Here is a 288,358-nt window from a genome sequence, read left to right as displayed (position 1 = left end):
ACAAAGTTTTCACGGCAGACCTTTTATGGGTGGTTTGCCATTGCCTTCCCCAGTCATTACACTTTCCCCCCCCAGCAAGCTGGGTGCATATTTTACCGAGCTTGGAAGGTTGGAAGGCTGAGTCAACAATTGCTGGCGCAATGATATCATTTGGAGTGGGCTCTCACAGGGAAGTGGATGTGCGCTTGCAACGAGTCGGCTACAACAGAGCGTTCAAACATAGAAAGTACACACGGGAGTCGTCGGAAGCATTCTTATTCCGGATTTAATGTACTATCAAAGAAGTCCGCATCTCAGTCGTGGCAGTTCGGGACACGAAAGAGGCAATGACCATTGCCAGATGCTGATGTTTGGACAACCGCATAAAATCCGACATGCATCTGGCTTTCATCCATGCCCATCTCATAAGTTTTTGTGCGTCTGACCTCGGCCTTGCAGTATTTTTTTCCAAAGTGCGTTGTGGGAGGGGCTGTGACTCAGTGGGGGCATCTGCTTTACATGCAGGAATCATAGAGTTGGAAGGGACCTCCAGGGTCATCTAGTCCAACTCCCTGCACAATGCAGGAAACCCACAAATACCTACCCCAAATTCACAGGATCTTCATTGCTGTCAGATGGCCATCTAGCCTCTGTTTAAAAACCTCTAAGGAAGGAGAGCCCACCACCTCCCGAGGAAGCCTGTTCCACTGAGGAATCGCTCTAACGGTCAGGAAGTTCTTCCTAATGTTGAGCCGGAAACTCTTCTGATTTAATTTCAACCCATTGGTTCTGGTCCTACCTTCTGGGGCCACAGAAAACAATTCCACACCATCCTCTTTATGACAGCCCTTCAAGTACTTGAAGATGGTGATCATATCACCTCTCAGCCGCCTCCTCTCCAGGCTAAACATCCCCAGCTCCTTCAACCTTTCCTCATAGGACTTGGTCTCCAGACCCCTAACCATCTTCATCGCCTTCCTCTGTGTTAGGGAATTCTGTTTGAAATTCTATTTCTTTATCTCAAACAGTGTGATGGATCACTGGATCAAATAATCATTGAAAGGCATTTAACATAAAAAAGCAAAAACAGATTTATTTCTACAGGGAAAGGGTACTGGGAGGTGAAAATAACAAACACTATACAACTACATGCTTACACTAGAAGATCATGTGCTTAATGGAGGCTGCTTTCTCCTCCTTCTTGACCTCTCTGCCTGAACAAAGGAAGTCACCTGACTAACTGACCAAACAAACAAAACAGGTTTTCTCGCTTCTAGACCTTGATTGACAGCTGTGACGGAACCGGCCCAATTCTGCCTTCAGACCCGGTCCCGTCAACTCCCTATTAATAATAATAATAATAATAATAATAATAATAATAATAGATTTTATTTATATCCCGCCCTCCCCGCCTAGGCGGCTCAGGGCGGCTAACAATAATTCAACATTAACATAAATAGGAAAAACATTGAATTTAACAATTAAAATTAAACATATAAAAACCAGTTAATTAAATTAAAATACATAGTTTAAGTTACATTATATATATCTGGCAGCAATAAAGCTGTTCTGGCGCTGGTTCTGCCAGTTTAGATAATATTATAGATAGCGGTTCTTTGTTCCTAGCAACTCAGCAGTCGATATCGTTATAGGCTTGTCTAAAAAGGGCGGTTTTGCAGGGCAGTATTGAGTTGCCAACTCCTGGAGGGAGCTATTTCTCCTTCAGCCACTTGGGCTCGCTGCCACCACCTGCTCAGTCTAGGGGTTCGGATTGAGAGGAACAGGACTCCCAATCCCCCTCTCCAGCTCTGAGGCCAGGCCTCAAGGTCCTCTGCCACCCTGTACTTGGGATTCACAGAAACCACAGCACTTCTTCGGGGAATCCCTGGAGGATTGGCACCTTATCCAACCACAGGCCTTTCCCCTTTCCCCGGGGCCCCCTTCATGAAGCGTGGTCTATAGCGATTGGGGATCTATGTGGTACAGAGTTTGACTGCCAGCATTCAAAACAGTAAAAATATTTAATTAAAAGAGAAAAAGGAAAGAAAAGAAAAGAAGAAGAAGATATTGGATTTATATCCCGCCCTCCACTCCGAAGAGTCTCAGAGCGGCTCACAATCTCCTTTACCTTCCTTCCCCACAACAGACACCCTGTGAGGTGGGTGGGGCTGGAGAGGGCTCTCACAGCAGCTGCCCTTTCAAGGACAACCTCTGCCAGAGCTATGGCTGACCCAAGGCCATGCTAGCAGGTGCAAGTGGAGGAGTGGGGAATCAAACCTGGTTCTCCCAGATAAGAGTCGGCACACTTAACCATTACACCAAACTGGCTCTCCAAGAAAAGAAAAACAAAACAAAAACAGTTGCATGTAAAAGTTTAGCACAGCACAACACCCGCACAGCAACCAGCATGACAAATAAAAGGTGGTTTTAAACGCATCCTACTGTCCCTGGTCTAAACTTGCCCTGCCTTGTGGATGACTTACTCGGTCTGACTGCCTGGGGTCCCCCTCCTCTTGAGTAGGCCTCTCCCACAGTCAGGAGCCCACACACTGGCAACCTCTTCCTTTGAGCGCCAGCTGAGAACTGGCCTTTTCCCGCCTAACTCAAATAAAAAGAACAAAAGAACTTCCTGCCCCTCTAGGAGGCTTTCCCCCTAGAGTTGCTGGTTTAACTCCAGCAGGGGGGAGGCAATGAGGGGAAGGCTAAAGAACTTCCTGCCCCTCTAGGAGGCTTTCCTAGGCTTTCCTCCTAGAGGCGCTGGTTTAACTCTGGAAGGGAGGAGGGGATGGAGGGAGGCTAGGACAAAGCCTACTTTAGTAGTTTAATGTTCCCTTCCAATGTAGCACCAACATTGACTAAGATGGCGTTTCTCCACAACAGCAGTCAGTATCTTCTTCCTAGGTCATGCAGACAATAGGGAATCAGGCACAATGTTAACCCTATAATGACTGGAACTTTAGAACATTGCAAAGGACATACAAAACAGATACATGTTTCCAACACTCTGGACTTGTTCTTTCCTTCATCCCGTTCTTTCCTTCATCCCATCGCCCTCCTCTGGAGTCCCAGGATGAAGTCCTTGTCATCTTTAGTTAAGAGGATCAGGAAGTAGGTGATGTGAAAGACCTCTGCCTGAGACCCTGGTTTTCCACTGCCAGTCTGGGTAGGCAATACTGACCTTGATGGACAGATTCAGTATAAAGCAAATTCATATGTGTTCATGTTTGTTCTGAGCATGAAGATAATGTTTGCAAACTGCCTCCACTCCAGTCAAAATACTACATGTATCTTTGCCCAAAGTGTACTGCCTCCACTTTCATTCTTGCCAATATCTTCCAGAGATTAAATCCCTTTTTGTGTTCTTATTGTGCCTTTGTATGGCTTCTGTACCTTAAATAGTCCGGGGGAGATCTTGCTTTGAATAAACTATGAGACTTGCATTTGTTGAAAAAGGTTTCTGTGGAACATTTTTTAATCCCTTGAAAGTAAATCTCTGTATTTTCCTTCCGTGTCTAAATATCAGGGCAGTGACACTAATAGCGTTGCACATAAAAAAACCACGTAGACAAAAGATCCCTGTCTCCTGGATCTTGGCAAAGCAGGCCATCCTTCAGCACAGGCCGTGCACTCCATTGATTTTAATTAAAGTAGGTCTTTGACGGGAAAAACATGTTATAGTCAGGAGCTCAGCAATGCTTCAAGCTCCTAGAGGAGCTAGAAGAGCCACTAAATGACAGGCTTGCTAGACTGCATTGCCCCAAAGTTATATAATGGTGGTTCTAGATATAAAAATCTACATGTTAAGTGTAGTGCTATGTTCACGTGAGCCAGGATCCATAAATGGGAGTGTGATCAGGGCTGGCTCTAGACTATCTGGCACCCTAGGCAAGGCAAACTTCTGCCCCCCCCCCCCCCCGCAATCCAGGTCACACCAAGTTGTATATCTCCAAAATGAACATTTTAACATCACAAACCTCATTGAAATATTACACAAACACATTCAGTTACGGGAAGCTGTAATGCAAGCCCTTGCACGGCAACCCAAATTTATTGACTAATAATTTACTAATGCTAAATCATACAATATTGCTACACTTTCAATTAAGGCTTTAAGTTTACATTTGGCCAATTCAAAGCAGTTGTAGTTAGGATAGTCAATGGGATACTGTGGCTTTCTGTTGGATTTTACACACAGTCTTTACACCCAAACATCAATGCATACAACACTTCAGTCATTGTTAAATAAATCTGCAAAAAGGTAATTACTGCAACTTAGGTCTTGTCTCTTTCTCACTACTTCCTTAAATGTAGTAAACACAAAAGTTAGAGGATGACATGACAGCAATCACATGAATGCCATGCCCACATCTTGATGAGAGTTTTGATACTGACATCGTTCTTCCCAAGTGATCCTTCTCTTTAAACTACACCAAAAGCAGAGGTTGACAGATTTCCATTCCGTACAACTAAGCACACTGCCTTCCATGGGAATAATTACATGATAATTCTCGAGAAGTCACTGTTAAGTCTCCTGTAGCACAAATAAACAGGAGTCCTGTGCCATCTTAAAGATGAACAGCACTTTACTCCAGTGAAAACCTTTCATGGACACTTTTTCAGATGCTATATAGCCAGTTTCTTAAAAAGGGAGAGCAGTCGAATTCATCTGACAATCACACAACCATTCTCCAAATCCCAGAACTTGGACCATAGCAATTCTTGACATGAAAAAAGATTTCTTCATGTTAGCGCTACCTGGAGATCTCCCAGAATTACAACTCTGCATTACATCTCTAGACAACAGCGATTAGTTCTCCTGGAGGAATGGCATTATACCCCACTGAAGTCCATCACCTCCTCAGGCTCCACTAGGGTTGCCAAGTCCAAATCAAGAAATATCTGGGAACTTTGGGGGTGGAGCCAGGAGACTTTGGGGGTGGAGCCAGGAGACATTGGGGTGGAGCCAGGAACAAGGGTGTGACAAGCATAATTGAATTCCAAGGGAGTTCTGGCCATCACATTTAAAGGGACAGCACACCTTTTTAAATGCCTTCCTTCCATAGGAAATAATGAAGGATAGGGGCACCTTCTTTTGGGGCTCATAGAATTGGACCCCTTGGTCCAATCGTTTTGAAACTTGGAAGGTATTTTGGGGAGAGGCACTAGATGGTATATGGAAAATTTGGCAACCCTACCTCAAAAAACAGCCCCCCTAGAGCCCCCGATACCCATGGATCAATTCCTCATAATTCCCTATGGGAATCATTCATGGAGGTGCATGATGGCAATGGGGGTGGGGCTTCCTCCGCCAGCCAGCTGGCTGGGGGAGGGGGGAAGCCTGTAAAACCGGGGGATCCCCCTCTGGGACCTGGGGATTGGGAAGCCTAGGCTTCACCCCCCAGATCTCTAGAAATTTCCTAACCTGGAGCTGGCAATCCTACTGCATGTGCTCCAGAACTGTCTTCTCTGTGGCTAGTCAAGGTCATAAGCCTGAGACTCAAATTGGCAATGTGAAGGCACAAGGCTTGGAGAACACCAGGGTTCAAATCCACCCTCAGCCATGGCCTTCGCTGGATAACCTTGACCAGTGGGTCAAACTACTTCACTGAATCACTGAAAGAGCAACATGGAACAGAGATTTTCTGCTTTCCTAAGCTCCCTATAAGGGGAGAGGGGGATAAAATGCAATATGGTAGCATAACAAATTCCAGGAGGCCTGGTCTGAAACTCTTTCTGATCCCTTGCTTGTATGCATATAATTTCTTCTCCAGCATACCACAGAACAGGAGCAAGGGAAAACATATTCAAACGCCTTTCTAGGCTTGCTTTTGAATGACAACAACTGTAGTGCAATCCTATGCAGTGCTATTATTACCACTGATTTCAACGTTGTTGTTTTTTTTGCCATCAAGTGGCTGTTATATAGTTTTGCAACTTTTTTTTTTTTTGCTTTAAACTTGCAGCTTTAAACTTTGGTGAACTCCATAAGGTTTTCAAAGCAAGAGACAACAGAGGTGATTTGTCATTGCCTGCCTCTGCATCTCAGCTCTTGACTTCTTTGGTGCATATGTTCAGAGGCACCTTAATTCTGTGTGCTGCCCTGGAGCCCTGAGGGTGCAGAGTGGGGGTGGCCAAGGTCTCCTACCCACCGCCACCCTTACCTTGGGCTGCTGGTCCCCGAAGCCTTCCTCATGGTGGTGCCGCCAGTGCAAAAATCTCTCTTCTCTTCTCTGGCTCATCCAGGAAGTGACAGGGGAGGGTTCCCGCCTGGGTTCCACCTGCCCTGCCTTCCCATGAGTAAGTAAGTAAGTAAAATTTTATTTGTGTCCCGCCCTCCCCCGCCAGGCAGGCTCAGGGCGGCTAACAGCATCCGAGAATAAACAATACAGTAATAAAAACATTAAATTAACATTAAAACCAATCAATACTTAATTAAAACATTACTAAATCTGACAGTAACAGGGGAGAAGCTAGGGGGGCTGGAGTGGGAAATTCTCAAGGAGGTGCTGAGTCACTGGAATAGATGTTGAAGTAAAAGTGGGGGTAGGTGGCAGATGCTGCCAAGTCCTTTCAGGAACTGGTCCAAAAGATGCAGAGTCATGCCAGGCTCACTCTTATGTCGGCTGATGCTTCCATTTTATATATTTCCTTTGTGCCGCAATTGATTAGCATGCCAAGCAATTATTGCTGATTTAAGTCTTTTGGCAATGGTTCCTTGTGAAGAATGAAATAGCACTCTGTTGAGCAGGAAAATAATATTGTGACCCTCTCCTCTTTCCATATCCAGATTTGTATGCCTACATCAAAGAAAATATTTCCAAAAGCAGCAAGCATCTCCATTGACCACCCTGGTTTCCCTAGTTGCGGCGAATCCCCATGAGCATACTCATGAAACAGACTTAAACTGTTTTAACATCAGTTTCTTCTCCTGCAGAGAATCTTGGGAACTTTAGCTCTGTGAGTGGGCCTTAGAGATCTTGGATGAGGTATTGAGGGCTTTCTTGTTGAAATACAAAATCCAGGATTCTGGCAATTAAAGTTGTTAAGATGAACCCCTGCTTCTTCTTTTACTGTGAGACAGATTTACCTACCAAAAATTGTAAAAAGCTGTTCCCCACTGTTTATTAACAGCTTCCAGTAGTGGGTGTTAATAAAAGATTTTAAAATTTCTGTGTGTCCCACCCCTTTTGACAGAGAAGTTATTCAGCTTTTGCCTAGCTCAGAGATTTGTTGAGGATAAGCAGAAGCCCTCTCGATAATCCCTTTATTTAAAATGGCACTTGAGACATTGTAAAGTTCAATCTGAAATAACCATTTTATTTAACAGGCACAGCTGGGTTAGGGATAGGCAGCAGAAGAGAAAGCGGAAGTAAATTTTGTTGTATTTACATGTTATATTTTTGACAGACTATGGAGTATTTAATGACACATTTTCATAAATGCTTGATTTTTAACAGTGAGATATTTCTTTGTCTCAGAGATTCCTTTGCAGCAAAAATGTGTTTTCATAAAGATTCATTTAATTAGCTTAGTTTCCTGGAGATTAGTATTTTCTTCCTGAATTTATCTCACTCCCTGTGAGATTATAGTGTTCCCTTTGACTTTGGAGATGTCGAAGATTGTTTTTCTTTTACACAGACCAGGGGTCCTTTCAGAATTGAACCCACTGAATAACTGAGAAGGAAATATTCTCAATTTTCTAGAAGCAATATTCCTTTTCTATTTGGCTAGACTGGCAGTTTCAACCTACTGACCAATCTCTTCTGTCAAACCTGATCCTTAGTTCTTAACACTGAGTAAACTGTTTTCAGCCTGGTTGACACTTAGACTAAAGTTCCTATTTTGAACTTTTCCTCAGATTCTGGTAGACTTATTCAATAAGAGTAAGGAGCTGTGTTCCCTCATTTTAAAAGTGATTTTGTTTGATTCCTTTTGACAGACACTCCAGCTGTCTGGCTACTGACTCACCTGAGATGACAAACAGCCCCAAAAGATCCTTTTCCTCAGCAAAATTCTCCTCTGCTGGTGCTGACCAATCAGGTGCACACAGGCAGCATCTTGTCAATTAAACTCTGCATTACAGTGTGGTGTTAATTTTTACCTGCCAGCTCTCTAAAATGGCTGCACTAGGGAACCTGTTTTATGTGCAGTCTTTCACATTTGTCTAAGTCTGAAGGTCCAGAACTGTTGCTTTACCACAGCATGCTTCCTCCTTTGCCATCAAAGCATTTATTTAGCAGTGCTTTATTTTTAGGACCGACCATTTCAGGAGTCTTCAGTGGAAGATTAATATTTATTTATAGGCTGCATCCTTCCTTCTTATGCAGAGAGGAATACTTACCCTAATACTTTTCAAAAAGTAAACTGTGATTAATGGAATGGCAATCTGTTTGTAGCTATGTTATCCCTTTATAAGGGATGTTACTCAACTGTCCCCTTATGAGTATTTCCTGTGGGTGGGTTATCACACTCCATGTGCTAGATCAGGACAAGTGCAAATATAGTAACTAGTGATAACATTTGTGGCTTTTAATCATCTGCAAAACCTTAACATCTGTAGTTTTGCCTTTTCTAGGGACTTTTTTTAAACTGCAGAGAATGAAGTATTTACTCAGCTGGTCCAAGTCTCAAGCTGCTAGGCCACAATGAGGAGTTGACCTCTGAAAGCTTCTCCATCCACACCTTCCCTGGCATACATAGAGTTACACTCTCAGCTGTCATCAGCAAGCCATTAATAGAACTGCAATTTGAGATCTGTAATAAGACTTTCTATGAAAAACCAGAGTACTCTCTTTGTTTTCAGACAATGTGGAAGCATGGAGTAAATTCTTGAAGTCTCATTTGTTAGAGATATGCTCAGCTAGGCAGGCACTCCCTGCTTCTCTCTTATACCTCAATAAGCAGGAGCCAAATAATGAGGCTTTTCATGTGGTTGCAAAGACCAAAATAACTCCAATTTCAGAGAAACATTTATTTAAGTATATAAGCAAACATCTGATACAAGTAAAAGCATAGAATTGAACAGCAAAATACTACAGCAGCCAAGTACTGCGGAAATAAGATAGGTTTACTCCTCTTTCACTAGGTCTAAATGTCTCTGTGATGTTAAAAAGATTGGCAGAAATGTTAATAGTGCCAGGTTTGTTGTTCAGACTCTTACTTGTTTCAGATTACTTTCTCCATCTGGCTAGTCAAGCTGTATGCTAGTGTGTAACTCCATCAGAGACCCCACAGTCTCTTTACATATCTCTTTGTATTGTATTTCCAACAAAAAGTTTCACTACATCAAAAATGGCTGCCTCTAAAGCTTGTTTGCCACTCTTAGGCTGAGTCCAGACCAGCAGCTTGGGGAGGCAGCGTCCTGACTCAGATGAAAACTGGCACAGTGGAAAGTGACCCCGGGGCAGCCAAACAGTGTGCACCTCACTGTTGGGAAAGGGACAGGTTTTACATGCTCTTGAGGAGCGGTCAGACCACTCAAGCGCTTGAGAGGTGCTTCCCAGGTGCTCCCCGACGGTTCAGGTGGCTGGAAAAGGTGGCAGGGAAGCATTTGAGAGATCTGCTGCCACTTAGGAAATGGTAGCTTTTTATGCCGCCCTAGAGACACCAGGGGACAGATGCTCATCTGAACTTCAATTTTTAATCTGTCTGGGGGCCATCCCTGTGTCAGCTCTAACAGGCTGTCTGGACCCAACCTTAGTGTTGCCAATTTCCAGTTGGGGCCTGGAGTTATTCTGGAATTGCAATTGATCTCCAGACCACAGAGATCAGTTTCCTTAGAGGAAATTGCACAACTGGACCATATGGCATCACATCTCAGCTGAGCTTCTTCCCTTGCCCAAAGTCCATCCTCCCCAGGTACCACCCCCAGATACCCAGGAATTTCCCAAGCTGGGATTGGCAACCCTGGCTAACAATGGTGCTTCCTTCCAAGGAGAATTCCTTCTCTCCTTAGACTATCATAACCCTTCCTGATGCGAATTCACCAGGGAGGGAAAAGGCAAGATGTTTCCATTGCATACACGCAGCAGTGTGCATGCAGCCTGTGTCCTGTCTCTCAGATTGACAGATGGCTTTATTGACCCAAACTCTGCAGCTTGAGATTCAGAAGGAATTGAGGAAAGTGCATATTTGTACATACATACACTGTGGACACAACATTCACATAGTAAAGGACAAAATGTTGAAGAAGAAGAAGAAATTGAATTTATACACTGCCCTTCACTCTGAATCTCAGAGTGGGTTACAATCTCCTTTAACTTCCTCCCCCACAACAGACACCTTGTGAGGTAGGTGGGGCTGAGAGAGCTCTCACAGAATCTGCCTTTCAAGGACAGCTCTGCGAAAGCTATGACTAACCCAAGGCCAAAGGTACATGGAGTGAAGTATTACATCATACACACTGCCATTCAAGAAAGGGGGAAAGTAACATTTACAGCACAGTATAGACACACTGGCAAGAGATGATGTATCTGTTGTCACTAGTGATGTCGCAGGCACTGTCCAATAGGCAACATTGATATTTATGCACTAATAGTTGTAAACTGAATGAATGTTTGTTTAGCCATAGGCCATACTTAAGTCATAGACAGTGAAGGCTCTAGCTAGGGGAAGAATTAATTTTTTTGCAGGCTTTGTTCCTATTGTGGTATAAGTGCTTGGGGCCTGGCTAGTCTTGTGGTAATAGTGCTGCTTTCCTGTATGTCTTGCATTGTGGCCAGGTGCTTCCTCCCCACAGGGCTGGGGCAGCCAGCTTGTCACACAATTGATTGCCCTTACCCACTTCCTTGACTCTCAGGCAGCATGGTAGATTGTCACCTGCTGCTTGACTGAGCTGCTGCCACCATGTCTCTGTGTTAGTGGAGGCTTCAGGACAGTGCAGGGGACAGCTGGCTGTAGCACAGGAGGGGCAGTATAGGGTCTAGGGTAGCTGCCCCCCAATATACCCTGTGCCTAAGACTGCCCCGGCTTGGATTTAGATTCAGGTGGGTAGCTGTGTTGGTGTGAAGCAAAAGAACAAAGTTTGAGTCCGGTGGCACCTTTAAGGACAACAAATTGTAATTCAGGGTATAATCTTTTGTTAGCACTTGAAAGTTTATACCCAAAATTAAACTTGGTTGGCCTTAAAGGTACCACTGGACTTAAACTTTGTTTTCTGCTTGAATTTGTAATTTAAATGCATAAATTACATACATGGCTCAGGTGCACATTCAGTTTGATAAAGAGTCACTTCTGCTTTCCACCTTGACATAACCATACTCACAAGTGATGCATTCTTGACTATAAAGCATTCTCTGCATTGCCTGTAAACATACCCTTAGTCAGAGGTCAGTGGAATGTCCCTTGCGACTGGCTCTGATTAACTGTCTAGATGGCAAAACAGAAACTGAGAGCTGTGGTTTATTAGGTGGTTAGCTGTATTTCACACTTTATTTAAAGGCTCTCAATAAATTTATTTAAATTTTAAATAACATTTTAAATGGTTAAGATATTACTTAATTTCTCCCCTTGGGCATTTCAGCAAAGAAGAAAATGGCCTGATTTGTCAAATGTAATTTAGTTTTATTCTATTCCTGAAGTGCCAGTTTCATAAATGTTATGAAAATGGTAAACAGGGGCAGATAAACCAAGGGATATGTACATTCATCTCTTTATTGTGCTTACTACTGATGGATCCCACTGTCAGGGAATGCTCATTTCTCATGTCTTCATGGGTAACAATGGGCTTAACAGAAACAAAGTGACATTTTGGATCTCTCCAGCACACATCATACCTGATAGAGATGGAGAGTTACATTTTACTCTCTCTCTTTATTTCATTTGAAGAATTCCTATATAAACAATATTCTGTACTCTTCAAATTAAGTGAAAGGGGTTTGAAATAATTCAATATTTTTTTTTCTAAAATATCACTTTTTGCATTTTCACGACAATCATGCAATGTTGAATCTTTCATTCATTTCCTATCTGTTTTCCATACTAGATCTATGCCAGGTCATGCTTTGCATAAATATGCATTACTGTTCTAAAGTTTAACATGCACCCCTTCCTTTAGTTTCCCCTTTTTGTACATGCTATTTAAGCAGATTCTGTCTCCATGGACCATAAATAAAATACAGTGGGTTCCAGCCTATCAACTGTAAGTATAACAAGCTCTTTTCTGCCTCCCTTTCCCCAAGCCACAATGCATTTCAGCCTCCCAAGAACTGATACTTGGGGAATCTGGGTAGCCTCATGGATGAAATGCTATGAGGTCCTCAGTCTGAATTGTTGATGCTTTGTCTTCGCTTTAATTTTATTAATGCTACCGTTGTAAGCAAGCCATCAGTCTAAAAAGATTTTCTATTGCAGTCCACTACTTAGATTGGAATAAGTCCCATTGATCAGTAGAAACTACTTCCAAATGCGCAGATGACTGCACTGTTGTTTAATAGCTTGGCTTTTTGAGTGGATCTGTCAGTCAATCAAATTAAACCAGTATTACACTATCTTTATTGAAATCAGCAGATTACTTCTTTTAGAAAATAACATATATTTAGAGCACAATCTGATGGGGAGAAGTGCTTTGGGAGCGAACAACCCCCCACATTGGTACAAGCAGCACTTGCACCTGCATAAGTCCAGGTGTGCCATGGCAGAGGAGACTTACATGGGCATGGGGCCGCCAGAGCACTTCCCTGCCCAGGAGCAGTGGCGTCTGAGGGCTGTGCTCAAGCGTTGGCAGAAATGCGTCGGAGCGAAGCACTCTGATGCAGGAGGGGATGGAGTCGGGGGCGCGGCCAGGCTTAGGCGGCTGCCTAAGGACTTTGGACCATGACACCCCCCCCCCCAAGAGGCGTAAAGTTACGTCCACGGAAATATTGGTGTATCCCATAGGCACTCGTTGAAACCGAAAACAAAGGTTGCCCCTGCCACTGCAGGAGCTCATAAACGCTTTAGGGAGTGGTGTAATTGCCTCACCAATCCCCTCATGCTCTGGGCTGGGCGAGCCCCCTTCCTAACACCCAATTGCCATTCCTCCCCTCCTAGAAATACTTCCGCTCTGGCCTTGCATGACCCATTTGTTAGGGGCAGCCGTGCTGGCAAGGGGCTCTGCCGGGGAGCTCCCTGCCACGTGGACTTAGAGCAAGGGAAAGGCACATTGGTGATGGACACTGCACGGCTCAATTGCTTAAACTGTATCATTGACTTGTGAGGGGGAGAGCAAGGTCTCTCCCCTAGAGCTAACTGCTCTTGTTCCCAGGTCTTGACAGGTTCCTGGCTCCTGGAGGCTTAGCATGCAAGGACAGTTGCCCATGGCTGGGTAAGTGCAAGTGTGCACCCCACTGTCCTCCTCCTCCTCTCGCTGAAGGCCAGATGGTATGCAAGCATCTCCAGCACTTGAACCAGGCAGTGGACTCCAGCAGGGGGCGACTGCTGGCCCTGCTCCCCAGTGCTGCTGCTGGCCCCCTTCCTTTGGACTGTCTTCTGCTGCATTCCCACCCCTGGCAGGGCATGGGGGTTCTGGCAGCTGCTCCGATGCAGGGAGGTGGGTCAGGGACTGTCTCTTTAAGAGAGCTCATAGCTGAAACTCAGCCTGCTCCTCCTGCTGCCTCCCCTGCAGGTGCTCTTGATCTCTGTCTATGTTTTACAGGTGGGAATCCAGCACAGAGGCTTCTGTGTATGGTGCTCCACCCCCCCCCTCTACTCCCTGAACTTTTTCTGCTTGCTACTCTGAATGGAGCCCCACCCCCAGTGAGACTGCCTAACATGCACTGAAGGATACTGTTGCACTCTGTTCCAGAAAAATAAAGTCTGAGCTGTGCCCTTTGTCTCTCCTGCTTGGCATCTGCCACATGTTCCCTGTGTCCCCCCACCACTCTATCAGTGGGGTCCCTGAGGGAATTGGAGGGTGAGCACACTTGTTTCTTGGGGTGGTGGTGGGGAGAACCGCTACGCTGCCCCCATGTGGCTGGACAGGGGAAGGCAGGTTGCCGCCCCTCAGCCTGTCCAGTCTGACAGCCTGCTCAACCCCACAGGGCTGTTGTGCTCAGAGCACAATGAGGGGGCTGGTGGAGTGGCTGCATGCTCAGCGCCTCGCACTCTGATTTCTATGGCCCCTGGGGGAGGTGTTCCGTGCACACAGCAGGGAGCATCAGGGCGGCACAGCGGGTGTCTGAGTGTGGGGGAGTATCTGTTGGACTTGGTGGTCTGCTCATTCTCATACACACATTCCAGCCGCTGTCTATGACAGTGAACTCCTGCACTTTGTGCCTCTTGTTTGTCTGCACATGCCTCTGCCCATCTGCCTGCCATTGGCAGAGTCTCTGACAGTGGGAGGGTGTGCGGGGATTGACGGCCTCTCAGGCGCAGGCTTTCCACCACCCCCTCGCGGTCACATGCAATGGCCTAGCCAATCCTGTGGTTCTGCGTGACCCTGTCCCTCCCCCCACCCCCAGCGGGCCAATGGCATGGACATGGGCGGGATCACCATGGTGACAGCTTCTCTCTCGCTCATCTGCCAGCTCTCCCCCTCCCCAAATGGTGTAACATCTCCCCTTTGGAAGCCAACTACGGCTGCCTATGTTAGTTCTACACTCGAGCACAGCTAAACGGCAGTTCTCAGGATTGGGTTGCCCTGAAGATAATATAGAAAAATTATTGATTTTTTTTTTGAAAAAACATTTAAACTACCAGAATAAAAGCTTGTACATCTTCTCACCATGCAGGATTGTCCAGAAAAAGCTTTGTGGGATACAGAATTTCCATTTCCTGCCAATTGCTGCTGCACTGTCACCCTATCTTTGATAGATCTTTTTGATCTGCAAGCAGAGATCTTGTTTGTGTGTGTTAACTAAGGTTGCCAGGTCCTCCCTGGCTGCCAATGCGTGGTGGGGGAGTAGGGTTGCCTGTTCCAGGTTGGAGAGACCTCAGGAAGAGGTACAATGTCATAGAATCCACCCTCCAATTTTCCCCAGGGGAACTGAAGGTGTGGCAGGGTATTAGTATTTGAAGCAGAGAGCAGTGACTCAAGAAAGCTCATACCCTGCCACAAATTTTGTTAGTCTTTAAGGTGCTACTTAAGGTGCTACTGGACTCTTGCTCTTTCTAGGGGAACCAATCACTGAAGTCTGGAGATGAACTATAATTCTGGGGGAATCCCCAGGTTCCACCTGGAGGCTGGTATCCCTAACATCTACAACTAAGTACTGTTAGGCATGTCTGTGTATGCTCTGTTTGTGCCAGCTGGAAGCAAGATGGGGCACACTGGGTGGGAATAAAAGCAGAGGCTACAGATCCCTCGTCTCCACATTAGGTGGGCAGTGTCAACCAGTCCCCATTTTCTGCAGGGAACAATAGCTGGAAGATATGCAAGGTTACAAAGATTGGGTGGGGTGGTAGAGACAAAGGTCCAAGTTTTTCCCCAGCAAAAGTAAATACACCTATATACACACATCAAACATTTGATGACAGCAATTGGTAATAAGAAAAGAGTATCGCCCCACCCCTCTTTCCTCCCCCATACCATGCAAAAGCATGGAAAGGATGGTGTTTTGCTGAGACACACCTTGACCTGGAAATTCCCTTTTTTCCTTCCCCCTGCCAATTTTCTCTGTAATGCTACAGTGAGATTCAGCATGGAAAGCAAAAAAAACCTTTGAAGGGCAAAAAGAGTGGTAGTGCATAGCAGCAAGCTTGCCCTATCATGTTATTTTGATAGCTTGAGTTTAGCTCTGCCTCCTCTTTGTAGGAGATTCCCAGCAGATGCTCCAAAGATTCCTATTTCAGGGGGAAAGCCTAGAAATGCCATGAGTTGTGCTTGGAATGAGCCCCAAATTATGTGGACATTCCCCTTTAATATTGGGTCTTCCTGCTTTACATGTGAGGAAAAATCCCCATGTGGAAACCAAAGATGGGGCCCAACCCAGATGTAACATGTTTAATCAGTTGAGCCGGCATCAGCTCCCCCCTGGGAATTGCTTATACCAACAGCATTTAGTAAAATTTGGCAATGCAACTAGGGCAGACCGTAACAGGCTGCCAACCATTAAACCACATGCAAACCAAAACAATTATTTTTTGGTGTTGTTTTTGTATCTCTTCCAGCTTCCTCATGCTGAACTTTCTTTTTTTTTTAATTTATTAATTTTAATTAAATATTTGATCATACATATACAACATGTACACTCCTGTTGAATTTTCGCATTAAAAACCGTACACCGTTGTAGCATTGTTTTGGGATCAATGTCATACGCACGCCTTAAAGAAGAAAACAAAGTGCAGAAGGAAAAAAGAGCTCACAATTGGAACATACAAAAACAAAGATTTCCCTACATATAGAAAACTAAAAGTCAAAGACAGAGGTTCTTTTTCTCCCCAACTTGATCATTTTCTGTTCATGAGGTTTTGCTTTCTATGAGAAAAAACCATGTTATCCCAGTGACCTGATGTGGTACAGTTTAAGAACAGTTTTATCCTTTGATGGAATATCTTTCTAGACTTGATCTGTAATTCCTGGACCGATTTCCCACTAGACTTGTTCCAGCATTGGAGCTCTTTCTCCCCCGACACTTCCATCTAATTTCGCACAAGCTGCTGCAGGGCTGCAACTCGCCCTGCCTCTTTCCCATAGCAAACAAGATCTTCTGAAAACTGGTTTCTGCTTGCTGTGGTAAAGAGGCGAGGCAAGTCACAGCCCTGCGGCAGCTTGTGCAAAATTGGACAGCAGTGTTTGGGGGGAGGGGGAAGAGCTCTGACTCTGGAACAAGCCTAGTGGGGAATCGGTCCCAGTCTCCTTTAGGGCACACTTCTATGCAAGAAAACAATTGGTAGAGTGCCATGAAACTAAATAAATTAAATGATTAAAGGCTCCTGTGAAGAAATGTATTTTTTTTTGGGAAGTTGAGATGAGCAAAAATGTTGTGTTTTAAAAACACAACACACACACACATATAAAGAACAGGCAGGGAGGAAGAGGTCACTCAGTTACCTCTTAAGAAATGCTAATAGGTCTAGCTAGGGGCAATAGGAAGGTCCGGTCTCTCCACCCCTCATCTTCTGCTTCAGTTCTGCAGAGCCTATAAAACAGATGTTTTGCTGGGCCTTTGGTTGAGGTGATGGGTGTCTGGATGTCTCATTATATGGTCTCCCTTACTCCACCCCTCTGACCTGATCTGTTCATCATCTGTGGTGTGTGTGGTTGCCCCCTCCGCCCATTTGTACAGGCCAATAGGAACACTTTGTGATTATGTTTATGGGCCATCTTGGGTTTGGTTTTCTGTACAACTGAAAGGAAGTTTTATTGTTTTTACTGTTTTATCTGTGTTTTAAGAGTAAAAGTCTAATTAACTAACAAACAAACAAACCAATAAATTGCAACTCTAATTTCCTGCAGTCAGACAGCTGCTGAGGGGAATGCATTTCCTCAGTGCTGCAGCAGCCCAATTCGGATCAGGACTGCAGCACAAGGGGGAATGGGCTTCAGACTCCCTCCCCTGTGCCATGTTTCCTGACATAGGATAGCCCTGGAACTCTGGGATCCATTCTTTGCTCTGTTGGGTGACTGATTGTGCACTGCCACGTCTTGTTTTAGCTTAGGCGATCCATTGTTTAATCCTAGCCTCAAATCTTAAATCTGCATTAAATGGTAGTGTCCAGCTTGCCACACATTTGTAGGTTATGAATGATCAGCTTTTCATGCAGTTAGGACCATTTGTTTATATAAGTCCACTACTTTTTAAAATATGCAAAATACTAATTTTGCTTTTCCCCTAAGTTTTGGGGAAACCAGTGGTGTCTTTCCAAGATACGTTTCCCTTGGAGAAGACAGCACTGGAGATATTTAGTATTTCTGAAATAAACTATTTTAAAATGTACAGATGGACTGCAAAATGTATTTGTATTCATTTTTCAAACTTACTTCATTTACACTCCACCTTTCTCCTCACTGGGGACGCAAACCAACGTACATTGTTCTCCTCTCCCCCATTTTATACTCGCAACAATCCTGTGAGATAGATTAGGTTAAAAGCACATGACTGGCCCAAGGTCAGCCAGCAAGTTTCCATGGGAGAGTAGGGATTTGAACCTGGTTCTCCCAGATCCTATTCTGACACCCAGCCATGTAGGGTTGGAAAGTCTGACTCAAGAAATATCAGGGGACTTTGGGGGTGGAGCCAGGAGCAAGGGTGTGGCAAGTACAGTTGAACTCTGAAGGGAGTTCTGGCCATCATATTTAAAGGGACCATGCTCCTTTTAAATGCTTTCCCTCCATTTGGAATAATGAAGCATGGGGGCACCTTCTTTGGGGGCTCATAAATAGGATCCCCCAAGTCCAATCTTTTTGAAACTTGTGGTTTTCTTGAGGAGAGGCACCAGATGCTATGCTGAAAATTTGGTGCATCTATCTCAAAAAACAGCTCCCCCAGATACCCAGATCAATTTTCCATTATACCCTATGGGAATTTATTTATTTTATTTTATTTATATCCCGCCCTCCCCGCCGAGGCAGGGTCAGAATTGGGCTCCATAGAGAATAATGTAGTGCCCAGCAGACATTTCCCTCCCTCCCCCCATCTTCTGATGACCCTGAAGCAGTGGGAGGGCGTCCAAACCGGGAGATCCCCTGCCCCCACCTGGGGATTATAGGCAACCAAAAAAGAGAGTCGCACAGGATGTGGAACTGGAGAGCAAGCGTTGGCACCGTGTACCACTGACTCCTGTAGCAAAGTAAACTCTTGAAGAACACCAGTTCCAAAAAATATATGAAAATGTTTACAATGACAGGCAAAATCGGTCTATTTCCCTGTTTCACTGTAAGCTTTATCTAAGTCATTGCTTTTTCAATTTTTAATACAACTTCCTTTCTTACTCAGCGTCTCATTCTAACACTTCCAAGAATCAAATACTTGGAAGTGTTAGAATGAGACGTTGAGTGAGAGTGGAAGTTGTATTAAAAATTGAATAACAATGGCTTAGATAAAGCTTACAGTGAAACAGACCGGTTTTGCCTGTTATTGGAAACATTTTCATATATTTTTTGGAATTGTTGTTCTTCAGGGGTTACTCTGCTACAGGAGTCAGTGGTACACGGTGCCAACGCTTGCTGTCCAGTCCCACCTGGGAATTGGCAGCCCTACAGCCATGGTGCAGTGGTACAGCATTTGTTTGGCATGCAGAAAGTCCCAAGTTTAATTCCTGGCATCTCTACATAAGGATCGTGCAGTAAGTGATGTGAAAGACCTCTGCCTGAGCCCTCAGAGAGCCATTGCCAGTCTCAGTGCATTGTATTAACTTTGATGGGCCAGGAGTCTGATTTGCACTCCACAAAACTAACATGTATGCAGGCAAGTACTGGTCCCATATGTCACGCCAGTGTCCTGAAATCCCCCAAATCACTAATTCCCTCCCAAATCAATCTGATTTTGTCTTGTTTTCTTTGCACAGACATTCTCTAGGCCCAAACTGTTTTGGTTTCCACTCTGCCAAATATGTATGACTCCCATTTATGAGGCTTTGGAATGTGCAAATGTCCAAGTGCCAAGTGCCATGCCAAGCGCAGAGAGGCTTTGCATAATAGGCTTCAGAGGGTAGCTGTATTAGTCTGCAGTAGAAGAGCTGAATTTGAGCCCAATAGCACCTTGGAGACCAACAAAATTTTGGGGGTGTGAGCTTTTGAGGATCAAAGTTCTCTTTCTCAGATATGAATAATGGGGCATTCTTTTGTAACCTGGTTATATGTAAGCACCACATTCTTCTTTTGGACCTAACCTGGATCTACTATTTTATTAAAGTTTTGTCCCAAAATAACAAGCTTTATGAAAAATTGTACAAGGGTAGAAGGCTCCGACATTTATCTCCAAAGTTGAGTTGCCACGTCCTACCTGACTCCTGGTGGGGGGAATCTTGTCACACACGGAGAGTGCATGGGGAGCAATGATGTCACCCAGAAGTGAAATCATCATGTCGGACACATCAAGCAGGGTGCTCTAGCAATTTGGATAAAAAACTCTATGGTGCCATAGAGCTTTTGCCCAAATTTCTAGAGCATCCTCCATGCAACGTGCCCAACATGGACATTACCTGGAAGTGATTTTATCATGTTGGGCGCATAGGGTGCAATGGAGCTCTTTAGAAGTGGGGATCCCCCCTCACTGGCCAGCTCAATGCTGGTGGGTTGGGGGCCCCAAAACTGGAGGAAACCCTGCCTCCAGCAGGAAGCTAGGAAGCCTACTCAAATAGGCTTGTTTTTACATTTTCATATAAAGTTAGACCAATACAATGTGACCAATTTCGCACTAGGCTTGTTCCGGGTGGACAGTGCTTTTGCTCCTGGCACTTCTCTTGGTTAGTGCACAAGCTGCCCCAGCTCTGCAAGCTGGTGTGCTGCTTTTCCGCAGCAAGTGAGATCCTCTTACAAGCGGTTTCTGCTTGCCGTGGAAAAGCAGCGGGCCAACTCGCAGCTCCGGGGCAGCTTGTGTGAAAACCAAGAAAAGTACTGGAGGCAAAAGGGCTCTCCACCTGGAACAAGCCCTAGTATGAAATTGGTCTCAGTGTGGTTAACTAGCGCTAATGGATTTCATCTTAATAATTCAAAGTTATTCTCTTGTTGTTCATAGCAGAGAACTTTGTACCAGAAAGATCAAAACTCAAAGCCAAGTAAAAGATATTACTCTCCTTCTGATAACAAGAACTGCTGTGGAAGTATTTCTGACCGATTTCGCATTTAGCATTTGCTACTGTTTATCTGCAGAGTGATTCCTTCTGGATCATTTTCGTGGATTTCGCACCAGGGTCTCTTTTGCAAGGTTTCTTTGCGTGCAGTTCCGTGCCAAACTGTTTTCGCATCAGCATCGGATTGGCATCAAAGTCATGTCAATCAAATTTGAGTCCCCCCCCCCTTTTAAGTGCATGTGTGGTTGTGTTATTAAGAACATAAGAGAAGCCATGTTAGATCAGGCCAATGGCCCATCCAGTCCAACACTCTGTGTCACACAGTGGTCAAAAAAAATTATATATATTATATAAATTATATATATATACACACACACATATACACACTGTGGCTAATAGCCACTGATGGACCTCTGCTCCATATTTTTATCTAACCCCCTCTTGAAGGTGGCTATGCTTGTTGCCGCCACCACCTCCTGTGGCAGTGAATTCCACATGTTAATCACCCTTTGGGTGAAGAAGTGCTTCCTTTTATCTGTTTTAACCTGTCTGCTCAGCAATTTCATCGAATGCCCACGAGTTCTTGTATTGTGAGAAAGGGAGAAAAGTACTTCTTTCTCTACTTTCTCCATCCCATGCATTATCTTGTAAACCTCTATCATGTCACCCCGCAGTCGTCGTTTCTCCAAGCTAAAGAGCCCCAAGCGTTTCAACCTTTCTTCATAGGGAAAGTGTTCCAGCCCTTTAATCATTCTAGTTGCCCTTTTCTGGACTTTCTCCAATGCTATAATATCCTTTTTGAGGTGCGGCGACCAGAACTGCACACAGTATTCCAAATGAGACCACACCATCGATTTATACAGGGGTATTATGATACTGGCTGATTTGTTTTCAATTCCCTTCCTAATAATTCCCAGCATGGCGTTGGCCTTTTTTATTGCATTCGCACACTGTCTTGACATTTTCAGTGAGTTATCTACCACGACCCCAAGATCTCTCTCTTGGTCAGTCTCTGCCAGTTCACACCCCATCAACTTGTATTTGTAGCTGGGATTCTTGGCCCCAATGTGCATTACTTTGCACTTGGCCACATTGAACCGCATCTGCCACGTTGACACCCACTCACCCAGCCTCAACAGATCCCTTTGGAGTTCCTCACAATCCTCTCTGGTTCTCACCACCCTGAACAATTTAGTGTCATCCGCAAACTTGGCCACTTCACTGCTCACTCCCAACTCTAACTCATTGCGTAACAATGTAACAAAAGTAACGTGAATGGGGTCCTTCCCCCTTTTTTCGCGGGCTAACTGCATCACATGTGATGTTTGAGCTTTACTATTGGCTCTAGCATCCTGTGCCGGATTTTTGAAAGACGAACCCACCCACTCCCCCACAGCCATTTCTATTGAGATATCCGCATTCACAACGGAGAATCTTGAGACCGAAAGTGTGGCATGCCTTTATTCCATGATGGAGGTGCTGGTTTTTTGCGTACACGCAGCAAGGCAACTCAGTCTGCTTAAGAGCATACGAAAGCTTACATTCTGAATAAAACTTAGTTGGTCTTAAAGGTGCACTCGTCTAGCGCTTTGTTCTATTGCTTCAGACCAGCACGGCTGCCCACTTGGATCAACCCTTATGTATGATAACGTGTTGCATTTAATGGATGGCAGAATTTCGCCACTGTGAAATATCGTAGTAATGCAACCGAATAAAAATGTTTTTAAAAGGGTGGACACATGTTGGAAGTCTTATGTGAATACACTGCTTGGTTCTACGGCTGATGTGGAAGAGAACGGGCGAGATCCCCCCCCCCCCAAGCAAGGCTGCCAGCATAAGAACGGCTTTTGTGATTAAAGGTGTTAACATCTATCGCCTGGTTCTATTGCTTCAGATCAATATGTCTGCCCACTTGGATCAACCCTTATGTATGATAAAATGGATGGCGGAATTCCGCTGCTTTGAAATATCGTTGTAACACAATCAAGTAAAAATGCTAAAAAAAAGAATGGGCACATGATGGCTGATGATTTGCATGTGACATCAAAGGGGGAGGGTATCCAGCAATGGAGGGTAACGTCCCGAAAAGCAGTCGCTGCGAAATGGGATGTTTTTCCCACTGCAGGTTCTGCGGATTGGATCCGCAGGTTTTCGGAAACTCTGCAAAAATGAGCATCTAGATACCGAACAGTGGAAATGGTTAAGCTGCGGATCAGAAGGAGGATGCGGAGTAACAAGTGCGAAATCCAGCAAATGCCCCAGATAAAAATGGGATGCCACCTCGGGTTAAACGCTAGTGTGAAAATGGTCTCTATTTTTTTTTCTCACTTACAATATTTCATTAGGATGAGCTTTTTTTCTTTGCTCATAGTGGCTGCAATTTTCCACCACCCTCAGAACCAATGTAAATTATTTATTGCTTTGTGCTCTCATGTATCTGGTTAAAAAGAAAAAGTGCATAAGGTTGCCAACTTCCTGGTAAGGTCTGGAGTCCTGCTGGAATTACAACTGATCTCCAGACTACATAGGACAATTTTCCTACAGGGAATGACTGCATCAGAAGATGGACTTTATGGTATACTGTAGGGTTTAGAGTAAATGTCATCACATACTTGCTGTGCTCTTCCCTCCCCAAATTCAGCCTTCCCCAGGCATCATACTCCAACCTCTAGGAATTTCCTAAACCAGAGTTGACCATCCTATTGCTCATGTACAGGGGCAGTGCAGGGGTTTTTGCAGCCCCAGGCTGCCCACACACCTGTGCCCCCTTGGGGGTCAGAGTGAGGCTGCACTGCCTCTTTCATCTGCATGGATGCTGGGTGGACAAAAGGGGCCATGGAGTTCCTGTGCCTCACTCTCATCTGCTTGGGTGCTGGGCAGGCAAAAGTGGTGGTGGAACTGCTGTGCTTTGTTCTGAGGCTGTTTCCCCTTGCAGGGGAGGCAGCCAGGAGTGAGGCTGCACCACCTCCTTCATCTGCCCAGGACTTAGGCAGACAAAAGAGGTAGCATAGCCTCACTCCTGGTTGCCCTCCCTACAAGAGGAGGCAGCCTCAGAACGAGGCCGCTCTCCTCCTAGGGAGCCAGGCTTGGAGGAGAGCACATACTGGTGCGCAGTCCCACCACTTTCAGCTTCCTGGGTCTGTGGCCCAGGAAGCCAAAAGCAGTGGAGCAGTGGGAGAGGGCACCTGAAGGTGCCCTGTAGGTGAGGTGGCGCCCAAGGTAGCCACCTACCTCACCTACTCCTACCCACCAGTCCTGTCACATCATCTACCATAGGCCATATTTTCTTTTTAGAGAGGCTAGACTGAATCCAGACCCTACCCTCTCCTGAGCTAGGGTTGCCAGCCAGTGGAGAGGAGACAGAGACATCAGGGGGAAAATCTGGAACTGACATCTTGCTTTTCCAGGGACTTCTGTGGTCAAAATCATAAAGTTTCCGGCAATTCCTACAGTGGACTGGCATAATTGTTGATCTTTTTAATATTACTTTTCTGCTGCTGGTTGCAGGGGTGGTTGTAGGCAGCAGAAGTCAGGGCAGGACCCAGGCAGACAAAAGAGGCAGCATAGCCTTGCTCCTGGTTGCCTCCCCTACAAGAGGAGGCAGCCTCAGAGCGAGGCCGCTCTCCTCCTAGGGAGCCAGGCTTGGAAGAGAGCACACACTGGTGCGCAGTTCTACCACTCTCAGCTTCCTGGGTCTATGGCCCAGAAAACCGAGAGCAGTGGAGCAGTGGGAGAGGTGAGGTGACGCCCAAGAAATACCCCATTTCTAGTGGGAAATGGCAAGGCTGTTCTGAATGGGTATTTGACACCAGTTTGCAACGAATGAACTGACAGAAGCTATGTACATGCCACTCTGTTGGATGGATATGTACAACTAACTTTTCTGCATGAACTACCTTCGGCAGCTCTGGATATGATTGTGTATACTGCATCTTTATATACATATGTGATGGACTGTCAGGGGTTAATGCCAAACAGAGTCTGAGAACCTTTGAGTAAAAGGCTGTTTGAACAGAATTCTATTGAGAAAGTCAGTTAAGGAATGACAGTTGAAGATTAAGTTAAGCACTAACTGTGGACTAGGAAGGAGACAAAAGAGTGAGTGAATCAAGGCTGATCCCCATTCAAGCAAAAAAAAAAAAGGAAATAGCTCCTAGTAAAGATAAGTGGTCCCTGCCTAGTTAAGAGGCGAAATAGCTTCTAGAAAAGAGGACCAATCCCTGGTTTGTGTATAAAGAAGAATTTGGGAAACTTGGTGTTCCTGCCTTCTAAACTTTACATATTGGTGAAACTCAGAAACCTATGATTGTGTGTTTAAGCAGAAACAGAAAAGAAAGCCTCACTCCACGAAGTTTTAAAGACCTTGTTGAATAGAAGAAACATTTACTTGTTGGTAGGGCTGACCTGAGAGCACGCGGCACCCCAGGCAGACTTACTGCCCGTGCCCCCAGCCGACCCCCCTGTTTTTCTGTGACACCGCAATGCGGTGCTTCGCTCCACTCCACCCCCTGCCCCCCCCCCCCCGGCGTGCTCAGATGTCAGTCGCATGCATACCAGCTTCAGGGGGGACATCAGAATGGTGCTCTCTCTTAATAGAGAGCAGAATGAGGCTTCGCTCCTCCCTCCTTTCCTACTTTATATTAAGAGAAGGGTCTATTGCGATGTTGGCTGAAGTGGGTAAGCATGAGGCTGGCTTCGATACTCTGAGTGCACCGGGGAGGGGAGGGGGCGGGGCGGAGTGGAGTGGAGCTAAGTGCTCAGAGTGCTTACCCACTTCGGCCAGCATTGCAATAGACCCTTCTCTTGCTATAAAGCAGGAAGCAGCTTTGCTCCCCCCTCCCTTCTGGAACAGGAAAGGAGGGGAAAGTGAAGCCTTGTTCTGCTCTCTATTAAGAGAAAGCACTATTCTGATGCCCCCCCCCCTCAAGCTGGTAAGCATGAGGCTGGCATCTGAGCACATGCAGGGGGGGCGGAGGTGGCCTGCTCATTCTGGGGGAGGGAGGTGGCCTGCCCACTGCCGCTTGACTGCTCCGGGGCAATTAGGCATTTGACTTGGGTGCCTGGGGGGGAGGCAGAGCCCAATTTGGTGCCCCCTCCCACCCAGTGTCCTAGGCAAATGCCTAATTTGCCTAGAGGGCAAGTCCGCCCTGCTTGTTGGCAACAAATTATCTGGTGTTTGTGTAAATACAAAGTAACCTCAGTTCTATTGTCTGTTCCCTTCATACATCCTACACCTGATTCCACCTGATCTTTTCTCCTTCAAGTTAAATAAAACATTTTGTTTAGTTTGAACTTTTAAAAGCGTCTTGTTTTAAAAAGCTTTTTGTTTATTTTGAACTTTTGAGAGCCATATATTTAGTGACTGGGTGGGACAGCCATACACAAACAAATAAGAAGAAATAGATAAAGAGGCTGCTCAGCAAGAAAGAAGACAGAAGAGAAAATCCTGTGTGAGGGAGCGAAGAGGGTGAGATCAAAATGTGCAGACACATTAAAATATCAAGAATACACATATAAAATCTGAAACATTTGCAGCTTTTAATGTTCAAAATTAATGTTAATAATCAGCCAAATCAGTTATTTGACTGATAAGAAAAGATATTTTCCCTCATTGTCTTAATTTAAGGAGCGTTTTCTTCTGTAATCTGACAGGTCTTCAGTTTCAAATGCCTCTAGGTAGTTTCTAGTATGAAGAAGGATTTAACTTTCACAGTAAAGGAATGTTATATATTTTAAATGAGACCTTGTGTGACAGATTTACAGCTGTCTGTATGCTGATTTCCATCTTCTGCTTCTGTGTGGGAATTGTTTGTCTTTCTAAAGTAACTGAACAAAGAACTAAGTGGCAGTGGCCCCTTGAAATACAACTTCCCATTGTGACAATTGCATGTGATTGTAATAGCTAGCCCAGATCATACCAGTGTTGGGCAGGACTTTTCTTGTTGTTCAGTCACACAGTCAAGTCTGACTCTTTGCGACCCTATGGACAAAGTCATGCCAGGCCCTCCTGTCTTCCACCATCCTCCGAAGTCTGCTTATATTCGTGTTTGTTACATCAGTAACACTGTCCAGTCATCTCATCTTTTGCCGTCCCCTTCTTTTTTGCCTTCTGTCTTTCCTAGCATCAGGATCTTCTCCAGGGAGTGCCCCCTTCTCATTTGGTGGCCAAAGTATTTGAGCTTCAGCTTCAGCATCTGACCTTCCAGTGAACTGTCTGGGTTGATTTCCCTTAGGACTGACTGATTTGATCTTCTTGCAGTCCAAGGGACTCTCAAGAGTCTTCTTCAGCACCACAGCTCAAAAGCATCTATTCTTCTGCACTTGGCCTTCTTATGGTCCAGCTCTCACAGCCATACATTACTACTGGGAATACCATCACTTTAAGTATATGGACTTTTGTTGGCAGGGTAATGTCTCTACTTTTTATTATACTGCCCAGATTCACCATAGCTGTCCTCCCAAGGAGCAAATGTCTTTTAATTTCATGGCTACAGTCACCATCTGCAGTGATCTTGGATCCCAGAAATGTGAAGTCTGTCACTACTTCCATGTCTTCCCCTTCTATTTGCCAAAGTGTGATGGGGCCAGATGCCATGATCTTAGTTTTTTTGATGTTGAGTTTCAAGCCTACTTTTGTGCTCTCCTCTTTCACCCTCAACAAGAGGTTTTTTAGGTCCTCATTTTTTGCCATTAGAATAGTGTCATCTGCATATCTGAGGTTGTTGATGTTTTTCCCGGCAATCTTAATTCCGGCTTGTGCTTCTTCCAGGCCAGCATTCCACAAGGTGTACTCTGCATATAAATTAAATAAGCAGGGTGACAATATACATCCTTGTCAAACTCTTTCCCCTATTCTAAACTAATCAGTTGTTCCATATCCCATTGTGACAGTTGCTTCTTGACCGTTATACAAGTTTCTCAGGAGATATGTGAGGTGGTCTCATACTCCCAACTCTCTAAGGACTTGCCACAGTTTGTTGCGATCCACACAATCAAGGCTTTAGCATAGTCAATGAAGCAGACTATCAAGTCCAACTGATTTTGAAACTTCCATGAAAGTATCACAACTTGATCACCATCCATCTTCCATCATAAATCTGTGGATCAATCACATGAACCTGAATAGGTGTAATTTCATAGGAGAAAAATATGAAGGCACAGTTTATAATGGTTCCCTCCCTTGGATGTCTCTTTCAGTCTGCCCTTGCGAGCTCTCAATGAACTGAGCTATCCAGCAGGTCATACAGAGAAAAAATTCTGAGTTAACTTGCAATTAAAAGACATCTTGCAAGTTTGCAGAGCAACTTACAACATGCTTGGTGTTGAGCTAGCAAGTTAAGCTGGTGGGAATCTAACAATGTTGCTAATAAAATTGTTTAGGCATTCATTCTCAATGAAGGTGAACGCAGTCAGATCAAAGTCAGTGTTTGAAACAGGAAAGGGGAAGATCAGTCTGAAACTGCAGTACACACCACTCAAAGTAGAAGAGTTGAAAAGTACAACAAGCCTTACTAGAGAGTGCTTTTCCAAAGGTCATGCCCATAAAAGCAGTAACCAATGTTGGCCAGCTGTGAGTGTGGAAACTGGCTTCTTGTCTAAATTGAGGCTTAACTGGGTGTAAAAACCCTCTCCTGAAGTCAATAAAACTTTAGCCATTAAGACAACAAAAGGTACTTAATGATAATGTTCTAGAAAAGTGTAAATGCATGTTGAGTGAACCCTCCCCCGTTTCTATTCCTGAGTTTTAAATTTTCCTGCTTACCTTTGTCATTAAGCTGTTCTGCCAGTGCCAGCTGCATATCATTCCAGATTTCAAACACTAAAGCTGTTGTTCCATTTTATACACACTCCAGGACATTTTAATTATTGACCTGGAAATGTAAATAATTGATAGCAGGGCAACAATTTTGGAAAGCTAACCTGGGACATGACAGGGTCAGAGTTTCTCTCAGCAATAATGATTCAGGTCTCTAAGCCACTTGGGTTGCGTTTGGGGACTATATGACAAATGCATCAAAAATGTATCACCTTCCCCTTCACATCTCCCCCTCCCTTTCCCATCTACATAAAACCAAAGAGGCCACAAGAAAAGGCTGCTCTGTAGATTACAGCTTTCTAAAACAAGATATATTGCTTTGTAAGCCAAAAAGTATAGCTAATTTTAAAGAGCTGGATGCGTGTGATTTTAGCCCTCAATTCATGCACTGAGCAGCTGGTGTCCACCTCATCTACCTGACCTGAGTACTCAGTGCTAGAACAGCCTATTGACCCATTCACGCTGCACAAGAATACGTCCCTTACAGTAATCTGAAGACTGCGTTCTGTGGAAGTTATTGACAGTGGATGCTGTCATTGCAGTACTGAAAATGAAAATCAATTGTACATTCTAGTCAATGTACCACTGATGTTGCTTTTCATTCATCTGATCTCTGGATATTGATCACAAGGTAACAAATTGCATTTTATGAACTAGTATTAAGTGTGTTGGGTATTTAAGTGAAAGCAATGCAAGCAGTATTATGAAGGCTTTTTAAAACTGTAACAAAAATGTACATTTCATTTAGTGATTGTGCTGAAACACTGATATTTTTTTAATTAAAAATACAATACATACAATATGTAATATTCAACTGAAAACGAACATTGATACTCTATATATTTTAAATGACTGTAAATATATGTACAATCAGATCCCATCCCCATACTTATTGTTTCAGAACATAACCAAGAACATTCATTGCTCAACAAATTTATCTGTGTAGGAACTAGTATCAGATATTGTTTATAACATGGTAATTTAGTTTAAAAATCAGTTTTCCAAATTGCATAAAATTATTCTGAGATTACAGAAAGTTTAGCCCATTTCCAAAATTTTGTAATTTTGGCTTGGCATATGAAATTGTCCAGTTTGCAATACTTACAGATATTACCAGTCAAGGACAATTTCTCCAAGGCATTGTTTTCCATACTGGGATATTATGTGCATGCAGACTCAATATTAGTTGGACCAGGTACCCAAAGCCAGCTGTTTTACAGGTACATGAGCATAAATTCTTTGATTCCTTACATTGTCTATTGCTGTGAAACAGTATGAATCATGAAGGCAGCTATTCTGTAGATACATGAGCAGAAAGCTTAACTACCACCTCGCCCTAATTAGTCACTACATTGGATGAAATGTGCAATGACAACTATGAACTTCATGACCAGCCTTTTGTTTGGTATCGTTACTATTAGATCAATTGTCTTAGATGTTTTTCTCATCATTTTAAAATAGGGTTGTCATCTCTTGGTGGTGGAAAGTTCCATCAAGTTGCAGTTGACTTGTGTTTTCAGGACAAGAGATGTTCAAAGATGGTTTGCCATCTGCATAGTGGCCCTGGACTTCTTTGGAAGTCTCCCACCCAAATACTAACCTGGGCTGACCCTGCTTAGCTTCTGAGATCTAACAATAATTTCCTATCCATACATAAAATCCTCCCTTGTTACCTGTAGTATTCATTCTGAGAGGACTGTATGTGTTAGAATTCCCAAGTGGTTCTGGGCCATGGATGGTGCTGAGAAATGAGTGCGGGGAAGGTGACATCAAATGTAAATTATGGTGGTGGTGGTGGTGAGCAAGATGAGCAGACGCATGTGGCAACATTGTCATACATGTGCCATCATTTTGAGCTGGACTAGAACTTTCACACACTTTTTTCCCCAAGGAGGTTGTGAGACAATTTAGAGCAGAAAAATAGCTAGTGGAGAAAGGGTTATATATTCATCCCCTGTCAGTTCTACACTCAAAAGCATAGCCTCCTAGAGTTGCTTTTCACATTTAAACACATGCACACTGGATCTCTGTTATTTGTATTAGCATGATCAAAGTTGTGGCCCCAGCACCTAGAGGAGGGGAGAGGCAGGTGTCAAAGGCAAGGTGTTCCTTCTGTACCTAACTGCTAACTACTAATCCATTACAGCTCATGCCTTAGTGTTAACTGCTAGCACCAGTGAGATGGTGGGTGGGGGTGGCACAGTGCCTTAAGTAGCAGCCTGGGCACCTCCATCCTCCCATCATCCAAAAATAAAATGAAAAATCAGTCTTCTTTACTCAGATGTGCAGTCAGTTTTTAAATGATTCTCTTCTAATTTCTACATTTTTATATGTATTACACTGTTTTGTTCTGTTGTTCTTTATTTATGTAATCTGCTTTTATTGTACAGTTCATTGTGAGTGTTATACAAATCTTTTTTTGCATTGTTCTGTTTACTCTGAAATCTGCCTACAGACTCAATTAGAAAGATGGATGATAAATACAATAATGCTTAATAATAAAACAAGAGGTGTTATTTGGTGTCACTTGTGAAAATGGGAAAAGGAGGATATATGTCGTATTGCTTTAGGAATCCCTCCACTGGTACAGTAATACCTCAAAGGCAGGAAATGTTAAGATTTATACTACATTTTTTTGTTTCATTTCAGCTTAGCCTAGAAAATAAGTAGCATGAATTTCACTTAAGTCAAAAGATGTGAAAGTGGGAAGAGATGTGCAAGTTAAATGAATGCTCATTATGCTAACACTGGTGGTTGATGACTTTGATTAATTGTCGCAATGGAAAATCATCATTCATGTTAGTGCAACAAAGGCTAGGTTTAAACAGTGTGTTTCAGTTCATTTGTTCTAGTCAGGAAGCTGCACATGTTACAGCTATGCTATTTTGTATTTAGAATCATGTCTCAATATTTATTTATTTATTTATTTATTCTATAACTTATACCCCGCCCTTCCCATAAAATGGCTCAGGGCGGCTCACAGCAAACGATAAAACAATAAAACAAAGTACAGAATTAATTGAACAAAGCACCCATCTCTTGCTTATTGAACAAGGAAAATCAGGAATCTAAAAACTGCGTAAGAACATAAGAGAAGCCATGTTGGATCAGGCCAATGGCCCATCCAGTCCAACCCTCTGTGTCACACAGTGACCAAAAAAATTATATATATTATATTACACACACACTGTGGCTAATAGCCACTGATGGACCTCTGCTCCATATTTTTATCTAACCCCCTCTTGAAGCTGGCTATGCTTGTAGCCGCCACCACCTCCTGTGGCAGTGAATTCCACGTTAATCACCCTTTGGGTGAAGAAGTACTTCCTTTTATCCGTTTTAACCCGACTGCTTAGCAATTTCATCGAATTGGACTCTTGTATGGATTCTGAATACCAGAACTTTTTAGCATGTTGGTAGATTTTGCATTGTAGCACCTTGTCATGATATTGCCAGAAATACAGGGGAGCAGTTGCTGGTCTTGACTAAAGAGATCACAGAGGAGAGTCCAGTGAAGGAAACAGCTATTGCTAGAAGATTATTTTTGAAAACCTGTAAATCTGAAGATCTGTATGATTATCAGTGCCTTCTTAGAAGTGACTCTGTGCTTCTCACTTTGGGTAAGAAATAATTACCAGATTCATGTTATTGCTTTCTTTTAACTATCTGTGTAGAATCAAATAATGGTATTGCTATATTCTTTTAAGTTAATGTTAAAACTGTAAATTATGTTTTAATGAAAAGATAAATGGAGGTAAGTTCCTCTAAGTAAAATTGTTATTATTTTACAAAATTTATATCTCACCTTTTTGCCCACACAAGGGCTGCCAAGATGGCTGACAAGCTAAAACATAATCTGCTAATATCACATTTTAAAACCATTAGGACCAACCCCTCCAAACACACACATATAATTAAAACAATGAAAAACAAATCTAAGATGCATACAAAGACATAAAAATCCAGCTATTAAAACATTAGATAGGAAGGAGGGGTCACTGAGGTAATGCCAAACAAACAAACAAAAATTGCCACTTGCTGGTGGAAGATGGCTACACAAAGTGACAGACAGAGTTCCAGAGCTTTGGATCCACAATCAAATCTCCTGGGTTGGCACCATCCTAATCTTCAGAGGTGGATACCTGCAGCAGGACCTCTGAAGCTATCCATGGGGTGGATGGGATTCATAAGGGAGCAGGTGCCAATTGATGTTCTGAACACTTCTCAAGGGTAGCCCTGTGTTGCAGTAATCTAATCTAGATGTAACCAGGACATATACCATAATTGCCAGATCTTTTCTGCCCTAGAGAGGCTTCAACCAGATAACCTGTCAAAGTTGGTAAAAGGCACTCCTAGTCATACCTTCCAAGTGCTTATCTAACAGTAAACCTGTGACCGAGCACCCTGCCCCAGACTACAGACCTGTTCTTTCTGTAAACTGGGACTGTAAACCCCTCCCCCCATCCAGAACATATCCTAGGCCAGACCTTCTGCCTACCAGTAGCACTTCCATCTTCTCAGGATTAAGTTTTACTTCATTAGTTCACATCTGCCTCAAAACTGCCTCATTACATTAGTACTGTGCCCCAAATAAACCAAAAACATTGTTGAGGTTAGGGTTGCAAGGTTCAACTCAAGAAATATCTGGGGGCTTTTGGGGTGAAGCTGAGAGACTTTGGGGATGGAGCCAGGAGCAAGGGTGTGGCAAGCACAATTGAACTCCAAAGGGAGTTCTGGCCATCACATTTAAAGGGACTGCACATCTTTTAAATGCCTTCCCTCCATTTGAAAATAATGAAGGATAGGGGAACCTTCTTTTGGGACTCATAGAGTTGAATTCTCTTGTCCAATCTTTTTGGAACTTTGGAGGTGTTTTGAGGAGAGGCACCAGATGCTATGCTGAAAATGTATTGCCTCTACCTAAAAAAACCCAGCCCCCCTCCAAAGCCCCAGAAAACTGCAGATCAATTATCCACTGTAACTTAGGGGAACCATTTTCCATAGGGTATAATGGAGTGCCCAGCAGACAATTCCATCCCCCTCACCTTGGCTTTCTGATAACCCTGAAGCTGGCAGGGGGAGGACCTCCAAACTGGGGATCCCCTGTCCCATCTGGGGATTCTAGCAATACTCTAGGAAACCACAGCAGATAGGTTTATAAACACTTAATAAATGCTGTGAATGATTTCTACAATTCATTCATAATCACTCCATATTACATACAAACACATTCTCCAAAACTTACAAAACAATTTGTTTGCAAAATTATCTCTAAGGACTAAAACCATACACCTTGCTTTTAAAGAACCAGTCCCAATATAATCCATTCTGTGCATCTGTTCACAACACCGACCTTCACCTCTTGACGAAAGACTGCTGTAGCTGGCACTCATTGATAGATCGCAACCTGGACTCTCTGTGGCATTAATTTACAAGAATATCAGTGGTGACATGAATCCTAGGTTATTTCATATTTCATGTTTCCTTTTTCCTTTTTGTTCAAATAAGAGTTTTCAGTGGAATCTGTTCAAAAAGAAAGTACCAAACTTGATGTAATGTTTGGTATGGAAAACTGGGGCAGGTTGTGTGATTATATTTATAGGAAAACTACAAGAAAGTTGGTTATAAAACAGAGGGAATTTTGTATAGGTGCAGTTGAATGAATGTCAGAGTTTTGTATTGGGATTGTTCTATAAATTAATTTTAATGTAGTTAATAACTAACTGGATGTTGTTTCCCTAACTGTTAATGGCTTTATTGTCATATGTTGTTTGACATTCAGATGCTTTGGACAACTGTGGAGTATTGCATTAAACTCAACAGTCCATAGCTTTATGGCAACAATGAGAACATGGCAGAACATGGGTTCCTGTGTTTTGCAAACAGGAACTTTCTACATTTATGACTGAGTCAAAACAGTATCTTGCCATGAAGGACGAAGAAGTGGTTAAGATACTTCCTTCTGTTTTGTGCTGCTGATAGATTAATAGTTGCACTCTCTGCTTGGTAGTCATGAATAATCCAGATAGGTGGTACTTCAAATTTTTAGTTTTCTGCAATAGTAGATGAGGCCATTAAATATTAAATGGATTCCAGACCAGTATTTTTTATCCATGAAAGAACAAAAATTAAAATTAGGATGGTGTGCCAGATGTCTTCAGGTCCTGCTGTAACAGAATATAAAGAGAGAGAAAATCATACCTTTAATAATGAACTGAGAGACCATCTTTTGATTCTAGTGGTGACATTGTAACCTGGTTGCAGAGCAGATGCTTTTGCATGCACAGAGTTTCAATTAATGACTCTGTGAGGAAATAACTGTGCCTGAAAACTTGGTGATCTGCTGTTATGGATTATGTTGTTCTGGCTTATCTTGGTTTGTTAAAAATTGTATGTGCTCAGTTTATTAACAATATTGAAGGTTTATTGGTTCCAGAAGAGGCTGTCTTGATCACAGCTGATGTAAAATCACTCTATACAATTATACCACATGAAGACGCAAGGCTGGTGGTTGAAGAAACTTTGGAGTTGAGGGAAATTAAAGAGCCCCCTACATATTTCCTTATGGAACTGCTAGACATAATCCTGGATAAGATTATTTCCAATATAGAGATTCTTTTTATTTGCAAGTGTCTGGGGTAGCTATGGGGTCAAGTTGTGCCCCTAGCATAGCAAATCTCTTTATGAACAAACTTGAGATGGAAAATTTTTTCAATGGAAATTGCAATCCTCTTTTGAAAGAGATAATTTTTTACACCAGAATTATAGATGATTGTTTCTTTGTGATAAACCACACAAGATATGTGGCAGAGCTCATGAACTGGATGAACACAATGCATGACAAGGTGGAGTTTACTTACCAGGAAAGCACTAATGATGTACCTTTTTTAGACACAGTTGTGTACAAAACTACTGAGAATAAGTTGGCAACTAAAACCTACAGAAAGCCAACAGATAGGAATGCTTTTTTACAGTATTCATCATACCATATGGCCTGTTTGTAAGGTTGAGAAGAAATAGTACCCTAATGTCTGATTATCTTGAGGATAGTGATAAGTTGGCATCTCATTTTCTTGGTAGAGGCTATCCAGAAAAAGATGTTAGGATGGCTAGAAAAAGGGCTGCTAATCTAGATAGAACACAGTTTACTAAAACAGAATCCCAGGATGAGAAATACTAGATTACAAAGGGGACTAGAATTTAGCAGATAGTCTAGCAGAATTTGTAATGTGGTAAGGAAGCATTGGCACATTGTAAGTGATATTGGAGGTTGTGAAATGCCACCACAAATAGGATTGCATCGCACTTATTCCATTAGGGATAAATTGGTAAGATCTAGAGAATACCAATCGTTCAATCATACTCTTAAAGGCCACTTTGCTTGTAAAAGGTGTGCAATTTGTCATTTATCTATGAATGTCAAAGAGTATTATTTTGCTGAAAAGATTAGACCATTTGTTCTAAATCATTACTCTACATGTGCTACCCGCTGTGTTGTGCATTTGATCATCTGTGGGTGTGGATCATCTAAGGTATGTTAGCAGCACTACTCGAGCCCTTAGAGTACGTATTCTGGAACACAGGAGCAGACTTAGGAATCATGTGATTGAAGCTCCTATGGTCAGCCATTTTATGCAAAAGAATCATGACTGTGAAGACTTTTGTTTTTTCACCTTATACAAATATGAACAAACAGACAGAAATGAAGACGTGCACAAGATCCTGCTGCAGAAAGAGGCATACTGGATACACCAGTTGAATTGCATTTCTCCATATGGACTGAATATGACCAATGATTTGACATGCTTTTTATGAATGGTCTTCTTTATAATATTATGAGTGCTGTACATAATTTGCCTGTGTGATAACATATTTTTGTATAAATTATGGGATTTGACATTCTTTGTATGGAATATTTTGTATGTTGTATCTGCTGTGAAATAGTTTGTGGTGTTTGTGTCTTTTAGCATGTTGCATTAGAAATATGTTACTTTACCTTTAAGAGGTTTGTGTAATGGCAGCTGTAAATGAGATGTTTGCCTTTTTAAACATGTTAGTTGCACCATTAGGGTGCGCAAGAAGCCACATACTGAGCTGTAGCTGATGTGAAATTGCTGCTGGAGATGCTCCGCGTCCCTCTTTTTTGAAAATTGTGTAAAGAATCTATATAATTGAATCAATATGTAAGTATGATATATTTTTTCACTGGAAGAGGGTTGGTGGTGTCTGAATGTCCTTCTGATATTTTTGTATAATATTTTCTTTTGTTGGTGGTCCCAGGTCTGATGAAGACTGGAAAGAAACAAGTTCTTCATTGATTGGCTTGTTACCACACTACTTTGGGACTTGAATATACATGTTTTGGACATTTGGACTATATACTTCTTAGTAAATTGGTCACTAGCTTGCATTTTTTTGTTGTGTTACCCTCCTGGGGATTGGCAGCCCTAGGCTCTTGCCCCATGTTACATAAGAAGGTGCTTGCTTCCTCAAACAAGGCATGTGCAGCTTCCACTGAGCAGGCTGCCTGAGCCCCAGAGAGGGTTTGTGCACTGTGAGCACAGCCAGTTGAAGGGTGCAAGGATGTGAAGTCACCACAGAACCCCAGTGGGAGCAGGCAACCATACAGCCCTGAAAGAGGCATACCCATGTGGCCATGGCCAAGCTGGCTGCCTGAGCCTAGAGGTGATGGGTGCAAGTGCCAGTGAGACCCTTCACTTCCTGGTCTTTCCCTTTCCATTTGGGGAGACATGGGCAATTGGGCTACTCATATCCAGGGCTTGGAAGTTGGGACAGGTGCCCACGTGCCCTGTAGGTCAGACCACTCCTGCAGAGTGCTCTGCTTTGGAGGTAATGAAAGGCAAAACATATTTCTGACTTTTAATTTCCCCCTTCCAAATCCAATTCAGATGAAATTCTCAAAGACTTTATTTCCCACTGTGTGTGTCTGTATTGGGGAGCATCTTTAGCAAGTGATGAGGAGTTCTCTGCTTTTTCTCATGGAAATGAACCTTGTGCTAGATTCGTTCATTTCAGCATGTTTTGACCATTTCATTCCTCATTTATGTTACTTCTCATAGTCCATCAAAGAGATGGTGGTTGCTTGCTTGGAAAAAATTAAATGCTTGACATAGCAAGATAAGGCATGGAAGCTCATGGGCATTACCTCCTTTCATCCAACTGCTGTTTTTACAAAAATTATATACCCTTTCCCACCTCCCGCTTTACACATGAACAGACAGACTCAAGCATAATTGGGTTTCCCAGGGTTGATTTTAGACATGAGAGATCTAAACTTTCTCTTCTCCTTGTGCTCACCAGGTCTTGGAAGTTGGGACAGGTGCCCACATGCCCTGTGGGTCAGACCACTCTGTGTGTCTCTGCACACAGTATCTGTCTCTAACATGTGTGAATTTGTGCATGTACATACACACACACAGGAAATTCTCCTTTCAGCAAAGCAGGCAAGTTGCTCACTATGAAGGGAGGATAACAGAGCATAGCAAGGTCAGCTTCTAGGTCCACTCCCCCCCCCCCCCCATATACTAGGCACGCAACATGCTTCCTGGAGAGGGTAACTGGAATTAGGCAAAAAAAAAAAGTCCCAATCTCTTTCTTTATCCCACCCCTCCCCATCCCATCCTACATACAGTTACCAGCTGCAAGCAAGGCTGCTTCTTGTTTTTACCATCAAACTGGCACCCAATAGCCAGCTCTGCAATATGTGCCTCTGGTCATATAAAATGAGACCAAACAGTTAGCCAGAAATTTGATTTGGGGAAATGCTGTGCAAAGAAATAGCAATCAGGAATATGCTTCATGGTGTGAATATAAGCTAAGTTGGTTGGCTCATGTGCCTGTCATTGACTCAACATATATCTGTTGAGTCAGTGTCTTTATCTTACAGTTTAGAGAGAGCAGTAACTTAAAGATGGCTCCCAGCAATGATTGCCATCTGACTGGGGCCGATACTACTGACATCTTTGGGCAATCTAAGTTGCTTACAATAATTATGCCTTATGTGCTTACACCATCCAGGTCGTCCTAAATTAATTCTGAGCTGTTGTTTTAATTGTTTAATTGCACGGATGTTTTGTTGTTGGTTTTAATGGTTTTATTGTGTTGGAATCTGCCCTGAGCCCATCATGGGAAAGGGCAGGATATAAATTTATGGAAATAAATGAATAAATAAAATAAAGATGGCACATGGAAATGGAAACTGAAAGCAGACCATAGCAGCAGGTATTGAAGTACAGCTAGAAAAGTAGTCAAAAACTGCTCAGTTAATTCTGGCTCAAATGTTGAAGGAAATTCCATTTGAATTGATTACTCTTATAAACTGAATGACCAGAATATGCTTGGCTCAGAATTTGGTTAACCAGCATCTGGTTGCACCTCTAGTAGCAGTGTACAGGAACTGTACTGCTTGGGTAACTCAGTAATAAGGCAGCTTCATGTATTCATGTGATTAGCAGTTGGAAGAAGTTTGACTTTGTCCAGAGGAGCTTCCTACCCCACTGAAAAGATAATCAGTGTTATGGATGGATCAGGGTTATTTCACATATAATAGATTAAGAATTAACAGTGTGTCCTTCTATGTGCCCTAGAATAATAATAATAATGCATTGAGCTTGTGAGACAGATATATGTCTGGTAATTGGTTTAAATGCAGTGGGGCAAAGTGTGATGCTCAGTACACATACAGCCAAATCCTCTGCAGAATTAGAGTTGCCTGTGGCCATTGTTTTCAGTGGGCTGACGTGTGCTTTGCTCTGCCCCGGATCGAACTGTTAACATGTTATTTTAATCTGCATTGTTTCTAGGATTCTTGTAGTTCTCTATATTGAGGGGCTGATTCCTTCTTGAAATTTTAAAGTTATTCAGCTGACAGCAAGTTTTTACTTCCACTTACTTTTGAGTGCCTTTTGCTGATGCCATTATATTCTTCTTGGCAGGTGTTTCTCCTGTTTTAGTTTCACTTGGGGGATTCTTAGACAATGGTATGAGTGTTCTTGGCAGGGCTGCTGTCTCCTACCTTGTCCGAGGATGTGCTACTCAAGTGTGACGGGGGAAAGAAGACCAGATCTGCTCACTCTTCCATGATGTGAGCAATACAGTAACACATTTGGTAATAGGAAAGAAATAGATGTTGCACCTGAGATGTTGTATCTGAGACTTTGCATTACTGTAAGATTTTAATTAATTAATTTTAATGTTTTGCTCATCCAGTCTGAATATACTTGGATTCATGCCTTTTAGGGAACACATTAATATTCTATTCTATTCTATTCTATTCTATTCCTTCCTGGAACTCAGAGCAGCAGACATGGGACATCCCTTTTTATCTTAACAAAAGGTCAACTACTGAGCTTCCTGGCAGTGTGTGATTTGATCCTGTGTCATATCAAAGTGAATGTGATGGGAAAGAAGCAAATCTGCCAACTAGAAAGACTCTGTTTCAAATTTCTCATCTTTCATTAACTCATTAGTTGTATGAGAAACATATGTAAGAATTTCCACTGCTGGGCTCTGGAAACTCCTTGACTATATTTTTGTCAAATGTTCCTGATGCTCTCCTGCCTCCTGTTTTTGCAAAACTGCAGCTCCACCTTGGAAAGAGGTGGGCTCTCCTTCCTTGGAGGTTTTAAACAGAAGCTAGATGGCCATCTGACAGCAATGCTAATTCTGCAAATTTATTTGTTTATTTATTTGATTCAATTTCTATCCTACCCTTCCCACGAATGGGCCCAGGGTGGGTTACAGCATTTGAACTTAGGCAGATCATAAGAAGGAGGGCAGGAAGGGTTGCATAAGTGTTTAGTTCTCCTGGCCATTTCTTACATGCCCAAAGAATGCTGTTCAGCACTTTGGGATCAGTCAGCATTTTTTCTACAGGCTAGGAGAAAGGAATCCTGGAGGTTGTTGTTTTTGCCATCTTCTGGGCTTGGAACAGGTGTCACTGCAGGTGTGTGGGAAGCAATGTTCCCTCTAAGTTGCAGAGTCTTGTGAGCAAAAATTCTACTTTGTGAGCTATTGGCATTAAAGTTGTGAGCTGCTGCAGAAATTACTGTGCTCTGGGGTCATCATTCCTGAGCTAAGACAAAAATTTGTGAGCTGGAGGCTAAAAATCTGTGAGCTAGCTCACACTAACTCAGCTTAGAGGGAACACTGGTGGGGAGATGTATTTGGGACTTTCCTGCATTGTGCAGAGTGTCAAGCATGCGGTTTCAATGATGAGTCGAGTCTGATACAAAACTACATTTATTGTTAGACCGATACTTTCAGCGTAACAGATTCTTGAGAGTGGTGCTAAAGATACATTGATACAATACTTTTAAGGCTTACTTCAAAAGGATTCCAAAAGGTGGGGGCGAGAGATGCGCTCTCACACATAAACTATCATAAATGTCTACATTCTCATGGTGTTATCAGGACTGCGTCCTTGCTTTCCCCAGATGTGTCCCACTCCCTAACAGGAATGTATAGGAAGGTACTGATTACTCTTTCTCAAGTTAGTTTCCTTTCTCTCTACTTCTACTTTGCAAGCAATAAAGTAAGAGGGGGGAGGGGGAAAGAATAACAGAGCTAACAGACCTTGATCCTCCATGATATTTCACAGACCAGCTTTATGGAGGACCCTAAAACAATCAATTACCAATGGAATTTTACCATGCTTGACACAGAAGGCTGGACTAGATGACCCTGGATGTCCCTTGCAACTCTATGATTCTATGAGGGGGCAGAAAGAGAGAGGAAATGACATGCATGGAGGAGAGAGAGAGACAGCAAGAAAAGATGTGACAGAAGGGAGAAAGAATGTGTGAGAGGTAGGGGGAGAGGGGAAGTAGCAAAAGTGTGTGTGTGGAGGAATGAGACAGCCACTCCTGCAAGTTTCTTGCTGTCCCAACTTGTATATAAGTCTTATTGTGTCTCTTTAACATTTCAAGCAGGGTGCCTTTTAATCTATCTGCCCAGCCAATCAGAAACCATGCTGGGTGAAAGCCCTCCTAACCCCACCCACTATCTAAAAGCACTTGACAGGTGCCACAAAAGGTGTTGGTAGGTGCCATGGCACCCATGGGCACCAGGCTGGAGACCTCAGCCTTAAGCAACCAATTATCTCTGCCTTTGATTTCTCCCCTCTTTCTAATAATGCTTGCCTGCTTACATTACTTTTGTAAACTTTACTGAAGTAATTTGCCCGAAGCACTCAGCACATTCCAAATGCTAAGGGTTATTATTATTGTTGAGGAACTGAGGGTTGTCTTTTTTAGAGCTAATGGATCTTAAACATTGTCACATGCAAGCCAATCTGAGGTAACAGAGCTGTAGATCTGAGTGTCAGTAGAAGAAAATTGTTCTTGAAACATTTGCTAATGATTTTATACATTAATTTTTTCATCAGACTGAAGCAAAAGATGTTCAGTCAATGGCAAAGGCACATATAGGTGCTATCTGTTAGCATTCCAGGAACTCTGAGTAATGGTAAAGGCAGCTGATTAAATCAGCTCTCACAAGCTGCTTCCATTCTTCTGGGAGGATCTTTCTTCTCTGGGAACAAAGGCTGTGTTTCATTCTGTATTGTAAATATATGAACTCCTGAGATGGGATGTTTCTTAACACCTCCCCCTCCCCATTCTCTCTTATTAAAGAAGTGCCTTTTTGACCAACATTCTACTAAACTGCCTTGCTGGCTGTGGCAAGAGGGCAGTGCCATATTCTGATTAACTGAAGCTGGATGTGACACTGATTTCTAATGGCTGAGATCTGATTAGGTGTAATTTGGAATACTGTGTACAGTTCGGGTCATTGCACCTCAAAAAAAGATATGATAGCCTTGGAAAAGGTGCAGAAAAGAGCAACTAAAATGACTATGGGGATAGAACACTTTTTTCTCTTTCTCACAGTACAAGAACTTGTGGGCACTCAATGAAACTGATGAGCCATAGGTTTAGAACAGATTAAAGGAAGTACCAGTACTTCTTCAACCAAAGAGTAATTAACATGTGGAATTTACTGCCACAGGAAGTGGTGGTGGCTACAAGCATAGACAGCTTCAAGAGGGGATTAGATAAACATATAGAGCAGAGGTCCATCAGTGGCTATTAGCCAGAAGGTATAAATAGGACACTTTGTGTGGAACAATGATGCTTTGTATTCATGGTGTTTTTTGGGGGGGGGGGGAGTCTACAGACTTCTGGAGTTCTGGTCCCACTGGTGGACCTCCTGATGGCACCTGTTTTTTGGCCAATGTATGACACACAGTGTTGGACTGGATGAGCCATTGGCCTGATCCAGCATGGCTTCTCTTATGTTCTTAATTCTTTGGGGTGGGGGGAATGGGTACAAAGGAAAATATTTCAGGAAAGAAAAGTAACGCAAGGAACTCAAGCAAGAAAAAACATTTAAGTTCTTCTGTTTAGAAATTATTTAGCTATTTTCAGTACTTGGCTTATAGTATGAAACACAGCTAGATGTAACTCTGAGTCCAGTGGCACCTTTAAGACCAACAAAGTTTAATTCTGGGTATAAACGTTCATGTGCATGCAGCACTTCTTCAGATACATTAAAATGGACTTCCTCAAGCCTTACGTATAGCCTAGGTGCAGGGGAGTGTTAGTTGCCAGGAAGGGCTAGTTAGAGTCAAGATGTATAAGTAACTGGGCAATAAATATAGCTAAGATTGGATTAAAGCAGTTGGCAAGGCCTGTGAGTAGCATCAAATTAGCATACAAATAAAGAAGTTAACAAAAAAATAAGAGAACTAAGTTTGAATCCAGTGGCATCCTTAAGACTACCAAAGTTTAATTCTGTGATTTGAACTTTGGATCCTCCATGACTTTTTAAATTATTAGTGAAAATTTAGGAGTCACACAGGAAAACTGACTGTTGCCTTAAGAGACACTGTGCTTGTTTGGTTGGATATATTTAAATGTCTAGTATTATTGTTGGTGATAATACAGTTAAGAAATTTTTGATACTTCTATTCTTATCATGTGGATAGTTTTTTCTTCGGGCACAGTTGTTTTTTCTGTTCTGCCTTTTACTGTGCCACCACTGTTCTCTTGACTGATCAGCTGGCTGGCAGGGGGCTTACCAGTAGAAAGAGGAAGGCTCAGGCTATGTTCTGGACACTACACAGGAACTGACATCTTTGAGCCAACGACTTCCAGACAACACTCTGGGATTTGGACAAAAACTCTATGATAGAAGATGGTTTTACCATGGAAATTTTGCCAAAATACCAGAGTGTCACTCAGAAGTTGCTGGTATGATGATGTCACTTCTTGTGCAGTGCTGGTGACATGGCCTGGGACTTTCTCTTTCTCCTGGTAAGTCCCCCCCCCCATCCCCCAATAGTTGCCAGGAGGGCTACCATGTGAACCAGCTAAATTGGATTTAAACCTATGGTTGCACATAAGGAATGATTTTGTGAGACAAACCACTGTGTGAGGCAAGACTGTGACAAATCCCAGTCCTTAGAACTGCAGAAGACATGTTTGAACATGTGTGTGTTTCAACATGAACGCCAGCTAAAATCTGAGAAATCAGAAAGCTGGTTGAATATACTTTTGAGTCAATGAGGCATCATAATCTTCATAATTCTTTACACCTCTCGTGATCAGCAAAATCAGGATAATGTAATTTAATAAAAATTGAAAATTGAATAATATAATAAGATGAATTATTAAATTCTGCTCCATTTGTATAAAAATTTGCAGAAGTTAGACTGTCAGTGTGCAGAATTTTAAGTTACACACAGGTTATGTTCAACTGCCAAGTCTGCATTTTTTCATCTCAGCCGGGCAAGGCAGTTGGCTTCTTTCCTGGAACATGACAATCTGGCAACAGTGATCCATGCAACGGTCACCTCAAGGTTGGATTACTGTAATGCCCTCTACATGGGGCTGCCCCTGTGCTGAACCCGGAAGTTGCAGTTAGTGCAGAACGCTGCCGCCCGGCTGTTATTAGGGCTCCCTAGATGGGAGCACATTCAGCCGGGACTTCAGGGACTGCACTGGCTGCCAATAATATACTGAGTTCGGTACAAGGTGCTGGTCATTATCTTTAAAGCCCTATATGGCCTAGGACCTGCCTACCTTAGGGACCGTCTCTCCCCATATGTTCCCCAGAGAGTGCTGAGATCGGGTTCTCAAAATCTCCTTACAATGCCCGGGCCAAAGGAGGCCCATTGGAAGTCAACTAGGGACAGGGCTTTTTTGATCACAGCCCTTGCTGGTGGAACCAGCTGCCGGAAGAGGTGAGGGCCCTGCAGAACCTTGGGCAATTCTGCAGGGCCTGTAAGACAGTCCTCTTCTGGTTGGCATACAACTGACCGGCATCTGAATACTTCTAAGGAAGACTATGGGATAGCACATCGATTAATTGTTTATTTTTATTGCGTAAATTATTAATGTATTTTAATTTTATTGTTAGAATTTTTGTGTTGTGAGCCGCCCTGAGCCCGCTTCGGTGGGGTAGGGCGGGATATAAATCGAATGAAATAAAATAAAATAAAATTTATTTTTCTTCTGTGCTCCACTGACCTCAGAGGGATTCATGTTTATTTATTATATTTATAGTATTCCTTTCCCACTCAAGGAAGATTACATAGTGTAAATCAATGCAATTAATAGGATGAGACATCTAATAAACCCAGTACCAGGATTAGAATTACAGAAATCTGAACCAAGCATATAATATTAGACATGTTACAGAATGTAGGGAAATGATACAGTCACAGTGAGAATAGAATAATACATACAGCAAACAGATAACAAATGGATACATCCTTCCCCTTTGTAAGCACCTTCCAGAACCATTCGGTTATTTTATACCCCTATTACCTTTATAAAAATGCTCTCCAGAACAGTTCTGTTTTACATAGTTTGCAGAATCACAAAAGTATGGGAACCTTCCTGACTTCCTTAGGCAGGCCATTCCATGAGTTGGGGGCCACTAAAGAGAAGGCAGTTATTGATCTTTCTGATTTGTGCCTCTACTGCCCCTTTGCTATAGCAGCTAAGGACTTCTGAATTCTATTGGGGAAATGGTTTTGGGAATGGGAAGTAATGACATTTTCACAGACCAAATCCAAATTGATTGGCAGCCAAAGATGCTTGTTAGCATTAAAACACACACACAAACACACACTGGGATATCCCATTGCAGATCTTCCATCTTGTGAAGTTCAGTCCTTGATTTTTCATTTTACTGCACCTCATGTTTCTTTTCTCATTCTCCTGTTCTATTGAAATGTGAAAGAAAATTCTTAGTGCATGACTACTCCCATTCCCTGCTGGTGGACACAAAGAGAAAGAGAGAGGGAGGGAGAGAGAATTTCATTTGTCTACTGGAAGAGACTGTTCTGTTTACTTGCTGTTCATAGATATAAAAAGTCAGTAAGCAGACAAGCATGTACATTCTGTACACATGATTAAGTGTTCAAGTGCTAGTTTGAGCTGGAGTATTTTCTACTGTGTTTCTTGGAAATGTTTTTAATAGAGCTGATGCCCAACAAAAATGTTCAAGTGATGATTCTGAGTAAGCATTTTCTAAGATACCTGTTGGAATCTTGCTGGAACTTTTTACTGAAGCTCTGTCTCCCCTAAATTCTAGTAGGAATGTGCACAAATTATTTTTTTGCACTGATTTGGTTCATTTTGTTATTTAATATTGTAGACTTCATTTCTGTATTAACATGACTACACTCATTCAATTCATCTCCCTTCCTGATCTTTATTCATTTTCATGAATATCAATAGGAAAAATGCATTTCCAACTCTTTTCGTGTAACCAAAACCTGGACAAAATTCTCAAGGATTCTTCCTTGCTGGCAAATTTCTGTTTTTTGAAGTAGATGCACTAAATCAGCAGCATAGCATCTGGTGCCTCTCCTCAAAACACCCTCCACATTTCAAAAAGATTGGACCACAGGGTCCAATTCTATGAACCTTCAAAGAAGGTGACCCTATCCTTCATTATTTCCAATGGAGGGAAGACATTTAAAAGGTGTGCTGTCCCTTTAAATCTGATGGCCAGAGCTCCCTTTAGAGTTCAATTATGCTTGTCACAACCTTGTTCCTGGCTCCACCCCCAATGTCTCCTGATTCCACCCCCTAAGTTCCCAAATATTTCTTGAATTGGACCACGCAACCTTAGTTGGCAGCCAACAAAGGCTTCTGTGCTGGTACGCCACTTCCTGGTACAACCTGGAAGTAGCAATAAGTAGCTCCAGGAATGGTCAAAAACTCTGTGGGTTTACGGTAGAATTTCTGACAGTTCACTCAGCTATTCATTGTTACTTTTGTACCTAGAAGTGATGTAGTGACATTGGTGATGTTACCAACATTATACAGCCCCCATGTCCCAAACCCTCAACTCTCCTACTGTATCCCCTCTCTGCACTATTTCCTTTCTTTCTTCCTGGCAGATGTTGTGAATTAGATATATTGACAGATAACTGCAATTTTCACTTGTAAAATGATCACAGAGGCAGAAGAAGACAGCTGTGTGAATGGGGTTTTCTTCCTTTCCTAATATCCTTGAATGTGGGTGAGGGAGTAAAAGTAGAGAGTGTCGGCCGTTTTACTTTATAGGGGAAATTCCTAGAGGGATGATGCTATGCTGAGAGCCACAGTCTCCATCGAGGAAGATGAGCCACAAGGCCCCTAAAGCTCAATGCAGGGGCCACTTGGCTGAGCTTGCTTGAGGACTGTTTGCCCTGTCTCTCTTCCTCACTCACCTCTGCATGTGGATGAGAAAGAGAGCTGAACTCTGTGCCCTCCCATACCTTGCCTTGCTTGAATCAAGTTTCTTAGATTGACATGGCTGACTTCTGGTAATAATGGAATAAAAAACCCTGGCACAAAGTACAGCAGTAGATGGAATTTAGCTTCCCTTATCTATGTGCTTTGGTTTTGTTTAAAAAGATACCTCACCTCCCCAACTTTCTGAACACATGAACAGAGGGCTATTTGCCTCTCTTACCTTTGAGGCCAATAGCAGCTGGGTAAATTGAAATTGTACGTAGGCAGGAGTAAAAGTAACAATTTCTTTGCTAGTGAAGTTGGTGGGGGCTTAAAGCAGAAGATGGAAAGTACCACTTTGGTAACAGGATACTCGGTATTTGGTCCTATCAGTTTATGTTCAGCCTTCAAAGAAACACTGCCACAACTTTTATATAGAAGACATTGACACCTCAATAATTTGATCCCCACTGATATCTGATTTGTCAACCTGAGGGAAAGGATAGGATCACCCTTTAACTTGAACCCTGGAAAATGGCACTTGAGATGTTTTTAAAATTAAAAAAAAAATAAAAGTTTTTATTTAACATCGCAAGGAAAGGTCAAGTGAAATCAGGGGGCTGAAATTACTGAGGTAAAACTAGTACAAACATAGACTTTTGATCTTATATATCAGGCAAATGAAAATTTCTTAATATATTAACAGTTACTTAGATCTTTATATTGAAAGGCTTTTGTTTCAGTGTTTCCCCAATTTAATACACTTTATTTGTATATTAGTTGACTGTTTTTTGGTGCCCAGAAGGCTGGTACCCTCTTCCCAGTAACCAAACCTCTTCTCTTTGGAACATCAGTACTCTTCTTGAGTTTTTAAAAACTGACTTTTAAAGTCTCCACAGACAGTTTCTAATCACATAACACTAGGGAATTCTGTACTCCTCAGAGATAACTCTCCTCATTTGACTGGGTAGGGAATCTTCTTCTCTCTCTAGAGCAGGAATGGGAATCTTCTCTACTACCCAAACTTCCTTGCCAAACTTTCGCCAGTTCACTGTGTTCAAACGACTCTCAGCTAATGCTGAATTCAGACAGCATTCAGTCAAAGTTGAAATCTGACTGTTAGCACTAAACCCTTTTTCTGTCAGGGTTATTCTCAGACAGTTTCACTACATGTCTCTTCTCAGTTAAGGCAGGAATCTGACTGATTTTCCTCAGCATCCAGTTCTCTCAAGACTTTTTTCTTCTGCTGATGCTAACAAATCAGGTTGTTTAGAGCAGCCTATCACTTAAGGCTCCATAGCTCTGTGAAGAATTAACCTTTCACAGTCCTTTAGTCGTTTGTACAGCACTTCTACGCCTCTTAAAAAGTGTAGTCCGTTAGACATGCATTTTGTCATGGGGTGGAGTGGGGGAATGTAGCATAGCCTAGATTCTCATATCCTCTCTAGGCACTTGCATTCCAGAAGTTAACAAGAAAAATATTTCTCTCTCTTGCCTTTAGTGAGAATAAGGGTGCCAGCATCCAAGTGGAGATATTTTGGCATTGAAAATTATCTCCAGATTACAGAGATCAGTTTCCTGGGAGAAAAGGGTAGCTTTGGAGAGTGGACTGTATTGCATCACACCATCCCTCCTCTACCCAAATTATATTCTCCCTGGGCTCTGCCCCAAATCCCTGATTTTCCCTCTTGAAGTTGGAAACTCTAGCTCTCCAATTTATGCATTCAGAGAGTTAAACAAAATATTTTGCCCTAACACCTTCAGTTCCAGAGCAAAGAATAAGCAAAGAAACCAGCCACACAGGTAATACAGAATCAAAAAAGCTCACACACACCCTTCCAACTAACTAGGGGCAAATGCAAATATGATTAACAAGAAATTAGAAATCTTTTTGGAGGGAACATCTATACGTCTTCAGGTTGAAGATGCCCCTATCTGTTAATTATCTGCTAAGTCACTGTTTTCCTTCAGTGCCCCTTCTGCTCTCTTGTTATATGCAACTATGGGAAATTGTCAGCCAGAGTCAAATGCTTCCATTACCAACAATCATTAATTCATCTGTGATTAATTACAATAATTCCTAGTGGGATAACAAAGTATGTGAGTAACAAAGTGTATTTGGCCTGGGTTTTGATTGTCTAGACACTAGTTTATAGACTTTACAAGTATGAGAGAGTGATATGAATGTGAGGGGAGATGAAAAGAAAATAATTTATAAAAAGTCACCAGATTCTTCTTGGAATGGAAACTGGCTGTTTGCAGATCAATCTATAGTGAAACAGAAGCAGATTGAAACACGAACTTCCCAAACAAGGGTATGATGTAATGGTTTTGTTGAAATGGTCATGCTATCTTCAAAGGGCATCATAGAGCTAGAACAAGTACAGAAAGCAGTAGCTACAATGACTCAGGAACTGAGCTTTCTGTAAGAAGAGAGGGCTTTTCATTTAGAGCAGAAAAGAATCCAAATGGAGGCTGATAAAATTACAATTACAAGGAAGACAGTGAATAGACACCCCCCTCCCCCATATATGCAATGAACTTTGCATCATGCAGTAAAACCATAGGTTCAGGAAGGGGAGGGGGGGATCCCTTCTTGCAACACATAATTATGGAATTGATTACTGTAAGTCGTGGTGGTGGCAGGCTGCAGCTACTAGAAGGCTTCTTTAAAAAGCATTAAAAATCCATACGATGATATTATCAGTGAAAATTATGTCTAGTACATGTTTTATCCTGGCCTTTCACCAAGGAACTCAGAACAGTGAGCCTAGTTCTCCTTTTCTCCACCTTATTCTTACACTAACCCAATGCAAGGTAGGTTGGAAGAATTACTAGCTCAAAGTCACCCAGCAAGTTAACAGCACAATCGGGATTTGAACAGGGTGTTGAGGATCCTAGTCCAGGATACTTGTTAAACTACTACTATACTGGCTCTATTAACCACGAAGACACAGGCAACCTGGTACAGAAACAACCCAGGTTGTACTTGCTGAAGCCTGCCATAGCCAGAATTCTGTACTTGCTTAGGTATGTTATCAGATTCAGAGGGTATTGCTGGTTGTGGAAGGGGGGTGGCAAAAAGTAATATTATCTTGCCTCAAAATTAAATAGAGTTGCTAATGAATGACAGTTTTACCTCTCCCCCGCTCACACGCACATATTTCATAAATCTTTTTCCCATCGTTGCGGTGACCCTCTCTTCTCCTGTCTGTTTTCTTCTACCATAATCAAGGCCTCTCCATAAGCTTCCCTTGTACTTGACTGGCTGTACCTGTAGATGAGAGTGTTGGCAGTCTGATCTAACAAGATCCAAGTCTGTTCTTAATGGCAACTGTCATTGTGTACAGTACAGTTTCTTTCAGGTCAAGGTTGAGTTACCATCTCTGTGCTTCCCATTCTGTACCTTGTTTACATCTAAATATTATTGATTTAGTCAAGCAGATTTCACTAAGTACTAAGTGTTCCTAATTTTTTTTCCTATTGACAGTAGTCACAAATGAGATTGACAAACTCACAAACTGACAAACTCACAAATGAATTCCCGAGATTAAGCTACTATAGTTCTTTCCTTGGTTTATAGTTGCAGTGTTGTACTCAATGCTACAACAGCATGACTCTTTCTTGCTGTGTTGGAGTGATGTGAAAAGCCCCTTTTCACACCAGATCTACCCAGTTCCTGGGTGGCTGAGGCTAGTTTGGGGCAAGGCTGGATCTTTAGCTCCTCCTATTTAGACAGAGACTTCTTCCATTTCTCTGGCTGTGAGGAGCTGCAGTAGTCCCTATGGCACATGGAAGAAGGTAGCTCAGCTGGTGGAAATGCTTTTATTAAATGGGAATACCCAAATATCAAACATACAGCTTGTGAAGGAACAGACTCACAAGTCCCATTCTCTCAAGTTCTAGGAGGTCAGAAAAGCACCACAGCCACCCCAGGTATCCACCTGGCAATAATGTTCCTCTCCTTCACTCCCAGAGAGCTATCAGCTTCTCTCTGGGTGATAACTGCTGCCACCAATAAACAGGGCTTTTTTTTGGTAGAAAAAGCCCAGCATGAACTCATTTGCATATTAGGCCACACCCCTGATGCCGAGCCAGCTGGAACGCCATTCCTGTGCATCCCTGCTCAAAGAAAGCCCTGCCAACAAATCTTAAAGAGTATCTCCCACTAAACAGATTTGTACTTCTGTATCTACACTGCCATTTAAAGTCTATTTGCCGCATTTCTTGCTCTGCTCATATTAGCTAGCTCAAAGATGAACTATCAGATTTTTACACTTTCACATTTTAAGGATGGCAAGCTCAACTTCTATCCTTCCTCTTTACTATTGTTTGGAAAGTGAGACCAAATGGGCATGGTGTATTTACAGCGATCAGGATTTGAGCATTCAAAATATAAGAACATTTAATACACAGAACAAGCACGCAAGGTCTGTTCAGGTGTCAGGCTGAGCAAGGATACAGTGAAAAGGTAAAAACACACAGTCCTCTTAACCCTACTCTTTATAGTTATCTGAATGTTATTACTAGGGTAAACTAGTAGAGCCTGAAGCTGTGGCGATTAAACGCCCATCATTACTTTAATTCTCTGAGTTGAGACTTCCCTTGTTGTCCCTCGCCACATGGATAATGGGAGTCCCTGGGAAAAGGCTTAGTCCTTCATGGCTTGAGTACAAAAGAATACAAAACATAAGAGCACATCTTCTTTGTGTACTGAGGATTTATAATCTCCCCTTGAGAGTCACCTTCTGGGGTGAGTCTTGATCTTACTGTCTCCAAAAAAATACAGTCTAGCCTTTTGATTTTCCCATTCTCTGTCTCTTTACATGTGACTGTCTGGCAGAGGTGTTACATGGTGAACCTTTTGTTCTATTCTGGCCAGGCCTATTTGCATTTGTACACACTGAAGTACTCTGTTCTTGGGGTTTGATGATTTATCCACTGGCATCTTTCCTTTTTGCCAGCTATAAGCTTGCAGCTGGGTTCCAACTCATAGACAGAGTGAAGTCCCAATTCCTGCATTACTGCCACAAACACTAGGATGTAAGGCATTTCTCCATATACCCAGATAACAGGTTGTAAGGCCACAGTGAGTAAGAGAAAGTGGTAGTGGGAACTGTTTGGCAAAGGGAAGCTATGTGGAAACCCAAGACATGTGTTTAGAGATATTTGTACATCAGATATACCAGCAAAGGAGGTCAGGGTCACAGTGCTATAAAAGAAAGGCAAGGAGGAGTATAAAAGGCATTATAGTAGACCAAAGTGACCACCCACACCAGTTGCCAATGTACTTCACCTGCGCTTATGGTATATAGCTTCCTTTATTTATGAAAGATAGCTTTCCTGGGGAGCAGGGGCCATAAGCACATGCACACAACATTTGAGGCATGAGTGGCACCTTGAAAGGGTGGAAGTTTCTGGCAATCCCCCTTCACACTGCAGTTCTCCCCTCCCCACCCCATATGCTCTTCCTAAGGGTCTGCTGATCTCCAGGAACAAATGTAGGGGCTAATGGGCTGAGCAAGAAGGAGAATCAGCAGACTTCTGGCTTACGTTTTCTTAACTATGTGGTTGGATACAGGCTAAAGACTAGCCAGTGCATTTTGCCAAGAGACTCTAATCCTCTCATAGTTAGACATCAGCTTCTGGGGACTAAGTTCACAGGTGAACTGGGGGCTCAGTTTGCCCCGTTGGACTACAAATATGTGTTTGGGAAGATAATTTTGCCAAAGTAGCAGTTAGATCTGCTGTAGGATGCCTTCATTTAATGTTTGTGTAGGTTTTATTTTGCAAAGAGAGCAATTGTATGGATTCAGCAAGAAACATATCTCATTCCCTACTACCATCCCACTGAGACTTTTGAAAATTACGTTAAGGTACTGGTGCTATTTTTCCTGTTTGTGTGCATGTGTGAAAACAAAAAGGCAGTCCAACATAAAGGGTGGAAAGGCACTGCTGACACGTGATGGCATGAATCACATTAGAGGACTGAGCAGGAGTATGAACTATGGACTGAATAGAGACTTAGGTTTTTTGTCTCATTACCAGTGCTGATTTCTTTCTGTCTACTACCCCTCCACATATCACACTTAATCCAATTATGCCTGCTATTGTCATTTGCCTGCTATTCTCATTTGGCATCTAAGATCACTGTCCAAGATATAAGGACAGATAGACTGAATGTCTGACTGTACCTGAAAAAGTGAGCAATGAGTTACGAAAACTCATACCCTGCACAAATGTTGTTGGTCTTTAAGGTGCCACTGACTCTTGTAAGGTTGTAAGGCCACAGTGAGTAAGAGAAAGTGGTAGAGGGAATTGTTTGGCAAAGGGAAGCTAGTTGTCACAACACCCACTCACCAGGCGGGGCACATGCTGGATCTGATCTTTGCGACGGAGATTGTGGTGGAAGCAGTGCTATGGTCGGACCACTACGCCTTAAAGGCCCGTGTAGAGGACCCACCTCAAGTCCGTTTAGGCGGCAAGCGCATTTTCGCTTGCCCGCAGAGTCTGATTGACCCTGAGTGGTTCCAAATGACTCTGCAGAGTCCCTGGCCCCCTGGCGATTCTCTAGATGATTTGGTAGAGTCGTGGCATGATCGGCTCTCCAGGACCATCGATGAGATCGCACCACGGCACCCTCTGTACCCCCGTTCTAAGCTCGCACCATGGTATACCCTGGAGTTGTGGCTGATGAAATGGGGGATAAGACGGCTAGAGAGGCAGTGGCAGCGGACTCGAGACGAAGCAACCAGAACATCTTATAGAGAGTTTATGAGGTCCTATGAGATGGCAGTCATAGCCACAAAGAAAGCTTTCTTTGCGGCCAAGATTGCGTCTGCGACATCGCACCTGGCACAATTATTTAGGGTAATTCAGTTGCTTACAACACTGCCACAAGACAGGCCAAATTGTAAAGAATTGGATATCGGCTGTGAGGCTTTTGCAATTTTTTTCACAGACAAGATCTTGTCGCTCCGTCACAACCTTCCCACTATAGTTGAAACAGTGTGTGAACTCAAGGCTCCATGCCTGTCTTCCGGACCAGCTTTAGATCGCTTTAAAATGCTCAGTCTGGAGGAAGTTGATAGAATGCTCTCTACTGTATGCTCAACAACATGTAATCTGGAACCGTGCCCATCTTGGCTGATTAAAGCGTGCCAGGGAGAGCTCCAATATCCTATATGGGATATTGTAAATAGATCTCTCCTGAAAGGGCTTTTTCCAACATCTCTTAAAGAGGCAGTGGTCCACCCTCTCCTGAAAAAGTCCACCTTAGATCTGGCTGAATTGGCACACTATTGACCAGTCTCAAATTTATCCTTTTTGGGGGGAAAATTATTGAGAGGGCAGTAGTGCTACAGTTACAGAGTTTTCTGGAGGACGCTACCGTCCTAGATTCCCACCAGTCCAGCTTCTGCCCAGGCCATGGGACGGAGACAGTTTTGGTCGCCCTAGTGGATGACCTCCAGCGACATCTGGATCGAGACGGCTCAGCAGTACTGATGCTGTTAGACCTGTCGGCTATGTTCGACACGGTTGACCATCAGTTACTAGCCCACCGCCTCGCCAAAACAGGGATTCAGGGGCTAGCCTTACAGTGACTTTCCTCTTTCCTTTGTGATCAGGGATAAAGGGTGTCAATTTGGGGAGAGTCGTCCCGGAGACACCCGCTTAATTGTGGTGTGCCTCAAGGAGCGGTTATATCTCCAATGTTGTTTAACATCTACATGCAACCCCTTGCACAGATTGTCCGGAGGTATGGGCTGGGTTGCCACCCAGCTCTATCTACTGATGGACGGCTGACCTGGCAATGTCCCAGAAAGCCTAGATCAGGTGCTGAAAGCTGTGGCTGGTTGGCTTAAGCTGAGCTGACTGAAGCTGAATTGATGGGCCTGGGCAAGGAAATTCCCCTGCCAACTTTTGATGGGGTGCCATTGATAATGGTGTCCAAGGCCAAAAGTTTGGGGGTGCTATTGGTTGCCTCCCTGATGATGGAGGCCCAGATAGCAGCAATTGCGAAATCCGCCTTCATTCACCTTAGGCGGGCGAAACAGTTGGTTCCTTTCCTTGACCATGGCAACCTGGCAACTGTGATTCATGCAATGGTCACCTCAAGACTGGACTACTGTAATGCCCTCTACTTGGGGCTGCCTTTGGTGTGAACCCAGAAACTTCAGCTAGTGCAGAACGCGGCTGCTGGGCTGCTACTGGGGCGGCCCAAGTGGGAGCACATACAGCCAGCACTGCAGGAACTGCACTGGCTACCAATAGTGTACCGGATTTGTTACAAAGTGCTGGTTATTACCTTTGAAGCCCTATATGGCCGAGGACCCATTTACCTGAGGGACCATCTGTCCCCACACGTTCCCCAGAGAGTGCTGAGATCTGGATCCCAACATCTCCTAGTGATCCCTAGGCTGAAGGAGGCAAGACTGTTGACCACCAGGGATCTGCCTTTTCATTGGCAGCTCCCTTTTGGTGGAACCAATTGCCGGAAGAGATTAGGGCCTTGCGGGACATCATTCAGTTCCGCAAGGCCTGTAACACCGTTCTCTTCCGGCAAGCCTTTAGTTGACTGTAGGAGAATCCTGGAAGAATCCTGGAACAACTGTCGCCTTGAGAATGAATAACATCTAATCTAGCACCAACTGTATACTGTTTTTAATTTATATTGTTTAATGATTTTACTGATTTTATTGATTTTATGATTGCAATCATTGTTCTATGATCTGATGTAAGCCGCCCTGAGCCCGCCTTGGTGGGGAGGGCGGGGTATAAATCAAATTAAACATAAACATACATTGCTCTTTTTTACTGCAACAGACAGACTAATATGGCTACCCATCTTGATTTTTAAATGTAGGGACATCTTCCTTTCAGATAAGTCTGGTAATTATTTCATCACAATTTGGTTTTATACATAGTATCTGTCTGTTGGATGGCACACAAGATCACCACAGAATCCAATACAAAGCATCAGTTATTTCTGCAACAAATGTAAGGTTTGGGTGTGTGACGGAATCGGCCCGATTCTGCCTTCAGACCCAGTCCCGTCAACTCCCTGCTGAGTCTCCAACTCCTGGAGGGAGCTATTTCTCCTCCGGCCACTTGGGCTCGCTGCCACCACCTGCTCAGTCTAGGGATTCAGATTGAGAGGAACAGGACTCCCAATCCCCCTCTCCAGCTCTGAGGCCAGGCCTCAAGGTCCTCTGCCACCCTGTACTTGGGTATCACAGAGACCACAGCACTTCTTTGGGGAACCCCTGGAGGATTGGCACCTTAGCCAACTGCATGCCTTCCCCCTTCCCCAGGGCCCCCTTCATAAAGCAGCGTGGTCTAAGCGGTCGGGATCTATGTGGTACAGAGTCTGACTGCCAGCATTCAAAACAGAAAAAAATGTTTAATAAGAAGAGAAAGAAAAAAAAACAAAAAAACAAAAACAAAAACAGTTACATATAAAAGTTTAGCACAGCACCTGATCAGCAACAAGAAGGGCAAATAAAAGGTAGATTTAAACGCATCTGCTCATCCCTGGTGTAAACTGGCCCTACCTTGTGAATGACTGCCTTGGGGCCACCCCCACAGGCAGGAGCCCAGGCTACCAACCTTCCTCCTCCAGCGCCAGCTGTGGACTGCCCTTTTCAAATAAAAAAAAACCCCAAAAGAACTTCCTGCCTCTCTAGGAGGCTTTCCCCCTAGAGTTGCTGGTTTGACTCCGGAAGGGAGGGGGGAGTAAGGGGAAGGCTAGGCCCCAAAGCCTGCCTAGCAGTTTCATGTTCCCTCCCAACTAAAATGGCGTTTCTCCACAGGGGGCAATGAGGCTTCTTTTTAAAATCCCTGTAACTAATTAGATCTGTATAAAAGCAGAAAGTCAGTTCCATTTTGCATGAAGTCATGTGAAGTTACTTTATACTGGTCCCAACTAGCTCAGAATTCACTACTCTGGCAATGGCTCTCCAGAATCTCAGGCAGAGAAAGATCCTGCCCAACTCCTGCTAATATCTGAGATGCATTAAATGAAAATGCCACAGATAGAACCTGGGCTGTTCTGCATACTACTGAGTCATAGCTCATCTCTTAAATATTACTTGTTGCTGTTTCTTTACCAGTCTGACAGTTTGTTCACAATCAAAAGTTGTTGCACCAACATAAGAAATGTAGTTTGGGCAGTGCCACAAGAATCAAGATTAATGAACCATGCAGTTTCCAAAATGAAAGCTGCTTGCGTATCTACAGAGTGCGCAGTTTAACTTATCTTCCAGTTTCACCTTTGACATCCTGTTCACACACATTTAAGGTTATTAGAATGTAGAGATTATCATTATAAAATATTATTTGTCTTTATTTTTTTCAGATTACATGAAGCTAAAGCATAAATTAATAAATAAAATCTCCCAGAGCTTGCCAAAATTGTTATGCATTAATAAGTACTGCATTTGGAAACAGTTTTCTTCTGAAGTTGATACAAAAATGACAGAGAACTTATTATCTTATAGCATACATATTAGCCAAGTAAATTTTGCTGACTACATTTTGCTGTAATTTGATATATTGTGGGCATTTGGGGACAGTTGCCTTTTTAATAGATTTATGTGGCATTTTGCAAAGCTTTGAGACTTTCATTTGGAGGTATCTAGTAAATATTGACACCCCATTCTTAATTTGTAGCTCTTCCACTGAATCCTTACTTTTGCTACACAAGAGGTGCTGTTTTTTTTTTGGGGGGGGGAGTGTTACTCAGAGCTAGAGGCAGCCTTAAGGCAAGAATAATAAGGACATATTTGCCGAGTGCCAAGGTTTATGAAAAGTCCAGCAGCCGAGTATGAATGCTGCTGTTGCTCACTCTTGATCAGTTCAGGTTAGACATTTTTGCCTGGTGTGGATAAGGACTGAGCCAGTCCTGGTAGCATAGAGTCCTATTTTTCCCAGATACATCGAATTGTTAGACTCAAAGCTATAGAAACGAGGAGCCTTTAAAGTGAAGATACATTGCTTTTCCTGTATCCTGGCAAGAAAAGACAGAGACCAAGTAGATTAGGAAGGGGAGACAGAGGTGACACACACAAATTTAGGACTCAGTATGAAAGGAGAACCATAATAAAGAACACATAGCCACAGCAAAATAGTTCTTTGAGCCAGGTTTAATTCTTATTGGTGTTATATAGGAATGACTAAATATGCAGTTTCAGGGTGCTGAGAATGATCCATTTTTGTGGAGATCCATTAATATTGATGAGATAATGATAAATCTAAAGAAGTGCTGGTGCAGGGTCTCTTTCTTGTATTTTGTTTGCCTATCTGAAATGAAGATTCTAAATTGGCCAATATCATTCTAAGTATGACTTCACTGACTGTGGCATCTGAAAATTGTATAACAGAAAACCTAACCAATTAAACTTTTCCAGGCTACCAACCAAACAGGTAGCCAACTTATTTTGGAAGCAAGCAGAATAGCCTACTACATCACTTTGAAATGCTGATAATGATTTTGGCCTGTGCTGTTGTGAGAAATGGCACTTGAAGGGCTATCCCCCACCCCAATCTTAAAATGAAATTGAAGTATGTCCTGAAATGGCTTCAGAGTGATGGTATTTCATTAGCACATTTACTTTATGAATGCTGGCCAGCATGGAAATGTGACATTTGGTTAATGAGTTTGCTTGGAAAAGTCATAGGTGACGATTTAATGAACTGTCTGCGCCTTCTGTGAGAATGGAAGGAGGAAGGAAATTCTGCACACCTCTGTGAGATAAGCCTGTAGATTGCTATGGTTACTGACTTTTAAATCTTCATTCCCTGACAGCAGTATATACATTAACCCCTGCCAGAGCCATTTTTCTTCCTGCTTCTGAAAGGCATCTGCACTATTCATGGCCTGCCCATGAATCTGAACTTCAGAAAAACAGGTTTGTTCATTTGGAGCAGGAAATAAAACGAAGAAAACAATTTTCATGGTGCCAGAACAGAAAGACACTAACTCAAGTACAACTCCTCCGTATTGATGGTCTTTGTTATTTGAATGCAAATATGATACTGGTTCCTTTTAACCTTTCTTCATGAAAAAAACAACAATGATTTCTTTTCTGTGAAAGGCAGACCCTAAAGGGGGCTATGTGGTTAGCTTGCCTTAGAAAAGAAGAACAACAACTTAGGCAGTATACGCTGCTGAACAGGACTAGCATTGAGACTAGGAATTGTTGATCTGAGACTCTGAGGCAAGGCTGCCAGCTCTTCCAGGAGACCTCCAAACAGTAGCCCCCGACTCCTGTTGCCGCTTGGAAGGGCAGCATGAGAAAAAGGTACAAAATGGCTGTCTTTCCAATGGTGTGATGGTGCTGCCAAGGCAAACTCAGAAGTCTTGTAATTTCATTCACCAGAAACTCCATGCGTCATAGCTGTGCCTGAGAAGGGGCCCACTGGCTCTGGGACCAGCTCTGCTCCTGAATTCAATGGAAATATTTGTAAGAGGTTCCTTTGGGCTTGTGCTACCCTAGCAGTGGAAGAAATCTAGACTTCCTGTCAGATGCATAAGTTCGTTTCCTGAAAATGTCAAACAAGTGCAACACTTTAAAAAGGGGAGTTTATATAGCTTGGAGGCAACCTCCTGTTCCCCAGCAGTTTGCTTAAAATGGATTGCCTGCATCTGACATTAACAGCACTATAGCACTGTAGGAAACCCTATTGTGAAATAATCCATAAGAGATGCTGAGATGGAAACCTAAAAAAAAAGTTTTATTAACCTATAGTTTCTGTCTTTAGGGAACTACTTCACAGCATGGAGCAACTAGGCATTGCAGAGGATTCTGGGGCATGTACTAGTATACATGGTTAATTTTGGTAGGCAAGCCTTGTGGGACTTTCCTTCCGTCCATGAAAACTGAGAATGTGTTCCGTGATACACTCAACACCTCCCCGAAGCTATATATTGCAGGAACAAGTGAGATTTCTTTCTGGAAATGTAGTCCTCCAAGGCAGATCATATCACTAAAGAATCCCAGGGGTTGCTCATAAAAACACACACACTTGTGTTAAGGATAAAAACAACTCTGAGCCATAGTGCTGGGAACAAGCTTTGTAAGAAGCTTTCATCTGTTCCTCACCCTTCCAATTGCTGCCACCACACAAAAGTTGTTTAACACTGTTGCAGTGACTTAACAGCAAATTATGTTGTGGATTTATGCATTATTTCTTCCACGGAGAGTTTCTAGCAATATGAGGACCTAAGAAAAGGCAAAGGTCAAACTGCATTAAGTCTGTAATGTCTGTGGCATTTTTTTAAAATTTACAAAATCAATATGCAGCTTTTTGACCCAAACAGGGTCACCAATAAAGCTAACAATTAAAAATGGAACATTATAACACCCATAATGAAATCAGTTCCGATTTTGAATAAAACATAAATACAGCAGTTAGAAATATAGAATTGAAAGGACAAGTTATTAAGGGAACACTAAATTGTCACGCTCCTGCTGTGCCCCGCCACGCCCCGCCATGACTGCTGCTCGCTTAGTGACCTGGTTTGGGCCAGGGCCCGGCTAGGTGTCCCAGAGGTCTCAGAATGTGGGAGGACAGTCGGGTTACCTCACCCGTTTATATTCGTGTCCTCCCCGGCTGTGCTGGGGCTCCACTCTCTGTCTCGGCAGCCCGTTTCTTGCAGCAGCCAGCTTCCACACTGGCAGCTTCCACATATGGTTGGGGAACAGCATACCTTAAGGACTGTCTTCTCCCATATATGAACCTTTGCTTGCACAATGTCTCACATAACATGTAGCTCTTTCCTCCCTCTAAGGAGCCAGAAATTAGAGGCACAGGATCTCGCACAAATGGTAACACACAGGAGATACCTTAAGTATGACATTGCAAGTGGCTATCTCTTCTTTTGCATTTCTGTGAATACTTCTGGCACAAGTGGAAATTTTGCACTGCATTGAATCCCATTTCATTTCCCAATAAAAATCTATGTTGTCACTTTTTTCAGGGAAAATCATGATTAGTATATACGAGTTCCTAAAATGACATGCACTGTGCACTTGGAAACTGGTACAAAATATAACATATTTTTGGGGTCCAGTTTGAACTCAACAATTCATAGTACTAAAGCCTCAGGTAGTGTTCTTTGTTTGGAGGATTGCAAGTACATGGTGTGTGAGTCTAAGCAGGAGCAGCCGTTTTGCTACAACAGACTAGCAGCTTCTTCACACAGTTAAGACAACCCAACAATGGAATTTTTTTGCCCTGGAGTCCACTTACATTACCATGCCAACCTGGAAGAAATCCACCCATATGTTTGATGTCTGAAGATTGAAATGGGCTATTAAATTGCAGTTCTGTAGTATTAAAAAGGTCTCTTGCAGGACTGAATAGCAAAAAGGTTCTCTTTCCTACCCTTTGCTGGTTTAAAAGAAATGCTCCAAAGAAAAATACTAATGTTATCGCAGTAGAGGTGCCAAAACCTAACCTGAGGGTAGCAGAGAGGCCTGGTTTCATAGAGTAAACAGAATTTCTTCACTAGCTTGCATCAGCTAGGTGTAGATAGCATTAAATAAATTACATACCAATTTTACACATATTTTAATTAAATTACATTGAAATTAATAGGACTTACTTTCACAACTAATAGTTTCAGGACTGTAGCAGAAGAGGACTGTTTTGTTGTGCTCATATATTGCAATTTTCAATCAGCTGTGATGGAATTACATTTAATTAAGGCAGCATTTTGAAAATGAAAAGATTTTCTTAGTGATTACTGTTACCAAGAAACAGCTCATGTTCTCATGTGACTGCTTTGTTATGTAGTAGTAGTTCTTTATTCACGGTCATCCGACCAGCTTAATACAAACAAAAACAAAATCATAAAAACAAACCCATCACCTCTTACACAAAATTCCTGACTCCTACTATTACACATATTGTTAAAACTCATAACCAAGATTTACACTCTCAATTTCCCTCCTTTCCAACTGAGCAGCATAACAGAAACGGGCAATCTTAGATGAAACATCAGAATGAGCGTCAGACAGGAGGAAGGCAATTTGCTCATCCTCCTGCCTGCCCGCCAAGGACCCAAGAATCAGAGAGATTAATCTTGCCCTCAAGAAATTGTAATTAGAGCACTGCAAAACAATGTGGAGAGTTGTTTCAACCTCATTGCAATTGCAGGGGCACAATCTTTCCAGATATGGGTACCCAGCGTAACGTCCCAAAAGCACTGAAAAGTGAGTTGAATCGTGCTTTTGAGAAAGCTATCCGATATTTTGGGATAGTGATGTTGAAAAGATACCTGGCTGGGGACAGTACTTCGGCTTGCTTCCCTAAGAAAATGTGCGCAGAAAGACTAGCTCTAGCAGATCTCAGTTCAAGCTCCACCAACCTCAGGCGCAGAAGTTCTTTCGCATCCCTCAGTTCCATCATTGCTAGGGACTCAGGGGGAGAGATCACAGAGTCTAAAATGATCTAGACACCTTTTCTCCCAAGTTCCCACAAAAGAGTCGAAAAAAATCAGATGGGGAAGGCCACCTGGCTTTGAGAGAACCTTCAAGAAGTAACAAAGGGTGTTTAACCACATAGACGTCTCGATGCTTGGGACGCCAGATTCCAACCTGATGGCAGTGTTTGGCACACAACTGGGAACAAACAGAAGCTTGCGCAGGAGTTTAGTTTGTACTATCTCCAACGGCTAGGTGGTTAAATAAGGGGCAATTTCAGCGCCATACAGCAACTGGATCCTGGTCTTTGCAGTATGCAACCTTAATGCTGCAGGCAAGAATTTGGCCCCTTTGGAGATATAAAAACGGTAGATGGCATCAGCTGTTCTTTGCGCAGATTGTGCAACATAGTTCTTATGTGCCAAACGCTTTCCCTGATAATGAAAAATCACCCCCAGGTATTTAATAATTTTTACTTGCTCAATGGGTTTACCATTTAGAAACCTGCAATGAGCCTTGAAACGTTTGGCGAAAACTAAAACCTTGGTTTTATCTAGATTAATTTCCAACTTTTCCTGCAGGCTGGTCTGGGTTAGATGGCGAAGGGCCCTTCACATACCAATCTGCGTCCTGGATAGTATAAGCACGTCGTCAGCATACTCTAGAACTGGAATATGCCGATCGGCGAGCTTGGGAGGATGTAAAGCCAAATCATTAAAGGAGGTTAGAAGTGAATTTATATTATGACAAGTGTTCAGAGTGCTAAAAAAATTTGCCAACAGGAAGCAAGTATTGCATCATCACACCTTAAGGACTCAGTTGCAAGAACCCTAATATATGAAAAATCTCTTGGTTACCACTTGGCAAAAATGACCTAGTGAGTCAGTTTATAAACAATTAAAAGCAGATGGATTTGATCAGAACTGTGGTTATCCTGTTTTTAAAAAATTAAGTCCACAAGTTGGTTTTTGAGTACCAACACTAGTTGGCCTCTGCCCCCTGCTTTCCAGAATGAACATCACTCCCTGATGACTCTTTTCAGAGGCACATTCTCTGGTGTCTGGTCTGTTTTGATTAGGACACACTGCAAAAGCTTCATATCTAGGCAAGGCTAGAAAACTTAAAGACTTTGACTTTTGCTACTGACACTTGGAAGTGGAACAGTGGCGTTAGTTCCCCTGATACTGACAGATTCGGTTTGAGCCTGTCTTCCTCTATTGCCAAATGTTAAGTGGGTTTGGCAGAGTTATGCCCAATGAAAGCAGCATCCGTTATTTGAGCAATCTGTGCCTCCTGGCATACTACAAGGCCCTCTGGGTTGTTCTGATAAAGTTGGGTTAGATCAATTAATTTCTACATTTTTTAACAAAGACCAAAGCAATACAAGAAACATGGCTTCAGTGGAACATGGTTCCTGGCTCACCTTTTGATAGTAAAGCACCTGAGAGATACTGGCATAGAGGATATGGTATTAAAACTTCTTCTCAACTTTCTGGTGTTCCTACGGCTATTGCTTTGTGGTCATTTGTTTAATAACAGGAGATTTCCAAGTGAGATTGAATCCCTCTTTTTTACTCTCCTTAATCTAGGCAATTTATTCACAAGTTTTTTTTAAAACCACCATGCTGGTTACCTATAGCCTTTTATGTGCTTTCTTCAGATGACTGACCCTGCCCCAACGGAGCATGATACTGTGGCTGCAGCAATCCTTGTAGTGGAAGAGGGTAGGGGAAATGTGTGTAGCAGGTCAAAGTAGGGGGAAAGACTTATCTAGATATTACCCTTTTCTGGCTTTCTTCTACACTAGAAGAACTCAAGGAAACCAAACCAACCATGCAAGTAACAGAAATTATTTTATAAAGTATACAACCGCTGCCCCCCCCCCCCCAAAATGAGTGTTGAACAGAGTTACAGCAGTCATCTAAAACTACCCAGGTTCACTGTTTTGGAACCCTCACATGGCAGTTTTGGAGATACTCTATACCAGGGGTGGCCAACGGTAGCTCTCCAGATGTTTTTTGCCTACAACTCCCATCAGCCCCAGCCATTGGCCATGCTGGCTGGGGCTGATGGGAGTTGTAGGCAAAAAAAAATCTGCAGAGCTACCGTTGGCCACCCTTGCTCTATACTAAGGTTAATGGAACATTCTTTGAGCCAAATTGACTGCAGAAGTGTTGTAGATTCCAACCACGGAGGCTGACCATCATAAAACCCAGACACGATAGTTACTTGTAGTTCAAATTATGTGACCCTGAATGTAAAAGAACCTTCCCTGCCCCAAAGCGTTACATCAAAAATATTTTTATTGTTGGACATAATCTGTATGCAGATTTAAGACAACCCCCTTTTTCTTTTGATGTCACAGCTGGAAGAAACTTAGTCTTGCACTTGAATAAATATTGTATTTAGAAACTGATTACAGTCCCAAGACTCATACAAACTTAATTGCATTCTAAAGACCTCTGATGATTTTTCTTTGTACTCCATATTAATGTGTTTGCTTCTTGAATCAGTCTCTCTCTCATTCAGAAATTGTATTCTTGAGTCTTTGAACACAGAAGCAGGCTGCTCTACCATTTATATAGTTATTAACTTCCAGTCTTGGATCAAGGAAAAGATGCTGATTTCTCCTCTTGAGAGACAGTATCAATCTGGTCCATTATCTCCTGTAGCTGAATCACAGGGAATTGCACTTGCTCTTCAAACCATTTAGCTACAGTGAGAAGCTGCAGCTCACAGAATGCACGGCCGATAAACTGCAGCCCAATTGGCAAGCCTCTTTCAGAGAGTGCTGCAGGAACGTTTATAGCTGGTAGGCCTGAAAAACAAGAGAGACTTTTAGTGGTACCATTTGATGATAACTCATTGGTAGATAGTACAGTCCAGGCTATAACTATCTGCCCTGACCTGAATGACCTCATAGAATTAGTTTCAAAATCCTGAATGGAAGGATACTTTCAAGCTATCTAAACTGTTTTCATACAGTTGTGCTATGAGCTCTGTATACTGATCAGACAGTAGATACAGGAGAACAAAAAGTCCCTGGTCAGTGTGGCATCTGAGGAAATTAGTGTGGACATCTTTAAAGGATCAGAGGTTGTACAGCACAGCTGAAACCTTCCAAATCACAACAATGGCTGACTGGAAGTGACAAAGGCACAGAAAGAAAAACAGTAACTGTTACCAGCCATGTTAGCAGCCTGAGTGAAAAGGTCATCCTGGGTGCTTCGGGTTCTGTTGTCTTCTTTGATGAAATCCATGTATGGCACAGCACTGCTCAGAGTAGTAGGAGTAAGCAGAACATCAACACCAGCACTGAAGACTTTTGCAAAATCAGCAGCAATGAGTCTTCTCACTTTCTGGGCTTTAATGAAATAGGTTTCATAATTCCTAAAAGGAAACAAACAAACAAACAAAAAACCTACCTTGAAAACTGAAAGCAGGAAAGTGATTGCTAGGCTTCCAGTACTAGAGCCGAATGAAAGCTGATAGGGATCTGTCCAAGTTACAGCAAGTTAATTCTTCTGAGGCTGTGCTCAAGAAAAGGCATTTTCTCCAATCTGCCCATTGTTAATCAGCAAAAATTATCCATCCATCCATAACACACAAGGTCTTTTTGTATGCTTTTCTACAGCACCATCTGTAGCTCATTGCCATTATCAGATTTCACAGTTCCCATTCCTGGTAAGTTTTCACATCACAGCTAACCAAATTTCTCTTTATACCCAGCACTGGATCCAGTGACCCACTGGTGCAAGATCTGTGGATCTTTCCTGCTTTCCCCTCCCCCAAAGCTGTCCCTTCTGAGCCCTGGAATACTGTGGAACCCACATGGAGTAACATTCTCACAGGCCAGTGGGCTACAGTAAGGAGAGGGAAGAGGGTGAAATTGCTCCCTCTTCCATCAGCACAGTTCCTCTGAAAGAAGAGGAAGCAATTTTGTTCCCTTTCCCCTCCTTCCTGCAGCCCACTGACCTGCATAACTATTACCCCGTGTGGGTTCCATGATCCCATTAATTAACTTTCCCGTGGTCAGAAGAGATTGCTGGGGGAGAAGAAAGTGGGGAACACTGGTAACTATCAGTGCCCCTCCCCCATTGCAGGATTCAGCCTTAAATATAGAACGTACTTTTCTGTTTCTTGAAGCACTAAATTTAACTTTAAAGAAGTTGTCTCTCCTCGGGCAGTTAAATGAAATTGCATGGGAGTGACACCCAAGTTTGTTTCAGTTGAGACCTGAATACAGGATTCAAACCAAACAAACTGCTGAATGATTTTATTTATCAGACAGAAGAAACTTTTAAAAATACATATACACACATAAACTTTAAATTAAGTGAAAGCAACAATAAGCTCCCAGCTAAGAGACAGTGTTGTAAGAAAACCACAAGCCACATATTAGATTATGCAGAATTTTAGGAAATACTGTTTTGCTGTATACTGCAGCTATGGCAGTATCAGCAATAATAATATTGCCTTAACTAGGTGGAAAAAACTGTCCAGCATGAGTAATTTCATCCTTAACTGCACAACAAATAAAATGCTGGCTTTATAAATCTGAGCTGTAGAATGTGCTGAACTTACTGTTTTAGTAAGAAATAGTTTCCTGATAAAATTCTTCCCCTTACAACATCATTAAAGCCTTCCCGGCGTGTTGCTGCATACAAAGCTTCAGTAGACTTGTCAGTACTGTTGCGATGTCCTAAAAATAAAAGTCACCAGAGATTTGGGAACATGTCCTAGAGCCATTCAAAATTACCTCATGAATAAACAACAGAAATCACTAGAGTGTATCACTGCTGTTGCATACAGCTAAATGCTACAGCATCCTGATTCTTCCTTGGCAGAATGGCTTAGAAGTTACAACTATGGATTCCATCAGCTGGTGTTTGATGTAGCTAGCCAGGGAATCAGGTTGTCATACTATATATGCTTCCACATATGCTGGAATATTCTTACTGATGTTCTAGAATTTACTGTGTATTGCTCCTACCAGGGGTGGAATTCTAGCAGGAGTTCCTTTGCATATTCGGCCACACATCCCTGATGTGGCCAATCCTCCAAGAGCTTACAAAAAACCCTTTGTAAACTCCTAGAGGATTGGCTACATCAGGGGTATGTGGCTTAATATGCAAAGGAGCTCCTGCTAGAATTACACCCCTTGCTCCTACAATGAGAAAACACATACTGAAGTAGCCTACTGATATTGGCAGGACTGTATATATTAAAAATAACTACCTGCAGAATTAGAAATTTGATAGATATTAACTAGTAGTGCAAGCTTGCCATATAAGTGGAAACGGAAAACATTCTTTAAGTGATGGTAGTTATCAGAGGAAAGTGGAAATGCTGTGATGATTTGTGGATATTTTCTAAAAAGCTTGGTTTCTGGTAAAGCAATCCAGTTAAGCACTATACATATTTGCACTAGCTGCATGAACTTTGTGACCTTGAGTGCAGCCTGTAACTGGCTTTTGCACTGTTCCTGAAATCTGAAGTTAATGGCTATTCCAATATCCATCACAAATATGGATTTACAGAGATAGTTTTATATTTCTGTTCAACAGACTCCTAAGATTACTTACATTCATAACAATTAGAAAATAGCCCTACACAGAGCCATTTTAAAACACACCTGTCTATTACTGCTGCACAGACAGCATTTACCTCACAATAATTTCTATCTCAGGATCACTTACTATGCCAGCCCATACATTTAGGATGGGGAGGGGCAACAATATAGTGATGCATTGGCTCATGTGCCCTGCTGTAGGCCTTCAGGAACACCTGGTTGGTCCCTGACTGAGATGCTGGACTAGATGGACCCTTACTCTGAACCAGCAGGCTCTTAATTGATTTATATTCTGCCTTTCTATTAAGAACAGCAAAAGTGGCTAACAAATACAACACAATACAATACAACAAAAACAATCAGTTACCAACAAGATATGGAGTGGAGCTAAACAGGCATAAAAATTCAGTTCTCTTTATGATTAAAACAATTTTATTGGTAACATATGGTAATAAATCTATTTCTTACATCTTTAAAAACTTATCTTATCTACCCCATATATTACTTTCTACCCACCCCTCCCCCCATTACTTGACCCCCGCCGGTGTTATTTACTTAAAATGCAAGTATTTAAAGGTACCCTTAACTATTAAAACAAAATTTTATATTCTTTTTTTTTAAACTTAATCATTATCAAAAATTGTCCAATGTCCTTTTATTTTCCACTCTTTTTCTACATATCTTCTAAACTTTTTTCCACTCTGTCTTAAAAACTTCTAAATCATAGTCTCTTAATATTCTTGTTAATTTGTCCATTTCACTCCATGTCATAACTTTTATAATCCAATCCCATTTCTCTAGTATTTTTTCTTGCTTCCACAACTGCACATATAATGTCCTAGCAGCTGAAAGCAAGTACCAAATTACAGTTCTATCTTCTTTTGAAAATTTTTCCATTTGTAATCTTAACAGAAAAGTCTCTGCAACTTTCTTAGAAATTTCTTGCTGAATCATCTGCCAATACTTTTTTGCTCTTTCACAAGTCCACCACATATGGTAGAAAGAACCATCATGTTTTTTACATTTCCAACATCTGTCTGGCATCTTATTGTTCATCTTTGCCAATTTTTAGGAGTCATATACCATCTAAACATCATTTTAAAACAGTTCTCTTTAATACTATGACACGTCAAAAGCTTCATAGAATTCTTCCACAAGTATTCCCAAGTTTCCATCTGTATTTCTTTATTTACATTAATTGACCATTTAATCATTTGAGATTTCACTACTTCATCCTCCGTAGACCATTTTAAAAGTAATTTATATATTTTTGAAATTAATTTTTCATTATCTCCAAGCAGAACTTTTTCTATTTCTGTTTGTTCTTTTCTTATTCCTTCAGTTTTGATATAATTATCCACCAAGCTCTTTATTTGTTGCATTTAGAACCAATCATATTTATTATTCAACTCTTCAGCAGTTTTCAATTCTATTTTGCCACTTTGTATTTTTAATAATTGATTATATGACAACCACTTTTCTTCACCTATCTCAGCTGTTATTTTTATTACTTCAGTTGGCACTATCCATAATGGTCTTCTCTCATCTCCATATTTCCTATATTTCATCCATGTATTTAGCAAATTATTTCTTATGTAATGGTGAGAGAAAAAACCGTCCATCTTTTTTCCATAATACAAATACGCATGCCAGCCAAATTTATTTCCGTGAACTTCCAGCACTAAGAGTTTTTTGTTTAACAGCATTATCCATTCTTTTATCCACACTAAACAAACTGCTTCCTGATATAATTTTAAATTTGGTAGTTGAAATCCACCTCTCTCTTTTGCATCTGTCAAAATTTTCATTTTGAGCCTTGGTTTCTTCCCAGCCCACACAAATTCTGAAATTTTCCTTCGCCATTTATCAAATTGTTTACTATCTTTCACAATGGGAATAGTTTGAAACAAATACATTATTCTTGGTAGAATATTCATTTTAATTGCAGCTATTCTACCCAGCAGTGACAAATTAAGTTTATTCCATTTTAACATATCTCCATCCATTTTACGCCATAGCTTCTCGTAATTATTTTTAAACAGATCAATATTCTTCATTGTTATCTCCACACCTAAATATTTTATCTTGGAGGTGACTTCACGGCCCATTAGTCTCTGCAATTCTTGTTGCTTATTTGTTTGCATATTTTTGCATAGAAGTTTTGATTTTTCTTTATTAATACAAAGTCTCGTCAACTCCCCATATTCTTGTATTTTGGCTAACAACAAAGGTGTGACTTGTATGGGGTTTTCATTTATAAACATTATATCATCTGCAAATGCTCTATATTTGTAAGTAAATCCTTTTATTTTTAATCCTTCTATTTCTTTTTCTTCTTGGATCTGCATCAGTAATATTTCAAGAGTCGTTATAAACAACAATGGGGAAAGTGGACAACCTTGTCTTGTACCTTTGCTGATTATCATATCTTTTGTAAGATCTGCATTTATACATAGCCTTGCAAGTTTTTCAGTATATATTGCTTATATCATTCTTATAAAGCTTTCTCCCAGCTCCATTTTCTCCATTAATGCAAACATAAAGTCCCAGTTTAAATTGTCAAATGCTTTCTCTGCATCCACAAAGAATAATGCTACTTCCTTTTCTGGATGTCTTTCATAATATTCTACAATATTTACAACAGTTCTGATATTGTCTCATTTGCCTTTTGGGAAGAAACCCCACTTGATCTTCCTTTATAAAATTTATCAAATGTTGTTTAAACCGTTCTGCCAAGATTCTTGTATATATTTTATAGTCATTATTTAATAGCGAAATTGGTCTGTAATTTTTTACATTCGTGACATCTCTATCTTCCTTAGGTATCAACGAAATAACAGCTTCCTTCCATGTGTTTGGTATTTTCCCTTTTGTTCTTATCATGTTCATCAACTTCTGCAATTTCGGTGTTAACTCTTCTTTAAAGGTTTTAAAATATTTAGCCGTATATCCATCTGGCCCAGGTGCTTTCCCATTTTTATTGCATTAATTGCTGCTTCAACTTCTATTTTTTCAATTGGATAATTCAAAACTTTTCGCAAGTTTTCAGTTAAGGGTTCTATTTTTATCTTTTGTAAATCCTCATCCATCTTTTCTTTCTTTAACACCTTTAAACAACTTGGCATAGTACTTAAAAATTCTCTTTTTATTCCCTCTTGGGTAACCACCTCTCTTCCATCTACCACAATTTTATTAATAATTTTATTTTCTCTCTTTTCCTTCAGTTGCCAAGCCAAATACTTTCCAGGTTTATTTGCTCCCTCAAAAGATTTCTGCTGCAGTCTTTTCAAGTTCCATTCCAATTCTTTATTTAACAAATGTCTCATTTGCGTTTGTAATACTGTAATTTCCCTTATAAGTTTCTTTTTCCCTGGCCTTTTTCTCAACTCCCCTTCTTTTTTCTTTATTTCATTTTGAATGTCCAACAACTGTTTTTCTTTTGCTCTCTTATCTTTATTATTCAAAGTAATCAATATTCCTCTCATTACTGCTTTACAGGCATCCCAGACTGTCTGAAATTCTATATCCTCTTTGTCATTCATTTGAAAGAAAGCTTTAGTTTCATTTTCTAGATATGTCACTATTTCTTTATTCTGTAGCAAATCTTCATTCAATCTCCATCTTCTCAACTTAGACAATTTTGTAATCCACATTATTGGGTTATGATCAGCCCCAATTTTGGGTAAAATCTCTATTTTCCTTGTTATAAGACCTAAATCTTTAGTTCCCCACAATATTTTAATTCTGGAAAAAGTTTTGTGTCTTGCTGAAAAAAAAGTATAGTCCCGAACTTCAGGGTTAAATTTCCTCCATATATCTGCCAAATTTTCTTGTTTGACCAATTCAAAAAAAGACTTTGGCAATTTTCCTTCTTTGCTGATTTTTTCCCCCTCCAGACCTGTCCAATGATTTCTTAACTGTTCCATTAAAATCCCCCATTAACAAAACTTGGTCATAAATCAGTTAATCAAGCTGTTGTATAATGTCTTTTTAAAAAGCATCCTTTGCACCATTAGGCGGATACAATCCCAATAACGACTTTTTTTTCCATTTAATATTGTCTCGACTGCTACAAATCTTCCATCTTTATCTTTTTTGGCATAAAGTGAGTTCACTCTATACAAATAATCATACATGTTTTAGTCTTTCAGGGTTTTCCTCTAAAAATTCTGCCATTATTTTTATTATAAATTCTTTTAAATCACCGTCCTCCTTTTCAGGTACTCCTCTCAGACGTATCTGAGTCTCCATCAATTTGCAGTCATGGATTGTCACTTTTTCTTGCATTTTCAACAAGGTGGAATCATATACATTCATTCTGCCTTCTACCTTCTGCACTTTCTTAGACGTTTCCTCAGTTTCCTTTCTGAGATCTTCCATGTCTTCTTTAATCTCTGCAATAATTTCTTTTTTTGATTCATTTATCATCTCTCTCACCCTTTTCATCATTCTGGCCTCCATTGCCTCCTCCTGCATTTATTCTAATGAAGTAGCCCTTGTACGGGGCTGCTTATGTTCAGACATTTAAAAAACAGTGAAAATTTGGACCTCACCAATTTCCAATTCAACTATCAGGTTCAAAAGAGTAGGACTTGCCCTTCACAACAAGCCCAATTTCGCCGTCCTCAGAGTTCCCAAAGTCAAGATATTTACTTTTAAAGTTTTTAAAACTTTTTACTGCTCCCTACAGTTTTTCCCCCCTTTTAAAAACATCCAAGGTCCACACAAATAATATGACCAATAGTATTTTATCTTCTTACCCTCTTCTCAGTTAACTCCAACAATTTTTAATGTCCCGAATTCTTTAAAAACATTTTTTATATTTTGACCTCCCAGCAATGGCTGCCGATGTTTCTCAATGGTAATAAATTCCTAGAGTAGGTTTTCCTTCCGCTACTTCCTGCTTTTGTTGCCACGAAGTCTCATTCACACTGGAAAGGAGATCTCACGATACTTGACGTACTTCCTGTCTTGCTTGAATGTGCTGCAGGTCTGTGACGATGTGACGATGGTGCTCTTTTTTCAAAACCGCAAGTAGACTAAACAATAAATTCGTTTCCACTTTTTAGCTCTTTTTAACACTGTCCTTTATATTTATAAAGTCCAAATTTCATCTCTTCCTCCCTTCTTCTTCCAGACTTTCTAGATTTTCCTTTCCCACCTTTTAAATTTATTCCATTAAGCAGTAAATAGTTCCGGAATGAAACATAGTAATCTGTACCTTCTCTTCCAATTATCCAAGTTCTCACCGGTCTTTCAAAGCTTTAGATGTTTAGCAAAGTCCAAGAAGGTTAGGATCCTGTCGAGCTTATGTCAAATAAATGACTCTGAAAGCTTCTGCAGATGATGAAAATGCAACTCTTCCCGGAGACCCCTCAAAGGAGCCCCCCTGGGACTCCCTTTTAGCCAAGATAAATCTCCTAAGTTTCCTGTGCATATCTTGGACTAATCTCTAACTGAGAAAAGTAGGCAGTAGGCATTAAATTGCCTTCCACTACCCCGAACAGAAGCTCCAACCTGCTCCCGTTATGAGAAGCAGCTCAGCTTGACATTTTCCTCCCCCGGAAGTTGTAAAAATTCAGTTCTCCATGATCATGCACCACTATGACAGCATTATTTATGTTTTGATATCTATGTTTCAAATTAGATGGATTTACTCATATTGGTTAATCTGATAAACTGCTTGGAAACAGCCTGTAGGAGTTGAGATGCCTGAGTACAATATTTCAGGTGGGCTGGCACTGGGAAATACAGGAGCACCAAACAGGAGCCATGGTCTGTGAACAGGACTACAATTCAAGAGACTGTATGAGGAGAGTTACCTGATTCCCTCTCCTATTCTTTGCAACAAGAAGTTCAGGGTTATTTCAATAACATTGTTTTCCCTCACCAACTGACCTTGAGTACAAACTAACAATAGAGCTGAACAATGCATGTACTCTGTGCTGCAGAGCATGCTCTTCTAAGGACACAGCTGCAACAACAATTCTTTCATAATAAAGACACGTTCCCAGAAATAATGATAATACTAAAGAAAGACAGAACCCACACCCACCAACTGAAGTCAGTGAGAGATTTCCCAGGAAGCTAAAGAGGTTTTGATGCAGATTTAATCTTTCTTTGGCTAAAATGCATTTCAGAGAAGATGCCTCACTGAGGTGCAAAGTGCACTTCTGATATCATCAATGAATCCGCATTTAATCCAGACAACTGGTTACATGCTGTGATCTGTGACTCAGACAGTGATATACAAGCAACACGAGGGTTTTTTCCTTAATACAGACTCCTACACACTGTGGCTTGACTTCAACTGAACAACACCTTGCATAGCTTAACCAATCAACCCTGTATCAGATCACCAGTCTTTGCACTGCTATTGCTATGCAATAATCTGTGCTTTTATGCTAATATGAACACATGAATCTACTTAATATTGAATTAGACCAATGGTCCATCAAGGTCAGTATTGCTTACTCTGACTGCAGTGGCTCTCCATGGTCTTGGGCTGAGGTCTTTTACATCACCTGCTACTTGATCCTTTTTAAATGGAGATCCCAGGAAGTGAACCTGAGACCTTCTGCATGCCAAGCAGATGTTCTACCACTGAGCCACTGGCTCCTCCCAAAATGCACTTAGTTGCTTTTTTTAAAAAGAGAGCGAGTAGCACCTTGGCACTGTAACTCATTTTCACCCCCAACTCTGCAGGGTGGAGGTCTTGTTTGTCTGCCATCCTCAGAACCAATCATTTCCATAAAATATGCAACAAACTCACAACCACACTAGAGGCTCCTATCTGCTCCTAAGATGCACGGTGTATTCTCCTAAGCAAAGGACTTATTTCATTCCAGAAGGAAACTGCCATTTATATTCTTAGTGCACCTTCTTGGAAACTTCAGTTTAAAATGTGAAGCTGCACAAAGAGTAAAGATGAGGGACTGCATTAAGGGCTTTGCAGGATTTAGGCAGCTGCTGATCATGTTGACCTAAGCTATGAGCTAACCAGAAGCCAGGCGAACACCACTCATTTTTGTGTCTGTCCGTCATGCGAAAACATTTCTAAAATGTGTTAAAGAGCTGCAGCTTAAATCATGCAAACGTGATTGCATTTAATTGTATTAAACATGTCGCTTCTACTTGCAGATCTAGCCACTAAGGACACTTGATTGTGATAATGAATAACACAGACCAGCAATGTTCAATTACATAGCAAGGAAGTATCTCACCCACAACTCTGAAGTTTCCCATTGGATGTCTACTTTGTTTGCTGCTTTTGGAGGCTGCTGGTCCTGTATTCCAGTCAGCCCTGCTTCTTTTGTTTACATGAACATGGTATCACAGAATAACCAGTTTTTGAAAGAAAAGAAAAGATAGTAGGAAAGGAAAAGATAGTAGGATAATGGTGGAAGCAGGGGGTGGAAACAAGAAATATGGGACCAGCTGCAGAGACACAACAACGTAGTCTTATTATTATGACCCTCAGAGCTAAGTTGTAATATTACATCCCAGTTGGTTTGGATCCTGCGTAGCTTGCCATGGGCACGTGAGGAGGAGCTATTTTTCCCTGATTCAGACTAAATCGCTGCTCCTCTCAGATAGTGGCTAGGTTGCCAATCTCCAGGTGGTGGCTGGAGATGTCCTGGGATTACAACCAGTCTGCAGGTGACATAGATTAATCCACCTGGAGAAAATGGCTGCTTTGGAAGGTGGGCTCTATGGAATTCTAGCTCACTGAAATCCCTCCCCTCCTTAGGATCTGCCCCCTAAATATCCAGGTGTTTCACAACTTAGAGCTGGCAACTCTAATGGGGGCCCACTGACAAAAATCATCCCACACACACATTTGTGGCAATCTATGCAAGATCCAAGATAAAGTTTACATTACCTAGTTGCCTAACTATGGTTGGAAATGAACTTATCTTAAACAAAACTTAACATTTGCTGAAAACAAGCCTTACCATACTCAAGGCCATCAAATCGGGCCATGTTTGATGCTACTTCAGCTGCACACAACACATGGTAACAGACAATTGAGTAACAAGTATGGGGCAGACTAATTTCAACCACTTTGGCGCCTGCTTTCTCAAAGAGGCCAGCTGCTTTGGACCACACGGCAAGTGTTTCACTCGACATACCCGGTGCATTGTATTCCTTGGGAAGAAAAATACAATGTCATTAACCATCTTTCTGAATATTTTACTGTGCTCATCCACACTGTGGTGAAAAAAAATACTTAAGTTGCTCTAAAAATACTCAAGTTGTTCTGTAGTATGTCAAAGAAAACTCAGGAGGCCAAATTCTTTTTCTCTAAACCGCGGATCTCTCTTTAATTATTATGGAACTGTCTTTCCTTTGGCAGCCACTTAGGACACTGTCTGCCCAATCAATTCTAGTTATAGACTCAGTGCCAAAATGAGGCTTGCTTCAGAGGACCACATACCTTTGTGAGTCATTTGGGAATGAGACTGAGATGAGTCACAGCAATTCTAGCCCAAAGACCTGGAATGATGAGCAAGGGCATAAACATTGGCAGGGAGCTCATCAATAAAAGAAAAGCTAGAGTTGTCAGTTACAGCTCTGCAAAGATCCAAGGGCAGACTGATGGAAAGGTGTGAAGCAACGTGACACTTTGCATTCTAATAGATGCACTGTGCAAGGCCCGTTCTGCATTCAGTGATGGTCAAGACACAGGAGGAGTGTTTTTGCCTCCACAAATTATTCTTGAATAAATGTTACTTCAAAACAAAAATGCTCACTTATTGTTTCACATAAAAGTACGAAAAAATATATATGACTGTTCAGACCAACATTCTGCTTACAGTGTAGTAGTTTGGGGGCGATTATTTTTCCTGCTATTTTTTGGGGTGGGATGTATTGAATTAGATGCTGAGGAATAAAGTATTCAAGATCACTCACCTCAGTGAGTGAATGGGCTGTTTCTTCAGAATAAAAAGTATCTCAGTCAAATGGATTATGTATGTAAGTGCCCTTGAGTCACAAACGACTTATGGCGACTCCAGCAAAGGGTCTTCAAGGCAAGTGAGAAGCAAAGGTGGTTTGCCAGCACCTTACCCTGCAGTCTCTTCCTTGGCAGTCTACCATCCAAGCACCAACCTCGCTTAGCTTCCAAGATTGGATGAGATCAGGCTATACCATGCTGGCTGCCCTTGCAATACGAATTAGAACACCAGTAAAAATTTGTTCGGGTACCAGCTCATTTGCCCCTGCCAATGACCAACTGTTTAAAGTCACCTTTGGTATGCCTATGCAGAGTTGACTGGTATCCGTAATACTGGGTATTTGAAAGGGATGAAAGGGATCCTGTACTGTGGTTGAGTCTTTTGGATCATGCCCACCAAGTACTCCTGAAAGAAGCAAAGAAACTGGTCAGCTCCCGAAAAGAATCCACTACTGGCATTAAACTACTTTTAAAAATTATTTTTATTTTTATTATTAGTTTATTTATATTCTGCCCATTCCCCCACTGGGGGCTCAGAGCAGAGTACAGCAAATAGAAATAAAATCACAATAAAATCATAATAAAACCAATTTCAACATTCATCAAAGTGCAGCAAGATGATTCAGCAACATGATAGCAAGGTGGTATAGCACAAAGTAGTACTGCAATACAGCATCACAGTACAGTAGTGCAGTAGAGCAGCAGAGCAGTAGGGGGGAGGCCAATCGATCGATAAATAGATGCCCACTGCCTCATCCAAAGACCTGGCGGAACAGCTCCGTTTTGCAGGCCCTATGAAAGGCCAGCAAGCCAGGGAGGGCCTGGATCTCCACAGGGAGCTGCTTCCACCAGGTTGGGGTCAGGACTGAGAAAGTCCTGGCCCTGGTAGAGGCAAAACGGGCATCTCTTGAGTCGGGACTATCAGAAGATCTTGGGAGGTCGAACGAAGTGACCTCTGGGGCGTATATGGGAGGAGACGGTCCCAGGTATGTTGGTCCCAGGCAGCGCAAGGTCTTAAAAGTCAAAACTAACACCTTGAAACGGATCCGGTACTCTATAGGCAGCCAGTGCAGGTCATGGAATTCCGGCCATATGCTCATCCGTACAGGTGATGCAGTCAGCAGGCGAGCTGCCGCATTCTGCACCCGCTGCGGTTTCTGGGTCAGTTTCAGGGGTTGACCAGCGTAGAGCGAGTTACAGTCATCCAGCCTGGAAGTCACCATTGCATGGGTCACTGTAGCCAGGTCTTGGGGCGGATAGGTATGGTGCTAGCTGCCTGATCTGCCATAGATGGAAAAAGGCAGACCTAGCAGCTGCTGTGATCTGGGCCTCCATGGAGAGGGAGGCATCCAAAATCACCCCCAAACTCTTCACCTGTTGGACCGGTATCAGAACAGCACTGCCCAGGGCTGGGAGCTGGATGCACAACCTCATCCCCCCTCGACTCAGGTACAGGACCTCCGTCTTAGTTGGATTTAACTTCAGTCGACTCTGCTGTAACCATCCAGCCACAGTTCCTAACGCCTCGGACAGCTGTTCAGCGGAGGAAGATGGTCTGCCATCCATCAACAGAGCTGGGTGTCATCAGCATACTGGTGACAGCCCAGTTCAAAACCTTGGGCAATCTGGGCAAGGGGGCACATACAGATGTTAAATAATATGGGCGAGAGAATGGCTCCCTGCAGCACTCCACATATAAGTGGGTGCTACAGGGAAGTCTGCTCGCCAAGCATCACCCTTTGTCCCCGTCCCCGGAGGAAGGAAGAAAACCACTGAAAGGCTACCCCCAGTACCCTGGCAACGGCGAGGTAGTGGGTCAATAGGTTGTAGTTGACCATGTCAAATGCTGCTGATAGGTCAAGAAGAATCAGCAGTGCTGACCCGCCTTGGTCTAGATGCCTTCTTAGGTCATCTGTGAGGGTGACTAATACCGTCTCTGTCCCATGGCCCAGCTGGAAACCGGACTGGAATGGGTCCAGGGAGGATGTTTCCTCCAGGAAAACCTGCAGTTGCTCCGCTACTGCTTTCTCAACCACCTTTCCCAGGAATGACAGGTTCAAAATTGGGCAGCAGTTAGCTAGTACTCTAGGGTCTAGTGAAGGTTTTTTCAGAAGCGGCCGAATTACAGCCTCCTTGAACATCTCTGGGAATGTCCCACTTGTCAGGGACAGGTTAACAATATCCGCCAGAGAGCCCATGATATCATCCTGGCAAGCCTTCACAAGCCAGGATGGACAGGGGTCCAGGGGGCAGGTGGTAGGCTTCATCGCAGCCAGGATCCTGTCTACATCCTCCAATGTGAGTTGACTGAAGCGGCCCTGTACTGGACCATCTGGTGGCCAAGGGGCTTCCAGTTCACATACTGTATCAACCACGGCTGGGAGGTCCTGATGGAGAGTCAAGATTTTATCTGCAAAATATGTCGCAAAAGCCTCAGAGCCAATATCCAATTCCCTATCTTTTTGGTTGCTCGATGGCAAAGTTGTCAGAGACCGAATCGCTCTAAATAATTGAGCTAGGCGCGACTTCGCAGGCTCTATGGAGGCCGCATAGACGTTTTTCTTAGCGGACTTCATAGCCTTCTCATAGACTTTCATAAGTGTTCTATAAGAGAATCTGGACTCTTCATCATGAGTATGCTGCAACACTCACTGTAACCATCTAAACTATCGTTTCATTCTTAGCAGGTCCAAGGAGTACCAGGGAGCTGCTTTGGTACGGCAGCCAAGAGGGCACCGGGGGGCGATGTCGTCGATGGCAGTGGAGAGTCGGGAGTGCCAGTCCTCCACAAGCTTATCTAACAACCCACCAGGGGGCATCGGATCCCGCAGGGCTTCTCGAAACCGCTCTGGGTCCATTTGGCTCCGCGGGCAAGCGTAAATCCGCTTGCCACCTAAACAGGGTGGAAGTTGCAGGTCCAGCCGGACTTTCAAGGCATAGTGGTCTGACCATGGAACAGCATTTGCTGCCATCAGATCCACTGATATCCCTGCCCCGAAGTTCAGGTCCAGCGTGTGTTTCCGGTGTGTGGGAAATGATATAAATTGGTTGAGTCTCAGTGTCTCCATGGATGACACCAGGTCCTGTGCCTGCGAGGATGCCGCGTCATCAATGTGGGCATTGAAATCCCCCAGGACGTCGGTACACCACCCAGATCGCCACACTCTTCTCAGTTTCCCACACCAGGCCTGACATGGCCTCCCCCATGCAGTGCTATTCGGCCGAAAAGAGGCCCTGCTAACATCTGCTGGGAAAGTCCAAGGAGCAGATCTTTCATTCATTAACCCACACACACACTCCTTTTCAGACAACTACACTGGGAAAACAGGTAAATTTGTCATACCCAACATGGTGGCTGCATCATCCACACATCTAGTTAAAATGCCTGGAACGTCCATAGAATTCACTAGTGGAATGAGGCCATGCCGAGAAATTAAGCCATATGTTGGCTTCAAACCAACAACTCCACAGAGAGAGGCTGGATTTCTGGTTGACCCTCCAGTATCAGATCCCAGTGCCCTGTGGGTTGAGAAAAAGTTATCACCAGGAACAGATTTCAAGTCTTTACCCGTATACCTATGAATTATACCAAAGGTAATTTCCAGATTCATTCTAATAATATATTAAAATGACCTTTAATTAAGAAGAGTCAGTCTAGTTCATATGCAGTGCAGTCCTATGAAGTCATTCTAGTTTAAGCCAATTTCAACTCTGCAAAGGATTGCATTACTAGAACTGCTAATTCATCAGGTACATAGAATGGACTGCTAGATACACATATACAGAAGCTGACTGAGGTATAGTGAAGATGAAACAAAATAATAATATTTTTTAAAATCACACTGTGCCTTTAAATAACCTGTAGCCTCCTCTTCATATCTATTATGTATCTCGAACAAACATTTTTTCTTTTTGTATATTCCTTGTTTTTACTATATAACTAGGGCCCTAAAATCCTTTTCCCATGCAGAAGTGCATATACAATGAACAATAATATGTGAATTGTCTGATCCACAAGCGATGCATTTCTGCTCTTTGCTTATGAGGCGCCAGTTTGAAGAGACTTTGTGACTAATGGTTACTTCCTAGGATCACATTATCATAGCTATGCTTTTCAACAGCATCCTATCATTCAGATTAAGCACAAGACCCCTTTGTTGCTAAGGAACTACTACCCCAAGGAACAGGATTGGAACTACTAACCCAAGGAACTACTCACCTGAAGGAACAGGATTGGACTTGTTAAACCTAAAAGGCATTGAGTAATGCTGTTTTGAGATGTTTCGAAGGAAGAAAAAGGTATAAACCATCATATATGTAATAGACCTCCCATGTGGATTAAAAAACCCATTGAGCAGCTATTCAAGGATTCATGATGTGTTTATAAAAAGTTACAATACAGGAAGTACACAAAACAAATGACTGGGAAGGTTCAGGAGGAAATCACACAGGTGCTGTGGCAGTGGTATAAATGGAGGGCAGAGGGAGTTCCCCTGCCTAGAAGTGTCTGTGGCTCCTCCTGTGTATAATAAACTCTGGATGCATTGTGCCAGCATATCAATAACAGGATTTCTTTTAGTTGGTATTTCTCCCTTTTTTCCTTTTAAATAATTTTTTGTCAGCATGGCTAGGTAACTGAGAATAAACCTAGAATCAGAAGAGTATTAGAGAGGGATTTTCAGACTATTAGTTTACATTGACACTAGAACAATATTTTGGATGAAAGGGTATTTCATTGTTAAGGATGAGATGTTGCAGATCTCCCCAAATCAAAAGGTTTTTGTTTCTGTGTGGATGGGCTGCTGGGTAGACTTTTGATCCCATGGCATTTTTCAAACACTGAAGGCTAGTAGGATCAGTAACATCCCTTACTCCTTTGCCACAATAAATCCTTTTCAAACAGTACAAAGTGCTCATGTTGAGATTATAAAAAGAGCTAAGAATGAATGATTTGTCAGCGTTGGCCCTAAAAAGTCAAGGTGGGAATTACCATGTCCTCGCTACTCCTTTTGATCCACTGTAGTGCTCCTGTCTGGTCCAGAATGAATTTCAAGTACGAATAAGAAGCAATGCAGCTTCTGGATTTTGTCTGGCACCCAGCAAAGTTTTGTCACTAAACCCTTAATTAGTGACACTATGATTTTAAATTAGAGACATACAAAAATGCTTCTTACGCAAAGCATGTGAAAGAGGATACTGCAGCTGCACTGCCTCCAGAGCTTCCGCCCGTTATCAACCAGCTTAGCTCTTCATTACTCATGGTGGGATTTCGCACACATTTTTCTCTGTATTGTTGTGAATAACTCCAGGGGTTTCTCACTGGTCCAAACACGCCATCTGTGCTTCCAGAGCTAGGATAAGAAAGTCAGGGAAGGAAGACACAGGCTTATTGATATATTTAACCATCTTTTATCCAAGTGTATTTGAAACCACTTCCTCCAAAGTAGAATTACAAAAGATCTGTCAGTTTTCTGTCTAGACCAGGGGTGGCCAAACTTGCTTAACATAAGAGCCACACAGAATAAATGTCAGACATCTGAGAGTCACAAGACATGAACGTCAGATGTTTGAAAGCCGCAAAACAGGAAGGAAGGAAGGAAGGAAGGAAGGAAGGAAGGAAGGAAGGAAGGAAGGAAGGAAGGAAGGAAGGAAGGAAGGAAAATACATGGAAGAAAGAGAGGTGGAAAGAAAGCAGCTTTAACTTTAAACGCATTCTCCAAGCCACCGGCTGGGTTGATTTGGAGATAAGTGATTTAAAGAGACAAATGCCTTCTCCAAGCCAGCCAAAAGGGCGGTGGCCAAAAGCCACACAATATGTGTGAAAGAGCCACATGTGGCTCCCAAACCACAGTTTGGCCATCCCTGGTCTAGATTCTGATCTCTATACACAACAGCCTTGTTTTTTTTTGTTTTTTTTTTAAATTTTACTTTTATTTAATCAACAAAAGATACAAAAATTAATCACAGAAAAAAAACAACCTATTAGAGGTAGATTATGGTATGCCACCGTTGTTGTCTTTGACCAAGTAGCTTAATTAACTTTTTATCAGTAAACATTGCCTAAAATTCATACCAATCAACCTTTTTCCAACCAAATATATAGTTTTTCCCATTTCTTTATAGCCTCACATTTTGACATTCCTCTTATCAGATTTGACAGAACATCCATTTCAGCAATATTTAATATCTCACGAATTACGTCCTCTCGGAGTGGGACAGCCTTCTGTCTCCAAAGTTTAGCAAAAAGGATCCTGGCCGCTGTCAGGATGTAAACAGTAATGTACTCGTCTTCCCGCGGAATTTCGTTTCGTACGTGAGAAAGCAAAAATGTCTCTGGCTTCAGTTGAATATTCACTTTTAACATTCGTGTTAGCAATCTATGTATCATAATCCAATATTTTTTAGTTATTTCACAATACCACCATAAATGAAAGAACGAACCTATACATTGACCACACTTCCAACATTTCGGGGAGTAGGAGGGGTTTATTTTGTTCAGTTGGACTGGTGTCATATACCACCGATGGAAAAGTTTGAAGAAATTTTCTCTAAGTCTAGCTGGTTTGATTATACTATAGTTATTTTTCCATAGAAGAGTCCACTGTTCTAACGTGATGTTTTTCTCTAAGTTCTTTGCCCATTTAATCATTGCCGATTTAACCACCTCATCCTCCAATTTCCTTTGTAAAACATAATTATATACTCTCTTGATCATTTTACGTGGACCTGATGCCAAGATTTTATCAAAATCAAAATTATGCTTAGAGAAACCTGAGACCTTATCCCTATTATATTTTGTAGTAATTTGTACCATTACCCACCAATCCAAATTCAAACCTAAAGCCTCAAGCTCCTCTTTCTTTCTCAAATTATCCTTGTCGTCAAGTAGATCTGAGTATCTGATCAACCTTGCTGGGCTCCACAAATGAGGGTGGACCGAGGCCTCCTCAGGTGAAATCCATCTGGGGGTTTTTTCACCATAAATTTTGTTTTTAATCTTAATCCATCCTTCATAAAGGGATTTCCTGATCAGATGGTTTTTAAAAAATCTGCGGGGTTCCCCTGAGTACCAAAGATTAGCGTGCCATCCAGTTTTTAAATCAGAGCCTTCTATGGCTAGGATACGTTTATCTTCTAACAATATCCAGTCTCTTAACCAAAGAGTTGTACAGGCTAAATGGTAGAGTTCGAGATCAGGGAGTGCCAAGCCTCCATTTTGCTTTACATCGGTTAGGAGCTTCCACAACAGCCTTGTTCACATGCTATAATGAATGCATGTACAGCTTGTAAGAAAGTGCTACCATACATGCACTTTACAAATGAAATCAGGGACCAGTACATAAATGTGAAGTCTGTACTACACGTTGAGCTGCAATGGACATTAAATATGAGAATTACTTAACATAAAGAAAAATCAAGGGTATGTTGTGCATACATGTATTTTCACTATAACTTGGCTACCAGAACTGGTCATTCAGGGGTAAGAAATCTGTAGTTAAGGATTTTTCTGTTGTTTAAAAAAAGATTCTCTCACCTTTAGGAACATAATTCTGGACATAATCTATTAAACTGCTTCACAATTCCAGGGAAACAGTGAGGGATCATTACCCCCCTTAATCAGCAGGCACATTTAGTGATAGTAGCCAAGCTAACAGGGTAAAGATTTGCCTTAACAGGGTAAAGATTTAGGGATGCAACTTCATCATACATGATACAGTATATCATGCATTCAATTCAATATTCCAACCACCTGAAGGCCTTAGCTGTCTTTCTCAAAGAAAAAGAGTAATTTCCAACCACCAGGTTTGTAAAGATAGGTGTCATGATCCTAAGCCTAGAGGGCCTGGAGAAGCCTACTCAATTTGTTAGTGGGCCTACATCTCCCAGGATCCCATTTATCATTCTGAATGGATGGGTAGCAATTTTGGAGGGAAAACATGCCCAGTGGAGTCTAGAGGGGTGGAACTTGGGAGGAAAGAATAAAAGGCCCAGCTTCAGACCGGGAACTGTTCTCTCTGGAAAAGCTGCAGCAGGAGGAATTCCTCACTTGTGCTGAGTCTCTTGGCATTAGAGGAAGAGAACATTTAGTTAGTCGTGTCAGGGCTGTAATTTCTTTGCATCAACTTTACCCGTCACTGTTGCACTAATAATTAAAACCACTTGTTTTAGCACTTATAATAAACTTAGTATTGTTATACTGCCTGGGTCCTCATGTCTCTTTGGACACAGATAGAAGGCATTTTGTTAAGAAGAGAGACAGGGGTTGGGTGGGTGCTCTGAGTCCTCTCAGACAGACCCTTACCAGAGTGGTGGCATCCAGTAGAAAACCCTTCCTGGTCACCTGCTGGCTTTGTGACAACAGGCTTGAATTTGCCACTGCCAGGTGAAATTTTATAAATAAGAGCAGGAACAAGTTGGATTTCCAAGGAAGCTGGTGGATGACAAAGGCTTTAGAGCCTGGTCAATTTCCTAGCACTTCTCCAGAACAGAACAAGAAGTGCCAAGGAGGCTCAAGATTTCACCGCACTTACCCCATAGCAAATTCATCTAGATTTGTTTTTCCAACAAGTATAGCTCCTTGATCCAGCAATTTCTGAACTACTGTTGCATTGTAAGGGGGGATATAACCTGAAAAAAATACAACCACTGGGTTAACTGAAGCCTATATGTTTTTATGAGTTTAGTAACTGGATTTTGCCCTTGCAAAATGGACAACTGAACTATGGACAATTGAATGTCCTTGAAAGGTATTGCAATACTGTTATGTTTAGATTTTTCAATCTTTTTTTCAAATTTTTATCCATTTTAGAAAATACCTTATAAAGCCATCCAAGCAAGGGATTCTACAACTGGAAGACAAGGTTCTCCTAACACGACTGTAATTACATGAGTTACATACCTCCACTCTAGTAAACAAGGCTACCCAACCTGGCATTAGTTGACTCGCTTGCTAGTGCATCATTTAACAACTATCTCTAGTTTTGTGCATATATGGATTTTTCTGCTGGTCTTACCCTTACAATAACCTATGTGTTCTGGAGAGTACTGAGATGTGCTCCAAGAACTGCTGGCTAGAGATTTCCTGTTTAGCTTCTTCTGGGAGTCAAATGTATCTTTAAATCTGTTCTATACCCAGGGCTTTAAAAAAGCAGGAACGCACAGGAAAGCAGTTTCGGCAGGCTTGGCTTCAGGGGTATGGCCTAATATGCAAATGAGTTCCTTCTGGGCTTTTCCTACAAAAAAGCCCTGTGTGAAACAATGATGATATCAGGGGGTGTGGCCTAATACGCAAATAAATCCCTTTCACCATGTAATCTCAAAACTGCAAAAGATCCTGCTCTCAATTTGAAGAAAGGTATAAGCTGCAGAATTTCAGGGCATGATGGATGAACCCAAAATCTTCTCTCTCCCACTATTTTATAAACATCAAGCCTGATAAAGAGGCCTGAGGAATTCAAAGGCTTACACTCAGTATTTTGTGATGTTCTGGTTGGTCCTAATAAAAAGGAATTACACTATAGTTTTCTGGCAGGATTTGTGTGAAAGCCTTTGGATTCTCCAAGTGTGTGCAAAAAGAGCTTAACTTTGTTTTGTTTTACATACAGTTTATGTACTAAAAGCTGATTTGCATATGTGTTGTACATTTGTCTCATGTCAGGGGATTTTTTAGATACACTATTAACAGAACCAGATTAGTGCAATATCATGCAGATTTTTATTACTTCAAAACCTGCACTAATCTCTTCAAGTAATCATTAAAACAATTATAGTCACCAATCTACTCATTCCCTATGCAACTAACAATTTTAAAGCTATAAAGCAACTGTGGAAACAGAAACATGATAACAACTCAATTAAAAGTCAAATTAGCAATATTAGCTAAAAATCAGCTAAGTACCAACAGAAGTACAAATGAATACAACTAGATTCATTAGCAAGCATACTAAAAAGTTGGCATAAAAATTATTATAAGTGGATCAAAAGATCAATCCATAGAAAGGTGCAAGAATATTTCTTGGATTTATACAGGCATAACTAAACTGCAGGGAAAGAGGAAGATCTAACAAAGAGATGGATTGACTCAATCAAGGAGCCATAGCCCTTTTTCTGCAAGACCTGAACAAAGTTGTTTATGACAGGAAGTTTTGCAGGACAGTAATTCACAGGGTTGCCATAAATTAAAAGCAACTTGATGGCACTTAACACAGACAGTCCTGACAAAATTAAAACACTACATTTCATTCCACTTGTACATGTGGCTTGTCTGCTTGCACATAATTCTGATGACCCCCCCCCATTTCAGCCCCCACCCTGCAAGACCTCCACTCCATCCCCAAGGGACAACAGACCACAGAAGTGCAGTAGGGTACTTCATGAAGGGGAAGGAGAAAAAGTTTCATTCCTCAGGTACCACCCCCAGGATTTCATAAAGGGCATTAATTGCATGTTTAACTATCTCCCACTGAAAGTTCTTAACTTTGGCTGGTTCCTGCCCAATTTACAAGATTAAAATAATTGTGTAAAAGAACTATTGTGCTTGTAATTAAAAATTAGAGGCAGGAGCAATATAATTTCCAGTTAGTTGAATGCTTTAGATGTGTTTCATTTGGTAAAAAAAATGAACAAGTTTGTGCTACAGCTATCCTGCTCAATGCAACTATGCCACAAAATTCTTGGGTTCATTTAGGACAGCTGCATAGCAATAATCCAATGAATCCATTCATTGGGTGTGATCAAACAAGCAGTTTGGCCCACCATAGCCACCCCTCTCCTCTGGATTAAAAAGGCATGATCCCACACGCACATCTGACTCCCATGCCCCACTTGCCCTTACCTTGCACTAAAATTACTTAAGAAAAAAACACCCAATCCAGCTGCAGGTCCATGGTTGCGTGTATTAGTGATGTGGATGACCACCCACAGGCCTGCTGCACTATGATTCAGCCTCAGGGGGCACTGTCTGATTGACATAAACCACCCCAAACTCACACAGCTTATTTAAAGCCAAAATACTGCTGCAGCAACCTGCTCGTCTGGCTGCACCCACTAATATAATTATATGAAAGAATAATTATGACTAGAAATCTATTTTCTAAAAAGATCTGAGATGGAAAAACCAAAAAATCCAGTAGACTGATTTACCTTTTAACATATTGGATGCACATGTTGTTTCAATACCCGCTGTACTGAAGTTGTCTTTCACTGCAATAGGAATTCCATCTAAATCTCCCAGCCTCTGGCCTGCATTATGGACAACGCAAGGACATTTTAAATCATTTATTTATTTATTTGATTTATATCCCACCCTCTCCGCCAAAGCAGGCTCAGGGCGGCTCATATCAATAAAACATTTACAATACTGAACTTTAACCATTAAGACACTGAACAATATAAACAATTAAAACATATTAAAACAGTTTGGTGCTAATGTTAAATTCCAGTATCTTCAGCCCTCTTGAGTATCCTCATATATTACTATCAGTTGAAGGTGAGTTGAAACAAAGTTGTCTTACAAACCTTGCGGAACTGGACAAGGCCATATATATGGTTCATATATATGGAATCTTATTTACATTACTTTGTACACGGAAAGATGCATTCCTTCAGTAGCTTCAGAACTGAAGGATCAAGCATGCTAACCCTTTCAATTTTATACCCTTTTGCAGGCACTACTGTGCCTAGTGCTAGTAGATGGACTCTCTGTGTGCAGAACTTATGAACCAGTGTGGCTCTTCTCCAATGCACCAGAGCCAATCTCCAGCAAAGCAAGATGGTATGGTATTTCTTTGTGTCTGCATTAGGAATCTTGTTCAGTCACATAGTTTGCCATGACAATGCAACTGAATGTGAATGGGCACACAGCTTGGACACATAGTTTGTAACTTTATTATTTGGAGGTTCCTCCATCCAACAAAACATGTTTTCAGACAGCCAAATATTGTGCTTGGTTTTAATATTTCCAAGACAAATCCTACTGAGCCTAAACTATACCAACAGCTATACCAACAGCAACTTTTATGTATTTGACACATAAAACATTTCTAATGTATTTCTACCTCTTAAGATAAGTAGTAGTACCAGAATGGGAATCCCATGCATGTCACACTCCCTTTACTTTAAAGGGTGCACAGAATACAAATGACCAAGAACCAGCCTTTACCAAGGTCTGTTTACAACATTTTGTTAAAGAAACTTTGTTCTACAAACTACTTAAGTAAGAATACTTGATTTAGTTGAGTTAAACTGAAAGAACGTTAAATAGACCAAATGAAAGGATGCTGTTTGAGCCAGCTAGGGCTTTAGGTTGGTTTATTTTTAAATTTCCAGCCTAAGCACACATGCTTTAACTACTATTTAAACTAATATGATTTAAGTCTGATGTTCAGATTCTTTGTTTCAGATTTTATTTAAACATGACAGTAGCAAGGCCAAAATACCCACCCTTGGGTCTTTTTATGGTCTCTCTCCCACTTGCTTTAAACTGGACTGTAATAACTCACTTACAACAGCCACATGAACTTAGCTTGCCAGAGATATATAATTCTTGTTGATACTGTGCTGGCATGTGACCTGAGCTTGCAGAGCTGCTTTGCCCAAGTTGTAGCCAAGTTTTAACAAAACGCTGAACACATGCAAAAGTTGCAAGGGAAGAGTCAATCCCCTTGCCTAGTCGGTGTCATGTTTAAGTAAGGCCCAAGATTTGCCCTGAGCCTGCTTCGGCAGAAGGGCAGGATACAAATCAAATCAAATAAATAAAGATTTGGCTGTGTAACAACAGCTAAATATCACAGAACGTGACTCCATGCAGACAGCACGACAGGCACATAATGCTGGTACAAACAAGTGTATATTGAGAACTGGATCTCTGAGGCCACTAGACCAGCTATGAATAAATTTTGTTTGGCTGTAAGAGCCAGCCCTAAAATTTAAGAGCCAGACTCATTTTTCATTCTTCAAGGTTTTACATTTTCTAATGACTGCTACCCCCAAACCAAATCTTAAACAATTTTATTGAATATAGGAGGCAGTACAAAAGGCAATTGGTTAAGAAGCAAATTTATTTGTCATCATTGACTGGTGGAAAGATTTGCAAACAAACAAATAATGACAAGAACTTTTTATGTAAAACCAACAATTCATTAAGCCATGCAAGTTAATATTATGATGCAAAAATGATCTAGCCAGGTTTTTGCTCAGTCTTGGCCTTATTACAGCTCCCATTCCAAACAGCTTTTGTCAGTGAAAATCTAATGATCTAAAACATTTGTAGTGATTAAAGGGAATTTTTTCCTCCCATTTCAACTAGAGGAAAACCTGTTTTGATCCAACCCTTTGTACATCTGCTGAGAGTCACTGCAATGCAAGCACTGCTGAAAATACTAAGCAGCATAATTAAATTTCTGCGTACTGTGGTGACCTGGCTCCTGGGATTTATTAAGCCCTGCACTAGACTAAAATAAACTCAGCTGTATCTTTTACAACATTTGTTAAATAATTGTCAAGATAACAAAAAAATTTAGGGATAAGTAATTGTTCTGCAGGATGAAATTACCTTTTCTGTATCTTTTTTCAGATGCTTCAGCCTGTTTTAATGCTGTGTCCTCCGTTACAGAGATATAAGCATTAAGAAATCGGGTGGCCTTGATTAAGGCAAGACACTTTTGACAGAGCTCTACTGGACTTACTTGCCCTTCCTTTAATGCTGCAGAAATCTGAAATTACAGCCATTTTTAAAAGAAATTGAGAGAAAAAAAAATAAAGATGTCAGGTTTCCAATACTAAGTTTCCTACTAGAAATCAAATCTGCATATACAGAACTTTTGTTATGTCAAAGAAGCAAAATAACCTTTTGGGCAAACAATTCTGCAATTATATAAAATCAAAGCTGTAGTTCAGGTTCTGTTACTCATAAATCCTGTGTCAGGCAATCTCTTCATAAATCAATTCTGACAAGTGTTTTCCTGATCCTGTGTACCAGCAAAGATGACAGAAGTACATGGGAGTGCCAATGCTCTTATGTATGTTGAATAAATGCCAAGACTAGGGGCTGCTCTCTATAAAACAATCACTCCACTGATTTCCCCTTTATATTGATCCACACATTGCATTTCTCTTCACATGGCAAAACAGTCACAGGTAAAAGACTATCATAGATTGAAGCCAAGGGAACATTTTTACAGAAGGAATTATTTCCTTCTGTTCTCACTTCTGAACTCGTGCTGCAGCCCAACCCGCCCCCCCCCCCCAATGCTGCTACTGGAAAGGCAAACAATTCATAGCATGCATAAAGAAATCATTCTATCTGTAGAAATGCTGTGTTGGAACTGTCACTACAGTTTTTGTTCTGTTTTTTTTTAAAATACCATCATAACCCCCTTTATAGTCAGTACTAATTACACATGCTGTGCAGATGCAAGAAACCCTTTCCTGGCATAAATGGAGGTCTGGCCTTCAACCTTAACAGCAGACATTTATGTTGGGAAGACCCTGCAACTGAATTAACTATAAAATCAAAGACTGAGGATCTTCTTGGGGGTGCATCTTCGCTGTAGAAATTCTTTACCCAGGGAAGTCTGCCTAGAAAGCTAGACACCTTTTTTTTCCTTGCTGGAATTACTTAAGAGCTAAAGGGTTTTTTTCCCCACTGAATTATAGCTCATGTTTTATTCTGTTTTAACTTTTACCCACATGCAGCAAACTTACCAAGAAGCAATAAAAACAAGTCAATATTCAAGGCTGGTGTTGCTAGAATCTTTGCAGGTTACAAGACCAGCAGTCAGAGCACCAGTACAACAAGCTAAAGTTTCAGAGGAATACTCATAGTAGTCTGCTATAGCAAAAATACAAGTATGACAGCAGTTTAAAAACTAGGAAGATTTCATTCCAGTGCATGTGTTCATGGATTAGAATCCCCGTCTTCATCTAGAAATGGGATATATCCCACAAAAACATGTGATGGAATTAAATATGTTAATCTTTAAGGTGCCTCTAAATTCTTTATTTAGGTTTATTTATTTTATTCGATTTTTAGCCCGCCCTTCCCGTAGAACAGGCTCTTTTTCCTTGGCATAGCTCCGATACCCGTAAAGCTACATTACGGCCAGAAATCTCACAGGTAAAGCTTGGGAAAGCTTTCCATGCTTTGTTTTTGTCTCTCATGTCCTACTGGTGAATATGCACTCTCAAAAGCTCAAGGCGACAAGGCGCTGTTTTAAACAAAAAGAAGCACGAAAAGAGAAGCACGAACGCTTGACCCGCCCATCAAGGGACAGTTGGCCGATCGCAGCCGTACCCTCTCTCACCTCTCGGAGTGAGGCCCGCAGCATCTTTCCTATAAAACCAAGGCCGAAAAATTGTAAATGTTTTCTCCAGAACAGCCGCTATCGAAAACTGTACTGTACAACTATAGAGATGGGCGCCGCCATCTTGAGCAGCACTTGCTACCATCGCCATCTCTAATTGGCTCAAGCCTTATACGGCTAGTATGATGCTGTGTTCCTATTGGCTCGGTAGGGGAAGGGGGAACTGAGTTACTGGGTTAAGCGGGGAGCTGGTTTGAAGGAGACTGAGGGCAGCTTTTCGTGAGGACTGGAGTTAACAAGGGCGGGGGGCTGCAGGCAGGAAAGGGGGTGAGCCCGGTCTCGGAGAGTAGGGCACTGAGGAGCCGCTGTTCTTCCGGGAGGAGGGGTTGGCTTCTCGTCTGGCGTTATCCTGACGGGATTTGTGTGTTAATGTTTCAGAAAGAAAGGGAATCAAAACGTCTGTAAAATATATGCAGAAAAGCAAAGACATAAGCTGTTCTTCTGCCTTATTTCTCCCATTCGATTTAAATAATGCAAATAATGATTACACATGCTGGTCTTTTTTAGTTGAACAAAGTTAAACATTGGTAGTTTGGGAGCGGATCGCGATTTGTAGAAAAGGGCCGTTTACCGGCCTATCATTAACGGGGGAGGATTGTAGTAGCCTTCTGCACGGTGAAAGAATTAGTGCGTTTCTTCATTTGTAATCATGTTACTCAAAGTACACGTGTTTGGCAGGAAAGCGTGTAGTAGTTTGTTCCGCTGTCAAAGGTCAAGTGTCACCTGTGTTGGAAAAGGGACAAGTTTGACTCAGTGGCTCATGTGTAGGGATTTCCACATCACCTGTCAACGATGTACAATTATGCCATCCTGGGTGATTGACCGTTATGGGAAAAATGATGTGCTGCGATTCACAAACAATATGATGTTCCCTGTAATCCATTTTCCCAATGAAGTTATTATTAAAGTCCATGCTGCAAGTTTAAATCCCATAGATGTTAACATGAGAAGTAAGTGCTTATATTCGTTTCTTGTCAATTAGTATAAGTAATACTGTCATCATATAGAGATTTACGGTGCTGATTACAGAGATAATGTATGTAAAGTGCTTAAAGCTTTGGAAAGTTGTTTTAAATATAGTTATATTTTGCACTGTCAGAGCCAGTTTGGTGTAGTGGTTAAGCGTGCGGACTCTTATCTGGGAGAACCGGCTTTGATTCCCCACTCCTCCACTTGCACCTGCTGGAATGGCCTTGGGTCAGCCATAGCTCTGGCAGAGGTTGTCCTTGAAAGGGCAGCTGCTGTGAGAGCCCTCTCAGCCCCACCTACCTCACAGGGTGTCTGTTGTGGGGGAGGAAGGTAAAGGAGATTGTGAGCCGCTCTGAGACTCTTTGGAGTGGAGGGCGGGATATAAATCCAATATCATCATCATCTTGTTCACTAAGTGTAATAGTAGTCTTCTGAAAGTCCAGTTTATAAGGGTATAACTCTGGTTCGGGTTGTAGTGATTGTGTCATGAGCTTTCACAGGTATTCTTCACGCCAGGCTCTTTGTCCAAAAACTTGTGCCATAATAACAGCCTGATCCCACAGAGTGAATTAGTCCTAGATGCATTCTTATATATTCTTGGGATCAGACTTAAATTAGGGTAGTCTTTAATGAGCCACAGAACAGTTTGTTGCAGTGGGCTGATAGTAGTCTTGGGTGACTATTCTAGAAGTGATCCCAGATGAAGGTAGTGGTTGTTATAGGCTTAATTTGTGTATGTTCTGATATTTATTCAGGCTTGAAAATTGTGTGTGTACATGTGCAGGATATGCTGTCTGCTTGTCTCCATTCTGCCCACCTCCATGCAGAGTGAAGCATACAAACTTACAGAAATTTAAGGTGTTAACAGTGCAATCCTAAACAGTGACTCCACTCTGGGCCACTGTCATCAGCATAGCATAGTGTTCTTCTGTATGAGTAATTGATTGTATTTTTGAGATCCTAAATATGCAGAGGATACATTTAGCATAAGTATTGTTTTCTGGTGGCTGTTTCTAGCAAAGAAAATTAAATTTCTATGTGTATCTTTATCTCTGTATATAGTCCAGGTTAGGATGAATATCTGTTGAATTGACTACAAAAGTAGATAAAGTATAAATGCAGGTGAAGGGTTTTTAAGAGTTTACTTAATGATATAGCACAAGGGTGAAAAATGCAGTTCCTATCCCTGATATTAAACTTCAGCAGTTTTTCTCAAATAAAATGATCATTCTGTTGTGCTTGCCTCTTATTAACATTGTTCTATGAAGTGATGAAGTTATATTTATAATTCATATTAGAAATGCAGGCAAACTCTTAACCTGTATATTACTGTTGATTGCACCTAAGGCCTCCTAGACCACATTGGCAATAAATATAATAACTAAATGAACTTCATTTAAAATGATCTAACTTAATTGTTTCTGTTAGAGACTAATTACTTTCTGTATATTTGGTATAATAATAGCCTACTTCATAGAGGTATTGAATAAGATAAAGGAATATGAAGAAGGGCCATGACTCAGTGGTAGAACATTTGCTTGACATGCAGAAGATCCCAGGTTCTCAATCCCTGGCATCTCCAGTTTAAGGAAGAGGTAATTGATAATGCGAAAGGCCTGCATCAAATACCCTGGAGATAATACTGACTCTGATGGACCTGTGGTCTGATTCAGTATAAGGCAGTTTCAAATGACCTGCAGTGTCAAGATGTGTTATATAAACCTAAAGGAAAATTTAACAACTCTGATCCAAAAAAAATTTCTTTTGAGTAGGTGGCTATGGAGCTTCTGCTCTAAGGATGAAGCGAGATCCTCTGCACATTAAAAGCTCAGGCAGTGAATTCCCCCTAACACTTGGCCGGGATGTTTCTGGTATAGTTATGGAATGTGGACTAGATGTGTCATATTTCAAACCTGGAGAAGAGGTAAAGTACCAGATACAATTTTTCCCTTTATAAGAATGGAGAATGATTTAAATAAAGGAATGGGAATTAGTTTGTCATCATTTTAGTCATTTACCCATATGACTTCAGTGGGCATCTTCAACTTTAGCCCAGAGCAGGGTTGTCACACTAGAGGTTGCAAATTCCCTCTCCTCCTTTGTGTCTTGGTTCTTTTGTGATGTTTACTGCGGGGGGGGGGGGGGGGGGAAGGAAAAAGAAGACTTCTATTTCTGTGGTTTTAGACTGGAATAACTCTTCTGGGATTGCACTGTCACTGAAGTGTCAAGCCCAAGAATGTGCTCATTTATAAGTTGTCATCATCTGCAGACTCACTTGCCTGATTCAGGAGAAAATTACATACCTCTGTACTTCTGAGTTTCTCAGCTTTAAAATAGGACTCTGTGCTGATACAATTTATTGTTCCTGCAAGATAAAAATAATTAGCTGTTATAGAATTAGTGGTTGGTCACAGCTAATTCCTGGGCTGAAAGGTCCTTTGAAAGCAGTCTTTCATGTAATTCTGAGTGTGTTCGTACAAGACAGTCCGCGTGTGAGGTGGTGTTGTTTTATAGGAAAAAGTAATGTTTGTGAAGAGCCAGTTCCTTATGTCTAGTTTCATTCAGTGAACCAGTTATAATAAATGGATCTTGGGTTCTGAAGCAGATATTGGGAATCTGAAGTTGGTCTGCCCCTAACATATAATAATGTGTTCTGTTTACAAGCAAATAAAAATTAAGTGTATAGATTTATTTTTCTTGTATTATCAGAATTATTATATGGTCCATTTACCTAAGAAATGTTCATATCTTAAATTATACAACTGGTTTGGACTCTAAAACTGGCTAGTAGAGAAGAATTGACTCCCAATTCCATGTGTTGTTTTGCTTGCCTTGTATTGTGAGTAGTTTTATGGAAAGCTAACTTCTGTTAGTGTAGCATTCAGTTACTGCAGAACTTAGAGCTTCTTCATTTTTTTAAAGGTATGGGCAGCCATTCCTCCCTGGAAGCAAGGCACTTTGTCAGAGTTTGTAGCAGCAAGTGCAAATGAGGTAATGAACAAAGCTATTACTTGGAAATGATTTATTCACATGGCAGGGAAAAACAAACAATACTGTATGTTAAAATGTTATTGTTATAACATTAGATTAATTTTTCATGCAAAATATCAGTTTTCATTATTGAAATCACCATGATCTCAAACAGGGATATTACCTTTTCACACAGGTCCATAGCAGAGTTGCAACTACTTATTAATGGTGTGATTGTCCACTTTCCTGCTTTGTTTGCCATGTGCATTCCTCTTCTGCTATTTTTCCTGCACAATGCTTGTGTGGATGCTTGCCTTTCTCTCTCTGTTCCAGCATTAAAATTAGGAGAGACAGAGAGGAATAACAGCTGTGTGGTAGCTGCCTTTGCTTAATTTCTCCAGGTGGCAAAACACAGCATTATAGTGTGATCATGGGCAGTGTCAGCATACCCTGCAGTGGGGCAACTCCCAGGGCGCAGGGCTTTCTAGAGGGCCCATTGCTACCAACCCCCTTCACTTGCTAGTGCTCTACCATCTGTACTCCCAGCTGCACATACTTCCTGGTGCCACCAGGGAAAGGATTGCAGGTGGTGCAGGCTGCTGTGAGCATGGACAGTGGGAAGTCTTAGAAGTAGGCAGGGGAAGATACACAAGTAGGTGAGAAACATGAGGTTGGATGGCTGGGAATGTGGTGGTGGTGGTGGTGGTGGTGGGTGGCCAGCTGGCCCTGGCTGTGATCATTACAGGGGGAGAGAATGAGACTAAAATGGCTGCTGCCATGGTGGCTTTCCGTGGGTGGATATGTACAGTTGTATTGCATAGTTCTGTCAGTGTGGAAGAGGGAGGAGACAAGCTGGCTAGTGGTAATTCTCACTTGCTATAAGCAACAAAGTCAGTTGTTATTTAAAAGGCTGGTGTAATCTTGATATCATTCCGATTTTTATGAATTTATACAGTCAAGGAGTTTAAAATGTTATTTTTTTGTGTATTTAAATGTATAAGAAACATGTATGTGCACTGTACTTGGACATATCCATACACACATATATACAAATGCACGTAAGATAGCCAGATGCATGTACACTATTATATATCAAGTTCACTCAACTACTTATTCTGCTACATGTATTGTATGCATACAAAAACTACAGTGCTAGAAAATCAGACACTTGCAAATTGTGTGAATAGTTGTATCCTGTGGAAAATCTTTGCTGATGAAAAGAGAGATCTATCAAAGACTTTCTTACCTTCACCCTCCAGCTGCATTGCAAAATACCCCTGAAATGCTGATCCTGAGAGAGTGGATCTCCTGGAAAAGCATGAGGTAGGAAGCTGGAGTTCTACAGAGGGAGGAGAAATCAGTGAAAATGGTTCCTTGCTATGAGCAGAAGTTTATAGTATCTGCTTTTCTAGTGTGGTAGCTTGTGACAAAATAGGTGCCTGTGTGAATTTGATATATGAAAGTATATATATGGTTTGTTTCCTTATTACTATATACGTCTTTGTAGGGAAAACGCCATAAAGTGAAAGAGGTCTAAATCGTTTTTCCATGTGTGTAAGTTATACTGATTGCTGATGCTAATATGTCTGTTATCAAGATTGATCACATTTTTTACAGGCTTGGTAAACTCACAGATTTTTTGAATACATGCCTGGTCTTTTCTATAGATATCTCGAAAGCCCCAGTCACTCAGTCACACGGAAGCTGCTTCCTTGCCTTATGTTGGCCTAACAGCATGGTCTGCAATGAGACAGGTTGGCGGTCTGAAGGAGGATAATTGTAGCAATAAAAGGTAAACAGTGATTTCTGCTGTGAAGACATCATCTTTGGATTTTCTTATAAAGAACAAGAAAAATCTAAATTTCCTCTGAATTTACTTGCATTTGAATGACAGAGGAGAAAAAACTCTTTTATATAAGCTTCTGTAGTGATTGTTCAACTACATAACTCTAGTTGCAGAGTTTTGTATTGTAGCAGGTAAATAACAAAGTCCCACACATTGCTTGGTATGAAACGAGGTATTTTACTTTGACATCAAAGCAGAATTTAGTCGGCATAAGCACCGAAATGACTACATTAAAATCATTAGCCTTCAGACCGTTTTTATTCACAACCCAAAACAAGCAGACAACCCTCCCCATTATCTATTCAAATGCCCCACCTTTTTCCATTCCTTGTCCCTCTGCTATCATGTGTTATCAGTTTAGCAGAAGCTTCCTCAGAGGGGTCTGTCTTATCTACTTTACAACCTTGGATTCACACCCATTTGGGCTGTGACCTCTAACAGTTACTTTTAAATGTTGCATCAGACATTCTCTTCTGAAGGCACAAAAACCATATTTTCATTTATTATTATAGGGGTGTTCATAATTATTCAGGGGTTCCTCTTCAGTATATCATGGCCCTTGAAATATGCATTTTGGATTTTATTTAAAAGTTTCTCGTAGTAAACATGTTAAATCAAAAGATAATCCTTTGTTATAATTTCCTTAACAGTCTTTCTGTCTCTGAATCATTTATGCTTCCAGCAACTGTTGTTCTTTTTGTCATTTTATAGGTGGGGAACTCTTAGCTCTAGACACATTCACTCTGGGCTCTTCCATTATGTGTTCTTGTATCAACAGAGCCTTCTAAGAGCAGGCAAACAATTTTTTAAAGAAAGAAAATGTTTAAGAAAAGACAAAAGAAGTGATTTCCAAAGCTGTTGAATTCTTTATTGCATGATCTCAGAATCTCGGGGGTCCTGTTCAATCTACTATCTTTGAACAGTATCACTGCAGCTTCAATAGCACAATATATATAAATCTTCAGTTAAAATATCTACCTGGGAGAATGGTATTAGATGTGCTCAACACCATAAGCATTTTAAACTTCTTAGGTCTAGCACGTGTGTAGATCAAAGTGAAAGAATATCCAGAAAGTTGTACAGGTCACTAGTATTATAAGCATTAGGGCATTCATCAGTCTCCAGTTCATCATGTGAGTTATCTGCTATTACAAATCCAGTGTTTCTTAGAAATGTTCTGTTGTGGAAAAGATGTCCCACTTTCTAGTGAAGTTTAAGGCAAACAGCTAGTAGGATGGCCCCCTAACTACAACACATTCAAAGGTTTTCCCTTGTCTATCACCAGCCCATTTTCCTGAAGATAAATTAAGATGCAGGGTGTATTGACACTGACGAGAGGGAATTTCCCCTCTGTGTGTGCGATTTAAAGATTCTTCACAGCAGAAATTTGATAAAATTATTCCAAGAGAGATGAAATCTACTGGGCCAATAGCATACACTGTTTCATACTACTGGTGCTCATCCATACATTTACTAGCCAACATTGTAACACTATCATTCTCTACCCAGATTTTAGGAGAGGCTGGCATAGGGTATTGACCGACGGGGTCCCTGGATCACAGATCCAGAAGTCAGATAATTTAAGACTGGTAGTTAGTGAGCCCTTAAGATGGACTGTGTCTGGAAATGCTATACAACTGAGAAGGGAATGCCTTGCTTCTTTCTCTTTCAGAAGCAACTTCCTTCAGTCAAACAGTTTTTGAGAGAGAGGATGTGAAAGTATTTCTGAGTGTGCTTGTGTGTGGCCGAGGATGCACATGCTAATACACATTTTGACAGTCCAACATAACAGTCATACACATACTTTGTCATGTTGATGGTTTTTCATCATTATATTCCAGCGTTTAAACATTGGCCATCTTACCCTGTTTCTCCTAAATTAAGTTCTCCTTATTTATAATTTCCTTGCTTTCGATTTTTAAAGTAGTTAGAACCATGAGAAACCCATTGTGTATAATAGTCTTCATCAGTTAAACTTAATCAGTTTTAACTTTTTAGCTGTTGGTGTAGAAACGTATTGTGAATTAATCTAATTAATTTAACTGGAATTGCTTATGGTTCACAGGGTACTGATTTTTGGTGCATCAGGTGGTGTAGGTACCTTCGCTATCCAGGTAAATATGTTACTATATTCTTGATAGGCAACCCCTCCCTGGCTGCAATTATGAGACTTTTGGAAAGGAAGCTTAGTCTGAAATCCTTTGCATGACTGCTTTGGAGAACTCACTGAGACTTATTTTCAAGTAAACACAGATGGTATCGGACTGCCCTCACTCTTTTTGGTACAGCAGTGTTAACCCATGAATGTTTATAAAAATCAGTTGGCAGGCAGAAAATCCAAGTGATAACAAATAACACAAGAATACTTCTTATGTTGGCAGGCTGGTATTATAATATAACACAGTGTTTCCCTCACACTGGATAATACTCATTCACTCTAGAAAGACTTTTGTAGATGTGGTTGGCTTTTTAAATATATCTCCATACACTATTTCACTCAGAGGACTGACTGAACTTGTGACAGATCTTCCCTTCACAGACTCTTTCCCCTAGCAAATTTAGGTATCCTCTAAACCAGTGGTCCCCAACCTTTTTGGCACCAGGGACCGGTTTTGTGGAAGACAATTTTTCCACAGACCGGAGTGGGGGTGGGGGGAAATGGTTTTGGAATGATACAACTGTGCACTTTATTTTGGTATGTTGGTTAAATTTGTGGACTCTTATCTCGGGGAACCGGATTTAATTCCCCACTCCTCTACTTGCACCTGCTGGAATGGCCTTGGGTCAGCCATAAATCTTGCAGAGTTGTCCTTGAAAGGGCAGCTTCTGGGAGAGCTCTCTCTCAGCCCCATCCACCTCACAGGGTGGGGGAGGAAGATAAGGAAGATTGTGAGCCACTCTGAGATTTGGAGTGAAGGGCAGTATATAAATCCAATGTATTCTTCTTATTATTATTACTACATTGTAATATATAATGAAATAATTATACAACTCAGGGCCCGGTTGCTAACAGGCCATGGACTGGTACTGGTCAATGGAATGGGGGTTAGGGACCCCTGCTCTAGACTGTAGAGCTATACCCTGGTCATTAACACCCTTGAGGGCTTTTTACACTAGCACCTCATTCACTTGTGTTAAGTCCCCTTTCACAGCTAGGATCTCTGTCTGACTTCTGGGATTTCCACATGGCCACAAGAACCTTTTTTCCCTCTCACAGTGTGTGTGTTGGTGTTCTATCTTAGAACCAGGAGTTTGCCCTTTGCTCTGTCAGATTCTGTCAACGCTTCACTCTGCCTTGGGACACTCTGTGCCACAAGCCTTGAGAGCTTTTGCAGAAAGTGCTACGGTTAGCACCTTCTCACAAATAAACTCTCATACAGACAAGAGCTCTAAATCACAACCAGTTCTGTCTCAGGAACTGAACTGAACTCCCGCTCAGTCTGCTTTCAGCTCCAAACTCCCAATTCAAAACTGTAAACTGAGGAGATTTCTCCCCCTGGCTGCCTCCTTCCACTTGATACATCCGTTACCATGGAAGTGGCTCAGCCAATCAGAGTGAACTTCTCAACTCTCACTCATGCAGACTGCTTTCAGTCCATCACATGTCCCACCCTTTTAGAACATTGTGCAAGGGGAAAGTTACACTCCCAAATAAGTCTGTGCAGGATAGCCTAGAGAGGCAGTTTGATTATATAGTAGAGTGTGTGTGTGTGTCTGCACATGGAAGTCATGTTGACTTCTGATGACTGACCCCTACTGAGGGCTTGGAGGATACTCAGAGAGGTGGCTGAATAGAGCCTACCCATCCCCCCAACTTGGTATTTCAAGGAGGTCTCTCATCTGGCTATTAACCAGAGTTGACCCTGCTTAGCTTCCAAGATCTGATGAGGCCAAACTTGCTTAACATAAGAGCCACATAGAATAAAGGTCAGATGTTCAAAAGCCACAAGACATGAACAACAGATGTTTGAAAGCCGGAAGAAAGGAAAGCAAATAATTGTGGGGGAGAGGTGGAAAGAGAGCAACTTTAATTTAAATGCATTCTCCAAGCTGCTGGCTGGTTTGGCTTGGAGAAGTGATTTAAAGAGACAAAGGCCTTCTCCAAACCAACCAGTGGGGTGATAGGGTCTTCGAGAGCTGTACAATAGGTATAAAAGAGCTACATGTGTCTCCCGAGCCATAGCTTGGCCACCCCTGATATAGTAGTTAGAGTGTTGTTCTAGGACTGTGAAGAACTGGCTTAAATGCTCCTTGCCCATGATGTTCACTGGATGAACTGGGCCCTCTTTCAACCTAATTAAACTTACAGGATTTTTATAACTTGTGAGGATAAAATGGAGGAAGGGTGAAGTTTGTACACTGCTCTGAATCTTTTGGAGGAAATCTGGGGTAAATATGTGACATAGGTAAGATTGTGATGCAGCCTCTTATCTCCATAGTCATTGGCCTTATCTAGTCCCTGAAAATCCTTATTAAAACCCTCAAACAACACTTGGCGTGAATTAGCTACCCGAATAGTGCTTTGCTGAAATAGCAGAATGCAGAGAAAACTGGCCCTAGAATATTATCCTCTTCAGACACTGTTCACTGCTGTAAAGGTGACATGTACAGGTGACACTGTCTCCAAATAACTTAGTTTTCTTTCTGTAAACAAAGAAACAAAAAAAAGCACCTGCAGTACAAAAACAGTCCCAGAAACCTATGCACTTTTCCATAGAGATAATTTTTAACCCTAGATCATATATTGGGGCAGGAAAAATACAACATGAGTTTTTTCATAAAATGCTGCTTCAGAAAATAATTGCCCTTCATGACAAATTGAAGACCCTTCCTGATAAATATTTGCCTTACAAAAGATTACATTTTTGGTATGGAAATATAACCCAAGGCACAAACATGTTAGAAATCATTACATTTTATATGTTTTTAGATACTTTTCTTTAAAATTCATGGCAGGGTGTTTAAATTAAATTAGGGTAATACATTGCTCTGTTGCTGTCAGTCAGTCCCAACCCCAAGTATCAGTAGTTTTGTGTATGTGTCTGTATTGAAAATTGTTCCTTACTTCTCCTGTTCTATTGAAATAATGGATGAAATGTTACCGTTTTAAAAAATGTGTATAAGGATAAAATGTGCTGTATCTGATTGCCTTCCAGAGTTTCTTTCATGACTGACATTGTAAAGCTTAACAAAGCCTTTTATTTAAAAAGGTGAAGGTAGACCCCTATGCAAGCACCAAGTCGTTACCGACCCATGGTGTGACATCATATCATGATGTTTTCTTGGCAGATTTTTTAATGGGGTGGTTTGCCATTGCCTTCCCCAGTCATCTGCACTTTACCCCCAGCAAGCTGGGTATGCATTTTACCGACCTTGGAAGGCTGAGTCAACTTTGAGCTGGCTACCTGAACCTAGCTTCCTCGGGGATCGAACTCAGGTCATGAGTGGAGAGCTCAGACTGCAGTACTGCAGTTTACCACTCTACACCATGGGGTTCTTTAGCCTTTTATTTGGGCAGGTGAAAAAGTGGGCTGAGTCAGCAATGAAATGGCCACCTCATCTCAATAGGAACCTTATTAGAGTGTGAAAAAAGCATTTTATCATGTTGTGAGTCATCCTGAGCCCATTTGTGGGGTAGAGTGAGATATAAATTTTAAAAAAGCTGCCGGGAAAAGAACAACCAAAATGACAGGGGGTCTGAGCACTTTTCCTCACAGGAAGTCTAATATATACCGTAACTGCCTCAAAACAAGGTAACTACCATTTTTTATTCTGTTCTTTGTCCAAGGAGTTCCAAGTGGTGTACATTTCCCCCCATCTCCTATAAAGTAAGGAAAAGGCATGGCAGGGCAGAGATAGTCTGTGGCTTATGGAGATCCCTATTCACATTTATCAATCAAACAAGCCATATGCCTACTAAATGCCCTTTGCACCATCCTACCAAACACACACAACAATCTAAGAAATAATGGAATACCAAATATATAACGATAGCCTTTTTAATTTTAGAGTACCTTTGAGCATGTAGGGTGGTCTCTCTCCACCACTGTTGAGTCCCTTGTGTATCCAGAGTGAGGGGAAGGGCTCTCTGTCCTCCTGCTGTCTCTTCAGCCTGAGGCATAGTCACTCAGGATACAGAGCTGGATAGCACCTTGAAGGGAGTAAGCTGGCTTCGGAAGAAGAGGAAATCTCCACTTGTCCACTGTGGCCAGCTTGCTCTTTTCCATGCGATGGTGGGGTGGATTGTAGAGGCTGTAGATGAAAGTGGTGGATTGTTGGAGAAGACAGGCCCTTTATTCTATGCTTGGTACAAGAGCCTACAGCTCAAGGAAGTTTACCTGTCTCCAGGCCTCCAGCAGCAGTTTTAGGGTGGGAACCTTCTGCCAACCATAAGCCCTAGCAGGTAATGTCCTTGCCAGTGTTCCCTCGAAGCTGAGTTAGTGTGAGCTAGCTCACAGTTTTTTAGCCTCCAGCTCACACAGTTTTGTCTTAGCTCAGGAAAAATGGCTCCAAAGCAAACTAATTTATGCAGTAGCTCACAACTTTCATGCCAGTAGCTCACAAAGTAGAAGTTTTGTTGACTAGACTCCACAGCTTAGAGATAGTATTGGTCCTTGCCCACTTTCATGGAACATGATGGGAGGGAGCACATTGGATATTCCAAAGAGCCACTGGTGGATTTGGAGCCACTGAGTGAATATCACTGTGATACAGGATTAAAAATTGTGTATGATGAACAGACAAAGATAATATAAACTTCATCTGACTTGGGATGCATCCACACATTAGTGGATACTGTGCTATCACTGCACTATCGCAGTCACTCATGCTTGGATTCTCCTGTGTGGACAAGCCAATCAGTTTGGGAGTGGTTGCTATAGTGTAGGATATGATGCGGTCTGGATGCAGCCTTGAGTTAGATAATATTAAAGGAAATGGTAGCAAGCAAAGCTTTAATCTGAGGAACATTTTTTAAAAAGTTTTTTTGGTCTTGTATTTTCTCTTTAGTTGATGAAAGCGTGGGGCGCTCATGTGACTGCAGTTTGTTCTCAGGATGCCAATGAATTAGTGCAGCGTCTTGGAGCGGACAGTGTCATTGATTATAAAGCTGGAAATGTAAAAGAACAGCTGAAAGCTTTGCCACTGTATGTATGAATGCAGTTGAATGTTACATAGCCTTGGCTTCAAACTGAAGTCAGCCGTGAACTCTCTGGGTGTCTTTCTGCAGGTTCCTTATTTCTGTCTCTTCTGCATTGGTAACTTTAGATTTTGAATAGCTCTGTCTCACAAAACTATTGCATGGCTGAATGAATAAGCAGTGTAAAACACTTTTGCATGAACGCTGCAAAGCTATTCTTCTCTGCTAACTAGGAAGTAAGTCCCATTACTCTCATTAGGATGCTTCTGAATGAATATGTTTAGTTTGCTTTTTATAAGTGCAGTAAAAATGCTTCATATCATGGCTTGGATCCAGTGAGGCACAAATGGAAACATAAATGGACTTAACACAGTTCCACCTGCACGAATCTTATGCAGCACCTGGCACTTTCCTCCTTATATATTATGATGCCCAGAAATTGGTTGTAGAAGATCTTGTGCAAGCAGATATAAACACCAGAAGAGGGGAATGTTAAGAGGAATGCTGAAAGAAACAAAGCAGAGGGCTAAGTCTAGATTTCATCACCTGTGTGCTGTTTTTGTCTCAAAGTAGGCTCCCTGCCCCCTTTCTTTACATATGACCTAGAAGTTGTATATCTTATATCTGTACTGGGACCAGTAGCAACTCAGGGAAAGGGGGATTTCTATATATGAAATGGCTCAGGAGGAACATTTAACTCCTCCAAATCTCCCTCTCCCCCATGACTACATTTAAGAACATAAAGACTCTGAGAGCTCAGATCCATTTTCACTGATTTATATTATTTTGCCAGGCTTGGCCTTAGCCTAATTTTTTCTTGCTTATGTTACTGATGCAAATGCATGAATGTTGACATAGAGTGGCAGAAAAATAAGGAATATATCTGCAGTGGAAGCAGCTAGATACCTATTTTTTAAATGAAAGGTGGGAACTGAGAAAGGTGGAAATGTTATTTCTAGTGCCTTTTTAAAAATGGCATATGCCCTGTGAAAGGGGGCGGCTGCTGTTCGATGACTGGGACTGGAGCAGGGAAGCTGTGGGAAAGTTGTCATGGTGGAAGCCCTGTTGCACTTTTGCTTTATCAGCAGTTATACCAGTCATGGGAAAACCATGCAAGCCTGTTCCTATGTGTAAAGCACCCTTGTTTAGTGACCCACTCTTTGATTATTTAAAATATATTTATTTTATTATTATTTTCTTGCATTTTTCTCTCTTCAGGTTTGATTTCATCCTAGATAACATTGGTGGATCTACAGAAGAATGGGCCCCTGAGCTCCTGAAAAAGTGGTCAGGGGCAACATACATCTCTCTAGTAACACCTTTCTTAGTAAATGTGGATAGACTTGGTGTAGCTGATGGCATGTTACAGACTGGAGTGACGATTGGTAGAAAGGCTGTGAAGGTATGCTGGAAAGCCCAGGTGCTTTAGTTTTCTCCCCTTTGTCATATTCATGTAATCATGTTTGGGAGTCTGTTTTTGGGGGCTACTCTTCTGTAATAACACTGTTTATGTGTTTGGTCTCCCATAGCATCTTTGTAAAGGGATCCATTACCGGTGGGCATTTTTTACACCAAGTGGTCCATACCTGGATGAAATAGCTACTCTTGTCGATGCAGGGAAGGTATGTATGTCTGCCTCGTAACTTTGTTTTTTTGATCAAGTGCAAGCTGCTTTGGTTCAAACCCTTTATTTATCATTAAGACCTAAATGTTAGGTTTTCAACAATTTTAAGTTGTTCAGCTTTCTCTTCTTCCAGTGTTTGGATTTCTGGGTAGTGTGCTTGGGGTTCTTTTGGTTTATTTGTAGTTTACAGGAAAAGGTTTAAAGTTTGTAGTTCTTGCAGTTTTCTGGTTCAAATTTATCAGTTTAGGTCACTGAGAAATGCAGCACAGCACTTGGCAGTTGCATTTGCCATCTCTCCTGATCCTCAGATCATAATCTTGGATCCTCATGTTGTCCTCACTTATGCCTCTTTGTCTGTTCAGGTGATACATAATAACTTCAACTTTGTTTGCCACATACACAAAATAAAGCTGAACTTCTCATTCTGACTGCATTGTAATGCCATATTTTTTTGGATTTACTGCAAGAGAAAAGGCTAACATGGAAATAATACCCTTTATTAGACTTCTGCCCCTTCTTTTTGGCAATAATAGCAAAACTGCTGCCCTCAAATGAACCTACAGAGAATGCTGTGTAGCCCTTTAAGAGAATGAGAATGCTGAATCCTTCTGATTGCCATTTGGTTTGACTCTTAGGCAGCCTTAGCATGTTGATACTGAAATCAGATGTGCTTGGGAAGATTCTGTGTATGCAATAGAAATAAGGGTGTGGCTTTCAGTCATCTGCGTAATTCTCTGGACAGCTGAATGCTAATACTCTTGAAAATTTCTTTCTTATGTTTGTGTATGACCTCCTATTTCTTTTGTTATAAGAGGATAAACACATTTGCTTAGCTTTCTTTGTTTACAGAGGGCTGGCCTCAAAAATATTTTTTCTTTCCTGTGTTTTTATGCTATTCATCATTTGCTTTAGATTTCTGTAGAATTGAAGGCCTTGAACACCGATCTAAATCAGGCCATCTTTGTGTTCATCTTTGGCATCCAGCAAACAAACTTGCTGACAAATGTTTGTGAACTGTTATATCAATATATAATTCTGGGGCATCTTGTGCTGGGAAAAACATGGGCTTTTCTCCCATTTGGGGATTCAGAAAGAATACAATTCAAGGCTGATTTAAATCTGGAGTTCAAGGTCTATAGGTCTATTTCCAAATTATAGGTCTTTTCCACATGGGTTATTTGCCCCAGGTTCTATGCTATTGGAAAACATTTTCCTGTCTCCATTTGCAAACCTTATTTTCAGTTGTTCAGGAAATAGTTTCCAAACTTGACTGAAGAATCTCTTAGAATGTCATTTTACTGTCTGCATAGTGTCAGGCTAAAACTTGGTTATATTGTCAGGAATAGTGCAGCTGTTCAGTATTCTAAAAACAATATATCCTTCTGCTTTTTACATTGGTTTGTCATTGTAAACCTGGCTGTTGCCCTACTTCATATTGGGATCTATGTATATCTTTCACACACACACACTTTCATTTAGTGATACAAACAGATGCATACTTTTCTGCCATAGTAAGCTTGTCCTAACAGTGGGTTCAGTGAAAATTTGGTGCTGACTTCAGAAGTCTGGGAAAGGGGCAGTAGTTGCAGTTTGGGTCCCAGAGGAATAATAAATATGAACTAGATAAAGTGAGGTGAAGAGGGATGCCCATTAAAGGAAAAAACTGCCCTCCTGCATAAAAGAGTATGCTGAAAAAGGAGAGCCATAAAAATCAGACAGCTATGAGAGTAGTTCTTACTGCTTGTTTACCTGGTGTTTCACAGCACCAGTCAAATAAAACTTAAGACAAACTGCTAACATTAAGGAACATCTCCCTAAGCATTCTTTAGTTTCTGTTTGCATACAAACGATTCCTCAGAAAGTTGAGCCTTCTCTTTGCCAGTTGTAATGCAGCTCTGTGGCATTGGCTTCATGCAGAAATACTGTTTAAGAGACTATATAATTTTGGCTCTGAAGATAGTTTGGCTTGCTCATTAATTCCAGAAATTAATGTATTAGAGAGAAAAATAGGTCATTTTTCTATTCTCCTGCTGGTATTCTAGCAGGAAAATTTGGGGGGTGCCTGTTGAGTGATTGTGTGGCCCAGGCTGCTACGTTCCTCTATATATTCCCCCTGTACAAGGGGTGAATTGCATTCAACCTCATGGGGAATTTTAATGCTGCCTTATTTATATTTTTGTTATATCATGCACTGTAACAGACTTGCCTTTTCACCAGCGTGCTGTGAGAAGCTATCTAGTGACATCTTTCAGTAGCCATACTAGCCCACCTTCACCACCCAGTTGATTTTCAGCCATCTGTAATAATACATGAGCATGTTGCTTAATGTAGAACTACAAATAACCAACTCCCTTTCCTATTTTGAGGTGGTTTGATATAATAGCTATGAAGGTGGTTGAGAATCCCTGGTTCAGATCTCATATCAGGATGATGCTTCTGTTTCTTCCAGAAAATGCAAGCTTCTGATTCCACAATTTGCCTTGGGGTTGTGTAGGGAATGGAGATGTATTTAACCCTTCAACCCCCCACTTGTTTTTACTGTTTGAAAGTAGGCTTCTTCCTTTGTTACCATTTAAAAGGAGAAAAGATATCTTTTAGAGGTATACTTCAAAAAATGTATTTTTCTTTCAAAACCTGCATCAAAGGAAAGCCAGTCTTTTGTCTCCTGCTGCTTCTTTGGATTGTTCATCACTTTTAAAAAATCTTTATTAATGTGCTGTACTATGATTCTGAAAGTTTGTCATAGTTCTAAATTCTAAAGACAGTATGAAATCCCTGTTGCTAATCATCACATTGAACTGCAGCATTAGATGAATTAGTTTGGTTGCACCAACTCAGTGTTCTTTACAGAAAAGGCACACTAGGGCCGAGGTCAGATGCACATAAACTGATGAGATGGGCATGGATGAAAGCCAGATGCATGTCGGATTTTATGCGGTTGTCCAAACATCAGCATCTGGCAATGGTCGTTGGCTCATTCATGTCCCGAACTGCCACGACTGAGATGTGGACTTTTTTTATAGTACATTAAATCTGGAATAAGAATGCTTCCGACGATTCCCACGCGTACTTTCTATGCTTGAACGCACATCCACTTCCCTGCGAGAGCCCACTCCAAATGATATAATTGTGCCAGCAATTGTTGACTCAGCCTTCCAGCCTTCTGAGGTCAGTAAAATATGTAGCCAGCTTGCTGGGGGGGAAATTGTAATGACCGGGGAAGGCAATGGCAAACCACCCCGTAAAAGGTCTGCCGTGAAAACTTTGTGAAAGCCGCGTCACCCCAGAGTCGAAAACGACTGGTGCTTGCACAGGGGACCTTTCCTAAATGGGGGGGGAGGCAGATCGGCCAGGCGGAGAAACGGCAAAGAGAGTTCCTGTGCTCCCACCCCCATTTAAACACCCTGGTGGGGTGTTCATTTTTTGTGACAGTCTGCATTGTTTGATGCCCATTCCGACCTGTTCCGGCCCATTCTGGCTTTTACCCTGTCCCGTTTAAATGGGGGGGGGGGGAGGAAGATGACCCACCTTTGCTGTCTCCCCGCCAGGCAGAGAGACAGCAAAGAGCGTTGCTGTGCTCCCCCCCATTTAAACACCATGGCGGGGTGTTTAAATGGGGGGGGAGGAAGATCACCCACCTTTGCTGTCTCCCCGCCAGACAGAGAGACAGCAAAGAGAATTCCTGGGCTTCCCCTCCCTGGCCAGGTGTTTAAATTGGGGGAGTGGGGACAGATCGTCCGCCTTTTCTGGCACCTTTAAAAAACAACAACAACATGCACGATATCCCACAGTACTGCGCTTGCGTGACTGCGGAATGCCATCTCAAAAACTGAGGTCCAGTTGAGACCTCTGATCAACCAGTGATGGGACTAACGCTGCTTAGAACTGAAGGATGGAGGGATGTCTGATCAGGAAATTCGTTGTAAAAAAGCTGCGGGGTATAATAGCGACGGGTTAGGGATGGATTTAATGGTGAGTGTGACCGTAGCCTAGTACATGCTTTTTGTCTCTCCTGCCTGCTTTCCTTCTTGTTCTCTGCTGCTCCTTTCTTTTAAAAGGTCTATCATAAATTAATTGAAATGATTCATATCACATTGTTGCTAAAAATTGACAGCTGCAAAATACACATAACCAGGAAACCAAGCTCAGTAGTTTTTTTCAGATTAGCAATCCTCTACTAGTGTGTGTAATCCTTTCCCTCCCCAGTTCTTCGTACATTTTAATCCCTTTTCCCTGAACAAACAAGGCTTTGGTCGCAGGGGGACTGATGCGTAGTTGTAAACAGATTGTACGTTCATTGTCCTGTTAATCTCCAGTTACTATCACATTGCTATTTGCTGAATGTGTGGCCTGTCTGTCCGACTGTGCGCAGGATGGGGTATTTGTCTTAGTCAGGTTGATTGCAGTAAACAGTGAATGACATATTGTACTGGGGACATGGTCAGCCCTTTTCAGGTTTATTCAAACAATGAGTCTGGATCAGTTGGCCAGATAAAGTGTTCAGTGCAGCAGTTTGCTGCGATCATCAGTTTAACATTTATGTCATTTTCCTGCATTGCTGAAAGCCAACAATCCAATCAGACCAGAGGTCTGCAACAATGTGGCCAGTGTGGGTTTTGCCTGCAACCTTTTATAATGATCTCAGGTTAAGTTCAGGGTTCTGTTATAAATGTGCTACTGCACTTGTTTTTCAAAAGTATGAGTTTGACAGACTAGTGAAAGTATGCCCCCTAGAGGTCAGTTTTATGAACCACATTGTAATTTTTACCGGACTCGATTGTGTATTATTATAGCAGCATATTAAGCGCATGGCATAGCAGTGGGCCCTTGAATAAGAACAGCACAACCAACCATATAGGTAAGCCCTCAAACTACATATCACTAGTTTGTGAATTACACAGAATATTATGTGTGAGGGCTCATGCTGGAAATTTGAAGTCAAACTTGCTTATGATGACAGTGTAAATGCTAGCAGATTTATTATTGTATATGCTTTCATGAGATAGAGCACATGTCAATTATATGACATGTTTGATAGGAATATATATGGGTGCAAAAAGAAGAAAGATTGAAGGAGATGGCAATCTTCGTGGTCTCTGTGTGTCAATACTGATGGACTACTCAAAGAACATTGGGAGGCAATCCCAATCACAGGGAAACAATGTTTTTTACAATTTTATTTTGTCACATGAGTCCAGAAGATCAAGCAATCCAATGGATGGGAACAAATACACTAATGCTGTGAATGCTTGGCATGCATTACAGTGATAATGGTTCACTAGTATTCTTAATCCTAAATATTCTCAGCTGGAACAGACAGGTCTGAAGTAAGGTGGAGGTCTTTAGAGCAGTGTATGCCAAAGCATCTGTTTCCAAGGCATAAGAAAAATAGATCTGTGTTGTTCACAGTGACCAATCCCATGGCTTTAGGATGCCAACAAACGGTATATCAAGCCAACACCCTTCTTCTACTTTGCCCCCACTCCAGCAACTGATCTTCATTGGCATGCTGGCTCAGAAGATGACCAGTCTGCATAGCTTTCATGCAGAATAACCCTTGATATATATGTGTTGAAGTTACTTCTTGCATATTTAGAATGTGTGCATGCTTTCACTCCACATAATAATAGGGTTCTATTTGCTTTCCATTAGTCAGCCTTCCAGACAATGATAAGGTAAGCAAATCGGGGAACAGCATAGTTTCCAGCCACTTAACATCTACTTCATTGGCTCTTCTACTAATGGAAGACATTTCTGCCAATAGAAGGAAGGATACAATTTTTGCTGATTCTCCTTCCCCACTGTAGACTTGAACTTTGCTCTCCACACTTCTTGAGGAATTCTCTGACTCCCTGGAGTAGAATTGCTGGGACCTCATGTGGTTGCACTGGGAATGTGGAGGCAGGATCGTTCTCTTTTGCCGCTGTCCTTTGGATCCTGCCCAAAGTATATACGAATTATTGGGAACCAAGTCTCAATCAAGAGCATCATCCTCAGTCCACACGATTAGGGTGCTGAGCCCTGCTACTCTAGGCCAACTTACAGAATCAGTGTTGGTAACATAACTGCTATATTGTCTAAATATCAATAAGAATTCTACATTTCTAGTGAATGAAACACTTTTTGAACAGTTTCCTGGTTTTGAAGAACCATGAGTGTTGACAGTGGCATTAGATGGTGACAATGATAGCGAGTTGGCATTGCATAGTGTCAGACTAGGATCTGGAAAACCCAGGTTTGAATGTCCACTCTCCCACTGAAGCTTGCTAAGTAACCTTAGGACAGTCACACATGTTCGCTTTCTTACCTCACATGGGTGTTTTGAGTATAAAATGGATAAGGCAAGAATATTGTATGCAGCTGTGGCTCCCCACTAGGGGTGTTCATTTGGATTTACTTGAGCTGAAAATATACCTGAAAAATGTCTTATTGATATTTTGGGGATATATTTTGGCTTCCCAAACATATCTGGGTTTTCTTGGGAAAACAAAACAAAACAAAAATCCCAAAAGCCTTCTGAGTTAATTTGCTGAGTTGCGCTGCTGCTGCACTTGGAGAAGGCAGCGGGCATTTGAAGAGACTGTGCCTAATTGTCTGAGCCCCACCATGATGGTGCAACTGGATGAGAGAACTCACTTGCTTAGTTGCACCATGGTGGCAGCAGCACAGCTCTGAAAAGGCATTTAAAGAGACTGTGAGCTTTCCCTTTCTCTGTTGAAAGCAATGGAGGATGGGGCACCTACTTGGGGGAGGGCATAGAGTTGGACTCCATGGTCCAATATTTTTCAAACTTAGGGTTTTTTTTGAGAGAGGCACCAGCAAATTTGATGCCTCTATCTCAAAAAAACCCAGCCCGCCTGAGTCCCATATTGATTCTCTATTATACCCTGTGGGGACCAACGGTAGCTGAAAGTGTAGCTGAAAAAATTCAGGTTTTCAAAAAAAGTTCTTAAATTTGTGCCATGCTGATATTGAGATCTGGGAATTTTGGAAAAGATGGACTTTTTTGGGTTCAATATGCCAGAACTTGAAAAATACTTTTTTTTTTACACACCACCAATAGAGACCTTTCAGAATAACAGTAATTGATGATAATGCAATTCTAAGATGGCTATGAGGCCATTTTGGGATGACATAAGCATATGAAAAAACAGGTTCAAAATTAACCATTCTTTGGAGCGGGGGGAGTGGGGGGTAGACTACTTTTGCTCAAGTGCTCTTGAAAGAGCAATCTGTGTAAGTCAATATGCTGGAAAACAAAATCGAGTATGTGTATGTGATGAGGGTTGTACTTGGTGAGCCTTGCTTGGAGCAGCCCAAATGTATTGTCAGCATTTCAGAGATGTGCTTTGGACTTGACTGGCACTATTCAGGTCTGGGAGACAGTGATGGGCATAAGCTGTGCTTGTGACTCCTCTCACACTGCTGGCCTCAGTGCAGTTAGTGTCTCAGTTGCTTGGGCAGAAATCTGGTTCTGAGTTTGAAGCAAAAAGTCTGGTTTATCACGGTCAATAAACCAGAGATTGTCCACTCCTGCTTAAGAAACCACTGAGGAATCACAGGGAAGAAATTCCATTTTCCCCTTTGCTCCCATTCACTGCTGCTGATACATGGCAGCTGGCTCCACTGCTCTTTGTGGAACTTTGTTTTCATTAAATAGCTCACCTTTCTAACTGGAACTCAAGGCGGATTTCAGATACGATTAAAAACTTTTAGTGAGCAGATTAGAAGATAGGTAACTTTTTAATCTAACAGCAAAAATTCCTAGTACAACAAAATAATGTGGTTGGAGTAAGATTGTAAAACAGGAAGAAAATGCATTTAAACTGTCCTGTTTAAGGCAGCAAAATAATGAGTGTAGGAAAGACTTTATCCATGATAAGTCACATTTTGAATCAAGCCATTACTCCAGAATTTTGAAGTGGGTGCTATTGTGATTCCTGTGGCAACCCAAAATAGCACCCATATTCCACTAGTGGATTGGGGGGCAGGTTACTCGAGCTTTAAGAAATAAATTGCTCTGTATTTGTAATGAACTATTCTGTATTTGTAAATCATTTATTGGTAGTCATGGCTGTTTGGATTTCACTGTTTACAGAGGCCAGCTTTTACATGGAACTTTTTATTTTGTAAACAAATGATTTCTTGTTACTCTAGAAAATGGGTTGTATAGAGTGGCGAGATTTGCTGTATTTTTAAAATTCAAAGTTGAAGTTTCTTAATAAACATGGTGTAGTTTGTACATACTGTCCTTTAATTTAGTCTATTTTGTACACCCAGATGGGCATTTTATGTTGCTATGACCTTTGGTAAAGCAATCAACCAATTTGAATTTATGTTAAAGAGCAGCAGCAGCAAAAAAAAGAAAAGGCCATAGGTTTTCTGGATTTATTTGCAAGACAGATATTTGGGCAGAAGCTAACTGATATTTTCTAGTTTTCCAGTTAAGCAAGCCATGATTGACAAATTGCAGCTTGATTCAGTTACACCATGTGCCAAACTAGACATTGCAGTATCTGTGAGGCAGACCTCTGGGTACTGACACCTAGCATGGTGGTGGGACCAAGTTCTCTCATTTTCTACTACTGCCTTTTCACGTGCTGAAACTTCTCTAGAGCTGGCATTCACAGGTCATACCCATGGACACTGCGATGCCAAGTCTGGCCCTGAGAGAAATTGTAGCCCTTCTGAGAGGCAGTTCAGTTGCCAAGTCACTGAAAATGTTTGCTATTGATGAGCTGTGTTGTGTAGCAGGCAGAATAACAAGTGTTTTTCCCCCTATAGATCCACCCAGTTATTGATCAAGTCTTCTCATTTGCTGAGGTTCCCAAGGCTTTCCAGAAAGTGGAAGAAGGACATGCACGTGGAAAAACAGTGATCAATGTAACTAATAAAAAATAATGTATCAACTCTGTTCTGATCCATATGAAATTTCTTTTGCTCATACTTGGGATTTGAAAAGTTCTTTCCTGTTTGAAACTCTGGTATGTTAAATAAAGTTCAAAGTGTTCATTGGGTTAAGCCACTGCAATAAGAGTGTCTGGCAGAGAGGCTTTATAATAGTTTTGCTATAGATGAAACATGGAAATATTCTTCAATACGTCATCTTAACTTGTGTGTGAATTTCAAAACAAACCTATACGAGAGAGGTTATGTAGTCTGAATAACAGTTTAAGAGGTAGATGGACTTATTACTTTGTGTGTGTGTGTGTCCAAGAGTCCAGGAAGGGGGTGGTTTAGGAGGAAAACTTGACCTGGGAAAAGGACCTCACTTCCTGCCCCCTCCCCCAGGAGACAAGGAGGGGAAATGTCTCCTTTGTTATGTGTGGTTCAACCATGCACCTCCTTCCCTGCTTGGCTGGGCTGCATATGGAGGAGATGCTGGCCCAGCCACGCTGCATGGAGCTCAGTCATGCACATCCTTCTCTGTTATTTATTTATTATTTCACATTTCTATCCTGCCCTCCCCAAACGGGCATAGGGCAGGTCACATCAAAGATAAAAATTATATATTTTAAAACACTAGCAAAACATAAAAACAAACAGATCAATTTACTAATTAAAAATTCAGATGGCAACCATTTTTTAATGCTGTCCAGAGGAGCCACATGCGACACAGAAGGAGATGTTGGCCCAGCTAGCCTGTGTGCCTCCTTCCTTACCTGACATGGAGCAAAGGCTCCTTGTCTTGCAGTATCAGCAGCCCTGCACAGGGCAAGGGCTGCCTGTTTGGGGCTCAGACAGCTCTCTACACCTTGGCCCACCAGGGTTTTTTGTGGAGGCCTTAATGGCCAGTCTACCCCTGAGTTCTGGACAATGAACTAGTAATTGCTGTAGACTAATAATATGAGTTGCTGGGCACTGAAATAGCCACAGAAACATCTTAACTGAGTAAAAGAGGAGTAAGTCAATACTGACGTATGCCACTCAGCAGTGGTAATTCCATTAAATTTTTATATTAGGCTAAGGCTAATGGCACTGGCTTTTTGGTGGTGGCTAAAAAGTTTTTTCCTGCACTGTTTTTGCTACAGTGCCTGTAGATAGGATGGCTGTACCATGCATAGCATCAGTAGTCTGCTGTTCCTCTGCATCTTAAATATTTTATCAAGATTCTGATCCTGCTTTCAGTAAAATAACAAATTTCCTTTGAATAATATTTTTATTTGTAAAATAGGCATGTTTATATAATGATTTAGGCACCAGAACATTTTTTAAATGTAGTATACCTTAAAATCAGTATCAAGGAAATAATTCTTGAAACAGAAACATTTTCTATATCAAGAAAAGCTGCAGCACATTCTTACAGAGAGAGCCAGATTATAATTCACGTGGTCTGGAATATGTAATTAAATTCAGGGGTTTGTACAACAGATCATTGTGAGACTCTCCTAACAAAATAAAAAATCAATAAAGTAACGGTGCAGAGGAAATGTTTAATCCTAAAATTATTTTTCAGAATGCCTTACTGAGTACCAGAGTGTAATAAATGGTCTGCTTTGGAACTAATATACAGGAATGTGATAGTAGAAATATTAATCTTCACACTGAAAAAATGATAGCAGTGAAATATTGCACAAATTGCTTTATATATACACACATATTGTATTGCTGCTTACTGTTGAAAAATGCTGTGCTTACAGATCCTTAAACAGGTATTTAAATTCTGTACTCAGTATTGATTTATGGCATCTGTCATAAGAGAAATTGCTTCTTTATTACAGTGTGATTTTACTGGAGTCTGCTATTCAAGATTCAGTAGTTATTTTACCACTTTGATGGAGTTCATTGTTGGGATTACCTCTAAAAATGCCTCTACTACAGTAGGGTTTGAACATAGGTCAGGGGTTACTGGGGTGTTAAGCTCTGGTTCAGTAACCATCAATTAACTGATGTTCAAGGAAGAACTTCAATTGTGGGATTCAGCATAGATCCATCACAAAGAATTGGATGCCCCATGCTTTTTCAAATACATCAGTGCAGCACATTCACTGTCCAGGATAGCAGTGAAGTTTCTTCAGTATGTGAGTACATATAGGGGAATGAGGTAAAGTAGGGGGCATCTGAGATCTCAATGCAAGTATGTCTACAGGTGATACAGAAGTGAAAAGAGTTGATAACACTGATGTAACTGAGAGAAGAATCAGTTTTACCTGAAAATTCAGGTAGAAAGTTTAAAATAATAAAGCACAGAAGTTTATACACATAGAACAGGGTATAGCAAATTGTAAGCAGTACAGTTGCTGTGTTCAGTAAGCTTAAAAAAACCTAGATAATTTTCTTTACACGTAGTATTTAGAAAGAACACTTTAAAATGTGAAAGAAATATACTTCCCCTTTATAAAAAGGGGAATACTTTCCCTTCCCCCTTTAATACTTGTATAAAGTAAGGCAGCCATGCAGATGCATAATAGACAAATTATTAATGTTTAACAAGTTCAGTTAGCAGCTCAATATGTTTGTTTGCAAACCACTTACTGGGTTGTGTACTTCCTGTGATGTAAAACTACTATCACAAGCTTTGAAACATTTTCCTTACTAAAATGTATCTGAATGTACTGTAGAAATTTTGTACAAATAATCACCTAATATGATCTAGATAATTTTAAAGACTAAACATTTCAATTTTTGTGCAAAAAGAATATACGTTGGTGAGCCTACAGCACTAGATTAAAATAGGACTTCAGAAATAATTTAAAATTGCACATTAAAATGTATTCCAGATTAATAATTCAATCCTGCCATAAAATAACTGTACTGACAGAATTTTACTTGGAAAAAGGAGTGACCAGAACTGCTGCTTTAGAGGGGTTTTTTTTTAACTTCTAGCCAGGAACACAAAAACACTTCACAATGCTGAAGGTGCCATGTTAAATTATATATTTTTCCTTAAAATCAGCAACAGGCATACACCAATGTCTTCTCTTCTTCCACTCTTCACATATACTGCTCTGGATGGGTCAGATTCTTAATTCTTCCTTCTGAAGCAGAATTATTTTTACACAACCAGCGGTTCCCAGCATTGTGTTGCCTTGTCTTCACTCACTGAACTGACAATTAGGTGGTTTTTATCATACTGTGATCCCCCTAAAATGGAAGTTTAAAAATTATAGTATAGCATTTCTGACACAGGATTATGTTAAATATTAGATAACAATTACATACAATTTTTCTGTAATAGTACAAAAAAAGGATCGGATACCTCCTTCGGTTAGTAGTTCCAGAACATAAAGAAAATCTGTTCTCCAAATAAAGTGTTATTGTGTAAAGACAATTTATAATATTTTCGTTGAGTCAACTATGCTGACTTTCCCTAGTCACCAAAACTTGTTGCCTCACTGCTTGTATATATTTTAATAAACCTTGCATCTTAGATCTGTGGATTCCTCACTAGCTATTTATTATGCTTTAAAATATACACAAACAGAGGCCAGTATATCTTAAACTGGTGTGGGGTAAGGACAAAGCAAAGTCCTTCCAAGCACGGTATATTTGGAAGGAATGGACCACCTTAGCTGTATTCCTATACCCTTTTCTGACTACCATTGAAATCAATTTGTACCTCTGCAGAAGATTGCATGGATAGTTTGCCTGCTTGGGACATACCAATGAAAAATCAGTTGTCTAACAGATGTGAAAATAGTGAATTGTTTCGGGTACTCTTTATGGTCCCTTATTGTGCAGAATTTCCATATATCTCATTTTTAAAATTTCATTTGCAATCACGCATTCTATTAAAAAAAGAGTAAAGGCAGGGCTTTTTTTTGTAGAAAAAGCCCAGCAGGAACTAATTTGCATACTGGGTCAAACCTCCTGATGTCCCCACTGTTTAGTACATGGTTTTTTTGTGGGGAAAGCCTGGCAGGAACTCATTTGCATATTAAGCCACAAACCCCGACACCAAGCCAGCCGGAAACTGCGTTCCTGTTCAAAAAAAGCCCCGAGTAAAGGTAAAAAGGTAGTCACCTGTGCAAGCACCAAGTCATTACTGACCCATGGGGCAACATCACATCATTACATTTTCTGGGCAGACTTTTTACGGAGTGCTTTGCCATTGCCTTCCCCAGTCATCTGTACTTAATGGCATTACTATTCCATTAGTTATTATTAAAAGACATGGGACTTGGTAATTGAGATAAACATGACTCTGCAATTTAGTTACAAGCCTTTAAATGGATTGGGTCACTATGTTTTAGACTTTTCTGATATAATTAGAATCCCAGGGCTATATAAAAATTACGTAGTTGAGCAAATTCTTCATAGTCTAAATTATATTAATCTCACCCACTGTCACTGCTTTTAACCATTACTATCTTTAGCTGGATTCGAGTTTCTGATTTTTTTTTTAAGTGTTCAGCCTTCAGTAAATTTTAATAATGTTTCAGTTCAGGGAATGAAATTTTTATTCTGTTACAGGTATCAGCATAATAAACATTAATTTATAGCAGGGCCATAGGCAGGTTTTAAAGTTTGGAGGGGCCAGGGGGCCACCAATAGCCCCCTCCCTGCAGCAATAACCCTCTCTCCTGGCTGGTGGCATTGGGGGAGTTGGGCTGCAACTCCAGGAAGGGCAGGCTGGCTGCTCCTCTCCCCCTAGCTGCACCCGCTCTTCCCGCCCATCTGGCTCCCTGGCCTCAGATTGGATAGACTGAGCTTGGCGCTGGAGGGTCTGGGACTGCATGGGGAGGGTGCTGCCAGGCCAGCTTGCGCACACGCTGATATCCTTTGCCACCAGCAGCACATCTCCCTGTGTCTCTCCAGTCAGGAGGGCTGACACACCATAAACTAAATCAATCATAATTTGGAAAGGCAGATGAGACACACTGAATTGGGAAGAGGCTGTCCTGAATGCCAGGAGACCCTCTCCAGCTTCTCTGCCCTGCAGCTTGCAAGGAGGGAAAACCTGACCTGGGATGCAGACTCTGCTACTCAGACACGGCCCCTCCTCCCCCTTGCCCTGGCATTCCTTCTGGAGCAGGGACTGAAGGCAGCTGGCAGCATACTTGTTAAGAGCAACAGCAGCCAGCGGTGGTAAGCGACAGGAAACTCAAAGGAGGGCCACAAAGGTGAAACAGGGTTTTGATTGGAGGGGCTTGGATCCCCTCAGCAACCCCAATAGCTATGGGCTTGATCGATAGTGTCATCCTAAACAAAGTTACATCCTTCCAAGCTCATTAACTTCCATGGACATAACGGCTTCAATGGATATAACTCTGTTTTGGATTGCATTAATTAACTGTATTCTCAAGAGGGCATAATTGCATATGTTATGGATTACAATTTCACATGCATCAAGATCCTGGTTAATGTTTTTTTTTTTAGTCTTTTCCCCTTAGAATAAAGATATTTCATCCTGATGTTAGAATGATTTTTTTTACTTAATATGTTTTAGACATGATAATATAACAACAGAAAATAATACAGGCAATATGTAGTTCGTTGCAATTCTTTGGTAAGAATTGTGATTTACTACTTTGTTAATGATGATAAAACCAGAAGCTGTTGTGTGAGCAGCATCCCATTTATGATATGGGAATATCACTAGTCTAGTTCACTCAGAAAACACACACAAAGTGGTAAATATTTGTTACTACCCTTTTCCCACTCAAAAAATGGCATATACCAATAGCACATGAAATCTGTAAAAAATCTGTAATGTGTTCAGAAATACCGTATTTTTCGGACGATTAGACGCACCGGAGGATAAGACGCACCTTCCTCCTGGGGGGCAATCTGATGCTTTTTCCTCCAATCCGGCGCTTCCCCGGCGCCTGCTTGCCTGGCTCCATCTTCTCCAGGCAAGCGTGGGATCGCTCCACGTGGCCCCAGCGCTTTGCAAGCGCCAGCCGCGGAGGGGGCAGCGTGCTTCCTATTTCCCTGTGTTCCTGCCTTCAGCTGTGATGTTTAAAGCAAGCGCTGAGGTCACTCCCTCCCCCCTCCGACCCCAGCGCTTGCTTTAAACATCACAGCTGAAGGCAGGAACACAGGGAAGTAGGAAGCACCCGCCCCCTCCGCAAACGCAGCGCTTTGCGAGCGCCGTCCGTGGAGAGGGCAGCGTGCTTCCTACTTCCCTGTGTTCCTGCCTTCAGCTGTGATGTTTAAAGCAAGCGCTGAGGTCGCTCCCTCCCCCCTCCGAGCCCAGCGCTTGCTTTAAACATCACAGCTGAAGGCAGGAACACAGGGAAGTAGGAAGCACGCTGCCCCTTCCGCGGCCGGTGCTTGCAAAGCGCTGGGGCCACGTGGAGCGATCCCACACTTGCCTGAAGAAGATGGAGCCCGGCAAGCAGGCGCCGGGGACGTGCCGGATTGGAGGAAGAGGCAGCGGATCACCCCCTCGCCCCCCGAAGGTACGTACCTTCGGACCATAAGACGCACACACTCCCCCCCCTTTTTGGGGGGGGAAAAGTGCATCTTATGGTCCGAAAAATACGGTATGTTGGTTCTAATCCGGCAAGTGAGTCATACCACATAGGTATGCCTGTCTGCACTGCAATACTTAGAACTTCACAGCAATTGCAACTGTGTGGCCACCTGGTCTTACATCCTACAATATCATGTGGAAAGTCTTTTTTAGTAAGCATCAGAGACAATATATTCCAGCCAAGAGGTTTTACCTTTAATGTCTAGCACTAAATTTGGTTTTATCCTGCTGTAGATTCTTCCATCTGGATTAATATTCCACTGTTGCTTTTCTTCGTTCTGTTGAAGCGCTAGACCCAGTTTTGCACCAGGAGTGATCAGACTTCCTACAATTGTCAAGCAGAAGTCTTCTGCCATCTGTGTAATTAAACAAACAATATCAGTCAAAGGAGGCTTCCTCTTACAGCTGTGCTAGTTATTAATCCCTTCTTCAGGGACAGAATTATTGATATTTTTGTCTCAGTAGCTTTACTATGTGCATACAGATTTTCAAGGTTTAGAGGCTCCAGTAGAATCATAGAGCTGAAAGTGATCCCAGGGTCATCTAGTCTAACCCCTTGCACAGTGCAAGAACTTCACAAATATATTTGCCCCACGCATACATCCCCAGTGACCCCTGCTCTATGCCCAGAAAACCCCTCTTCCAGCATCCCGAGCCAAACTGGGCTGCAGAAAAATTGCTGACTGACCCCAAAGTGGCAATCAGCATTTCCCTGAGCATGTAAGAAAGGGCCATGAGAACTAAGCACTGATGCAAGCCTTCTTGTCCTCCCTCTCATGATCGTGCCTAATTCACAGAATGAGAATTGCTGTCAGATGGCCATCTAGCCTCTGTTTAAAAACCTTCAAGGAAGGAGAGGCCACCACCTCTCGAGGAAGCCTGTTCCACTGAGGAACTACTCTGTCAGAAAGTTCTTTCTGATATTTAGCTGAAAACTCTTTTGATTTAATTTCAACTCGTTGGTTCTGGTCTGACCTTCTGGGGCAAAAGAAAACAGTTCTGCACCATTCTCTATATTGACAGTCCTTCGACTACTTGAAGATAGTGATCATGTCACCTCTCAGCCGTCTTCTCTCCAGGCAAAACATACCCAGCTCCTTCAACATTTCCTCATAGGACTTGATCTCAGACTCTCGCCATCTTCATTGCTCAGCTTGTCTATATGCTTCCTAAACTGTGATGCCCAAAACTGAACATGATACTCTAGGTGAGGTTTAACCAGAGCAAAGTGATACCGTCACTTTGTGTGATCTGGACACTATACTTTTGTTGATACAGCCCAAAATTGGATTTGCCTTTTTAGCTACTGCATCACACTGCTGACTCATGCTCAGTGTATAGTCCTCTAAGTCTCCTACATCCTTTTCACACATACAGTCACAGAATCTTTATTGTATCAAATCAAGGAAGCAGGAAAAAGAAAAGTTGGTTAATTAAACATTCTAAATAGACCTCCTCCTGTAAGCACAATTAAGGAAGTTTGCTACCACTTTGATGGTTTCAGCCTTGCTTGAGGCTAGTAAACTCACTATCTTGCTTTCATTTACCCCCCAGGAATTGCTATATAGGATCCAGATAAGATACACGTAAATCACAGCAGAATCTATAGGATAAAAGTACATGGTCTGTTCCTTTGATTTCCTTCAGCCCATAGGGATGTAGTCTATCAGAGTATTTTTTTAAAAATATCTCCCATATAACATGGCAGAAGGAAGCACATTAAAATGGGCCAACATAAATGCCTTACGAATATGGGGATCAATCAAACAAGAAAAATACTTTGCAAGTGAACCACTAAAAGGAATTCCCCCATTGCATGGGAGAGCAATGCCCAGAAGCAAGACTTCTAAGGCAGGGGTGTCAAACACATTTGTTATGATGGCTGGATCTGACATAAATGAGACCTTGTTGTGCTGGGCCATGTTGCGCTGAGCCATGTGTGTACCTATTTTAATATTAGGTAGCAGAGATATAAACTTTATAAAGGACACAGACAAACACAAATATTTTTTTAAAAAAATTAAACCATGCTTAAAACATTAGCACTCGTTCTTAAAGGTGCTTTCTTTGTTATCTCTCCCATGCAATCCAGAGAATGGAGCAAAGGAAGCTCTGGCTCTTTCCTTTCTTCCCCAGGGGACCAGGAGGGGGAACAGCCTCAGCCAACAGAAGGAAGAGAGACTTGGATCAGTAGCTCTGCTATGTGATTAAGCTAGCCTGGCAAAGCAAGCTATTACACAGAAGGAAGCAAGAGAGAGGGAGAAGGAAGCAGATGACAGCCAGTTGCTCAGGGGCCTGATAGGAGCCCTCTGGGGGCCTGATTTAGCCCCTGGGCCACATGTCTGACACCCCTGTTCTAAGGTCTTGAATCTCCATATCAAGTAATCTGTTTTATCATGACAAAAGCATGCTTCTCTGAAAAAAAGTCAGATCAGCAATGCTAAGCCCCATTGATGTGATTTTCCCTTCAATGTGGGTCAGCCAACAGATAAATAAGATTCATACAGCATATGTGCAATGAGACTATTAGGCCCACTTCTGAAATGAAGGTGCAGCTAAAATTTGAAAGTTGAGATCCACGCCTTTGTGGCTAAACATCTCTGGTTTGTCTCAAGGCATATTGCCGCATAAGATACACAAGCTGGAAGCCCTAAAATTTTCTTAAGAAATTTAGATTGGACACTTCCGACTGTTTTATTAAGGGCAGAAATCCAAATTGGGGCACCATATAATAGTTTAGCACATATTTTATAGTTTTAACACTTTTAAGAACAGCAGATATAAATTGATTTCCCTTCGTATATATAGAAAAAGCAAGAGACTGCAAGTTCACTGCTATTCACAGATCTTACAACTTATCAATATGAGTGGCCCAATTAGCATTACAGTAGAAATTAATACTGAGATATCTGAAACTTTTCACCTGTTCAATGGTGTTTCCTTGTATAGTCCATTTGGGGAGCTTACAGCTATAACCAAACACAATAATTTTGGACTTATCAAAATTGAGGGAAAGTTTGTTCTTATCACAATAAACTAAGAAGCGCATTAGTATCTTTTTCATCCCAACTTTTGAAAGTAAAAAGAGAACAGCATCATCAGCATATAGCAATAGTGGGATGTGTCTCTTTCCTAGTTGGGGTAATGCTCATTAACACAGCTCATAAAGGGTGCCAAATCATTTTTAAAAAGATTGAACAATATAGGGGCCAAAATATACCTTGTTTGACACCCACCATAATTGCAATCTTAGAAGTTAGGTCTTCTTCACCCATACTACTGCCAAGACAAGTCTCCCCCATCATATAATTATGCATTTGATTTTTCCTACCTAAATGCAGAACCTTATATTTATCCCTGTTAAAATTCATTTTATTTGTCTTAGCTCAGTTTTCCAGCCTAACAGGATCACCCTGTATCCTGTTTCTGTTTCCTCCTGTATTTGTGATCCCTCCCAATTTATTAGTAGTAGTACCCCAGGTTCAAAATACTTGTTGCAGCTCCAGGAGCATCATTTTACAGTGTTTCATTATTCAATGCTTTCAGTACTGATTTCTTTACAGTATTCCACCATGCAGGATGTACATGTTATCTTTCCAGACTTCATGTATTCAAAAGGTTAAGCCCATATAACCCAATACAGTCTGCTTTGACTAGCAGTGCTCCACCAGTGTTTCATATGCAGGGTTCCCACCCCCCGGCCCAACTTGCTTGAGATTCTTTTAACATTAGATACCAGGGATTTAACCCAAGACCTTCTTCAAGCAAAAAAACCTCTCTCTGCTACTGAACAGTCGGCCCTCCTGCTTTGTGTCTGAGTTGCAAGAATACAGCTGCCTGTCTTTAAAAGAACAAAAACCATGTGGTAACACCACATGAATGTTACTTTATGTCAGCTTTTCAATAGTTTTAATTATATTTTCGAGTTCGGGGTATTAAAATCAACACCCCCTGCTTTTTTGCAGGCTGTTGTAAGTCAGAGTTTTGGAATCATCCATGTCCAAACATGCTCTTGGATTACTGAAAGGCGGGAAACATTCCTCTTGTGCAGAGCACAGCTGGTAAAGTTGAGAAATGTCTCCCTTTGGCAGAATGCTGCTTACATAACTTTATGTTTTGTTGTATTAACTTCATTTGATGTTTAGAGCCCAAAAGAAAACCTAAACACTTTGATCAGAGAAGAATGTAACTCAATAGGATTTACCTGTAAGGTAAGTGTTTAGGAGTAATCTGCTGTTAGACTACTGCTGCAGATACGAGTGTAGCAAGCCTTAAGTTAGGAAACGTTAAGTTAGGAAACGGGAAAAATGGCAGCGTTTTACTGTAAAAGATCCAATAGAAATAGGATTCCAACGCCATGTAGAAACGGAGGCTTGAGCATTCAAGATACAACTATGGAGATTAGTATGACAGATCTATTAACAAATGGGAAGGTGTATTGTTCAGTAGCGATCCTTTAAATTCTGTCAGGAAACTTAGCTCTGTTTTTATTTTCACTAAATATAAATTGGACTAATTGCTTGGTGGAAAGAAATGATTATGTGAGAATGACTGAAGCAAAACCCACCATATTGTTTAACAAAACAAAAATAGTGGCAGAGCTTGTCTAAACTCAAACACTGATCTTCTCAGTTAAAAAGGAAGAGGTTTGGCAGCTTTGGGGGTCTGAATACCATGTACAGTCACACTTTTAACATATTAAAATGTGTAAATTTAAGTACATTTTGGAATGTACTTTTTAAAAAGGAGAATAATCATGGAATTGCAGGGTTCTCTATATGAGGGAGTAGACAGCAAAATGTTTTTTTCCTACATTGCAAGATAAATCTCTTTAAAATCAACACCTTTTATGTAGATTTATATGGATATTATGACCCTGTCCCCTGCAGCTGCAAGTGTAAAATCTCCCTACATTAAAGGTAAACATTGATGATGTGCCATGTTTTTTGTGTAACTGAGCTGTTCTGTAATATGTGTTCCTCCAAAATTATAATACTACAATATGTGGTAAAATATGCACGAAGGACTGGTGAGAAGCATATCAGAGATGCCCAAAGACAGGGCTGCAGCGCATGTCCAACTAGAAAGTGTGGTTTCGTAATGTAACACAGTGATACTGCTACATTGCCCTGGGCTCTCCCAATTAAAAAAAATCTCATTTTTTTTTAGTGTCAGCAACAATGCCAAGACAGTTAACAAAAAATGCAAAGGAAAAAGGTGTTCCCCTTCATTCACGCACAAGGTACACCTTCCCTTCTAGACACATGAAAAAGATAGTCTCAGCAATGCTTATATCAGGAAAGGTTTTTTTAAGGTTTCATAAAGTGATAAAAAACAGGCTGTTTCTGATTTATGCTGGAATAGAGGGTGTTTTGTGGAAACAAAACTACAGCTAAAAAGCACACAACCAGAGATGCCAAAAAGGCAAAAGAAATCCATGTGGTTTAAGGCAAAGTTTTGGACTTCCATATCTCTGCCATTCTACATCACATTTTTTTTTAAAGTTGCTGGAAGTCTAGCTTGCACCAAGCTCCAGATGCATTCTCTGTGCTAAGATTTTAGACAGATGGATTAAACCATCTTAAATTTATAATTAAAACATTTTCTAATTATAAAGGCAGAATATTGTAAAAAGGAAAAATCTGTGGTCAAACTATTTCAACAGTTAAAGTTGGCATTACAGCCTGATGGAATGATAGCAATGGGAACCTAGTATGGATTTAACAACAGTAATGGGAAGCAAACATTAGTTATATTAATGCTGCAATCAAATGAGCTGTTTGATCTGATGCTGTTGCTTGTCTCCTCTGGATTAAAAATGCCTGTTCAGACTGTATCCCATTACCTAGTCATCGGTGCTCTGTTCTCAAAACTCCCCCCACCCCATTTTCCTGACACTGGAAAAAGTCCAGTCTTTATGGACTGAACTGGTCTCACTGCACATTTCCTGATGTCTGAACTCTCTTGCAAAATCAAGCCATTTAGGAAGTCAGATTGCACATTTCTGTCTGTGTGCCATTTTTAAAAATCCAGTTAGCGATGTGCTCATAAGCTGATCTTTGCTCCAGGGTTTTGAACTATCACTCACATGTTTCTGCACTGAAACACTCTGTCAGGATCAGGATAATTGTTTTTGAGCAACAAATCACTTCCCCCCCCCACACCGTTTCTTGGAGTTGGAAGCCCATCAAAATAGCCCCTAGTTGGCAGGCATCCCTAATTCGGGGAGACTTTGGTAAAGCTAGAAAAATTTTAAAATCCAGGCGGCCTTGCTTTTGAGTAAACTTAGTCTTAATATCTGCCCCAAAAGTGTGTGCAGGGCTTTCTGAGCATGGACCTTAGCTAAAGGGGGATGGGGGGGGGCGTGGATGTTAACCAGACTAGAGAGATCAGTTCCCCTGGAGAAAATGAATGCTTTGGAAGGTGGACTCTATGGCCACTGTACCCCAATGAGGTAGGTCCCTGTCCTCCACAGGCTCCATCCCCAAATCTCCAGTTTCCCTTCCTTGTTGCTGGCAACCCTGCTACACCTCCCACTTTCCTGCATGCAAACTGTTAGCAGAAAAAGGGTTTTCTGGTTTCAGAGTTCCTGTTTGAGAACATCCCATGATTTGACACAAGAGTAAATATACCAATCAATGGAGCAACTCTCATGTAAATCTGCATGATGCTTACACTCACTCACCCCCCCTCCCATATTCCAAGGAAGCGAGGCAAAGCAAAGGAGGCTGAGAGGGGCTACAGTACTTGGTGGAGCAATCATGGAGCTGTCAAAATTGAGTGGTGCTTTGAATAAATGCTTCTGCGCATGTGTGAAATACAGTTTTTAAAAAGGATGCTGTCTGGCTGCCCACTCTGTGGTTACAGCGCAGCAATAATCTGAGTGGTCAACTATGAAGTGAGTGCGTGGTGAGGTGGGTTAAGTGGTGGCATGTTTAGACAAACTTCTCCAGAACAAATAACATCAGATAAAATAGATGCACAGCAGAACTGCACCAAGCCTGTTGTTTGACCGCAACCTAACAGTACAAGCTGCTATGTATTAGTTTGAAGTGACTTTTTGTGTGGAGCAGGGCTTATCCTTGAGTTTCTGCTTTTCTTATGCAGTGAACTGCATCCCTTACAAGAGGCAAAAAATGTTTAATGTAAAAGTTTACCCTGCATTTGAGATATCCTTCTTGGTAAACCCAGACTTGCTCATCGGATTTATTATCTTCTGAAACCTGCATTCTCAAAAGGTTCAAGTCATCTACATTTCCATCAGTTGATATGAATTGTCCTGTTTCTTTGTTGCGAAGTTTGAAGTATACTTGTTTCTGTGAAAAGACCAGAACGCATGCATTATAGTATCTGCAAGCATTGTGCCCTATTGTGCTAACTTCAGTACCACTACTGCTAACTTCAGTACCACTACTGCGTAATTTTCTCAAGTATCAGCATTCCTGGGTGCAATCACTCCTCTACCATTATTTACATGTAGCTTAAACTCACAGCCACTTGGATGTTACTTCTATGAAGTAAAAGAGTGTACATCATCATGTACTTCAGACAAAAGTGTGTTAAAAACTAATTAACCCATCTGTGGAGGTAGACAAGTAAACAGCTATTACAATTTAAGATACTTTATTGGTAAAATGTGCGAAATTTATGAAAGAGAAAAAAACTATGCTGAATCACAAATGAGAAATGAAAAGAAGCTAAATTTTGACTAGCAAAAGCACACAAAAGCCTTGAGTACTTTAGGTAAGAACCATTAAATTGTGTATTGCTAACTGGACAAAAGAATTATGAGACCGTAGCCTTTGATGTTAGAAAATACTGTTCACAATAATTATTCATAATAATATACAATAATTCACAATAATATTCAATGCATGGTCACAAAGTATTAAGCACTGTCTTAGTGATTCTATAGTGTTCAAATTTATCTCATAACTGTCCACTTGAATGTCAAATGCTCCTAATTTACCTCCGTTCAACCCACATCACAAGATATCTGACCTGAGTGTACTGTAAATATTAGAATACAGGAGCTTCTAAATTATATAATTTAGTCATGCTAATCTTTTTGAGGAAGCAATGTAAGTTCAGCTCAAACACACACACACAGAGGCAGAATTATTAACTGGCTTAATAGGTGCAATGAAGGTAACCAAGCCATATAGATCTAATTTTCTTTTTCCAAGGAGATTAGTGTTTGTACTATGCAATTTCATAAAAAGAGAACTTACATCGAATACCAGAACAAAGAATAAATATAAAGAAAGCTGATCAGGACACAGTTATGGAACATTTACTCATGTTTTCCCATTCCAGAGTGGGCTGTAGTTCTTACCTGTAGTAAAGGTCGCAGGGAACCTACTTTGTGGAAGCCACTTAATGCATGCCAGTTTGGTATTTTTTTAGGTTTTAATAAAATTTGCCGACCACTGTAATTATTGTGTTCATAAATAATCCACCTGATAGTAAAATATACATATATATTTATATGTAATTTCTATAGAATACTGTATATGAAGTAAGGCAATCAAAATCATTTTTAAAATGTTTGCAACAATACCAATGCACAGAAATTATATAGGCTGCAATCTTAAGTATGTTATTACATAAATCATAGACAAATCCTTCTTAGTATGAACATCTAGGTTGCAAGATCTAAAGCAAGATTGTGTTGAATACTGGTTTACATTCAGCACGATAAAGCTATTGTAATACATGTTACTTTAAAAGGGCTTACAATAGCATAGTGGTGCCACAGGAAAAGGTAAGAGCTGACACTCCCTTCACTTCTCAGCCCTGTAAAGTATTATACTAATTGTCTAATATATGAATTCACAGCATTAATATCCTGAAGTGCTTCAAATAAATACACAGTACAGATATATTTCTTGACCATGATTAAGCCTTGGCTGAATATCTAAATTACAGTTAAGAACTAACCCTACACACTGCCTTATAGTTTGTACAAAAAAACATTTCAGGAGTGTGTTGAACTTGTGCCTAAATATCATATAAAGCATCAAAGTACCAGAACAGATTTTGGAGACTTAGAACTGGTTTTCTGGAAGACTGTTTTTTAAAATACACAATTTGCTATTGTCCACTTACAATCACTGCCCCCAAGGTAGGACACTGAAAAACCTCAATTCAGACATAGACCAATTTCTCACTCACCCTTACGTCCATCTTCTCCGTGCGGCGTCCTCCTGATTTCCCACTATTTGTGCTGGGGCTGCAGCAAACATCGCGGTTTTCGTGCAGGAAACGGAAACCGCTAAAAACCAGTTTCCATTTGCTGCGCGAAAACTGCAATGTTTGCTGCAGCCCCAACTCAAATGGTGGGAAATTGGGAGGATGCCGTGCGGAGAAGACAGACGTGATGGCAGAGTAAGGTGAGTGTGAAAATGGCCTGAATTTAGCGATTAAGACAATCTTTAACATCTTCATAACTGTAGTTCAGATGAAAACTAAACTGCATGTATTCAGACAGATTGCCATCAACATGTTCTTCCCCAGTTAGTTAGGATGGCAACAGACAGTCTCTACTGACAGCAAGGCTATAAGCAGCAGGAACAAATCAACCAATTAAGCTGAACACAGGACTAGTACTGTTGGGCCCCTGGTGCCCCCTGGGGGTCCCCGATGTGGCTGTTGCCCCGACTGGGCCCTTGCTCCTGCGGTCCCCTTGTTGGGGCTGGCCACAGAGGCCTCAGAATTGGATGGGGCTGGGTTACATCACCCAATGCCTCCGTTCCCAGGCTGTGCTTTGGGTTCCCATCTCTCTCTCTGTGCTGGCAACCCTACAGCAGCAGCAGCTTGTTTCTTTCTCCCTGGCCTCTCAGCGTGGCTGCCTTTTATGCTTCCCAAGCTCCTTCCCCCCTTGCTATCCCCTGCCCCTGGCCAGCTCCGCCCTCCTCCAAAGGCTGGGACGCTGAGGAGAGGCGTCCTTTGGCGTTCCTTCCCCAGGGGCTGCTGGGGCGTTGTTGTCCTGGCTGGGAGACTGAGCCACGGTGGCTTGGGACAGGCTCCTCGGCTGGTGCCAGGGCCTTGCAACCGCCCGGTCCCCAGCTGGCTGTCGTTGCGGGCGGGGCTGAGCTACTCCCGGCGTGTGCTGGGCCTGGCGCGGCCAACTCTGGGGCCCTTGGACTTTCCCGGCGGTGGTGGTGCTCTGGCTCCCGGCCAGCAAGTAGGTCAGGGCTGGGCTGACGTTCCCCCTGCTGTCTCATGGGGGTCCATTGGGAGCAGCGTCGGGGCTTCTGAGACGGCAGCGGGGGAACCCCCCCAGACGAGTCCAATCCCAGGCAGGGTAGAACAAGTACCTTCAGTAAACTGAGGCTCCCCACCCCACTCCCATACTATCAGCATCAATAAGGAAAAAAAAACTGTCTCATTTCTAAAAGCCTTTGCCTCATAAGTTCTGCTTAAATCTCAGTCTCACTCCATGGCCTCTAATATGTCATTATTCAGGCTCAATTTCTCTTGTGCAAACTTATAGCAACCTACTAAATATCATTTACTAGTTACTTTTAAGTCTACCAAAACAAATCCCAATGTTTGAAAGTTAACTTACATGCCACCAAGAACTTGTATTGAAGCTATATGAGGATTGTAGCCAAGAAACTTGAGGTTTACAATTTCTGTAGTAAATTCCATTTTCTTTCCCTTAAAGTTTTCCTTTTCAAAAAGGGTTATGACTGGCTCAGAAAGTTCCTGTTTTAAAATAAAAAGTCTCATTTTACATCAGTTGTTGGGTGTTCATGAAGCAATTTATTATTTTTAGCTAATTAATCGAGGGGAGATTGTGGGATTTAGGGCTTAGCTTGGTTAACTATTAGAATTGGCAGATATGGACAAAATTAAGAGGAAATAGACTGGTAAGGGCGGAGAGGGTTGGGAAATTAATTAACTGTAGGATGGTGATTTGTGTGATAACTGGTCTGAGGCTGAGGCGGAGACCAGTGGGGGGATGACCGGCCTGGGGATTCCAGTACTCCTGGGGAGGGGAAGGTATGATGGTGGGAGCAGACATTGTTATAAGGGAAGGAGACAGAGACATGGAGGTGCTCGGCTCCCTTCCATTCTGTGTCCCATCCCGATGGTGGCAGGTAGTGGGGTCAGGTTGAACTACTCGCATCTGTCATTGGTGTTATGCAATGCCAGGTCCATAAATAATAAGAACTCAGTCCTCTGAGAGTTTCTACTCGAGCAGGACATGGACCTGGCTTGTGTGACTGAGACCTGGGTGCGAGACGGAGAGATGGTAGCTCTCTCCCAAACGGCTTCCACGGGGTACTCAGTCTTTCACCAATCACGAACTAGCGGGCGGGGGGGAGGGGTGGCCCTATTCATACGAGAGGCTTACTCCTTTCGGGCTCTCCCGGTATTGAATGTGGTGTGGAATGTTGGGAAGGGGTTGGCGATATAGCTGGTGTACCGTCTACCTAACACACCAGTCAACGCCATCTTTGATGGAGGCCGTAGTAGGCTGGGCATTGGAGTACCCAAGGCTTGTGATCCTGGGTGACTTCAATGTCCATGCTGATGACGCGACCTCCAGTCAGGCGATGGACCTAGTGTCATCCATGGCGGCACTGGGACTCTCCCAACTTGTTACAGTGCCCACTCACCAGGTGGGGAACATGTTAGATTTGATCTTTACGGCAGGGTTCTTGATGGATGATATTACTGCAGAAGCAGTGCCATGGTCAGACCACCTTGCCCTTAAGACTCGTGGGGATGTCCCACCTCAAACCCGTTTAGGCGGCGAGCATATTTTGGCTCGCCCGCAGAGCCTGATGGACCCAGAGTGGTTCCAAATGGTTCTATGGGATCCCTGGACCCCTGGCTATTCTCTTGATGACCTGGTTGAATCGTGGCATAGTCGGCTCACCAGAGCCATTGATGAGATCGCACCTTGGCGCCCTCTGCACCCTCGTGCTAAGCTGGCACCGTGGTATATCCCAGATTGCAGCAGCTGAAATGAGGGCTCAGACGACTAGAGAGGCAATGGCGGCGTACTCAAGACGAAGTGACTAGAACATCCTATAGAGAGTTTATGAGATCCTATAAGATGGCAGTCAAAGCCACAAAGAAAGCTTACTTTGTGGCCAAGATTGCGTCTGCAAACTCGCGCCCGGCTCAATTGTTTAGGACAATTCAGACTCTTACAACATTGCCACAAGGCAGGCTAAACGCTAGGGAATTGGAGATTGGCTGTGAGGCTTTTGTGGAATTTTCTGCAGATAAAATCTCGTCACTCCATCGTGACCTCCCCGCCACATTGGAGACAGTATGTGAACTCGAGGCCCCATGCCTGTCTTCTGGACCAATTCTGGATTGCTTTGGCATACTCAGCCTGGAGAAGTCGACAGAATTCTCTCTACTGTACAACCAACAACTTGTGATCTGGACCCCTGCCCCTCCTGGCTAATTAAAGCTTGCCAGAGGGAGCTTAGATGTCCTTTATGGGACATTGTAAATAGATCCCTCTCGAAGGGGTTTTTTCCAACGCCTCTAAAAGAGGCTGTGGTCTGTCCCCTCTTGAAAAAAGTTACACCAGACCCGGCCGAATTGGCAAATTACCGACCAGTCTCAAATTTACCCTTTTTGGGTAAAATGATTGAGAGGGCAGTGGTGTTACAGTTACAGAGTTTTCTGGATGATGCTTTCGTTTTAGACACCCACCAATCTGGCTTCCGCCCAGGTCAAGGGACAGAGACAGTGCTGGTCGCCCTGGTGGATGACCTCCAGCGGCATCTGGATCGAGGCAGCTCGGTGGTGCTGATGTTGTTAGACCTATCAGCTGCCTTTGATATGGTCAACCATTGGCTACTGACCCGCCACCTCGCCGATGTGAGGATGCAATGGCTTTCCTCTTTCCTTGATGGTCGGGGACAAAGTGTGGCAACTGGGGGAGAACTGTCCTGGAGGCACCCACTTAACTATGGGGTGCCACAGGGGGCGGTGCTCTCCCCGATGTTGTTTAACATCTACATGCGCCCCCTTGCCCAGAGGTATGGGTTGGGTTGTCACCAATGTGCTGATGACACCCAGCTCTATCTACTGATGGACGGCTGGCCTGACGGTGTCCCAGAAAATCTGGATTTGGCGTTCCAGGCTGTGGTGGGATGGCTCAGGCTGAATAGGTTGAAGCTAAATCCAACAAATACAGAGGTCCTTTGCCTGAGTCGGGGCGGTCTGGGTAGGGAAATCCCCCTCCCAGCAACTGACGGTGCACCACTGAAAGTGGCGCACAAGGTCAAAAGCTTGGGGGTGCTGCTGGAGCCTGCCTTAACAATGGAGGCCCAGATAGCAGCCACTGATAAATCCGCTTTTTTCCATCTTAGACGGGTGAGGCAGTTGGCCCCCTTCCTGGAGCGTGACAACCTGGCAACAGTGATCCATGCAACCGTCACCTCGAGGTTGGATTACTGTAATGTTCTCTACATGGCCGAACCTGTGCCGAACCCGGAAACTGCAGCTGATGCAGAACACGGCGGCCAGGTTGTTGTTGGGGCTCCCTAAGTGGGAGCATGTACAGCCGGGGCTATGGGAACTGCACTGGCTGCCAATAGTGTACCAGATTCGTTACAAGGTGCTGGTTATTACCTTTAAAGCCCTATATGGCTGAGGACCTGCCTACCTTAGGGACTGTCTCTTCCCATATACTCCCCAGAGGGTGCTTTGATCCGGTTCAGAAAATCTACTGGTAATTCCCGGGCCGAAGGAGGCCAAACTGAAGGTCACCAGGGAAAGGGCCTTTTCGATCACTGCCCCCCACTGGTGGAACCAACTCCCAGAGGAAATGCGGGCCTTGCGGAATCTTGGTCAGTTCCGCAGGGCCTGCAAAACTATCCTCTTCCAGCTGGCCTTTAATTGATATGGAGCCTACATCATAGATGGAATACCGTTGCACTGTAAAATCTAACAAGATAATATCTAGATCTGAGCACTAAATGATATGTTGTTTTAATCTCTAAATATATAATTTTATAGAATGTACTATTTTATAATATGTATTGTTTTAATTCTGTGAGATTTTATGCTGTGAGCCGCCCTGAGCCTGCTTTGGCAGGGAGGGCGGGATACAAATCAAATAATAAAAAAAATAAAATACAGATACTATGGTTTTTCATTCCTGGACAGTAGATAACAGTTCTTAATTAGTATACCACCATTATGCCCTCTACAAAAAAAACCACTGTTTTCCAGCACTCTGGATTGTGTGTTTAACCAATTTTGCCACACTGGGAATATTTGTTTTGTCTGATTCAGCCCCCCCCCCCCCCACAAAAAAATAAAATAAAATAAACACAGCACTTGCAAAATTGCTTTAGCTGATGAATTTAGAGAAATGAAAACTAAGCCCACTGATACAGGACTGGTTAGATAAATGGGCAGGCCTGCTTATTACTCATGAAAAAATTATTCAAGGTGTGGGATGAAAACTGGAAGGAGAACAAGATGATTACTTACAGCCACACCTTCCATTCTTTGCTGGTATTTTCATGACTCAGCAACATCTATAATTGCAGAACTTCCCCTACAGCTATCTGGATAAACAGGTGTGACATGAATTTTCCAGCCTATAATTCTTTAAACACTTGGAATACTTAAAAATTTGGCATTCTTGAGCTTATATTTTACATTCTTCTTCTATGTATTCCATACAAAAAAGGAATTTTAGGACTGAAATCAAAGAATGATGAATTGACATATTAATCTGGGGCTCCTACAGGAGTTGTTTTGCAATGTTCATGTTATGATACATGAAAGGTGTCTTCAGCATTCAGAAAGTTACTACAAGCCCAACTAGATCATGCAGCACAATTGTAGGAGTACTTGGAAGTTCCTGATGAAAAATATGTGCTTTTTCCTGTGGGAACCCAGTCTTGCATATTGCACAACCTGCTCTTCTCAGCATCATCCAAGAACAGACACCAAGCACAGACTGCAGGAGTCCACAAGTCTGGATTGTGCAGGATGTAATTTTTCAGTCTCTGCAGTTGTCTTTCCATTTTAAAACATTCAGATGTAAAAGTGAATAAAGTAGACTCACTTTCTAGATGTGCTGTACTAATCCCCACAATGCTTCAATTAGCTTTTCTTTTGTAGTTTTCTAGATTATAACAATTAGATATCAGATGTGCCATTTAGTGGGGCTTATTTGTTAAGCCTGATCAACGACAAAATGAGTAAACATTCAAAGCAGGCTTAACTGAACTGAAAATATACCCCAAAACCCCTTATTGATATTTTCCAGGTATACTTTGGCTTCCTAAATGGATCCAAGATTTTTTGGGAGAACTCGGGTGGGAAACCTCCCTCCAAATCCTGGATATATTCAGGAACTGCTGGCAAAACCAGGCTGCTTAGCAGAGCCCCACAGCTCTGCCTGTGGGTAGAACACTCCCCCAAAGGATCAGCTGCTTAGTGGGCTCTGATCAGCTGCTTGGTGGGCTCTGTAGGGCAGTCCAGTCTAAACCAGCTCCCCACAGGATTGGCTCCTAGGCAGGCTCTGTTGGGCTGTCTGGTCTAAACCAGGATGCCCAGAAGAGCCTGTGGGGAGAGTTCTTGCAGGATCAGCTTCTTGAAAACTCTTTTGGGCAGTCCAGACAGTCCCATCAAAGCTGCCTCTCAGGTTTTTTAGTGGCTTCTCCCCACCCATTGTTAAAATTAGGGATTTCCAAAGAATGCTGCACTTTACTGGTATTGGGATTCAGGGTTTTGGGTTTTTTTAAGAATCATGAATTTGTTTAGGTCCAATCGACCCAAACTGAAGAATACCAAGGGAAAAAATTGGACATTGTGCAAAAGTGCATTGCTATTCTTGTCAATGGACAAAAGTGATCTAACTGTTCAGATTAATATCTATCATATTGCTAAACACAAATCTTTAGCTTCAGGAATGACTCTGAGATGCCCAAATGTGTGTAGTTTTTGATAAATAAAGAATAGATCATTGGATTGATCTTTGAGTCTTCACGGTTGAGGACCAAAGGAATATCTTACTGTAAGCGTGTTAAGGAATGATAAGAGTTGCCCTAAATTTTCACTTCCAAAAAAGGGTGCAAAAATGGTTTTCAGAAAGTAAGGTATGTGTATTTTCTGAATGTATCTTTATTCATAGCTATCCAAGCTACTTATTTACCTCTCTGTTGCATTTCCACTAACTTGGTTCAAAATTTAAATAACGGTTGAAGCTTTAGATCTCTAATCTTTTAATTAAATTAATTAAAGGTTGTAGCTCTATCTTTCAGGAATCACAAAATATGCTCTGAAAAAGACTGTTTAGCTATTGTAACTATTACAATGAGATTTTATTGATATCTAAAGTTACTCACAAACCGCGAGAACTGTTGTGCAGTAACAGGTGCCAATTTTATGGTGGCACATCTATACTTCTTTCAGCTAAGTTATGTCAGATTGCCTGTATGTTTTGTTTGTTCCTAGAACTTGCACTGGTGAGCAAGTCAAGCTTTCCTATTACATTTGCTTATTCAAACATTTTTCAAACTTACAATATTTACAACTTGTAAAGACTTCAAGCAATTTTGGGGTAGACAACCCATTGCAGACAGATCAGGATAGGCACCTTCTTCTAACACATACTGATTACCAGAAAAGTCTTCCTTGTCATATGCAATCCAACTACAAAAAATGAAGAAAATAAGAATGTAAAAATTCCTGCTCTGAAACGAGAAATGTCAACATGAGAGGGGAAAAAAGTCTGAATAGGTTCTTCCCAAACAGAGCATAACGTGGTTTGAAAGCTTGCTGAAAGAATGCAGGGTCAAATGTATTAATGATGGCTGGTGAGATCACTATGATGTGTTAAGAGTCAATTCACAACCTAGAGTATGTAAAATATTTTCTTCCATTTAGTTTATTCAAGAAGACAGAGGTTACTTTCAAATCTGCTTGAAGTGATTTACAGTACATTCCTAAGCGGAGCTACACCCTTCTTAGTCCACTGAGGTCAACTGGGGTTGGAAGGTGTAACCGTGCTTAGGATGGCACTGCTAAACACACATGCATTTTATTCCAAAGTATTCATTTCCAAGGCACCCAGTGTTCTTTCAAAATACTTAGACTTCATTCACTCATCAAAGAAGGTTCAAAGCACTCTGACGTTAAGCTCACTTTTTAATGCACATGTGGCCGAAGAACAGCAAAGACTGACTGGCTGCTGCATGTACCTCTTCATCACCTCTTTCTATTGGGGCACCTCTTTCTATTGGGGCCAGTTGGTGGGATGCCTTAAGAGAAGGAGCTTTATTTCTTACTTACTCACCTTCTCCCTCACCACCAGCTCTTTTTTCTCCTTTAATCACTGAGGACATCTTGCAGCCAAGTGCCCAAGATAGAAGCAGCCTATCTCAGACAGTCAGTTATGGGGTTCTGCATTCCCCCCACAGGAAGGAGGGAGGTGGCAGCAGCTAACTAGTGCACATTAACAGTATTGAATAAACTGCTATAACTACACATATCTTTGAATACGCCTCAGGGGTATTCATTGCACTGTGAGCCTCATTTTGATTATTGTCTTTCTGCTGCTTCAGCATGTTTCCTTGTTTTAACCTAGTTACTCCCTTAAATTGCAGTGTAAATTAAATTGCAAGCCCCAGCCCACTTCATGTCAAATGCAACAACCAGTGGCCCCAGATGGGAGTATGCATCAACATCAACAGCCCATTCAGTGGGGTCCAGATGATATGCATCTGCTTTTTGATTAGAAGATTGCTTCTACAAGCTTGACTGTTTGATTGAATACTTTTCATGTTGAGCTTCATACTCACCTGCCAGACAACACCTTTGAAGATCTGGCAGTAAATGAGTCATCAATCTGAGAAGTGTCTTTCTCAAATACTTGACTTCTACCCTGGAACTCTGGTTCTGAAAATATCTGGACCTTTAAAGATAACGCACCAAAATATTCAGCTCTATATTTGTAACACCCTTCTCCCAAATTTCAGCTATTAAGCAGATAAATCTAAGATCACTTTTATACTGAAGTATACATACAAACACTTTTTAAAACAGAAAAATATATGTAAGTTTATAAAATTATACACAGCATATATCTTTAAATAATATGACACTACATAGTAACAGGTTCAAAACTATTTTACTAGAATGACCCAGCAGTGGAATTTACCTGCTGGACAGTTTTTCTTCTTTTCCGCAGATGTACCATATCTATGTGATGATGTCATGTAAAGAAACATTCTCAGAATATGCTTCATACTTTGGATTTATCAAATCTCTGAAAGAGAATTTCCAAAGTCTGAACATCTTCTGCTGGGGGAGGGGAACTGGTCCTGCATTTCATCATCATCATCATTTATTGATGCTCACCAACTGATCATAAGCATATAAAAGATACAAAATCAATTTGAAATACAGATCCTACATTTGAAGGGCCAGGGTTAGATGGGAAACATGAACATTAGCTATACATTTTGTCTTATAGTTCACAGAAAACTGGACAGACTTAAAATATCGACCCCTCTGGTGTATTGCCTTCTCCTGGCCAGCAGCTACATACAGCATTCTTTGTGTATCTTTTTTACTGTCCCACATACACCTGCTCATCTGCACTACCATATTCAAAACAGTTTGTTTAGCTTACACGCTATATTTCTCACATAAAATTTTATAACTGTTACCTTAAACTTCCCCATACAATCACTGGTGGTATCCTAAAACATAAAGAGAATAAAGAACAAATAAACAATAAATATGATGTAGAAATTATTGATAAAATAAACTGTCACTTGAGGGAAAAGACAAAAGACTTCCTTACCAAAACTATGGGTTGAACTGAAGATATCTTACAACTCCTACCTCCCCAAGTCTCATAATTGGGGTACATTCCTTTATCGAGTATGTACTGCTCTCCTGTGAAGTCTGGATTTTCATAAGCCACCCATCTGGAGAATAAATTATATTATTTTGGTGTACAGTCAAGATTTACAAGCACACTGGTTTTTATTTCATCAATTGCCTAATTTATATTATTCAAATACATTATATCAACCATTTTGTTCTGAATGTTATAGAGAACTGACTGATATTAAACACTTAGTTCAGCTAATTTTCTTTTTTTTTTAAAAAAAAAACTATTTATTTTAGCAAATAAAGTTTACAATCCTGTAACAGGAAGGAGCAGTATCAATGACTGTACATAACAGAGCCAGTACTTTAGAAATTAATGTTACTGGAACTGATATTGTATGACTTCTTAAAAATGTTGGCAGATAGAAACTTAATGCCATGGAAAAAAATCAACAATGTCAAAATATCATTTTTTGCTATGATTATAATGGCTTTAATACTTGAGAAATAATTTCCTGAGTCCAGTTTGTTGCTCAGATTTTGCTGATTACATTTCAAAGATAAAGTAGCTTCTTTCATTCCATGTTTCTTAAGTGAATCTATCTGGTCATGTTTTGCTCTTCTTGTATTGTAACACTTATCAATCTATCACTGCTTACTTTAAGATACTTTAATTTTTCCTGCACATTAAATGTGAAACCAGTGCTTCAAATACTAATTTATGAAATGTTCCTATTCTGAACAGCAAGATTTTATTTTTCTCTGTCCCAAAGAGGGCTAGATAAGTAACACTCATACAGTGAAATACTTTAACTTATTTTACCTGCTACTTTGGGGACACAAATACTTGAGATGGGAAATGAAATCTATGTGGCATCATGGCAGTTTTGTACAGCCTTCCAACTGATACTTCATATTGTATAAATTCACAGTTTGCTCTGATTCTGACTCATGTTTGTCTAACCAATTTCATTTAATGCCTTGCCACTTGAAACATAGAAAAACACCCACACTGCTCTGTAAACTGCTTAATCAAAGTGGCAGAAGAATGAGCAGCATGTTGATCAGAAAGTTCCACAGATAACAGGACATGTTTATAATTGTACAACAGCAGTTTTTAAAAATAAAAATCACTTGGCCAGTCTCTTGGACATATACACTTACACTGAAGTTTTCACTCAATATCACAAAACATTCTAGTGAACATGTATTCCTATGCATGAGAGCCCAGGGAAACCTATGACTTTTGGAAGGAGAACCTCAGAATAAACAATGAAGAGGAAGTAAGGGAAATTTAGACATCTGTTGCAGAAATGAACATTTACAGTGTTTACAGTAAAATATATGCAAAAGAAGAATGAATTTTAATATGTCACACACTAATAATAATAAATACTCTGATAGTGCTATTTCATAATACCACATATGATGTTTTTAGTTTCAATTTCTAGGGAGCCATAGAAGAAATAACACTGATATATTGAGTGGTTTTAGGAAAGTAAGAATGAGATGAGCAAGTCCAGTGGATCACTCTGATCTGCAAAGTTCATTATCCTTACAAGAAGCTAATTAATTGCTGAGAAATTAATTATTTGATTAAACAGAAAATAAGCCAAAGGCACACATAACCCCAGCAAGTGAGTATTCCTTAATCTACAGTCTTAGGAGCTCCTTCCTGGGAATAAGCCCCACTAAATAAAATGTTTACTTCTGCACCAAATAAAACATTTACTTCTGATTAAACATGCATAGGAGTGCACTGTTAGACACACAATCTGTGGTAAGGACAAACACGAAGATATTGTACATTGTAGATATTATGCATGCTTAGTCTGTTCTTTATTGATCAGCACCTGCCATCCTGCCACTGTCTAGACAACTTAGTCTTTTCAAAAATGGGTCATACAGTCTCCTACTTCATTTCTAAGCTCGTCTGGCTTGTGTGTAACTATAATGATAACTGTTATGTTGACCAATATCTATTTATGCCTAAAGAAGCAAAGTTGAGATACATCTGACTTTTAAGGACACTAAACCACAAGTCTGTACCTACATTTGACAAAGAAATCATGCAAATAAAAGTTCACAGTATATCTATTTCCATCTAGCAACTAAACTAACCTCCTCTTCTTGATCAGGTGGTGTAATAAAAGAAAATCTTTAGAGATTGCCATTCCTTTTATAGGAGTGCTGTGTATAACTACAACAGGTGAACAGTTTATTTTTCTATAATTCTGAGAGTTAACAAAAGCTAGAACACACAGCATTTATCATTGTTTTTACGTTCCACCAAAGAAGCTGTGTATATTTTCTCAAAGCTTGAGAATAAAGTCCTAAATCAAAGTATCCATTCCAAAACAGTCATAGAAACAATTATGGGGGCTACATTATTATCTTCTGTAACCCACCAGGATGACTTGGCTACTGAACAAATACATTTTTTAAAAAGCAATCCAGAGCAATAACGCAAAGAGGACAGGTCTGAATAAGTGCTACTTCTCAAAAGACACTTCTCAAAAACTGAGTTCTACTAACAGAGAACAAGTTAGAAAGGATACATATGTATATAAACTGCAGCCCTTTCCTTCCAAATGCACATAAATCATAATCTGGAAATTATCAGGTTCCTTTTTATGGCTTAAATCATATGGAGTATTTCCATGGGTGGGATTATTCACAAGAATGGAACTTTGCCTACTTCCCTACCATGATGGCCTGAAATGCCCCCCAGAATCCTGTTCTTGAGGTCCCCTGTCCCCCACAGATAATATCTTGAGGGGCATTTCAGGCAATGGTGGAAAGGAGAAGGTGAGAAAGCTGCATTCTCTGAGCATGTATCCCTCCGTTCATGCAAATACTCCAGATATCTAAGTCCTTGCTTTGCTCACAACCAGGTGTAAACTGAGAAACTCATCTATGGAATCTGCTATTCTGCAGAGATTTTTAATGTCATTCCTGTCCATAGCAGACAGTGGGTTTCTGATCTAACTGCAATTAGATCAGAAACCCACATTTTAAAATTGTGAATCAAATGACCCAATTTAAGGGTTAAAACTTTTTTCTCTAATACTTATTAATGTGCCAAAATCAACCATTAAAATGAAAACGAAGCAAGACAGCTGACTTACACTCCACTTAAAACATTTATGGATTGTGTCCTCAGTCCATAGCCAGTGTCCTTCAAATTGGAAATAATTCCTAATACATTTATACTGGAACCTTTAGTCCCAAAATCTTTTTCAGTGTACATTATCATGTGCGGCTGTGTCAAACTCTATGAAAAGAAAACCAACAGAAAACAATCAAGACACAGAAAACACAAAATGACTTTGCCTGAAATTTAATATCATCACCTCTGTATTAATAAACAGGGTGCCCTGTGTTCCAAACTCCCAAAGTTTGCAAATAAATCCTACTTTTAAAAAAGGTGCTAGCATCCAACAAACACACATAGATTCTCTCTCTCTCACCCACACACACACACTTACTTACTTAAATTACTTACTTACACTTACTTAAATAGCAGGGACCTGTTGTGCAAGAGCCTAAGATAGTCAGCAAAACTTGAGGGCACAAAGAAGCATGCAGTCTTGAGTCCTGCTCCATCATTCATGGGCACAGCACCGTTGGGCCGTGCCCATCACAATTTAAAGGGAGGTGGTTTATCTTACAAGAGATGTGCCTCCAATGCTCAGTGCCTCCCTCACACCACCCCTCCAAAGAATCCTTTAATTCTGAAGGGTGCACCAACTTCAAGGCCAACTTGAAATCCTCAAATGATTATTTAAATTGAGATGAGGAAAGCCTACTTGCAGTTAGCATTACCATATGGAAGAGAGAAAGCATTCATTTTTAGGCACCATGCTGTACTTTCTAAGCCAAACATTCCCTGCTGTAAGATTTCTTTTAACAGCAATGGCAAATGCCTGCTTGAAGTTTTAAAGACTGCAGGATAAACTGGATGTGAATCGTAATGCACGTACAAACACATATAAGGTCTATCTATATTTTACCATGTCTGACAGAATGTACACTGAGAGTCACATCCCAACAATTACAGGAGGCACATCTGGATTTCTTTGACATCAAGGTAGTATGGATAGAGAACACCAATACTGGGATACACATTTGGGTGCACAATCACTTTATGTGCATTGTTCTTGACTAAAATGTAATATGAACACAAAGACTGCCTCCATGTGCAGCTCTTAACTAGACAGGGTTAAAGGACTATAATATGGGATGCAGCAGGCAGGTAACAATAGGGGGAAGATGGCTAATACATTTTCTCATTTGCTTCTACAAATATACTGTGAGTCTAGGCAAAAACATGAAGGCGGACAAAAGGCAGAAGGAAAATACAGGAAGTGGTATTTAATTTTTTAAAAACTTACCCCTAGAACAGGCTGTAGTGACTGCACCTGTTCATCATAACCACCCCATTCCATCCATTCTCGGTACTCTCCTTCTTCCAGCAAATACTGATGCCCAGTAAACCCTGGCTTCTCATAAGCAACCCAGCTAAAATATTTAAAATGATTAAAAACAGAAAATGAACTGCATGATAAAGGAAACATGAAAAAAATTGTAATCTGATTGAATAAATCCCCCAAAAATCAAAATAAAGATCAAAAATGGAAATTATTGGAAAAGTGCAAACGAAATAAGGGACATGATCAATTATTTCAACTGGGAGAGATTTAACCACTCAGCTCAGCAGCAGTGTGGAGAACTTGGCCCAACCAGAACTCTATCCTTGCCTTTGTTGGGCTGGCTCTTCTGAATGGCTGAGGACAGCACTGTGTGTGTGCATGTGTGACACTTTATGGCTGCCCCCCCCCCACACACTGAGTTGCTCCTCTAGTGCTGATGGACACAGTCCCCCATGTGCCTCTGTTCCTCATGATGAGAATGAGGGAGAAAAGGAGCACTTGGGTGACTCTGTAAACACACAAGGTCCCATCAGGAAGGCAACAAGGCGCCTCCTCAGTGCAGATCCCCAGCTCACAGGAGCAGAGTGCTTTCTTTCAGCATGTCAAACTTGCAGCCCAACCTTGTGCATTTGTAGGCAAAAGCCATTGCAGTCAATCAGGTAGATAAGTGCATTGAGGACCACAGCCTTGAGATTGACATACTTTCTTGGGGGAGGGAACAGGAGTTATTTCTGAATAAACATGCAGAAACATAGCAAAACTATGTAGTCTATGATAGAAGATCCACAACCCTCTAAAGATCAGTCCTGAACTTGTTAACTGAAATGTAAATCCTACTGAAAGAAAAAGGGAACTGGTGTCGTTTCCTAGTTAGTTTTCTGGAGGTGAGATTCAGGTGCCCAACATTCTTGTATCATTTCCCTGCCCACTCATTCATAGCCAGGTGGGAAGATTATGGCTGGAGCTGCAGGGGCTGGTTCATTTCACTTGGCCCACATAACAGTGGAGTTAAGTGGAGTTTGAGTGGAGTTAAGCTATGGTGCTTAATTCTCTCCAGCTGAAATAATTGATTTAAGTGAACTAAATCAGCAACAACAGATTAAAATCAGCAATTTTTAACACATACACATTTCAGAATCAAGCAACATGAAATGAGTTAGGTTTACTAATAAGCATCCTCTTACAATGTAGCATTTATATTGTTGGCACACTATGTGGCTCAGACATTAAACCAAACCATTGACTGGCATGGCATTACACAAGCGAGACTCAGCTTTTGCACTTCTTTCCTCTAAACTACTCCTCTCTGTACACTGTGATTTCCACTTTCACTTTTCAAACCAAACCACAGTTGCTGTGGATGACCTCCACTTTACAATCCAACTCAGGGGTAGAATTCTAGCAGGAGTTATTTGCATATTAGGCCACACACCCCTGATGTAGCCAATCCTCCAGGAGCTTACAAAAAAGAACCTTGTAAGCTCTTGGAGGATTGGTTACATCAGGGGTGTGAGCCTAATATGCAAAGGAGCTGCTGCTACAATTCCACTTCTGATCCACCTTGATATTTTGTTGTAAGTCTACACTCTAAACATGCTCCAGAGGCTACAATGCTATAAAAGATGGGCCAAAGAAACATTACAGGAGATGAGTAATCTCTTTCCCCATTTCAGAGCACTCCAGCTCACAGTTATGATGATGAATTTGGCTCAAGTATGAACAAAAAGTTTAACACATGCCATTCTAGTATGCCATACCTAAAAAGACTGGGGCTGTGATCACACACACAAACTAATGCACTTTCAACACACTTTGCAACTGGATTTTGCCAGTTCACAAACCAAAATCCAGTGTAGCCATCCAGCCATCTTGTGGATATTATGACCCATAGTAATGTAGCACCTTTTATCTATTTTAACTAACTTATTTATTATGTTATTGATTTAAAATTGCTGTTGTATTATATTGTTTTATTGAACCATGGATTTCCATGCTTGTGAGCCGCCCTGAGCCCGCCTTTGGCGGGGGAGGGCGGGATATAAGAATAATTTTTTTATTATTATTATTATTATTATTATTATTATTATTATTATTATTATTTTGAAAGTACATTATTTAGTATGTATGATTGCAGCCTATGAGACCCAAAAACCTAGATAGTAAATTCTTTCTCTTGAAGCAGAACAAAGACAGATAGAGACACACGGGAGTCTACAAATTCTAAGGACATAAGATCTTTTAAGTTCTTCTCCTTGCTCATCTTCCTTGGATCAACTGCACTAAACCTTTATTTAGGGACTCTATCTTGTCCACATGGCAAGGTAAAATGAGGAGTCCCAACTCTGAAAATTTAGGTATCAATAGACTTTTAAATTAGGGTTGCCAATCCCCAATTGGGGGCAGGGGATCCCCTGGTTTGGAGGGGCCCCCCACTTCAGGATTAGTGGAAAGCAGGGAGGGGAGGGAAATGTCTGCTGGGAACTCCATTATACCCTATGGAGACCAATTCCCATACTCCCAATGGAGAATTGATCTGTGGGTTTCTGGGAGGGCTGTTTTTGAGATAGAGGCACCAGATTTTCAGCATAGCATCTGGTGCTCTCCTCAAAACACTCACCAAGTTTCAAAAAGATCGGACCAGGGGGTCCAATTCTATGAGCTCCAAAAGACGGTGCCCCTGTCCATTATTTCCAAATGGAAGGAAGGCATCTAAAAGGATCATGGTCCCTTTAAATGAGATTGCGAGAACTCCCTTTGGAATTTAATTGTGCTTATCACACCGTTGCTCCTGACTCCATCCCTAAAGTCTCCAGATATTTAATGAGTTGGATGTGGCAACCCTATTTTAAATATTTAACCTCAAGATCTGCTGGTGTAGTTGTGTCATGATCCTATGTCCACTGTGGCCTACAGACTCCAGGGAAGTTGTATTAGAGCAGCAACCAGGCCTACATTTCCCAGGACCCCTTCTGTCCCTCTGATTGGGTAGGCAGAAATTTTGGAAGGAAAACTTGTACAGTGGAGAACAGAGGGGTGGGACCTGGGAGGACTTGGCCCCACTGACAGACCTCTTGATGGCATCTGGGGTTTTTTTTTTGGGGGGGGGGGGGTTTGCCACTGTGTGACACAGAGTGTTGGACTAGATGAGACACTGGCCTGATCCAACATGGCTTCTCTTATGTTCTTATAAGAGGCCTAGCTAGAGGAGGACAGGTCTTCTCTCTGGAAAGGCTGAGCTAGAGAGAGGCTGCAGCAGGACAATTCCCTCATCCAAAGAGCGGTGGGTAAGTTGGAAACAGAAGAGGGAACGTGTAGTTAGTTACATCAGGGTTTTTATTTACTTTGATCACTTTTACTGTTTTTCCCTTTTACTATTGCACTAATAATTTTACAACCAACCCATTTGTTCTCGAGAACTTACAATAAACTTATTATTGTTATACTGCCTGGGTCCTCATGTCTCTTCAGTCACAGAGGAAGGTATTTGCTGAGAAGGAAGACAGAGGGGTTGGGTGGGTTCTCTGGGCACTCCCAGACAGACCCATACCAGAGCAGTGGCAGCCTGTCAAGGCTCTCCCTGGTTCCCTGAAGTGTGATAAGGTGAAAAGTTCCATCAAGTCACAGCTGACCCTGGAATGTTTTTAAGGCAAGGGACTAACAAACACAGTTTGCCATAGCATGCCTCTGCACAGCGACCCTGGCCTTCGTTGGTTGTCTCTTATCCAAGTACTAACCAGTAGTTAGTTCTAACCAGGGCTGACTGCTGCTTAGCTTCTGAGATCTAATGAGATTAGGCTTGTCTGGGACATCCAGGTCAGGGCCAAGATTTACTAGTTTATCCTAAGTAAACATCATTTAGGATAATCATTAGCAGGGGTCATTTTGTAGAAAAATAGGTGGTGGAGCTCATCCAGGGATTGTTATGCAGCTGCACCGACTATTCAATGGACAAGGTAGGTAGGTGGGAAGGAAGAGGAGGAACCCTCAGAAAGGTTTAGGAGCTGTGCTCCTGTGAACTCCAGCTGAATTCAAGGCCTGTTAATTAGGGCAAAAAGGATTGCATATCTTCACCTTTTCTTTGTAGTCTTACTTAGCCTGATGCTTGAACAGATCATAAGTACTTTTTATTTTTATTTTTGTTTATTGAACTATTTCATATTTGGAATGCTCTAAGCCCGATCTCTATAAACACACCACACCTATTTGATCTTGTTATCCAAAGAGTGGTAACAGGGAGGGGCAGCAGGTGAGGACATCATTCCTTGAGCACAATAGCACAAAAATTGCAAAGGTGTGTTTGATCATCCCCATGTTAGCTAGTACAAGCAAAGCAAGAGATGCAGCAACAAGGCACAGCCTCTACACAGCAATGCAGGTGCAGAGTGCGAGATGCACAAATCCATCCTGAAAACAATCTCAGGTTTTCTGGTGGCACCCAGTGAGAAGTTAAGACACCCTCTGAAAGTAAGGGAAATGAGTGGCACAGCGGAGTGGGGACTATTACCGTTTTCGCACACAGCTAAACTCGCAGTCACAATCCTGTTCTCTCCGCAGTGTCCGGTCGGATTTCGCACCATCTGCACCAGAGTTACAGGAAGTGCCGCAGCTTTTGCGTAGCAAACGTAAACCGCTAAAACCCAGTTTACGTTTGCTACGCAGAAGCTGCAGCACTTCCTGTAACTCCGGCGCAGATGGTGGGAAATCCGACCGGACGCTGCGGAGGGAACAGGATTGTGACTGCGAGGTTAGCTGTGTGCGAAAACGGTATATGTGAACTGAATCAAAATTAAAAATTGTCATAAAATGGAGACAAACAATTTTCCATCACAAAAAGACTGTATCACAGAAATATAATGGCTGCTTCACACATTATGGAAATTAATAGCACTGTATGTACCATGATGTTCACTGCAGTGCAAGAACTATAATACATCTCTTTTACTCAACTCAGTTATTTGAACTTCATGAACATGCTATAGGACTTGTGGATTATGACTCTTCGTGGCAGGTACATGCTACTTATGTGATTAACCCAGTAAACCTCCTTATCCACAATCTGATCTTGTAGTTACTCTAGCAAAGGGGTGGCCAAACTGTGGCTCGGGAGCCACATGTAGCTCTTTCATACATATTGTGTGGTTGTTGTAGTCCCCACCGCCCTGTCAGCCAGCTTGGAGAAGGCATTTTTCTTTTTAAATCACTTCTCCAAGCCAAGCTAGCAGAGATTTGGAGTGAACAAAAAGAAGAACAAATGCAAGCATTTGAAGTTAAAATTGCTTTCCTTCCACCTCTCCTTCCCCCATCTATTTACCTTCCTTCCCCTCTTGTGGCTCTCAAACATCTGATATTTATTCTATGTTGCTCTTACATTAAGCAAGTTTGGCCACCCCTGCCCTAGCACAATAGCTATCAGTAGCAATTCCAATTTTTTTTTATAATACTTACATTCCTCCTGTCACTTTCATGGAACCTATAGATGTGAGGAGCACCTTTTTCATCTGTGACCCTTCTTCTTGATTTCCTTCATTGGGAAGAGCTGATAACTCCATATCAAGTTCTATGTAATTTCCTTCAAAGAAAGGCTTCTCATAAACGATCACCTTTAGAAAACAGGGATAATAGTAATTTGTATGTAGTGTTCACATGCACTTTTACATATTTGTCTGTAGTGTTCACATGCACTGCTTACAACAGGCACATCAAATACTAGAATTATCAGAATGCATACTAATGCTGAGAACAGAAATGTATATGAAAATCCAGTCACTGAATATTGTATCAACACACCTCTAGCTCATGCATCTTCCTCTTTACATGCTGTAAATACTATTCATAGAATCACAGAGTTGGAAGAGACCTCTAGTGTCATCTAGTCCAACCCCAAGTGAGATTCATTCCTTTTTTTACAGAAAAACTATATTTTTTCTCCGAACCAGAATTGGAAATAATAATCAAACAGTGATTTCCAAATCTGTTTTGGAAGATAAGAATGAACCACAGTGTCTGAGTTGGATGCAATAGTAAATTCTGATTTGCCACAAAACAGGAAGTCAGGCAGAGATTTTGAGTGAACAAAAAGAAGAACAAATGCAAGAATAGATGCCCAAAGCTAATTTGAGTAACACGAAACCATGATTTGAAGTCACGTCTGAACTGAACCAGTGGTGAGTTCAAGGGTCATTTAAGTCAGAGACTACGATGTTATTGAGAATTTTAGTGAAATGTAGTGTATTATTTGGTAGTAAAGTTACACTGGGCGATTTCCCATACAGCTTACCGAGGTGCGAAGTCCCTCCTCCCTGCGCAGTGTCTGCTCGGATTTCTCACCAACTGCTCCACGGAATCAGGAAGTGCCGGACCTTTTGCGTCTCAAATGGAAATCGCTAAAACCCTAGTTTACGTTAGCAACGCAAAAGGTCCGGCACTTCCTGAATCCATGGAGCAGTTGGTGGGAAATCCGAGCAGACGCTGCGTGGTGAGGAGGGACTTCGCTCCTCAGTAAGCTGTGTGGGAAATCGCCCATTCTGTAAACTTTGAAATGAACTTAAATACAGAACTTTATGTATATGCATCAGCACATATTAATCACACATCCTAGTTCACCTTAGCTCAATGGTGTTATCACTAGAACATTATTAGAAATTTTAACCAAAACATCAATATGTAGTATCAATGAACAAGCAATAAAGTTACCTAATGCTGGGGGGACATGTTTGGTGGGATAAGTATCAAATATGAAGACCTAAAATAGATGTTTAATATCAAGGATTGTCAATTCTGGAGATGTTCATCTTGCAGCAGTGAGCAACTGCAGTTCAGCATTATCAGATATAGATACAGATCAAGGTTATCATGTTGCATACTGATTAAAGAGAACTATTGATATTTTACCTTGGGGTGTTCTGTACATTCAACCTTACGTCCACCCTACAAAAATTAGGAGGGAAAAGATTATTGAGAGATAGCTTCCGTTTAACTTCATTTTTGTTAGTCAAGCTACTAGCATGACTCAAAAGTTACTAAACACTTCCTGGAGTCCAAAATTAAAAATTAGGAAGCTATTGAATAAAAGCGGAAATACTTGCTTTCAATGCAACGAAGGCAGAACGTCGCTAGAAATATTAAACACAAAACTACATTGGGGTGAATCCCCTTATTGTACTACTCCACTGAGCAATCTCCTCCAGCCTAAGAGGCGCCTCCCTCTAATTTGAATGGCGCTTCCAAAGGAAACCACTGTAGTGTAGTGGTTAAGAGTGTTCGGCTAGGATCTCATGCCTAGAAGCTTTCTGGATGACCTTGGGACAGTCATTCACTCTTCACCTGACTTATCTCACAGGATTCTCATGAAGATAAAATAGAGGAAAGGAGAATAGTGTGAGCTGCTCTGATTCCCCACTGGGAAGAAGGGCAGGGTATAAATGAATAAACAAACAAATAAATAAGGAAGATCTACTTCAGTGGGAGGATGGTCCCTGAAAGGATGCTCTGTCTGACCAGATTTTTTTCTGTTTTATCTCTGCCAGTAGATTATAAACGCTGGCTATCAAATAACTATTAGATACAAATTTTATATAATTGCCATGACAAAGCAACAAAAAGAATATAACAAAGTAAGTTCTGTTCTATTTTTTATTTTTATTTTTGTTTTTGTGTGTGTGTGCACATGTGTGCATGCCTGGAAGTCATGGCAACTTCTGGCAATCACTACTGGGACATGGACGCTGTTCAGAGAAATGGCTTGCTACGGCTGCCTCTGCCTCCCACTCCTGGTATTTCAAGGAGCTCTCTCTTCTAAGTACTGATAAGATTGGGCTTGCCTAGGCTATTGTCAGGGCTTTTCCAATTGAAGTTTTGAACTGTTTCCATATTCCAGCATTGGGGATCCTTCCTTACAAGTTGACCCTTTTCAGACATCTTTAAACTGCTTGTCTCCACAGCTTCACTCAACCTTTAACTGAGTTGAAAGGACCTGCTAGAGTTTTGGATTTATACCAAAGAAATTTGGAACCTTATTGTAACAGACAGGTTAGGTTTCACCTCTCCCTAAGAAGTGGCCAGCTGGAGTTGACAGCATGTTGGTGAAGGAGACAGTTGAAGACAGCTAAAGACAGCAGTTAGAAAGATGCCACTCTGCTTAGGGATACACTGCAAGGATTTTGCAGTAGTTCACCATTAAGTTACAGTAATTGCATCACTACTGCAATCCTCAATATATATATATATTTCATATTGTTACCATTTTCAAGGGCCTCATGGATCTAATATATGCTTCTTTCTTATCCCAGAAAGATAAATCAGGATATTCCCCAGGCTCCAACATCAAAGGGATTCCCTGGAAACCAGGTTCTTCATAAAGTAGCCATCTACAAATGGAAGACAAATGGGACTATGATGACATTAATTCTAGAAGGGTTGCAAATATTAACACTTCAATCCAGCATAAGCTTTGCATTCATTTTGTTAGGAGGGTTTGAAGACACAAACAAACAAACAATAAACAAGCCTATGTAGAAAGCAGAAGAGTTCTGCTGATATATATTGCATTGGCGGTTGAGCCCAAGATGGTATAGCTGATGTTATGAGGTCAAAGATTACATCACTGGTGAACGCAGGCAATTCTGTTTAGGTAAACAGTAAACATTCACCAAATTTCAAACATTCACAGTAGCATATACATTCATATAAAGCCAAGGTTTGTCCTCTGCTCACTGTTACTTGCATTGTTACTAATCACTATTACATTAACTACAAACCCAATGAAGACATTTTAATAAAAGAGGTGGAGTAAACTTATTATGTCATCAATCTCCCGCTTCAGATGTGTTGACAGATTAATAATATGGTATGTCACTTTTTTGACATCAAGTTGTTAACCATACCAACAGTTTGATCAATTATAGTAAGAACATCATCCTGATAACTAGGTTAATAGAATAAATACATTGCAAACTCAATTTATTTTGATGTTATTTATTCTCCAAAAGACAGTTATCCTACTTTTCTCTCAGAAGTGGAACGAACACACAGAGTCTTACAACAGAAATTAGAAATGCAATACTGGCAAGTTGCTTTTTGAGTACATTGGCAGCAATTCTTTCCCTTGTGATTGGTTCATTGTAAATTCCTTGTTTCACAAAAGTAATGAGAAGTGTTATTAATTCTACTCTGTAACTATCTGAATCCAAGTAAATGAACCCTTTGATCCCTTTTCCTTATAATAACATCTCCTTTTTCCAATGTAATTTATGCTTTAATCCTCTTGCCTGCAGCCACACATTTTCCTGGAATTCTCCCCTACTCAAAAACTAAAAGACAACTATTTGATCACTGATACTTGATCATGGAGCTCTATTAACTTAGTGCCTTCAAGGCAGCGATGTTCTATAAGAATATTAGTTATCAAGTTACTACAATGCCAGAACATGTACGGGGGGTTATCTGAAGCATGTTTGCAAAGTGTAGCCTTTCCAATTATGTTACAAAAACTAATGCATAATAATTTGAAGGCACATTCTTCTTCTAATCAACTATCTAGCTGATTAATTTCATTCATTTATGTTCCATCTTCAACCATAAGGTAGTGTACAGAAAATATTAAAACCAGTTAAATAAAACTCTAGGAGAACTGATGAACAACACAAAAGCAAGAAAAGGCAGCAATTTAAAAATGATTAAACTTATATAAATAAATAAATTTTAAAAGCACAAGTTAAAAATAACACATATAAATAAGTCAACTTTTCTGGAACCAGAAAAAATATGGGGAAACCAGTAAGGATCCACAACCGTCAGCACTTTTCACTGATAAACTACAGAATGCAACCCAATGTCAAATGCAATCCAATGCTTGTCAGACTTTAATTGCTATGAATGAAATATTTGTATATTAAACTTCATATCTGATAGACCAAGGATTAACAAATGAATTGTGTTGTAAATGAACATCACTCATAGTAAAGTGAACGACACTCACTAAAGCAGGGGTGGGGAACCTCTGTCCCGAGGGCCGTATACAGCCCTTGAGGTCACTTGGTGTGGCCCTAGGGGATTGCTGGACAGATACAGATTGCCATGTGACAGACTCCCTGGGGCCTGATTGGCCAGTGAGGATTGTGGGGCCCAGCCATGCCATGCAGCAGCCTCCCCAGGGCCAGGCAGGAATACAGATTACTGTGTGGCAGAAAAAAGGTTCCCCACCCCTGCACTAAAGTAAAATCTTATGTATAAGCATATCTACTTCAGAACTTGGGCATTTGACAAATAATTGCTTTTAACGTGGACCTATTAATGTACTTACATGCCCCAGTACACTTGCATAGAACGCGTCTTCTCTGTAGTACCAATTATTCGTGTTTCTTCAGTGTCATCAAAGTATGACTTTACCATGCCTAACCCTCCTGGCTCTGTAAACAGGTCAATTCGGCATAATCTATAATCCTGAAAAAAAAAGTCATAAAGAATCTAAGCAGTATAAATTGAAAAATGAAAATTGCAACAGTGTTTCAGAGACAGAGGCATTTATATCACATAAGAATTATGGTCTATCTGGCCTATTCCTGTCAGTCTTAATTGATAGTTGTTCCCTTCAATAATACACCTTTTTAAGTATAAATTAGGATTTGTAACCCATTGAAATTAACTGCGATTAGATTTAGGAATAGGGATGCAATTCATGTCTGCAGTTGCTCTTCCGGCAAGTGATGTGTGTAGGAACTTGCTTACATGCATGGTGCTCCATAACTGAAGTGCACTTTAACGCTGAGCCAAAGTTAGTTATATCCTCGGTGGGAAGGGCGGGGTATAAATCAAATTAACATAAACAATGTATATATGATCCATTAAACTGGAAAAAATGTTAATTTGTTTTTTTAAAACAATAAATAACTAATTAAAATATCATATATAATACAGATTATAAACATATAGAAATATCATCACACAATATCAAGAACAAGAGAAGTAATAATATTTATACTAAAGTTAAACAAATTTCAAATATGATCTTAAAGAGATATTAACATACAACTGAAAGAAAATATTTCAATGAGGGAAATCCCACTTTAAAGAGGATTTGTCTATATCCAAAAAAATGTGAATTTGTGTAGTAGCCATCTTAAAACTTATATGCATTCTCATTACACCACTTATGGGACAAATATTTCCACAAGAGAAGTGGTTCTAGCAATCATTAGTTAAACCTGGATCCATCAGAATGACTGACATATGTAGTTTATCCTTGTGTCTTTTCATACTTCCACATGCATGCAACCAACCCATATGCAATGACAGCAACATGCAAAGAACCCTCTATCACTATTAGTGTAATTAACAAACGGCATTTGCATAGAAGGACATCCCCTTTTCCTTATTGTCTGTGGTAATTATCATGGGAACATGCAATTATATATAGCAAAGAGTGATGGAAGAAGCAAAACCCTCACCAATGCAATATGGAAGAAAATAACTCCCTACCACCACCGAAACTCTGTAATGATAGGACAGCGCAGCCCATAGCCTTGTAGAGATGAAGGATGATAATTCAGCAGCACTTTTAAAAGCAAAGAGATAAATAAGAATGATGGTGCAACTCAAGGTTGAGCGTCAGTAAGCAATAAAGCAAGTCAAGTCCTTACTTGCCTTTACTACATGCCTGATTGAACCAATCACCACAGCCTCAGGAGACTTGTATTCATCTTTGTCATCAGATGGTTGTTCACCCCAAATATTTGTAAGCTCTAGCTCTCCTTCCTCTAATGGAACAGAAGGCCCTTCAAAGTTTGGTTTCTCATACAGAATCCAGCTTCAAAAAGAAGCACAAACAGGAAATGTTGGAATTGTGCTTTTAAAATGCCAGTTTCTTCTTCATTAATATTAGTTATTTATTCAACTTATAGTCTTCCCTCCCCTATACAACAGGGCTCAGAAAGGGTTACAACATTCTTAAAAACATTCAAACAATTAAAACATCAAATACTCTATAACACCATAAATAAAATAAAATAGCAACTCCAACACAGCTAATAGATGGTGTGAAAACCCCAGGAAGGGAAAATATCCTGCGTTTTACCTAATGTGCAAAAGGGAGGAGAGGAAAAAGGGGAGGAGGAGAAAGGGAAGCCAATCTAAACCTTACATACAAAAGAAATAAATTAAAACTTCACACTTTATCATTTTTATAAAAATGGTTGCTATTATTTCATCTCAAGTCAGTTAAATATTTAAAATCTCTGACAGTTTTGTTCTTGATCTATGTTTTGCAATAAAAATATATTAGTAAGGCTCAGTAAATCGTAGCATGTCCCTTTTTGAAAGATATAGAAATCACAAAAAAATGTTGAAACAAATGCAGTACTCAGCAACATGGATATTTTTAAATACTGTAGGATAATAACTTTTGCTTCAGATATTTGTTTTATGATTTCTTCACCAAAGGGCATGATTTTCTTCAACTGTTAGCTAGTTGTTTTTAAGTTGGTCAGTGGCTACACACACAAAAAAAGGATAACAAACATACATTCTATCTCTCATACATACATACATGGCGGCACATTAATTCAGTTATGTATGATCTTTTTCACCACTGAGAGAACATGGAGGATGCCACTATAAATAGTCCCTTAAGAAAATCCTAGATAAAAAAGAAATGTCTTCCCTGAATAACAAAATCTTAACAGTCTAGGGAAATAACTGAGTCACCAAAACAGAGTATGTCTGTTTTACCAATTTTACTTCAGCATCTACCAGTTTTACTTCAGACACAGAATGGAGCCTGAAATAATGATTTCAACGAACAGAGATACAGGACATTTTTCCCTGTTTCCTTGCCTTGAGATGCAAGTAGAGCATCATCTACTTATGGCAAACAAAAGGTTGGGCTTTTTGTTTTGAAATAATATACTGATGGGAAGGAAGAACAACAGCCAGATCTACAATATTATTCATTATGGCACAAAACTCCTATGAATCAACATTAAACATATCATATACTTCACAGTGAGCAAACTCAGTGAGGAGATGACTAATGGATATAGTAGTGTGGCCTATATCCCAGTTTTGCCCAAAGGAGTATGAATGTACCTCACCTGTGATAACGGCCACTAAAGAATAAGTTCTAGCCAGGACGTGCAGTAAGGAAGAATGATGGCAGTTTCAAGAGGCCAAAGTCAGAATGGAGATCAAGAAAGTAGCCAAGCTGGAGATCAAAAAAACAGAGGTCTGAAACTAATTCCAAGATACAGAATCAGAAGTCAGAACTAGTCAGATCAAGTCAGGTGCTGAAAATATATAGCTTAAATCAAATCTGAATGGCAAAACAAAAGAAACCCAAAGCTGTACCAGAAGTCAGAAAGCAACAAAATATAGGTAGTCAGAGGCATGGAAATAGGTCAGGATCAAAGAAGCAGCAAAGGTATTCTTTGCAAAGCAGGAACTAGGAAGGAAAAAAACGAACAAGAAAAAGTTTTATTAGTGAAATACCATTGAAGTTAGGATGCCAGATCCTGTGCAAAGAGCAGCCTTATAAATTATGTTAGGTTCATAATAATTATGGGCACAGTCTTACCTCTACAATGCACCGAGTGTTCTTCTGCATATAGGTATGAATACAGAGGAGAACTTCAAAGGCTGCACTGCATTTCACAATGCAATTCTAAACAGAGTTACATCCTCCAAAGCACACTGATATCAATGGACTTACAATGTTGTTACTTTGTGTAGGATTCCACTGTTTCCTGTTCTACTGGCCATCATTTGGATGTACTTCAGACAGTACCAAACACTCTGCAGTATACCTCTGCACTCCCAAATATCAGACCTCCCATTCCTCACATAATTGCCAAGTTACTCCATTCTCTCCATGCCTATCCCCAAAACATTACCATGTTATGTGCTACAGGGCCTGGAGTGGAGTGGGAAGATCACTTGATAAAGGTATGTGAAGGTTTTGTTCATGTGGAAGATGAAGATGTGTGCCCTATACTTTTATAACAAGCAGCATCACAAAGTCAGCCCTTCTCCCTGCAACCAACATCTGTCTAATTTAAAAATCTGAAGAATGCAAATTACATTTTAGTTTTTTAGTCTGACATGGAAACTATTTATTGACCAAAGTAGCAGATAAAACACTGAAAACATCCTGTTATGATGGAACAAAGCAAAGAATCAACTAGAATTCCATGCTGAAATCCCAAACTGAGTGATGAGTATCAGTTGCTCGATTTTACACTAATAGCATCATCTGCCAGGAACTGAATAATGGCAAGTACTCAAAATGCATAAAAAAGAAGCTCTCAAAACCAAAAGCAGCAGCAACTAGTATTAGTTTAACATTTTATATTTTATTGTGATGTTTTTATTTTAATTGTCATCTTTGCCTTGAGAACCTTGAGGAAGAAGTCAGATTTTACAAAGTAATAAATTTAAAAATGTATATGTGATTTTATCCGTACAAAGACTATTATATATTTTAGTCCTATATATCCTTCTACCTAGGATAGTCTTATCTATCCTACATACCTGTTCTTTGTGAAGGCAACTTTTATAAAAGCAACTTCAGTCATGCTCTTCAGAATGGAATCCAAACTCCTTCACAAATTTTTATGACTACACAAATTAACTATCCTTTTCCAATCCTAATCTAGAACAGGGTGGCAAAACTTGCTTACCATAAGAGTCACATAGAATAAACATCAGATGATGGAGAGCCACAAGACACAAACAAATGTTACATATGTCTTTATTAAAACTCTTAATACTTTCTTTGCACAGAAAGATAAAATATGCATCTATGCACTTTACAACATGACCATGATAGGAGACTTTTTTAAAAACAAAAGCTGGAAATAACAATCCCCATAAAACCAGCAAAGGGAAGGGTTAGGGAATTATTTTTTGGCACCAGTGGGAGAAGGATGTATCATATAAATCATTGACCACTGTTTGCATCATTGTGCATCTCTTTTTGCCTTGACAGTAAGGTTAGTAAACACAGTTCCTACAAAAGCTGTGAAACTAAAGGAGAACTCTGCACCACCCTCTTTAATTCCATCCCTCTTTCCAGAGGCTCTTGCACTCCCTTTCCCTGCTCTAGGTCTCTGGGCAACCTCTTTGGTGGTGGAGAAGAGCTTGCAAGCCTATCTATTTCCTCCCTCCTTCCCTGCTTCACACACGGTGGAAATAGTTGCCTACCTAAGGGTCAGCGCTCAAAGGCTAACTGAGGTCCCAATACTAAGCGTGCTTATTTGAGAGTAAGCCTTGACCTCCAGGAGCCGCATGAACAATATGTATGAAAGAGCCACATGTGGCTCCCAAGCTGCAGTTTGGCCACCCTGATCTAGAGGAAACGGTAATATTTTCTTCACTTCCAGAGCCTATGAAGATGTATGGTGGTATACCGCTTTTTTTTAAATTGTATTTTTGTATTGTACATGTGTGTCTGCACCTGGAAGTCATGGTGACTTATGGTGACTAACCCCTACTGGGGGCCTGGAGGATATTCAGAAAGGTGGCCCTGACCTCCCGACTACCGGTATATCAAAGAGTCTGCCATCCAAGTACTAGCCAGAATCAACCCTGCTTAGCTTTCAAGAGCTGAAAAGACTGGGCTTGCCTGGGCTATGCAGGTCAGGTCAATGTGTACCACCCACGGGTTTTTTTTTTAGCAGGAATGCACAGGAACGCAGTTCCATCTGGCTTTGTGTTGGGGTGTGTGGCCTAATATGCAAATGAGTTCCTGCTGGGCTTTTTAAACAAAAAAGTCCTTTGTAAAACAATGGTGACATCGGGGTGTGTGGTCTAAAATGCAAATAAGTTCCTGCTGGAGCACCTTTAATGGGGTAAACTGTGCTGAGGTGAAAAAATTAGATCTCTCTCTTCACATGTAGCCTCAACCCTGCCTGATGCAAAATGTGACCACATGCTGCTGCCATTCACTTTAAAATGCCTGGAAATATTTCATCATCTTGTCTAGTGTTATCTAGTATGTCTTTGGATTTAGCAGGCATGGGTAGCTGCAGAATTCTGCCAAGTAAAACAACATAAATTTTTTGAAGTGTTCAAAGTTTCAGAAGTTTTTTTTTTAAAGATACATAACATTCAGTAAGATTAATCTAGCTTTCCTGTTTGCCTTTTGAAAGCAAAGAACCAGTACATATTTGACAGAAATATGCAGAATAGAAAAGTGACTTCAAGTGACAGGAAAAACCTTTAGAACAAGATCAAAGTATGAAAATTAAAAAGTATGAGTCAAGTTAACAATGAAGGTTCCACATGCACTAGGGGAAGAAAATATGCTTGCTGGAACAGTTTAAAACATGCCTTAACACACAAAGAAAACTAATTCAAGCACAGCTAAGCTAGAAAACAGGCATGGAGCCAAAAAAAAAAAATCTACTGAAGGAGCAAATAAAGTATGATTAAGTATAATGGACATACACACTGGTGTGACTGAATCTGGAACCAGACTAGCAGGACAAAACAACAGGATTTAACTATCTTTTTTTCTTACCATCCTCTGATGACTTTAATGAAAATCACAGGTGGCAGCACCCAGGAAGTACAATTTGGCATATCATGAAAAACTTCAACAACATTCTCAGAAGGGTCTGATTTATTATATATCACAATCTGTATTTTAAAAGAAAATAAATTCAGTCTGTTTGAATCTAGTGACAAAGAACACATAATGAAAAACAAGTAGATATACTTAAAAAAAAATTCCTACCTTGCCTGGTCTGGGATTAATTTTAACTTGGTTCTTTCCTGAAAATGCCTGAGCAAGTGGAACGAATAACAAGACATTAATCAGCAAGGCATATTCTTATTGACCATTTCTACCTCAATTACTTATTTGGTTATTCCCCCTCACCCCCCCACCCCGCTTCCCCACAGTATTATGGCGCATTCATGTACCTCCTAAGTTTTTCTCTCTATTCTTGCCTAAATCAGCTTTGTTGAGAAGCTTTTGGGAAAATCTCAGCAAAGCCTGGATGGCTGTCATCTGGGTGAGAAAGTTTGGGTTTTCTCTGCCCCATTTTCATGGCAGCAGCCATCTCCTCTTCCTGCACCACCAGGGCTATTCCAGTTGCCTCTTTAAAAAATCATTACTAAATTAAACTAAGATATGCAACTAAGTTATGAATTTTTTTCAGTATAAAACCCAGCATTTTTAAAAACCTGAAGTGCCACTTTTTAAAATTATTAGTAATTTTTCATCCTTTTTATTACTTCTTGTTAATTTAAGTGCTATGCTTGGTTTCCAGAGGATATATGTATCATTTACAACCTGAACACATCTTCAATCTCACTCAGGACATACAGAAAGCGCCCAATTTTCACATACACAAGAATTTCCAGTATTTTAATCATAGAGGAGCAGGGATTTTAAAAGAACATGCAATTTTAGTTATGCAATCATGCAATGAAATTGTCTCAAAGTATTCCTGTTGGCTTAGCTCTTTCAAATAAACAAATCCAACTATTAAAACAAACTGAACTATTAATAATATTAAATGCCCTTCCTTTCAGATTAGTTTTTTAAAAAGGGCCTTAATTCATATGATCACCAACTAGATCCTGATTTAACATGCATGATCAATAAATCCAGAATTATTTTCAAACTAGTTATATATATTGTATATATATTTCCTTGTATATATGTATATTCTGAATATCTATCTAGTAATGAGATTTCGGAAGCTAAGCAGGGTCAGCACTGGTTCGTATTTGGGTGGGAGACCACCAAGGAAGACCAGAGTTGCTATGCAGGGGCAGGCAATGACAAACCATTTCTGTTTATCTCTTGCCCTGAAAATCCTCTAGGGTCAACATAAGTCAGCAGCAATTTAACAGCAAAATACCAAACCAAAAGTAACCTGGATAGATCTTGTAAACTTAGTAGAGTCAGCCCAGGTTAGTTCTTGGACAGTAAATCACCAAAGTCCAGGGTTGCTACAAAGAGGCAGGTAATGGCAAACCAACACTGAACATCTCTTGTCTTGAAAACCCTGTGGGGTCTCCATAAGACAGTTGCAACTTGATGGCAAAAAAATCTTAACACCTCTAAGCAAGTTAGGACTGCCAATCCCCAGGTGGGTGCAGGGGATCCCCCGCTTCAGGGTCATGAGAAAGCAGAGGTATGGAGGGAAGAAATGTCTGCTGGGCAGTCCATTATTCCCTATGGAGACCAATTCCCATAGGTCATAATGGAAAATTGATCCATGGGGGGGCTATTTTTTGAGGTAGAGGCACCAAATTTTCAGCATAGCATCTGGTAGGTCTCCTCAAAATACCCGCCAAGTTTCAGAAAGATTGAACCAGGGAGTCCAATTCTATGAGCCCCCAAAAAGGTGCCCCTATCCTTCACTATTCCAAATGGAGGGAAGGCATTTAAAAGGAGTGTGATCCCTTTAAATGTGATGGTCAGAACTCCCTTTGGAGTTCACTTATGCTTGCCACATCCTTGCTCCTGGTTCCACCCCCAAAAGTCTCCTGGCTCCACCCCCAAAGTCCCCAGATATTTCTTGAATCGGACTTCACAACCCTAAGACAAAGCTTATACATTCTTAGTAATTTCACAGGAATTTTCAAGTAAATGGGTATGATGGTTCAGCACAAACAACTTCAGGAAACCACAGTCCAAGCAGCAGAACATTCTGAACTCTGACCCTGAGCCAGCAGAAGCTTCATCATGGATTTGTTTCTTTTTGACAGGTCTTAATTATTCAGTATTTTAAAGCACTTCATACAAGTGCTATAAGCAGACTGTAGTACTTGCAGTTTTAGGAAACTAATGCACTCAGTAGCCACTGATAAACAACCACAACTACAATGCCAAGTTTCAAACTTTGGCTTCTATCAGGAAAAGCTAGGGAGAGAGGGCAAGGCCCTTTCCAGGGATTTTTGGCCTTTGAGGAAAGACTTATCATGGCTGGCCTAGCAACAACCACAAATGACTAACACACAACTTGCATGACTTATCCAGGACTGGCTACCTGCTACTGCTCAATAGCAGCCACCCTACAAATACCAACAATGGTGAAGTAGTTGGAGTTTCAGACTAGGATCTAGGAGACCCAGGCCTGAATTCTCACACTGCCATGGAAACTCAGAGGGTCACCTTAGGCCAATCACTTACTCTCAGCCTAATATATATCACATGGTTGATGTGAGGATGAAATGGAGTAGGGGGAAATGATGTAAGTTGTTTTGGATCTCCATTAGGAAGAAAAGCAGGATATAAATGAAGTAAATAAATAGTAAAACTAGGTTAAGATGGTGCGTAAATAAAAGTTAGATTGGTTGTGGGTGGGAAGGAGAGAAGGAAACAGGGAAAGGTTTCAATATGGGATTGCCAGGATAAGACAAAGGGACGGAAAGTGTGGGAAGGAGGATACAGGGGGAAACCCACTGTGCAATGGTGTGTATACAGATAGAAGACAAAACTCTGATGTCACAATGGGGAGAAAAGTGGGATAGAAATACTTAAATAAAAATATCTACATTCCAATTTATTGACACTGCTTGAAAGAATGAAAAGATAAAGAAAATCATCAGTTTTTTATGAAACACATTTTCAGAACACCAGAGAGTATTCCAAAAGAAGATATATGTAATGAGAACATACGTTTAAATGATAAAAATTACATTGTTATTAAGAATGTAAGTAGAGCCTGCTGGTTCAGATGAGATATTCATCTACTCCAGCATACAGTGGCCAACTAGTTGCCCTGGAGGCCAAAAAACAGAAGTTAGTTGATATACAGAGGTTTGCTGCCTGTGTATGTGGAGGCTTCTTTCAGTCACCATACCTTTCCTTCAAGAATATGTTTAACCCCATTTTCATAGTTATCTATGCTCATGGCCATCACTACCTCTGCAGGCAGTGAATTCCTCAATTTAATTACTTGTTGACTAAAGAAGTATTTCCTTCTGTCTGTCCTGAACTATTTTTGAACAATTTCATTCGGTGCCATTTATCCCAAATTGGGTGCCATTATCATACTTGACAACTATATACCAGTGCCTTGAGAAGGAAACTTTTTTCTAGAACAGTGGTCTCCAAGCACCGGGGCCCGGCCCGGCCCGATACCGGTTCGTAGCCCATCAGCAACCAGGCCGCCAGCTGAGCTGCCCCCCCTGTGGTGCCCCACAGCCTCCCGCCCCGCTTCCTCCTCCTGTGTCACCTCCTCCTCCCTCTGTGTTTGTTATGTTAAGCTGGGGAAAGCGCCTTCCCGGCTCTTTAAAAGCTCACCTTCCTCCCCGCGGCAGCAGCTGATCCGTGGGTGAAACCGGCAGCAGCGGCGAGTGACCGCTGAGCAAGCCACACTGCCCTTGCCTCTGAAGGCAAAGGCAGCGCCACTAGTTTAGCAGATTGCTCACCGCTGGGGAGGGGAGAGAGGCGAGCTTTTAAAGAGCCGGGAAGACGCTTCCCCTGGCTTAACATAATGAACACGGAGGGAGGAGGCGGCGACGCAGGAGGAGGAGGCGAGGCGGCTGCGTGGCGTGGGGGGGAGGCCAAATTCAATTCCCCCACCCTGCTGGTCCCTGGTGCCAAAAAAGTTGGGGACCACTGTTCTAGAAAGTCAAATTGCCATTTCAAATTTTAATTATTCTTAGCTCCAACTCAAAAATACATGTATTTCATAGAAAGGGGAAGTTCAAATCAAGTTACAATCAATTCAACATGCCAAACATGCAAATCATGCAGTCACATGTCTAAAACTAGATAAGCTGACTACATTAAATGTACCTCCACATCTAAGAAACCAGGGGAGATGTTTGGTTCATATTGGCCAGACTGCAACCAGCTTGAAAAACTGGTGTCAGTATTTCCAAAGTTTGGCATCTGCAAAATTCTCTCTTTTTTTGCATCATAAGTTTGTATATCTGTTTCCATGTACTTTGGAGCTTTAAAACCTGGAAGAGACTGAATTGCACAATCAGAAATCACAATATGCTTATTATTCAAAGTATAGACAGTTTATGATTTTTATACAGATGCTTGTTCTGTTACCTCCAATAGCTGAGCTGTATCAAATCTTAATGGTATTTTCCCTGTGGAATCAGCACTCTTCTGAGATGTAAATGATGTTGTGATAGTATTTATAGAAGTTACAGAAGGCCTAAACACTTTTTCTTTAGTTGAAAGCAGGCTTGAAAAGATGGCACTATTTTCAAGTCGAGATCTCTTAATGTCACCATCTATGCTATCCATATTCTCTTTCCCATTTGTTTCCTGAATGAATGCAGGGTCTCTTCTGTTGGATGATTTCAGTGACTGCAGAAGCATGCTGTTTTCAGCAGAGGCACGTTTGGGTCTGACTTTGGCCTCAGTTTCTAGACTTTGCAATTTAAGCTGTAAGCATGGGGCTAGATCTAGTGGTCTGTCCCTTTTTATCCCCAAACCAACTGTAAATACATTAGGATCAAAAATTTTCTCTAGGTTGTCCTCATGTATTGGAGGCATAGCAAAGTGAGGTGCAGGCGATTTTGGAAGTTTGGTCTTTTTCTTTTTCTGAGGTATACAGATAGCACTGTCTAGGTTTTTAATTGTTTCAGCAAACTTTTCCATATCTGAAGGAGAATCACAAATGCTTTCATCATTGCTAGCTTTAGAGAAATTACAAGCACGGCTTGGACTTTCCTTCCCATTACTATTTTGCTCAAATACTCCTACACTTTCTGAAATATTTGCCTTTTTGTCATCACTATTAATCTCAGAATTCATGTTGTTCTCTAATTCTAATTTTTTGTGCACAAAGTCAAATTGCTGTAGGTTTGTATCATCTTTATAAGGGGAATAAGTATCTCTATCAACAGAAAGTCTCCCTCCACTTTCAGGTGATACTGATGTGGCATTCATTTTCTTGTTTACACTATTTTGGGAGGCTTCCATTTCTTTAATCTGGTGCAAAGAGGTAGTTTTGGGGAGTAAGTTGTCCTCAGCTAGTTCTGCATCAGTTTTTTTAGGATCAAAAACACTCACTTGATCGTCATCATTACCATCTTTATCACTTGGATTCAAGAGAGACCCCACATTTCTAACTTCCTCATTGTTTAGAATGCCTGCCTGAGTTCCTTCTTCATTTTTTATCTTTGTTTCTGAAGACCCTCCTTTCAACTTTGCACCATTTTGCAGTGGCTTCTGGCGACTGTTTGGTTTACTTGTTATTCTGTTAGTCTGCTCAACTTCAGCAGGCTGTTTCCCAAACTTCAGCTTTGCTCTTCCAACAAATGTATTTGATACAGAACCACCTTTCTTTGAAGTTGAGACTTCAGCAGGTTGATTTTGATTGCTATGTTTGCTTTCAAACATGGATATTTTATTGGCAATACTGAAGTTAATTTTAGCAGCTTTGTCCAGAGAATCTTGCTCGCTTCCTGCATCTTCTGAGATTCTGGGAGCTTTAAGGTTTAATTCAACATTCTTTGGTTTAGCTGGTCTGGAAAAAACAAAAAATAGCTTTACAATGTATGTCAACAAAGCTATTTTAAGGAGATGTTTCATTCCAACATTCTGTTACCATCTTACACTATTATGTGAAATCTTTTTATAAGAGAAAATTCCTATTAGTGTTACAAGTATCAGCAAAAAAGCAAAAACAAAAAAAACCCAATGATTTTTTTTTTCTTTTGCCATCAAATCAAGCTGGCTTCTAGCAACTCCTAGTGAGGATTGAAGGCAAAGAGATGTTGAAAGGTGGCTTGCCATTGCCTATCTCTGAGATCTGACAAGATCAGGTTTGCCTGGGCTATGCACGTCAGGGCTACAAATGAACTTTCTAATGTTGAATAAAGACTGCAATCATAATTATACTTAGCTAAGTAAATATAACTGAAATATAGTTAATTCAGAAAAAAAATCTAAGATTATAAAAAGAGAAAACTCATTTATTATACTGCTAGCTTTTCAACAGTAAATTAATTTTTCCTTGATTAGCTATATGCTTCAATTGTAAAGGATTTCTTTCATTCCTTAATACATCAAATGAAAAAGACAGCAATATCTGAGGATCTTTCTTCTCTCATAGAAGTTTGCAACAATACTGAGCTCACTCTGAACTTTGACTCTCAGACAGCAAAAGCTTCAGCATGGACTTGTTGCTTTTTGACAGGTTTTAATTACTCAATTTTTAAAGCACTTCATATATGTGAACTAATTTTCAAAAAGCAAAATCCAGGAGTGCATGTCCCCAGCTTGGATTGGCGCTGCACTAGGAGAGGGAAAAAGGTATCCTTCCATGTCTGGATGTCTTAATTGTGACCAGTGTTCCCTCTAAGCTGAGTTAGTGTGAACTAGCTCACAGATTTTTAGCCTCCAGCGCACAGACATTTGTCTTAGTTCACGAAGGATGACCCCAGAAGCACACTAATCTATGTGGCAGCTCACAACTTTCATGAGCCAGTAGCTCATGAAGCAGAATTTTTGCTCACACAACTCTGCATCTTAGAGGGAACATGGATTGTGACCTGGGATTTCTTTGCAAGAAATGTCAGAGGATCTGTGAGCTCTGTCTTGTCTAATTTGACCCCCAAGTAACTGGTCTTTGGCATTTCATATATTATGTGTAGGTCCCTCATTACACCTACATCACTCCCTGGTGTTCTATAATTCTCATTTTAAAACACTGAAGTATTGGAAAGTTCATGAAACAGTCTTCTAAACAAGAACACTTTAGTTTGTCTTTTTGAAAAAAACCCAGTATTTATACTGAATATTTCAAATGCAAGCACCAATCTGAATCCCCAACTGCTATGAGTTGATATTACTACAAGGCAGCCTTCCACAGAAAGACCTTGTGTGACAGAATTCACTCCAGCCTTGGTCCCCAGCTGGTGAATGCTTTTTTTTTTTGTTATTATTACTGAACTGAAATCAACAACTTCAAAGAAAGCTACCAAATTACCTCCATGAAGACAGGAAGCAACCAAGCTTGGACATACAAGGTCACCTACTGTTCTGGCACGCATGCTTCAATTGCACAGTTTTTATGGGCTGCTATAAAGTAAGAGCCCCATGGCGCAGAGTGTTAAAGCTGCAGCACTGCAGTCCTAAGCTCTGCTCATGATCTGTTCAATCCCCGGTGGAAGCTGGGTTTTCAGGTAGCTGGCTCAAGGTTGACTCAGCCTTCCATCCTTCCAAGGTTGGTAAAATGAGTACCCAGCTTGCTGGGGGGAAAGTGTAGATGACTGGGGAAGGCAATGGCAAACCACCCCGTAAAAAGTCTGCTGTGAAAACGTTGTGAAAGCAACATCACCTCAGAGTAAAAAATGACTGGTGCTTGCACAGGGAACCTTTCCTTTTCCATAGACATAAAGCTAGCAAAATCCTAACCATGGTTAAGAAGGAGGGCAAACAGGGTTACCAGGTCTGTGTTGGAAAATATCTGGAGACTTTGGGGGTGGATCTGGGAGATGGTGGGATTTGGGAGGGGGGCCTCAGCATGGTACAATGCCACAGAGTTCATCCTTCAAAGCAACCATTTGCTCCAGGGGAACTGATCTCTGCCAACTGGAGATCTGTTGTAAAAATGGGAGATCTCCAGGCCCCACCTGGAGGCTGGCAACCCTAACTGGGCAAACTATGGGATTCAATCCATTCTCAACTCCAGCTCCTTTCACTGTGTATGGTAATTCCCCTTGGCAGTTCATCAGTATTAACCAATGTCATAGGGAATTCCGCCAGACACGATGGAACGAATACTCCAAGAACTGTTCAGATATGTGTTGACTGCTGCCAGAATAGTATGGCATCTACGTGGAAAGTTGAGGAATGTCCAAATAAAGAAGCATGGAAAGATAGAATGACAGAATATACAACTATGGCCAAATTAACTAATTATATAAATAAGAGGTCGATTAAAGAGTTTGGAAAAAATGGGCAAATTATTTTGAGTATTGTAAGTAAAAGGGGTGTGTGTGTGTAAAATGAATAATACTCTACCCTGAATGTGATAATGCAATTTTAATTATTTTATGTTTATATGTAACTATTTTATGTATATATATTTTAATTTTAATTTCTTTCTTTTTAATTTTTAATGTAAAATGCAGATGGTTAATAACTATGGATTGAAGATAATTATCATGGGGATAATTTGTTTTTTTAAAATTAAATACGCAACTTTAGAAGATTGGTGTTGAAATGTATTGAAAGTGTTAAGCAATGAGTTTTGTAATGAGATTATGGATAAACTGAATTTGTATGTCTGTTAATTAGATTTTACCTATTTCCCATCTTTCCTTTTTCTTTTTTGTACCCTATAAAATCTGAATTAAAATATTTAAACAATAAGTATAAACCAGGGCACCATCTTAGTAATGGCTAGTGTTATCCAAGTTCTTTATGGTATTTTGGGGGGTTAGTAACTGATATGACACACGGGAATTTAAAGTTCACAGTTACGCTTATGAATATATGTTTCTTTATTGAACCAACCTACCGGTACTCTCTTGGGAGCAAATGTAAATGTACATGACAATAATGAGTGGGAAATTTTTAAAAGGTCCATGATAAGGAAAATGAAAATTGATGCTCACGCTGGTGCTCTAAGACAGAGGTCCCCAACCTCTGGGCCGTGGACCGGTCCTGGTTAGCAACCGGGCCGTGAGTTGTATAATTATTCATTATATATTACAATGTAGTAATAATAATAAGAAGACGACACTGGATTTATATCCTGCCCTCCACTCCGAATTTCAGAATCTAGAGAGGCTCACAATCTCCTTTAACTTCCTCTCCTACAACAGACACCCTGTGAGGTAGGTGGGGCTGAGAGAGCTCTCCCAGAAGCTGCCCTTTCAAAGACAGCTCTGTGAGAGCTATGGCTGACCCATGCTATTCCAGCAGCTGCAAGTGGAGGAGTGGGAAATCAAATCTGGTTCTCCCAGATAAGAGTTCACACATTTAACCGCCACACCAAATTAATAGAAATAAAGTGCACAATTGTGTCATCCCCCCACCCAGGTCCATGGAAAAATTGTCTTTTACAAAGCCGGTCCCTGGTGCCAAAAAGGTTGGGGACTGCTGCTTTAAGAGATTATTGCAGGAACAAAATCACACCAAGGGGACTTTGCATTAAAAAAAAATCCTGGAATATTCCCCTATGATGACAAATTTAGGGAGAGATGGTATGCAATTCTGAATAAGTGCTCAATGGACCTAATTATTTTGCTTATAGAGACAGCTATGAATGAAAGCTCCAAACTGGAGAAGGATACTAAGCAACTGAAAGTAAGTATTCAAACCTCCCTTAGTATAGAGTAATCGTCAACCAAAATGAAACATAGATAGAGAAATCTAGAAACAATTGACATCTAGAAAATGAGGGATTTTTAAAAAATTAAAATTTCAGAGATACAACAAAAATTATAAGGTTTACAATTGGTCAACATATAGGACTGGTATCAATAAATCAGTGTCATTTGACACAATATAGACACCATTTCAAATTTAGATACAACTTCTATTACAGAAGGTAGAGCATCTAATTAATCAACACAACTGCCATGTAACGTAACACCATTCCATCTTAAGTATAGAGAATTATTTGGGTTGCACTGAGAACTAAGATCAGAGAGGAGCTACAATGCTCTGGAAACCAGACCCTTTCACAAGAAGAGAAACCACAGGTCGTCATTTTGACAAAGATACAATTGGAACCAATTAAATTGCAGGTACTTAATAAAGGTCTCTCCTTTGTCCCTACTTTGTCAGTAAATTTGTTTCAGTTAATGCACCTATTTAGAAAAATTAGATTGGCTGATTTTTTTTTAAGAAAGAATGATGCAATGATGCAAGATATTTTAACACTGGCGTTGGCACTTTAAACCCAAGTCTACATTCAATCTTCCCTCTAATAATCCTAGAGTTTTAGTTTTTCAGGATTTAGTTATAGAGAATATCAACAAACTTGAACAGCAGGAGACTTCTGTCTGGCACAATTTAGCAATTTGGAAAATCAAACTCTCAAACAACTCTGTCAACATACAGATGTTGTTCTCAAACCGGCAAATAAAGGTGGTGCCTTAGTTGTATGGGACCAGGAAGATTATATTCTTGAGGCACAGGGAATTAAATAATGAGACCCATATTAAGAGCTTAAGAAACCTGACTGTGGAGATTTAAGAAGAGATGGAGGAATTGTTAGATGAAGGACTGTCAGCTAATTGTATTGATAAACATACGTATGATTTTCTCTTACAGTCAGAAAAGAGAATGCCTCGGTTTTATTTACTGCTCAAATATTTTTTTAAAAAAAAACCCTTCCCCAGTTCCAGGTAGACCAATAGTCTCACGCTGAGGTTCCATTTTAGAAACTCTGACTATGTATTTGGACCGTGTGCTAAAACCTCTAGTTGGCTATGTGAACGATACAATGTACTTCTTGAATCATACAGCACAGGTTAAATTACAGAGTGAGCACATATTGTCTGTTATAATGGATGTGATCTCTTTTTATATATATATATATACAGTTAAGAGATTGACAGCAATAGTTGGGTACTGACCCTACGATTCTTATGTAGAGCCAACCATAGTTTGATTAAAATTCATGTAAAGACAGAGAAGCTGAAAGCAGCAAGCTAAAGGCTATTTAGGCTGAATGCTAAATGTAAATAACTTTAATCAGACTACATCTTATTTAAATACTGTATGCTTATATTTTTAAGAACTGGGACCTTTATGTTCCATTGTAAAATTACTACATGCTCTAAGACATTACAATGTCAAGTGACTCAATGACAAAGTTTCTAAAATATATACTATGGATAGAATTTTCAAGTGCTTTCATAATAAATTCATATTAGTAGGTTGTTTAGTTATTCTCATGGAATTTCTGTTTATATAATTACGTTCAAATTTGTGATTCTCTATTGCTTTGGGGATGAGATCAGGAGATCATTTTTAAGGAACTCTCCATCCCCCACCCCCAATCTAGGTTTTTAAAGAAAGCTGCAAAAAGTCTAGTTTTTTGCTATAGCCCCAATCTGCAGTTTTATGTATCTGTAAATGGGGCTGTCACGATCCTCAGCCTGGGGCTGAAGAATAAGAGATCCATAGGCCTCAAGGAATCCTCTCTTACACAAAAGCCTGAGGCCTGTGGGCAAATTTTCAAAAAGGCCTACAGTTCCCAAGTACCCTCCAAGTCTTATAATTTGGCTGTGAACAAGTGGAAGAAAAGCAGAAACCAATCACTGGTAAGGAAACAGAACTTGGACAGGATACATATAATGCCAGTGAAAGAGGTTGTTTGTTCCTGGAAGTTGAGCAGTAGGGGAAAGTTGATCCTTCTCCCCATGGCAGGGTTGCCAGGCAGAGCATTTCCACTGATTCTTAAAGCTACCCTTCCATCCTTCCAAGGTCAGTAAAATGGGTACCCAGCTTGCTGTGGGGAAAGTGTAGATGACTGGTGAATGCAATGGCAAACCACCCCCTAAAAAGTCTGCCATGAAAACGTTGTGAAAGCAACATCACCCCAGAGTCGGAAACGACTGACGCTTGCACAGGGGACCTTTCCTTTCCTAGTAATTACCAATAAAAATATGGTCAGAACTTCCTGTGCTTAGACAAGGCCTTATTTTTCTTTTAATTTTTCTTGCTAAGATAATCACTCCACTCATTTCTGCAGACCAACCACCTGAAGATAACCATTACCTGGAGGTATCCTGCCCTTAAATAGGCAGATGAGAACCCTACTCCACAGTGGGATAAGTCTGGCCTAATGGGATCAGGTATTGGAATAGAAATGGGAATTAAGTAAGGCAGTCATGTTAGAGACCTTTACTGTTTTCCAGCCAGCTCCTTTTCTGTGTTAGTTTTGCCCAGCACAGTTGCACTGACCCTGTATCAATTTTGCCCCATTTTTGTAACAATTCCCTTACTTAAATGTTACAGTCTGTTTAATAAATTGTTTCTTGTTCACTTTGCCTGGAATCTTCATGTCTTATATCCAGTCACACAGGAAGGCACACTCTGAGTAAAAAGGGAGCTGCCTGGGGGACAGGTAGAGCGCTCTGTCCTCTCTAGAACCAGAGAAGTTGTTGAAGTCAGCTAAGGCCTTTGCCTGTTCAAGGCCTGAATGTGGCAGGGAGAAAGGAGGAGATGTGTGCAGAGGGAAAGATCCCTGGAAGGGATTTCCCCTATTATTGGGTTAAATGTAAAAAAAAAAAAAAATCATTTGGCTTGGAATCACAGAAGCTTAACACAGTATCCCTTGATCCTCCATATTTCCCAATTAAAATGCTAACCAAACAAATTACAAGGATGATCTGACTCCAATGGCAACAAGAGAAAGAAATTTTACTTAAAAAAATAGAAGCACATCTTACATGACATACTGATGTAGGTACATTTAACTTATTGTGAACAGATTAACTTCAAAAGGTTAACAGCTCCAAGCCCATGGAAGACAGAGGAGAGGTCCTATGTAAGATAAAAAAGAAGGCAAGCAGTGGCCAAAGATGCTCAACATCTAACTCATGAGAGGATGGGACCAACTACCAAGTGTACCTGAGTGAGAGAATTCTCATAACGCTTTCCCTCTAAGGTCCTCTTGCATACAGATGTTCAATGGCCGTTTTCCCACTTACCTTATCCCGGAGCGACGTCCCTCTTCACCGCACTGCGTCTGCGCGGATTTCACACAAACCGCTGCGCGGCACCAGGAAGAGCCGCGTAGTCCCGGGGCTTTTGCATCGCAAATGTAAACTGCTTTTTGGCGGTTTACATTTGCGACGCAAAAGCCCCGGGACTACGCGGCTCTTCCTGGTGCCGCGCAGCAGTTTGTGCGAAATCCGCGCAGACGCAGCGCGGTGAAGAGGGACGTCGCCCCGGGGTAAGGTAAGTGGGAAAACGGCCAAAATCTAATACCTCTGTAGCAAACCTGCATGGCCCCAACTCTTTCATGAGAAGCCATGCTGAGAATTAGATATATCGATGGGAAAAAAAGTTTACACTGAAGCATGTCACTAACTCATTCTGACAATGTGAAGAGAGGGAGGGGAGCATGAGTAGAGAGTTTGCCCATCATCTTTGAATGCCCCTTTAGCTGAGGAAGGGCTATTCTTTGGGGGGAAAGCTCTTATGTTGTACATGGAAGACTTTGGAACTCATAAGGCACTGGCTAGTTCATGGCCAGAGTTCCTGAACAACATACATGCACTTTTCCCTTTGTTTCACTATTACCTCTGGTCAAACAGGCTTGATAGGCTTTTGAAACAGTACAAAAACCTGCCCAACCTGTTTACTGTAGATGAAAGTAGAATGAGTGTTTATATACAAGAAACAATCCCTCTTTGAAATAACTTTGAACGCCACATCTTTCTAGTCCAAATTAATGTAATAAACAACAACCAATGCAGAAGGGCACACATTAATGCAAATATGAAAACAAAACATGGGAATAAAGACAAACATTAAAGCTGGTAACAGACAGCCAAACAAAGTCGGCCTGAAGAAGAGCACCCCGGAGCTTCCAGACAGTGCTGCAGGAAGGGATGGCCCTTGGGCAGCCGGGGAGCATCTGGAACACTCCCGCGTCCCGCTTGCGGCTCCCCGGGCACTCTCAGGGCACCTCCTGGTTTTCCAGACGGCCGGTAGGCGCCTCAGAGGTGCTGCAGCAAAAAGGTACCACTTTGAAAGTGGTACCTTTTTGAGCCGGCTCCTGGCCAGCCTGGGATGGGACTGGAGCGGGGATGGCAGGCAGATGTGCATGTGTGGACCTGCTTTTTTGGTCCGCCTGCCTCTCGTCCCCCGGGCAGCTTTAAACACCCATCTGTTCTCACCCTAAAAGTCCAGGAATTTACATTCGAATTCATAGTTCGGTGAAAGGCATATTTAAGTTTTAATCTCAAAGTTGTTGATTAAGTAGTAAACCAGAACAAATGACACAGTGAATTATTGGTGTCTTTAAGAATACAGTGCTTCATCCATTCTGTTTATCAATTGTGAGCTAAAAGCCCAACTCTATGAATAAAAATAGTCTACAAACTGTCAGTAAATAATTAGCCCTGAAAATCGCATACTTTAGCTTCCCTTAAAGAAAAGCATTATAAATAAACATGTCATTATATGTTAACAAAATCTACTAAAACATGGAAATTAATCTTATCTATTAAAAATCCTGCAGAATGTTAAGGAAATATGGTAGTATTTAGTGGACTGCAGTCTACCTTTCTACATTCCTTTCAGAAATTTAAAATAAGACAGCAAACTCAATTTGCATAAGAAATAAATTGTTTTCTTCTCAAAATAATAAAACTACAGCCTTCATAGAAACTGAAGCCAAGTTTCTTATCCAATGAAAATGGAGCAGAAAAAATGTTCTCAAATGATTTATGGTCCCCATAACACAACACACCTTGCAATGCCTACATTTATAGTTCATAGTTTCCACTGGAAACTACACAGATGGGTCATGGATCAAAAAGCAATGTATATCACAAAAAGAGTTACTGCTTTATTAATCTGAATATCATGATAATGAAACACTAACACCCAACTGCTAAAAAATATTTATCTGGAAATATTTATCTGAAGTCCTGTAGACTTCAGTGTGATTTACTTCATCCTTCATCCTAACCCCAATAATGCTTACCAAGAAGTAAGCTTTATTAATTTTAATGGGACTTACTCTTCAATATTTACAATTTCAACTTATCTATTAAATTACAGGTGTATTCCTTAAAAAAAAAACCTTTAGAAGTAAACACGACTAAACTTAGTGGAATTGACTTCTGGGTGACCATGCTCAAAATGAAACCGATTTAAATTTTAAGAATTCCTTGCCCAGATTAAGAAACCACATGCAATGAAATGCTACGTCAGAAGAGTGCAAGAAGTGCTTTGTAAAATTAAGGATTCAAGATGGGTAAGCTGGTAGTAATGGAGAGTCACATGACCCAACTCCATAAGGAAATCACATCTGACAATTGTCACGTCTGACAATTTGTCTTTGTCTTAAAAGAAGACAAAAGAACCTTTGCTTTAATCAAACTAGTCAACTTCTTTTTAAAAATCAAATTCACCAAAACATTGTTCATATTTTCCAGGTATTTGTGAACAAAGAACAGGCAGAACCAGAAGCAGAGATTGTATATATCAGCATAAATCCACTGATCAATCCATTTGAATTTATGTAGATCAACAAATACTCGTTCAATATAATACTTTATCACACAGCAACCTGTTACAAAGTTGTTCAGCTACCCTTTTCAAAAAATCAGACTTCAACAACACGCACAATATACTTTACTTCTAAAATCATTAGTAAAATTGGATTAGATAAAATATCCACTTTTAAGTAGCAGAACTAAGACTTTGTTCAGACATAACAGCAAAACTGTGACTTGTTACTATGTATCACGGAATTCACTGCTACAGGAGGTGGTGGCGGCTACAAGCATAGACAGCTTCAAGGGGGGATTGGATAAGCATGTGGAGCAGAGATCAATCAGTGGCTATTAGCTTCAGTGTGTTGTTGGAACTCTCTGTCTGGGGCAGTGATGCTTTGTATTCTTGGTGCTTGGGGGGCACAGTTGAAGGGCTTTTAGTGTCCTGGCCCCACTGATGGACCTCCTGATGGCACCTGGGTTTTTTTTTGCCACTGTGTGACACAGAGTGTTGGACTGGATGAGCCATTGGCCTGATCCAACATGGCTTCTCATGTTCTTAAGCATGCCAGCTCCTTGGGTGATTGAGCTCATGTTCCCTCTTCTTTCACATGCAGCCAAATAATTAAGAGCATTTCCATTTTGTGGCAAAGCAGTTTCCCATAAGGTCTGATCCAGCAAACTATGGTTCTCATTTCTCCTACACATACCAGAATTTCAAACAGCGGCTCAATACTGCTTTGGAATGTTGGTTTGCAAAAAAAAAAGCACGAACTGTAGTTTGTCAGTTTAGACATAATGCTTTTTTTTTTTTTGCCACAAACGCAATAATCTCTAATTACCTGGCAACATGAAGAGAGAAGACAGCATATGAACCTGAGAATTCTCTACGCTGGTTTGTAATAACATCTAAACAAAACTTTAAAGGTATATCTGTGAGAAACTTCTCTTTGATTTTCACAAAGTAAATCCTTTTCTCCAGAGCAGTTCAAGCATTCACACATGCACAGTGTGGTCTTAAGTATGTACACTAAGAAGTAAATCCCATTGAATTAAACAGGACTTCTTAATAAGTGTGCTTAGTAAACCACTTATTCCAGATATATGTTCTGCGAGCAGAACAAATAACACAACACTATTATCCATTAATGCACATAAAATGCAGAATAGATAGCTGGAAAAAACCACCTGGAGGCTGTTCCATATGGTGTCTTAGCTGCTCATTTGAAGTGGTTTGTGCTGGAGTATTCAGATTACTAGAACCACATACCATTTCTCATAAACACCTCTCCTAGTGGAGCAACCTCCAAACAACTATTCATTCCAAATTTTGCAACTATGAATGGGGACTTGGGACTTCGATTTCTGCACAGCAGGTCCAGATATATCATACTACCAAGTAAACTACATTATATTATGAAAAAAGAGAAAGAAAAAAGAAATGAGGGTCACTGATTAATTTAACACAGAGAAAATATATTAAAAATGCATTCATTTTACTTAGTAGTAGAGCTGCATATGGTTTAATTCCTAGAGTTTTAAAACATCTCCAATAAAAGGACTGTGACTGCATGAAAACTTGGAAATTCGCTATCAACTAACATTGATAAATTTGATAGGCCAGTACTCTAACCAGTACAAAAGTATATTACACTGTGCTCTGCATAACTTAACCAAGTTTTTAAAAAAAATATGAAAAGCTGCCACTAAAGGCTTTAAAGGAAGGCATGTAGGAAAGAGGTAATTTAACTCTTTCTTTGCTGTTTTTTTCCTCCCCAGGGACTTTGTACTCGGATCAAGAGTTTAAGGGAAAGGAAACAGACTTTTTTTTTAAAAAAGCATCCCCCTTTCATTCCTGATTTCCGCTACCACTGTGTACTTTTCATTCAAAAAAATTAGTAACACATACACCAAGTTATATATAATGTGAAACTGTACCCTTATCCAATTATTTATACCTTTAACATGCAGCTAAATAGTATGCATTTAATTAAACCAACATTAACTAATTTTATTGTTTTCTGTATTCATGTCGACATTTCTTCCTTCCTTTGCAAAATTTAGGACAAACCGTAGACAACTTTCTATAAAATCAACATAACCTGAAATGTAATATTTCATAATGAATGTAAACAAAAACATTTTCTTATTGCATTCTGATACATAAATCCTAAGAAGAATCTGCAATGACAGCAAGTAGGGATTCTGTAAGATGGTCAAGGTATTTGTTTTTTGACAAAATATTCAGCATTACATTAAACAAGTATAATAGATGCTTTCTGAGGAATTTAATTAACATCTCACTGCAGTTTACAACCACACATAAAATGTGAAATGACTTACAAGTTAACTTTTGTTGTGACCATTCTGGAAACATCCCAAGTATTTCTTGGCTTTGTGCTGTCTAGATCAGGAGAAATTTGCTTTCCATTTGTTGTTCCTATTCCACCATTTTTGTTCTTGACTCCATGTAGTAGAACACTTCCATCACAGCTGTTAGCAGAATCTGGTCTCCCTTCAGTAGGTGATGAGGTGCTATTACTTAGGGCACCCACAGAAGCAACTTTGAAAGATTCTGCAGAGCTCTCACTAAAAGAAAACTTTTCGATGGAAGAGCTTTTTGACATTGGGCTACCATTTGTTGCCCTCTCTACTTGTCTTTTGGTGGATGAATCTTTCCCTTGACTCTTCAAGCTGGTAGGTGAAAGAAGAACTGCATCAGCTTGATTTTTTTTTAAAGATTTCCTCCTATAGGGGGAGGAAGCTGGGGGCTGCTGTTTGCTTTTCTCCATTTCCATTTTAGTACACCCCTTGTGATTACTACCAGTTTTTATCTCATGATTAGCTGCGGCTGTAATCTGTTGAGAAGTCTTAGCTTTTCTTTCAGAGTTGTTTATCTCTTCTACAACTACATCTGAAGGAAGACTCTCACAAACAGTCTCTTCTTTTGCAGAAGTCTCAGTTGCATTTCTGTCCCCATTTGGCACATCACCAGATGACTGAGATTTTCTCCTCTTTCCAGATCTTCTTACTGCAGATTTTTTATCCATTTCATCTGCACTACTGTAGTTGTTGTCTAATAAAGCAGTTGAAAATTCATTCGAAATTGACTGTTCAGTTCTACGAAGAAAAATGTCCAATGTCAACACTCTAGAAGAGTGGGCACGCTCACTTGTTTTAGATTCCAAAACAGATGGCTGATCTTTTGTAGCTGCACCTTCCAATTCTGCAAAAGGGTTCAGATTCAGCAGTTGTTTATGATTTAATATGCTATGTTCTTGCTCCTCATTACTTATATTTGTTAAACTTCTAAAGAAATTTGGAGTTGTAGTTTTAGTTGCATCAGTGATGAAATATTTTTCTGATTCTGGTGTCTGGAGTGTAAGGCTGCTATCATATAATGTATTTTTTATTGTCTCACTACTGCTGTGACAGTCAGGTGATAATTCACTGTCAGATGAGACTTCTTTAGAATTCCACTCTGAAACAATTTCATTATACAAAGGTGTCAGATCTTTAGTGTAGATGTATTCTTCTGTCTCTTCAACAGTATTCTGTATCACTGGCTGGTTGCGATTGCAGATTTTTCCAAGAAGGCACTCTTCACTTTTACTTATTTCTCTGAAGTCATCTATTGATGCCAATGGAGCTGTATCCTTCTGAAGAGATCCTGACCTTGCAGCTTTAATACTTGGTCTTAAAGATGCTTCTGTAGTATTTTTGATATTTTTCCTTCTGCCAGTAGTGAAAAAATTTCCAAATTTCCCCAAAACTTGTTTCTTTTTTTCTTCTTTAGGAGAGTGTGTTTTGGACTAAACAAAAAAACCAGAAATGAAAAAATAAAAGTTAGAATTCATTAAAAAGATTTACTTTGTGCATACTTTGTGCGTTATTAAACAGTTGTGCATTCAAATATGTAGAAAGCTGGAAGTGAATTATATACTAAAGTGGAATTTTCTTTGGAAAGGGTATCTTTACATCTAGCACCGCATTTCTTTGCATGTATTTATCACCTCATTGTGAAATCAAACCCTGTTAGTACAAATATTTGTCGCATTTTAAATTTTATCTCAAAACTGTTTAATATCTAAATCTTTTTCAAAAACATGCATCTGACCACTTGCAGCAGGATTATCTTTCTTCCATCATTTTAAGAACAAAGAAAACGGTACATAAAGTAGAAAACTTATACTTAAGTTTTGCTAAACATACCATAAGTATTATATTCTTAATTACATATATAGTTGTTAGCAGTACTTTGCCCTCACTGCAGCAATCGGTAGTGTGACTGAGGTCAAACTTCCCCCCTTTCAGGACAAAAGGCAACCCTCTCCCAAGAACTCTCGATTTTAAAGTACTTATCATAAGCAATAAGCAGGAATCTGATTTGTGTAATCCTCTCCAAACACAACGCGGGCTCCCCAACCCTCCGCTGCGTCAACAAAAAGCCCTTCGATATTTGGCAACAGCCAACTATTAATTAAGAGCTGTTACTCAACGATGCGACCGAAGCGCTGCATTTGCCCTGCACTGTGCAACCAGCATCGTACACAAGGCGAGAGAACCCATGCCCCCAATCCCTTCTTCGTTCCCGCTCACCGAAAAGGTGGTTTCAGAACTAGACCCGGAGCTAGCAAACGGCGGGGCTGGGAACGGCGGCAACCCAGCTGAGGCGGACTTCAACCTCCAGCCGCGCGGTCTGCGACCAGTCCTGCAGCAATGTCTGACTAAGAGGCGAGAAGAGCAAGTGCGCTCCTCCCGCCCGCCACCAAGCCTTTTCCTCCTCAGATAAGAGTCGAGGGCAGGTCGGGAGATAAGGGGTTTGCCAGCGACCTCGCCCGCCCGGTGCTACCGCATTCGTCGTCCCGCTCGAGCCCCTCCAGAAAGTGCTGGCAAGTACCCACTAGCTCGCTCTCCGCGCGGTCTTCTTCTCGGTTGCCCCCTGAGAGGCTGGCACGGCAGCCCCTTCCAGTCAATCGCAGCAGCGGCGCGAGCGAGAAGAGCGCCAAGGCCGGCTACAGCTAAGGCGCCAACCGTCTGCGCGCCAGAGCCTGCCACGCCCGCCCGCCCGCCAGACCTGTGCCCGCCTCCGCCTCCAGCAGCAGCAGCAGCACCACCACCACCAGCTGCCGCTCTACCTGGCACGGTCGCCTCAGGGAGGGCAAGGGGCTCCCAAGAGTTCCGGCTGCCGCCCTAAGAGACTGACGCGAAGGACGGAGGGAGGGAAGCGCCCTCACAAGCCTACACCCTGGGAGGCGAAAACGGCAGGAGGGCCTGGAGAGCGCCAGACAGCGCCATCATGCCATTGGCTCCCCAAAGGCTCAGACCCAGAATTCCTAGAGGACCCACGAGCGCTCTCGAGCATGTCACCTGGGCACGCCTGCAGTCCAAGCAAGAAGGACAGGCCGGGCAGGCAAGCCTGAGTCTCCTTGCACCTTTCGCTTTTGAAAGTCACCTCAAGGCGCACGTCATAAAATGCCTTGTGGAAAAGGATTTCGGCATCCTTGACGCCCCTCCGTCCAGCACAGGGCGTGGCACAGCGCTGTGCCGCAAAGACAACTCGAAGGCCTGCGGAACCTCTCAGGGAAGAAAAAAGGTGGAGGGAAAGTGCCAACAAAAGCACCGCTGCCCGGACAAGGAGAGAGGGCGAGATTTGTCGGTACAACACAAGCCTGAGCAATCCGAAGTGCTGCTGCAGCACACTTTCCCCCATCTGTTTATCACTAAAAGCAGCCCCAAGCAAAACCGACAATCTTTGATGCACAGGGTGAAAAGCCAAGAGGTCTTGTTTTTTTGTTGGGTTTTTTTTTTAAATAACCACTTACTGCCAACATCCTCTGAAGTGGTCTTGATTATAAACAAGGCTTTAATTGCATCTCAAAAGATGTTTGGAAATGGAATAAATAAGATGCTCTGGTATTTAACAACACCCCCCCCCCCCCCCACACACACAGTCTGTATCTGATGTGCATACAGTCTACATCTTCCTTGTCTTTAAGGGAGGAGAATGTTATGAAAGAATAAATTACTTGATAGCTAGCATTCCTTGACTAGCTCATCAGGAACAAACTCTTCCATCGAAGCCTATGTAATTTAATAATAATATGTATTTTATCACAGACTTTGCTTAGTGAATGGGGAAAAGGTAGAAAAGATTGGCAGAACAATCATGTCTACTAAGAATCTTACATCTATTCAAGGGGTTACTCCCAAAAAGTGTTCTTAGGATAGCACTGCAAATTCCCTAGATTATACAACCAACAGTTCACAAGTGCACAACAAAATGCATTTCAAGGGAAGGGTTCATATTTATACTTGATTTAAAGTACCATAGTTTTATTTGCATTGATTTTTAAAATCATCTGAAAATCTAAAATCACCTACAGTGTGCACAAGTTTTGCTCACTGAATGTATCTTAAGAAGTGTATAGCATAGTAACCACAGGATAACCAATGATTATTTATTTAAACATAATCTTCAGAATGATACATGCTACACAGGTTTAAGCTTCACTGGTTTTCATTTTAGTTGGATGCATAATAGGCATTGCAAAACAAGCTCATCAGACTCCGACACTTCTTTTACAACCTGAATTGCTTCTTCCACAGAATAGTGACTGGCACTATCTTAAAAAATCCTAATGACCATGGACATTTCTATTCATCAAAATGGCAAAATACATTTCCTCTCCCCCACCTCACCCTACAACCTGTTGAACAAAGAAAAGAAATACACAGATGCTACAAGAAGTGCTTTACTTAAAACAATCTAAGGTGATAAAACAAAGAGATTTTCATGGCATGGTTGTGCAGAATAACAAGGAAAGGAAAGGTCCCCTGTGCAAGCACCAGTCGTTTCCGACTCTGGGGTGACGTTGCTTTCACAACGTTTTCATGGCAGACTTTTTACAGGGTGGTTTACAGGGTGGTTTCCCCAGTCATCTACACTTTCCCCCCCAGCAAGCTGGGTACTCATTTTACCGACCTCGGAAGGATGGAAGGCTGAGTCAACCTGGAGCTGGCTACCTGAAAACCCGGCTTCCGCCGGGGATCAAACTCAGGTCATGAGCAGAGCTTAGGACTGCAGTACTGCAGCTTTAACACTTTGCACCACCAAATATCCATAAAATCAGCTCTGAGAACCGGAAACTAAAAACTACCCTTGTCTTAAGAAAGGTTAATGGCTAAAGTAAATTATTACGGATGCCATGCATCTGATATCTGATCATCTGATATTCATCAAAGAAAGCTAAAGACAAAATAACTGTACCTTTTTCAAGGTTTTAGATGGAGATACCTATCTGAGGAAGCAAAACCCTCTAGATGAGGGAAAGAAAACAGAAACCGCCAAAATCTGTTTGACTTTGGAAAGAGAGTTCCTAGAGCTGGAATGGGAATGTACAGTTAGAGGGGCTGTTAACCTGCTGCTTTGTGAAGATGGAATACCTATATGTTTCTGTTAATTTAAATTACATATTTAAATATAACAATGATGCCATAAACCTTAAGTGCTCTAAACACAGAAATATGAATACAAATAGGTTATAACATAAATGTAAATCTCTCGTTCAGACAGAGAAGAGTTTATTTGCTTTCAGGAATAAATACTAAAAATTCTAAAAGTCTTGATGCATGAAGTACAAAAACCTAGGTCTTGTAGGGGAAGCTTGAGTGCATATATTCAGCTAGTATAATAGTGCTATCTTAACACCAGTTTCCTGGAAGTATGCCAGACCTCAGTAGAATTCTGAATAGCCATGCCTGGGAGTTACACCCAATCCATTGAAGTAAATGGTCTTATAAAGGTGTAACTGTTTAGGATTGCACTGTAACAGTGTTATCCTAAGCAGGTTTACTCAAAATCCTACGCAGTGGGGATTAGTCGCAGGAAAGTGCTCTTAGAATTGTACTGTAAAACAACTATGCAGCAAGAAATATCTCTTTGGCTTTTGTATGCCTTTGGCATTTTGTAAATAATTTTAACCAGGGGTCATTTTGTAGAAAAAGAGGTGCTGCAGCTCATTAGCAAAACTAATTTGCATATGCCACACACCCCTGACATCACCAGAAGGTGTAATTATATCAGCTCAGCATCTACCTTTTGTCATAATAAAACTTGAAGCCCATCGACTTTGTAAATTACTTTCTCCTATGTAGCTGTGGCGCAGAGTGGTAAAGCTGCAGTACTGCAGTCTGAGCTCTCTGCTCATGACCTGAGTTTGATCCTGGTGGAAGCTGGGTTCAGGTAGCTGGCTCAAGGTTGACTCAGCCTTCCATCCTTCCGAGGTTGGTAAAATGAGTACCTAGCTTGCTGGGGGGAAAGTGTAGATGTTTGGGAAAGGCAATGGCAAACCACCCCATAAAAAAGTCTGCTGTGAAAACATCATGATGTGACGTCACCCCAGAGTCAGAAACGAGTGTGCTTGCACAGGTGACTACCTTTACCTTTTTATGAAGCTACAGTGGCATGATGAAGATTTCCATTTATATGTTTTAGTTATTTTCCCATTTTTATGGGGAAAATATTAGCAAATTTATCAAATCTTAGAGTTCAGCAAAATTCTCACAGGGGTTGAACAATGGAGCCTAGAAGCAAGTATTTGCGGGGGGGGGGGGCTGAAAGGGCACAATAAAATTTAGAGATTCTGGAGCTCCACTCCTGTGAGCTCCTGCCCAAAATGAGGCCTGATTTTAACTATCCTGTGAACCCAGTGTTCTTCAGCTTCTGCTGCTGCTTCTCCTCTCTTCCCTTCTCCCCTCTACCCAGGCCTGTAGCTAGGCAGGGGCAGAAGGGGTAATGCCCCCTCGTGAATCTGCTATGCCCCCATCCTCTACACCCCCCCCCCCCCCAAAGAGAGTGTAGCTCAAGGTGGTGCAGCTGCTCCCATAGTGGCTGGGACTGCAAAACCCCTGCAGTTTGCATTTTTATTTTCCAGCACTGGTATTGAAGGTACTTGGAAGGGGACAGGGAGGGAGAGGCAGATGCAGAGGGGGTGGCACAGATGCTTCACTTAAAAGCCATTAGACTGCAAACCTTATATCAACTTAAAGTCTTAAAGTTGCTGCCTGGGCTTGAGCGGAAGCTGAAGCCTGAACCTTCTCTGGCACTGCTGCTCCTTCTTGTCTGACTTGGGCTGTCTCCCTGGTGAGGTGGCTGCACTTTTCAGTGTCAAATGTTTGGTTGGGAGTGAGTCACTGGGCAGGTGGGCTGTGCTTCCTTCTCTGGCAGGTGTACCCCCAGTCACTGACCCCCCCCCCCCGAATGTCTTCTCAGTGCCCCTCCCAGAAAAAATTCTAGATATGGGTCTAGAAGTTCTACCAACTATGGGTAGGGTTGTATACATTTATACTCTGCCTTTTTCTCCAGTGGGGACTTAAAATAGGCTTATATCATTCTCTTCTCTATTTTATCCTCACAACCATTCTGTTGGGGAGAATATGTTAAAAGTGTGTGACAGGCTAAAGGTTACCTGTCAAACTTCCACAGCAGAGTAGGGGTTTGAACCTGAGGGTTCCTGATCTTAGTCCAACACTGTAACCACCACATCATGTGGCTCTCTACACTTAAAAAGAAACTTACATTCTTCCGCAAGAAAGGTAAATTCTGGTTTCAGTTGTGTAAAAAGTTAATGTTAATATGTCTGGTTATTTTTCATAATTCTCCTTCTGCTAGTCATAAAGGAGAGGCAAGGAGCCCCATATTTTCTTTTGTATTTCTGCAAATAAAATAAGCTTGAATCCTTTACCGGATTGCACTGTCTGTGCTTTAGATGCCACAACAAGAACTAACATAGCCCTAATATGAACAGCAGATAGTGCCCCAAGCTTGTACCTATTCAAGAGTGTTAATCACTTTGCTATGTATGTCAGGCAAACTCTGTAAAGCAGACCTAATTACCTGCCCTGGATTGCTATGAAAATAATTCTTGACAAGTGAAGAAACGTATAGCTAAGTAATATAAACATGTGCATGTCTGTATGATAGCTTTAATGGGCTTTTAGCTTTTATGCCATGTGTCTAAAATATTTTGTTGTTTGCTTTTTTAACTTTCATGTTTATGTTGTTGATATTGTTTTCTGTTCTTTTTACTGTCTATGGGATTTATAAGCAATTTTCTAACTTTGGAATTTGTTGCATGAAAAAGCAGGTTACAAAGTAAATTTAAACAAATAAATAGGAAGGTCATGTAAGAGATTTATTCTTTTGTTAACACATTCTTAACACAAAGGTCCTAGAGACTTTCCCATTTCCTAAAATAAATAAATAAACGCAGCAGTGCAATTCCCCTGAATACAGTCTTCATTTCCTCCTCTTCTTTTTTTGCCTTTAAGGGATGTCCCAGCAGCTGCACTTACGTTAAATGAAAGTGAACATACACTCAGAGAACAGCCAAAATAATCAGTTTGCAAGCCCACATTTTTGTGATCTCACCGGGACAATGGCAAATTGCTTTACTCACAGGAGTTGCTGAATATAACAATCTGCTGTATTTCAACCAACTTCTTCAGACCAACACAGGAAAATTAAAGTAAGGAAGACAGAGGTCTACTGGGTGGAATTGTCCTCCATCCTGTAATTAGCTTCTAGTTAACATTTTACTGTCTATTTGGCAAATTGCTTTACTCACAGGAGTTGCTGAATATAACAATCTGCTGTATTTCAACCAACTTCTTCAGACCAACACAGGAAAATTAAAGTAAGGAAGACAGAGGTCTACTGGGTGGAATTGTCCTCCATCCTGTAATTAGCTTCTAGTTAACATTTTACTGTCTATTTTACCATACAAACAACTTCTGAAACGAGTGCAGCAAAACAAACAGAGGAACTGAACTTTCTTCCTCTTACACTCACTGGGAAGAGCCACACAGCTCTGCCTGTTTGCTCCCCTCTATGCAGATTTTGTCCTGCTGAGATTTCAAGGCACACACACACACATTCCAAAACACAAAGAGTTTGCAAGCTTCTTCTAAACCTGCCGAGATCTAAAGGCATATCATGGCTGTTGGGGCTGGGTTTCCACCCACTGACCAGCTGGCTGGCAGTGGGGTGGAGTCTGCAAAACGTGAGGGTCTGCAAAACGTGGGGAGTCTGCCTGGACCTGGGGGCTGGCAAGCCTAATTCTTACAATTCTTAAATTGAAACTAATTATACTTGAAAGTATTCAGTATTGGTTGGATATTGTGCCCCATGATTACATATTCAAATACTGACAATTGCCCACTCCCAAACATGCAATGCAATCCTAAACATGCTTTCTCAGGAGTCTCATTGAACTCAATGGTGATTATTTTGGGGAGAGTGACCACAGGATTGCAGGCTAACGTTGCCTAAAAATAGTTTAGTAACGTAACTAATAGGAGTGTTTCAGCCAGCTTCAGAATCCTTAAAAGAAAAAAGAAATTGTGGTGCAGTAGTTATAGTGTCAGATTAGGAGCTGGAAGACTCCAGTTTGAATTCCCCACTCTGTCATGGTGACCTTGGGTCAATCACACAATTTGAACCTAAACTACCTCACAAAGTTGTTGTGAGGATATAATGGCTGAGGGGGAAATGATGTAAGCTGCTTTAGATCCCCCCTGAAAAGAAAGACAGGGTATAAATGAGGCAGATAAATAAAATCTCACACAATATAATATAATATAATACAATATAATATAATAACATATTACACTTGAGAGAGAAAAATGTATGCCACAATCTTTCAGCACCTAAGTGTATGATTGGAGCTGGTAGTGAAATACTTTTTTCTTTTTAAAAAACAAAAATATCATACAGGTAGAGCTCATGTCGGGGGCAAAAGAATGAACTAATAATTCTGGATAAACAGTTGGAGTTTTTGTACTTATGGTTATATATTTCCAAATTCTGCACCTTAGAGAACTGTCTGATGCAGTGAGAAATAACACTGTTAAATAACTGAAGGGCTCATGTGAGCCTGTGATCCACAGAGAACACTGGCTGCTGCATATCTGCAGGATTAACTGTGGTGGCCTTAACTCCTTCTATTCAGCCTCTGTTGAGAGGGTGGCAAATTTGCTGAGTCTCTGCATCAAGTGTGATCAAATCATTTAATAATTCCTGATAAAACAATGGAGCAGAATTACCTCAGAGGAGGCTGCCATCCACATTTTGGTATGAGTCATTGCCGGGGCTTGTCTTGATCTCATCGAGAGGCATAATGGTAATAGTGATGTATACAATAGCACAGGATATGATTAGGGGGTCATCAGATGGCAGAGATAAATCTTATTCTTACAACTCTTTAATTTTAACTTTTTGAATGCCAGAGTAGAATGACAAACGAGGGAAGAGAAATAAAATATTGGACCACAGAAATAGATTTATCTTTTATTTATACTTTTTAAAAAAAACTACAGCATTTTACAGTATATTAATAGCTACATCTAATTTATGTTTAGGGAATGAGAAAGCTTGCCTAGATTTGTCACTTATTTTTTCCTACTTAATACTTTTACATATTTCAGATAAGATAAAGAAAACTTGTAAAATACCAAGTTTCTTTTATAACAGTAACTTAAGAATGACATCAACAGTAAATAGATGGAAATACAAGGATGTGACAAGGATGAAATTAAATATGCATTGTGCAGTGTTACTTCTGAGTAAAGAGATGGGTTCCATTACACTCAGTGGTGCTTATTCCCTAGTAAGTGTTTGGGATTGTGGCCCTAGTACTTGACACACTTCCATTTTAAAAAATCACTTCTGCACAGCTTTAAAAATTTTAAAAACTGACCACATTTCCACATTCCTTTCCAAATTTTTAGCTTAAGAACACGTCTCAAAATACACAAAGCCACAATGCAGAGATAACTGGTATCTAAAAGCAAAGAAACTGCAAATATTTTATCAGTATCAATTATTCTGAACAATATTCCAAATGAGTAAATTCATTAACAATCTAGCATATGCAAAAAGAGGAACTTTCAAATAAACACAAAGCAAAATTATTTACAGTCATGCAAGCAGGAGAAGAACAGCAAACATGTTTGTGGAGACATGCCTGTTTTCATCTTCTCCACAGCCGAACATCTTCCCTGATACCAAAGTGCCAGCTGTACCTGATTGTTGTTTAAACAAAGGCAAATGCTCTGTACCAGGATAGGTTTTAATTTAAAAGAAGATAATCTCAGGTCAGGGGGGAAAAAATAGGTTAAGAATATTTAGCTCTTACCATTATGATGTTGCTTCGTTTTTACAGAGCAGCAAACAGACAAGGATTTGCACGATGCAGTCATGTGTGCATTAACTCAATACATCTGCTATCTCTGATCCTCCCACCTTGTAACTACTTTTTTTGTTTTCCTTTCAACGAAAGAAAAGTAACCAGAGCCCAAACTGACTGATACCTTCATCTCAGTAAACAGGGAGTGACCTCCACTTAAGTAGACAAGTAACAAGTTACAACATCTGGGAGCTGCAAAGGTTAAAGAGGCTGGTATTTTTGTTTTTGTTTTTTTTAAAAACTCCCAGGAAGATAAACTTGTTTAAGAAAAATTTAAGAAGGAAGGATTCAACAGATGCCCTAAGCCATTAATTATGAACTTTACCACTGAAATATGGAAATTAACAGAAATGACACAAGTGTCTGTAGTTTTTCTAGTCCACAATTAAAGGGAAGGGGGAAATCAAGTGGGGATAAGAGAAAACAATATGGTTATTAGCCATTAATACTGTACTTTAAATATGTGCAATTTTAGCATAGGGAAATTATATTATTGGGTAATATTAGAAAAAAACTATTACTGGGCTTGTCTCAATCAGGGTCGTAGCCAGGATATAGAAGGTTGGGGGGGGGCTCTAAATTTTTCGAGAGGGGGGGCACTCATCAACCCCACCCCATAATCTTTCCTCCCACATCCTGCAAATCAAAGTACAATTTGGGTGATGGGGAAAGGAGGACAGGAGTGACAAGAGCACCACTCAAATAGCGCATGGGGCTGGCAGCAGAAGCAGCCCCCAGCCTCCCCCTGTGAGTTAATGGGCCCCACATGCTATCTGAGTGGTGGGGAAGGGAGGGCAGTAGGCATGAGAGCAGCAAGGGGGCAAGAGAATACTCTTCTCTTCCCTCCCTGCCACTCTTAGTCGCTGCTGCCCTCCCTTCCCTGTCACCCAAATCCTGCACTGGGTGAGTTGCAGAAGCAGCCCCCAGCCTCCCCTGGCCAATTAAAGGGCCTGCCAATCAGCGGATCATCGGGCCCTTTAAATGGCATAAAAACGTAATAGAAGCCATGCTGGATCAGGCAGAGCCTGGACCAGCCTGCGAGGCAGAGATGGGGGGGTGCTCCCAGGAGGCAGGGTGGCAGAAGGTTGGAAAGGAAGCTCCAAAGTGCCAGCCACCTGGCCGGGAGGACTAGGAGGAGTCCCGTGGGACTGGAGCAGGAGGTTTGCAAAGCCCCCTCTACCTGTGTTCCACCCAGCCTAGGGAGCGGAGGAGGGCCAGTGACTGGCTGCGTGGTTGCCCAGGAGGGAAAAGAGAGCAAGAAAGTCTGGCTGACATTCTGGCAGGGAGGGAGAGGAAGAAGAGGAGGAGGAGGGGCCCAGGGTGCACAGGAGGAAGAGGATTGAACAAATATCAGCCTTTTGGCCTTAGCACCTTTCCCCCAAAGTCCGTGTCAAGCCCAGCTGGGGAAGGTGACTGCATCGAGCCTGGCAGCAGGCAGGGAAACCCAGCTGCTCCCACGATCCGCCCCACCCCGGGTGGAGCCGGCTTCAGCCACCCAGAACTAGCTGGCCACGAGTAAGCGAGGAGGTGCCCCTTCAGGTGGTGCAGTGCGGAGGGGCTGCCAGGCGGCCATGTGGCTGGATGTGCCAAGCCTCCCCGCACCCTGACAGCCATGCCAGGGTGGGGTGCAAGCCTCTGGTGACTTTCAGGGGATGCTGCTGCTCCTCGCCTTCTGGCTTTGCGATGCTGCCCTCCCTTCCTCACCCCTCAAACAGCACTAGGGGCCGGCCTGTGGCAGAAGCGGTCCCAGCCTTCTACCCATTTAAAGGGCCCGATGATCAGCTGATCGGTGGGCCCTTTAACTGGCAGCGGAGGCTGAGGGCTGCTTCTGCCGCCCACCCCATGCAGGAATTGGGTGACAGGGAAGGGAGGGTGGCAGGAAGGAGACCAGAGGCCCTGGGGGCTGGTGGGGGCCCAAAGTCAGGGGGCTGTGCCCCCACAGGCCCCCGCCCATAGTTACAGGCCTCAATTCTTCTTGTACACTGTCTCTAATTATATATTGAATTTTCTGACACTGCTTTCCATTGCTTTAGATTTTCTACTTGTTATAAAAAAATCAATAAACATTTTCTTTGGTCTAATTTCAGCAGGATGTTTATAAGAGACACAAATTTATTCAGCTGCTCACCTTGAAGTACCATTTGCCATAACCTCACAAACAGAGCAAAATATAATTATTTTCAAAACAAAGTGCACATCCTTTCCCCTTCAGCAGTTCTCCCACATACACCACCCTGCCACACAGGTAAACAATATCTTAAACATCTGTATGAAAATATTTGTGTTAACATAGTATTATGATAATAAGAGCATGTAGTGATATACTTACACATTTTAATTGTGTCACCCACAAATAACGAGTGGCTGCAGTTCTATAACTAGTTATATATGCTTATTTGTGCAGAGATGTAATTGCAATTATAATGTACTAGCTGGAAACAGAAGACTTCAAACTAAATGTTTTTGATGAATGACTGACTAAAATCATAAATTTAAGAAGGAAGTTTTTTCCAAGTCTTCATTACAGTTACCAGCCCACTTAATTCTGGATAGACATCACTGTGACTGTTCTCAGAAATGACTTCTGTACTGACTGAAGGTCTTGTGTTCCTTGGTATTTTGCAATGTCACAGGGGCTTTTCTGAGCAGAAACGTACAGGAACGCAGTTCCGACTGGCTTGGCATCAGGGCGTGTGGCTTAATATACAAATGAGTTTCTGCTGGGCTTTTCCCACAAAAAAGCCCTGTGTTAAACAATAGTGATGTCAGGGGATGTGGCCTAATATGTAAATGAGTTCCTGCTGGGCTTTTTCTGCAAAAAAAGCCCTGTACTATCATAACAATCTTTTATCATAATTAAATAATAACATTACGTTAGTGATTCAAGAACAAGACAGAAAAATCAAGGAGTCCTATTAAGTCACTTTCCCTATCTGATAAATTTATAAAAAGAACAAAGAGTAAATTAATTCATCTATCCTAATAAATTTTATCTTAACTTGAACCAACTCTTCAAGGTCTCAGGGACAGAAATCTAACCGTACCAGGAAAAGTGTGAATGATGTTGGGAATATAGGCCTTTTTCATACAAAATACACAATGTACCAACATATTTGTTTTATTGAACTCAATGTCCTGTACTAATGATTCATACATACAGCATGGCTCGACACATCTCTCCGCTACCACCCTGAGATAATCAACAACACTTTCTTAGATAGTCATCAAAGCAATTTTTAACATGTATATATTTATTTGTTTAATTCAATTTATCGCCTACACCTCTTCCAGGAAGCTTGAACGCGACATCATGCTGCTCTAGGAACCACCAAAGCCTCTATGGATTCTAATAACGAAGGGCTGACATCAATTCCAGGGAAAAACTGGGTATCACATCACCACTGATGACCATTCTCCTGCCAGCCACTGAAGTTCTGTTAGGACAGACCCACTGGGGGTGGGACATCTCCCACCCCAAGCAGGCTCATGGCAACTCTAAGGAAGAGAGACATACTGCTAAGTTGATGGTAGGCCATCAGCCTCCTTGTTGTGAGCATTCAACAAAAGCAGTGTTCAAGCTATCTTCTCTAAATGTTGCACTGAGTTAATAATTAAGATTCTGAAAAATTGAAAAGAGGAGTATCAACTTTAAGGAAAGGAGTACATGTTATATTTCTCTTATGGCAAGGCAGAAACTCAATAGCTGAAATTTAAGATGAATGAGCTGCCACTGACCATGCTTTAGAGCTGGGCTAAGGAAGCTTTCTGCCAAATACAAAAGTATGTCAGCAACAACCTTTCCCCATCCCATTTCTGAGCTCAGAATGTCAGTCATTTCTAGGGTTCCCAGGTCCAGTTCTGGAAATATCGGGGACTTTGGGGGTGGAGCCAGGAGCAAGGTTGTGACAAGTGCAAATGAACTTTGAAGGGAGTTCTGGCCATCATGTTTAAAGGACCACATTCCTTTTAAATCCCTTCCCTTCATTGGAAACAATGGAGGATAGGGGTACCTTCTTTTGGGGCTCACAGAATTGTCCAATCTTTTTGAAACTTGGGGAGTGTTTTGAGAAGAGGCACCAGATGCTATGTTGAAAATTTGATCCCCCAGAGCCCCAGATACCCATGGACTGATTCTCCATTATACCCTATGAAGACTGGTCCCCATAGGACATAATGGAGTGACCAGCAGACATCCAAACCTCACCCCCTGATTTCTGATAATCCTAAAGCTCGGAGAGAGCCTCCAAACCAGGGCATCCCCTGCCCCCAACTGGGGATTGGCAACCCTAGCCTACAACCATTCCTCACCCCTACACACCCAACTTATCTAGCTGTTGGTAGCAACTGCTGTGGCGAGTGGCCCCATACTGATGCTATTGGCAACAGGTGACCAGCCAATCAGCCCACAGGTGGTCAGGAAAAAGGTTTTTTTTCTTTCTGCCCTCCCTTTCCACTGTCCCTTGAATCCTCTTCTGACAGCAGGTGCACCTGGCAAAGCAGAAACAAAGGTGCATGACATTAAGAGATTAAGATGGCAGATATCCTTGGAATTACATTTCCCAAAATGCACCTTTTTACAACATCCTATAACTTAAAATAGTATCTGAGCTATCAAGTTGGGGGAAACTAGACAAGAGAGATTCTCTGCATCCTGCCCATGTGTCCACAGGGCACCACTGGCATAACAGCAGCAGCAGCCATAACAGGTAACAGGCTGGAGACAGGGAAGAGAAGAGGAAGAGAAAGGAGTTTTCCTTTGATAATGTGAGTCAGATAATAATTCATGGCTGCCGTGCTTATCTTCATAATGAAAGTGAGCACAACAAACTGCTTAAGTTTCACATTTCAAGCACAGGGAGTTTGGGTGACATTTCTAGTCAAATATTCTTGAACATGTACATTTTCAGAAAATATATTTTTTCCTTATAAAAACACTTCCCAAAGACATGTCCTATTAGTTTGTTCTCATCTTTCCAATTAATTATTTTCAGTGCCATATACTGAAAATGTCATTCAAACAGGTCTTACCACATTCAGAAAGCTTGCAGTATCACATTAAATGATCAGTTTATTGCTAAAGAAGCCAATGAGTAATAATCACAATGTCTAAGGAGTTCAGAGAAAGATGTGCACTTGATTACTAAGTGCTAAGCCTACATCCAGGGATATGAAGCAAACAGCTATTAAAAGTAAGCTCATCAGTAAAATAAAATACAATGACCTTTTGCAGATGCATTATGCTATGATGCATGCACAGGCCTTTAAAGATGCAAACAGATGACATATCCGCAAACAGAATCTGGTGCAGATGAGCTCTGCTTGCACAGACTTCATATTCACAAGGTGGAAAAGAGGCTCTCTCTCTTCCCCTTTGTCCTTCTATCTCTGCTTTTGTTAGATTAGATAATCATGCAGTATAATTTTCTTTTAAAAACTCAATTATATTGCATGATTATCTAATCAAATAGTTTTGTTTTATAATTTTTTTAAATTTAAAAAACTAGCTATCATTTTTTTAAACTAAGAAAAACTGCTTTGAGGGTCAGTGTGGGTGAGGAATTTTTATCGCTGACACAAGAACCATCCTGATCCTTGGCATAACAGCTTAACAATAATAATAAATACATTTTAATGGATACATCTGTGGGTCTTACTTGATTACAAGCCAAATTCTATATATAAAATATTGCAAATTTATTAGTTAAATAAAAGAGGGACTCCCACAAGGGCTTTCAGGGGTCATCTACTTTTCCCTTCCCCAATATTTCCTGTTTCCCTTCACTGATAGCATTTCCCTTTTCCTGACCCTTCTCCCCTTTCCAGTCACCAGCCAAATTACCTTTATAACCTTTTAATGGAAGATCTGATAGTGAGACATGTAGATAGCTGGGGAAGGGAGGGTTATGATGGGCGTGTGAATTGCCTGCCTGTTGTGAAGGTTGTAAACATAACCTTCCAATTCTAGCCTGCAAAGGTAGCAGGATGTTTATGCATCTGTTAATAGGCTTAGATAAGAAAGCAATAAATTTGCTTCTGGTTCAGACCATTCTCAAAACCTCTTTTAAAAAAATGTCTAGCCTGATGAGTAGTTCTGAGTAAGTTAAAAGCTTGTATTTTTGGGGGGAACCACAATTTAAGAAGGATATAAACAAGATGGAATGACTCCAGAGTATGGCAACAAAGATGGTAAGGGGTCTGGAGACCAACCTGTCCTATGAAGAAAGGTTGAAGGAGCAGGGTATATTTAGCCTCCTCCTGGAGAGGAGACAACTGAGGAGTGATATGATCACCATCTTCAAATACATGAAGGGCTGTCATATAGAGGATGGTGCTGAGTAGTTTTCTGTTGCCCCAGAAGGTCGGAACAGAACCAACAGATTTCCTTCTTTGGAGGTTAGATGGCCATCTGACAGCAATGCTAATTCTGTGAACTTAGGCAGATCATGAGAAAGGGGGCAAGGGGAGGTACTTGTGATTTTCCTGCATTGTGTAGGGGGTTGGACTAGATGACCCTGGAGGTCCCTTCCAACTCTATGATTCTATGAAACCATCCAGCAAGGCCTATGACCATCAGTATATAAAATCCCGCCTGGTAAAGTGATTAAGAGCGGTTAGCATGGAGAACTGGGTTTGATTTCCCGTTCCTCCACATGAAGCCTGATGAGTATCTTAAGCCAGTCAGAGTTCTCTTTGAAATCTCTTAGCCCCACCTACCTCTCAAGTAGGGTTGCCAGGTCCCCTCATCTTGCCACTAGGGGGATCTGGGGGGTGTTCCAGGAGTAGGTTGGGATGTCACCAATGCAATGGTGTCATGCAGAAGTGACGTCATCAGATAGATGACATTGTACAGCAATGCTCTACTTTTTGGGCAAGCTCTATGGCAAAATTGGACTCAAATCATAGAGTTTTGCCCAAGAAGTAGAGTGTCACCAATATGATGACATCACTTCCATGTGACATCATTGCATCAGGGACATCACATGGGGACATGTTTAAGGCAGGGTTCTCCCCACCAGCCAGCTGGCCAGCAGCAGGGAGAAGCCCCCAAAACCAGGGGATCACCCGCCTGGACCTGGGGAGTGGGGACTGGCAACCCTACAAAAGGTGTCTGTTGTGGGGAGAGGAAGGGAAGGCAATTGTAAGTCACTATGAGGCTCCTTAAGGTAGAGAAAAGTGGGGTATAAAAAACAGATCTTCTGTCACTCTTAAATGACACTTGTCAGAAATATGGTTGCCAACCTTCATGTGGGTAACAGACAAAAAGAGCACCATGGCATGCTGAACAAGCAAATACAAATAAATACACTGTGGAAACAATACAATAAATAAGGGATATTAATCTATGCAAAAGCATTAAGGAGTTGCACAATGTTATTCATACAAGTCAAATAGTCCCAAGTCCATTTCTGGCAGTAGAAGATCCTAAATGGAGTGCAAAAAGTCCACAGAATACTCGAAATGTTCCATACAGACTTTCCTTCAAGCAGATAGATGTGACATCTATATTGTAGAGCTCCCAGAATTACACCTCATCTTCAGACTACAGGGATCAGTTCCTCTGAGGAAAATAACAACTTTGGAGGGTGGATTCTATGGTGTCATACCCCACTGAAGTCTTTCCTCCCCCAAATTCCACCTTCCTCAGGCTCCATCCCTAAAATCTCCAGGAATTTCACAACCCATAGCCAGCAATGCTAGTCAAAAATATTTTTGTTTAGATTTTGAGCTTTTCCAAGTGGAGTGTAGCTCAAGCTGGACCATGGTTAGTCAATCATGACATTTCCTGTACTGTTCGCATCTTTCTATTTTGAATTAAAAGTTTGCCTTGGCTTCAATGCACATTAAATTTTAAAAGGGTTCTCTCTTCTGTTGTGTATTATATCAGCATTCAGAAAATAAGAGCTTATATCAGGGGTGATCAAACTTGCTTAACATAACAGCCACATAGAATAAATGTCAGATGTTTGAGAGCCACAAGACATGAACATCAGATGGAAGGAAGGAAGGAAGGAAGGAAGGAAGGAAGGAAGGAAGGAAGGAAGGAAGGAAGGAAGGAAGGAAGGAAAGAAATAAGTTTCTCCAGGATCAGGGTAGAATTCTAGCAGGAGCTCCTTTGCATGTTGGGCCACGCCCCCTGATGTGGCCAATCCTTCAAGAGCTTACAAGGCTCTTTTTTGAGGGCTCTTAGGAGACTGGCTACATCAGGGAGGGTGTGGCCTGGTAGGCAGGGGAGTTCCTGCTAGAATTCCACCCCTGTCCAGGATGATGTGTAGAATTCTGATGGCAGTCTTAATTGGGAGAAAAGTAACTGGTTCTTTATAGAACCTGCCCTGCGGAGGAATTCAAGGCCAATCTTAAGAGAGGTTTTTAATGACTTGAGGCTTCCAGCTGATAATTTAAAAAATCCCAAGCCCGGTAATGTTATGACTTCCAGTACATTGGAAGAGATGAAGATGAGCCCTTTGTGGGAAAAAGCTTTGGCATCCTGACTCCGTCTCGATTCTTGCAGGCCTTAGCTGGGAAGCGATGGACTTGCTGGAACGTGGAGAAGAGCACGGAACATTCTGTATGGCTTGCTCTTAGGAAAGAAAACTGAATTGTCTCCGGAGGCAGTGTTTTCCGAGAGGACTGCATTTGCTTTGATTAAACAATGACTTGTAGATATTGAAATGCAAGAACTCAGAAGCCTTGCCTCTGGCAGATGTTTCCCTTTGAGGTGGGGGATCTCCTCTAGTGCTCTGGTAGGACCTCACCTGGAGTATTGTGTTCAGTTTTGGGCACCACATTTTAAGAAGGATGTAAACAAGCTGGAACGGGTCCAGAGGAGGGCAATGAAGATGATGAGGGGTCTGGAGACCAAGTCCTATGAGGAAAGGCTGAAAGAGCTAGGGATGTTTAGCCTGCAGAAGAGGCGGCTGAGAGGTGATATGACCACCATCTTCAAGTACTTGAAGGGCTGTCATATAGAGGATGGTGTAGAATTGTTTTCTGTGGCCCCAGAAGGTAGGACCAGAACCAATGGGTTGAAATTGAATCAAAAGAGTTTTCGGCTCAACATGAGGAAGAACTTCTGACCTTTAAAGCGATTCCTCAGTGGAAAGGCTTCCTTGGGAGGTGGTGGGCTCTCCTTCCTTGGAGGTTTTTAAACAGGGGATGGCCATCTGACAGCGATGAAGATCCTGTAAATTTGGGGTAGGTATTTGTGGGTTTCCTGCATTGTGCAGGGGGTTGGACTAGATGACTGGAGGTCCCTTCCAACTCTATGATTCTATGAACCTTGGCAACATGTGGCTCCCAAGCCACAGTTTGGCCACCTCTGGCTTATATACTATAAAGTGGTTTTAGCATCACTTGTTCAAATGTTTTCATTTAAATTTTATTTTTATGATCCATTTACAGCAACCTATTGAAGAAAATATCCACTCTTTCTTTGGAAGCACTTTAAAAACTACAACCAAATTTCACTTTCACATTTACTAACAAAATTGTAATTTAGAATGTGTTTCCAAATTAACAGCATTTTGAGGGGGAAGTAATTTTGTAAAATAAGAAAATGCATATTTGTAGCAATATTTAATTTACTGCGCTCAGCAATTGTTTTTCAAAGACAAACAGAATCACTTTGCTACTGAAGGGATATTAATGCAGATGTACAACAACATTTATGGAATGTTGACAAACTGGTTAACATTCTGATGAACAGGAAACAAAGCAAGATAGAGATGGTTATAGATTGCACCATGCCTTAAGCAGCTCTTGCTCTTTCCTCAGACACATCTGCTTAAATGAATGTACGATTATCTTTGCCAAGATACAATAAAATGGGTTTAGAGGACTGTTCTGTCATGCCATTTTAAGACACAACTAGGAGGTATAAGCCTTTCCTGCAGTAAGTGACAGTGAGGTTCCTGTGAGAAGAAAGGCTGGGATGGAGAGAAAGAATCTACAGCTTCATATTACAGTATTAATATGTCTAATTCTCAATGCAACCAGATCGTTGGATACTTAAATGCAGAGACTGGAGCCATGAATAGACAACAGAGCTTGCTAAGATTCTGAAAAAAAAATTGTAGGAAAAAATTGAAATCTAAAAAACAAAAACAAAAAAATGTAGCCATTGTTAAGGAACCACAACAGTGTTGCCAGTAGAAACATTTGTTTCTGTCCATTTAAGGCGGGGGGGGGGGATAGAGAGAGAGGCCCTTTTCCAGGGCTGTTTTGGTCTCTGAGAGAAGACTCTCATGGACCATGCTTTGCAGTAACCACCAAGTGACTTGATACTATTGCAATTTGCATGACCCACCCATGCCCAACTGCTTGCTATTGTTTAACAACAACAACCCTAAAAAACTAATGTGTAGTTGTTAGTTTCAGACTAGGATCAGGTTCAAATTAGGGTTGTCAGGTTCCCCTCACCAACTGCCAGTGGGGGGTTGGGGGGTGGGATTGCCAGATACAGGTTGAGAAACTCCTGGAGATTTGGAGATGGAGCCTGGGGAGGACAGAGACCTCAGTGGGGTACAATGCCATAGAGTCCACCCTCCAAAGCATTCATTTTCTCCATGAGAACTGATCTTTATAATCTGGAGATGAGCTATAATTCTAGGGTATCCCCAGGTCCCACTAGGTTGCGAATACCAATTGGGTCAAACAACCACAAATACTGGGGATATATAAATTCATAGATTACTTATATATTAATGAGTTATCAAAGCACTATATTGTTATACATTATAATCATCACACGTAAGTCAGAACAATAAGGAATTCCAACTCCAAAACGGAGACAAATAGAAGTCTCTCCAGGAGTCCATAGATGTACAGAGTCTAAAACCTGAAATAGCAATTTTCCAAAGACACCGGACTCAAGACTCCTTTAAAGATTAATAGCCAGGAACAGTAAAGCCTTTACTATTACAAACAGGTTGAAGTCAAGGTGCAGACTTCAACCTGTCTGAGATTGTAAAAGCTTCCCTGTTCCAGGCTATTAATCTTTAGAGGAGAATATTTCCAGCCCCTGGGAAAGATCTTTCTTTCGAACATCGAAACAATTGTCAGGCAAAGGACCTTTATGTTATCTGTGTCCATCTTCTGGTCGTCTTGGTCTGATGTCTTTGGAAAATTGTTTCAGGTTTTAGGCTCTGTACATCTATGGACTCCTAGAGAAAGACTTCTATTGGTCTTCATTCTGGAGTTGCAATTCTGTGTTGTTACAACTTACCTGTGACTCCATCCAGCACATACTATTGAACTTACAACTGTATACAAATCTCTGGAAGGTTCTGTTAGATAGTCTTTCCTTACCATCTTATAATCAAGAAAATAGGATTGATTGCCATTTCCTACTAAATGACAAATTCTTGGCTGAAATTGTCAACAATTAACAGGGTTTTCAACAACAATTGTCAACAAACAGGGTTCATTGTGATTCTTAATCTTATTTTAGTCTTTTATGCTTTGAACAGTTTTATTGGATTGCTTGTTGTCTGGCTGACAAGTTTCTGTATATTTCTTTTGGTTATACCAATAAAGGTGTGGTATTGATACTGATTGAACCTACCTGTGATGATTGTTTAGGCTTTGTAATGTATAACAATATAGTGCTTTGATGATTCATTAATATATAAATAATTTACGGACTTATATGTCCCCAGTATTTGTGGTTATTTAGCTTTGGTTGTTCACTGGGGGAGCCCTTGTTTGTTTGTTTTTGGCAGGCTATTGGGGTCAACATGAGTGATTTATTGTTCTTTACTCACTCTTGGCTGAGAAAGACAAAATCCCCAGTTGGGGGCAGGAGATCTCCCAGTTTGGAGGCCCTCTCCCTGCTTCAAAGTGGGGCAGGGGGAGGGAAATGTCTGCGGGAGTCATTATATCCTATGGAGACCGATCTCCATAGGGTATAAATGAGAATTGATCTGTGAGTATCTGGAGCTTGGGAAGGGGGCTGTTTTTTATGTATTGGCACCAAATTTTTAGCATAGCATCTGGTGCCTCTCCTCAACCTCCCCCCTCCAAGTTTCAAAAAGATTGGATCAGGGGGTCCAATTCTATGAGGCCCCCCAAAAGTGCCCCTATCCTTCATTATTTCCAAATGGAGGGAAGGCATTTAAAAGGTGTGCACTCCCTTTTAATGTGATTGCCAGTACTCCCTTTGGAGTCCAATCATGCTTGTCACAAACTTGCTCCTGGCTCCACCCTCAAGGTCCCCAGAAATTTATTGAGTCAGACCTGGCAACCCTAGGTCCCATCTGGAATCTGGCATCTCTAGTTCAAATCTCCACTCCACCAATGAATCTTGCTGACTGATCTTGGGACATTCACATACTCTCATAGAGTTGTTGTGAAGATAATGGAAGAGAACGATGTAAGCTGCTTGGAGTCCACATTGGGGAGAAAGGCAGGGCAAAAAGACATAAATAAATAGTAAATATAGCTGAAGAGGGGGACAGATAAAATGTTAGTTGGTTGGTGAGTGGGAAGGAGTTAGGGGAGGGATGGTAGCTCAGTGGTAGAGCATCTGCTTGGTAAGCAGAAGGTCCCAGGTTCAATCCCCGGCATCTCCAACTAAAAAGGGTCCAGGCAAGTAGGAGTGAAAAATCTCAGTTTGAGACCCTGGAGAGCCGCTGCCAGTCTGAATAGACAATACTGACTTTGATGGGCCAAGGGTCTCATTCAGTATAAGGCAGCTTCATATGTTCATATGAGACAAGGGAAAGGTAAAGCTATGAGGGTTTTCAGGTAAGGGAAAGAAGGAATAGCAGATGGACAGTGGAATGCCCCCTGTCAGTCCATACGGTTCCCCAGGTTGTTCAATCTAAATGGGAAGGTCTTTGAAAATCTCTGCACTGTTTAGCCATATCATCACAGAAACTAGTATCTAGTATAGGGTTTTAAGACAGGACATCATGTTGTCTGAGCAATGAGTGATGAAGGTTTTATGGTAGAATTCTGGACAGAGAATTGAAGTGGGACAATGGAATGACAAAGAAGATACCAGTAGTCAAGGTGGGAGACAATCAAATGTGAAATACTTTTTTCACCAGAGTTGCTGGGAGGAATAATAGTAAATAAATAACAGTTTTGCAGTATTATACAGGAAGAAGTGATGTCACTTAGCAGTTTACTGAATAAGGGAAGCAAAGGAATAGGAAAAACTAGGCATGTCCAAAGTTTCATGCCTGATCAGTTATACAGAATAAATGAACACAAGAAGGCTTGCTAAAAGTTTCAGCCTCAGACACACTGAGTATGAGACAGTGATCCAACATCAAAGTGGCACCTGAAATGTAGTATTGGCCCCCTTGGAAAAGGAAAACACTGGAGAAGATGCTGTATTAGCAGCATAGGGTGGCCAACCTCTTAGTGGGGTCTGGAGATCTCCTGGAATTATGACTCATCTCCAGATTTTATCAGCTCCCTCAGAGAAAATGGCATTTTTGGAGGGTGTACTCATATGGCATTATATCCCACTGAGGTCTCTCCCCTCCCCAAACTCCTGCCTCCCCAGGGTTCCACCCCAAATCTCTATGAATTTCCCAACCCAGCACTGGCAACCCTAACCATATTGTTGTTGTTCAGTCGCACATATAGCTGTCCTCAAAACCAATGGATTTGATGACTTAATTCAGGAGCAAACACAGAGTTTAAATAGCAAAGGCTGGGGACCTTCTACTGAATCATTCTGAATCATAGGTAGTACATTAGTTCTCAGCGTATAAGGTAGATAAATAGTGATGAATTAATTTATTGTGTATTAGGAACAGCAGATGCTGCTCAAGATAAGCAGTGACCTGTTGCAACAATCCTGGTTAATTTTGCAAAATAATTCAATTTACTGGCTTTTGCTGTCCTTGCACTGCTCCTGATAAAATGCCAGCCGCAATTAAAGCTGTATCATCATCAAATTCAAGTGTATGAGAAGAACTGATTAACATTTCTCCAAATAGGAACAGAGTCTCAGCAGGAAGGGCACAGACTTAGCTTATTTATATTGCTGCAGTGGACATAATAGCCTCAGAAGTCTGCTGCCTCACAGCATAATTTACCACAAAATTATAAGAAACCCTGATGGAGATGCGCACCAGGGAAGGGCAGTTCCTATTCTCATTATCTTTGGACAAAAGAGACCAGCAACTAATAGGTGCATTACAAGATTCGGCTGAGAGGTACAAGAAGCTTACTACACTCTAGAAGGAAAACATACAGCATAGTAAGAACAGTCTTAGCTAAGATGAGTAAAAGTCAAAGCTCATACTGACTAGTCCACCTTATAAAACTACCACCCAGCCATAAGTACAGCAGTACTAAAGATGACTCCATGCTCATCACTTCAGCACAGTATTAGACAGAACGTAGGTATCACGCTCAAGTACAGAAGAACAGTAAATTCACTTCTTACATATAAGCACAGTGTAATGTTGAATATAAAAAGGGGCATGTACTATTCAGTCTCATGATTGCATGCCTACTTGTGTTATTACCAAAGTGCTTTAGATACCTCTACCACCTGTGTTCCAATCAACTCAGCATTTAATAGATCTGAAGAATTTTGTCAGCAAAGAACCATGCAAACACTTCACAGCTAAATGACAAGTCACAAACATTTAGAGACTCACTCCTAGGAGAGCCAGTGTGCTGTAGTGGTTAAGAGTAGCAGACTCTAATCTAGGAGAACTGCATTTGATTCCCCACATGCAGCTGCTGAGTGACCTTGAGTCATTCACAGATCTTAGAGCTGTTCTCTCAAGAACAGTTCTCTCAGAGTTCTTTCAGCCACATCTACTTCACACAGTGTCTGTTGTGGGGTGAAGAAGGGAAGATGATGGTAAATTGCTTGGAGACTCCTTAAGGTAGAGAAAAGCAGGGATATAAAAACCTACTCTTCTTCTGGTAGCTGATAACTGCCTAATTAATCTAAACAATTGCTTCAAGGCAGTTTTAAAACTCGCTCATTGCTGCATATATATAATATATATATTTATCATATATTTGTTGATTGCTAATATAATGCTTTCTAATGTGTGCCTTTTTAAACAGACATTGATCTCCTCCTACTTCTGTTGGGACCAGTCACTGGAATGGGGGGGGGGGGGGTCAGAAACAGACCCTCAGATGACCTAAAGAGAAGTATGGTGGGGGTGTTCAGGGGGATAGGCCAGCCAAGGTACAGTGTGTTCAAAACAACAGTGGTAGTTCAATGGTGGCTCAAAAAAGTTATCATCTGATGCTACTGCCCCCTCCTCCTGTTACCACATCTCACCTACCCCAGTCTCTACCATCTATTACCATCCCCACCCAGAAGCCAAGGAAGCTAATGTTCTTTCCCTCCTATTTCCCCAGTGGGACTTCCCCTGGGCAGATAACCCAAGAGACTAACTAAGAGACTTGTGCTTAAAGATGCTCAGGGAATGAGGAGGGAAGAAGTGTTCTGTTCTGGCTTCTTGGCAGTGATGTGACTAGTGACTGCATTAACTACCCCCTCCCCACCAAAATCTGTCATGTGAGGCCACTGCCTGACCTGATTTAGAGCTAGCCATGGATGTAATGCGTTTGGAAGAACTCTCAACATCTATAGAAGAAGCATCATGCTCTATATACTGGCTAGCAAGCTGTTTTCCAAAACAGAATTCCAAAATATGTTGCCAGAGCTGGCTCATCTTTACATTTTAGTCTTTCAGCAAAACCAAATGGCAAGTTTCTAACCTGTGATTTACCGCTGTTTATGGGAAAGCCAGATGCTTTTAAAATAGGTTACAACACGAAAGTGCATTGCTCAATGTTGTCAGGAAGCACAGTTCTCATACTAGAACAAAAACAATTAGCATCCTTCTCTACTAACTTGCTGGCATGATAAAGTATTTATATCAATATGAGTAACAATATGACTGGAGAAACTGAACAGAAGGAAAAGTGTTAACAAAATTCCATTAAGACAAGCAGACAAAATCAAGTTATTGTAGTTCCCTTGATCTTAGCCTGAGGCTTGAGTTGATATAATTTGTCTCATCTCAACCTAATCAGTAAACGCATAAATTCTGAGAGAAAACTGCAAATAAGGCATTTGGGGTTTTTTTTTTAAATCATGACCCACCTTTAAAGCAGAGTATATATCTGTGTACTGTAAAGCATACATTTTCTATTTCTGTATCTTATGCATATTTTATGGATCCACATACTTTGAAGTGAAAACACACACAGAGACCCCTGATACATGGCTTCTTTGTTTCTGTTCAAAATTCCCACAAGTTACCTGACACTTCTAACACACCACAGAGGACAGAGCTCCATCTTTAATATGATGTCATTAGCTTTCAGTATGTTTAGTGTTCACTTACCTTTCTGAATGATGATGGTAATGTAGCTGTAGATATTGAATCCATTGATATAGCATAAGGAAACTGTGACTCCAGTGACGGAGCTGGAGATGGTGGATTTGCCTGAAAACCAAACTGCGTATCAGGCATATCAAAATATCTGAAAAATACAACAAAATAACTGTGTCAATTGTAGATAGTGCCAGGAATGTTACATTGAAACTTTATACCATTAGGATAAAACTTTTGAAAATACAGAAAACAAAGCAAAACATAACCCATGAAATCCATAGTAGCTCCCTGCATGAGCCTATGAACCAGTGACATTCATCATCTCAGGCTTGTCCAGGGCTTTTTGTTGGTTGCCCTGATGCTCCAGAATGGACTACCCATGCAGGTGAGGATTATTTCTTCTCTTCTGGCTTTTAAGAGAGCTGTTAAAACCATTCCGTTGTAAAGGACTTTGGTTTTTACTTTGACGTCTTTGGCAATTTGCTGATATTTTAACATCGTATATGGTGTTACCTATTTACCACATGTATTACTGTTGAAGGCTTTAAAAATAAACTATCAAACACCTAAAAAAATGTTTGTAGGAAAGTATGAGTTAAAATATTTTGAATAAATACACAGATGTAATTAGAAAGTATTTACAGGGCAGCTTGCATACTCCAATAGTTAGATTAAAAAATTGCATTAACCTGTGGGAAATTTCTATGAACACTATATTGGTGAAAATAAAAAGACAATGCAAACGAAGGCACAGGAGATTAACAATGCAAAAAGGGATTGTAACCGAATTAGCAGCAGCGTTCTTTAGTCATCTGAATTTTAAGTTTCATTTACATCCTCATTTACAGTTCTTGTCATTTTGAGAGGTAATTTCGAGTTTCTGCTGAATGTGCCCTATGGCTGTGAAGTTATTAATACTTTTGTTTGGGACACAGCACAAACAATGCCTCAGAGTGCCATTTAACAAGGGGGTAGTTGTTCCAGGTGCAGGTCATACTTTTGCAAGGCTATCTGTACCTCTGCTTATTATGAGATACAGGTTTCAAAACCACAGAATAAAAACTTTTAACATATGCCTCTTGGGTGCAATTTAAGACTGAGTGTATTGAAAACCAGCATTCTAAACTTGCTAATTTCCCCCTAACCAGCTGAAGCCCCAAACTGTGCCCTTTCAGACATATATTCACCCAGGCTGTCCATACGAACAACTCTGTCCACTTGATTTCCTTCCAAGTCTTCAGTATGTGCTAGTTCTTGGTATACCTTATGTTTATTTGAAAACTTTCGAAATTGTAGCGCAACCCTTTCCTACTTTGGCTTCTTTTCCTTAGGTTAAAATCTATTATCTTTTCTATTTTTAAAATCAGTTTCATATTCCAATTTTCAACACAGAAAGTATGGCAAAACTGTCTATCAGTTTTGTAGCTGTGTGCCACCTCTTGTTTAGGATACAAGCTGATCTAAAGGACACAGAGATGTGTTTTTGTTGTTGTTTTGACACAGAGTGGGGCTCTTCTCAGGTTTGCGGATGGGGCCACATTCACTATTAGATATAGTGGCACTAGGAATGGGCACAAACCATGAAGATGGAGGCTTATTTTGGTTTGTGGGCCAACACAAATCACAACTGTCAACAACCCTTCACAGACCTTTCTGTTTACTGAATCAATGCAGTAGAATAGTCTCCCTGTGGACTAGAAATGCCAAACTCATAGCAATTCTCCAGCTGACTCTCCTCTAACTACCCACCAAGTTTGGTGCTTGGATTTAGTGGAGCTAAGTTACAGCCCCCCAAAGCAGTTGTCCCCAGGAAAATGTTCTCTGGGGAAGTCACAGCCAGTTCCCTTGCCCCTCCCCTCCTGCCTCTAACTAATGTGTAGCGTGCCTGCTGCCTACAGAAAACAACAGCTACATGTGAGCTGGGGGCATATATCATTCTGCTCTCATAAAGCAGAATGAGAGCTCTTATTGGTGAGAGTTAAGACCATCTGGATTTGATGCCATGTAAGCATCTTGTAGCACAGTCCTAAAAGCACTTTTTTGGGAGTAAGTTCTATTGAATAACATGGGACTTATTTCTGAGTAGACCTGCTTAGAATTATTCCCTAAACTACCATAAAGCAACCTGACAGACTCTCTCCTTAGCATCCAGTTCAGAAATCTTTCTCTGCTCAGCTGATGTTAACCAATCAGATTGCTTGGAACAGCCTGTCATTCAGGGCTCTCTGGCTTCTGTGATGAATTAACCCTTCACAGTCCTTCAGCTGTTTTTACAGCATGAGCTTCATAAAAGTGCAGTCTGGCACACCAGCACTGCCTTTCGAGCTCTGGAGGGCCACTAATGGCGTTTCCAGGACTGCAAAACTCCACACATATCCATGCTTTGATGATCATAATTGACTGGCACCAGCATGTTTGTCATGGGTGCAGCTGACACACCCCACCACAATATGTCCAAACCTCCAAGAACCATGTGGAGGGTTGTGGGAGGTGAGATCTCATGGACCTCAGTTTGCGAACCACAACCTAGGCAATTTTAGTTGTGCAAACAGAAATCCTGTACCTAAGTTGTGGCGTGTGTGGGTGAAATCAGGAATCCAACTCCCAACTCTTGATGGGGCAGTTCTACTGTCAACATCAATAGTGAGGAGCTTGGGAATGACTCTGGATGCCTCACTTTTTATGGAGGCCCAAGTCACAAACACTGCCAGATTGGCCTTTACCATTTTTAGCTGATCAGGCAGTCAGTTCCCTTTCTCTCCTCCCACAACTTGACAACAGTGATCCATGCAATGGTCACCTCCAGACTGAAGTACTGTAATTTGTTCTACACATGACTACCCTTGAATCTGTCCTGGAAACTTCAGTTGATGCAAAGTGCAGTTGCATGCTTCCAGTCTGGGATGTCTTTGTGGGCACCAATAAAGCCTGTGCTGCGGCAGCTACACAGGCTGCGAATTCAGTACTAAATTAGGTTCAAAGTTATGGTATTAATCTTTAAGGCCCTGTGTGGTCAGGGACCAACATATCTGTGGGACCATCTCTCCCAATATGGCCCCCCGAAGAACCTTATGCTCAGCAGAACAACATTTATTCTGGTAATCCCCAGCCCAAGAGACATCTACCTAACCTCAACCAGAGCTAGAAATTTTCAGCTCTGGTTCCAAGCTGGTGGAATTTGCTCCCAGTTGAGATCAGGGCTCTGTGGGACATATTGCAATTCCACAGGACCTGTAAAGTGGAGCTGTTCCACCAGGCCTTTGGTTGAGGTGGTGGGTGCCTCACTATATTTGGGCTTCCATGTTCTAACCAGCCATTACCATCTCACCATCATGTAGGTTTAATTTTTAGATTTTAATTTAAATTATATTTGTTTTTATGTGTTTGTGGTGCATTGTACACTGTCCTTAGGGTTGTGGGCAGGTTCATGTCCATCCCTAAGTGGTACCATTAAGTACATTAATCAAATTGAATAGGACAGTTTTCATCTGTAAGCAGATGCTAGCCTGATTACATGAATGCAACAATGCTCTTGGTCAAGAGCACATGCATGCCAATGTACATATAGAATTCTTGCATGAATGAACTTCCTCATTCATTTACTTCAGTGTATAAATGGAGACTGTGCTTGTGGCATTGTTCCCTCTATTGCAGAGAAGTTCCCCTTAATAACAAAGAATTTCATACATACACTTTGTTCCAGCAAAGAATCACTGAACTGGGATAATATTTTATTGTCGTTCACTCATGCATTGACTGTGGTTCAAAGCTCTATTTTCTTTTATAAGAGAAGATGCTCCAGGCTAAAGATGATTTACAAAGATGAAAACCTCAGAAGATGATATTAGCAGATCTGTGGTCTCCCAAATGTGAATTACTCTGTGGAAAGCTGAAGTAGGAGCTAACCTGTAGAGTCCTTAAGGGTTCATTTTTTCATATCTTCAGCTTTTGTATGAGGCCGCTTAGTAAAATTATCTGTAGCTTTGGGATTGGCTATCATCAGAACGTGTATGACACACTGTTCTGTAGGCTCTGTTGTTACTATTGTAGGCTAAGTGCCCTGAAGCTATAGTCAAGTTGTAGTCATTTGGGGAAGAGCCCCGTGGCGCAGAGTGGTAAAGCTGCAGTACTGCAGTCAGAGCCCTCTGCTCATGACCTGAGTTCGATCCCAATGAAAGCTGATTCAGGTAGCCGGTTCCAGGTTGACTCAGCCTTCCATCCTTCCGAGGTTGGTAAAATGAGTACCCAATTTGCTGGGGGGAAAGTGTAGATGACTGGGGAAGGCAATAGCAAAACACCTCATAAAAAGTCTGCCGTGAAAATGTGTGAAAGCAACATCACTCCAGAGTCAGAAACGACTGGTGCTTGCACAGGGAACTACCTTTACCTTTTAGTCATTTGGGGAGGGGGCAAACTGAAGCTGAATCCAGACATGATGGAGGTAATGCTGGTCAAGAAGGATGATGTTTTGTATGGGCCTGATCTGCCTATTTTAGATGAAGTAAGATTGTCATTAGTAAATCACAGAGAAGGTTTTGGGGAAACTGGAAGAGCAGGTTGGCACAGTTCCTATAAGTACCTTCTTTAAATTATATTTACCTTGTAAGTATTCTATTTGGGCTCACTTAACCTAGTCATGTTGGTCCATGATACAGCAACTTCTAGGTTGGACTGCTGTAACACATTCTCCATGGAGTTGCCCTTAAACATATGGTGTAAACTTCAATTAGTGTGGAATGTGGCTGCTCATTTTTTAACTGGGGCAAGCCACTTTTAAGACCTATTTTGAAATACCCTCATTGGCTGCATATTTGCTTTAGGGTTCAATTTAAATTTCTGATGCTTACCTTCAAAGACCTTCATGACCTGAAATCTTACATACCTTACATACAACCAATTGCTGCCCAAGTATGGAGCTCCCTCAGGAATCTATCACTGTGGCCAGATGGGCAGTTTGGCCTGATATAGTTGCTGTTTCCTTATGGATTAAATGGGCTCATTCACATAGCGACATCTAGTGCCTGTTCCCTAGCTATATTCACCCCATTGTATGATGAGTGGGACGTGGAGTAAACAGTCACCAGAGAAAATCCAGAGTTTATGGATATCCTCACATATACCCCACATTTCCAGATGGCTGAACTCCCAGTGTGTGTTCAAACTGGTTCAGAAGTGTGAACCTTTAATTCCAGTTTTGCTGTTCTGTTTTTAAATTGGTAGTGCATATGCACATGGGTACCCATGGGAACCCAAAAAATATGTTCAAAAATGTAAAAAAAGAGAAGACGACGACTAGATGGCACAGTCTGTGGTTGATTAATCCGAATGGTCAATCACAGAAGAAGCAGCATGCAGTGAGGCCAGATCAGGGTGGGAGTCTGATCAAAAATCTCCATCACAAAATGTGACAGAGTAATTAGCAGCATGCGAAAACTGCACCAACCTTCCAGTCTGACCAAAGCCTCTGTGTTCCCCCACTGCTCATCTCATGCATTCTTGTTTGTTTGGATATTTTAGCATAGCTTGCAAGAAGGAGCAAAGGTGGCACTAAGTTAGTTAACTTTCTGGAGGAGTTATAAGGTGTTTCTGTATCAGAAGAATTTCAGTTAAGGGTTAGTTATGGGAATGAAAATCTAATCTGATCAGAAGTCTCACATGGCCTTGCAATTTAAATACCTTTTGAAATTTGCTATGCAGATCTTGATGTTTGTAAACCATGTAGCATATTTGTTGCTAACAGTCTTGAACTTTCAGTGACAAACAAGATGTAAACATCTGAATAAAGAACATTTTGAAATGCCACTTAACATCCATATAAATCAGTTGAAGAGATTGTCTAGTGCTGCATCATCAATAATACCCAGTTCTGTTTTTCTTGTCTTAAGATTCAGACAAGCCACAGAGAATTCTTGAATAAGATAAATTCAGTCCAGATAAGGCGGAAATATTGATGGGAGATCTGGATGCTGACGTATGACTATCACGAGGACCAATTCACACAATACTGGTTTAGAGCAGGGCTGTTCCTGTGAGGATAAGGGGCTCAGAAGTCCTCCTTCTTGTACCATTTGCCTGACCTGAAACAGTCCTGATGAGCCACTATTTTTCCACTGGCAAAACCAACATATATTAGTATCTACAAGTAAAGTTTCCCCAACATTGGAAATAGTAGCTTGCTGGGGCTGTTTCAGGCTAAGAAACAGCAGCAGAGGGAGGCTGAAACTCCTTCTCGTCCCATACCATGATTCTAATCCAAATCAGGCCTAAACACACATAGAAAATAAGTTCCCTGCATGGAACTTCAAGCACACATTTGACCAAAAGTTCTTGCATCTGCCACATATCTATGACATGGACTTTGTATCACAGTAACTCAGCCTTCAACCTGAGAATCCTTTATCCCAGCAGTGCTTTCCGTGTACAAGTGGTTGTATGTGGGGAAAAAAAATGCATTTGGACAGTCAGTTGTGCCCTTTTTGAATGACAAGGACTCAGTCACTCTCATGCATACCTTTTCAGATGAGATTAGTATAGTATGTTCCAGGCCTGTACCTATGAGGGGGCCTGTGGGGGCACAGCCCCCCAGCTTCTGGGTGGGGGCTCCCTGACTTGGAGCCCCTAACCAGCCCCCGGGATCTCTGCTGCCCTTTTCGCTCTCCTGCTGCCTTTCTTGTGCCCTGCCACCCTTCTCACTCTCCCACTGCCTTTCCCACACTCCTGCCACTCTTCTCGCTCTCTCGCTGCTTTTCTCATGCTCCTGCCACCCTTCTTGCTCTCCTGCTGCCTTTCTCATGCTCCTGCCACCCTTCTTGCTCTCCTGCTGCCTTTCTTGTGTCCCTGCCACCCTTCTCACTCTCCCGACTGGCAGGGAAGGGAGGGCTGTAGCCACAAGAGCAGCGGGGAGGGGAGGGAAGGCCATGCGGGGCACCAGTCGGTGTCAGAGTGCCTATGGGTTGGGGCCACTGAGTGCCCCCTGCAAAAAATATTAAAGGCTCCTTGACCTTCTAAAGCCTGGCTATAGGGCTAGTGTGTTCTACTTGGGAATGCCCTAAAGAATATCCAGAGATTCCAGCTAGGCCAAAATGGAGCAAATTAAGAGTCAAGATTGGTAATCTGAAATACAATTTCACCCTAGTGACTGATTGTCCTTGTTACCAACTTATATGGGTCCACAACCTAAGGTGCTGGTTTTAAATTTAAAAGGTCTAAATGCCTGGGTTAATTTTAAGAATGCTTAAAACGAATAATTTCTCTTCATACATTTGTTTTAAGCCCTGCTCTGGATTTCATAATGTTCTGCCAGTGCTGCTTTACCCAATGGGCAAATACAACAATAGCTCCAGGCCTGCCACCATTAGGGGTACACTGTCATGCCTGCAATAATGTCCCTCCTCCACTCTAAGCAACAGCAGTGTTGTTGCCTCCTATTACATGCCACAACTTGCAGGACCAGGTTTATAATGAAGTGAAAGGCTGTGAGTGAGGCTGCAATGAATACTTTTAATCTCATTCCCCATCACATTGGGAACTGCCAGATGATCCAATAAACTAGGACTTCTCTGTGGCTTCATCTCAAAAAAAAGTTTGTGCCTCTTGGCTAAAATGTCTGTGCGAAAGTGACTGCCCTTTTTCCTACACCATGAGGAGTAGTTTGTTTTTCACCATGAGTAGTAGTTTGTTTTGTGGAATATGAGACTAGTTAGGGCTTTTTTTATAGAAAAAGCTCAGCAGGAACTCATTTGCATATTAGGCGACACCCCCTGATGCCAAACCAGCCCAGAACTGCATTCCTGTGCATTCCTGCTCAAAAAAAGCCCTGAGACTAGGTTAGGGTTGCCAAGTCCAATTAAAGAAAAATCTGGAGACTTTGGGGGCAGAGCCAGGAGACTTTGGGGGTGGAGCCAGGAGACATTGGGGGTGGAGCCAGGAACAAGTGTGTGATAAGCATGATTGAACTCCACGGGAGTTCTGGCCATCACATTTAAAGAGACAGCACACCTTTTTAAATGCCTTTCTTCCATAGGAAATAATTAAGGATAGGGGCACTATCTTTTGGGGCTCGTAGAATTGGACCCTATGATCCAATCGTTTTGAAACTTGGGGGGTATTTTGGGGAGAGGCACTAGATGCTATACTAAAAATTTGGTGCCTCTACCTCAAAAAATAGCCCCCCTAGAGCCCCCAATACCCACAGATCAATTCCCTATTATTCCCTATGGGAATCGTTCTCCATAGGGAATAATAGAGTGCCCAGTAGACATTTCCCCCCCGCCCCGTGCTTTCTAAAGGGGGGGCCTCCAAACCAGGGAATCCCCTGCCCCCTCCCTCTCTCTCACACACAAATACTTACTAGATCTTCTTCCTGCAGAACTCTACTTGCTGTGAAAACGAAAGCAAAAGAAAGGGAGGGGCCGTTCACCATGGAAACTATTACTGACTCTTTCCAATGAAGCCCTTCCTTTTTCCTGTGCAGCCTTAAAGGCACACATTTTACAAACAGATCAGGAGCTCTACAACTACATGATGCCTACACACATGTTCCCCCCCACTTCCGGATTTTTGGAGAGCGGGAGAGGAGGCTGCAAATTCAGGGGTCCCCCGCCAGGGCGGGGAGGTTGGGAAGCCTAGACTAGGTAATTAAATAGTACATGCTACTTCTCTAAATTTGCATTCATCTTATTTATTCTGCTTCTGCTAGATATAAACAGTCATGTAGGGCATGCCACCCTAAATCCTGATTAGCTCCCACACACAAATAGGACAGCAGTAATATGAGATTAGGCAGGAGAGGGAAGAACACTATTTATTGGGATTGTGGGAAACAAAAAGAGTCCTAGTAATAGTGAGTGGCAGGAAGTGGTGAAGTTTTTAGAAGTAAGTAATGGGCCTACCAAGGCCTAAATGCAACTCTATATACTTTCCAAAGCTATGCATGCTAATCTGCATGTAAGTCCTACTGAGTACAGTAAGTTTTGCGCCCAAGTAACTGCACACTGAACTGTACCCTTAGAAAAGCCAGGTTAGAGGCTACAAGGAACAAGACTTTTTTTAGTGGAGTCACTCTGATTATGTAAGTCTCTTCTCAGAGAGACCTTCTTGCTTGCCTTGTTTCTCAAAGTTAGGAAGTTATTTTTTTAAAAAAATAATGAAAGCACAGGGCCCAGAGTCCCTGCCATTTCATATCCACTATTTTAATAAATGGAGGGACCCATGAAGATTCCAGGGTGGAATCTCACCTCCTGGATGAATCTCTCCCACTTGCATTCATTCCCATGCTGCTGCCCACATCTCGAGAGCTTTTGGGGCATGACAGTGGGCAGAAATATCATCCAGCAATGTATGATATCACATCTACCTGAAACCCCAGATACATCAGCAGACATTAGGCAATAATACTCTGGCTGTCTCATAGTACTTGCCAAGGAGACAGCCACAGTATTGATTGACATGCTGAAAGTCCCATCCAGGATTTCAAGAAGATGTGATATATTGCACATCAACAGACATCATTTCTGCCTCAGGACCTTCTCCCACCACTCAAAGGAGCAAGGGCAAGAAGGAGGACATAACCGGCAGTAGGCCTCCCGCTACCAGCAGACAACTAACATCTGTTCTCACATCTCACATGCCTGTTCTCACATCTCACAGCGTTTCCCTGATTCTTCCCTCTCAAATCACTTACTTTTTTCAGTTTCTCCCTCTTATCTATCATTTCCCCTGTAGCTTGTCCTTCCTTATCTCTTAATGTTTCTCTTGTCTCCATGGTTTCTGCTACGTATTGTACATAGTTCTTGAAACAAAGCATGCTTCTGCCCTCCAGGTTCCTAATGCCTACATTCCGATTGGCCATTCCCTGTGAACTGGCCAATCGGGGTTCCGGGCATGTAACTGTAATATGCAAACTATAGGATCCTGGAGAGACCATAGGGTGATTTCCTGCTGACCAAATGGGTGTTTTGGGTGGAGTTTTGTGTATATATTCCCTGTATGTTTGCCTGTTTTCCCCAGTCCAATTCAAATAAAATAAGAGTTGCATCTTGCCCACGGCTAGGGTTGCCAAGTCCAATTCAAGAAATATCTGGGGACTTTGGGGGTGGAGCCAGGAGACTTTGAGGGCGGAGCCAGGAACAAGGGTGTGACAAACATAATTGAACTCCAAGGGAGTTCTGGCCATCACATTTAAAGGGACAGCATACCTTTTAAAATGTCATTTCCAAGCTACGGGGTGGTGCGCAGCCCCTTGCTCCACGGGCGGCAGCACCGCTTTTTCTCCTTGGCACAGCTGCTCTGACTGCAAGGGATGGAGCCGGTGATGTCACAAGGATTGCGCAGCCTGCCCGGGGCTGCTGCTCTTCACCTGCCACCCCAGCTGGGCCGGGGAACTTTAGGGGGTTTGGGTAGCAGCCACAGGCAGGGAAGGCAGCGGCGGCTAGCCTCTCTCTCCCCGCCCCCGCAGACTGACTGCATGCCCAGAAGGGCCAGGGAGGTGCCAGGTAGGTGCCTGGCTGCAGGGGCTGGCGAGGCCCAGGCGGCTTCCAAGCAAGAGGGCAGCTTGGCTCCTGGAGAGGCCTGTAGGAAGGCAGCCTTCCTTTGCCCCGCCGCCCTGGCCAGACGCCCACCTGGCTGGGCCTGCCACTGGCCCCGGGGGGGGGGGCGGGGAGAACACGGCCGGGCAAGCAGCTGCAGGCAAAGACCCGCCCACTGCTCTCTATCTGTGCAGCGCCTGCAAAAGCAAAGGGCCACCGCAGAAGAGGCTTACACGCGCGCTTCCCTCCCTCCGGGGACAGCCAGCACTCCACCACCAGGGCACGGAAGAGCCCCCAGCCAGCCAGGCTGAGGCGGGAAGGGAAGCTGCGCGGCCGCCACCGGAGAGAAAAGGGCTCCGAGAAGGAGCGCCCAGCTCCAGCTCACCCCACCGGCGCGAGACCTCGGTCGGCAGCCAACCCAGCCAGAGGCCCGCTTGTGCTCGGCTCGTCTTGTCTCGGGCAGGTGGGAAGGGCCGCCATTCCCCCGCACTTTCCAGATTTTTGGCAAGCGGGGAAAGGAGGCTCCAAATCGGGGGTCCCTACCCACAGCTGAACTCACTATTTTACAGTTTCCCTCTTCCCTCCAGCCCCATCCTCTGCATTTTCCTCCATTATCTTTCCTCCTACCCCTTCTTTCATTCTAGCTCTACTTCGTCTCTCAGTTTTCCCTTTTGCTTTTCCTGTATATCTACCTAGTTTCCTTCTCACTCCAGGTTTCTAAATGATGCTGCAGTTGTGGCCTACCAAGGCAAACACAGGTTGCTGTCTGTGATTGTCTAGGTAATCCAAAATGGCTGCTTTGGTCTCATGAAGTAATCTTGTAAAATATCATAGCTTTAAAATCGTTTAAATTTTATTATGTATCTTTTTTTTTTTTTAAGTTTTAGGTTTTTCTGTAAACCTTAGATTTTATCCAGATCTTTAGGCATCTCTCCCCTTTCTGCACCAGGCCCAGGGCTTTTTTTGATCAGGAATGCACAGGAACACAGTTCCGGCTGACTTGGTGTCAGGGGCTGTAGCATAATATACAAATGAGTTCTTGCTGAGCTTTTTCCACAAAAAAGCCCTGTGTGACCCAATGGTGATGTCAGGGGGTGTAGCCTAATATGCAAATGAGTTCCTGCTGGGCTTTTTCTACAAAAAAAAGCCCTGACCAAGCCACATCATGTGGATGTTTAGCTTAATCATTTTATGCTTTTGCTTGTTGATTATTATAAGCTACTTTGAGGACAATTCTAATTAAAATCTTGAGAAAAGTCAGTTTTTTGGCCATCAGCGTATATCGGCAAGGCTTAATCAGCTGGAAACCTATGGGAAAAATCAAATTGTACAAAAATCTATTTAATTGTTTTTTTAAGAAACCTATGCATTTCATAGCAACCCAAATATAATTGAGAGTCAGTAATGTATTTAAATGACAACTATAGTTTGATGAAGATCCTAGGTAAAGGCTTCTTTGGGTGACATCTGGCACGTGTCAGGTAGTAGTTTTATTGGCATAAAGGCATGTGACTATCCTGGCAGTTTTTGGAAGGTTGTTTTTCCTTTGAACTACACAGTCATTAATGAGGGAGGCTAAATCAAATAATATGTATTAAAATGATATAGAGTTATTTGAAGTTTAACAACGCAGTAGTTTAGCTAATTGAGCTGGAACTACAGAACATTTAGAATTTACAGAACTAGAAACTATAGCCTAACTTGCTGGGCTAAGTATGAATATTAACATGCACACGCACATACTGCAATTCTCTCTAGGCTATTTTTCAACATGAACATGGTAGAAAAAGTGTTAATTGTGCAACCACTTTTGGGGCTGAGTAGATGAATTTTTTTTCTCCCTGCCCCATAATATTAAAACCTAGGGGTACCCAAGGACGTTGACAGCAATTTCAGTAGACTCAGGATGGACAAAAGGAAATATTTTTTTACTCAGCAAATTTATAAATTATGGAATTCACTCTCTATGGACATAGTGATGGCCATGAACATAAATGGCCAAAAGGGGATTAGATAGATTAATGGATGATACTAAACCATGTTTACTAAAAGGAACTTCCATGGCCAGAGGCAAGAAATCTTTGAATAACAGTGCCAAGAAGCAACATCAGGGAAAAACCTTTGCCTCCATGCCATGTTTGTTGATCCTCCAGGGCAATAGTAATGAGGCTAGATGGGTTGGTCCTTGAAAATCACTTGGGAATTCCAGTTGGTACAAAACACCAAAGCTTAATTTGCATCAGGACCTATGCATATCGCACCTATTCTGCCATTGCTCCCTGGTTACCAATGAGTTTCTGCATTGAATTCAAGGTACTGATTATCACCTACAAAGGACAGGACTGTCACTCCCAATATGCTCTAGTGCAAAACTCCACTTTTTTGGAATAAAGCCTTCTGAATGTGCCATCCTGAAAACAGGTAAATTCAACAGCTGCCCATACCCAGGTGTGTGGGTTCTACCTGGTATGATCTGCTTGATGGGGTCAGGAAGCCTCCTATATTTTTATCATTCCACAGAATCTACAAAATGGAATAGTTCAAGAAGACATTCTTATAAAGTGAGTAAGGTTGTAGTTGGTATATGTGGGATTTAAGGCAGTCTTCACTGTATATTTATTATGTTGTGGGATTGTTGTTTTTTTTGCATTGCTATATTAATCTGTTTATGTCTAATAGAATAAAGTTTGAGTCCAGCGGCACTTTTAAGACCAAAAAAGTTTAGTTCTGGGTATAAGCTTTCATGTGCATGCAAACTTCATCAACAATATATCTGATGAAGTGTGGATGTCCACAAAAGGTTATACCCAGAATTAAACTTTTTTGGTGTTGCACTGGACTCAAACTTCGTTCTGTTGCAGACAATCATGACTACCCACCTGAATCTGTTGTGTCCAATGTTTTACTTTACTGCATTGTTCTCTAATCTCATAATTCCCATGTTATTGTCTGAATCATATGGTGCTTTTTTGAGATGTTCTCTAATATTGGTAGTTGCATGTAATTGTTCTTGATGCATTATTTTAATTGTAATCAGCTCTGAGTGTCAACAAGACAGATGGACTATAAATGAAGTAAATAAACAAACTGGCCGGCCACTGTGTGACAAAAGGATGCTGGACCAGACGGACCACTGGCCTGAGTCACCAGGACTCTTCTTATGTTCTTATGAGGGGAAATGCTTCACCATATAGCCTAATGCAATTGGCTACATTTGTAATGTCATCATGTCAGCTAAGTGATCTGAGTTCAAGTTGCCAGCAAGAACAATATACAGGTTGGGGGAAATGGCCCTGAAACAGCCAACTGGGGATGCAAACCAGCAATTACAAAAAACAACAAAAGGGGGACTTAAGAAAAAAAATTCCTGTCTTGTAAAAATTCAATGACACCTTCTCAGAACAACAAGGTAAGTAGGATTATGATTTAAATTTTATGTGAAATTCTGCCACCTGGTGGATTGGCTCTATTGCAATAAGCACTGTAATAAGCATTTGAGTCTGTTAAGAGAAAACTTTAAAATGTGGAAACTGCATTCATAATTTTCTGGATACGGTATGGAAGTTACTGAACCATACAGAAGCTGATTTCCTCAGCCTCCATGTTTTTTTAAAAGTATTTTAGAATAAAATTAAGCTTTTCCTTTTCAGAGTCCCTCAGATCAATAGATCTTGAGCGATGATTAAAAAAGTACTGTCAGTTTCTGAAGAAAAATATGACACGAATTTAGCAACCAATAAGGTTATATTCAGATCACTATTCAGTATCAGATAGGGAATAACATTCCTTTGAGAATTACTGAATGATAAATATGATGAAAGAGATAAAATCCACCGATTCCTTAAAAAAAAACAGTATAAAAGGAACATTCCAGAATTTTATAAGATAAAGTATCAATTTTACCCAGGACACAAGATGAAAAATGATCTGAATATAGAACATTACAAATCCTCCCATGCAGTACTTCAGAAGGGTTAGCGTTAAGACAAGCTAAAACAGATGCCCTGGCATAGTGAGGAACTGTTAAATCTCTTGAACAGAATGGCAATGATTGAGGTGGTAAAATGCCCAAGAAATGGGACAAACAAACTCTACCAACACAAATTACCATACTATCAATCAAGCTTGGTGAGATAATAATTGACACAATATGGAGAATTTCTTCTAATATAAGGCCCAGCTGCGTAATCTAGTGTCAGCGGTCTTCATCCATAGTAATAAGCATCTTATTTGAGAGAAAACAGCAATCCATCCACTTCTATGGCAAAGACAGCATTTATCCTAAGTTTATAAGCACTTAGTCTAGACATACTCTAGCTTCTAAATTTAGCTGTTCCTGAGTGGGGGCTTGGGCATGGTTAAGGTCCAGTTTAACCTTGTCTATAGCATTTCTCTTCATCTCTTGAAGAATTTAAAGAACTAGCATTTCTGTCTTCCATTATTTCCCCTAAGAATTTCAAGCATTACCAATTTTGACAAAGTCTATTCTGGTCTAATTATTATAATATTACATATAGAAGTGGACAGCAGGTGACAACTTGTCAGTAACCTAGCTAAGTAGGTGAGGGTAGATATGTTGTGTGCATAGTTGAGGAGACACAATGGATGATGTGTGAGAGAAGAACTCTGCTGAAAAGGATAAAGAGCCCCATGTCAGAGCCTGGAACAAATGAGGATAAGTCTGGTTGGCTGCAAGAAGGTCCAGATGCCATACAGAAAGTCAAGGGGGAACAGTCTGAAGACCTGAGAGTGAGACAATCTGCCATCCTTCTTGAGACAAGTTCAATTAATAAAGGAATGATATTTCAGTCTTCATTACTCACAACAGGAATGAAGAACTAGTGCATCACCTGCATCTGAGCAAGAATACCACAGACAGAAGATCAAACTGCATATAAATTCTCACTTCATTCTGACATTACCAGATATCTCTCTCCCTCCTGAAATGATGGTATTGCTTTACTCTGCTGTGGTTAGACCTCATCTAGAGTATCATGTTCAGTTTTGGGCACCACAGCTTAAGAAGAATATAGACAAGCGACAGCAACAAAGATGGTGAGGGGTCTGGAGACCAAGTCCTATAAGGAAAGGCTGGAGGAGCTGGGTATGTTTAACCTGGAGAGGAGACAACAGAGAGGTGATATGATCCCCATCTTCAAGTACTTGAAGGGCTGTTATATAGAGGATGGTGCTGAGTTGTTTTCTATGGCCCCAGAAGACTGGACCAGAACCAACAGGTTGAAATTAAATGAGAAGAGTTTTTGACTAAACATTAGGAAGAACTTCCTGACAGAGCAGTTCCTCAGTGGAACAGGCATCCTCAGGAGGTGGTGGGCTTTCTCTTCTTTGGAGGGTTTTCAACAGAGGGTAGGTGACCATCTGACAGCAATGCTGATTCTGTGAACTTAGGAGAAAGTATTTGTGAATTTTCTGCATTGTGCAAGAAGTTGGACTAGATGACCCTGGAGGTCCCTTCCAATGCTATGATTCTATGCTTCTTACCTTTTCTTTCTGCTCCCCTTCCTACCTGAATCTTGGATTTTTAATTTAAGCCTATGAAGAGGGCATTTCTTTATTGATATGAACTGCTTTGTCTGAAAAGCAGGATTAAGAATATAACAAGCAAACACAGTGCTCTTCTTGCTGCTATGTCATATCTTAAGAGTGTCATACTTATAAGCTAAGACCAGGGATCCAACTGGAGCTGATGAATATCAGCTTTAAAAGATGCTAGGAGATACATGAATTAAACCTGCATGGCACCCCAGTGCTGCATGGATATGGGCGAGTCTAAATCTTTTACCCATGCATTATTTTGTGAATCAGCTGATTTTCGTCCTTGATACATGCTGATCTTAGTCCTTTAAAGGAGAAAACTAGAGAAATCATATTTTTTCTTTATCTAGAGCAGTACTGTGAGCATGTGCTGGTTTCAATTAGCAAAATCATGCTTAAGTTAAATAGTTAAACTCCTCCTCCCCCATGGGCACCAATCCAAATTATGCACCACGTGACTTTGGGAAAATCTGGTTACAGATCTCCCATCATCTCTTCTTTTTAGATGTTAGTAGAGAAGTGCTTATAGTTTAGTAGAGAAGTGCTTACAGGTTGACTCAGTATTCTGACATTATACGAACAGAATGCAATGTTCTTATTGAAAAACTAAAATTACAGGTGGATTAAGATATAATATGCATCTATTTTTTCACAATTAATACCCCAAAGAGCAAATAGTTTCTCTTGAGCTAACAGACCCTGGTCCATGTTCCTGTGCATTCATTTCAGAGGAATTCAGTCAGATGTGCTCATATACAGAACTTTCAGTTTTCTGTACTCAGTGCCCCAAGTCTAGCAAGAATAATGCATAAGCAAACACATATTTTTATTCAGAGGAACATAAAACAACACTATGGCTGTGGGTACATTGGGAGAAGCGGAGAAACCTGCAACCAATACCCAGACTGTATATGTGTCATGCTACCAGGGCTTGGTGTCAGGTGGTGTGACCTAATATGCAAATGAATTCCTACTGGGCTTTTTCTACAGAAAGCCCTGTGTGAAACAATGGCAATGTCAGAGGATATGGCCTAATATGTAAATGAGTCCCTGCTGGGCTTTTTCTACAACCCCCCTATTGATCTTACACATTGCTCTATTACATGTCTATCTGTTTCTTTACTGTTACAATTCACCTTTCTCACATGGACTTAAAAGTGGGTTACATATAGTGAATCAGTACAAACAACAAAATGGGATATTCAGTAAAGAATGCATAAGGATTGTAGAAGTCAGGAACCTCCGGAAAGAACTGAAGCATGGCATAAATGACACAAAAAGTGATGAAAAAATTACAGTACAGTAATTTTTTTCTTACTTACAGTAAACTATATGCAGAAGTCCCTAATTGCAGTCCCTAATCTTTTATCCATGTAAATTTGTGATAGGGTTGCCAATCCCCAGATGGGACAAACAGACAAACCACTAAAAAGACAGGAACCCAAAGGGGCCTCTTTTCAAAAGACCCAAAGAGGCATCTTTTTAGCAGTTTGTTTGTTACATTTGCATGCTAAAACCCCACTTTGTGCTAATCCCCAGGTGGGGGTAGGGGATCCCCCAGTTTGGAGGCCCTCCCCTTGCTTCAGGGTTGCCAGAAAGTGTGTGTGGGGGAATGTCTGCGGGGCACTCCATTATACCCTATGGAATCTGATCCCCATAGGATATAATAGAGAACTGATCTCTGGGTATCTGGGGATCTAGGGAGGCTGTTTTAACACCAAATTTGCAGCATAGCATCCAGTGCCTCTTCTCAAAACACCCCCCAGGTTTCAAAAAGATTGGACCAGGGAGTCTAATTCTATGAGCCCTCAAAGAAGGTGGTCCTATCCTTCATTATTTTCAAATGGAGGGAAGGCATTTAAAAGGTGTGCAGTCCCTTTAAATGTGATGGCTAGACTTACTTTGGAGTTCAACCATGCTTTTCATACCCTTGCTCCTGGCTCCACCCCCAAAGTCCCCAGATATTTGTTGAGTCTAGCTTGGCAATCCTAGTTTGTGAACCATTCTATACAGGTCAAACCTATTACCTCCCCTCTCAAATAATTTGAGTTTTGCATAGTTTGAAAAAAGCCAGGAGAGTAGGAGCTCTTTTGACCCCCTCAGCTTTTGGCTGCAATACAAACCTCTCCTGTATTACTAATCTTTACATCTTTGTTTCTGAAGCTTCCACCGATGTTACATGATTAACTGCACAACTATTTGAGAGAAAAAAAGACCTGCAAAGGAGAAAAGTGCCCACGTCATATTTACAAGTGGTGGACCAAGACATGCATTCCTTCCATAGTGTTAATTAGAGCAAAGTTTGGCCACTGGGTGGCACATCATCTATTTGCAAAGCAAGGATGGATTAAGTTTTTGACTCATAAACAATGTAACTACCACAAAAGATCAAGGACATTTCCAGAGAGTCAGTTTGGTGTATGCCTTTATGTATGCAGGGAGTTAGTGATTCTATTTGGGGCTCTCACCTTTTCCTAATACTGAAGCCACAGTATTTTTCCTAAGCATTGTGCTGGTTGGGCAAAAGTAACCTTTCCTTTACTGAAACTTCAAATACGATTGTTGAGTGTTGTGTGAAATGTGATGGTATAAGAGTATAAGTAGAATTTATTTATTTATAACATTTTATGCCACCTTTCCATCCAATAGGGTCTACAAATCGGCAAACATAAAAAACATTAAACTTTCAAACAAAAATACAGTTTAAATTCTATTAAAAACACATAAACAACACTAGAAGAAGGGCCAGTTACTGATTAGGCCAAAGCAAAAAAGTCCAGCTGCTAGCAAAGGACATTGATAGAGGGAGAAAGATTAATCTTTTGGTGCTACAACAGAGTCCCTATGACCCACTGCAGTAACACACTTGCTGCAGCATCCTGCACCAACTGTAGTTTCCTGAAAGTCTTCAAAGGCAGCGCCATGTAGAACACATTGCCATAATCTAATCTAGTTGTTACCAGTGCAAGTACCACAGTGGTCATATCTTTTTCAGGCCAGAAAGGGCTACAGCTGGTTCATCAGCTGAAGCTGCTCAAAGACACTCCTGACTGCTGACTGCCACCTGTTTCTCCAGCAGAAAGCCCAGGTTCAGAAATACCCCATCCTACCCCCAAGCTATAAATCTGCTCCTTTAAGTAGAACAGAGGATAATCCATTTCCCAGGTCAGACTTTCCTCCCACCAGCAGCACTTCCATTATGTCAGGATTAAGTTGCCCAGGTGCTCTGATTGCGTCCCCTGACATCCCAACTTTGTCCTGCAGTGACACTTCCAGGGTAAAGACAACAACAGCAGCTGAAGCAGCAATGACACAGCTCCTCCTCAGCTGAGCACACAGAGCCACTGAGGAGACAGGAGTGGAGCCGGACATTGAAACACCTACTCCACCCCCCAGGGCTCCCAAGATGCTGTGTGCCACACCGCTCTTTCTCCTAACGTGGGGGCAAAGGCAGCTCCCCAATCTCACGGCCGCTTGGCTGGTGATCGGGTGGGAGCCATGTTATGTCAGGATTAAGTTTCAGATTGTTAGCCCTCATCCATTCCAAAACTGCCTCCAGGCACCTATTCATGGTTTATAAAGTCACAAATTTGTTGTCTGCAACATTACTAGGGGTGAGTGGTACCCTCCCCATTCTGTATCATTATTGTGAACTCTAAAGCCCTGTCGTTGGTGGGGGTGTGTGAAGGAGAGAAATTAGTGGAGCACAGACACTTAGAGAGAAAGTAGAACTAAGCACACTAACAGCAGTGTAGACACAGATTGTAATGATACGTAACAGGTTCCGGTGTAAACAGAGAAAAGTACAAAAATAATCACTGGATCACTTTCACACTCTCAGTGTGTACATATACTTTGTTAGTGCATTACAAATAAACACGCGTAAATACAATTATACATAACTTGCAGCCACTCAGAACTGAAACTGAAGGTGCTCTTCTCTCTCCAAAGAGTCTACTCCAAAGTAAATTAAATGTAAAAGTAAAATCAAACACGGATCAATGCATGTTATTTTGAATCTCTATTTCTGGTACATGTTTGAAAAATATGTACTGTGGTTCCAAGAAACAACATTTTTGAGAGAAAAGGCTGAGGAAGGATCAAGGATATGAAACAGTGAGGAATCCTGAGAATACGGTCCCTTACTCTCTCGTTTGGAATTTGTTTTTCATTACTGGATACAGGAGGGCTTCACCCAAAGTTGCAGTCATACGGAATAATATTGTAGAGGCATTCACAATTGAAACATCAAACATTTAATTTACTTTGGAGTAGACTCTTTGGGGGAGAGAAGAGAACCCTTAGTTTCAGTTCTGAGTGGCTGCAAGTTATGTATGATTGTATTTACGCATGTTTATTTGTAAGGTTGGCACAGAGCTGCCAGGGATTGCCAGGTCTGTGTTGGAAAATACCTGGAGACTTGGTGGGAGAGAATCAGAGAGAGGGTGGGGTTTGGGGAGCAGAGGGGCATCAGCATGGTACAATGCCATAGAGTCCACCCTTCAAAGCAGCCATTTTCTCTAGGGGAGCAGATCTCTGCCAGCTGGAGATCAGCAGTAAAAGTGGGAGATCTCCAGGCCTCACCTGGAGGCTGGCAACCGGCTGCAATTCATATGACCAGTATACACATAGGTTCTGTTCAGGTGATCTGGATTTGTGAAATTTCTTCTGATAGGGAGAAGAGCCTTTCCATATTCTCTTTAAATGCATTATGGCGGTGTGACTATGTTGTATATATGACTACATATGTCATCATGTATACAGGGTAAGCATGCTCAATCCTTGGCAGGGTCAGCACACTTGACTCTGCTCCTCTACACACTTTACCATATACATACACATGCCATGTGTAAGTTTTTAAAACATCCACACAGGCATAATGCTCTTGTATTGTACCAATCCAATCCAGAAGTACTCATATAGCTCTTTACCAAGAATGAAAAGACAAACACCACTATAAAACTAACATGATCTCACATCATCTTCTCTTTTAATTTTGGCGAGGTAGCCATGCTAGTCCATCACAACAAAAAGAAAAGGAAATCCTGTGGCATTCAAAAACTAATAAAACTAGCAAAATATTTTGTGAGCTACAGACTGTTTCAGCAGATTTCTGAAGTTAAACTTCAGCAGGCACAGATCCAGGTATGAGCATGCACATGAAAGCTCACACCTTGAATAAAACTTTGTTGGTCTTAAAGATGCCACTGGACTGCTGCATGCACAGACAGACACAAAAAGGCAACCTCCCTCCGTTGTGTTGAATGAAAACTTTTTTTTTTTAAAGCTTCCCAAACCTGGAGGCTCTCTCATTGTATTAGGGTTGCCAATCCCCAGGTGGGGGCAGGGGATTCCACAGTTTGGAGGCCCTCGCCCAGCTTCAGGGTCATCAGAAAGCAGGGTGGGGGGAGGGAAATATCTGCTGGGCACTCCATTATACCCTATGGAGACCGAGTCCCATAAAGTATAATGAAGAATTGATCTGCAGGCATCAGAAGCTCTGAGGGGCTGTTTTTTTAGATAGATGCACCAAATTTGCAGCATAGCATCCTGTGCTTCTCCCCAAAATACCTTCCATTATTCCCTATGAAGACTGATTACCATAGGGTATAATGAATTGATCTGCAGTTATCTGGGTCTCTGTGGGGGCTGTTTTTTTGAGGTAGAGGCACCAGATTTTCAGTATAGCATCCAATGCCTCTCCTCAAAACACCCACCAAGTTTCAAAAGGATTGGACCAGAGAGCTGGTCTATGAGAGCTATTCGCCACAAGGCTCTTTTTTATTTTCATTTTTGAAGCTGCATGCTCCCACTATTCAGAGCTGCGGTATACATCGCTCTTGATTTTTTTTTTTAAGTGGCAAGCTGCTGTTTTCTCACAGCAACAAAATTACCTGGCCTACAGCAAAGTTTCCCCCTTACATTATATCAGGACAACAGATACAAATTAGGCACATGATCCTCCTGGAAGTAAAAGTGCATTTAATTGTTTTGGCCAGGAAGTACCCTTAATTGCTTCCTTGCATATATTTATACATTCAACCACATGTTGATGCTACTGACTGCACTTTTACTTGAAGAATTCTTCAATTAAAGACTATTCTTACAACCAGGGCTCTTTTTTTTGAGCAGGAACACACAGGACCGCAGTTCCAGCTGGCTTGTCATCAGGGTATGTGTAAATAAATGCCTGCTGGGCTTTTTTTGTAGAAAAAAAAGTATGTGGAACAGTAGTGGTATCATGGGGGTGTGGCCTAAGATGCAAATGAGTTCCTGCTGGGCTTTTTCTATCAAAAAAGCCCTGCTTACAACTATGCTTTTAAAAGCAGATTATGAGAAATTAGTTTTTTGTTTCTGATGTCGTGTCTTCCATTTAAAAAAAAAATCATATTCAACCACATATCTGAGAAAACACAAAAGCAATCAGAAAAACAGACCTCTAAAACAATGAGAAGACTTGAAACAAGGAAAGTTTTTTTTTTTAAAGAAACAAAAGTCAGCATGTGAGGAGTTGCTGACAAGCTTCTTCCATAAGCGCTCTACAGGCTTGTTGTGGTTTTGGTACAGCAGCTTGCTTTTCCAGAAAAATGCCCTCTTGAACAACTGAAATCTGATAAACCAAATTATACTATGGTTTTGTAAGAAAGTCAAATACCAAAGTTCTCAAGTGTGCTTTTAGGCCACAGTGGAATTCACTAATCTAGCATGAAAGCAGGTCAACTACCTGTGTGGTGTAGTGGTTGGTGCTGGATGAGGGATGGTGAGATATGGAGTCAAATTTCTACTTGCCATGAAATCTACTGAGTGGCTTTGTGCCAGTCATTAATCTCCTGGTCTAATCATCTCAGAACATAGCAGGAGGAAAACTGTGTACTCTGTCCTCAGCTCCATAAAAGAAGGGTGAAATAAAAATGTAATAAATATAATTCGAGAAAGGCATTGCCTGTCTATCATTTTAAGCTCCCCTTCACACACAAATAATAATTGTTGCTTGTTCTCTCTTGTTTGTTTGGGTTGGGGTTTTTTTAGAAAAAAGTGTTAAAAGACTGCAAAATAAATATTTATGGCACTTGAAAAACCACACCCAATTCATATCACAAAATTAGACTAAAGAATTTAGAACAGTGTTTTAAAGTCATGACTTTAATAACACTGATACATCTACAGCACAATCCGTGGGGGGGGGCAGAAAGTCTTTTGGGAGCAGACGAGCCACTATGTGGGCGCAGGAAGGGTTTGCGCCAACATACAACAGGCGCCACCACAGTGGAGGGGAGTTACGTGGGAGGGGGGCCGCCCTAGCACCGCTCTGCCCGAGGGCAGCGGTGCCTAAGGGCTGTGCCCGAGCTTGGACAGAAGTGAGGTGGAGCGGGGTATTCAGGTGGAGGAGGGGGTGGAGTTGAAGGGGTGGCCAGGCTTAGGCAGCTTCCTGAGCAGTTTGGCCCATGACATGTCCCCCCCAAGAGGTGCAATGTTACGCCTTCAAAAATAGTGGTGTGTCCCATAGGCACTCGTTGAAACCAAAAACAAAGGTCACTGCCGCTGCTGCGTAAGCTCGCAAACCCCTTAGGGAGTGGTGTGATTTCCTCACCAATCCCCTCGCGCCTCTGCCTGGTGAGCCCCGTCCCCGGCACCCAATCATGCTCCCCCTCCTAGAAATACTTCCGCTCTGTCTCACACAACTCAGTTGTTAGGAACAGTTCGCGTGGCAGGGAGATCTGCCGGCGAGCTCCCAGCCATACAGACTTAAGAGTGAGGGACAGGCAGGCACGTCGGTGATGGGTTTTGCACTGCACAGTTGCTTTGACAGTATCTTTGACTTGCGAGGGGGAGAGAGAGGTCTCTCCCCTCAGGCTAATCGCTCTTGTTTCCAGGTCTCCACAGGTTCCAGGCTCCCGGAGGCTCTGCATGTGAGGACTGTTGCTTATGGCTGGGCAACTTCCACTGTCCCCCTCCCGTCCTCCCCCTCCCCTCGTTCTCAACCGCTCGGTGTGCGAGCATCTCTGGCATTTGAACCCGGCAGTGGGCTCCAGCAGGGGGCATTTGCTGAGCCCACTCCCCTGTGGTGCTGCCTGCTCTCTTCCCTTGGTCTGCCCTCTGCCGCATTCCTAACCCCTGGAAGGGCATGGGGGGGGGGGGTTGGCAGCTGCCCCGATGTGGAGAGGTGGGTCAGAGACTGTCCCTTTAAGAGAACGCCTGGCTGAAATGCAGTCTGCTCTTCTAGCTGCCACCTCTGCAGGTGCTCTTGATCTCTGTCTCCATTTTGCAGGTGGGACTTTAACACAGAGGCTTCCGCGTATGTTGCTCACTGCCCTCCCCCCCACTCCCACAGCTGCTTCTGCCTGCCGCTTGGAATGGAGCCCTGCCCATGGCGAGACTACCCAGAGCGCTCCAGGGAGACTGTTGCACTCTGTTTCGGAAAAAATAAAGTCTGAGCTGTGCCCTCTGTTGTCTCTCCTGCTTGGCATCTGCTGCACGTTTCTGGGGCAACCCCCCCTGTCAGTGGCCTCTCCGAGGGAATGCCTGGGAGGGTGGGCAGACTTGGTTCTTGGAGAGGGAGAATGGGATATGAGCCACCACGCTGCCCCCTGCGTGGCTGGACAGGGGAGGGGGGCGCCACACCTCAGCCTGCCCGGGCAAACGGCCCACCCGACCACATAGGGCTGTTGTATGCTGGGCACTTGGGGGGGGGGCGCTGAAGTGGATGCATGCCCAGCGGCTCACACTCTGCATTCTGCAGCCCCCAGGGGAGGTGTTCCTTGCACAATGCAGTGCTTTCACATAGTACATATGAATGCCACATATTAAAATGCAGGTGAACTCTTTATTACCATACTGATGCTTCAGATGGAATGAAAAAGCTCTTTTGGATCTCAGGAATGGAGGATAGTTTCAAAAAACTATAAATTCATAAAATTATATGATTATATTAAATATGTGAGAATTATTTTTCTTCTGCATTCCATGAGCTAATGACAGTTATTTGTGCTATAGATTCTGAATTGTCATAAAATCATTTCAGTTTTATAAAATGTGACGTTAACATTAATCTGTAGGGCATAGCATGGGATTTATACATAAACACTGGCACTCTGATTTAGATACCTAGATATTCCCCTTTCCTTGGACAATGCATTTGGAGCAAGTAAAAAAGTGTTTGCATTGAACTCCCCCCCCCCGCCCCCACATCCTTTAAAGGGAAAGGAGCAGGCTACATTTCTCAGTTCTTGCAGATGGAGTACTGAAAATAACAATGCTGCAACTTTGCAACTGTTGTCAATAATAAGCTCAAAAATCAAGCAAACCCAGTCCTTGCTCATTTTTCTTTTTATCTGATCATCTACACTTTCAAAACTGATAATATACTCGTAATTATAAATTATCTGCAGTCTGATTATGCTGCTTTTGCCTCTGCACAGCCAGCAATATTCATCAGTACAGGGCATTTTTTGAGCAGTTTCGGCTGGCTTGGTGTCAGGGGGTGCGGCCTAATATGCAAATGAGTTCGTGCTGGGAACTTTCTACCAAAAAAGCCCTGCATCAGCACATTACCTGCTTCTGTTACATGGCTGGAATTAGGGTTACAAACTGTGAGTTCTAAAATCCCTGGAGATTTGGAGGATGGAGTCTGGAGAGGGCTTGGTTTGGGGAGGGGGGAGGAGCTCAGCAAGAATGTAATGCCATAGAGTCTGCTCTGCAAAGCAGCAATTTTATTCAGGGGAACTGATCACTGTTGTCTGTGGAACAGTTGTAATTCCAGGAGATCTTCAGGCCCCACATAGAGGTTGGCAACCCTAGTTGGAACTAGGAGGCAAAGTACCATGACATATACCTACACAAAGTACCTTGTGATTTCATGCACAGGAACCATTGTTTGAAAATGTGCATGCACAAAAATATTTGCAATTTGGTTTAGAGCACTTAATAAACAACTTTCTTACTCCTTTACAAGACAGACTGAGGCAGATGAGCAAGCCAGACAAATAGACTATGACAAATAGACAGCTTCTCCTCCAGCAAAACAGCCAACCAACCAATGAAGAACAAAACATCTGTTTTGGATAGGGTTGTCAGGTCCAATTCAAGAAATATCTAGGGACTTTGAGGGTGGAACCAGGAGACATTGGGGGTGACGTGGAGGTGGCGCCAGAAGCAAGGTTGTGACAAGCACGATATAACTCCAAAGGGAGTTCTGGCCATCACATTTTAAATGCCACTCACCTTTTAAATGCCTTCCCTCCATTGGAAATAATGAAGAATAGGGGCATCTTCTTTGGGGGCTCATAGAATTGGACCCCCTGGTCCAATCTTTTTGAAACTTGGAGGGTGTTTTGAGGAGAGGCACCAGATGCTATGTTGAAAATTTTGTACCTCTGCCTCAAAATACAACCCCTTCAGAGCCCCAGATACCCACAGATCAATTCTCCATTATACCATATTGGAATCGGTCTCCATAGGGAGTGCCTCGCAGACATTTCCCTTCCCCCCTCCCCCACTTTCTAATAACCTTGAAGCAAAGGGAGGGCCTCTAAACTGGGAATTGGCAATCCTAATTTTGGAAGTTATTTTTCCTATGATCTTCGGAGTGGTGGTGGTAAAGTATGGGACACAGGAGCAAAGACTTTGAATTGGTGTCTTCACTACACACAAACCATAGTTCTCAAACTGTAGTGCAAGACAATCCATATGCAACACATTAGTTCTAAATTAGATTGTACTCTATAAAAAGTCAACATTGTTTCATTTGGGAATGCTGCTCAATTGGCAAATCTCCAGGAAAGTGAGCGCTGCTCAATTTAAGAACCACTCAGATAAACTAAGCTGTTAGATCCATTTCCTAGTTCAGGGGTGGCCAACGGTAGCTCTCCAGATGTTTTTTGCCTACAACTCCCATCAGCCCCAGCCATTGGCCATTTTGGCTGGGGCTGATGGGAGTTGTAGGCAAAAAACATCTGGAGAGCTACCGTTGGCCACCCCTGTCCTAGTTCATAGGGAACATAATTCCTTGATAGGGATGGGTTAAGCAGTCCTAAAAAAACTATGCCAGCTTCTTTGTAAAATAGTACTGGCTACTATTGTTTAAATAAAGAAATATGAGGAATCTCCCATAAACATAGTTCTCAGCCTCTTGGAAAACGGATGGGATATAAATATAATGCATTAAATGGATGATTGATAAAACACTTATCATATACAAATATTGGAAGACATGGTCCCTGAAAACAAATAACTCGGCAGATGAATTTAGAAAGGATTCTTATATGATCAAGCATGTAATTATGGGATTATGCAGGATTATGTAGGGTTATCACCCTCAAAGTGGGGGGCCTGAGTTCTTCTGGAATTATGGTATACTATAGAACTCAGGATAAACAAAAATACTAGAATGACTATGGACCGGATGCTCTAACACTGTTTCTCCTATGGTATACCAAGAGACTACAAGAAATTCATTGTCACCTGTAAGACTAAAAGTCACAGACCAACTGGGTATTGAAAAAGGGACACTTCTAGCTGGCAACTCTCTATGGACCTTCTATGGATTTTCCTCCCTAACACTGAGAAAAGACTGAAGAGGATTTAGAGAGGCACTTTTTTGAAGGTTATGTAGAACATAACTAGAGAGCAGCCCATTATAGCAGCACAAATATCTAGGATCAAAGGGTTAGTATGATATACAGAAAACATGCATGAAGAAGCCTATGTGATATAAACTGGGAATAAAAGCAGGAAGAAATGATGACGTGGGAAATTAAAATTTTTGTAGGAGGAAGTGAATTCACTGGAAGGGAAGGATTTGGAGCTAATCTTTGTCTTGGATGTGATAGCACATCCACACTGAGCAGCTTCCTGTCCCCAGACTCTACCTCCTGAAGCTCTTCCCCCAAAACTCCAGGAATTTCCCAGGCCAGAGTTCGGAAACCAGCTGTGCTTTTGCTTTCACATTTTCACAAATTTCTTCAATACAATAGGTATTTGCCACACTAAGGATGTGAAAAATCATACTTTGAAAATGGCAGAGTTGTCCTTTCATATATTTCAAAACAGAATTTTTTGGTGCTTGGAAGGGGAAACTGTGGAAGGGCTTCTAGTGTCCTGGTCCTACTGATGGACCTCCTGATGGCACCTGTTTTGGTTTTGGACTGGATGGGCCATTGGTTTGATCCAACATGGCTTCTCTTATGTTCTTATGTAGAATAAGGATCATGGCCTTCTCAATTTCTATTCAAAGCATAATGTGAGGAAAACAAACAACTGGGGAAACCCCAGAGAGCACTCGAAAGTCAAGATGAAAGGCTAGATAACTAGTTTCCTGCTCACCCTATTCTAGGGTTGCCAAGTCCAATTCAAGAAATATCTGGGGACTTTAGGGGTGGAGCCAGGAGACTTTGGGGATGGAGCCAGGAGACATTGGGGGCAGAGCCAAAAGCAAGGGTGTGACAAGCATAACTGAACTTCAAGGAAGTTCTGGCCATCACATTTAAAGGGACTGCACAATCTTTTTAAATGCCTTCCTTCCATAGGAAATAATAGATAGGGGCACCTTCTTTGGGGGCTCATAGAATTGGACCCCCTGGTCCAATCTTTTTGAAACTTGGCAGGTATTTTGGGGAGAGGCACTAGATGCTACACTGAAAATTTGGTGCCTCTATCTAAAAAAACAGCCCCCCCAGAGCCCCTGATACCCACGGATCAATTCCCCATCATTCCCTATGGAAATTGTTCATGGAGGTGCATGATAGCTATGGGGGCGTGGCTTTCCCCGCCGGCCAGCTGGCTGGGGGAGGGGGGAAGCCTGTAAAACCAGGGGATCTCCCTCTGGGACCTGGGGATTGGGAAGCCTACCTTATCCTGAATCTAGTAATCTAATGCTGTAGCCCTACAGGACTCACTGTAGAAGCTGCTTGAGCAGGAAGCTACTCATCTCAAAGCTGAGCGGTCATCAGGGCCAGCCCATCCATTAGGCAAACCCAGGCAACTGCCTAGAGCACAGCTTCCAGAAGCAATGGTGGTTGGGCTGAGCACTGGTGGCCGGGCAACACATATGTCCTGAGCAGAGCTGGCTCTAGGGCGCATAGCGCCCCAGGCAGGTTCCCTGCCCACCACCCCCTCTCACTCCCTCCGTTGCCCCCCCCATCAGAATATGCCGCACCACCCTATCAGCTTCATTGCTGGTGGCACACCATCTAATCCTTTGAAGCGTGCGTGAGAGAAGGCTTCTCTCCCCCCCTTCCTGGAGCCAGAAGTGACGGGGAGTGAAGCCTTCTCCTGCATGCGCTTCAGAGGATTAGATGCTTTGCTGGCCATATCGAAGCTGGTAGGGCCCAGCCTCGGCGCATTCTTCTGATCATGCCGGAAGGGGGGGGGAGTGCAAGGGAAGGAAGGGGCAGGCAGTGGTAGGAAGGAGGGCAGGCAGTGGTAGGGAGAAGGGCAGGCAGGCAAACTAGGCAGTTGTTGTGGGCACCAGGAAGGGGGGAGTCCAATTTGGTGCCCTCTCCTCCTGGCACCCTAGGCAACCACCTAGTTTGCCAAGTGGGCAAGCCAGCCCTGGTTCTGAGGTGCAGGCACCACTGTTGTGGTGCTTACCCTCACTGGAGGCAAGGGAGGAAGGGTGGGGGCAACAGGGTGGGGCACAGGGGGTGGTGGGGTAGGTCCTCACCTTGGGCACCAGATGCCCTGAGGCCGCCCCCAGTGATCATGGATGCTATAAGAATGTAGGAACTTCAGCAGACCAATTACATTTGTCCCAGCTGTTTTCCTAAGCCTTTCATCCAGCATTCAATTGCACATAACACTTTGTTACCTATGAACATACTCAAGTATCATCAAGGTATTTCACATTCTCTTTTTAAAAGAAGGATTACAGACCTTTTATTGTATGTGTGGCATATCTGGAAATTTCTGTTTTGCTAGCACTGAACCATGATGACATATACAATTACGAATGCTATCATACACAGAAGATTATTATGTTTCTCATATAAGAAATGAAATGGGTGAAATAAAATAACATTAAGTAGAGAAGCTGCACACCTCACCACATTTCAAACTTAAAACGGATGTGCTTAAAAGGGTGTTTTTAATAAAGGAAATATTGTTGCTGTAATGTCTATTGATTTATAGTACAGTTTCAGTGTATTTACAGTTTTACTGCATTTCATTGATTTTGATTTCTGTAATCCATCTTGAATCTCTATGAGAAATGTGGACTATAAATAAAGTAGAATAAAAGTTCATGTTACTATATACTATAGTTTTTAGTTTTTAATTTCATTCACATTGTAAAGGCTTGCATACAAGTATTATATTAACTTAAAAGATGTCAACCTCAGGTAAGGTTGTCAGCCTCTACATCGGGCCTGGATATCTTCTGGTATTACAACCAATCAGAGATCAGCTCCCCTGGAAGAAATGGCTACTTTGAGGGATGGACTCTAACACAGGGTGTCAAACATGAGGACCGTGGGCCAAACCGGCCCCTGGAGGGCTTCAGCCAGGCCCTAAGGGCTCTCTTCTCCCCCTCCCCGCTCCTGTCCTCACCCTGCAAAGCTCCAAAGCTGCCAATGTTCACAGCTCCTTCTGCCTTCTCTTTGAAGAGCCTAAAGCAAAAGCAAAGCTGCAGAGAAAATACGGAATGAATTTTCCACTCAGGTCTATGGACAGAGCAGACCGGAATGGGACATCCAATCCATGTTTTTCTTGCAACTTTGCAATGGAGAGGTTTAAGTCCCCAGCGTTCCTATGGCCAGCTGAAGCTTCCTGGAATAGGGGGCTTGCAAATCAAACGCCAATGCTCTGCATCAGCTTTGTCTCTTAATGGACATGAGGGCCAGTGCCTAGTGAGTACTCTGATTTGGGAACCCACAGCGAAAGGGGGATATTACCCTGGAGAGCCACTGCTAAGCTGATTAGACCCGGAGGTGGGGGATGGGGGAGAGAGAAGCTTGCAATGCCTTGCTATTTCATGTTTTCCCAGGCTGAGAGCATTTTATATTTTTAGTTTTCTGCTGCGTGATTCGTGTGCTTTTCCTTGATGTTTTATTTTTTAAAATTGCATTGCAAAATCCCACTATTCCCCTGCCTTTCTGTTTTAAACAAAAAGAGTTTTAAGCATGTTTGTATCATCGTTCAAATTAGGGTTGCCAGCCTCCAGGTACCAGCAGGGGTTCCCTCTCTTTTGGGGGCTTCGGAACACTCCAACTCAAAACAGTGACATCATTGTGCAATGTCCCCAACATGATGCCATCACTTCCAGATGATGTCACAGAGCCAAAGATGACACAGTATGGTTTTGGTACAAACTCTATGGCTTTGAAGCCAAAAAATCTATAGAGTTTTGCCCTAAAACCAGGGAGCCTCTGGGTGACATCACTGCATTGGGGACATCAAGTGCAACATCCTGCCCACCCCTGGAATGCCCCTCCAAATCCCCCAACCAGGATGAAGAGGGGACCCGACAACCCTAGTTCAAATTAATAGATTTTAGAGAAAAACCTGGCATGATAGAGAGATCCACATGTCCTGTCTTGTGCACCAGTTAATCTTCCTCATCGCATTCTTTGTGCTTTCATCCATTAAATGGAAGTAGGCACCTCCCCCATGAACCTAGTCCATCCTCTGAGGCACCAGGCAAAATGATTTTGTTCCCCAGTCTTTTAACTGAACTTTATCTCCCCAACCTATCCTTGTCCCAGTTTTGTGATGCTTGCCTTCATATATTTTTTCATACTGATTTTATGCAGATGCTGCTGTTTTAGTTTGTTTAGTCTCAGCTACATTACATGTTATACCTTTATTTTAAATAGCATTTTGTTGTGTGTAAAGCTACCTCAGGCTGTGTCAGATGAAAACATTTTAAATAAATACACAACCTATGTTCTACTAGTTGCCACTTAGTGCTTGAACGGCAGATACTGTTTGTTGAGCAGTCAAACCAGACATGTTCCTCAGGGAGGCAAGGGAGAGTGCTGGCCTTCTCCCAAGGTGGATGCCTAGCTGAAGCTTTGTTTGTTGAAGCTCAAATAAAGCAGATTTCTAAACTGGGCTTGCTGGTGTGGGCTCCAAACATTACAAAATAAATATTCACTTATCTGCTCATTCATATGCGGAACAAAACAAACATACAACATCAATAACAAAACAATAGAACATGAGAGTGAGGGCAGCTAAACTTTGCCCCTGCTTCAGGGTCAGCAGAAAGCAAGGGGGGGAATGTCTGTGGGGCACTCCATTATTCCCTATGGAGACTAATTCCCATAGGGTATAATGGAGAATTGATCTGTGGGTATCTGGGGCTCTGGGGGGACTGTTTTTTGAGGTAGATGCACCAAATTTGCAGCATAGCATCTGGTACCTCTCCCCAAAATACCCTCCATGTTTCAAAAGGATTGGACCAGGGGGTCCAATTCTATGAGCCCTGTGGAGAAACGCCATCTTAGTTGGGAGGGAACATGAAACTGCTAAGCAGGCTTTGGCCTAGCCTCCCTCCAACCCCCCCTCCCTTCCAGAGCCAAACCAGCAACTCTAGGGGGAAAGCCTCCTAGAGCGGCAGGAAGTTCTTTTGTTCTTGGCATGTGAGTTAGGCAGGAAGAAAGGCAGTCCTCAGCTGGCGCTCAAAGGAGGAGGTTGTGAGCATGGGGGCTCCTGACTGTGGGATAGGCCTACTCAGGAAAAGGAGGCCCCCAGGCAGTCAGACCAAGTAAGTCATCCACAAAGCAGGGCAAGTTTAGACCACGGACAGTAGGATGCGTTTATAATCACCTTTTCTTTGTCATGCTGTTTGCTGTGCGGGTGCTGTGCTGTGCTAACCTTTTACATGCAACTGTTTTTGTTTTGTTCTTCTTTTCTTTTCTTTTTCTCTTTTAATTAAATATTTTTACTGTTTTGAATGCTGGCAGTCAAACTCTGTACCACATAGATCCCCAACCGCCTTAGACCACGCTGCTTTAAGAAGGGGCCCCCGGGGAAGGGGGAAGGCATGCAGTTGGATAAGGTGCCAATCCTCCAGGGGTTCCCCAAAGAAATGCTGTGGTCTCTGTGATACCCAAGTACTGGGTGGCCGAGGGCCTTGAGGCCTGGCCTCATAGCTGGAGAGGGGGATTGGGAGTCCTGTTCCTCTCAATCTAAACCCCTAGACTGAGCAGGTGGTGGCAGCGAGCCCAAGTGGAAGGAGGAGAAATAGCTCCCTCCAGGAGTTGGCGACTCAATAGGGAGTTGACGGGACCGGGTCTGAAGGCAGAATCGGGTCGGTTCCGTCACAAGCCCCAAAAGAAGGTGCCCCTATCCCTCATTATTTCAATGGAGGGAAGGCATTTAAAAGCTGTGCGGTCCCTTTAAATGTGATGGCCAGAACTCCCTTTGGAGTTCAATTATTCTTGTCACAACCTTGCTCCTGGCTCCAGTCTGAATGTCCCCTGGCTCCACCCCTGAAGTCTCCAGATATTTTTTTAATTGGACTTGGCAACCCTAGCAATCTCTGAATACACAGTTTTGAAGACATACAACAGGGAGGCCTTCACAGAGGTGTCTTCCATGTAGGGACAGGATTTGTGATTTCCCATTTGCTGTTGTGACTGCAGAAAAAGCACAGCAGCAACAGGCTTCCACAAGTCAGGTTTTTCCACAGTTTCCCTTCCCTAGTCCTCTGGAAGTGGCCACCCTCCTTCTATTGGAACACTAGGGGTTGTTTTGTGACCTTTTTAAATAAAAAAAAATCAGCATTGGACAATTGTTATATTGGTATATCATTGTTTTGATAGGTGTAGCAGATTTTCTGAATCCCCAGGTTTCTTTAAAAGGTAAGTCTCAAGCAATTTCCCTTGTGGGAAGAAGTCTCTAGCTTCCTCTTTTAATGAAGTACTGTGGAATCCAAGCCAGTGTTAAGCAACAGGAATGGAGATAGGTGAAAAGGTAAAATATTTTATCCTTACAAATCTTATTGGCTTTTCAGTATAACAATGTTTGTTCAGTCATTTCTTTTGTTTTACATTTATCCTGTGCAAACAGTCAAGATTTTACTCAGAATTTTTACAACAAAAGCTAATATTATGAAAAAAACCCAGATACTTTACTAGTTCCTATGAACCTGAAGAGTTCATTCAAGTATTTATTACCTCTGTGCGATGTGCTTTACAAGCAGAAAGTAAACCGAAGATTCTTAATGGACTTCAGAAAGGAGAAGGGAGATATAACACAATATACAAAACGAAGTACAGTATCTTGGAAAATGTCCTTTATACTCAATTGAAATATTAACCTAAAGAGATTTTTTTTGTCAGAAATTACACAGATTAATCAATTTAAAATTTGTTCTTCACTATCATCTGACATGCTGAAAAAGTTTCTATTTTACAGCATGATTAAAGGTCTATTGATGAGATTTCTCCATTGATCTTATAATAATTTTGTAATGGTTTTCAAACACCAGCTGAGGAAGGTCATTTATGGATCACTAAAGCCAACTGCAATGGGGAAAAACACTAGAAGTATCAATAAAAAAAGACAATAACAACATATGCATAGTCTAGGAAGAGCTCTATAAAATGTACATGCAATAGATGTAGTCATCCTGTACTTTTTGACACATCACATTCAGTTTATCTCAACATTCTAGAAATCCAAGGAGAAGAAGAGATTAAGATCATTTGCTTGCATATAAATTGTCCTAGGTATTCACATGAATGTAATTGCTACCCAGCAGTTCTATACATACGGACTGCACCATATTTACATCTACCATCTATTTCTTTAACAGAGGTTGAATTAGAATAAAATTTTGTGTTTACATAACTTTTTTGTATTAGAGACATTTAGTCTGCCATGGCAAACTCAGTCGTTATATAATCCATAACCAAAATTTTGTCCCTTGACAAATATAAAGGTGAAAAGTTGGTTGGGGGAAAGGAAAAGGCTAAGACAGCTTCCTTTTGCTCCACTTCTCTGGAGAGCCCAGGCTAACCCAATCTTGTCAGATTTCAGAAACTAAGCAGGGTCAGCCCTGGCTAGTATTCGGATGGATGACCTCCAAGGAATACCAGGGGTATGATGCAAAGGCAGGCAATGGCAAACCACTTCTGAAACATCTCTTTCCTTAAAACCAAGTCTAGCTTGTCACCTAGTGGTGCATAATGCTAAAATAGCTAGAATTTCTATCTGCCAGGCAAATTTAGGATCTCCTGGCTGAACTAAACATATTGCCATATGGTAATTACTATTAATTTCACTTCTCTGTTCCAAAAGTGTCTTTCGTAACGATGCTTCTTTTAAAAGAACAGCCGCGAGGTCCTTATTTATTTCTGTTTATTTTATACTGTCCTTTTATCAATAGGGCTGACTTTTCTTAATCCTAACTCAAGAAATGCACAACCTCTCTCTCTGCAAACTATGGTTAAAATAGACCCTATGTGGATTGCAATAATCCATTTTCTGGAAGGCAAAATGGGAAAAGACACAGGGATTAAAGGGCAGGGGTTATAAAAACAGCTCCAGGCTGTTACTCAACTGGCAGCTCATTCTCTCATCTAAAAGAGGACGAGAGCAATAAGACAAAGGGGGAAAATTGAGAAAAAGACCTTGAAACAAAGGGGACAGATAAAAGGATTCAAATATATTGTTAAAAAGTCATGTATTTTTAAAAGCAAAGAAAACATAAAGTTAAGATATGGAGATATGGGCTGGGTTGCCACCAGTACGCTGATGACACCCAGCTCTATCTACTTATGGACGGCCGGCCTGCCTGTGTCCCAGAAAACCTGGACCTGGCGTTGCAAGCCATGTCTAGATGGCTCAGGCTGAGTGGACTGAAACTAAATCCAGCGAAGACAGAGGTCCTTTGCTTGGGTCGCCGTGGTCCAGGGAGAGAGATTCCCTTACCGGCCCTCGACGGTGTGCCTCTGACAGCGGCGCACAGGGTTAGGAGCCTGGGGGGGCCTACTCTAACTATGGAGGCCCAGACAGCAGCCACCGCCAAGTCCGCATATTTTCACCTTAGGCGGGCAAGGCAGTTGGCCCCTTTCCTGGAGAACGGCGATCTGGCAACAGTGATCCATGCAACGGTCACCTCGAGGCTGGACTACTGCAATGCCCTCTACATGGGGCTGCCCCTGTGCCGAACCCGGAAGTTGCAGCTAGTGCAGAATGCCGCCGCCCGGCTGTTGTTAGGGCTCCCTAGATGGGAGCACATTCAGCCGGGGCTTCGGGGACTGCATTGGCTGCCGATAACATATCGAGTTCGGTACAAGGTGCTGGTTATGACCTTTAAAGCCCTTTATGGCCTGGGACCTGCCTACCTTAGGGACCGTCTCTCCCCACATGTTCCCCAGAGAGTGCTGAGATTGGGGTCTCAGAACCTCCTCATAATCCCTGGGCCAAAGGAGGCCCGTCTGAAAGCGACCAGAGACAGGGCCTTTTCGACTGCAGCCCCCTGTTGGTGGAACCAGCTCCTGGAGGAGATGAGGGCCCTGCGGAATCTTGAACAGTTCCGCAGGGCCTATAAAACAGCCCTCTTCCGGTTGGCATACAGTTGACCGATACCTGGATGCCTGAATATCCAAACTTATGAACATCAGAATATTTGAATATTGGAATACTTGAAGAACCAACTTAAGGAAGAGGTAGCATAGTATATTGATGTGTGTTTTATGTATTTTTATGTATTTTACTGTATACATTATTAATGTATTTTAAACTGATCTACTGTTAGCATTCTGTGTTGTAAGCCGCCATGAGCCCGCTTTGGTGGGGTAGGGTAGGATAAATCGAACAAAATAAATAAATAAATAAAGGAAGACCTTTGGTTTAACAGGGGACATTTTGTAGAAAAATAAGTGGTGGAGCTCATCCAGGAATTGTTATGCAGCAGCACATACTATTCAATGGACAAGGAGGTGGAACTCTTAAGAAGGGTTCAGGAGCTGTGCTCCTGTGCGCTCCCACTGAATCTGAGGCCTGGGTTTAAATCAGGCGAAGTCTACAGTTTAAAAGGCTGCAAGGTATTTATTGACTGGAAACACAGGCAGTGGCCATTTATTACAGTCTTGATGTTGCCACAATCATTCCACTGTAAATTTGTAACCAGAAGAACAGCAGATTCTATCTTACATTTGTTCTATGTAAATTCTACCCATTTCCCAAACACTACACTATATTATTGGGCTAGAAGATGTCAACACACCTGACACTGACAAGCAGCTCTGTCTTGGAAAAAATGTAAGGCAAGTTGAAAAAGAGTTTTAAAAATTACACCTTTGCTATACTTGATATAAAAAGCCAGCCCCGTAGCCAGGATTTGAAGAATTGGGGGGCCCTGATTTTTTTCAGGGAGCACATAGTGGCCCCAACCTCCATGGCCTTCTCTCCTACCACCGCTGAGGAGGAAAGCTGCCAGCTCGCTGCCATACAGCCTCCCCTCTCCCCACAGTCGCCCCAAGGTGATCCCTTTCCACCCCTCTTCCAGCAGCTCTGGTGGGGAGCCACTCAGAGGTTTAGATAGATGCCGCATGGTCTCCTGCCCTTACCTGTAGCATGATCCAGCTAGGCAAACCCGGCAGGACAGGGGGGGGGGGTGGAAGGCACCACCAAGTCGCAACTGACTTCTGGGGCTACAAGACCTCCGATTCAGATTTCTTCCTGTCGGAGGGCGAGCCGAGGCTGCCCAAGTGCAGCTCCCAGCGAGACCAGGCCAGAAAACCCCTGCAGGCGAACATCACCTCTCCAATGATCCCCAGCCCCAGACTGCAGTCAGGACCTCCACTTGTGTCCGCCAGCCTACCCTACCCTGCCCTGTCTGGCAGAGAAAGCCTGCAATGGAGACATCCGCTCCCAACCCCCGTCGCCCCACTGGAGGGCCAGAATGGCCTCTTCTTGCAGGCGCCCTCTAGCCCAACGTCAGCCCAAGGCAGAGCTTAACTTTCAGTCCTGGGCGCTGAAAGTGCCCCATTGTTTCTGCTTGCTGAGGGGTCAGAGATTTCTTCCAGCTCCTAAGGAAGCAGAAGCAACACAGAGCTTAACTTTCAGTCCTGGGCGCTGAAAGTGCACCGTTGTTACTGCTTGCTGTAACGTACTCGAAGCGGATACGAGTGTAGGGCAACATAGTTTATTAGGAGCACGTTGCAAGAGAGAGAGCACGCGGGCCGGGCCCCGCTTATATACAATTCCCGGTACAGCCTACTAGGTCGGTCAGGCCAATCCTGACCTGTTGAACTACCCGCCGCAGCTGTTGATTGGCGGGTGATTCCGCGCCCTGCGCTGGAGGCTTCTGGGACGGCCCAGTAGCCTCTGCGCGGGCGCAAGTTGTTTACTGATACACTACACCCCTCCCCCCCTAGTTAAGGAACATAGTCCTTGAGATACGCGGGAGGTCGGCGCTCCCGGGTGGACCGTCTAGGGAGGTCTGGTGGGGGAGGCGCTGCTTCCGCGGTTGGTGCTTCGGCGGCCCGTGGTGTGGCCGGAGGCGGCGGGGCCGGCTCAGCGGGTCTTTCGGGCTCGGACCGTTCTGGTGTTCCCTGCGTCGGCGTGATGGGCGTTGGGGCCTCGTCCTCAGGTCGGCTCTCGGTTGGCCCCTCCCCGGACCACGCCTCTTCTGTGTCCGCCGGCTCCTCCGGTAGCGTGCGGCGGCGCAACTGGTCTATGTGCCGCCGTAATACCTGGCCCCCCTCGGTTGATATGTCATAGTGGCGGGACCCCGTCACTCGTAGCACTCGGCCCGCCACCCACTCAGGCCCCCTTGCGTAGTTCCGGGCGTAGACTGGGTCGCCCGCAAAGAACCCCCTGACTGCGTCCCAAACCTCGGGGCTCCCGCGGGTGTCTGACGCCCGGTCGGGGTGTAGCCTGTCCAGTCGGGTTGTCAGCTTGCGTCCCATTAGGAGCTCTGCCGGGCTCACCCCTGTGACTGGGTTGGGGGTGACCCTATTGTCAAAAAGGAATGCCGCTAATCGGTGGTCCCAGTCTCCCTGTACAATTCGGCCCAGGGCTTCTTTCGTGGTGCGGACCATCCGCTCCGCCTGGCCGTTGGTGGCTGGGTGGAAGGGGGCAGATCTTATGAGCCTAATCAGGTATCTATGGAGGAACGCCTGGAAGTCTGCAGATGTGAACGCGGTCCCGTTGTCTGAGACTATGGTGTCCGGGATCCCGTGTGCGCATAAGACCCTGCGCAGCGCTCGGATTGCGGCGGCGGATGAGGTGGACCCTACGGGGATGACCTCCAACCACTTGGTGTAGGCGTCCACTATTATCATGAAGATCTGCCCCTGGAATGGCCCCGCGAAATCGAGGTGGAGTCTCGACCATGGTTTCCGGGTTGACTCCCACCTGGTGGCGGGGGCGCTGGGAGGCTCGGGCCGCGACTCTTGACACGTTTGGCACCGTCGGACCCAGCCCTCTATCTCCCCGTCCATCCCCGGCCACCAGACGTAGCTTCTGGCCAAGGCCTTCATTCGGACTATGCCGGGGTGGGTCTCATGTAAAGATTCTAGGACACGCTTTTGCAGCGGGGGCGGAATCACCACTCTACTTCCCCATAACAGGCACCCCTTGTGGGCTGCTAGTTCCTCCCTCCTGGTCTTATACGGCTTGAATTCTTCCCCCATGTTCCCCTCCGGCCAGCCCCTCACCACCCAGTCGAGCACCCGTGCTAGTGTCTTGTGTTTCTGGGTGGCCTTGGCGACCTCCGCTGCGTGTAGGGGCGGCTCCGGGAGGCTCTCCATTAGCATGACCTGGTGCGCGGGGGCGGGGTCTGGACCCGTTTCCGGAAGCGGCAAGCGGCTGAGTGCGTCCGCGTGACCCATAGCCTTGCCGGCCCTGTGTACCAGTGTGTAAGTGTAGGAGTTGAGGAATTGGTTCCACCTCAACACGCGCTGCGACAGTATTTGGGGGGTTTGACGGTCGGGGGCCAGCAGACCTAAGAGGGGCTTGTGGTCCGTAGCTATGGTGAACCTCCGCCCATACAGGTATTCATGGAACTTGCGGACCCCCACCACGATTGCCAGAGCCTCCTTGTCTATTTGCGCGTAGTTGCGCTCGGCTGGTGTCAGTGTGCGGGAGTAGTATGCGACCGGTACCTCCCTCCCGTCGTGTAGTTGGTGCCCCAGGACTGCTCCCACCCCGTATGGCGACGCATCGCATGCCAGGATGACGGGGAGGCCCTCGTCAAAATGGTGGAGCACCGCATTAGACACCAACACATCCTTGACTGCCTGAAACGCGGCTGCTTGGCGTTTGCCCCAAACCCAAGGGGCTTTTTTGTCCAGCAGGCGGTGCAGGGGCTCTGCTAGGGCCGCCTTGTGGGGGAGAAATGAATGGTAAAAGTTAACCACCCCCAAGAAGCTTTGTAGCTCCGCTTTGCAGGTGGGGGCTGGCGCTTTCACAATGGCTCGGGTCTTCTCTTCCGTTGGGTGGATTCCCGCTGCGTCTACGGCGAACCCCAGGAACTCCACCCGTGGGACCCCCAACAGGCATTTCTCTCTCTTGACTTTGAGCTCGCTGCCTGGAACCGGCGGAGTACCTCTCTTAGGCGGTTGCCGAATTCTTCGGGGTCCGGGGCGGCGACTAGCACGTCATCAAAAAACGGCTGGACTCCCGGGATCCCTTTCAGGAGAGCGTCCATTATACTCTGGAAGATCCCGGGAGCGACGCTAACCCCGAATTGGAGCCTCCTCACCCTGAAGGCCCCCCTGTGTGTCACTATCGTTTGGGCTTCCGCCGTCTTAGCATCTACCGGGAGCTGTTGGTAGGCCTGTGCCAGGTCCAGCTTCCCGAAGATCTTGGACCCCGCTAGGGCAGCCAGAACGTGGCTTACCACCGGCACTGGGTAGGGGTTATCCTGCAGTGCCTTGTTTATCGTGCATTTATAGTCTGCACAGATCCGCACCTCCCCGTTTGGCTTGATGGGGGTTACGATGGGGGTCTCCCAGGTGGCGTAGTCCACAGGCTCCAGGACTCCCTGGGCTGTGAGGCGGTCTAGTTCGGCCTCTATTTTTGGCTTTAAAGCGAACGGGACCCTCCTCGCCTTGAGCCGAATCGGCCGGACCGTGGGGTCTAGCGGTAGGGAGATGGCCGGCCCTTTGTAGCTCCCTAGAGAACCATCGAACACGTCAGGGAACTCTTGGCATATCTCCCCGAACCCCCTGGGTGTTAGGGTTTGCCCCACCCCTTCCACCCGGATCCCCAAGGGTTTGAACCACGCCAGTCCCAGCAGGGTAGCAAGCTGGCGCTTTACCACCAGGATGTCCAGCAGGCCGTAGAAGGACCCCCGCTCGACTTGCACCCGCGCCCACCCCGCGATTTGCACCGGATTCTTCTGAAAGTCCCGGAGTATGAAGTTCGCCGGCCTTAGTTGCAGCCGCTGGGGGGGGCACAGCTTCCTCAGGGTTTCCTCCGCTATAATGGAGATGGAGGAACCAGAGTCCACTTCCATTTGGCAGGGGTTCCCCTCGATGAGGACCGCCATTTTGATTTTATCGGGGGTGGAGAGGGGCAAGTTCAGTACCTGCAGGGACGTGGAGTCCGTGGAGTGGAACTCCGCCGACTCGTGATGCGTGGTCGGCCTCCGGCGGTTGGGCTTGGCTCGGCAAGCCCTCGCAATGTGGCCCGTTTTTCCGCAGCTCCGGCAGTCCCAGGTCCGGTATCGGCAGTCCCGCCTGTCGTGGGGGTCGCCGCAGCTGGCGCACTTGGTGGCCGGGACCCTCTCCGTCGCTGGGGGTCGTTCGGCCGCTCGGGGGCGTTGGGCGGCTCTGCTGGGTGGCCCGGCTGGGCGGCGCAGCTGGTGGGCTTCTTCCTCCTCTGGGCAGTCGTGGTCCAGCTCCTCGTGGTGGGCGGCTTCTGTCCGGGCCTTGGGGAAGGTCCTGGAGGTCCTCTCGAACGCCACCGCCTCACTGAAGGCGCTCTGGAGGGTGAGCTCTTCTTTGGCGAAGAGCTTCTGCTGGAGCCTCTCGTCGCGGAGGCCCCACGTGAATCGGTCGGCCAGGGTGTCTTCCAGCTGGGGGAAGTTGCAGTTCCCGGCGATCTTGCGGAGAGCCGCCAGGTAGTCGGCGGCCGATTCCCCCACGGCCTGGTCCCTTCTGTGGAACAGGAACCGACGGGCCACCCGTGAAGGCTGTGGCGAGAAATGGCCGGTGAGGAGTCTGATGATCTCCTCGTAGGACTTCTCCGTGAGGCGGGCGGGAGCCGAGAGACCCTTGGCGATCTCGAACGTGGCTGGCCCGCAGACGCTCAGGAGAACGTCCCTCTTTGTGCCTGCGTCGGTGACCTTGTTGGCCCTGAGGTAGAACTCGACCCGCTCCGCGTAGGACTCCCAGCCCTCGGGATTGGCGGGGTCGAATGTCTCGATGTAGCCGGTGGTTCCGTTCTGTGTGGCCATGGCGGCGGCGGTCAGGACTTGTGGTTGCCCTGGATCTCCGTGTTAGCCGCTGAGGCTATCATCCCATCCTCGTCGCCAGTGTAACGTACTCGAAGCGGAGACGAGTGTAGGGCAACATAGTTTATTAGGAGCACGTTGCAAGAGAGAGAGCACGCGGGCCGGGCCCCGCTTATATACAATTCCCGGTACAGCCTACTAGGTCGGTCAGGCCAATCCTGACCTGTTGAACTACCCGCCGCAGCTGTTGATTGGCGGGTGATTCCGCGCCCTGCGCTGGAGGCTTCTGGGACGGCCCAGTAGCCTCTGCGCGGGCGCAAGTTGTTTACTGATACACTACACTTGCTGAGGAGTCAGAGATTTCTTCCAGCCCCTAAGGAAGCAGAAGCAACATGGAGCTTAACTTTCAGTCCTGGGTGCTGAAAGTGCCCCTTTGTTTCTGCTCGCTGAGGGGTCAGAGTTTTCTTCCAGTCCACAAGGAAGCAGAAGCAACACGCTTAACTTTCAGTCCTGGGTGCTGAAAGTGCCCCTTTGTTTCTGCTTGCTGAGGGGTCAGAGATTTCTTCCAGTCCCTAAGGAAGCAGAAGCAACACGGAGCTTAACTTTCAGTCCTGGGTGCTGAAAGTGCCCCTTTGTTTCTGCTTGCTGAGGGGTTAGAGATTTCCTCCAGTCCCTAAGGAAGAAGCAACACGGAGCTTAACTTTCAGTCCTGGGCACTGAAAGTGCCCTGTTGTTTCTGCTTTCTGAGGAGTCAGAGAATTCTTCCGGCCCCTAAGCAAGCAGAAGCAACTGTGTATGATCACGTCCCCTAAGCAAGCAGAAGCAATGGTGTATTATGACGGCAGAATGAAGAAGGATGCAGCCGAGGCACTGAAGGCTGGTTAGGGGCCCCAAGTCAGGGGGCCCTGCCTATCAGTCACGGGGCTGTTCCCCCACAGGCCCCCTCATAGCTACGGGCCTGTAAAAAGCTAAGAACACAAATCTCGCAATATGATCACCAACTAAGACAAACCGGAGTAAGTAAAGAAACTAAATGAAAAATACAGTGCTCCAGTAGAATGTAAAAAAAATAAAGACTTTAAACAGTAACAAGTTTTATTTTAGCCAAATTCTCAGTAGCTAAGGCCCATTTCCCCAGATACATATAGTGAGTTGTGATGGAAACAAAAAGTAAAATGTAGTAAAAGAAATGTTCTGGTTGCATTATCATCTACAAATGAAAACAGCAGTTGCACGCTGTTGAATAGTGTACCATCATAAAGAATGGTAGTGACATACTAATAGTTCACTAGATTCCAGCCATTCTTGCATTCTGGAGTAGGGTTCCCAACCTCCAGGTAGTCACTGGAGATTGGGGATTACAACTAATCTCCAGGTAACAGAGATCAGTTTCTCTGGAGAAAATGGTTGCTTTGGAAGGTGGACTCTATGGCATTATACTTTGCTGAAGTCTCTCCCTTCCCAAAAATTCACCCTCTCTAGGCTCCACCTCCCAAATTTTCAGGTATTTTCCAACCCAGAACTGACAACCTGACTCTGGAGGTATCTTGGCCCTCTTTCCAGCTAACTGCTTTTCCGTGGACATCTTGTTTCAATAGTCCATATCCAAAAGTTACTGCTTTATAGTGTTCTATTTACTCACAGAAGCCTGTTACAACTCAAACAACCAGTTACAAAATCCCCTACTCATAACCTGAGACACCCTAACCATAGTTCTGTGACTAAAATCCATTGTGTGAGCCTGGAGAACGCTGCAGTTCAACTGCCAGGATGTGAAGGCAAGTGCATGCTTGCACAGCACACACGGATGCACGCACAAACTGAGAATATGACTAGAAAACCAGCAGCAACTTAAACATTTGTAAGATATGTGTCCTAACAGAACCTCAGTGGCTTTTGTAGTGGTGGAAGTGCTAGACTTCATCAGTTACCATATTAAGTTAATCAAGCTGATCTGACCCCATTATATGAAAAATGGAATTTCCTGTAACTGACATCCTCAGAAGAAAAAGGTAAAGGTAGTCTCCTGTGCAAGCACCAAGTCGCTACCAACTCATGGGGTGATGTCACATGTCGTTTTCTTGGCAGACTTTTTACAGGGTGATTTGCCATTGCCTTCCCCTGTCATCTACACTTTCCCCCCAGCAAGCTGGGTACTCATTTTACCGACCTCAGAAGGATGGAAGGTTGAGTCAACTTTGAGCTGGCTACCTGAAGTTGGGATCAAACTCAGGTTGTGAGCAGAGCTTGGGTTGCAATACTGCAGCTTACCACTCTGTGCCATGAAACTCAGAAGCCCTTTCTAATTAAATGCTAGTAGGATCTTCCTGCTCTTCCTGTATATGTACACGAATAGTCCATCATCTTTCTGAATCTACTAGATGATCAATGTCCTGTTTCAGACAACTAGGTGGTCTATCAAAGGTGTTCAGAATGACTTTCCTGTGTCTTCCTTATCCTGGTTCACTGTCTTAACTCTTTATATCATTGGCATATCTGCCAGCCAATAAAAAAAATGTAAGATATTAAATCCCAAACTTTTTCTGTGGTCAGTTGAGTGCGGTGTTTGTTAGATGTCTGCTGAAAGAGTTGTATTTGTGTTCTGAATAAATATGCATGGATTTCTTTAGGGATTGTAATTCCTGCAGCTCTCTGTTTTGGGGTGGAAAATTTTATAACCTTGCCTTGATTTATATCTTACACCAATCAATTCACAAATGTCAACTTTTGAATTTGCATTGTATGTATTCCTACTTTTGTAAAAGGGCAATAAATATCTTCTGTTTTGAATATATGACACTGTGCCTGTAAATTACTGCTCTGTCAGCTTACATTAAAGACCATACTCATGATAGCAAAGAATGTTTCCAGTTAGTATGGGAATTTATTTTGTTTCTTATATAGAGAGTCAGAATAAGGACCAGCTGGTGGCAGATAATTTTTTTTAAAGTTTTAGGAAATAAGAGAAGCAATATTGGAGCATGCAGAGAATACTCTGCATGCTGTCATCATCTGGCTGGGCATCTCTTTTCTACTATAGTTTTTAGTATGATTCACAATTGCATTGTTTGCTTAGAATTTAGGGTGCAATTTAGACAAAGTTAAGCTCATTCATAGACAGCCCCATGGCACAGAGTGGTAATGCTGCAGTACTGCAGTCTGAGCTCTCTGCTCACGACCTGAGTTCAATCCTGGCAGAAGCTGGGTTCAGGTAGTTGCTCAAGGTTGACTCAGCCTTCTATCCTTCCAAGGTCGGTAAAATGAGTACCCAGCTTGCTGGAGGGAAAGTGTAGATGACTGGGGAAGGCAATGGCAAACCACCCTGTAAAAAGTCTGCTGTGAACACATTGTGATACAACGTCACCCCAGAGTTGAAAATGACTGGTGCTTGCACAGGGGACTGCCTTTACCTTTTTAAGCTCAGCATTTTCCTATTCCAATAAATGGTGATTAAGAGAGCTTAACTTTATCTGGACCATGTCAGCCACTAAATACTGAAAAACTAATTGTACTTATGGTCTAAACACAGACAGAATTTGTGATATATTACAACAAGCACAGAAGGATTTCAGCCAAATTCAGAAGTTCACAGAAATTATTTCATTTTTGTGAAAAGTTACTTGACTCTGAATTGATTAACAGTGACATAAGGCCTTTAAGGATCAGACCAAACCTATGATTCAGCTATGACTTTCTTTTGATGTATCATGAGCTACAGCCTTAATTAGTGTTAATTTGTAAGTTAAATTCCAAACTAGAGGAATGTGATCTGAATATTGATTCCCTAGCCCTCATGTTCAAGAACGGGGCAAAAGTAATTATCAGAGACCGATTACTGGAATTGGAGTTAAAACAATCTCTGGCCAAAGTTGGGGGGACGTATATCCCAACCTTTTTTACAAGTGATCTTAAATGTGCCAGGTATCTAGAAAAGATACAGCCAATTAAGATCAGGCGGATGCTGTCCTTGGCACGCCTGAACATTCTTGACACAGCAGTACTGAGGGGCCGTTTCCACAAGATCCCGTTAGAAGACAGGATTTGTCCGTGCGGCCTGGAGGAGGTCGATACGGTTCCCCATCTCATTCTGAACTGTCTTTTCCATACAGAGGCAAGGTACAGACTTCTGCGGAACCATCTAATGCTAGCTAAATCTTTAAATCAGGCCCAAGTCATTTACTTCCTCTTAGGGGATGGGAGTGATCAACTTTCTCTGGATCTTGCTAAGTTTCTATATGTTACCGACCTTGACAGGAAGAAATTTAATGCTGTTTGTATTTGAAAGAAGATGCCCTTAGTTAAGTGTTGCCTACGTCAGATAATTTTATTACTATTTTGATGGTTGTACATAGTTTTATATTGTTATGTTATATTTTAGCTTGGTGTTGTGCTGTATTGTTATTGATGAGTTGTGTTGTTGTTGTTGATTGGCCTAGAGCCGCAATAAACTGACTGACTGACTGAAGTTAAATAACATGAGTTATGTTTTTGTTCTAGAAGGGAAAAGGAAGTGTGTTTACTTTAGAAAACACTCACTTGTTGGCATGAGTCAGTAGGCACAAGGAATGAAAACTGAGAAACCAACAGATGTACGCTCATGACAATACAAGCCACATCCACTTCACTGTAGACATCCAAGTGCACACCAGGGATATGCCACAATGTCTTGTTCAAACAGAAAAACAAATTAAAATCAGTTTTGTGGCACCTAAAGAACTGACAGATTTACTATGGCATCAGCTTCATAGATTGGAAACTACATAATCAGAAGCAAGAACCCATCCACATGGAATAGCAGGCTGTGCACAAGAGCCAAAGAAGGGTATTGAGCAGCAATAAAGTACACTATAAACAAAGTAAAAGGTACATTTCCTTATTCAGGGAGAATTAAGACCTCAAACATAGTCACCATGTGAAACATTAAGGAAACTGATTCCATCATTCTCTTTGATGCCAAGGTGCCATTACTGTAGCATGGACCTATAACAGTTGCACACTTAGCTAAGAGGTGCCATTTTCCCCAGAATATTTCCATTTTTGATAAGAGATCCACTGTACTCATTTAGAATGACAAAGGCTCTCTTACAAAAAAGGTGGCAACCCTATCTTCATCAAAGGTTATAATTTTATACAGCACACAAGAAAACATGTCTGTGTTGCATCTGACTCTTTTTTAAAACTCAGAAAGCCTTTTTTTTAAAAGTTCAGTTTTACATGAAGAAAGATCTACACAGCCAAGGCATTAAGCAGTAGACAATCAAGGGGCCTGCAGAAAAAGGAGCCAGTCATAGATATGACCTCCCTATAATCCTGAGAAGTGTCAGATTTACTGAATCAGGATTGGGGTAAACTTGGATCTCATGACTGACAGAGTATTGATAGACTGTTGGTTCCTTAACATTATTCCCCTCTTCCAGTTATCCTTAAATAGAGTAAGGTAAGCCATGCATGTTTAAAAGGTCTTAGGGCTAGGCATACAGAGTTTGCCATGTTGTTTTGTAATTACTGCTGGAACAGAGGCAGGCCCAATATGCACATACATTTTACTGCAGATTTTCAGAGCAGTAAGCCTTTAATCTTGACTTCAGATTCTGTGCTCACCTTACACCTCAATCTTTTTCCTCCAATGTATCTTTCCTGCAGCTATAATTTCTTAAAAACCATTTTTTCCCTCTAAATCTGGGTGGAACTTCACTTGTGATGTGTGTATGTGGGGGCAGTTTCCAAAGTTTTTTTAAAAAATTTACACATTCCCTATGGAAGCTGCAAAGTAATGTCCAGCTTCCATTTAAATCCTTGTGGTTCAGGTTTTGCACATGCATTTTAGTGCTACTTCTCTGAATGAAAGGGAACAGAAAAGGATGCAAAGCGGGAAAATCCACTGTTGAAACTGACCAGACTTTTTCTGAAACTGCCAAACAGCTGCCAAGTCCTATTTTCTATATCTCCAAGCACTAAGGGATTCTCTGCTGTTTTATTGGCCACTGCGAAAAATGGGAAACAGTCACATAATCTCATAATATGGAGAAATATTTCAAGTGTACAAGATGCACATTAGAACCCACGGACACTGGAATTGCAAGCTATGATTGTTAGCAATGTGTGTGTGTGCGCGCACACTGGAGAGCTCGCTCCCCTTCCAGCCTGCATCCTATGCCAAGGATAGCGAGTATGGGGGGCCAAGTGGAAATACTCGCCTCTGTCCCTGGTGTTGTGCAATGTCAGGTACATAAATAATAAAACCTCAGTCCTGCAGGATTTCCTAATTAGGCAGGACATGGAGTTGGCTTGTGTGACAGAGACCTGGGTGTGGGACAGGGAGGCAAATGCAGCAATCTAGTGGAGAAGGGGGAAAGCTAAACAAATTTGCTACACCATGAAGACATATGAATGAATCTCAAAAGTATACCTTGTACTATCATATGCAAACTGAATCTCAAGAGACTACCTTCAAGCAGTGGATATGTCACAGTTTATTTGATTAATGAGATGATTTTTGAGGCCTAAACTGTTTTTACCCCCAAATCTGATTCATTCTGAAGCTTTGCCGTGCTAAATACTTACAGGCATAGTTTCATTAAATAAAAATAAGGTGAGGGTTTTTTGAGATGCCAGTTGTGTTTTTTAAACCAAGAGACATGTGGTATTGTCTGAAATGTTGAGTGATTTATGCAAAATACACAGTCATGTAGTTTCAGTTGGACTATTAAGAAGGAACTAAATGGTTGGCTTCACATGAACAGGCTTGCCTTCAGGTAGTACCTGACTTGGCAGCTCTTTTGCTTTTCAACATTTAGGAAACAAATTTTTGCCTCTTTTCCCCAGCAGAACATATTCTATGAACAAAATAAAAGCTAAGAATTTAAGCTTCCTTGGAAACATCTTAAAATTCAGTACAACTGGAAGTAATCAGTAATGCCAGATACACAGTCCTGAGTCCTAGAGCTGCTTGAGCAGACTGTCTCTTTGGTTAGTTTGGCTCTCCTGAGTAGATCCTGAGTAGTGGCCCACTACTGTTTTAATCAAGTACTAGCAGATCACAAGAAAGATAATGAAAAATTGCACTCTAGGACACAAACTCTGATCTAAAGTACCGATAGTCCAAAAATACCTGATCAGCAAACAGAAAATGGGTAACTCCAAACCCAAGAACACAATCCAGATAAATACCTTTTTAATAAAAAGGTAGTCCCCTGTGCAAGCACCAGTCGCTTTCGACTCTGGGGTGATGTTGCTTTCACAACGTTTTCACGGCAGACTTTTTACGGGGTGGTTTGCCATTGTCTTCCCCAGTCATCTACACTTTCCCCCCAGCAAGCTGGGAACTCATTTTACCGACCTCGGAAGGGTGGAAGGCTGAGTCAACCTTGAGCCGGTTACCTGAACCAGCTTCTGCTGGGATCGAACTCAGGTTGTGAGCAGAGGACTCTGACTGCAGTACTGCAGCTTTACCACTCTGCACCATGGGGCTCTTTTCCTTTTTATTAGGACCAACCAAAATGACACACAATAGTGTGTCCATTTAGTAATTTTTCAGAAGGAGAAAAGGATTGTTTAACTTCATGTTCAAACCCAAGATGTCTACAAATATCTTTCTTGAACATAATAAAGGGGTAAACAGTTCATATTATATTCCTACTTGCAGTCCAAGTACTCTGAATTAAAGCACACTGCATACTTGTGTTTGGGTAGTTAACTTCCATGCAAAGCAGCTGGTATTGGAAGGTATTCTTGCTCCTCCATCCCCACCTCCTGTGCTTTGCTGTACCTCCTGTGCTTTCTACCTACCAAGGATCAGCAGCCTTGATAAACAGAAGTCACTTAGTAAACAGCTGTGGTTTGAAAACAATGGGCTGTTCTCTGAAGTCAATGTGTATTATACATCAATGAGTCAGAAAACACTGGTACTTAAATGTTCTGAGGCTCACGGAAGTCAAAGTGGCATATCAAAACAACACCTATTTCCTCACAATATCACAGGATTTTTAAGTCTCTCAGATTATCATGTTCTCCCTGGTTGTTCTTGAAAGCCATATTATCCTAGCGCTGCTACCTGAAGGGATGCCAGTCCCGGGGGAGGGGGGAGCATGAGATTCTTCCAATTTGGCAGGCTCCTGCCTATTGCCCGTAAGCTGGCTGGTGGGGAGAAGCCTCACCCACAAAAGTGACCATCAGTGGCCACCCCTCTCCCTCCCCTCCTGCAAGATTTAAAGGACCTTCTAGCTGATCCACAGGAGCCCATGCTCCCGCAGATCAGCAGGAGGGGCTCTTTAAATCTTGACGGAAGGAAAGAGAGGGACAGCTGCTGGCTACATGTCTGAACTCCAAGTGCTGAATTCACTGCTGGAGTTCAGTTGCCCTCCCCTCACTTCTTGCAATTGCTGTTTACAAGAAGGTGGGGTGCCTGAACTCCAGCAGTTAATTCACCACTGGAATTCAGGCGCACACAGTCCCCGTTTTTTGTAAACAGCACTTACAGGGGTGGGGGGGGGGGAGTTCAGGCGTGCAAGGCACTGGCCCCCAGTGTGATGACATTACTTTATTATTATTATTATTATTTTCTACTCCGCTCCTTCCCCCTTTGGGGGGGCTCAGAGCGGAGTACAACAATTTAAGTTAAGATCACCATAAAATCAGCTTCATCAATCAGTAAAGTGCGATAGGTTAGTTCACCATGATGATATGAAACAAGATAGTATAGCACCACAATACAGTGGTGCAACGGGCCATAAAGGCATAGGGGGAGGCCAACCAATCTAATAGGTGGATAGATGCCTGTTGCCTCATCCAAAGACCTGGCAGAACATCTCTGTTTTACAGGCCCTACGAAAGGTCAACAAGCCAGGTAGGACCCGGATCCCCATAGGGAGTTGATTCCACCAGGTCGGAGCCACGACCGAAAAAGCCCTGGCCCTGGTAGAGGCAAGACAGGCATCCCTTGGGCTGGAAATTATCAGAAGATCTTGGGAGGCTGAACGAAGCGACCTCTGGGGCATACATGGAAGGAGACGGTCCCATACTTCTGAATGTTGTCAGTGCATTGGGGATGTCCTGCCCCCACTAGGAATGCCCCCTAAAGTTCCCCACTGGGGAAGAAGAACCTGGCAACCCTATAATCTGCCCTGCTCTGTATATTTATTTTTATTTACAACATTTACATCTTATCTTTCTGCCCTTACAAAGGCCACCAAGGCGGCTAACAATTTAATAACATTTAATAGCAATTTGAAACCTACCTGATAAAATACATTATAAATCCCTCTCCCAAATATATCTCATCAAGCAATTTTAAAAAGAGTTTATATATATATATATATATATATATATATATATAAAACACAATTAAATACATACAAAACATAAAACATTGGTTAGAAAGGTGAGATCACTGAAGGAATGTCAAATGAAACAACAAAGTGTTCACCCCCAGTGGAAGACAGCAACAGACAGATGAATTTCTCTGAGGAGAGAGTTCCAGCAGCACTTTGGCGCCATGTCCAGGAAAGCCCTTTCCTGGCTTGCCACCCACCTAGTCTCAGAAGGCAGGAGAACTTGAAGCGGGGCCTCCAAAGATCATTGTGACAGTCAGACAAGTTCATAAGGAATTAGGTGGTGTATTAGGTATGCTGGGCCCAAATCACTGAAGGCTTTTAAAGTCAAGACCAGCACCTTGAATTGTGCCTGAAAACAAACCAGAAGCTAGAAGAAGAATTGCAGATTTATACCCTGCCCTTCTCTCTGAATCAGAGAATCAGAGCGGCTTACAATCTCCTATATCTTCTCCCCAACAACAGACACCCTGTGAGGTGGGTGGGGCTGCGAGGGCTCTCACAGCAGCTGCCCTTTCAAGGACAACCTCTGCCAGAGCTATGGCTAACCCAAGGCCATTTCAGCAGGTGCAAGTGGAGGAGTGGGGAATCAAACCCGTTTCTCCCAGATAAGAGTCAACGCACTTAACCACTACACCAAATGGGCTCTCTAGTACAGGGAGGCCAAGACTGGAGTAATATGGTCCCTATGACCAACTCAAGTTCGCATCCCAGATGCAGTATTCTGTACCAACTTAAGCTTCTGAACATTTTTCAAGGGCAGTCCCATGTAGAGTGCATTACAGTAATCTAATCTAGATGTAACCAGGGCATGCACTACAGTGGCCAGATCTTTTCTGTCCAGGATAGGCTGCAGCTGGGTCTCTTGGCCACAGCTATCACCTACTTATCCAGCAATAGGCCTGGGTCCAAGAGCACCCCTAGACTATAGACATGTTCCTTCAAGAGGCATGCAACCCTATCCAGAGTGGGTAACATCTTAAATCCTGAGATTGGACCTTCTACCCACCAGTAGTACTTCTGTCTTGCCGGGATTAAGCTTCAGTTTATTAGCCCACATATACTTCAAAACTGCCTCCAGGTACTGATTTAAGGATCAGCTGGAAGAGCTGGGTGTCATTTACATATTGGTTACATCCCAGCCCAAATATCCAGATGACCTCACCTAATGGTTTGATTGCCCTCAGGGGAGCCATGGAATGTTGTGAGAACTTGAACAGCAATTATATTGCTCAGGATCAGACAAAATACATGTTGCTAAACAGCATAAGAGACAAGATGGAACCTTGCAATATCCCTTGGGCCAAAGTCAAGGGGCTAAACAACAGCCTCCCAGCACCACCTAAGGAAACTTACCCTCCAGGTAAGACTGGAACCACTGCAAAATGGCATCTCTCAATCCCAGTCCCAATAGGCAGTCCAGAAAGATACCATGATTATGGAGAGGTCCAGGACAATCAACAGAGTCCATCTCCTAGCACAAGTCATCCACTAGGCTAGGGCAACCAAGGCTGTTTCAGTCCCATAACCAGGCCTGAAACTAGACTAGAAGAGATCTAAACAATTTGCCTCATTCAGGAAGGTTTGACGTTATCCAGCCACCACCCATTCAATCACCTTGCTCAAGAATGGAATATTTAATATTGGCAATATTATGTTAGACTCATCCACACAGTGGCTTGCAGGATCTTTCTACATTCATAATTCATATTCAGAAACTGAGGGTGCAATCATACAAGCAGTTTGGCCCAACATAGCCACTCCTCCCCTCTGGATTAAATGGGCATGATCACACGTGCACATCTAACTCCCATGCCCCACTCATCCTTACTTTGCACTAAAATTACTCCCACACAGATTAAACATCCACCAGCAAATTGCAGCGGCTTCCCAGGCAAAGCACTCCCATGACAGGTTTCCAGCCATCTGATTGCCCCAGTGTGACATGGAAATGCACGCGCAGTGTGATCACTCCACTACATTTCCATCACATCCTTTCCCCCCAGCTCAACTCCAATGCTGCTACAACCTGCCCATCTGACCACACCCTGAGAGTAATATTCAAAGGCCTAATCTTAAATATGTAGCTAAAAAGCAAAATATTTTAGGAGTTTGTCATGATCAGGGCTTTCCCCCCCCCCCAAGGGAATGCAACAGAATGGAGTTCTGGAACCTCTTCCTGGAAACAATTTTTTTTAAAAAGTTTAAAAGTTCCTGAAGGGCACCTGTGTGTTTCTCTGCAGAAATTAAGACCAATAGTCCCATTATATTTCCCACTTTTTACCAATTTGAGGAATTATATTTTTTCTACCATGCCTTCTTCTCTGATCTATTTATTTAGACTTGTATTCCGCCATCCCCATGAATGTTAACATGACATCCTGAGGAATAAGTTTAAAGTTTATTCACATGCTAGTAACACTGTGGGACAAGGTGGAAAGCAGCTGTTTCACAACGGAACTGACATCTCTGTAGAAGCTATTTTTTTTAATTGTTACACAGATGTACACATCATCCTCTCCCAAAATTGGCTGGATGCATTTATTTGCCATGAAACATAACAATGGGAATGATTCAACCAAATTTAACTCTTCCACTGAAATCAGTTAAGCTTAAAAGTACCTATTTTTTTTAAAAAAAATGTAGACTACCTTCTCCTGTATCAAGTGCCCACCAACTTCACCTTGACTAAAATGTACAAAAGGAATAATCTTGTGTTGTCCCAAAACATGTGTGTCTATCTGCCTATAAGACAGAAGAGACTGCTCCACATTATTTGTCCTAAAATGTCACCCTTAGTTTCATGAAAACTCTTTAAAGAAGAAATATAGGAATATCATGGCTTATCAAAAGTATGTGAATATTCTATATATTCTGCTGATTAATAAGAACTTTATTTATTGCTTGTTTCTGGCTAAAGTGTGTGAACACATATTAAATAATAAATATTTGGCACTGAATGATAGATTGCCTCTGCTTACCAACCTGGTGAAACATGCAGCATAAGAAGCTTATTGCAAAATGTGATAAGTATTGCTAAAGGTCAAAAGCAAGTACTATAAAAGACTGAATGCAAATGACATTAGCTATGCCACACACAGCATTAGCACAACTCTTTCTTTATTACAATTTACCATTTAAAATAATATATGAAGATTCCCACTGTTTTGCAGAAATGTCAAAAGCTACGACAATTCAACAATCCATTTTCACTGAGAACCAAAAGTTTGACATATGAGATTAGGTATTATCAAAGCTGAATATATTACACATATTCAAAACAAAAAGTCTACAATAGGTGGCCAAATTTTGCACCACAAAAACTTAATTCTACAGTCTGTACAAATCACTACGCAAACTGCATTTGTTTTCTTCGTTTACATAATCCAGCTCTCTTTTGAAAGTCACTGGAGAAACAATGAAAATAACAAGTAACCCTACTCAGCCTGACCTCCTGTTTCTGAAAAATCTGCTTGTATCCCTGTGGATCCTGAGACTTTGGATACTGTGTCTTTCTTCTGCTTGCGCAGTTGTTGCAGAGACATTCCTCAGCTTCAAAACACATTTTCCTGGTAGTAGTAGAAGCAGCAGGAGGAGTTGGTTTTTATACCCTGCTGTTCTCTACCTTAAGGAGTCTAAAAGGGGTTTACAATCTCCTTCCCTTCTTCTTTATTTATTTATTTATTTATTTATGATTTATATCCCGCCCTTCCCACAAAAGTGGCTCAGGGCGGCTCACAACAGAAAGTCAAACACAAAATTAAACAAGTATTTAAATATATAAGCATTTAAAACATTTAAAACCTTAAAAACATTAAACATTACAACAATATGTATAACAGGAGTCTGGCAAGGCTACATTTAGTTTCTCATATCAGTTAAGTGTAGGCTAGCCGGAAGAGGGTTGTCTTACAGGCCCTGCGGAACTGAACAAGGTCCCGCAGGGCCCTCACCTCCTCTGGCAGCTGATTCCACCATGTAGGGGCCATAACAGAGAAGGCCCTATCCCTAGTAGATTTTAGGCGGGCTTCTTTTGGCCCAGAGATAGCGAGAAGATTTTGGGTTCCTGATCTCAGTACACTCTGAGGAACATGTGGGGAGAGACGGCCCTTCGGGTAGGCAGGTCCCAGGCCATATAGGGCTTTAAAGGTAATGACTAGCACCTTGTACCAAACTCGGTACATTACTGGAAGCCAGTGCAGAGTCCGAAGACCCGGCCGAATGTGTCCCCATCTTGGGAGACCCAATAGCAGCCGGGCCGCAGCATTCTGCACCAGCGGCAATTTCCGAGTTCGGCACAGGGGCAGCCCCATGTAGAGGGCATTACAGTAGTCCAACCTCGAGGTGACCGTAGCATGGATCACTGTTGCTAGGTTGTCGCGATCCAGGAAGGGAGCCAACTGCCTTGCCCGCCTAAGATGAAAAAACGCGGATTTGGCAGTGGCTGCTATCTGAGCCTCCATCTTTAAGGAAGGCTCCAATAGTACCCCCAGGCTCTTGACCCTGTCCACCGCCATCAGCGGCGCACCGTCAAAAACTGGCAGGGGGATTTCTCTCCCCCCCCCGGTCCCTGACGACCCAAGCAAAGGACCTCTGACTTCGCAGGATTTAGCCTCAGTCCACTCAGTCTGAGCCACTCAGCCACGGCCTGTAATGCCCGATCCAGATTTTCCGGGGCGCAGACCGGTCGGTCATCCATAAGCAGATAGAGCTGGGTGTTGTCAGCATACTGGTGACATCCCAGCCCATACCTTTGGGCAATCTGGGCAAGGGGTCGCATATAGATGTTGAATAACATTGGGGAGAGAACCGCCCCATGGGGCACACCACAGTCGAGTGTGCACCTCCGGGATAGCTCCCCCCCAATCGTGACCCTTTGTCCCCGACCTTCAAGGAAAGAGGAAAGCCACTGTAAGGCCAACCCCTGAATCCTCGCGTCGGCAAGGCAGCACGTCAGTAACCGATGGTCGACCGTATCGAACGCAGCCGATAGGTCCAACAACATCAGCACTGCCAAGCCACCCCGATCCAGATGCCGTTGAAGGTCATCTACCAGGGCAACCAACACCGTCTCCATCCCATGACCCGGGCGAAAGCCGGACTGAAATGGGTCAAGGACGGAAGCGTCCTCCAGGAAAGTCTGTAACTGCATTGCCACTGCCCTCTCAATAAGTTTGCCCAAAAAGGGCAAATTTGAAACCGGCTGGTAGTGTGCCAATTGGGCCGGGTCTAAAGATTTTTTTTTAGGAGGGGACGGACCACTGCCTCTTTAAGCGGCGTTAAGAGGCACCTTCTGAGGTAGGCAGGGCTGAGATTATTCTGAGAGAACTGTGATTGGCCCAAGAAAACCTAGCAAGGGGAGTATGCGTCAAAAACCAGTTCTCCAGATTAAAGTCTGTCACTCTTAACTACTACACCATGCTGGCTTTGAACTCACTGGCAGAAACTGGTAGTACCTAAAACCTGAGGAATTAACTCCACAGGACAGCAGTGCACAAGGAGAATTTAACAAGGCATACAATCCAAACCAGAGATTTTAACAGGCCTTCCCTTACAAATTTAGAAGAAATTTTGTTGGATCAAACCAACACTCACCCACTCCAGCATTCTTTTTTCAAAAGAGGTTATTCAGGTGCCTCCAAGCAACTCACAAGCATCATGTTAGCATGATTGCCACCTTCTGTTGTTTTGTTGCCAGTATCAGAGAGGGAGCTTAAGCCTTCATTTCTTGACCTCAAAGGGGCTGCTGTGTGCTCTGTTGAGATAACTTAATGTGTAGGCTACAAGTTATGTTTCTCAACAGGGAAAATGCCAGCTCCCAAAGCCATTCAGGACAGGAGAAGGCCTGAATTCAGTCCTAATTGGGCACACACATCTAGGAAACACAAAACTTCCAGGACGTGTCTATAAAACTCACAGGCCACATCTCTTGATCCAGTCTAGAGATAATGAAGGGGAGACCCCTGAATAATTAATGAATAACTCTATATAATAATAAATGAAAATATGCTCTTGTCTTTAAAAAAGCAAAAAGGGTGTCTGATGTAATGTGAAGAAGCTACAAGTGATAAACCAGACAGGCCTTCAATGGGTGTGAGTCACAAATGTGTATTGATAGCAGGAAACTCATTGATGAATAAGATAAACAGACACACTGGAAAACTACCAGGGAGAAAGGGGAGGGGGAAGTTGAATCTGATAACTGTGAGGGCCAGCCTGCAGGCATGCTTTTTGCTTAAAACAGGTGGTTTGAGAAGGGTGCAGGGTTCATTATTTTGGGGAGCCTTGCTGCTCAAATGAACCTTGCTATTGGTGCCAAATAGTAAAATACCTCATTTTCAATTAGTAAGTGTGCGCTTCGTTATTTCCCTGCTACATAACACCCATTGAGACTCTGAGTAGGCATTCAAGCCCGCATCTCTCAGGTCCTGCTTCAACACTCTAACCACTACAGTGCATTGACCATCATTCCATTAATCATCCTCAATTAGTCCTGTATCTCAGCAGTCAATACTGCAGGACAATTTCAGTGGCCTATTCCAGGAGAAAGTGCTACAAGCTTTATGCATTCAATAAAACAACATGCCAGCTCTCATTCATTCTTCATTTACAACTTTCCATATTTTTAAAGCACACCATTTATTTTAGTGGGAAAGGACAGTAATTCTAGGGCAATCAAATAGCAATTTCTATTTATTTATTCATTTACTCCATCTATACTCTTTTTTCCCAGTGGGGAACCAAAGTAGCTTACATCATTCTCCTTTCCTCCATTTTACTCTCAAATAAATCCTGTAGGAAGGTTCTGCTGAAAGTGTATAAATAGTGCATAGTCACCAGGCAAGCTTCCATGGCAGAGTGGAGAACTGGAACCTGGATCTCTGTAACCAACAACCTACAGTGTACATATACGCACAGTCACACACAATATAACAAATATTTGCCATTTAATGATTAATTGCATTTGCTTCCCAGCCAGCTGCAACATGCGACATAGATTAGGAGCTATCACCAAACCAGGATCAGATATTTATTGCTGGCAGTATTTATTTTTGCTAGAATGAACAGATTATTATCATAAAATAACAAGGTATTATTTCCCAGTCACAACTACTGAAAAGCCTTTCATTCCAACAAATATTTTCTTTATTTTAGCTATATGCTCCCTGTTCTATGAGAGCAACAAAGAGCTGTTTGATACCTTAAAGCCAAATGAATGTATGTGACATAGACACCTAATTCATTCAATGAAAGCCATGGTAGTTAGTTTTCGAAGTGTCCCAATACTTTGGTATTTGAACAACAATAGTACCACCTCCAATTTATTTTATGAATGGGTACTCCTGATTTTCTGGGTAAAGATTAGACATTCTCCATACATTCCATATTTTATGAATTCAAAACAATTACTGCTTTACAAAGTGAACAAGGACCTGCCCTAGCTTGCTACTTCCATGCTTTTACAATGCAACATTGACCTAATATTACCTTAAATACCATGTATATTCTTAACATTATTATATTCAAGACAAAGGCATCATACCTATACGTTCTCATTTAACAAGTATACAAAAATATATTCCGGACTGAGCATTAATAGTAACACTTTTTAACATTAGCAATCATATATTTACAATACTGCTAATTAAGGTGTCGAACTCATTTGTTACGAGGGCAGAGGTGTCAAACTCATTTGTTATGAGAAACAGATCTAATATAAATGAGACTTTGTGAGGCTGGGCCATATGAGTCATAAAATGTAATGCCAGGTAAAGGAGATATAAACTTTATAAAGGGCACAGACAAACACAATTAAATATATTAATTTTTTACTTAAAATACATACATACTTAAAGCTCTTGCTATATTTTGTTTAAAATTGAAAGGTGGGGGAATAGTAGGATTTGGCAATGCAATTTTTAAAACAAAACATCAAGAAAAAGCACAAGGATCACAGCAGAAGCTAAAAATATAAACTAAAAATATAAAATGCTCTGAGTCTAGGAAAACATGAAATGGCTGGGCATTGCAAGCTTCTTCCCCATCTCCCCCAGGTCTACTCAAATTGGCAATGGTTCTTTAGTGTTGTATCCCCTTTTAGCTCTGGGTTCGCTGGTAAGAGTACTCACTAGGCATCAGTTCTAAGGTCCGTTCAGCAGAGACAACCTGGTCAAAGCATCAACCCTTTATTTGCAAGGAGACAACTCCAGCAAGCAACAGCTTCAACAGGCCATACAAACACTGGAAAGTGAAAGAACTTGAGCTCACTCCACTGAAATACATTGCATCATAGACAAACAGGATTGCCACCTCTAACTCAGAAAATATCTGTGGATATTGGGGGTGGAGCCAGGAGACGTTCCTATTCCCTAAAATAAATAAATAAAAATACAGCAGTGCAGTTCCCTTGAACACAGTCTTCATTTCCTTGTCCCCCAGCAGCTGCACTTCCATTAAATAAAAATGAACACACACACACACACATTCACAAAGTAGTCAAATAAACATTTTACAATCCTACACTTTTGTGATCTCACTGGGGAATTTACTCAGAGGAACTGTTGAATGTAACCAGGGGTCATTCTGTAGAAAAAGAGCTCATTAGCACAACTCATTAGCATAGCTTATTTGCATATAACACACACCCCTGACATCACCGGAAAGTGTACTAAATTATATCAGCTCATCATCTGCCTTACAATGTTTCTTGAATTATAATTGTCATAAAACCTTACACCCATCATACTTTTTAAATTACTTTCTCCTATGTGGCCACAGTGGCATGATGAAGATTTCCATCTATCTGCTTTATATGTTTTGGTTATTTTCCCATTTTTTGTGGGGGAAAATATTAGAAAGTTTGTCAGATATTAGAGCTCAGCAAAATTCTTACAGGGGATTTAAACAATTGAGCTCAGAAGCAAGTATTGGGAAGGGGGAGTAAGAAAGAAAGAGCACAATAAAAATTTAGAGGTTCCAGGGCTCTGCTCCTGTGGGCTCCTGCCCAAAATGAGGCCTGAACATAACCATCTGCTGTATATTTGACCAAGTTCTTCAGATTAACACAGGGACCAAAGGTTCTAGTTTATTCTTTACTGACTATTTTACTGTGCAAATGACTTCTGAAACGAATGTAAAATGGAGGGACTGTGCTGGTTTCCCTTCCTTTTTCACAGCTCAATGGGAACAGCCACAGTGTTCTGCTGGCTCACCACACCCCCATTCAGTCTGGCTCCTACAGAGATTTTAAAGGCACATACACCTTCCAAAAAGCAAGCAAGCTTCTTCTAGCCTTCTGAGGTGGAAAGGCACATGGTAGCTGTTGAGGTGTGGCTTCCTCCCCACTAGCCAGCTGGCTGCTGGTGGGGAGAAGCTTGAAACACCGGGGAATCTCCCGCTGGGACCTGGGGACTGGCAAGCCTACAGACAAAGTTGCAAGGAAATACAGTGCACAGAGACCTTATTGGAAAATCCATTCTGCATTTTCTTTGCAGCTTTGCAAGCCCTATTGAAGCAGGCAAAGACAAGGCAGAAGGAGCTGGGAACTGGCAGCCTTGGAGCTTCAAAGGGTGAGGACAGGAGGGGAAGGAGAGGGGAGAAAAGAGCCACCTCATTAAAACCTTGGACAGGCCAGTTGCATCCCATAGGCCATAACTTTGACACTCCAGTATCAGGGTTTTACTAGAATTCAAATGGGTTACAGTAGAACCCCCCCCCCCAAGTCAAACAGTATGAATTGTTAGTGCAGGTGCAAATATGGCAACAGTTCACCCTCATGTCAGGCATCCCATCTGGTGCATTTGTGGTCTATGGAACAGGTAAGTTGTGAATAGTACTTCTCTATATGCAAGAAAGTTTTTGTTTCTACCTTAGAAGCACACACACCTCATAAACTGAAATGGTACAATGCATAAGGAGTTATTATTTGATTCTGCAAACTGAACTTTGAACAGGTCACTTTCCTTCCCACTTCTGTTTTTCTTTCATCCTCCCTTAAACTGAAGTTCAGTTTTTTCCCCTGGAAATCAATGAGCATCCTCAGTGTTTTTTGTTGTTGTTGTTTGTTGGGGGGGGGGGGGGGTTGGAGGAAGGATTTTGTTTTTCAGTTTTAAAGCATTTACAAAGTAATATTATTCTGTACTCAGGACCAACAAGTGTGCTATTACTACACATATAAATGCAGGGATGTATTTCAGTGCTACCCGCTGAGTAACTTAATAGGAGACTTTGCCATAATGGCTAGAAGTCAGTGGTCAATTTGTACTAATTTTACCACTCTTTGAACATATCCTCATCTTCTCTTTCCCCCTGTTTGGATTTTAGAACCTTATTGATACTTTCTTGGACACTTCCTCTATTTCAAATCATAGTAATGATCTCATGAACTAGAATCAAGATAGTTCTTATAGCTGTTCCTTCCCAATTTTTGATAGAATAGCTGGGATTTTAATTCCCCCCCTTTATTTTTTATTTGTAAAGTTGCAATCCTCCATTCAACCCCATGGGGCTTTCAATGAAAATCAGAGCAATTGCAAAGCAATAACAGAACAAAACCACACAAGTAGGTAACTTATGGAACTCACTGGCATGAGGAATGCTGATTACCACAGGATTACAATGAATTCACAGAGGATAGGCTTTGGTAGCAAAATGTAGTCTCTGAGTCCAGAGGCAGAATCTGATTGTCAGGGTTTTTATAAACAGGGTTCCCTAGCTCAGGGGTTCCCTGTAGAATTCAACTAGCTACTGTTGGAAACGAAAATGTGGGATTCAATGGTCTGATTCAGCTTGACTGAACTTATATTTAGTAACATTATAATAAACATTTAAAAAGTAAAGGTGCAAACACCAGTCATTTCCGACTCAGGTGACGTTGCTTTCACAACGTTTTCACAACAGACTTTTTACGGGTGGTTTGCCATTGCCTTCCACAGTCATCTACACTTTTCCCCCCAGCAAGCTGGGTACCCATTTTACAGACCTCAGAAGGATGGATGGGTGAGTCAACCTGGAGCCGGCTACCTGAACCCAGCTTCCACCGGATCGAACTCAGGTCGTGAGCAGAGCTTAGGACTGCAGTACTGCAGCTTTACCACTCTGAGCCATGGGCTCTTTCTATAATAAACATAGTAGCATTTTAAAAAAACTATTCCAGTAATTCCAACTTCAGGGTTATTTTTATTCAGGAACAATATGGATTCCTAAACAAAACAAAGCTTTATGGTACTTTATAGACTAACGAATTTACTTCAGAATAAACGTTCATGGTTTCTAGAGTCCATTCCATCAGACAGAAAAGCAAAGTTTCTGCCTCAACCAAATGGAGATGGCAGATTTTGTCCTCTACAACACTATCAGCCATACCATCAGGGTTTATTCACCTGTTCCTCTGCACAGGACAAACAAATCAGTCTTTATGAAAAGAATAAATGGACACAAATCTGACATAAAAATTGCCACATTCAGAAGCCAGTTGGAGAACATTTCATTCTACTGCTGACCTAAAAGTCATGATTTTTCAACAAAGGCAAGTCACAGTGAGGCTCTGTTGATCACAGACTATGTACCATTCCTGCCTGCCTGCTGGCTGGGTTAGAACAGATGCTGCCCACTCACAGCAGTTTGCTGCAGTCAACCCCACATTGGGCTGGGCTGGGCATGTTTTGAAGAAAGGTTACAAAAGTTGGAAGGCTGAATTATCACCACAATTTGCATAGGTTCTATGACTAGAGAAAAGCAGATTAAAAATGTTGTAAATAAGAACTAAAATTGAGTCTGAAATAACAAAAGTTATCAATTGGTTTAATTATAGTAGTTCACTGCTTAAACAAAGGTGACACTTTCACTTCATAGATTCAGGTAGGTAGTCATGTTGGACTGAAGAAAAATGTTCTTATTAAAGTTCAAATTTTAAACAACATTTAATTCTGGGTATCTGATTAAGTGTACATGCACTCGAAAGCTTATACCTTGAATAAAATCTTGTTGGTCTTAAAGCTACCACTGGACTCAAACTTTTTTCTACTTTCACTTCATGTATCTGATGAAGTGTACTGCAGAATCTTATTCTATGGTAAACTGGTTAGTCTTTAAGGTGCCATAAAATTTCCCTTTGATATTGCTATAGTAGACTAACATAACAGCCTCATGGGAATGTATATGTATTCCTGTATTTTTCCCCCCAGTGGAGTAAACTGCTGTTCTATGTGGTACTGAATTGTACAGCAAAAATGACATGGAAGCTGGAATTAAATCAGCAGAATGTCCTGATTAGGGTTGCTAAGTCCAATTCAAGAAATATCTGAGGACTTTGGGGGTGGAGCCAGGAGACATTGGGGGCAGAGCCAGGAACAAGGGTGTGACAAGCATAATTGAACTCCAAGGGAGTTCTGGCCATCACATTTAAAGGGACAGCACACCTTTTTAAATGTCTTCCTTCCATAGGAAATAATGAAGGATAGGGGCACCTTATTTGGGGTGCATAGAATTGGACCCCCTGGTCCAATCGTTTTGAAACTTGGCGGGGTACTTTGGGGAGAGGCACTAGATACTATACTGAAAATTTGGTGCTTCTACATCAAAGAACAGCTCCCCCAGAGCCGCCGAAACCTCCAGATCAATTCCCCATTATACCCTATGAGAATCGATCTCCACATAGGGAATAATGAAGTGCTCGGCAGACGTTTCCCTCCCCCCCCCTTACTGAAGCGAGGGATTGGCCTCTCTACTCACGAGTTGCTGCCAATTTCTTCAAAGTAACACAGACACACCATCCCAAGAGGAAGCCTTTCAATCAGAGACTGGAGCCTCTGGAGCTGGAAAGGCGCATGGTGCTCTGGGAGCAAGGCTTCCCCCCTCCGGCCAGCTGACTGGGGGCGGGTAGGAGCCTGGGAAAGCGGAAGAACCCCTGCTGGGACCTGGGGATTGGCAAGCCTAGTCCTGATCAATAATTTCCTAGTTTGGTTACCAAAAATAAAAGCATGATCTGCTGGGTTCTTAAGGAAGCGTTGGCATTTTTAGGTAGCAGTCACGTTCCTACTGGAGGCAACAGTGGAACTCCCATTGCTTTTAATACAGCAGGGTTGCAGCCTAGTATTATTTCTGTACCTGTTTAAGCTTGTGCCAGCTTACTTTATCCATGCCCTGAACAATTACTGCAAAAAGACTAACATTTGACCATAACAGAAAAAGGTCACACATAGCAGTTTGGCATGAAGACAAAGACTAATTTTATGGGCTGTAACAATGGGATCTACTGAAACAAACACGTTAAATCCAAACATGAACAAACCTTAGTCTACCAGTGGAAGAAATCAAATTACTTCACAATTTATACTTCACATACTTATATTGATAGTTCTTTTACTTATTTTCACAATATACTTCTGTAATACATTCATCAATAAAGTATGGGAACGGTGCTTGAAGGCATTTGTAATAGGTAGCATTTTGGGGGGCAGACTAACAGAAGCTTGTTACGGGGTTATTTTTCCTCTCTTCTTCATTAGCAAGCATCATGAAAACTTTGCAACTTAGCATATAATACACCAAACAAAACAGCGGCCTGAATTCAGCACACATTTTGAAAACCTAAAGACACTTAAGTTTTTCAGAAGAGAAGTACACCTTTGCCCCCCCCTGCTGCTTCTAAGGGTTCATTTATCTCTATAAGGGGGAGGGGGCTCAGTGGACTGCAGCCAGAGGAGGGAATCAGCAAAAACCATTGTCCGTGCTGCCAAAAGTAGCCTCAGGTCCCTCCATTTTCAGAACTGTGGGGCCAGTAAAATCCAACAGTAGTCATATTGACTGAAACAGGGATGCCAACTCTGGGATGGGAAATTTCTGAAAATCTGAAGTAGATCTTGGGAAAAGCAGAATTTGGGAAGGGATGTGCTGCCACAGAATCTTTTTCCCAAAGCTGCCATTTTCTTCAGAGGAATTGAAAAGAAAAGGAAAGGTCCCCTGTGCAAGCACCAGTCGTTTCCGACTCTGGGGTGACGTTGCTCTCACGTTTTCATGGCAGACTTTTTTACAGAGTGGTTTGCCATTGCCTTCCCCAGTCATCTACACTTTCCCCCCAGCAAGCTGGGCAGTCATTTTACCAACTTCGGAAGGATGGAAGGCTGAGTCAACCTCGAGCCGGCTACCTGAAAACCCAGCTTCCGCCAGGGATCGAACTCAGGTCGTGAGCAGAGCTTAGGACTGCAGTACTGCAGCTTTAACACTCTGTGCCACGGGGAATTGAAGGTAAATCTGCGAGAACTCCAGGCTCTACCTGGAGGGTGACAACTCTAATTTCAAATAATGGCACGCACACACGTGCAGGTTTGTTTAATACAGTAATTTGTCCCAGATTACCCAATGAGCTTTAAGGCAGAGAGAAAATTTGAACCTAGGTCTCCCTCTGACATTTCACCCACTACCCTTTACTGGCTACTAAAAACACCTAACAACAGAGTGATTTAAAATATGACTATCACTGAGCATGTTCATTGCCCTCAGGGGAGCCATGGAATGTTGTGAGAACTTGAACAGCAATTATATTGCTCAGGAGCCGTACTTTGTGAAGGTCGGGGTAGTAGTCATTGCGGACGACAATCTGCAGCCAGCGGATCCGGATCTCTGTGTTCATGCTGTCCAGCTGAGCGGAGTAGCATTCGGAGAGCTTCAATATCACCTCATGAGGCAGTGGCCTCAGGGGAGCCATGGAATGTTGTGAGAATTTGAACAGCAATTATATTGCTCAGGATCAGACAAAATAAGCAGCTTCCTCCTCTCTTAGCCCCAGTGCTCAGCTATCAGGCCAACTGCATTACAGCACTAGATTACTGAGAGTTACAGCTGCAGAAACTTAATCATGTAGTTCTAGCATTTAGCAATGTTATGCTACTTGTTGTAGGTAAATAATTCCTAATTCTTTATTCTTTGCCGATCCCCAACTAGTCATTTCTTCTGCTACCAGACTTGCTGGTCCTGCGCTTATCAGCAGAGCAGTAAAATATGGCCACCTACAGACAATGTATGGATTTCTGTATAGTGAGAAGACTCCTCTTGGTATGCAGAAAAGTACTTGTCCAGCAAGAGAGGCAGAAGGCAGTGCTTCTCCCCTCCTTGATGTGCAGGTATGTTGCTGTGGTCCTCCCTCTTCCTGCCACGCCCCCTCCTTAGCTTTGCCCTACTTCTGTCACTTACTGGGTGAGTAGAAAGGGCAGATACTCCTAAGTTTGTTGGACAGTGTTTGAGCAGCATCTTGACAACAGCAGGCTAGCAGAACTGTAACGTCACTTGCCTGACTCTGCCCACTGGACATGATGTTCCACCTGACCTAGAGTTGCCAGGTCTAGGTTGGGAAATACCTTGAGATTTTGAAGGATACTGAGCCTGGTCAGGGTTGAGGTTGTGGCTGTTGTTACATGGATACAGGAAGAAAAATGTAACTTATTGGGCAGTGGGTACTCATGGTATCAGTAATTGGTGTTACAGAAGAGCTACAAAAAGTGTTTTTAGCAAATGTTCTGATGTTCACCCATCCATGCAGCCCATGAATGCCCAAATGTGATTGGCTGGTAAGTGACTTGTTGCCAAGAGAATCTCAGGTATATATCTCAGGAAGGCAAATTTCTTCTCTTTGTGGAATGAAGGTTGGTGAGCATTTTGTGTGGATATCTGTGAAACTAGTCTTGTTGGTATGCAGTCAGCTGAGAGAAAGATGAGTGAGGCAATGGAGGTGGCTTGGAGGGAGCAGGAAATGCTTGACCTCCTTACAGTTTGTGGGGGGGTGGGAGTGGGGAGAGAATCCAGCAAGCACTGTGTTCATCTCACATAAATTTTGATTGTATCCTCATGCATCCATGAAGCAATAGACACAATATCAATGTATTTCAATGGTGTCAAGGCATCTCAATGGGCCCTGTAGCACTAAAGTGCTATCTTGGTCTAGAGCTACAGCACTTAGAGTAGAACACTAAAAAAAAAAAAGTTTGAAGAAGAGTGTGTGGGGAAGAAAACATGGCACTATTTGAAATGAACACATTGCTTCAGAGGCAGCTCATTAATGGAATGAAATTTGCTGAATGAAACCTCTATCCCTGCATTGCTTACTCGGAACTGGGCCAACAACGGATCGCAGCTAGTTTAGAATGGTGGTGTGAAAGGGCCCTATATTACTTGTATCTATTTGACTAATAGAACACATCCAGTTTTGTATTCTTTGTTAGCTAGAAGACAGAGAGTTAGTATCTGGGCTAGCTAGCAAAACTGAAAAATAAAGGAATTAGAAAGAGAAGTGTCTGTATTCTGCAACTATAACATTCCAAATAAAAGAATATTAATGTTTTCTTTTTAACTTTGTTGCGTGTGGTGGGTACCAGTTGTCATTTTAGGGTTTACTCTGCAGAATCAGTTTGGTGAATGCCAGTGATATAAAATGACTAGACAACTTCATGGAGGATTGGTCTATCAACAACTACTAGGGTGATGGCAAGGTAAAACTTTGTTGTTCAGAGAAGTATACCTCTGAACCCTACCTGCTGTGGGAGGCAGTAGCAGGTAAATATTGTTGCTTTGGTCCCTGCTCTGACCTTTCTAGAAACATTTGGTTGGCTAGTGTGAGAAACAGCACACGAGACAAGATGGTCTTCTGCCTGATACAGGAGGGCTTATGTTCTCATAGACAGAAGTTGTCATGGGTGTACTTTTAATACTCCCATCACAGCTGTTCAAAAGTCTGGTATGGTGCAAAGTGACTTTGCACAGGCGCACACACACACTGCCAACGATCACAAATTGCAATGCCAGTGTTGGTGGGTTCTACCATGTATTCTGAACATTCAACATGTTCTCCTATTATGAGATCATGTGACTCCCATTTTTCACAATGGCTGATAACACAGCAAAGAACCCCCTAGTACTCAACAATATGGAAAACAGGGCTTCCAGGTTGCTTGTCAATTTCAAAAAAAGTTTTGTCAATTTTAACATGGTTTCCCCCCCCCCCTCTTTGCTTGCATTCCTTTCTGTTCGCTTTCAGTCAATGAGGTAACACTAAAATACATGCACAAACTGGAACCACAAGGGTTTAAATGGGAAGCACTTGCTAGACACAACTGCAGAGCTATAACAGTGCAATTGTGTATTTTTTTTAAAAAAAACACTTTGGACGCCCCCCCTCCCCACATGTTACAAGTGTTGTTCCACCCCAATTTAGAAAAGTGTGTTTTTAAAATTGTAGCTGCAGAATAAATACACCAGAGGAAAAAGAATGGGGCATAAAGTGGGCACAGAATCTTAAATCAAGATTAAAGGCTTACTGCTTTGAAAATCTACAGTAAAATGTGTGTGTGTGTGTTGGGCCAAAGAAAAGAAACCCAACACAACAAATATTTTCATTCATAACACATGACTTTGCATGTTGTTACTTCTAAACCTGATTTGCATTCTGCCAGGAAGAAGCTTGGTTTTATTTTTAAACCTCAGTTCTTTGAGGCTGCACTAAAAAACCCCTGAGTCACAGGAATATTTGCTTTTTTTTTAAAAAAAAGGGAGGTGCAAAAGCACAATATTCTCAACCTGACTGATCTCCACAATATATCTTAAATGAAGGTGAAAGTCCTTACTTCTGGGTTAGTGGCAATGCTGATATTTTTATTGCAAATGGACAACTGCACAAATCTACATGATAAAATACTGTAGTCGAAACAATCATCATGCTGGTGTTGTAAGGGGACACCCATGAGTAACAGCAGCATAAAATTTATGGCATGCTCATTCCACTATTTATGATAATGATATGTAACTAAACAAGTATTAAATTTTACTGATCTACTTCTAGCCATTTAAAAATGTTAACAAATGTAAAGCCATATGGAAAGATGATGCTGTCTGATACTTGTAAGCATTTCAAAGAGATGCAACTCCATTTACATTTGCTTGGCTCCACGCACTTTAACAGGCCTAACAGTGCAATCCTAAACAGAGTTACACCCTTTTAAATCTATTGAATCATTGGCTTAGAAGGGTGCAACTTTGCTAAGGACTCGTGGGCATTCAATGAAATTGCAGAGCAGTCAGGTTAAAATGGATAAAAGGAAGTACTTCTTCACCCAAAGGGTGATTAACATGTGGAATTCACTTCCACAGGAGGTGATGGCGGCTACAAGCATAGCCAGCTTCAAGAGGGGATTGGGTAAAAATATGCGCAGAGGTCCATCAGTGGCTATTAGCCACAGTGTGTGTGTGTGTGTGTGTGTATAGGTTTATATTTTTGATAGGTTGGGGAAACTTTCTCCCCATGACTGAGGCCATGACGTGACGCTTGCTAGCATAGGATAGTTGTGTGGCCACTGTGTGACACAGAGTGTTGGACTGGATGGGACATTGGCCTGATCCAGCATGGTTTCTCTTATGTTCTTAAGGATGGCACTGTAAATTAAAAATACAAACTCAGAAACAATTTTTTTTAAAAAAAACTGTACTATTCATCTGGATTTGTCACAAATAGCATAGACCTATTCTAGGAATAGAAAGGAAAAGCAGAACTATCTGAAGACTAAGCTACTGTTCTATACAAGGTACTTACTTTGAAATCCTACTGAAATTAATTATATTTATTAAAGTGTAAACATGTAAGAATTGTCATATTTAGCTATAGAGACACTGAAATAGTGATTGATACAGTTAATTATCTAAAAGAGCAGAAGAAAGACAACTCCTGACAAGTGGTTTAACTACATTTTATGAACTTCTGTTTCCACTGTAGTCTTTTTCCACCTGAGGCTTAAAGTGACTATGGGTTATGACCTTTAATACAATAACTGGCAGGCACATGAAATGTGTCGATAAAAATGTCAGCTGTTATTTTTATGAAGAGCACATCGTGCAATGATTATTCACTACTAAAGGCATAAGATTTAAGTAAAACAAAGTTCCTTCAGTTATTTTCACAAAGTCACATTATATTTTCAACTATGTTTTGCATGGAAAATTTTGTTTGCTGTACAAGCACAGATACTGTGGCAGATGAAATTAATGACCAGGTAAATTGATCAAGGGAAATTGATTAAGGCCCCTAAAGCCAGAAATACAGAAACAATCAAAAGACTGTGTGTGATGTGAACTCTGTCTATCTGCTTGCAAAAGAGAAGCAAAGCTTTAGCCTACGGTAAAGACAAAGTAGCTTTGTGGTTAGCTATGTTTAGCTGCTTGCCAGAAGCTTGCTAAAACAGAACCTGTAAGTATCTAGCAACCCGGGAGAAATTCCTGGAGATGGTTTAACATGCGAGGCCATGACGTGACGCTTGCTAGCACAGGATAGTTGTGTGGTCAGTTAGTTGTGTGGTCAGGCCGAAAGCCTCCGATGCCATGGGAAATGGTTAGCTTCAGTTCCACAAGAACAATGTGGTTAAAGGTGATGTGACTGTAAATAGGTAAAGACCAGGGCTGATTCTGCATTTGGCATTTGCCTCCCTTTTGCTCAGTGGTTGTTCCATGTGGGTGTGATTTCCCAATTCCACACTAGAGGATTTCTCCCAGATTCAATTCCCAATCTGTTTCGTGTGTTCTGATTCCACATTACTGCTGCTCCCGGAGTTTCCCCCACAATCGTAGCAATTTCCCCCTGCCTCATACATTTCCCTTTTTTTTAAACATGCATGCATGTTCACGTTACAACGCAATTGTCTTTGTTTGCGTTACAACGTAATGCCAGAGGCATAATACTGGCAAAGCCACGTGTTTTCCTTTCGCCCTGCCATTGGCAGGTTATCTAAGCCATGGGAAATCTGAGTCGGTGATCCACCATTTTTATCCACACATGCTGAAAGTTAAGCACAGTTTTCCATTAAAAGCTATAACAAATTACATATAGATGCATGAAGGTGGTGGGGGGGAGATTTATGCCGAGGGGTTAAGGGAGAAAGTTTCCCCAACCCATCAAAAATATAAACTTATAAACATAATCAAATTCCCGTTCCTGTTTGAGGCCATGCCAGGGGGGGATCAATAAAGGGTGGCAATTGTGCATCTTTAAAGTAGTTCGTGTAACATCGCTATTTATTTAGTTGCGTTGTAACGATCTTGTTTGAAAAAAAATTATAATAGTCAGGAGTGATTTTAATCAGAGGGGGGAAAGAAAGTAATCACAATGCAATGACACATTATCAAAATCATGTGGAATACCATAAAGAATGGGGGTGGGTGGAAGCAGGGGATGTATTCAGTAAAAGAAAATTGCGTTACATCATTATATATTTTTTGTGTTGTAACGCAAAACGTGATTTGTTTAAAAAAATTACTTTATTTCAGGAAAATATTGGATAATTTTCAAAGGGAGTAAAATTAAGGAAGTATGACAAATAACTGGGCGGAATCATAGACGTGGAATTATGTGGGTGTGTTCTACTGATGCAAGAAGTTTGATAGCGCATTGGCATGAGTTCCGCACATAAATTTCGAGCCCTGAAACCGCATCAAAAATAAACTTCTCACAAAATGACGATCTCCTAGATGCAGGGTGACACTGCTTTAGTGGTGGGTCAAACTGACGCCCCAGGTCAAGAGATGTGGAAACCAACGTCTGCCCCAGGGAAAACAAAGCACTGAGGCCGGAGCAAAGGCTAATGAGGAATCACCCCATGTATGGCAATAAGATACCATATACCAGAGGTGCACCAATCAAGTGCGGGTCTCCACCCTATTCCTGTATGATGTATTATCCTGCATGATGTATGACCAATGTAAGCTATAAAACCTCATGTACTTTCATGTACCACTGTTCAGACTGACCTTTGGGCATTAGCCCCTCAGTTTGACCTCATGCATGCATGATCTGAAAAAAAATGCTGTTTTTCCTGATTCTGCCTCTGGCCTAATCTGTCACTGAACCAAAACCACTAATTGCTTCCTGCAGACAGATTTTCTGCTACAATACACCTATGTTAGATGTGGATTTTCGGACTTCTAAATATGACAAACATGTTTTAACTTTGAAAACAAACTTCATTTTAAGAAATTCACTTTAACAAAAACAGTTGTGGTTCCTATCTGAAATTGTTTCTTCTCAGCCTCAAATATTTCTGGGCACATTGGTTATGATATAGTTCCTGTTGTGAGTCACTGACTGATTCCACCAAAGATTTAAGGATTCAAAAATTGTGTATCTGTATTACTAATGTGGAAGCACTGGCAGAAATGAAACCCAAATGTAATAAGCCAGCATTCCATGTGACTTCTTACCTGTCCAATTTGTCTGTTAAATGACCCTGATATGGATAGCTGATGCAAGCCTGATCTTGTCAGATTTCCAAAGCTATGCAGGGTTGATTCTGGCAAGTACTTGGATGGGAGTCTTCATTGGAATACCAGAGCCAGAAGCAGGCTTTATTCAGCTACCTCCCTAAATATCCTCCAGGCCCCCTGGTAGGGATCATTCACCAGAGGTCACCATGACTTCCAGGTGCATGCACACACATTTAAAAAACAAAACAAAAAAAATCTTTTAAAACCTATTAAATGTGTATTTTGCCCTTCCTCCAGGAAAATCAGAGCAGCATTTTAACCTCATAACTATCTTGTAAGGTAAATGAAGCTGGAAAATAATGGTTTGATCAAACCCAGCCAGTGAGCTTTGTGCTGAGCAGGGTGTTGAGTTTCTTCTCTTGGAGCCCAATGCCATTACACCACTCTGGCTGGCAGCATCATGAGGCTGATTCTGCTCTCTAAAGTACAGGGTAAACGTACCTGGAGGGCTTGAACATTCAGTAGCAGCTGTTCAGCATGAGATACAAAGGCACAAAAGGAGGAAGTTCATCATATCAGAAAAACAAACACTGAGTAGGGAAGACAGCATGTGGAGCATAATTGTTGTGATAAGAATATTTACTGATTCATAGAATAACTGACTGCCACATCATCTTCCATTCTCAATACACCTAGCTTTAGTCCCTATATTTATTGGTAGCAATCATCTTCAAAGAACAATGCTCAAACCAATGCATTGTTTATTCAAAAATCTCCCACTCAGTTTCAGAAACACCCATAAAAAATGCATATTATGTATATCTTGGCATTTTCCACAGCACTAAGGTGGCAAACATACATAGGAGTTCCAGGTGGTCTGTAGACCCAGAACTGATCTGATAAACAAACTGCTTGTCCTCAGCAAGACAGCTGTTATTCTGATTTTTAATTTTCCTTTTATTGTGTTTTAAAAGTTTTAATTGTTTTGAATTCTATTTTTATGTCCCCTTGAATATTAACATAGCAAACTGATTATTAAACATCCAAGAATAAGCTATATTGATTTTAACAGGATTCACTTTCAAGTAAATGTGGTTAGGACTAGGTTATTAACACACTTGAAGCTTAATGCAGAAGAGACTGTACTGCCCAAGATACATAGCACCCTGGTTGCTATCATTTCACACAGCAGACAATGACACTGATTAGCAAATGATTCAAGCACAAACAGAAGCACTTTGAGTGATGCCTAATTAACCTATCTGGAATTTATTATCACAGGATGTAGTAAGGGCCACTACCTTACTTAAGCATTAGCCACATTCATAGTTAGTGCTGATAAGCCATGATACCTAAATGAAACCTCTATGTTCAGACAAAATATCCCTCAGAGCTAGTTACAATCAACACAAAATAGGTGCATCACTATCAGCACCCATACTGGGCCAGTTGAACATGGGTCTGATGTAGCCAAGTAATTCTTACATTAAGCTAGTGATATCATGTGCTGAACATACATATTAACTTGGATTATGGTTCACACCATTCTGCACTCTGCTCAAACTGGGCAGCCTCCCCACCCCAACACAAGAACCTCGCAGATATTCAAACCCGATTTTCATTTCATTCTTAACCTACCCAAAGCCAGCCAAAATAAAAGTCTTCTGCCTGTTCTAAGATGAAAGGATGGGAGGAGGAAGGAGGGGAACCACATAATTGCTAGCCTGACAAACGTAAGGTGAAAAGTTCTTCCTTAACTTCCCATGAGAAACTTTTCTTTACAGTTCAGCACTTTACACAGCCTTTCTGAAAATGCCACTGAAGAAGGACCACTGTTAAATGTGGGATGGGTCCTATGATATGTAACTGCGAAATAGCACTTTAAACGCAGCGGGGCATCGTAACAGCTTTGCACTTGGGTCACAAGTATGATGCCAGCGGGTAACCCTAGAGCAAATTAAGGAGCAGTGGGAGAGGCTGTAGTACACGATGAGACAGCCACTGCCAAGACAAAGTAATCCCAAAGCCAACTTTCCTGAATAAGCAGCGTCGGAGACAATAATAATAATAATAATAATAATAATAATAATAATAATAATAATAATAGGAGCGCTGCGCCTTTAAGCCGCGCGGAAGGGAGCTGTCCTGCGCTTTCTTCTCGGCGTTTTTTGGCAAGTCCCACCTCACGGGGGCCAACCGGCGCGCTCGGCTAGTGTGCGGGCGGGAAGGCCGGCGGCACCTGTCTGCCCGGGGGCGGGGGGGGCTTCTGTTCCGTCCAGGAAAGGCGGGAGAGCTCCCTTCGCTGCTGGAGAGCGGGCAGGCGGGCGGGAGGAGCCGGAGGCAGCCCCTGTGGCTGGGCGCTTACCTGTCTGTGGGGGTGGTGGGCTCGGAAGCGGTGGCCGTGACGCTGGACGCCAGGGAGAGCGAGGGAGACGCCGGGGCGCTGAGCTGGCTGCCGCTGCTGGCCTCGGCCGCCGTGGCCTGGCGCTCCTTGTGGTGCTTCTTCTTCAAGCGCCAGTTGCCAAACGCCGAGCGTTTCTTGCGTTCTCCGCCGCCGGCCGGGGGGCTGTTGTGGCGATGCTGCCGCTTGTCCTGAGGAGACGGCGAGGGGAGCGGCGTCTCCCGGCTCGTGTCCGGCTCCGAGTCCTCCGACTCGCTCTTGTGGAAGAGCCTGCCGAGCCTCCTCAAGCCCCCTTTCTCCATGCCGCGCGCACTGGCCCGCCTCACAGCACCTTAGCCCGGGAAGAGTTGGAGGAGGCAGCAGCCACCAAGCGCTTTCGGCGAGCACCTCCGGACTGGTTCGGAAGTTAGAAAGCGCTTCTCCTGTGCGAGGAGCGCCAAAGCGCCTCCTAAGGGCTGCCCGCGGAACTCCAGCCCTGACGCTCCAGTTGCCGCTCCTGCTCCAAGCCACGCCCTTTCCCACCTCCTCCTGCTCGCTGGCTCGGGACTCAGTCCCAAGGAACACATCAAAGTGTCTCTGGCGTTGTCCTGCGCGCGCGCGGTGTTCTTTTTAACTATTGCGCGCTCCACCTGCTGCTGCTGTTGCTGCTTCAAAGCCCGCTGATCGTTATCTCCCCCGGCGAAGGAACAGACGCAGGAATGGAGGCCCCCGTCTGTTACGCAGGAAGGGAGAGGCTGGCCTTATCCGAGCGAAGGGTGTAAATTATAAACCATCCTCTTGTTGTCTGATGAGTCCGAGATTGCCAGGAGACTTGAATCGCTTGTGCAAGAACTGCAACTACAATCGGAAGCGCACTTGGAAAACACCAGCTGTGACTTGGGAACCCCATCCCACAGCCTTTCTACTGTCTTGACAACTTAGTGGAACTTGAATACTGATTGACATTCTGCGAGGAACGGAGGGGCAGCTTGGCTAACTCAGAAACGATGTACACCCACCTCCAGCTGTGCCCTAATCTGTTGTGTCTTTTTTAGTACAGGGAAAGGGTTACAGTATGGTGACAAAGGGTAGAGGTGGGGAAGGCTGAGATGGAAAGAAATGAAAATCTACATATATATTTAATTCCCTCCTCCTTAAAAACAAAGAGGTAGGGATAGACAATTTCCCCCAGGACACAGAAACATCTGGCTACAACGTTGCCTTCAGACAACAGTCATTGATTGACTTTGCACCAGCTTTTTTGAAATAGGGTGTGGCTACCCCACTAACAATTCTTCTAATTGCAGATTCTTGTTTCACCACACAGGAGTCAATGAGCACAACATATATTATATTTATTTTAATTTACATGTATTTTATTAGTAGCATTTTCTGTTGCCACAATCAAAACAACATTCCATTATTGGGGGGGGGGGCAGAGGAGAGAGAGAAAAGACAATTTCATTTACTTGTCTCTGAAGACAGGAGAAAGGTATGTGGTAATGCTAGATTTGCTGCCACCACAAGACTTTTGGTCTAAAGACAGGTTTCGGGCCCCTCATAACAGCTATGATGCTCATCGTTCTTCTCTTTCCTGCTGAAACCATCTCCAATCACTTCTGACATGTGTGTGTGTGTGTGAAGTGCCACAGAGTTGCAGCCTACTTACAGCAACTCCAACAAGGAGCTTCTAAGATGTGATAAGCGGGGGTGAGGGGTGGAGAGGATGTTATGTTTCTGCAGAGCCTTCCTTGATGGTTTCCCTTCCAAGTACTGGCCTTCTGAGCTTCCAAGATCTGATGAGACCGGGCTATACCATGCTGCCTTCTCTTCCTTCTGACACTTAGCCCACTCCTTTTTCTTCTACTCCAGCTTGTCTTGATGACTGCTTTTGAGAGGCTATCCTTTAGAGCAGTCGTTCTTAAAACTTTTTGAAGTGTCTAAACTTACTGTACTTTTGGGGAGCCACTTGCAAAGCAATTCTGTGCTACTTTCCCTCTGCCCGATATAAAGTACAAAAATCTTACATCAGTGAACCCTTAACAAGCTTATATTTTTAATATCTATAATTAGTAGTCAATACCTGGATAGCCCAGGCTAGCCAGATCTCAGAAGCTAAGCAGGGTTGGCCCTGGTCAGTATTTGGATGAATGGCCACCACGGAAGTCCAGGGTCACTACATGGAGGCAGGCAATGGCAAATAATCTCTGAATGTTTTTAATTGTTTGATTCTGTTTTATTGCTGGCTTGATTGTTTTATTATGTTGGAACCCGCCCTGAGCCAGTTATGGGATAGGATGGGCTATAAATTGACAGAAATAAATAAATGAAATGAAATAAATAATGTCTCTTGCCTTGAAAACCCTATGAAGTTGCCATAAATTGGCTGTGACTTGACAATGACAGTAATTAGGCTGCATTTTAATTTATGTCTAGAAACAGTATGGATCTTTGACACATTTCCCTCCCCTCAGCAGTCCCTATTGAACTCTAGAACTAGATTTCAGGGATTTATAGAATCCTGCATCGGTCAGGAGACTGCAGTAGGGAGGATGGAGGGGGCAAAATTGGCCTTCCTGCTTCTTCCATTAATGCAGTTCCTTGGACAAAAAAGGAGAGTGATTTTGTCACCTTACACTCCCCAACCTGTATAGCTATTGATCTATAGATCCCATGACCCCCAGAATGTCTCTCTGGTGTTATCTTGTGTGCACCAGATATCCATCTGCAGGGCCACCCTAGCCTGTCTGACACCCAAGGCAAGGCCAACTTCTGGTGCCCATCTGCACTGATAATGTCACCAGATCACATGAGGGGGGGGGGGGTGCCCAGTTCAGCACCCGAGAAGGCTGGCACCCTAGACAATCTCCTAGTTTGCCTAGATTGCCTAGTGACTGTCCCTGTCCATTTGAAATGTGCTCTAGTTCCCAAAAGCTTATGCCACAATAAATCTATTAGTCTTCAAGATGCCTCAGCCTCTTTTTATTTGTTGAGAAAGACTAACAGTTTGGGAACTAATTCCTCATAAGAAATATTAATTGGAGTGTTCTATTACTGGCTGATCTCGGGCTTTCATCTGGGCATTTTAGCACATAATGGAAAACACCCCAGAAAGACAAATATTCTACCCTAGAATCATAAGAAGAGAGACACCAGTTTGCACTGGTTCCTGCCATCTATGTGCATCAGGAGGAGCTAGCATGGGTTATACTAATCTGCCCATGCTCATTTTTCTGAATTGAAACTATTCAGGTATACCTGCTGTGCTAAACTTACTCTGATCCCATTATGTATTTTTACATGGCTACACAGAGGTGCAAAAGTGAATGTTGATCCCTCTGTTGGTTTAAGATGTTGTTGCTCATTTTAAAATGTTTGGTCTGACAGGGATGTACATGAGAAAGACAATGAAACAGGATAGGAGTGATCAATATATTTTCTGTACCTTTCAGTATTTTTAAGTGAGCTTTTAAAATATAGTTGATTGTCAGATTCAGTCCTTTGAACATCATTGCAAATCTATATGTATTTTCAGTTGTTATGTTCCTGATGGTGTGACCACATATATAAAATGAACTTGCAACGCACAATCATCCTGATATGTGAGCCATTTCCAGGGCTGGCTTTAGACCCTTTGGCACCCTAGGCAAAACTAACTACTTGTGCCCCCTCCGCTTGTACTCTTCTCTCTACTCTGCCTGGGGTGCCTGCGCTGTCTCCAACTGAGGGGCCCTACTACACATGGAAGGGGGGGGGGTTAAATGGAGTCCATTCTAGCCTATGGGCCCATAGGATAAAACGGAGGGATCAGGCTCCTCTGTCACATGACATCAGATAAGGGGTTTAAAGCCCCTTCTCTAGCATCGTGCTGCAGCAGTGGCCTGATCTCTCCATTCTATCCTATGGGCAAAAGCGGGGAGAAAGCTGCCTGCACCTCTCATGAGACTCCTGAGAGGCACAGGAGAACTCAGGGAGGCAGCTGCCTCACCGAGTCACATGGGGGCACCCAATTCAGCACTCTCAGAAGGCCAGCACCCTAGGCAAATACCTAATTTGCCTAGTGGCAGGGCCAGCCCCAGCCATTTCTCATGGAAAATGCAATGCAGACCCGTAGCCAGAAAATTTCAGGTGTAGGGGCCTGGGAGGAAAAAAAAATGGTAGTTGGGGGGGGGGCGTGGGGCTTGGCTGCTTTTCCTCCAGCTCTCTCTCTCTTCCCCCCTCTCTCTCTCCCTCCTCCTCCAGGCCAAGGACCAGCTGGATTGGGAAGCAAAGCAGGGGAGCCTGGAGAGATTGGGAGGAATTCCCCGCAGCCCAGAGGTGACCAGGGCCTGTCCCCCCACTCCCGCCTTCTGAGCCAAACCTGCCGCCCCTGGACAGCAGCCTCCCCCTGCACCCGGAGATCTTGGCTGATGCTGTCGGGAGTGGCTGCTGGGGGAGGGCTTGGGAAGTTTGCTCTGCCAGGTTTCTCATCTCACCTGCTCCACTTGCCCTGCCAGGCAGCCTCACCCAAAGAACTGAGGTGCTTGGGTACCCCTCCCCCATGATTGCCAGCAGCAGAAGCTGAGATCTCCAGGAGGGAGGCGGCAAGTTTGGCTCTGGAGCCGGGGGGCAGGCCCCAGTCAGTGGGAGGTAGTTGGGGCAGGGGGCTCTCTCCCCCCTCCCTGCAGGGTTAGTCCCCCAGGTCGGAACAGCAGTGGAGCAGCAGTAGGCACTCCTTGGAAGCTTCTGTTTGCTGCAGGGCAGGTAGGAGTGCTTTTTAGCAGCCCACGTGGAGCAGCCCAGCCCACAGGCATTTTTGCACAGCCTTGGGGAAATGCAAGGCTCTTGTCGGAAGCCCCTCCCGGCTTTGAAAGGACTGGCTGCCTTTGGGCAGCATCTCAGCAGTCACAGAGAAACATCTCGGGAACTACTGCCACTTCTCAGCATGGCTGCTCCTTCCCGAGACAGTCAACCATTGACTCCCTGAGAGGAGGCTGTGCTTTGCTTGTGCTCTTCTCTCTGCTCTTCCTGGGGTGCCTGCGCTGCCTCCAACTGAGGGGCCCTATGCATGGAAGGGGGGTTAAATAGAGTGGCCATGCCCCCCTGACCCCCTGTAGCTATGGGCCTGGGGCAATTTGTGGATTTTTTACCATGATACACATCAGGGCTGTAGCCAGCGGGAGGCACTCAGGGGTGGTACCCCTATAGAATATGCAGCAGCCCCACCCAATCTTCCCAAATATTCTCTTTCAATTAAAGGGAAGATTGGATGGGGGTGCTGCAGATTCTATAGGGGGTGACATCCTCAGTGCCCCCTGCTGGCAATGGCCCTGATACATGCATGCCGGTTATACATTAATCTGGGATGTGGTATGTGCCTCCTGAATTTGGAATGTAAACACATAGTCACTTTCATAAGAAATAATGATTGTACACATCAGGAAAATAGTATGTATGTAGCACATTTGCTTATACATTAAGTCAGATATAATGTCTGAATAAGGTTTATGTTACAGCTTGTGGACATCTTGCGAGCGATCCTACATAGGTCTGTTTAGAAGTAAGTCC

The 288,358-nt window shown here is 42.2% G+C and overlaps 3 protein-coding genes across 6 annotated transcripts; 1 reads left to right on the top strand and 2 right to left on the bottom strand.

Annotated features, from left to right (window-relative positions):
* Nucleotides 1-64,909: 64,909 nt before the first annotated feature.
* Nucleotides 64,910-92,684, bottom strand: QRSL1 (glutaminyl-tRNA amidotransferase subunit QRSL1). Its single transcript, XM_060237669.1, has 11 exons — nt 92,455-92,684; nt 90,705-90,864; nt 88,295-88,393; nt 85,684-85,780; nt 82,327-82,503; nt 80,496-80,671; nt 77,446-77,558; nt 76,152-76,344; nt 67,209-67,326; nt 65,809-66,014; nt 64,910-65,442 (listed from the first exon to the last, which is right to left on the bottom strand). Exons 1-11 carry the CDS (start codon nt 92,476-92,478, stop codon nt 65,231-65,233), a joined length of 1,575 nt encoding a protein of 524 aa, XP_060093652.1. The 5' UTR covers nt 92,479-92,684; the 3' UTR covers nt 64,910-65,230.
* Nucleotides 92,655-115,975, top strand: RTN4IP1 (reticulon 4 interacting protein 1). 3 transcript variants are annotated; one of them, XM_060237681.1, is made up of 9 exons: nt 92,655-93,464; nt 95,256-95,407; nt 96,406-96,474; nt 98,121-98,245; nt 100,365-100,413; nt 105,308-105,444; nt 106,656-106,839; nt 106,967-107,059; nt 115,846-115,975. In XM_060237681.1, the coding sequence occupies exons 1-9, from the start codon at nt 93,164-93,166 to the stop codon at nt 115,960-115,962; spliced, it is 1,227 nt and encodes a 408-aa protein (XP_060093664.1). In that variant the 5' UTR covers nt 92,655-93,163; the 3' UTR covers nt 115,963-115,975. The 3 variants fall into 3 exon arrangements, with proteins under 3 accessions (XP_060093664.1, XP_060093681.1, XP_060093673.1); XM_060237698.1 differs by having other exon boundaries at nt 92,840-92,875; XM_060237690.1 differs by lacking the exons at nt 100,365-100,413; nt 105,308-105,444 and having other exon boundaries at nt 93,145-93,464.
* A 2,965-nt stretch (nt 115,976-118,940) lies between these two features.
* On the bottom strand, nt 118,941-283,249 carry CRYBG1 (crystallin beta-gamma domain containing 1). Of its 2 annotated transcripts, XM_060237652.1 has the most exons (23): nt 282,797-283,249; nt 207,446-207,584; nt 180,205-181,673; nt 166,763-168,191; nt 166,499-166,675; nt 162,473-162,520; nt 162,257-162,375; nt 157,390-157,552; nt 156,050-156,189; nt 153,989-154,115; nt 152,641-152,676; nt 151,195-151,349; nt 145,711-145,837; nt 144,445-144,590; nt 141,285-141,411; nt 141,148-141,180; nt 140,278-140,390; nt 139,000-139,129; nt 133,050-133,189; nt 130,815-130,938; nt 129,637-129,795; nt 122,673-122,835; nt 118,941-119,145 (listed from the first exon to the last, which is right to left on the bottom strand). In XM_060237652.1, the coding sequence occupies exons 1-23, from the start codon at nt 283,132-283,134 to the stop codon at nt 119,057-119,059; spliced, it is 5,691 nt and encodes a 1,896-aa protein (XP_060093635.1). In that variant the 5' UTR covers nt 283,135-283,249; the 3' UTR covers nt 118,941-119,056. The 2 variants fall into 2 exon arrangements, with proteins under 2 accessions (XP_060093635.1, XP_060093642.1); XM_060237659.1 differs by lacking the exons at nt 166,499-166,675; nt 282,797-283,249.
* Between the last annotated feature and the right edge of the window lie 5,109 nt (nt 283,250-288,358).

The sequence above is a fragment of the Heteronotia binoei genome, chromosome 1, assembly GCF_032191835.1.
Source record: "Heteronotia binoei isolate CCM8104 ecotype False Entrance Well chromosome 1, APGP_CSIRO_Hbin_v1, whole genome shotgun sequence".
Lineage (NCBI taxonomy): Eukaryota > Metazoa > Chordata > Lepidosauria > Squamata > Gekkonidae > Heteronotia > Heteronotia binoei.
Note: the sequence above shows the minus strand (reverse complement) of the source record. Positions and strands in the feature narration are given on the sequence as shown.

Bases quoted from the DNA above. Each gene is read 5' to 3' on its own strand.
- QRSL1 (XM_060237669.1), bottom strand. From the start codon at position 92,478: ATGCTGCGGGCCTCACTCCGAGAG. The intron at 90,865-92,454 runs GTGAGAGAGGGT...CTGTAATTTCAG, and splicing joins TGCGGGCCTCACTCCGAGAG to ATTTCTGCAGCATTAAAGGA. The intron at 66,015-67,208 runs GTAAGTTCAGCA...GTTTCCTTTTAG, and splicing joins AACTATTTCTTACTAAAACA to GAATTATGAAACCTATTTCA.
- RTN4IP1 (XM_060237681.1), top strand. From the start codon at position 93,164: ATGTTACTCAAAGTACACGTGTTTGGCAGGAAAGCGTGTAGTAGTTTG. The intron at 100,414-105,307 runs GTAAATATGTTA...TTTTCTCTTTAG, and splicing joins TAGGTACCTTCGCTATCCAG to TTGATGAAAGCGTGGGGCGC. The intron at 106,840-106,966 runs GTATGCTGGAAA...GGTCTCCCATAG, and splicing joins TTGGTAGAAAGGCTGTGAAG to CATCTTTGTAAAGGGATCCA.
- CRYBG1 (XM_060237652.1), bottom strand. From the start codon at position 283,134: ATGGAGAAAGGGGGCTTGAGGAGGCTCGGCAGGCTCTTCCACAAGAGC. The intron at 157,553-162,256 runs GTAAGAAAAAAA...TTCTTTTTGAAG, and splicing joins ATTAAAGTCATCAGAGGATG to CTGGATTCTGTATGAGAAAC. The intron at 154,116-156,049 runs GTAAGTACATTA...TTCCATTTGTAG, and splicing joins ATGCAAGTGTACTGGGGCAT to ATGGCTACTTTATGAAGAAC.